The following is a 239,674-nucleotide window of genomic DNA, read 5'->3' on the forward strand; positions in this document are numbered from 1 at the left end:
AAAAGAAAAGGTCAACACGCTATGGACCAGTGACATGAGAAGTCAATGGTCCAGAGAGGTTGTACGATTCTCGGTGCAATGACACGAGGTGTTACTGGACCAAATACAAGGAAAATGACATGAGATGCCACTGTTCAAAGAAACTTGTTCGGCAAGAGAGAGCCGAACAGGAGGAGAGCTCCTTAGAAGGGATATGTCCAAGAAGTTTCCCTAGGATCAGTTACATGTGAAGTAACTGGTCCAGGCCATCTGTTCGGCCATGAGATGGCCGAACAAAGAGAGAAGTCCTATTAGAGGGAACATTCTAGAAGGGTCCAAAATCACTGGTATTCCGTTAAGGGATGAGATCCCAAGAATATAGGATCTAAGAAAGATACCCAACGAGTATGGGATGTTCGGCCTGTTATGGAAAGAGTCCTACAAGGATTAAGGAAATAAACTGATAAGGGAACGAGAATCCAAGAGATCCTAGTTTTCCTATACGAGGTAGGAAACCTAGGGCAATATGGATACTTGGGCAGCAAGCATCCATAAATCTATAAATAAGAGGTAAACCTAGAGGAAAAAGGTACGCAATACATTGCTTTCTGATTGCTTTCCTACTAATAATTAGGGTTTGATTGCTAGTATGAAATACTAACAAAGGCATCGGAGGGCCTTTGCCACGAGAGGCAAAGGTGCACTCACTCCTTGTCTGTTTTGTAGGACAAGGGTTTCATTGACAAATTAGGGTTACGTTCAAGAACCACGTGAAGCCGCTGCATTCCAGTGCTGTTCAGAGCACTACTTGAATTTGTCCACCTACATAGTCTTAAAAATGTTCTAGATAGGATAGAACAGATTGATAGAAACAAACCTGTTACAATTCCTGATCTTCAGGGCAAAATAAATATTTTGAAAACAGAAATAAAACTGTTAAAATCTTTTCAAACCAAGGTCACTCAAGAGCTTTGTGATATTAGCAAAAAATTGAATCCTTTAGATAAATGAGAAAAGAGTCAAACTGATGACTCTACTTATCTTCATAATATTAATAATATGGTTTACCAAAAATGGCATGTTAGGATAAACCTTGTAATACATAAGGAATACACTATTAATAATATTATTGCTCTAGTTGATGGTAGTGCTGACATGAATTGTATCCAAGAGGGTATTGTTCCAACTCAATATTTTGAGAAAACGTCTCAAAGCCTCACTAATGCAAGTGGGTCTAAAATGATTATCAAATATAAACTTAATAATGTTTACATTTGCAATAAAGGCATATGTCTAGAAACATCGTTTCTTTGTATAAGGAATCTCCAACAGGAGTTAATTTTGGGAACTCCTTTCTTGACTATGCTTATGCCAATGCAAACCAGTACTGCTGGTATTACTGCTCACATTGATGAGCATGAAATCTTCTTTGAATTTATTTCCCCTCCTGTTTATAGGGAGATAAATGATATTATGAGGAAAATTTCCAATAAGGATAAACAAATAAATTTTCTTCAAAAAGAAATAAAACTAATGGGGATTGAAGAAACTTTACGAAAACCCGTTTTGAAAGAGAAAATTTCTCAAATAGAAAAAGATTTTCAAAAAGAAATATGTAGTGATATCCTTAATGCTTTTTGGGATAGGAAAAAATACATTGTTTCGCTTCCTTATGAGAAATGTTTTGATGAAAGAAAAATTCCTACTAAAGCCAGACCTTCTCAAATGAAACAAGAATATTTGGTAATGTGCCAAAATGAAATTGCCAATCTTTTGAAAAAACAATTAATCAGAAAGAGCTATTCTCCTTGGAGTTGTACAGCTTTTTTATGTTAATAAAAATGCTGAAAAGGAGAGAGGTGTTCCTAGATTAGTTATCAATTATAAACCCCTCAATGAGGTTCTAATGTGGATAAGATATCCCATTCCCAATAAAAAAGATTTGTTGGATCGATTGAATAAGGCAGCCATCTTTTCTAAATTTGATTTAAAATCTGGATATTGGCAGATTCAAATTAATGAATCTGATCGATATAAAACAGCATTCATAGTCCCATTTGGACATTTCGAATGGAATGTGATGCCATTCGGTCTGAAGAATGCACCATCAGAATTTCAGAATATTATGAATGATATTTTTTATCCCTATGCAAAATTTGCAATTTGTTATATTGATGATGTTTTAATTTTTTCACGAAACATCGACCAACATATTAAACATCTTAGAATTTTTAAGGATGTTATTAAGAAAAATGGTTTGGTGGTTTCCGCACCAAAAATGAAATTATTTCAAACTAATGTCCGATTTTTGGGGCATAATATTTATCAAGGGAAAATTATTCCAATTGATAGAAGCATAGAGTTCGCTTCTAAATTTCCAGATGAAATAAGGGATAAGACTCAATTGCAAAGATTTCTTGGGAGTCTTAATTATATTGGAGATTATTATAAGGAATTAGCCCAGGATTCGGCTCTCTTATATGAAAGACTTAGGAAAAATCCTCTTCCTTGGACAGAGATACATACTAAAGCTGTTCAAAAAATTAAATTGAAAGCTAAGCAACTTTCGTGTCTAGCTATTGCCAATCCAGACTGGAATAAGATAGTTGAAACTGATGCCTCTAATATTGGTTATGGTGGCATCTTAAAACAATATAACCCTAATTCTGGAAAAGAAGAGTTGGTAAGATTTACTTCTGGACTCTTCAAAAATGCTCAAGCCAACTATAGCACTATAAAGAAAGAAATTCTTTCTATTATTAAATGCATAAATAAATTTCAAGATGATTTACTGAATCAACAATTTTTATTAAGGGTTGATTGCAGTGCTGCTAAACAAGTATTAAAGCAGGATATTAAAAACCTTGCTTCAAAGCAAATTTTTGCTAGATGGCAGTCTGAATTATCTGCTTTTGATTTTAATATTGAATATATCAAGGGAGAGACTAATTCTCTACCTGATTTTCTTACCCGTGAATTTTTGCAGGGCTGAATCACCAAAACTTTGTTTTACAAAAAATAATATTTCAGCAATATTTGAAATTACAAAGAGCTGTTTTCAACACTCATGTTGAAATGACAATATTAAAATGGCCTCATAATCGCAGCCATGCAATTCGTTGGATACATGCTCGAGAAGCCTTGCTTCAGCATTATCACCAATATGGAACTGATGATGACGAAGACTGGGAAATAGAGTTACTCCAGTTATCAATACAAAGGCTTCAAATGGAGCTAACAATTTTGTCTACTGCTTAATTTTGCAGATGAATAGACCTCCAGATAGAGGACGAGGTCGTGGCAACAGTGCTCGTGGGCGTGGCAAATCGAGGGTCACGCAAGCCGATGTGGAAGCCTACTTAAAGGCTCACAAACTTCAATATCCATCACTACAGGATGCTGCTTCAGCATCATCATCACTTTCAATGGCGGAGGTGGTACAAACAGAAGAGGTTTTCAAATTGTTGGAAACCAAAGAAATAATATTAATCCTGGAATCACGGGATGAGCAATATTACAATAATCCGTGGGAAATTAAGTCCCTCTATTTGGATACAATGAGTTATCCAGTTCCCAATGGGAAATACAAATATCAATATGAGACAATGCTCTCAGAAACAGGGTCTGTGGAATTTAGCCACACCTATGAAACTAAATTGGATCAAAAAAGTCCAATCAGTTATAGTAAGGCCATAATTAAGATGGTTATTCCAATTGGAAAATGGGAAATTCACCCATTACAAACCAAAACCTTGTCAATAAAAGGTGAAAATGGAATTCCAATACATTTCAATTATTGGGATTACATTGAAGCCTGGACAAAAGCTTTTTACTATCAAAACCAAAAAAGAAAACATTCTTGGTTTTTTAAATTATGTCCCAAATTTATGGGGAAAAATGAGATTCCAAACTGGTTTATCAATTGGTGGTCTAAATTTGGACCAAAAGAAGACTTTTTGCCTCCCGAGGTTCAGAAGGAAATGGAGTTCTTCAACCAGCATCATCCTCAATTAAGGGGTACAAATACATCGGAAGGAAAGTCATTCCTTTTCATTATGATTACTTTTGGCATCCCCTGGATATGGAAGTGGGATATTGAAATTGGAAGAAATAATTCAGGTCTTCCAGTTCTTCATCGAACCTTTCAATACAGATGGTGGAAAGGCATCAATATAGAGAAAACTTTTGAAGAAATAAAATCTGCAACAAATGAATTAAAGCTGCAGATTAAACAAAAGGAAAAATTGTCAATTAAGAATCCGTTTTTGGATATCTCTGCTCAAATCAGGACCAAAAATCCGAATTTAACAGATGATGAAGTTGTTATGAAGACCATGGACTTCATGAAGGAACAATTTCTACAAACTGTCCAAACTACAACAGCAGCTGATGACGAATCCATGACATCAGCAAAGAGCAATGATGATGACAATAATCCTTTTACTTGTCTAGCAGGAGAGTCACAGGATCCATACGAAGATGATGGGACCACACCAGCACCGACTCTGGCTGATTATTGGGACAGTATGACCGAAATAATGGCGGAACAACTGTCTCGTAAAGGAAAAGAAAAGAAGCAATAATGTTGCTTAAAGACAAAATTACTTTCGGTGTAAAGTAATTATCTCACCTAATTTTGGTGAAATAGTAAGACTCAATTATGGAGTCTTTACATCTAGTTGAACGAAAAGCATGTCGATGGGGCCCCCTATGCGTACCCGGTGCATTTCATTTTAATTTGAATGTAATTTTCATTTCATTTGGGCCTCTATAAATAGGTCCTTCTTGTATTTAGAAAATCAGGTTTTGGTTTGCCCTTCTCTCCCTCTAAAAAACCAATCACTCTGATTTTCTCCTCTCCTCTGTTATACATTGGCTCCGGCCTAGTTAATAAACAGGTTAGTTTCTTTTGATCCTTATTAACTTTTTACAGTATATATTTGGTATCAGAGCCAAATAATGACAATGATGATCAAAAGGTGGCTGGCTGGATAACAGTTGGTTTTACTGGTATGATCAAAGGTTGGTGGGATAATGTCTTAACAGCAAACCAACGATCAGAAATTTTAAATGCTGTAAAAATTAAGGAAAATGGTGAACAAGTACAGGATGCAGTTTATACACTTATTCAATCTATAATTCTTCACTTTGTTGGCCACTGGGATAACCAACGCAAAAGAAGTAGAGAATTACTTCAAAACCTAAAATGTCCAACGTTAACTCATTTTCGTTGGTATAAGGATGTGTTCCTTGCAAAGGTAATGCAAAGAACCGATGCTAATAGTGAGCATTGGAAATCCAAGTTTGTTGATGGCTTACCTTATTTCTTTGCAGAGAAAATAAGGAAGAAGATGAGAAATCAAAATAATGGTTTAACCATCAATTATGATAATTATACTTATGGGCATCTTATGGGCAAATAATTGCCATTATTATCCAAGAAGGTTTAACTTTGTGTAATGATATTAAATTACACAACCAACTAAAGAAACAAAACTTGACTGGTAAACAAGAGGTAGGTCAATTTTGTGATCAATTTGGGTATGACATGACTCAATACCCAAAACCGACTAAAAATAAAAAGAAAAGTAGTAATAAAACTACTAAGCAATATTCTAAAAGAAAAATCCATAAGAGTAAGAAGACTTCTGAGCAATCTGGCTCTAAGAAGTCTACATCAGACAATAACACAAAGGGTAGATCCCAAAAGAAGATCACAGCAAAATGTTTTAAATGTGGTAAAATAGGACACTATGCTAACAAGTGCAAAACCAAAAAGAAGCTTAATGAGCTTCAGATTGATGAAGGGTTAAAACAACAACTCTTTAAGTTATTATTAAATTCTAGTGATTTTGAGTCACAGGACGACTCAGAAGATCAGATAAATGAAGTATCTGATCAGGACCAGGGGGAAGACACTTCTTCTACTTCTGAAGAACAGGATTCTAATAATTGAAGATGTAATAGTGTTGAATGTTCAACCTCTGATAATTATTGGAAGCCTATTGTTGAAATGAATGGCCTTAGTATCAATATTCTCACCGATAAGCAACAAGGCATATTGGATATTATTGATCAAATTGATGATCCACAGTTAAATATAAAGATCATTGAGACTTGTATCTCTTCTAATATTGAAGAAGAAAGAGAAACTCTTATGCCCAATAAGACTTATAGTCTTAAAAATGTTCTAGATAGGATAGAACAGATTGATAGAAACAAACCTGTTACAATTCCTGATCTTCAGGGCGAAATAAATATTTTGAAAACAAAAATAAAACTGTTAAAATCTTTTCAAACCAAGGTCACTCAAGAGCTTTGTGATATTAGCCAAAAATTGATTCCTTTAGATAAAGGAGAAAAGAGTCAAACTGATGACTCTACTTATCTTCATAATATTAATAATATGGTTTACCAAAAATGGCATGTTAGGATAAACCTTGTAATACATAAGGAATACACTATTAATAATATTATTGCTCTTGTTGATAGTGGTGCTGACATGAATTGTATCCAAGAGGGTATTGTTCCAACTCAATATTTTGAGAAAACATCTCAAAGCCTCACTAATGCAAGTGGGTCTAAAATGATTATCAAATATAAACTTAATAATGTTTACATTTGCAATAAAGGCATATGTCTGAAAACATCGTTTCTTTGTATAAGGAATCTACAATAGGAGTTAATTTTGGGAACTCCTTTCTTGACTATGCTTATGCCAATGCAGACCAGTACTGCTGGTATTACTGCTCACATTGATGAGCATGAAATCTTCTTTGAATTTGTTTCTCCTCCTGTTTATAAGGAGATAAATGATATTATGAGGAAAATTTCCAATAAGGATAAACAAATAAATTTTCTTCAAAAAGAAATAAAACTAATGGGGATTGAAGAAACTTTACGAAAACCTGTTTTGAAAGAGAAAATTTCTCAAATAGAAAAAGATTTTCAAAAAGAAATATGTAGTGATATCCCTAATGCTTTTTGGGATAGGAAAAAATACATTGTTTCACTTCCTTATGAGAAAGGTTTTGATGAAAGAAAAATTCCTACTAAAGCCAGACCTTCTCAAATGAAACAAGAATATTTGGTAATGTGCCAAAATGAAATTGCCAATCTTTTGAAAAAACAATTAATCAGAAAGAGCTATTCTCCTTGGAGTTGTACAGCTTTTTATGTTAATAAAAATGCTGAAAAGGAGAGAGGTGTTCCTAGATTAGTTATCAATTATAAACCCCTCAATGAGGTTCTAATGTGGATAAGATATCCCATTCCCAATAAAAAAGATTTGTTTGGATCGATTGAATAAGGCAGCCATCTTTTCTAAATTTGATTTAAAATCTGGATATTAGCAGATTCAAATTAATGAATCTGATCGATATAAAACAGCATTCACAGTCCCATTTGGACATTTCAAATGGAATGTGATGCCGTTCGGTCTGAAGAATGCACCATCAGAATTTCAGAATATTATGAATGATATTTTTTATCCCTATGCAGAATTTGCAATTTGTTATATTGATGATGTTTTAATTTTTTCACGAAACATCGACCAACATATTAAACATCTTAGAATTTTTAAAGATGTTATTAAGAAAAATGGTTTGATGGTTTCCGCACCAAAAATGAAATTATTTCAAACTAATGTCTGATTTTTGGGGCATAATATTTATCAAGGGAAAATTATTCCAATTGATAGAAGCATAGAGTTCGCTTCTAAATTTCCGGATGAAATAAGGGATAAGACTCAATTGCAAAGATTTCTTGGGAGTCTTAATTATATTGGAGATTATTATAAGGAATTAGCCCAGGATTCGGCTCCCTTATATGAAAGACTTAGGAAAAATCCTCCTCTTTGAACAGCTTTAGTTGATACCAAATATATACTGTAAAAAGTATTTAAGGATCAAAAGAAACTAACCTGTTTATTAACTAGGCCGGAGCCAATGCAAATATATACTGTAAAAAGTATTTAAAGATCAAAAGAAACTAACCTGTTTATTAACTAGGCCGGAGCCAATGTACAACAGAGGAGAGGAGAAAATCAGAGTGATTGGTTTTTTAGAGGGAGAGAAGGGCAAACCAAAACCTGATTTTCTAAATACAAGAAGGACCTATTTATAGAGGCCCAAATGAAATGAAAATTACATCCAAATTAAAATGAAATGCACCGGGTACGCATAGGGGGCCCCATCGACATGCTTTTCGTTCAACTAGATGTAAAGACTCCATAATTGAGTCTTACTATTTCACCAAAATTAGGTGAGATAATTACTTTACACCGAAAGTAATTTTGTCCTTAAGCAACATTATTGCTTCTTTTCTTTTCCTTTACGAGACAGCTGTTCCGCCATTATTTCGGTCATACTGTCCCAATAATCAACCAGAGTCGGTGCTGGTGTGGTCCCATCATCTTCGTATGGATCCTGTGACTCTCCTGCTAGACAAGTAAAAGGATTATTGTCATCATCATTGCTCTTTGCTGATGTCACGGATTCGTCATCAGCTGCTGTTGTAGTTTGGACAGCTTGTAGAAATTGTTCCTTCATGAAGTCCATGGTCTTCATAACAACTTCATCATCTGTTAAATTCGGATTTTTGGTCCTGATTTGAGCAGAGATATCCAAAAACGGATTCTTAATTGACAATTTTTCCTTTTGTTTAATCTGCAGCTTTAATTCATTTGTTGCAGATTTTATTTCTTCAAAAGTTTTCTCTATATTGATGCCTTTCCACCATCTGTATTGAAAGGTTCGATGAAGAACTGGAAGACCTGAATTATTTCTTCCAATTTCAATATCCCACTTCCATATCCAGGGGATGCCAAAAGTAATCATAGTGAAAAGGAATGACTTTCCTTTCGATGTATTTGTACCCCTTAATTGAGGATGATGCTGGTTGAAGAACTCCATTTCCTTCTGAACCTCGGGAGGCAAAAAGTCTTCTTTTGGTCCAAATTTAGACCACCAATTGATAAACCAGTTTGGAATCTCATTTTTCCCCACAAATTTGGGACATAATTTAAAAAACCAAGAATGTTTTCTTTTTTGGTTTTGATAGTAAAAAGCTTTTGTCCAGGCTTCAATGTAATCCCAATAATTGAAATGTATTGGAATTCCATTTTCACCTTTTATTGACAAGGTTTTGGTTTGTAATGGGTGAATTCCCCATTTTCCAATTGGAATGACCATCTTAATTATGGCCTTACTATAACTGATTGGACTTTTTTGATCCAATTTAGTTTCATAGGTGTGGCTAAATTCCACAGACCCTGTTTCTGAGAGCATTGTCTCATATTGATATCTGTATTTCCCATTGGGAACTGGATAACTCATTGTATCCAAATAGAGGGACTTAATTTCCCACGGATTATTGTAATATTGTTCATCCCGTGATTCCAGGATTAATATTATTTCTTGGGTTTCCAACAATTTGAAAACCTCTTCTATTTGTACCACCTCCGCCATTGAAAGTGATGATGATGCTGAAGCAGCATCCTGTAGTGATGGATATTGAAGTTTGTGAGCCTTTAAGTAGGCTTCCACATCGGCTTGCTTGACCCTCGATTTGCCACGCCCACGAGCACTGTTGCCACGACCTCGTCCTCTATCCGGAGGTCTATTCATCTGCAAAATTAAGCAGTAGACAAAATTGTTAGCTCCATTTGAAGCCTTTGTATTGATAACTGGAGTAACTCTATTTCCCAGTCTTCGTCATCATCAGTTCCATATTGGTGATAATGCTGAAGCAAGGCTTCTCGAGCATGTATCCAACGAATTACATGGCTGCGATTATGAGGCCATTTTAATATTGTCATTTCAACATGAGTGTTGAAAACAGCTCTTTGTAATTTCAAATATTGCTGAAATATTGTTTTTTGTAAAACAAAGTTTTGGTGATTCATCCCTGCAAAAATTCACAGGTAAGAAAATCAGGTAGAGAATTAGTCTCTCCCTTGATATATTCAATATTAAAATCAAAAGCAGATAATTCAGACTGCCATCTAGCAAAAATTTGCTTTGAAGGAAGGTTTTGAATATCCTGCTTTAATACTTGTTTAGCAGCACTGCAATCAACCCTTAATAAAAATTGTTGATTCAGTAAATCATCTTGAATTTATTTATGCATTTAATAATAGAAAGAATTTCTTTCTTTATAGTGCTATAGTTGGCTTGAGCATTTTTGAAGAGTCCAGAAGTAAATCTTACCAACTCTTCTTTTCCAGAATTAGGGTTATATTGTTTTAAGATGCCACCATAACCAATATTAGAGGCATCAGTTTCAACTATCTTATTCCAGTCTGGATTGGCAATAGCTAGACACGAAAGTTGCTTAGCTTTCAATTTAATTTTTTGAACAGCTTTAGTATGTATCTCTGTCCAAGGAGGAGGATTTTTCCTAAGTCTTTCATATAAGGGAGCCGAATCCTGGGCTAATTCCTTATAATAATCTCCAATATAATTAAGACTCCCAAGAAATCTTTGCAATTGAGTCTTATCCCTTATTTCATCCGGAAATTTAGAAGCGAACTCTATGCTTCTATCAATTGGAATAATTTTCCCTTGATAAATATTATGCCCCAAAAATCGGACATTAGTTTGAAATAATTTCATTTTTGGTGCGGAAACCACCAAACCATTTTTCTTAATAACATCTTTAAAAATTCTAAGATGTTTAATATGTTGGTCAATGTTTTGTGAAAAAATTAAAACATCATCAATATAACAAATTGCAAATTTTGCATAGGGATAAAAAATATCATTCATAATATTCTGAAATTCTGATGGTGCGTTCTTCAGACCGAACGGCATCACATTCCATTCGAAATGTCCAAATGGGACTGTGAATGCTGTTTTATATCGATCAGATCCATTAATTTGAATCTGCCAATATCCAGATTTTAAATCAAATTTAGAAAAGATGGCTGCCTTATTCAATCGATCCAACAAATCTTTTTTATTGGGAATGGGATATCTTATCCACATTAGAACCTCGTTGAGGGGTTTATAATTGATAACTAATCGAGAAACACCTCTCTCCTTTTCAGCATTTTTATTAACATAAAAAAGCTGTACAACTCCAAGGAGAATAGCTCTTTCTGATTAATTGTTTTTTCAAAAGATTGGCAATTTCATTTTGGCACATTACCAAATATTCTTGTTTCATTTGAGAAGGTCTGGCTTTAGTAGGAATTTTTCTTTCATCAAAACCTTTCTCATAAGGAAGCGAAACAATGTATTTTTTCCTATCCCAAAAAGCATTAGGGATATCACTACATATTTCTTTTTGAAAATCTTTTTCTATTTGAGAAATTTTCTCTTTCGAAACGGGTTTTCGTAAAGTTTCTTCAATCCCCATTAGTTTTATTTCTTTTTGAAGAAAATTTATTTGTTTATCCTTATTGGAAATTTTCCTCATAATATCATTTATCTCCCTATAAACAGGAGGAGAAACAAATTCAAAAAAGATTTCATGCTCATCAATGTGAGCAGTAATACCAGCAGTACTGGTCTGCATTGGCATAAGCATAGTCAAGAAAGGAGTTCCCAAAATTAACTCCTGTTGGAGATTCCTTATACAAAGAAACGATGTTTCCAGACATATGCCTTTATTGCAAATGTAAACATTATTAAGTTTATATTTGATAATCATTTTAGGTTTTGAAGTAATTCTCTACTTCTTTCGCGTTGGTTATCCCAGTGGCCAACAAAGTGAAGAATTATATATTGAACAAGTGTATAAACTGCATCCTGTACTTGTTCACCATTTTCCTTAATTTTTACAGCATTTAAAATTTCTGATCGTTGGTTTGCTGTTAAGACATTATCCCACCAACCTTTGATCATACCAGTAAAACCAACTGTTATCCAGCCAGCCACCTTTTGATCATCATTGTCATTATTAACACAAATAGTGCTATACATCAACATTTGATGTACAACTGCAAAAATCTAAAACCTTTTCTTGTTATCGTCTTGTTTTCCGAATAAATATGAAATATTTATTTTGCAATAACACAATTTGCACTTTTCTAATAACCTATTCATGTGAATTTACTTTTTCAATTTTAAAATCCCACAACCAATTAGTATATTTTCAATTAAGTTCTATAAATATACTCCATTAGTAAAATTATACACCCCAAAAAATGTTCCTTCCACCAATTAAGATAATCTTAATTATGCTAAAACTATTCAACATATTTAATGGTACATTGATAAATAATGGAAATCTTAAGGTTATGAGCTTTTAAAGCATAAGTGTACCATAGAAAGTACATAGGCAAAATTAAAATTGACACACAAAGAAAGATATGTAAATCTATATTTTCTTGAAACATTGAGTAGCTGTATGAAGTAATTCATCAGAAGCTTAAAGAGGAAAAAAAGTTAAAGTTTTAGTACTATTTTTTGGTTAAGTCCCGCTAAGATTTTTGAGTCTTTTTTTGTTTTGTTTATATTTAATTTTTTTTCGCGTTTGTTAGTTTTATACTTAACTTTTATAGATTATTGATTCATCTTGTCAAAACGAATTGAAAAAGTAAAAAAATATGATTTTTACCAAATATTTTAAAAATATTCAAAATAAAGCCCCAAAAATCCTAAGTGGAATTTAGCCTTCAAGAAAAAATTAAACATAAAATAACTTTAGATGTCCTTAAACTGGGTCACAAGTCTAATCATGTGGAAAATTTCCGTTATCCTTTCTTACAGTTGTTTACCAGAAGGAAGACATAAAATTTTGACCGATTAAAAATAATTGTTACCGGTCATAATTAGTTTTCAAATCAGACCATCCAAAATTATTTTAAATGTGCACGATTTAGTGCCGTAAATCTTTCCCCTAGGACTCTCCGTAAAGGAAATTTTAAAATCCTATGTGAATTCATTCTACTGCTACAACCATTTTGTGAAAAATTCTTGGTTTACACCGGAGACCTAAATTCAGGTTCCAAGTTCTCTTACCCAATACAGGAAAAATTTCAAAATGCCCCCAACCTTTACTTTAAATTTCAATTAGGCTTTCAAATTTTTAAAAAAATCGATTTTACTCCCAACATTATCTTCCATTAATCAAAACGAGCTCTTCCGTCCAAATGCTAACGGATTTCGTTAAAGACTCCGTTAAATAGCATTCCGATCGAATTTCGATGATCTGAGCCGCTCAATGTGTTTAGAAAGTGATTTTAAAAATATGCTCAAGAAATAAGATAAAAAAAGACCGGGAAGGGCTTGATTCGAGCAATTTTTTATTGAACATTTCAATAAAAAACTGTTCGGATGAAGCATTCTTTTTTGCTGATTACATGCGAGTACCCTTAAAATCACGTTCTGAACATATTGAACGGCTCGGATCATTGAAATTCGATTGGGAAAGGGGAGGTGCGGACTGAAGCAAAATCCGGACACCTTAACTTGAACAAAATTCGGATCGGTCCGCACCTCCTCTTTTCATATTGAATTTCAATGATCCGAGCCGTTCAATGCATTTAGAACGTGATTTTAATAATATCCGCGAAAAATCAGCAAAAAAATGATAGGAAAGGGCTTCATCCGAATAATTTTTTTATTGAATTATTCAATAAAAAACTGCTCGGATGAAACCTTTTCCGTTCATTTTTTTTGGCTAATTTCGTATGGGTGTTATTAAAATCACGTTCTGATAACATTGAACAGCTCGGATCATCGAAATTCGATTGGGACGCTATTTAATTGTAAAGACCCGATATTTTAATAAAAAATAATTATTATTATCGAAACAAAAAAATTATTTTTGATCATTAGTTTATTTAATGCGAAAAATTATTAATGTCATCACACCATTTTTATTTCCATAATCGATTGTGCGCGCGCGTATCCGGCAAGTAATTTTCCTTGTGTGTGCATGTGTTGCACGAGATCATTTTTCCAACCCAAACCCTTTTCTTCTCCCTTTTTCCATTTCAAACTTTCGGTTGAAAAAAAAATAGAAGAAAAGAAAAAAAGAAAATTTCCTCATCCTCCTCTAATCAAAATTCGACAACACATAATTGGTTACTCCACTTCTTCAATTCATCTCCAGGTAAACTTCCTTCTTTCTTTCTTTTTTTTTTTTAAAATGTCAATATCATTTCATAAGCCCGAAGGCAAAAATTACATCGCAAAATACAGGAATGCACCAAACTACCTACTCTGGAAATAAAGGACACTCTGCAAAGCAAATCAGCACTAGGTGCCGATATGAGAATCCCGTCCGGAACTAGGCAAAGGAAAATCGAAACGAAATCCCAGTACACACTATTACACAAAGAAAAAACAGATGTAGTACAGAAACAACCAACAGATCACAGGCGAAAAAATCTAATCCGAACATTCGTTGACTGAAAGGAGAAGCACGACAGTTGGAGACCAAAATCTCCTTCACCCCTGACCTGCAGCCGCCTCCACCAGCGCAAGGCCGGCCCATGACAGAAATCAACCAAATAGGCAGCCTTTCGGTTCCATGGACTGCTGTCCTTTTAGAACGCCAGCTGATCAGAGAAACTCCACAACAAGCCCCCGCTGTCACGGTGAGCTCCAACCACGCAACCGAAGCAAACCAAACTAGGTCCAGCCAACTGAGCTAGGTCACGGCGACCGGTAACCGTCAGGAGGACTGTCCGTTGAAACCCATCCACAACCCATACCAGAACAAGAACGAAAAAAAAGAGATTATTTGCCCACCACCACAACCTCATCAGATCTGGGGGAGACCCAAATTGGTACACAACCGGACTGGGAAAACCAGCCGGTAGAGGAGACGAAAATCGTCGAAAAAGAAAACCCTAACTCCAAAACACCTCACTTTATTTAAACCCACCACCGACCACCAGCTACCAAATCTGAGTCTCCATCGCGAAAACCGACCAGAGAAACCCACGGGCCATGGCCGGAGTCCAAGCGCCGAGTTCAACAATGGACGAAACTAAGAACGGAAAGGTGAGAACAGTAGAAAGGATGGGATTATGGGAAAAAAGGGGAGGGAGGACAGGATTAGGGGAAAAAAGGGGAGGAAGGGGGGAGAGGAGGGGGGCGGCAGCCCCTCCCCCAACGGAAAAACCTAAAAGCTGGAAAGATTAGAGAGAAAAGGGAGAGCGGCTCTAGAGAGAGAAAAAACGGGTAAGAGGTAAACTTCCTTCTTATTTCCTTCTTTTTCTTCTTTTGTTCCCAGCCACAACATACACACTCGGCAGAGAGAAAGAGAAAGAGAGAGGCCGGAGCACCCATTGCCGCCACCTCTCGCCATCGCCGTCGAGCTCTCCACCATAACCAGCGAGCACCCCCACCACCGGTTATCACCATGACTGCTGTGGGCATGCGTGCCCTTTTCGGAATTTCCGGATTCCGAGACGCGTGGGGCCCTGGTCGAGAGAGCGCGAGCGGGGAAGTAAGCGCTCGCAAAATACAGAGTCGCCACTCGGGTTTTGAAGGTCCGACACCCAAGGAACCGTATTTCGAGAAGCACTTGCCGCGTTTTTTGATTTAAAAAAGTTTAAGGAACCAGTCCGTCATAACCATATCTGGGTTCGGGAGCCAGGTTACGAGAGGGGAAGGGTTTTATGGCACCCCTCTCGCCCAATCCGGAGATCGGTCTCTACTTAGGCATTTGCGAAAATGTTTGTTTGCGATTCTGTTTTGATTAATCAATTTTTAGCCAATTAGGGCGGGGGACCAGTTAATCGGGGATTAATACTGTAACATGTTTGCAGGATGTGATAAGATATGGCATGGATTAGTGAGATGACAAATAATAAATGGAATGAAGTTCAAAACGTCGATCATACATCAAGGCAGCGCTGTGTATGATTTTGGCACGAACAAACAGCCAGCTTGCATGCGTGAGTTCATCTGCATGCAAGCAAACCGTCGCGCGACACAACCATATACTCACGCGAGTATTGACGCTTCACCAATGGTTTGAATTTCACCCCCTTCTGGGCTCTGGAAGGACCAGTGCTCACCCAGGTGCAAACCAAGCAGTTTATAAGTACTTGAAAGTAAACAATATTACAGCAAACAGATGGAAATATTATGAAAACACGACCCCTAAACAGTGGGGGTGTCTAAACAGAGGCCAAGGCCAAGCTGCTCATGCAAGGGCAGTCCCTGGAAGATAGAGAACCATCGCGCGACAAAGTGATACAGGCGCGCGATTGTTCAGACTGGACTTCCAGGAATTGCTTTGCATACTTAGGGCTCTGAGACATGTTCAGGAGCATCCCAAGAGCATTCCAAACCAAGAGGTGTTATAAACTAAGCTAAACAATGATTTTCAACATGCAAAACAGCAAAGCAGCGAGCTAAAGCTCCGTAAAAGACTTTAAAAAGACTATGAACACAATAATAAACTTAAAGACCAGGGTCCCTTCCCCATGTGGTCCAATCTCACGCAGACAGAAGTGTCGCGCGAGTATATGGGACCATCGCGCGAGGGTGTCCCAGGTAACAGCTCTTGAAACCCTGCTAGCTTTAGGGCCAGAACTGGTATCGATTACCAGCCTTGACCCTGCCAGCCCCCCTCAGGGGTTTGAACAGTGAGCAGAAAGATATTATACCTTTGCTTGAGTGTCTTGGAGATGGCTTGAATGATGAGATGGTGAGATTTGGAGGGTGATTATGTGGGAGTGAGTGGGGTGTGAGATGTTTGTGCTTGAGTTTGCCTTCTTCTTTCTTGGAGAGAAATTGGTAACCCTTTGCAATGAAGCATGGGGGGGTATTATAGAAAAAGGGGTTAGTTGGTGGCTAGCCAAGGCCTTGTAACCAGCCAACAAGGCTGGTTAGAATCACTTGGTGGAGAAGTGGGGTGGCAAAGGTGATGGGAGAATGGGGGGTGAGGTGGTGCAAGGGGAGCCCCCCAGAACGCTGTTCAGCCGACGAAAACGGGGTCACATAGGCCTGTAGCCCCCTGACCACCACGCAATCCGGGTGAAAATGACAGGTGTTGACCATCGCGCGAGATAGTGAGAGCATCGCGCGAGGGTCCAGCCAACCCCGCGAGGGTCAATGGTCAAAGCTTTGACTTTGACCACCACCTGGCAAATGGACCATCGCACGAGGATCCCAGTGCGTTGCGCGACATTCAAACCCAAGGTCCAGGTTCTGATTGAAGGGTTTAAGGGCTAAGAATGGGTTCCTCACATGCCAAACTCAAGCCATTCCAAGTTCTCGAGACTGTTTTCGACCTGATTCATCATCGGGGAATCAAGAAACCGAAGAACGAAGTAAAACGATCGGGAAGTCAGATCGGGGTGTCTACAGTAGTCCCTCTTTGACGGCACACGGAGCACCATTAGCTGGTACGGGTAACGTCAAAGATTTCTAGACACCCATCCAATCCACCCGAAAGCCGATTTAAACGAAAAGTGCAAACAAGTATATACAAATACCGTGCACCAACGGATCGGTGAGCAGATTGATTGCTGATCCAAATTTGGACGGATAGATCGTCGTTGATTGATAATCGGATGGATGGATCGTCGCTGATTCGAATTAGGACGGATGGATCGTCGCTGATTGATAATCGGACGGATGGATCGTCGCTGATTGATAATCGGACGGATGGATCGTCGCTGATTGATAATCGGACGGAAAGATCGTCGCTGATTGAAATTGGACGGATGGATCGTCGCTGATTGATAATCGGACGGATGGATCGTCGCTGATTGAAATTGGACGGATGGATCGTCGCTGATTGAAATTGGACGGATGGATCGTCGTTGATTGATAATCGGACGGATAGATCGTCGCTGATTGATAATCGGACGGATAGATCGTCGCTGATTTGAATCGGACTTTACGCGGGCAAACCACTGCTGGGGATATAAATGCGCCTTGGATTTTAAAAGTCATCAACTCACGATAAACCCCAAAATTGTTGCAGCGCCTAAGTGAGAACCTATGGGCTCTTAAGGGTGGATAAGCATGATTGGGCCTGTCCAGAAGCTGCATTGGGCCTGGAGGCCCAACCAAACCATCGCGCGACATAGTCACTTCGTCGCGTGAGGGTTACCTGTTCAGGCCTGGGTCTGTTAAGAGCCCAGACCCGGCCCGGATCTGTTTTCTCCCATACAATCGACGGGGACCTTCGAAAACCGCTCACAGCAGTTTCGAACTCCCTCTAACACTATTCTCTCTCAAACTCTCCCTCTCCAACCCTTGATTTCGTCCAAAAACCAAGTAAACCCACGTGCGTATCATCATCCATGGCTGATCACGGCGTTACTCGGTGTAGCGGGGAAGTAGTTGATCGTCCAGAGGACGAGGGAAGACCAATGGTGGTCGAAACAGAGGATCGGCCGGCAATGGGGGTTGTTGTAGACACCAGTGCAGAGGTAGCGGGCGGCGGTGATGGCGAACAGGGCCGCATGCTGGAAACTGGTAGCGAAAGCGATCATCGCGCGACGCAGTCAGACCGTCGCGCGACGGAAGAGGTCGGGGCCGTGGGTCTTGTTGTTCAGCCGTTGGATCCGAGCATGGCAGTAGAAGGCTCGGTGGTGATTGGTGGTGGTTTTGGTAGAGATACCGGCGGTAGTGGTGATGGCACCGGGCCAAGTGAGACCCCGCCGAGGGACACAGCGAAGGCCAAAGGCGTGGCGGCCGAGGAGGAGGAGGAGGCCACGGAGGTTCCTGAGGAGGAGGTACTGTTTCGGCCGGGGGCTACGTCATCGGACCACAGGCCGATCACGAGACAGGATCTTGCGGAGTTCCTGAGTGACGAGAGATTAGCCCGGCTTCTGGAAGAGGATCCCATGATTGGGGCTGCCGTGTTAGAGGCTCGAGAGGAGCGAGAGCGGGTGATAGCCGCTTCAGAGGCCACGGCGAGGGCCGAGAGGGCGAGGGCCGCTGAAGAGGAGGTTTTGAGAGATGCGGAGGCCGAGGAGCGGGTTGGAGCGAGGGGGTAGGGACCCAGAGTGACAGCAGTGTCAGAGGCAGAGGGTTTGACTCGTGCTCCATTTTCAGCAGAGGGGTACAGGCCACCAGTTCCACATTTGTTCGTACCATCGGGTCTTGCGGCATACAGGCCACGGCAAGCGGAGTATGACCCCGAGCTTGTTCTACGAGACCCTGATACCCACATTTCGAGCAGCTGGGCTGAGGTAAATTTCTGAAATTCCTCCATTTCCTTTCGTGATTGCAAATTCAATACAATGCATGTGCTTAAGTGTCGAGGAACGTAGTGTAATCCTTTGAAGTAGATCCAAATAGTGACACTATAGTTCACGTTGAATGCCATGCATGAGACATAATAACTTGAACCAACCATCTACTGCCAAGTTGTATTGATTACCTAGAACTTGAGAATGAAAGCCTCACATGCTGATATATCCCCTTGTTGCTTGTTTCCGTGTCTAATGCAGGAGAGAGCGAGACAGAGGGACATCCGGGGTTTCGGGGGTGCCTGTAGCTCTTTGGCGTTGTACCAGGGTTTGCCGGAGAGGGTGAGGCAGTTGGTGGACATGGCAGGCTTTGGGGAGTTCATACAGACCCTGACTCGGGCCAGGAATGACCATGCGGTCTTGGTTGCGCTTGCAGAGAGGTGGAGGGATACCACCAACACCTTCCACCTGCCGCTCGGGGAGATGACAGTGACGCCCATGGACTTTGCAGCGATCACTGGTTTGAGGGTTGGAGGCGACCCCATCCCGTTTGACTCGGGCATTCAGGAGGACGAGGCGGCCCTGGAGTGGTTCTTGGGAGAGGTGCCTAAGGTTGAAGAAGGGATGGCGAGATATGGACAGTTCACCCGATACCTTGCAAAGGAGGTGTCGACCGAGCAGGAGGCGGAGCAGATGGCCCGGGCGTACCTGTTGTACCTTTTTGGTGCCACCCTGTATCCGAACAGGCGCAGCAAGGTCCACCTATCGTACTTGCCTGCACTGAGGGATCTGAGGACGGCCTCACGTTTTGACTGGGGAGGAGCTGCGCTTGGTGCAGCTTATGGTTTCATGGGGGACTCGTCGAGGACTGAGATGAGCACTGCTGGCTACTGGCGGATTTGGGAGGTATGATCATAATAGAGTAAAGTACATTTTCCATTATGTACTTATCTGTTTGAATATATAAACTGCTCAAAAATATTCCTGCATTGTACTAATGATTTGAACTTTGATAACTGTGCAGCTCTGGGCCTATAAAGTTCTGAACATGTGCCGTCCAGTGACAAAGAGCCTGGACTTGGGGATCCTCCCACGTGCTCATATCTGGAGCAAGAAGAATATGGGAGAGAAAAGAGGGCGAGGCAACCTGAACGGCTTCAGGATATACCTAGACGAGCTCCGACCCTCACAAGTATGACACAACTTTATCAAATATAAATATGCGTCCCTTTTATTGCTTTAATGCTGTCGCTGACCGATGTTTGCATTGCTTGCTTGCGCAGGTAGAGTGAGATCCTTGGAAAGTGGCAGAGTCAGAGCCTGAGTACTTGGCCAGGAGCAGGGCCGTGACGGCGAGCAGAGTGCTGCTGGAGTCGGCTTTTGGTTGGCAGTGGTACTTGGGCGACCGAGTGACACGCCAATCACTTGGCCATGCAGGGTTCCAGGTGCCCGGACCGCTTCCACCACGGGCCTCACACACAGGGGAGTACACGTTGGCCGAACTAGAGGTCTTCATGCGGCCTGACACCGACTTGACACGCTATCTGCGTCCCGGCATGGACTATGCAGTCTACCAGAGGGAGCGTTTGGCGGGGCCATTGAGAGTACGAGAGTTCAGGGAGGTCCGGAGTCAGGCCCGCGGAGCTGCTGAGGAGAGGAGAGCCGTCACTGCGAGGCAGAGCAGTGGTGAGAGTCGCGCGAGGCGGGGTCCGAGTGGACCTGTGAGGGGTGGGCCACCAGAGTTGACATGGCATATAGCTGTGGTGGATTCTCAGGGTAATCCGGCCGAGCTACACTTAGTTCCTGCCAGAGTTGAGCCAGCGCCTGTCACCGTGCCGGTAAGACATTGTACCCTTCATTATTGTACTTCCATAAAGTCTTGAAATATTGCTCCATTACTTATGTTCAAGTTATCCTTGCAGGTGCCCAATGAGTGGGCGAACGAAGCCGTTCGGCGTATGCTCGCATTGGAGAATGTGATAAGGCGGGCGACAAGTGGCCTGCCTTTGGACTTGCGCTACCCACCACCGGCAGCTCAGAGATCTCAGGTATATCCTTCAGAGAAACGATACATTCCTGCATTCGGTACTTGATATATGCATGCTTTGCTCGATACATAGTATACTTTAATTGCCGTCAACTTTGAAATTGATTGTACCTGCTTGCAAACATACAATACATAGAACATATACTAAATGTGCAAAATTTTACAATGCAGACTCAGGGACCGGCGGCTCCTAGGAGGAAGAGCGCGAGAGAGCCTCCACAGAAGAAGCTAGCAAGCAGGACTCTTGCTCCTCCACCTACTACTAGACCACAGACGCGGGGCGTACAGCCACCCGTTGCGAGTGAGGAGGCGGCCCGAGAGGCCGTGGCGCGCGCAGAGGAGAGGTATCAATTGAAGATGCGCCAAAGGCCCTCGCAAGACGAGCCGGTCCGTAAGAAGCGGTTGATCCTGCCCGAGGATTCTGAGGAAGAAGAGGAAAAGGAGGGAGAAGAAGAAGAGGAGGACGAAGAGGCGCCTGACAGCAGCGGCTCGGACGACTCAGCCGATGATCCTGGTTTTAGACAGGATCCTAGAGAGAGAGACGACGACGACGACGACGACGGAGATGGTGATTGGTTCGGAGAGGAGTGAGGGCTACTAAGAAGCCTCATTTGTCTTTCCACATCTTTGATTTTTGCTTTTGGGCTTGCGTGCCCGCGTAGATAAGTGGAAGGCCGGAGTGCCTTCGTTGATACATGATACATGTTTTTGGGGCCTGTGTGCCTTTTGGATTTGATGGGCGAGTCCGAGCTGACATGATGACTTCGAGCGGCCGAAGCGCCGCACGCACAGTAGTCTTCCTTACTTTGACATGGATAGATATGGATTAGCTATAAAATTTGCATTTTCAGTTCATTTTACTCTTGCAATGAACTTAGAATAAATAAACGCTTGCCACTAATACCATGCTTGCATTGATAATGTACCGAGACTATTCACAAACGCACACATACGTACAGACAGAACTAACTCAGAGAAAAACGAAAATGTACCCCAGGATACGGTCATGATACGAGGATACGAGGGAATGGAATATTGGACATTTAAAAGCCAAAACCCAGAATATTCTAACTTGGATAAAAATAACACTTTCGTGAGGTCATATATATACAAAATGGCCTACGAAAGCCGACGGATTCGAGAAACACCTCCCGAAACGCAAAATTGCCCAAAAACCTTACGAAGGACACAAAAGGGACACGAGATGGGAAAACATGACTCTATTATGTCTCGGACTCAAACCGACACCTCTGTACAGTCATATTAGGTCATCATGACCTGTACGGCCTGAGAGAAAAGGACACGACCCTCCGGATCGAGTTTCAAACTCCCGAAATGCTCATTTGGCCTTGAAACGGGCCACTGAGGGCTCGAAAACCTCGTTAAACGCAATATCTTGAATCCGATGCTTGGATATGGTTGCATAAGCTCATAGTGACTTGCCGGAACCATAAAAGTTGCAAAAGAACCCTTGGAACAGGAAGCGACCAAAATTGGACAGTAGCTGGTGCAATCTGTCAAAATGCAGGCTGAACCATCGCGCGAGGGAGTGAGTATGTCGCGCGATGGAGTGGATATTTCTCACTCGCGCGATGTAATGAGACCATCGCGCGATGGTTGGGCCGTGCCAGGCCACCTTTATTTGACCATCTCAGATTTTTGGACGTCCAAGCCTCATCATCAACCTTTAACTGCTCAGAGTACTTCAGAGGGGGGGGGGGGGGGGGGCAGTGCAGAGATGCCCTCACTTTGAAGAAGAAAATGCCACATGGCATGGATGTTTGCACTGGAAAGGGACGACACTCTATGCATTCTGCCTATAAAGAGGCCAATATTCTGCAAATGAAAGGCATTTCTCCCACAGTTTGAGAGTCCCATGAGAAGCAGAATGGCAAATAATCTTCCGGCCTTGATTAGCCCATGGCTCACGGCCTTTGTTGCTGGAGATTGGCTGTCATTCCGGTTTCACGGGCTAGCCGCATTCCGTTTCCTTCACAATGTGAGGGTCCGTCCCGAGTTTCTGAGGGCAGCCCTACAATTTTGGGATCCAGAGGTTCACGTGTTCAGGTTTGGGATTAACGAGCTGTGTCCAACCGTGGAGGAATTCCAAGCATACCTCCAAGGAGTTGCCTCGAGCGTGATTGTCGTGCCGCCTTATAGGAAGAGCATGCCAAAGCTCTTACAGTCAAGTCTTGATATTACTAGAGGAGCGGCCGAAAGTTTGTTAACTGGAGGGCAAATCAACATCATGCGCCTAATGGAATGGTATGGGCCAGAAGGGGACGTAGAGAATATAGCCGTGCAGGCTCGACGTCGATTTGCCCTGGCAATCGGCGTGCTGGCTGCTTATTTACTGGTATCTCCAAATGGGCAAGTCAACCCCATGCTGGTGAGCGTCGCCGCTCAAATGGGCGCCCGGAGAAATGTGGTACCACTGGTTCTGGCAGAGACACTCATAGGTTTGGATTTGGTTTCTTCCGGCCAAACAGACGTGTTCGGCGGTAGTCCACTACTACTGCAGGTTAGCTTAGTTCTCACTCAGCTCACCTTTTTTCGGCTTTCACACGTTCTGTTTTTACCTCATCTCTCAGCTAAGGCTATATCGAGGCTCCTTACTTGTCTTTTCTCTCAAGCTTTATGTAACTTCTCACTTGTTTTTTGTCTTTTCTCTCAAGCTTTATGTAACTTCTCACTTGTTTTTCCACTCCTGCAGCTCTGGCTATCCGACAAATTGGGATTGCTCACAGCACCGGAAGCAAATTGGCGTCATCTGCCCGGTCGAATGCATCAGCGGGGTATGATCTATCCAGAAATGACTGTGCATCAATGGTGCGCATTTATGAGAGAAATGCTACCGAACGAGATCACATGGCGGCATGAAGCTTTAAACATTCCAGACATGACTTTGAGTTCTGCAGGTTTCAAGAGAGTAGTGATAGCTGGGCTGACCGCCTTCACGTTCTACATCCCTGGACGTATCCTTCGTCAGCTAGGGATGAGCCAAGGACTCCACCGAGCTGGGATTGAAGATTTCCAAGTCCCTGCTTTCACTGCCCAGAATCTGAGGGGGTATGAGCACGACTGGGGCCTGCGGCAACTCGGAGGAGCTGACCCAGACTTCAGTACGGAACTTACGCATCGATATCAAACATGGCTAAGAAGGGAAATCACAAGCAGACAAAACAACAACTGACTCCTGACGGACCTTGATGATCTAGAATGAACCGTGAGCCTGTTAAGGCCTCGAGCACTTTAATCTGTTTTTATGCTTACTCTTTTTAAGACTGCTCAGCCTGTGTAATAGAAGCTATAATTTGAAGAAAGATGAAAGTTCGAGAATTTTCCCCTTTTGATCCAAGTGTTGAACCGCCGTGTCACCCAAGTATCGAGTCAACTTCTGGTAACGGGAAACCGTGGATCAAGTTGATGGATTGTGACCGAATCTCATAGAGAGATTGCCTACGTATCCCTTTTCAGAGAATCAGGTCAGCACGTAGTTCAGGCTAGGGTTCACTCGAGTATTTTAGCTCTCCTTTTACGTTCTAAATTTTGCCTAGTGCTGCCACTTCGGGTTTTCAGCCTAGCGAGCTTTGATTGATGTCTATTTATTTTTGCTTAAACCGCCTTCTCAGGTTTTCGGTCTAGCAGGCTTGCTCTAATTTTTGCTTGGAACCGTGCACCCTTGTGGTTTTCGGCCCAACAAGCTTCTCTCAGGGATAGTATCGTTTGAGTTGATCCAGGTTAACCAGAGAGCTGAATTCGTTGCCGTCGAGATCAATGAGCTGAGCCGCTCCCCCAGAAAGGATGGTCTTGATGATGTAAGGTCCGGAACGTTTGGGTCGAAATTTGCCGCGGGGGTCAAAAATTGGTGCCCGAATCTCTTTCGTGACCATGTCTCCTTCGACCAAGTCTCTAGACTTCACTTTTTTGTTGAACGCTCGGGCGATTCTCCGCTGATACCCCTGAACATGATACAGGGCCCGAAGCCTCCTTTCATCGAAAAGCATGAGTTCAACAAATCTCCCACTGAGCTATTCAGATTCTGAGATTTTCGATTCCACCATGATCCTCAAAGACGGCACCTCAAACTCTATAGGGAGAACTGCTTCCATCCCGTAGACCAAGGAATAGGGGGTTGCCCCCGTTGACATTCGAATCGACGTTCGATAACCCCAAAGAGCTAAAGGCAGTTGCTCGTGCCAGTCCCTGGCGGACTCCGCAGACTTTTTGATGATTGTCTCGACATTTTTGTTGGTCGCTTCAACCGCACCATTTGTTTGGGGACGATAGACCGTTGAGTGATGGACTTGGATCTTGAATTCTTCGAAGAGCTCCAGGACCCTGCCTTTGAAATAACTCTCATTGTCTGATACGAACGCTTGCGGAACCCCATATCGGTAGATGATGTTTTTCCTGATGAAGTGAGCGACTTGAACCGCCGTTAGGGTTTTATAAGATTCGGCCTCCACCCATTTAGTAAAATAATCTATGGCCACGAGGATGAACCTATGTCCATTTGATGCGGATGGTCTGACCATGCAGATGACATCGATGCCCCATACAGAGAAAGGCCAAGGCGAAGCCATGCCAAATAGGTTAGAGGGCGGAACGTGCATTAGGTTAGCATGAATTTGGCATTTGTGACATCGCCGCACATAATCCACACACTGAGATTCCATAGTAGACCAGAAATAGCCTTGACGCAAGATTTTCCTGGCCAGCATGACGCCGCTCATATGAGGGCCACAGACCCCCTCGTGGATCTCTTCCATGATTCTGACGGCCTTAGTCCCGTTGACACAGAGCTTGCGCATCCCACAATGAGATCTCCTGTATAACTTTCCCCCACAAATGACGTACTGGGCAGCTATTCTCCGCAATGCAGTCTAATCCTTTTTGAAGGCCTCGGCCGGATACGAACCACTCTCGGCGAAGTTCCATATGTCATGGTACCAGGGTAGGCCATCATCAACATCATCGATGGCGTTGACGTATTGATAACCGGGGCGGTCCCGCTGTTCGATTAAGACTGGGCGGAGTTTGACTCCCAAAGGTAATTCGACCATGGAAGCCAAGGTCGCAAGGGCATCAGCAAACCGGTTCTTCAAACGGGTGATGTGGGTGAAAGTCACTTTGTTAAAGCGAGGAATTAGCCCCTCCAAATCCTGATGATAAGGTTTCAACCCCTCTTCACGTACTTTCCAGTCCCCATTGGCCTGAGATACAACAAGATTGGAGTCTTCAATAACTTCGAGCCGCTCAACGCCGAGTGTGAGTGCAGCCTCCATACCCACGATACAAGCCTCATATTCAGCTTGGTTGTTTGTAACGTCGAAGTTGAGTTTGAATGCAAGCGGAATATGAGAACCATCGGGGGCGACTAGCAAAACCCCGATCCCAAATCCTTTCTGATTGGCCGCCCCATCGAAGTAAAGAGTCCAAACGTCTTCGACAACTATTAGCACTTCCTCATCTGGGAACACGAAATCTGCATCTTCCGGTCCATCCACAGGGTGATCAGCCAAAAACTCAGCAATGGCTCGCCCCTTTACCGACTTCCTCGTGACGTATTCGAGATCGAATTCTGCCAGAAGGAGCAACCGGCGTGCTAACTTACCAGTGAGAGCCGGTTTCTCAAACAGATACTTGAGTGGATCCATTCGAGAAATCAATTTCACTGGGTAAGCCAGCATGTAGTGTCTCAACTTCTTAGAGGCCCAAACCAAAGCCTAACACGTTTTTTCCAAGGCGGTGTAACGCTCTTCAGACCCAACCATTTTCTTACTTAAGTAATAAACGGCCTTCTCAACTCCCTGGTCACCCTCTTGAGCTAGCAAGCATCCCATGGATGTAGAACTCACGGATAGGTATAGAATCAAGGGCTTTCCGGGCACTGGTGGCATTAAGACAGGCGGGTTTTGCAGATAGCTCTGAATGGACATAAAGGCCGCCTGACATCTGTCCGACCATACAAACGGGGTGTCCTTCTTGAGTAGACGAAACATCGGCTCGCAAGTTAAGGTTAACTTGGCGATGAATCTGCTGATGAACTGAATTTTCCCTAAAAAGCTTCGCACTCCCTTTTCAGTCTCTGGTGGCTTCATTTCAAGCACCGCTTTGATCTTGGATGGATCGACCTCGATCCCACGCGAAGTGATCATGAAACCGAGCATCTTACCTGCTGTGACCCCAAAGGTGCATTTCTGTGGATTGAGACGCATGCGGAATTTTCGGAGCCTCTCGAAAAACTTCCTCAATACAGGAACATGCCATTCCCGAGTTTTTGACTTAGCAATCATGTCGTCTACGTAGACCTCAGCCTCTTTGTGCATCATGTCGTGCAGAATGGTCGTAGCGGCTCTCTGGTAGGTAGGACCAGCATTTTTCAAACCAAACGGCATGACCAAGTAACAATAAGTCCCCCATTCAGTGATGAAAGTCGTTTTCTCACGGTCTTCTAGCGCCATAAGAATCTGGTTATATCCAGAGAAACCATCCATGAATGAAAGCAGGGCATGGCTCGCCGTATTGTCAACCAGTACATCGATATGTGGCAGGGGAAAATCGTCCTTGGGGCTTGCCTTGTTCAAAACCCTGAAGTCCACACACACTCGAATTTGTCCATTCTTTTTAGGAACTGGAACAATGTTGGCAACCCATGTGGGGTATTGAGAAACCATAAGAAAACCGGCGTCGATCTGCTTAGTGACCTCTTCCTTGATCTTCTGCACCCAATCCGGCCTCATTCGCCTCAGTTTTTGCTTCACGGGTTTGGCATTTGGAAGCAAGGGGATTCGATGCTCCACTATTTCTGGGTCGATACCGGGCATGTCTCGATGGGACCACGCAAAGACGTCACTGATCTCTGAGAGTAGTTCTTTGAAATCGTGATGCTCCTCTGGGGATAAAGTGGAGCCCACTTGAACCATTCGGGGATCATTCTCGTCTTTCAAGTTTATTAAGACTATTTCTTCTTTTAACGGCTGAGCATGCCTTTCGTCTTCCCTTTCGATGAGGGCACGGATTTCCTTGGGAATGTCCCCATCGAAATCTATCCCTTCATCGTCGGGGTCGACACAGTTTATATAAAGATCATTCAAGTAGTCAGAAGAGGATTCCTTCATTTCATAAGACCCTGCAGGGTCGCCAAGTACAAGGGAATCAAACTCAAAGTAAAACCCACGACGTGGAGAGCCAAGAGGCACAAACTCCGACTCAGAGCTAGACTTAGACTCAGACGACTCAACAGACTCAGTGTCAAACTCTGATACATCATCAATGCAAGTAAGGCGTGGTTTGAAAATGCAATTTTTAAGGCTACCCTTTGCTTTTGTGATGAGGGAGAGGGGATCCTTGAGGTCGTCGGAACCGAGCATGAACACCTCGGCCTCTTCAGCTTCCTTGGCCAAACCCACCTGGGAGAACTCATAAAACAGCTGCTCCAAGCTCCCTTGATCAAAAGACACCAGCCAATCAGTCTTTAGCTTGGGCTGACTAAGCTTCCTTTTGAATTCCGCTCTTGCTGGTTCTTCATCACTGGAGGACCAAGTGTCATCAGCGAAAACCTCAAACCCAGGCAGCAACTCCCCAGTGACTGAATCGACAAAAGGCTCGGGTTGCCCGGTGTAGACATCATTCCCCACCTCGCGCACAAAGTAACTGTCGGGCTCACCATAGAGAGATCGAGGTTTTCCCGTGCATTTCCTTCTTTTGGCATCCTTGGTAGAGGAGGTGTACCCCAAACCAAAGCGGCCCTCGCAGGAAGGAAAGGCAGGGAACTCCGGGATCCCTTGTTGGTGAATCCCAAGACTAAGACCAGGTAAATAGGACATCCTCCTCATGATGTCTAAGGCAACAGAGCTTATGATGAAGTCCCCATCCACGTTGATAGCCAAAACTGAACCAGAAGTGTCGAAAGAGAAACCCCCGAGATCAACGTCTTCCTCGCCGTGTGCAATCCCCAAAACGGGTGTGCCATCTTCCTTAAGCGGGCGAATGCCCGAGTCCCCGTAGATAGTCAAAGTACCGATAGGGAGTCCTTACATAACTTTCTGATGAAGAGTAGACGGTACAGCCATGATGTCAGATCTGTGAAGCCACGGCCTTCCCAGCAGAAGATTAAAGGTGGCGGGGATGTCGACCACATGGAACTCAACATCCATCTCAAATCCCTCAGCGTCAAGTTTGAGCACGAGCGTGCCCTCGACCACGCGACGAGTGCTGTCGTATGCCTTAACAGCCAGATTGGAAGGTGCAAAGTCTTTCTTGGCCAGTCCCAAACGGTAAGCCACTCTCAACGGGCAAACATTGATTGCCGATCCGTTGTCGATCAGAACAGTGGGAATCCAGAGTCCTTTACACTTAACAGTAATGTGCAAGGGGCGATTGTGATCAACCCCTTCGATCGGTAGATCCTTGTCGGTGAAGACCACGGTGTGCCTAGAAGTAGGCGGGAGAATTATAGATATCATTGCTTCATGTGTGACATCCGGTTGGATCTCAAGGCGAGAGAGAGTATGGCAAAACTTCTGACGATGTTCGCGGGAGGAACAGATTAGTCCCCAGAGTGATATAGCAGCAGGAATCCGCTCCAGCTGCTTCTGAATCATGTCCTCATTCGAGGAGCTAGAAGGTACCTCAAATAGTGCAGACCTTGAGAATGCAGAAGGTTCGTTCCTTTTGTTAGAAGAGTTGGACAAGCTCCCAGCCTGAAGATTGGAAGGCTGAAAAATTCGTCCACTCCTCGTAACGTTGAGAACGTTCTCTAAAGAGGGTATCGCTTGAAGGTCTTGACGGTTATCCCAAAGATCAGCAGGGACTTCCCCCAATTTGCATTTTCCTTTGTCAGATGGCGGTGGGGCTATAGGTGCTTCCATGCCTAGATCGAGGTCTTCAGCTAAATCGTTCCACAGCAGCGACTCCCAGAAATCTGGATCCTTAACAGCTACAGCCTCCCCAATGGGCTCCGTGTTAGCAATGAATGGGACGTCCCAGAGTCCCCCATCGGCAAGAGAGCGGTTGACAGTCCAAACCTCGGACCCAACTTGGATATTAACCACATCATCAACATCCCAGAGATCTGTTGGCGGAACAAGGTCCGTAACCATAATGCTGTGATCTTCCTCAGTCGGATAAGGTGGTGCGGGGCGCGAGAGTTCCTCGCTAATGATGTAAAATGTAGGATCGTACTCAGTGTTAGTTACAGAGTCAACCAGCCTGTCAAGAGTATAAGGGAGAAAGCATTCCCCCAAGACGCGAGTTTCCTCCTGAACGAGACCCTCTTCTATGAATTGAATCTCATGATTGGGCAGAGCGTATCCTTGAAGAGGATTGAGGTCAAACTCTAATGGAAACTGCCACGCGGGCTCGGGATCCCAATAGTACTCCTCCTCAGGCAGAACGGGTTCAGGCTGTTGAAAAAGCATGTTCAAAGAGAATCCATCCAAAGGGTCAAGCATGTCTGCCTCATAATTAGCCATCCAGGCGTCATACCAAGCATGGTTAAATGGGACATATTCGGGGTTCTGGGGGAAACCGTCTAACTCTAGCTCCGTCCATTCATGGATTATGGGGGCTGCATAATCATCATTATCGGCAATAGCCCATCCCACTGCTTGCATGCCAACCTGCCGTTCCGGTAGAAGAGGGACAGCAGACCTAAAACGGCTTATCAAACTCGGAGAGGAGTTTGGATCTGTCACATCAAAATACGGGTTGTCCAAGGAAGAAGCAGAGCTGAGCTGCACGGAAGGGATGGACTGGTGAAACAGGTCGCTGATGGAAGCGTTGAACACAAACGCTCCATTCTGCAGGCGTGCGAGGGGCACATTAGGATTGGACGACTGTCCTTCTTCAAGATGGATGTAGAAGATCTCGGCTTCGGGTTGAGAAGGCATGGGCACGACCGGCCTGGGTTGGTCTGTTGAGGTTATATGGTCGGTGGGGTTAAATATAGTGGAGCTAGGGTTGATATAAGTGGAGCTGATGGATATTTGGTTGATACGGGGAGCAGGATTATGCTTTGGTAGGGAGTTGGAAAGGATGTTTGGTTTTTGAGTGGGTGGAGGTGGAGCGTGGAGAGTCCCTTCATCTATAAGATCCTGAATCGCATGTCGGAGACGGAAACAGGAGTCCGTAAGATGACCAGCCCCTTGGTGGTAGGCACAATAAAGGTTAGCTTTGAAGTTGGGTGAAGGGTTCTTAGGCAGAGGAGTCGGGTCAAGGGGTTTCAGATGCCCTGACTGGATTAACTTCTCCATAACGGAAGACAATGGAGCTTCAAACGCAGAGAAACTGCGGGGCTGAGTGCGGGGTCGGTTATTTTGAGGGGTTTGTACCTGGTTAATCTCGGCGATGCGATTGGCGGTATTGGAAAAGGAGGCATTAGTGCCGCTGGTTGCTGTGTTGAAAGATCCCCCACTGCCAAACAACGCATTGGTGTTCCCTGAGTAGACGCGAGGCTTTGGTTTCGAAGGGTTAGAGGGCTCCCCTCTCGACAGAATCCCACTTTGCAGCGCATCTTCGATGGCCATACCAGATTCGAAGAAAGTATCAAAGTTCGAGGAGGCTTGGACAAGAACCAAATGCCTAGCATAATCAGGCTGAAGGTTGCGAGAGATGATTCGGAGCTGATCTCTCTCACTCGGGCGATCGGTCATCTGAGCAGCCTTCGTCCTCCATCTTTTGACAAAATCCGCGAAGGATTCTTTAGCTTCCATTTTCGTGGACTCAAGTTCTCGGGTTGTCATCTTGAGCTGGGAGTTGTAACTATACTGCGAAATAAACACAGCACCGATGTCTTCCAATGTCCTTTTTTTAGCGATGTCGAGCGACAAAAACCAGTGAAAAGCGGGTCCCGAGAGAGTTTGAGGGAACAGCTGGGACATGGCCTCGGGTTCAACAGCCAAGAGTTTTATGGCGGCATGATAGCCATAGAGATGAGTCTTCGGGTCGCCACTCCCATCAAACTTGGCGAGATCAGGCATTTTGAACTTGTCGGGGAGCTTAGCATTAGGATACAAGCAGAGGCGATCTAAATCAATTCCCCCGACGCTGATCTTTTCAGACTTGGACACAGATTCCTCCAGCTTGACGATCTTTGCCATGAGAGCAGTCATGTTAGGATCCAGAACGGGTCTTGCCACAGCGAGGTTCAGATTCGCAGCCTCCGGGTGAGCCTCTCTCGGGTTGGGCTAAATTATGATCCACCCTGCATGGTTAGGGTCTTCAACAAAGATTGGTTCCGCATGGTCGTCCTCATCGACCTCGCCTCCCACTTCTGCAGCTGGCGGAAGACGAGTGTTGATAAGGTCATTGAGCCTAGTGAGATTTGCATCAGTCTGAGCACCCCTTTGCTGCATGGTGGCGATGCTGTTCTGGATGTTCATGAGCATGGTTTCGAGACTCAGTGGTTGCGGATGATCTGCCATAATGGAGGTTCCAGATGAACTTGACGAAGACGGGGAGGTTGGCGATGCCGGGGACTCAATTTCCTGGATGACTGACGGTGATCCTGATCGTAAGGCGGCCAAAAGGGAGCACGAAGAGTCTTCCGTTGTGATTGACTGAGCTTGCAACCTGACTAGCCTTTGAACGGAATTCTGATGCAGACGTTCCCAAGTGAGTTTGGCTTTCTGCCTCGATACTTTCCTTGGTGGCGCAATGGTTCAGAATTCTGCTTTGCTTTGCTGTAAGAAAATGTTCAATAAGGGCCCTGCAGCAACCTTACTCTAAACAAAAGACTTTAAAGTGATAATGCAGCCATCGTCGTCAGTGTCGCCCTTAGACTCTAAGACTACAGACGAGTCTGTCTCATGATGTTCGGACGCTGCCAAAATCCTCGGATTTCTTTTCGAGAGTGTATCCTCGTTTGAATCGAATAATACTAAGAGATGTCGAAAATAGTCTAAGCCTTTGACTTTTCCGTTCTTGAAGTTTCAACTTTGAACTTGGAATAACTCGGGGTGGATGACGTGATACCTTAACCGGGGCGGCGTAGGCAACACAGTGCCATAGCCTGAGCGGTGTACATGCTGCGCACGATAACCAGGGTGGTGTGAGCATCACGGCATTCTCTTCGTCATTCCTTGTTTTCTGTTTGAAACTTCAATTGGGATATAGACAAGGACTTAGAAAGTTTTGATTTCCCAAAGTCTCGTTGATCCTAGGACTTTTGAAAATCTAATAACACGCACCGCAAAGATGCATGACTCTTCATCGGACCTAGCAGCGTCCTAATAAACATAAGACAGACTCGAAAGAGAGACAACCTAAAAGCCACCCTAAACATGCCCCTACGCAAAGCGGTATGTATGTACAGTGCATGCGATAGGGAAAGCAGTAACACGTAGACAGTATATGGGGGTTAGATGCAAGTAGATCTTACCCTGCAGGTACCTGTCCTATTTTGGAGAGTTTTAGTGCTTTGTACATGCAAAAGGCTGGTTTTGGCTCGTAACGGATTCCTCGGACTAAAGCCAAGATATACCTCCCGTTGCCCGCGTAATCGGTGAGCAACAGTCGAACGGTAGAATGACCTATCATCGTCGGAGGTTGTTGGTCATTCGGGGTCCCCGGGCTCCGGTAAACCGTGCCGGATTGCCAAAACGATCCAACAAGGCTTATCCCACATCGATGCAATTGAGAATGCTAAAGATTGATTTAATGAAATAGAATCGCAAATTCGCAAATGCCCTTTTTCAAATTCGGCTCACTTTATTTAGTCAATGCTTTAGAAGAAACTACACAAGAGAACAATCGGAAGAGTCCCAGATTGATTTGGCCGGACACGAGGTCCCGTTAAATCACCACTCCAACCTTCGGCAGCGCGAAGCTCACCGTTTTGACAAACTTTTGTGGGACTGTTCTCAAGTGTATTAAAATCTAAGCATAGACCAATATTGGTTCGATCCCCAGCAGAGTCGCCACTGTGGGCATGTGTGCCCTTTTCGGAATTTCCGGATTCCGAGACGCGTGGGGCCCGGGTCGAGGGAGCGCGAGCGGGGAAGCAAGCGCTCGCAAAATACAGAGTCGCCACTCGGGTTTTGAAGGTCCGACACCCAAGGAACCGTATTTCGAGAAGCACTTGCCGCGCTTTTTGATTTAAAAAAGTTTAAGGAACCAGTCCGTCATAACCATATCTGGGTTCGGGAGTCAGGTTACGAGAGGGGAAGGGTTTTATGGCACCCCTCTCGCCCAATCTGGAGATCGGTCTCTACTTAGGCATTTGCGAAAATGTTTGTTTGCGATTCTGTTTTGATTAATCAATTTTTATCCAATTAGGGCGGGGGAACAGTTAATCGGGGATTAATACTGTAACATGTTTGCAGGATGTGATAAGATATGGCATGGATTAGTGAGATGACAAGTAATAAATGGAATGAAGTTCAAAACGTCGATCATACATCAAGGCAGCACTGTGTATGATTTTGGCACGAACAAACAGCCAGCTTGCATGCGTGAGTTCATCTGCATGCAAGCAAACCGTCGCGCGACACAACCATATACTCGCGCGAGTATTGACGCTTCACCAATGGTTTGAATTTCACCCCCTTCTGGGCTCTGGAAGGACCAGTGCTCACCCAGGTGCAAACCAAGCAGTTTATAAGTACTTGAAAGTAAACAATATTACAGCAAACAGATGGAAATATTATGAAAACACGACCCCTAAACAGTGGGGGTGTCTAAACAGAGGCCAAGGCCAAGCTGCTCATGCAAGGGCAGTCCCTGGAAGACAGAGAACCATCGCGCGACAAAGTGATACAGGCGCGCGATTGTTCAGACTGGACTTCCAGGAATTGCTTTGCATACTTAGGGCTCTGAGACATGTTCAGGAGCATCCCAAGAGCATTCCAAACCAAGAGGTGTTATAAACTAAGCTAAACAATGATTTTCAACATGCAAAACAGCAAAGCAGCGAGCTAAAGCTCCTTAAAAGACTTTAAAAAGACTATGAACACAATAATAAACTTAAAGACCAGGATCCCTTCCCCACGTGGTCCAATCTCACGCAGACAGAAGTGTCGCGCGAGTATATGGGACCATCGCGCGAGGGTGTCCCAGGTAACAGCTCTTGAAACCCTGCTAGCTTTAGGGCCAGAACTGGTATCGATTACCAGCCTTGACCCTGCCAGCCCCCCTCAGGGGTTTGAACAGTGAGCAGAAAGATATTATACCTTTGCTTGAGTGTCTTGGAGATGGCTTGAATGATGAGATTGTGAGATTTGGAGGGTGATTATGTGGGAGTGAGTGGGGTGTGAGATGTTTGTGCTTAAGTTTGCCTTCTTCTTTCTTGGAAAGAAATTGGTAACCCTTTGCAATGAAGCATGGGGGGGGGGGGGGTATTTATAGAAAAAGGGGTTAGTTGGTGGCTAGCCAAGGCCTTGTAACCAGCCAACAAGGCTGGTTAGAATCACTTGGTGGAGAAGTGGGGTGGCAAAGGTGATGGGAGAATGGGGGGTGAGGTGGTGCAAGGGGAGCCCCCCAGAACGCTGTTCAGCCGACGAAAACGGGGTCACATAGGCCTGTAGCCCCCTGACCACCACGCAATCCGGGTGAAAATGACAGGTGTTGACCATCGCGCGAGATAGTGAGAGCATCGCGCGAGGGTCCAGCCAACCCCGCGAGGGTCAATGGTCAAAGCTTTGACTTTGACCACCACCTGGCAAATGGACCATCGCGCGAGCATCCCAGTGTGTCGCGCGACATTCAAACCCAAGGTCCAGGTTCTGATTCAAGGGTTTAAGGGCTAAGAATGGGTTCCTCACATGCCAAACTCAAGCCATTCCAAGTTCTCGAGACTGTTTTCGACCTGATTCATCATCGGGGAATCAAGAAACCGAAGAACGAAGTAAAACGATCGGGAAGTCAGATCGGGTTGTCTACAACTGCCGGCCACCGGAGAACCACCTCCTTCCTCCATTACAACCATCATCACCTCCTCCTCCCTTCATCACCAACCGGAGCCACCACCGCCACCACCCGAAGCTCACCTTACCGCCATAGCTCCATTCCCCAAACCTCCTGCATTACTGCCGGACACCATCACCTCCTGCCGTGTTCACCATCACCATCCTATCGAGGACCGCCCGCCGCTCCGACCTGCCACCGAAATCTCTCCGAACCCCGTTCGCCGGACAAGAGGTAGTCCGAACTCACCTCCCTAAATATATATTAGGGAAAAAGACTGAAATAGTCCCTGTAGTTAAGTATTTGTGTCAATTTGGTCCCTGTAGTTGTAATTGGCTCGATTTACACTCTGTACTTTTCATTTTGTTCCAATTTGGTCCAATTACTAACTTCCGTTAGTCTGCCGTTAGTCCTTTAAACAACAAAATCATATGGCCCCCTTTTTTGGGGTTAAAATAGACTCGTTCGGCTAAATAAGCCAACTGGCTTATTTTTTTATCCTTATTCAAATTTTTTTCGTATTTGTTAGTTTTTCGTCAATTTTTTTGGGTTATTGTATCGTTATGACGAGAGGAATCTAAAAAGTAAAAAATTATGATCGAGGTCCAATTTTTTTTGAATAAAGAAGAAAAAATTGGCTTATTGGCTTATTTTTGTCTTTATTCAAAAAAAATTAGGTTTCAATCGTAATTTTTTACCTTTTAGATTCCTCTTATTATGACGATGCAATAATTCCCAAAAAAATGATGAAAAACTAAAAAATACGAAAAAATTTGAGTAAGGACAAAAAATTAAGCCAGTTGACTTATTTAGCTGAATAGGGTTACCCATTCCCCTCTTGCCCTAATATACCTCTGAACCAAAACACAACTCATTCTTCCATTCTCCATTGATAAGGAGGCACTTGAGAAAAATTTTGGTTATAATTTTCTACAAAAAGTTGCCGTCGAATTCAGCATTTTCATGATCAGCTATGAGGCATCATAACTACTGATATTGTCTACATGTTCAACTTGTGGATAAATACTGAGATGCCTTATTTTTCTGCATAGTACTAAAAATGCATAGAGAACCATGTCCAAAAGTCACAACATGATATCGATCCAAAAGTCAACATGATAAATAGTCATGTCCAAAAGTCAGAATATTATATAAACTCAATTCCAAATTTACCATGTCATAATCTAATATATAAACATAACAAACCACTCAACTAGGTTACAATAAACCTAACTTAACAGTCCAAGTGGTTATACAAAAAATAGTGCCCTGCCATTCCATTCATTTTCCTACACTTGGCCCATGCACTGATTCCTGACTAGGAATGTTGAAAAATAAACCTAAGCCAATTTTTTCGTCTTTATTTAAAAAAAATTGAATTTCGATTTAGATTTTTCTCGTCATGACGATGCAATAACCCCCCTCCCCCCCAAAAAAAAAAAAAAAAAAATTTGACGAAAAACTAACAAATACGAAAAAAATAAGGAAGTTAGCTTATTTAGTCTAACGGGTCTGTTTTAACCCCAAAAAACGGGCCATATGATTTTGGTATTTAAAGGACTAACGGCGGACTAACGGAAGTTAGTAATTGAACCGAATTGAAACAAAATAGAAAGTACAGAGTGTAAATCAAGTCAATTAAAACTACAGGGACCAAATTGACACGAACACTTAACTACAAGGACTATTAGAGTTTTTTTCCCTATATATTATGTTCCGTAATGATTGTATCGTGTTTCGGTATGATAAGATTCGAAACCAACGTCGCAGGTCGAAATCCGGGTGGAAACCTCCTGTTTTGGCCGACTATTATGCAGCTACTGTTTTTTTTTTTTTGAATTCTTTTTGGATAAACTACAGTTTAGCCTACAAGTTTGAGTAGCTTGCAAATCCACCCTAAGGTAATAAGAAAATGATAATATAAGTCCCGAGGTTAAATAATTTTAGGTTCGGTCCTAGAATGAAATAAATACGAATTATTCTAAGTCCATCAACACCCAAGGTGATTAAGAGTAAACGTAGATTTTAGTTTTGAAAAGGAAAAGAGAGAATAAAAAAAATTACTTAATTTGTTTTAATCGCATGATTAGTGTTTTTGCACGGTTAAATATTTTTAGCACGTTGGTATGTTTAGTTGGAATATTGAATCGCATGATTAATTTTATCGTATGATAAATTATTTGCGTGTTTAGTTTTATCTAGAAGTGGCAATTCCAACCCATATTTGTTAATCCGTCCAAATCCGCCCACTTTTAACCCAACCCGCCCATATTATATTATGAATTGAGATGGGTTGAACCTATATCAATCCATATTTACATGAATTTAAATGGGTTGAAAATGGGTTCAATATGAACTGGGATTAAAAAAACCCATCTTGCACAAGAGTGAACTACTTTTACCTCCCGCCTCCTGCACACATCCTGTACTAGACAAAACAAAAGCAAACAAAAGCACGGGTTTTTTTGTTAGAAAATGGGTTTAGTGAGATACATTTTCTCTCTCTCTCTCTCTCTCTCTCTCCAAGGACCAAGACCGACCAACCTGGAGCTATAAGATATACTATTATAATTGTGGCTGTTTTTTTTGGCTTAAATAAGTAAATTGGCTTTATTTTTTTTTGTTTTTATTCAATTTTTTTTTTTGCATTTGTTAATTTTTTGTCAATTCTTTTATAAATTATTGTGTCCTCATGACGAGAAGAATCTAAAAAATAAAAAATTACGATCGAAATCCAAACCTTTTTTGAATAAAGAAAAGACAAACATAAGCCAATAAATCAATTTATTTTTTCGATTTCTTGCGTCAAGACGAATCAATAAGAGTAAAAAGTTTGTTGCAAAACAAACTAATGCGAAAAAAATGAATAAGGACAAAATGAAAAAAGCCAGGTAATATATTTCCCATCAGTAAAGAGCTGTCTTTTTTACTTTTTTTTTTAATCTTTTTCAAAAAAAATTATAAGTTTCGATAATTTTTTTTTTTACTTTTTTAGTTTCTCTCGTCTATAAGAATCAATAAGTCACAAAAGTTTGATGCAAAATTAACAAATACGAAAAAATTTAAATGAAGACAAAAAAAAAGTCACTAACTACTTTTTAATCCTCAATCTAGTCTCATTCATGTATTTCACTGAAACTGATAGTAATTCGCTTTGCATGTTGTGGAGGGGCCCAAGGTAATATAATCCGCACATATTTTATAATGGGTTGATATGCGTTGAACCCATATAAACCCACATTTACATGGATTTAAATGGGTTCAATATGAGTTGGAATTAAAAGTCCCACCCCTGCAAAACGTGAACTACTAATCTTTGTTCGATGCTCTGTACGCTGTACCAGATAATGAACTACCCTTTTTTTGCTAGAAAAATGTTCCAGTGATATAAGTACACCAAATTCTCTCTCCCTCTCTCAAAGAATCTCCCCATTCCAGTGAGATAAGTACACCAATTATCTTGAATATTACAAAAAAATATTAGGGTAAAAATAAAAAAAATTACTTTTTCGATTCTCTTGTTGAGACGAACTAATAGTAATAAAAAATTTGTTGCAAAACAAATAAATACAAAAAAAAAATTGAATAGAGACAAAAAAAAAAAAGTCACATGACTTTTTAAGCCCTTTATTGAGACAAATCAGAGGGGGGAGAAGAGAGGGGAAGGAAAAAAAAAAAAACAAACAAACAAACAAAACAAAACAAAAAAAGAAGAGGAAAACGGGTCGGGCGGGGCGGGTTTGGGTTTGGCTTGACCCATATTCGACCCGACCCGTTTCAACTCGTTTACCTTTTGACCTATATTCGACCCGCCCATATTTGACTCATGACCCGTTTCAACCCGCCCAAACCCGCCCAGACCCGCCCGTTTGCCACCTCTAGTTTTATCGCATGATTTATTATGATTGATTGTTATTCGCCCTGTTGCATGAGAACTTAGAACGGACATTAGGTTCACTGGGGATTGGTGTACGTAGATAGAAGATCACATAGACGATTTTTAAGTTAAAGGAAATCGGAAGATAGGAGATGATGTGATTGGCGGTTAGCCAGACGAATGATATTTAAATGGGATTCTTGGAGGTTATGCAATGAATCCGAATCTGTTGGAAGTTATCCACAGAGTCCAGTTTGGGACAAAAGAAATGAAGCCAGGGTATGTCAGTTGATTATCGATTTGAAACCTTAGGATATGGTATTGTGTGATCGCTCTTTTTGAATAGGAGATAAAATGGTGATGTGTATTATAGTACCAGGTTATGGTCTATACACTCCCAAGGTTACGGCTAGTTCCTTATGGGTCCAGTTGTTACAGTTAGTTCCCTGGGGAATTCATCCTTGCGAGGCGGTCGATAACTCCGATTAAGTAAATAACTTAGGCCGTTTCATCAGGGCTCCCGATTAGGGCAAGCAAGGGGGAGTGGTATCACGAATGGCCATAGTCCTAGTGGTTAGCATGGGAGGATGTTTCTCAAGGGTAGAGATTCTAGATTTCACTAAGTTAAAGGCTAGTAATTGAAATTGATCGCTTGCTACTTTAATTGTTCTTACTTTAACTGTATTATACATGCCTTTGTTTGTAAGTTATGGGTTTCGGGTTGGTTTTGGCTATTGAGCGTCATCGCTCACGGTACTATATTGTCCTAGTAACTCGAACGCCAGGTATTCAAGACGGAACGAGAAGTGTCATACGACTCGATCGAGTTCAACCCTATTGAGGAAGTAGTTGATAATCTAGGTTTTCGTGCGCGTACTCGCTCTGACAAATTTAAGTCAACTTTATTTTGAAAGCTTTCAAGTTTATTTGGAAATTGTAATAGTTTTGATTTATTCAAAAACGACTGTAATATAATGACATATGCTTTTGAAATGGTGATGTAGTAAATTTATGAATTTCTTTTGTAAAAATAATCTTTTAAATATTTTATTAATGTCTCTAAATTTTTGGGGCGTTACATTAATGAAATCCATTAATCATTTGAACAGAAAAAGGCGCTTTGATTAATAGAAGATAAAGTTGAGAGTAAAATTGATTTTTTTTGAAAAGTTTGAGAGTTTAATTGAAATTTAAAGTAAAGGTTTGGGGGTATTTTGAATTTTTTCCCCCAATACACCAATATACATCTGAACTGTCTCTCCCTCTCTCTCGCTCGCGTCCATGGCTTCCTCTATCTCACACCCACCACCACTGCTCACATTATCACAGAAATCAACCCATCCGAAGCTCTCACCCAACCCAATCACCAAGGTTTTACACTTCCAGTTAAATTCATTCCAATCCTCTCCCCATCTGGGTCCTCTCCTCACCGCTCAAAAACCCCTTATTCTCTCTCCAACAAGAGTTTCTTCACGCGGGTCTCTCGATTCCACACATGAAATCGAGCCTCTATCCCCCTTTGAGGAAAAACCAGTAAAATTCCTCTTCTGGGTGTTCTTTTGGGCATCTCTATCCCTTGCCTGTTTAGCTGCATCAGGTGATGCCAAAGCTGCTCTTGCTGCCGACTCCATTAGAGCCTCGGGCTTCGGTGTGAAGGTTGCGAACTCGTTGCGGGGCTGGGGTTGGCCCGATGAGGCTGTTGTGTTGGCCCTAGCTACACTTCCGGTAATTGAGCTTCGTGGGGCTATTCCTGTTGGGTACTGGTTGCAACTCAGTCCTTTAATCTTGACGGTCTTGGCTGTTATTGGGTTAGTCTCTTTTTAATCTATTTGAGTTTTTTTTTTTAATAACTTTATTCCGACTTGCTGAAGATTGAATGGGTGATTTTTATCGTCCAAATTTAGATTCAGGAAGTACACTACATTTAAGGTAAGGGTCGTCCAATTTTTTTTTATTGGTTTTCCACGTTTACCCTGTTTGATAAAATATGGGGGGAAAGGCTAGAACACATCACTCCTAAAAAGTGCATAATCAATCTCTAAGTACACCTTCATAATCAATCTTTTACTATGAGTAACATATTCTGATTACAAGCCTTTTCTTTATCTAGCACGTATAAACCTAGAAGAAGGACCGATCGAACGATCAAAATAGGTGTCTTGAAGTAAGTTTATAAGGTCAAAAGATATCAGTCCAATCTAAAAGTGGAAACAATTACGGGCGCAGTCATGAATTTCGTGTAATACAGGCAAATACTCAATTTCATAAGCCACTAAGAGCAAGTCTCTAATTTTTAACAGTGTTTAGATAATTTATGATTTTAGAGGAATCCATTGTGTAATAATACTATACAACACACGGAGGGATCAGTGGTTCAGAGTAGGAGAAAGGAGAACAACTGAACGAAGGGAACAGAGGAGGAGGCTGTCCATTTCCATCTATATGCAAAGTTCCGATGACTATCCCACATACATTGGGAAATCCAATTGTGGAAATTTTGAAGTTGACCAAATTTCTAATTTTGACAAATCTTTGTCCTATTGGATTGGGATGATTTGTGTTTGCTTTTTGTTTGTTGAAAACCTCAACAGTGTCTGTTTTGAATTTCATAGAGAGTCTTTTTTTTTTTTTTTTTTCGATGTGAGGATTATATATTTATATTGATGACGGTGAGATTGCCGATTAATTTTTGAAAAAGTACGACAAAATGCGATAGCAACAGTGATCGTCTGGCTCCACTCATGAAAGGAACTTAATGCTCTAGCAATGAACAACCATGTGATTTCATCACGATTGAATTATGATCTAATGATGTATGACTTAACCACATTTTGAATATTTTACTGTTCAGAATGTTTTCATATCAACATCTTTGGTAATTTCATAGATCCGCAGTATATCCACCTATTTATATTTTAGGCCCACGTTGACCAAAAGTCTCTTTCCAATAATGGCAGAGCAAATTGGTTTTTGCATTTTAGAAATTCACTGGATTGAGGGAGGAATAGATCCATCAGAAAACAGACTATCGCACATTGAGCTTGCATGGCCTGTTCACTTACCTATTCTATTGGATATAGTTTACCTAGGGAGAAGTACCTCACCATAGAAGTGCTCAATAGGGAGCTCAGTCACTCAGGTAAGTTAGTCAAATCTGCAGCTCGAGCGCCATTGCCAAGGAAGGCCTAAAATGAGGGTGCCACTTTTGCATAGTGAGAGAGTTGTTTGCTATCATCTGAGGTCCTCCAGCAAGAGCTCTTTTGTAGTCCTCGCTGTCAATCAACTTGAGGATGAAGTAGTTGTGTTTGGAACCACATCGAAATCGACTGTCATTAGAAAAGCACTACAAATCTCATAACTTATTTTCGCCGGAAAAGTCTGATCCACTAAAATCACAGGGTTTATAACATAACCATTAACCACACACCCTCATAAATAAGAGCTTTTTTGGTGATACAATTTACAATCCTTTGCATCATTCACTACAAAACCTCATAATATTGCTTATTGTAGGTCGGCTTGTATTGTAGATTTATCCAAATAAGTGTGGTTGTAGTGATTTTGAAGAAATGCACTCCTCAATTTGCTGACACGTATAGCTTGATGACTTTGCCTTCTTCAACTTCCGCTTACTTAGATAAGGGAGTGATTGTGTTTAAAAATGCAGTTAAGTGGTCCAAGTTTCTAGTGGACTTTCTTTGATCAATTTTCCTGTTCTATCTTCATGACCTACTAAATAAAAATTTGAGGAACATAGTCACACTTTTTTCCCTTGCTAATTTGCTGTGGTCATCTATCTGATAATTGAGAAGCCATTACTTCAGTTTGGAATGTTGCTGGTTTGGTGAGCTTGAGTGTAACTAATCTTGGGGCCACAATTGTAGGAACATGGTTCCTGTGCCCTTCATTGTACTCTATTTGAAGAAATTTGCAACTTTCCTTTCGAGGAAGAGCCCTTCTGCATCTCGTTTGCTTGAGCTGTTATTTGAGAAGGCCAAGGAAAAGGCTGGCCCCGTGGAAGAGTTTCAATGGCTTGGTTTGATGCTGTTTGTGGCTGTGCCATTCCCTGGAACAGGGGCATGGACTGGAGCTATCATAGCTTCCATTCTCGATATGCCGTTCTGGTGTGCTGTTTCAGCAAACTTCTGTGGTGTGGTGTTCGCCGGGCTTTTGGTGAACTTGCTGGTGAATCTTGGGCTCAAGTATGCCATTGTAACTGGTATTATTTTGTTTGCTGTTTCCACTTTCATGTGGAGAATCCTTAGGAATCTTAAAAGATCTCTCAGCTCATCAAAGTGATATGGTACTCTGGACGACAGGTAACTAATGATTTTTAACATAAAATACCCCAATTCATTGGGACATAAGGCTTACTTAGATTTATTTACAGTACACTGAAACTATATATTGTGGTATTGTGGCTGTCACCTATTATAAAAAAAGAAAAGAAAATGTGTTTTAGATTATATACGACGGTAATGATAAATTTTAGTATTTTAAATATGAACCAATGACATCATCCTTATCTCTCTATCTCACACGTGCGCATCATACATGGATTTTTTGGGGAAGTACTGGAACTGGGCCATTATGTTTTGCACATATGATTGATTAGCAAGACTCCTAAATTTACCTAATCTTGATTGTTAATAGACTCTGGTAAATTTATGCTCATATTCATTTATACCATTATATATATGTATCATCTTAAGCTTGGCAATTTATTCATTTTTGATAAATTCATCACACAAATCAAACGACAAATGTATCATATTAGATTATTTATCTCTCTCTCTCTCTCTCTCTCTCTCTCTCTCTCTCTCTCTCTCTTTTTAAATATAACATCTATTATAAATTATTGGTTTGGTTCCATTGTTGTTTATCTACCCTTGATTCTTGTAAGCTGTACTTGTATGCTGAAATCCTGTACTTTTGACATAGATTGAAGGAGATGTTGAATTCTTGGCCTAGCTGAATGTAAGTAATATATTTATGGTGCCGTTGACGGCTAGTTCAGTACCGGTTGGAGGTAGTTAAACGTATGAAATGAATGTCTGAGTCATTGGGTTTATTTTAGAAACTCTTTTTTTGCTCAGCTGATTTATTTTACTAGAATTGACTAGTAGGAAGTAGGAGGTAGCTTTGGTCTCTGCTTTCACGGAATGATCACGGGGAGTGAAGCGAATTTACGTTAATAGAATGCTGTGTAGTCTGTAGAATAGTGAAAGCAAAATACGGGCAGAAGCAGATACGTTGGTTAAAAATGGGATAGGCAGATTGGCAGCAACCCATAAAATAAGACAATCCCCGTGGTCTTGTTAGAATCTTTTTTTTTTTTTTTTTTTTGGGGTAATTAAACCATTTTAAAAAGCAAACCAACCAAGAACAAAGGAGAATCCCAACATACAACGGGAACCCAGGCAAAACTAACACATTCCTAGCTGCTTAGGAAAACCAGAAACCAAAACCCAACAAAGAAAAGATTTACAGAGAAAAAATGCGGGAACTAAGACTCCAAGACCAAGCTAACAACCTCGGTCTTGTTAGAATCTTGATATGCAAATGCACATTACTTTCTTGCTTCTCACCCGTCATAAATTTACAAGAATCATCCAATTTCGTGTTCCTTCTTACGGTTTGGGGCTTTTGTTCTAAAGGTGAAGAATGTGCCGGGGCTTTTGTTCTGGAGGTGAAGAATGAGGCACGAAGTCGGGCCACAGGAAAGAATTGGATGTGGGTTGACTGGTGGCTGCAAAATACTACTCCACTATACTTGTGTAATGGCTGCAGTTTAAGGTTTTGGGTTCACTAATTATGAGTGTGTTTAGAGGTTTTATTTTGTCAACCTCTAACTTAGAGTTCAAGTTTTAGCTAACTTCAAATCAGATGTATCATAATTTAATTTTCTATGCTAGAATATACTCCATCCCTTTCCATTTGCTTGTCCATTGTTTGATTCCTCGTTCTATTTTAATTGGATAGAAAATTGCTTATATATTTTAATTGGTGTTACTTTTTATATGCAATATGAATCTTGTTTGACATACTGTATTTCAATTAGATCTATTAAAAAAAGTTCTAGAAAGGTAAAGTGACAATTAAGTGAGAGATATAAGCAATTCAAAAGTGACGAATTCTTGGAAAGAACTAACGAATTGGGACACAGAGAGTAATAGTTTTGGAGAAGCAAAAAGGCGTAGTGCTAAGGGAACTTTAGGAGTTATGGGGTTCAACGAATCAACAAACTTAGTTACAATATTTTTTTTATTGGCAAAAGTCATTTTTGGAATAGTAAGATTAGCACATTCGAAAATTACTAGTTTAATTCCTGACCTCTTTACTCTTGACACGTAAGTGCACCGTTGATGTCAATATCATCACACACATACACACGTGTTTACGGTGTTGTGACCTTTTTTCACCACGAGAGGAGAGTTGTACCAAACTGAAATTCATGTTCACAAGTAGGAAAGGGGAAAAAAACAGAGAGAAAGAAACAAAAGCACCATACTTTGAATTCATTTCTTTTGAATATAGATGGATGAAATGGAAGTGATTCTTAGCTGCTGAAACAAGAACTCCTTTTCTTTTTCTAATTTCCTTTTCTGCTTCTTCTTCTTCTTCTTCTTTTTTGTGTGGCAATTTTCTTACATTTTCGCGATGGAATGATTTTTGACCTAATGCATTGCATTGCATTGCATCAAATGATTGATGTGGACCACTCCAAATTTTTCTACATTTTTGGCGAAAGGCCCTTTTAAAAAGAAAAAGCATTTGTTATATAAAAAATTAAAAAAACCCACTTTGGCCATAGCCTCAGTAATAAAAAAATCATCCTCAACACCCTATTCAATAGAATTCTTTAGCAAATGCCGAGCAAAAATAATTCTCTTTATTGGTAGATCAAATCATAAAAGCTAAAAAAAACACTTCCTATCTAAACTCCGATGAAAAAGAATCACCTTATTTTTTACCACAAGAATATTTTTGTATAAGGCACCAAAAATAAAGGCTGTAAACCTTGTCTTTCTATATTAACAAGCGCATCCTATCCGTGCGGCAAGTAGAAAATTATGTTATATTTAATGTAACAATGTTATTTATAGGTACGGTAAAGTCTTGTTATGTTATTAACCCCTCATTATTTATGATTTAACATAAAATGTAAAACTTTTAATGAGAAAATATTTGAGCATGGAAGGAAGTTTGAAAGCTTTTTTTTTTTCTAACTTGTGGTACTTTAAAAAGTGTAGAAAAAAAGAAAAAAAATGAATTTATTAAGAAAATGCCACATAGGAGGGAGAGTTAAGGAGAGAGCTTAATTTTATTTTTGAAAACTACATTTACTTAGTATATAGTATAGATGGATATAGATAGCATAACTTTATGCATTCTTATGTAAATAAGGCAGTATCGGATTTTAGTTTCAGGATGTGCAAGATATATATTTAAATTTTAGACAAAAAAGCAAATGTTGAAAATGAAACGCTTTTTATTTTATTTTAAAGTTTGACTCTTTTCTACACAAAAAAATCCCCATCTGCAATTTCACCTAACGCCCCAAAATATACTATTGGGCTGCCCTTGATGGATCAAAGATGTTTTATCTTCTTTTTTTTTTATTTACTTTCGAACAGCAAAAAATAGTTTATTAATCTGAGGAAAGTACCAAGCGATTAAATTTGGTCTTTGCGAACTAATCTAATTAAACATTTGGCTAGCTAAATGATTAAGGTGCCGTTCCGCTTTCTTTTAAACCTTTTTTTTCAAAAATAAGATAATTTCAAGCTCAAATATAATGAAAATGAAAATGAAAATTTCAATTTTCAATTTTTTTTGCACCATTTAAAAGAACTCAATAAAATCTTTCAAACAAGATTCATATTGGATATTGGTAGAAAATTATTTGCGTAAACACATGATTTTTAAACTTGAAATTACCTTCATTTTCAAAAAGTTCATTTTCTAAGAAACTGAAATGGAGCCTAAAAAGGGTTGCGCTTTAAGAAAACAAAGTACGCATTAGATGCTTTATGCTAACCTCATCAGAAATCTTACTGGTTTAATTTGGTTTACATAGTGAGAATGGTTTTGATGAAATCTGACCAAAAATAGGAGTCAATGCTACTACTAACTTGGTAGAAATAAATGAATTAACAAATGTGACTGATAATCAAGGACTGGTTTAATTGTTGACAAGAATGCCTTTCAATGGTAAAATCCCTAACCTAAAAGTAGGCGCAGATGTCCAACTCTAAGTCACATAATTCACATGCGCGTGCATGAAAGAGAGCGTGCATGATCTTGAAAGTGTCTCAAAAAAACATCTTAAATTACTAAAATTTGCACGAACGGAAATAGAGAGCACTCAAAGCGAGAATTTATAGCGGAATCAGACGGCATTTTCAAGAATTACTTCACTAAAGCCCAACCCCGTATATATTTATATTAGAAAAAATACTAGTATCTCCAATCTCCTGGTCCTAGTATCAAAGACCGGAGTAAATGAGCCATGAATCTCCAAGGGCCGGACTATTTGCAACCACAAATTTTCTAAACATAGCCTATTTTCATATGCAAATGAATTGTGTACCATAGTATAAATAGGCTACGTTCAGGAAATTTGTGGTTGCAAATAGTCCGCCCCATCTCCAATTCATGCCGGCCCCATATTTGTCCAATTTTTCCAATCAAGCACCTGGGTAAGAGAACCTGCAGTGCAATGGTCAGGGGCATTCCCATCTTTTCCCCTGTTTTGTGGTGGGGACAGGATACTGTTTAGCAATTTTCCAAATTACTAATATGGGTTTTCTGACTTTTCAACAATTCCGGTTGTGTGCCCCAAAAAGGTTGCGTTATTTTGTCTTCATGCGCTCGGTATTCCAGGATTTGTTCAGGGCTATTTCCGTCTTTTTATCCCCCTCCTCTGTCAAAGACCGGAGTAAATGAGCCATGAATCTCCAATTCGTGCCGGCCCCATATTTGTCCAATTTTTCCAATCAAGCCCCTGGGTAAGAGAACCTGCACTGCAATGGTCAGGGGCATTCCCGTCTTTTCCCCTGTTTTGTGGTGGGGACAGATAACGCGTGTTCTCTGGAAACCTCCGCTGTGGTTTTTTTCCCTCTCTCTCTTCACAGCGTCTGTCTTTCTCTTCCTCTCGCACTTAGAAGCCGGTGGACCGCCGCGGCGGAGTGGTCTGGTCCTTGTACTTGCGCTTGTTGGTGAGAGAATCCGCACCGTGCTGTACCGCTTCGGCCATGGTAGTAGAGAGAGAGAGAGAGAGGTGAGGGTTGTTAAAACCCTAGATAACAGAAGCTCGAGGATGGGAAGCGACTGTGATGACTTTTAGCGTTTTTTGGGCCGCGATTTAAGGTACGATTTACACCTGATTTTCAATTCTAGGGTTTGTATGATTTGTGCAATTTTCCTAGGGTTTAGGTTTGGGTATTCTGCGAATTTTTGTATGATTTGTGCGATTTGTAGGGCTTATGGACTAGAATAGGCGTACAAAAATTTGTTTTTGTAATGTTACTTCTTCAAGTTTGATGGTTTTAAACGATATCGCATTAAGAAGCCCTGATTGCGACTGGAATCTGTATTTGCCCAACACTTCCTACTTTCTTTCTTTAATTCTTGGTTGCTTCCAGTTGAGCATCATCTGCAACCATTGACTTACCATTCGATAGGAATATTATACTGCTAACGTTTCGTTGCTGATAAGATCTGCAATTGAATATTGCATTTGGCTTATTCCTGAGATAGGATACGGTATTTGATCCAGTCGCTCTAACCTGCGGTCATATCCACTGCTATACGTGTGCTTGCAAGGCTGCATCAGTGACCATTGTGGATGGATAAAAGGCTGCCGATCAATCTGTGCACTAAAATTTTGGGAATTGATTTTTGTGCTCCCTGTTTACCATCTGCATCACTTTTTTTCCCCCTTTCTTTGTTATTAATTGTGTGCATTTAATACACCCCGTTTGATGTGTGAAATTGTGAACTTATAGTCATAGAAGGGTAAATGGTAAATTCAAATGAATAGAAACAAATATGGTTAAGTAATTGCAAATTTGTTGAATGACAGGGTATAGGTGATTCGGTACACTTAAAAGGGCGATGATGAAACAATAACAATGTTAATGAAGATAGTGCCTTGGCGAGGTAACTTTTGTTGCAGCCATGAATACCCTCGTGCTTTTCCTAATACTTTTTTGAGCCCACTTTGTAAACTGTAATTGAAACCTAAAGTGCTTTGGCTATGCATTTTTTGGCAACGATGACAAAATTTTTAAAACAGCAACAAAGGGTGTTGTTGCTCTGCCCAAATTGGATATCCATGGACTGAGAGAAAGATGTGAAAAACTAATTGCCGCACCTGTGCCATGTTGGCTGATTTTTTCAATTGGGCCCTTTGGAATTGGAGCCTTGTGCTTCATGTCGATACTGGTTTGCGTTTAGTATTCTTGTAGGGTATCATCAGCACTCATTTAGTCCACTTCGGCTAACTTAGTGTGTACACTAAACAGTAACTTTTGAATTTGCCCTGTGCCCTGGACTTACTCGAATCACCACTTGAAAATGAATATCATAACAAATGCAGATTTCCGGTTGGAAATTCTCTGCAAGGCAATTCAATTGTGGGCTTTATGGTTGGAAACTTCAAGTAGTTGTTTTTATCTTTTAGGATTGACTTCCTTTCAATGAATTTTCCTTTCCACTTGTCAAAGAGAAGTGACATTCATTTAGGGGAAGGGGTCACTGCAAGCGAAGTCGGTTTAGAAAGAACCTAAAAAAACCTGAAACTAGCTGCCCTTTTGGGCTACCAGATATGATGGGGGGCAAACCAGAGGGAGGGGCTGGGCAGCATTCTTGGTAACAAGGGGAGAGCAAATTAGGATGGTTCCATGGGACCCATTGTCTCAATCACACATAAACATGGCACACTTTCTCAATTGCTTTTCCTTTTTTAGTATCGGGTGTTTGGTCCAACTTATGCGCACATAGACTAATCTTGAAAAACCAATCTCACCGTTCATTATCAAGTGCTCCATTTAAAGTCGGAGAAAAAGCTTTGTATAGATTGATCCAAAAAAAGTTGATAGCACTAAGAGGGTTTCGAAACTGAAAGCTTAGGAATTGATTTGCTTCATAAGTGCCTACAAGCTAGGAATGGGTCAAATTTAGATCACTATCAGTTAAAAAGTTGGGTGGTTATAGTTTTGCAATCTTGGTTCCTTTTTCCTATATCATTTTCCCTAGGGAAAACAAATCATAATACTATATGCCTAGATAGTGGATTATGAGAATATACTCCTATATTAAAGGACACTTGAAGATACAAGTGCTAATCATAATACTAGATGGTGTATACAAGTGCCTGCAAGTGCTATAAAGCATTTCAAACATGTTAGGGAGTTTGTTCTTGTTTACATGCCTAACATGAATTACCGGCCATCTCCATTACACACAGCTAACACACGTCAGATATGCTGACATCCATACTCTTATGCAAGTACAGAGCATCCGACATGAGTATTTGTACATTTAGAAGATTCCATTTCATAAAGACCATACCTACTTCATGCACAGGTGGGAAACTTTTTCCTGTTCTTGGATCTTGTTTTATACACTATGGGATTTTTCGCGAGGTTAAAAAAGAAACAAGTGTGTATTTACTATTTAGAATCTTTGGGCAATCTGACTAAATGAAATACTCTATCCTCTTAAGCGGTGTAACACAAGACACTCAGAAGCGCATGTGTGCAGGTACACACAGAGATGAAATGAATGAACTTACTAAAACAAGCACAGCTTGAGTCCAATGACAGAGAACGCATCCAGCGGCTTAAGTTAAGGTGGGCAGAAACTACTCTGCCTATGAAGTGTCTGTACAAAAGACACACATAGCACTATAGCAGCATATAATTGTGAAGCTAAATCCTTCACTTTCTCTTTGTTCATCCCCTGGTCCATCCACTAAATCTCTATTTTTCTTTTCTTGATCCAAACTTTTCTTGCACTAGAGTAATTTTTTCAGGAAAAAACAACTCCAAGAAAGTAGCTGCTGCACTTGGGGTTAGTTACCGTTTGCCTCTCTCATTCTCATACGCAATTGTGTTCGTACATATATTGGAGGAGAAATATATCAAAAAAGCATACAGTTCTTAACATCACTGGTTAGTAACTTACAATTACGATTCTATAGATGCTTCGATTTGCTTCAATTTGTTTTTTGTTTGGTTAACTTTGTGTTTTGGGTTTTGTTTTGTGCTTTAGAATAAAACCTATGAAAATGCTGAAAGCCTTGTCATCGAAGTAAAGTTTTCATCTATGTAAGGAAATGGAGTAGTTCTTAAAAATTCAGAAACATTTTCCCTTTTCAAGTTGTCTATTTCAGGAAAATCTTCCCATTATGAGTTTTCGAAAGCATTTGTTTAACCTTTTGTGGAGTTTTTCGAAAAGAGAACTGAAAAAAAATGAACTGGTCTCTTGTTTTTTTTCTTTTTCCTTTCATAAGTATGTATATTGTGTATATCAATGGTTTACAAGATCCTTAACAGGGGCCAGCACCTATATACATATACACATAGCATTCTCAGAAGTTAGAGCTTCAAGTTTCTACACACTATTTTAGCTCTAAGAACATACTTGATGCCATGGGTATTGGAAATGTCTACAGGCGAAAGTTGGCGGATGAGACAATAGTGGCCATATAACACTTGAAGGATGTAATAGGAACAGCTGGGGAATCACAATTTTGGACTGAATTGGAGATGATTAGCTTGTTATCCATAGGACTATGTTGCGCTTAATGGGATACTGTATCATCTAGAAAGAAAGGCTTCTGGTGTATCCCTTGATGTGTAAGAGCAGTGTGATCACAAGGCTTAGAGATTAGTACCTCTCTTACTTCCTTAGAAATACTATCACTCTTTGGCTTTTATCGAGTAAACCGAAAAGGTGACGTAAATGATAAGAAGATAGTGAAGTGACAAAATTAATTTTTGATTTCTCTATCATTTTCGTCACCTATGCAAATTCTCATCCAAACATCAAACAATGATCTTTTTTTTTTTCAACAATCACAAATTCAAGGCGTGAGCTGGAGTCCTCTTATATTCTCAATTCAGTACTTGCTGAATTATGAAGTGCGGTACTTTATTAGTTTTTAGCTTGATATAGACCATTATAAGCTACGGCTAGGTTAGAGTTGGGATCATGCTTAACTACTTTAGAAGGCTTTGTGGTTGTGGGTAATCATTTATTTTTATTCCCACCTGAACTTTTCCCAGGATGCCAATTTGGAGTTAAACTTGGAACTAATTCTGAAATTCTGGTACTTCTAATTCATTTCAAATGGAAAATTGAGTATCAGAACCATAAATTGTGGATGACTTTTAACGGATGACAATCATCTTCATCCTCAATTTCTTGGACAACTGTAGTTTTGAAGCTTTGTTCTGTTATCTTTCTAGTCCCATATAATACGTGTAAATGCGACAGTTGTGCCTATTTAAGCTTTTTTGTGCTATATTTTTACTTTGGGTGTTGAAACCTTTTCCTTTGGACTTCATGCACCAATTTGAGCTGAAGTGTATTACAAGTTTCTTAACTTGAAGCTCCCATCTATCGTTGTCTGGTTCAATTTTGCCATATGGGTTGTTAGTATTTGGGGTGCTTCAAACTTGGGATTAATGCTGTGAAAAATAAATTTCTTAATTCTTTCCACTGTGATGTTCATTATAATGTTCTGGCCATCTTAATGTGTTGGCTATCTTAAAACATGTTTGTAACTCAGTACATAAGCATGTGCTTAAATATGGTGCAGCTAAACTTTTAATATGAAACTTTTCAAGAACATATAAATCTTTGTGTTTTGCATTTTGTAAAATATATCTTAGTTCAAATACTGCTAATTGTGAAACCATGGGCATGACCAATCGTGCGTAACATGTAGATCATTCTGGTCATGCTTTGTCGCCACTCAAACTTCTCATAACCATAAATATATATGCATTTCAGCTAACGCATATTTCTTACGATTACAATACCAAAGCACATGATTAGAATATATTACAACGAACAACAATGCCAAACATGAAAGCACCAGGCATGACTTTAGCCGACTACCTAAAGTCAGTATAAAGGTGCGTGGGGAAAAAAACCCCATGTCTTTGCCCTTTCTGGCTTGATTTTTACAATTGTGTGCTTTGCTCCATACTACTGCATTACTCATTCTGTTACTTTTGCAAGCATAACAAAACATAAAAAACACACTTATATAAGACTAATCAGTGCATTTGATGGAGGGAAAAAAGAGCCATCTTGCACCAAACAACAGCACTTAAGCCTGAAACCATAGATAACCAAACTACCCATTACTAAAATACAAAATGATCATATGCCAAACAAACAAATCTCAACAAAGAAAACTTCGTAATTAACCCTTCTTTTACAACAATCTACCAAAAGAAACCCAAAGAATCCAAAATTAAACAATAACGCTAAATAAAATTCATTATTAGACCAGCGAGAATGACCGAGCATTGCTAAAAACCTAGTTTTTATTTTTTTGAAAAAGCTAAAAACCTAGTTTAAAAGAAAAGGGATGGGCCTTTATCACAACCATGGCCGTTGACTATACCGCGTTTGGCATGTTCAATTCTTCAAGTGCGCTGGACAATTAGTTAGTTACTGTTAGTATTTATTTGACCAAACAAACGGTTTCAGCTTTCATAAACATGCAATTGCCTCCCTCCACTAAGTTAATCTTCCTCCAATGGAGAAACACAATTCAGCTGGCTACTCATGTAGTAACACCTTTTAGCTGGCTACTCAATAATCAATTATATTTTTACTCGATCATGATTTTCGATTTTTATTATTATTAAAATTTAACTGGTCCAACCCTATGATCTCTAAGCTTGGTTTTTGGTGATCAACTTAATTCAGCTGGCTAATCATGCATGTAACACTTTTTAGTTCCCTACTGATCAAGATTCAAATTATTCAATTACCTTTCTCAAACATGATTGCCGAATTTTTTTAATAGTATGTTCTACAGGTTCGGCCTTATGATCTCTGAGTTTGATTTATGATTGTCATAATAATAATCTTGTAAAGTGAGAGGTATAAGCAATTCAAAAGTGACATGAATTGTTGGCAAGAACTAACGAATTGGGACAAAGAGGTGTAGTACTAAGGGAACTTTAGGAGCTATGGGGTTCAATGAATCAACAAAACTTAGTTATTTTTTTATTGGCAAAAGAATAGTAAGATTAGCACATTTGAAAATTAATTACTAGTTTAATTTTTGACCTCTTTACTCATGACACATAAGTGCACCCATGATGTCGAGATTGTCACACACATACACACACGTGTTTACGGTGTTGTGACCTTTTTTCACCACGAGAGGAGAGTTGTTCCAAACTGAAATTCATGTTCACAAGTAAGGGGGGGTTGTTTGTGGAAGCAGAGAAAGAAACAAAAAAGCATTGTTTGTGGAAGCAGAGAAAGAAACAAAAAAGCACCATACTTTGAATTCATTTCTTTTGAATATAGATGGATGAAAAGGAAGTGATTCTTAAGAGTATCCACAATGGCATAACCAAAAGTGCTAGGTTTTTAAAGTTAACAATGTTTCTGCAAAATATGGCTCATAATACTATCATCAACCTTGGCAACCTTTTTAGAAATAATCAAATTTTGGATTTTGGATAACCAAAATTAACAACATTTTATCAATAACCAAATTTAATTAACCTCACATTCTCAATCAAATACACATATCATTACAAAAAAAAGAAGAAGAAGTTATATCTCTTCCCTTTTTTTTGATAATCAAAAGGGTGGGAGGGGGCGATCAACGTAGCAACTCTTCTTTGGACGTGACCATAGGGGCTCCCGACCCACCGTGGAATGTCCGGTTCGAACCATAGCTACCGTCTGTCTGGGGGGACGGGCCGTCACCACGGCACCACCTGGTGCACAGCGGCGAGAAATCCCCCTCTTCGGTCCAACTGCGGGTTCGAATCAAAGCCTTTAATGGCACCACCGGGGTACTTGTACAAATGTGCCTCCCGGGGCTCGAACCTACACAGTTGTTAAAGAGAGGTGGTGACTCCCACCAACTGGGCTACCACCTAGGTGGTATCTCTTCCCTTTTCCCCTCTCTCTCTTTTTCTTTTTCAACAATGTTTACAAAAACAAAATACTTAAAATTGAAAAAAAAAACTGGTCCCCCCTCCCGGCCACAAAAAATATTTTTTAACTGTTTTTAAAAATAAAAAAAAATTCTTTTTCGAAAAATTATTTTGTATAAGAAATTTTTTTCTCAAAACCTTTTCTTATAAAAAAATTATTTTTTCAAAAACCATAGTTACACAAAAACTATTTGTATTTTATTTTATTTTTTAATTTCAAAAAAAGTTTAAAAATTATTTTCTATATAAATAGTTTTTATCTCAAAAATATTTTTAGAAAAAACTATTTCTATGTTCACAGTTATTAGTTTTTTTGTAATTTAAAAAGGTGATGCGGCAACTTTTGGTTATTCAATTTTGATTATGCCATTGTAGACATCTACATTGTTAATCTTAGTAATCTCTTAAATGGATAATCAAAAGCTGATGTGGCAACTTTTAATTATCCATTTTTGATTATAGCATTATGAATACCCTTAGCTGCTGAAACAAGAACTCCTTTTCTTTTTCTAATTTCCTTTTCTTCTTCTTCTTCTTTTTTTTTTTAGTGGCAAATGATTTTTGACCTAATGCATTGCTTTGCATCAAATGATTTTTGACCACTCCAAATTTTTCTACATTTTTGGCGATAGGCCCTTTTTGAAAAATAGCATTTGTTTTATAAAGATTAAAAAACCCACTTTGTCCATAGCCTCAGTAAAAAAAAAAAAAAAAAAATCATCCTCAACACCCTATTCAATAGAATTCTTTAGTAAACGCAGAACAAAAATAATTCTCTTTATTGGTAGATCAAATCATAAAAGCTAAATAAAACACTTCCTATCTAAAGTCCGATGAAAAAGAATCACCTTATTTTTTACCAAAATAATTTTTTTGTATAAAGGCACTAAAAATAAAGGCAGTAAACCTTGTCTTTCTATATTAATAGCATAAATTTACGCGTTCTTATGTAAATAAGGCAGTATCGGATTTAGTTTCAGGATATGCAAGATATACACAGTATTTAAATTTTAGACAAAAAAGCGAATGTTGAAAACGAAATGCTTTTTATTTTATTTTAAAGTTCGACTCTTTTCTACTCAAAAAGTCCCCATCTGCAATTTCACCTAACGCCCCAAAATATATTATTGGGCTACCCTTGATGGATCAAAGAAGTTTTTATCTTTTTTTTATTTGCTTTCGAACAGCAAAAAATAGTTTTATTAATCTGAGGAAAGTACTAAGCGATTAAATTTGGTCTTTGCGAACTAATTTAATTAAATATATATTTGGCTAAATGATTAAAAGGGATGCGCTTTAAAAAACAAAGTATTAGATGCTTTATGCTAACCTCATCAGAAATCTTACTGGTTAAATTTGGTTTACATTGTGAGAATGGTTTTGATGAAATCTGACCAAAAATATTAGGAGTCAATGCTACTACTAACTTGGTAGAAAGAAATAAATTAACAAATGTGACTGATGACGACTGGTATACTGTTGACAAAGAATGCCTTTCAATGGTAAAATCCCTAACCTAAAAGGCATGCAAATTTAGACGTAGATGTCCAACTCTAAGTCACATAATTCGCGCGCGCGTGCATGATCTCAAAAGCGTCTTTAGAAAACATATTAAACTGCTAAAATTCGCAAGAACGAAGATGAAGAGCATGCAAAGCGAGAATGAAGATGACATTTTCAAGGATTGTGTGACTGAGGCCCAACCGCGGTATATATTAGACTTATTAGTAGTAGAAAATACTATCTCCTATTTAAAAGAAAAGGGATGGGCCTTTACCACAACCATGGCCGTTGACTATACCGCGTTTGGCATGTTCAATTCTTCAGTGCGCTGGCTGGACAATTAGTTATTTGACCAAACAAACGGTTTGAGCTTTAATAAACACAATTGCCTCCCTCCACTGAGTTGATCTTCCTCCAGTCCAGTGGAGAAACACAATTCAGCTGGCTACTCATGTAGTAACACTTTTTAGTTGGCTACTAAATAATCAATTATTTTTCTCGCTCATGATTGTCGATTTTTATTTTTTATTATTAAAATTTTACAGGTTCAACCCAATGATCTCTAAGCTTGGTTTTTTTTATTATAAAGTTAATTCAGCTGGCTAATCTTGTACTAAACACTTTTTAGTTCCCTACTCAAGATTCAATTATTTTTCTCAAACATGATTGCCGATTTTTTAAATATGTTTACAGGTTCGGCCCTATGATCTCTGACCTTGATTTATGATTGTCAGAATAATAATTTTGTAAATACTCTTGCTTGTGGTTAACATAAAGCTAATATTTGTTTTATTTATGTTAATTAATCTTGTGTGTTTTATAATCCTCTTGATGTTATGACTTAAATAGTGTAATTTTTTTTTAAATTGGTAAGTGAGGTGTCCAGGTTAGCTTAGGCGTATGTTGACTAATCCTAGGGACTAATTGATGCAGCGCAGCCTCATTTTACGAAACTATTTGCAAGAAGAAAACATAAACTAGTATGAACTAGAGGTATTCCCTCTTCGAACACACAATAGTGAGATAAACCTTGTTTTTTCATTGATCAATAACAACTAACCTTGCCCTCAGGCTTATATATCCTTATTTATAATGATAGCATTCTACCCTAACAAACTAAAAAGGAAATAAAATAAGGAAAAGCTAAATCTAAGTCTTGGAGAACAAGAAAATAAAAAAAAAATAGAATCAACATAAATAAGAAATCCTAGTAATATTCTAAGCAATTTATGCTAAAATGCAAAGATTTCTAATTAAATAGTACTAATTTAAAAATTATAAAATAAAATTCATATATTTCTAGAATATTGGCCTGCATTACTAATCCCACCGCCAACTTAAATATTGTTAATTTAATAAAATTTACTACCAATGCCGTGAATTCAAGGGAGTATTAATTTCTTCACGTGTACGTAATTGACTAATTAGTGATGCAACATTTAGGTGACCCACAAACGGAATAGTATTTTTCATCATGAGTTATTAATTTGAAGTTTGACTAATTAATTTTCAGAGTGATTATTACAGTGTGATTTTGAAGGACCACGCGAAAGCCATCCCTCACCTAACTCTAATACTAGGTTGTATTTAATTAATAATTAATTAATTAATTCCTCAGATCTTCCTCGTCCCAATCTACATCATAAATCAATTATAATAGTAACTGTAAATTATTTATGGTCTTCTGGTCTTATCTATCATTAGGTAATCACTGTTGACTGTCGACATAATAACAGTACTGCTATAGGTACATATGCACTGTACATATCATGTACATATGAATTTTGTGGGGTCCATTTGGGGTCCTACAAAAATGATCCGAAAACCGCCTATTATTTTTAAAATATTTTTTTATGGAGCCTCTTAAAAAATCAGCTCAATCCGATATCGGTAAGGATTTTTCCGGAATGCGTAGGGATAAAACTGAGCAGTTAAGTAATTTCGTTCTTACAAATTCAGAAAAAATCCTTACCAATATCGGATTAAGCTGATTTTTACAAGGCTCCTTAAAAAATGTTTTAAAAATAATGGGCGATTTGAATCATTTTTGTGAGACTCGAGGTGGGCTCCACAAAACTCATATGTATATGATATGTACATTCTCATTTGTACTCAAAGCTTTATTGCATAATTACTGATGAGTCGTGGCATTCCTATAAATGTTTTCTACTGTAGTATATACGTATATCACAAGCTTAGAGATCGTCTAGAAGTTCATTATTTTTTTCATATAGATGATGTGTTTTCCTTTTTCTTTTTCTTTTTTGGTAATGCAGAGTGTTCCGGGTCAACTGACGCGCACCTCAGACTAATCCCTAAACTCCCTCCCACAGCCGTTTCGCACGCTTACGTGTGGGGGTGAGGTGGTTCTAAGAGTTGTTGGCAAGGAGAATCGAATCTGAGACTTTAGAATGTTGCAAACACCTGAGTCACAGGCCAAGACCACTTGGCCAACCCGGCCCTTTGGGATTCTTTTTTCCCTTTATTTAATTGGTAATGCGTATAAATTAGATGATCCAAATACTAGGAAATGAGTTTAGGATTCCAGAATTAGTCAATACAACTTGACTCTGACATCCGAAAAAAACCTAGCAAATGACTGAAATTTACAAAATAAAATCAAAATGTTTGTGTGGGTTACCCGTCTTGCAGCAAGACACACGGTTCAACCTCCACTTGAAAGAATTGTGTCTATAAACATGACCAGTGGTTACAAGAAGTTTTTTTTTTTTTTTTAACATATTTTTTTAATAATAAATCTATAAAAAAATATTATAAAGATTTAATGGATCACGGGCGCACCGGCGAACACCACCTGAAAACCAAATCCAAAGGAAAACAAGGAGACAACTAAAACACCACAATAAAAACAAAACCGAAACATCCATTGAAACAACCCAAATAACCTAAATACATTAGTCAAACCATACCCAAAGCTTTTTTGTGCCTTACTTCAGGAAATTAAGTTAGGAAATTAAGTTAGGGGTGATATACGTACATGTATACTAGCACTTTCATGTTTTCTCTTTCTATAAACGCAAATCCAAACATACCTTTTAAGTGAATTGCACTACTATTGATAGTATTTATTCTTTCTATTACTCTTTTTTTTGTTCGTCAAATTTTTTTTATTCATATTTGAAAAGATACAAAGATTAAAAGGACAAAGGCACCCGAAGAAAAAATTACTAACCTAAGGTTACCCGAGACCTAATTATTGACAAGAGACCAACAAAAATGGGCCAAGCCCAAACCCCATGAGTTCTATTACTCTTTATTCATCCCAAGTCCCAACCAAGAAAATATGATTGAATTAGTGGTCCCTATAATTTGAGAAAGACTTCAATTTATCCTTTGTGACCTCAGTTTTCATCAATTTCAACCTATCAGGTTTATTTCTGTTTCAACATGGCCCTTCTGCCCTCTGCCATTTATATGTCAACAATGATAGTAAGACACACAGGAGACTACATTCATGCACAATCGTACTATTTTTCATTCTTGGACGCATAACGTAGACTCAAAAGTTGGTCACACGAATATTCTTGAAATACCAAATTAGGTGTACAAGATTCTTAGAAAGGAGATAGAGAAATATTTTTTCCCAAAGTCACATTTGTTGAATTGTGTCTTCACTGATACAAATTTCTGGCAACGCCATTGATGAGAATAAATTGTGAGAGCCTATGATGAGCACAACACAGTCCCAACTCGATCGGGGACTTTAGAAGGAAGTGCTGTAATATATAAGAGAACCCAAGCAATTACTGTATAACCCAAGGTTAACCTTTTGAGTCAAGTGGTTAGGCTAAGGGTTAAGCAAGTCAGTTGGCACGGGTCGTTACCATGGCCGGCTCTTGGCTAAGGCCCATGAGGCTCAAACTATAAGCCCCCCAACATGTCCAAAAACTACCTCCACTTATTTTTAGTACCCAGTATATAAGGCCTATTTTTTAATCCATGATTATGTTTTACATAAGGCCCAATGACCCAGTAAAAACGGAATGGAGGAAGAAACAAAAAGTGAGAATAATGTTGGATCACAAGATATCGGGATTGCTAATCTTTGGGTAAAATATTCAGTGTGGTGAGTGCATCATTAACATGTATGCATCCTTTTCCCTTAAATGATAATTTCCATTGCAAACAAACCCAACAAACTGACGAAGAATGAATTATACGTTAAGTGATAAGATATTAAGGGCCTCATTTTTAAGAATCGTTTTAGGCCTCCGAAATCTCAGAACCGGCCCTAGTCGTTGCAGGGAGTTAATATTGTTAAGCTAGCTACAAGTACCCATGATGTTAAAATTTATACTCTTTTTCTTTTCAAGAAATGTAAAGTGGGTTAAGCATTGATAGTGGAGTAGCAGTCTCCGATCCACAATGAAGAAAGAAAGTGAGGGGCAACCAAAAGTGTTCCAAATATTCCCTGCCAACTTAACAGTGTTTGCTGCAATTTGGAAGAATAAGAATCTTCTTTTGCGGCGCTAATTGCATACCAAGTAGTACTTATTAGAATCTGGCTTTAGAAGCACTTTTGACCGTTAGCCACATATAATAAAGATTAGATAGATAAATAACACTCTTAATCCGACCACTTTTAATTCAATTAATCACAATTTGATCTTGATAATCTGAATTGTGCTTTTGCTTTTTATTCATAAAAAAAGGATATATACTCCGTCCTGTCAATCTTTTCTGAACACGCGTAAATGGTTGTATTCGTGAAAGTCTTACGGCACAAACATGAAAAAATTCATCCGGGAGCAGAGAGTACGAAACTATGACACATTGGCCACCAAGCGAAAGATAAATAAATTACAATCTAAAGGAAAAAATCTATTATCTAGACACTCTCTTCATATACTGAAAAGAAGTAGCTAGATCGATCGAAACTAGTTCAGTAATAGTGAAGTCAGAGATAAAAGACAAAGCATAGATTCAAGACAAATGCTAAATGTTGCGCAGGGGAACTTGATTTAAGGCATAAGCAGGAGTATGACGTTTCTTATGTGTATTATAAATGGATTGTATATTACAGCGACAATAACTACAACAGATGACCAACACTACCTTTGCTCAAAGTATTTTTTCTCACAACTTTCGGAATTAATTAAAATGGCAAATATGAAATCCAGCATGTTGCTTAACTTCTTGTTTTATATATTGATCATGATAGGGTTTAAGATGGTTCCAATTGAAGCAATTAGATTACACATGTTTGTGGCTTGGGACGCTATGTAGTAGTATGTATATACCAAGATGGGCGCATGTCCTCTTTGTTTTTTGTTTTTTTTTGACTTGGAAAAAGGTGGAGGAGAGGGCGATCGGACATAGCAACCCTCCTCTGGGCGTGATCATAGAGACTCTAGACTGGCGGCTGATCCCTAGAGAGACCAAAGAACCATAGCAACTACTGCCCCATCAAGGAATAGCGGGCTCAAGCCGGGCTGCCCAGAAGGACCAAATTCAAGAGAGAATCGTTGGAATGACTTGAACTTGCGCGAGACCTCCGGCTCACCCAAATCCAATGGGAGTAAGCCTTGACCAACTAGGCTACAACCCCTGGTGGTGCATGTCCTCTTTGTTAGACGTGTTGTTTTTTAAATTGAAGAAATCTATTACTCTTTTGATCAGGGGAGAAAAATAAAAAGGAAATCTATTACTCTTTTAATTCATAGATTAATGCTAGCCATGTTAACATAGTTCTATTGGATGGTGGTTAAGGAATAAATAATATCACGAAAGATAAAACTTCAACGCCAGGGGTACATAGTTTAGAGGTAGCATTACATTGATTTAATTAATATTGATGGTTAAAGGATAAATAACAGAAAAGCCGACCAAAAAAAATAATAAACTCAGGTTTATTGCGAGAGTTGACTTCAGAATCTTCTAAATTAAATTGAACAAGACTGTGCAACTGAACTAGTAGTGGTAAATTTGGACATCTAGTGAAAGGCACAACCGTTTATATATAGCATCTCCTATAGCTATTTTCATATTCTTCAACCCTAGCTTCTGCTTCCACTTGTTCGGATAACTTTTTTTTTTTTTGACTTCCAAGTGAATAGAATCGTACCATGTGTCCGCGTAATTCCGTCAAGTGCGTAGGGTTACGCCATGTTTCACGAACATATAACTATAGTAATACTTAAAATATAACAATAATCCTAATGCTGATGTAATTTGTATCACAACGATCACCTTCTTATTGATATCGGCAAGTGATAATTTTATGGTGTACAAACAATACATCACATCACATCAAAATAAAAATGTGTTTGTATACATAGCATTTCCCTAGAGAAGATTGAGTTGGTTACAATATAATACTCGACATCCCATCATACAGGAATTGATGCGTGACGAGTCTGGTGACTACGAGGAATCAGCTGGTTAAGCTCCTCTCCGTACCCTTATCCTCCATACCCACTAAACTCAACTCTTTTTTACTCAATTCACCACAAGACAATCCTAGTTGTACATCATGTAGCTCTAACCTTCAAGAACATGTGCACAAAAAAATTACGAGCTTGATCCGAAACCACTAGTTATACCAAAAAAATTGCCCGCATTACACTGTGAATATGATTTTAAGCCTTTTAGTCGTTCGATTTCAAACAATTTGGTGATATATCTAATGATGTCGGATCAAGCTGAATGTTCGTACACATAATTTTAGGGCGCATTATGAATCTTCTTTGTTCCCCAGGATCGATGGAGTCGGAAAAATTGAATTTTGTACGATAGGAAAAATAAAGAGTGTTGGGGCGGGGGTGTGGGGGAGCATAACCGAGGGGAATCACATCACATGGGGTGCAAACGATGTCAGCTCTAACAGAAAATTCAATTAAAAGCAGCTCCTTTAGCACAAAAATACGGGGTAGAACTGGGCCCACGTTACTATTGAGTAACGGATTCTCATTGGTTGGGCCGAACAACTTCTGGAGCCATATCATAATTTGATACTCTATCCGTCGGTGTTTTGTTAGTCCACAAATATGCATTTTTTCGTCCCTCAATGTTTATCTGTGTTCGAAAGTTAATGAGCAAATTGTGTTAATTGTACTCTTTTAACCGTGCATCCAGATATTGAATTAATTGATCGAAAGGTAAACTTTGAAAAGACGAGAATTGTACAAAACAATCATGTTGAAGTATTTCTTAAAAAGGTTGGAAACCCTAAAATGGCCTAACAAATACCAACGGCGGAGTAACAAGAAGACAAGGGCAAGTAATGAAAGAATTCATTGAGTATTTTATTTTTTTTTATTTTTTTTACGGAACAATGAACAATACGTGGTGGACTGTCTTTGCCATTTTGTATGCACCATTCAAAGCTCATTTGCGCTCTCTCTCTCTCTCTCTCTCTCTCTCTCTCTCGGTTTGACAGTCAAGTGTTTGGATTAGTACACACACATCTCAACTAATTTTCTCATTGATCCTGTCAAAGGCAGGCGTGAGGTGGCAAAACATCAAAGTTGAGAATAGAAAATTCATAAAAAATTACTTTCTTACATATGGCGTGATGAAGGATTGAACCATAGTCGGGAGGAAAAACTGACTAACCAACCAGACTAACCAAGAGTTCATCTCTCTTTCACGTTGTGTCTTGTTTTCTGGAATCCCTGACCTACCTGCAAACCTCATGTTCAAATGGATGGCTCGATTATCAAAACAATGTGGACCCGGTTTGTAATGTCAAAAATGTTATCGGAGAAAATTACAACTTGTTTCCGATAGTAAATAAGTTATAAATTAGTTTGTGAGAAGAGTTGTTTGCTCCAAACGTCACGTATCATTTCGATGTTTTTGTTTGCGCGTTTTTTTCCCCCCCCCAAAAGGAATACATAGGGTGAGTTCACGCTATATCTTTTTTTGTCGGTATTTTTTGTGTGACTAAATCTCACTTTGCGTATTTTTTTCTATTTAGCTTTTCATCACAATTCTTCGGATTAATTGTTTGTCTCAACGACAGGTATATAAAGTATAAAAATGTGGACTGAAATTAATTAATTTTTATATAAGACGACACTATAGACACAAAATACCAGTTGTTTGATTTTTTTCGTCTTTAGTTAATTTTTTCTCGCTTTTTGTCTTCTTTTTTTTTTTTTTTTTTGCTTTTTAGACTCCTCTTGTCGAGACGATTCAAACAAACAAAATATAAATTTAACACAAATTCAAAAAAGACGAACAAAAATACCCAAACGAAAAATACCACAACTATAGCGTGAACTCACCCTAAAAAATCTTAGTGAATAGAAGTAAAAAATTTCCCCATTCATACATAGCCTCAAAATGATGCATACATACAAAAATAACAACAAAAAATAGCGCTATTTTAGTGCCACAAAATGCACAATTTTCCTTAAATACATCAAACGCTAGTATTTGTTGTAACTTTTAACGTAGAACTAGCAAATTAATTAAGAAGTGTCATTGTTTATTTTTTTTGGTCAGGGCAAGCAACATTATTTATTGATGCTTTGAAAAATATACTAGTATTTGCTATACAAGGGTTGGCTTTCAGGAAATTTGTTTAGTCAAGTTGTTGTAATTCAAATAGGACAGTAGGGTTATGTTTGGGTCTTTTTCTAATTCCCATCATTAATTGTAATTTGTTTGGGGTACTATAAACGTTTTGTTTGGGTACTAAAAACGTTTTTTTTTTTTTTTGTAGAAGTCGAAAAGTCAATAAGCCACGAGAATAACACCTTACAGACATCATCATTCTTTTTGGATAACTAAGCGTCTGGTCGTTTATGCGCACATCAACTGATTTTGGAAAATCAATTCCATCGTCCATAGCGTGGTCTCAATTGAAGTCAGAGCATAATTCCGTATGGTCCGTGTTTATTAATCTGGCCCATGTTTCCCATGCATCAAGTGCCTATTGTTTTTATTAGAAAATGCCAAATAAGAGTTAGTTATTCTATGAAGAGTTTAGTACCCTATTACCTATTCAAACTTGAATTCATCACTCCTTTGGCTGCGTATATATCTTGTGAGGACAATAACAGCTGCTAGAAGAGAGACATCTTAGGATAAGATGTTGGGTAGTCTTTAATTAGGTCTTGTGGGCTATGCTGTTTTTTTAGAGAGAAAAAAGTTTTTCAATTCATTTCTTGCATGCTTTACAACTGAGATCGATCGATACAAAACTTATAGACCTTGCTCAACTAACTAATTGAGCTAGATGCTAGGTGAATAACCACTGCATTTCATTGAATAATTGCTACACTTCACAGCTTACGAACGGAATTATATATTAAAACTAATTACTGACAGCTGTATGTGCACGTTCTTGACAGTTGTGTCAACAGAGCTACGTCACTGCCTTTACAACGGAGTCTTCAAGATTTGAAGTTCATTTGTGCAGATTAAAGTACGAAAATCATTAATTTCTCCAAAAATTACTGCAAATATTTCTTGTACTAGTAGCTTGCTAGGAAGGGTGCATTTAGGTTGAATAAATGCCGAAGTAATGAGATGTGTTTTAGACACTACTGAAGCCATACAAACTACTTCTCTCTCTCTCTCTCTCTCTCTCTCTCTCTCTCTCTCTCTCTCACACACACACACACGCACAAATTATTGTAGCATTATTCAAGGGAAGTTGTAATTAACTGGTATCGATATATGATGATTCAATTTTGCATACTTCTTCGTTAAATCATGCATCTTCGACATAAAATCCTTACTTTGGCCTGTGCAAATAAATCGACCAGAGAAATTGTTTTTAGCTAGAGGATTTTCAACCTAATTTTTTAGTAAAAAAATGTACTAATAATTTTATTTGTTATATATGATCATACCATATATACGATCAACATGACTATTTACACCGATAATCCAGCAAAATGAACTAATCAGGATCCCTTCCTGTAATGACAGCCACACAAGTACTCTCAATTTAGGCCGAGTTTCTCTAAGGGCTTTTTGGGCTTTTCCTTGTTTTATTCTTATTTGAATTTTTTTCACGTTTGTTAGTTTTGCACCTCACTTTTTTGGCGAGATGAATTGGAAAAGTAAAAAATTATGACTTTAACCCAAATATTTTTTGAAATATCCAGGATAAAGTCGACTTTTTGGCTTTACCTTGAATATTTCCAAAAATATTTGGGTAATAATTTTTACTTTTCCGATTCGTCTTTGATGAGATGAATCAGAAAACCAAAAAAATGAGACGCAAAACTAACAAACGCGAATTTTTTTTGTACAAGGACAAAACGCCAGCTTTCTACTAAAGCTAAGTGAAACGGTGTCTTACTAATCCTTGCGAAGGAATCTCCCAATAAATACGTAATAATTATAGAGATAGCAGAGTCACAAATTTCAACCCCTCATATATATGGACCAAACAAAAAGCAATTAAGATTAGGCAAAAGATGATGATATCCTCGCAGAAACAAGAAAAGAACTTTTAAATGTGTGTTTCATGTTCTTCGCCACCCTTGCCAGCCATTCAGCTTTAGCCCGCGGTCTCGCCACTAGCCTGACTCGAGTGGAGGGTAGGTGGGTGGGTATTTCTTCCAGAAGCTTAATTTTGACTCAACCCTCAATAACCATTCCTTTATTAACTATATATATATATATACTACTACCCTCCCCATATGTACTCTGTAGATCGAATAAGCATTTTTTTAGATAACTATACATATCCGAGCTAGCTTATGCGCATTTCGATTAATCATGAAGGACCAATTTCACCGTCCACTGGCTGAAGTCTTAATTAAAGTTTCAACAAAGCTCTGGATGGACTGCCCACAAGAATTGATAACACCTATTGGCTTTCAAACTTGAGATCTTAGAAATGAGGAAAACTCCTAAGTCCCGACTCCCGAGTCTTGACCACTGGGTTAACCCCTTGGGATTCAATGTAAGACAAGAGAATAAAACAGTGATCGAATAAGATTTTTTGTACCTCAGAAAAGAAGAACCTTACTCTTTCGTGCAATTTGGATTCCTAGTTGTGATCTTCCATTTAGGTGCATGATCCTGTGGATTAGGATGAATCTTGAAACAATCCAACGCCTAGAAATGGACTTGACCGATTTGGTTGATTTTCATCGTCAAGTAACCACCCTATGATTTTCCCTATCTGATGTACCCACTCAAAAAAAAAAAAGGAAAAAAATCCCTATGGGATTCCCATGTGATAAGTCAAGCCCAATCTTAATTAAAGCACCATGTTGTAACACGTGTATTTAGTGATTAAAAGAATAGATCCTTTGTTGATTATATTCGTATTTAATCATATATAAAGTACTCTCTCCATCCCTAAATAAGTGTCCGGCGTGCAAATTTAGGCTTTACAAAAAATGCATATTTTTCGTTAAAAAATCTAATTTTTTTTCACAATCTAATAGAACTCATTGATATCTATTCATTTGTGAAAAAAATTTAGTTTTTTTAACGAAACAAATGCATTTTTTTAAAAGCCTAGGTTTGCGCGCCGGATACTAATTTAGGGACGGAGGGAGTATTATTAAGTATGGAAGGGATTGCTCCAGTGGTTCGAGCGAATGCCCAGGTTTTGGGAATACTCCTCATGGTCTGGGGATTCGATTCCCCACCGGATGAGTATCCTAAAGTATAAGTAGGGGCCGTGACTGGTGTGACTGCGCTAGCTCTCCGAAGGTTTGGATTGCACAATTGAGTCCATATAATAACTTGACTGTAGGATTGTTCCTCCGTTAAAAAAAAGAAGGAAAAAGGGTTCTACTTTCAACACTGCCATCTTCTACCTGATGACCAAAATATGGTTAGATGGAATAAGAGCATATAGCCTAGCGGTTCAAAATCGTCATTAAGAAAATAATGTGTTCCTTAAGGCGAGATCCGATAAAATTGGAACGACACAAAGCAGACAACATTGTGTCCATTTTATTTTACAAAGCTCGATCTGCCTCACTTAGTTCGTGATTTCCAAATAAGATTGCGCATCTTCAAATTTATCGTGCCAAGCGAGACTAATATCATGGTTGAGTTATCAAAACATAGAGGTATATTGGGCTCTTCACAATTAATGAATAGGAAGATTGAGCCTTCAGAATTAATTAAAATGTGTTTAAACTAGTACAGACACTTGAATTATTAAAAAAAACATATAGGTATAAAAATAAATGGGGTGGTGGGGCCAAGTCCTGAATATATATTGTGAGCTTAATGGTTCAAACAAGATAGGGGCAATCCTAAAATGATTTTCATCTCTTTTCTTAACAATTTGGTGAAAGGACTTGAATCATTTGATGCTCATAACTCCACCGATCTCTTTCCCTCCCCAGAAAAGTGGATACTAATGAGTGCCTATAAATCCGGTTCTATTACATGTACTCAATACTATGCTAAATTCTGAGTCATTTTCTCAAGGGCCTAGACCATTCTCTCTCTCTCTCTCTCTCTCTCTCTCTATAAATTCCCCACCACTGATCACTCCTGTTTCTGATCGAAGTCTTCCCCAGTTCCAAAGATCCGTCATAACTTGATCAAGTTACAAAAAAAAAAAAATTAGCTGAAAATGGTTGGTTCCTCTTACTCCTTCTTTCTCCTTTTTTGTTAGCACTACAACCTTTACCTTTTATTGGAACCAACAAACGTTTTTGTTCTCTCTCTCTCTCTCTCTCTCTCTCTCTCTCTCTCTCTCTCACACACACACACACACACACACACACTTCTTCTCTCTCTAAATCCCCATGGACTGCAGGAAGTAGAAAACCAGGTGGATACATGGGAAGGCTATGTGGATTGGAGGCACAAACCTGCAGTGAGAGGGCGCCATGGTGGCATGCTTGCCGCCTCTTTCGTTTTGGGTGAGTTCAATTACACCCTCCTCTAGATCATATAGCTTGTTTTCATTCCAGCTTCGGGTTTTATTTTGTGCAAAAAAACCAATTACGAGTGAAATCCTTGTTCCTTTTAAAATCCCTGTTCCTTTTGGTTTTGGTATCTTTTCAAAAATTAATAAAATTTTCTTTGCTTTTAAAATATAAAAAAAACGAGTGAAAGTCAAAATGTTCTTTTCGTAGAGACAATCATGGCGAAATGATTAATTGTTCTACAGTATTTGGAGTCAACTTGATGATGAATTGCATGTTAGAATACTCCTTTCTTCATGACTTCACCATTGATCTCGGGGTTTGGCCCAAATGGTCGCGTAGCGTTCCTTTAAAGCGTGAGGTCTGGCGTTCTTTTACTATCGTTGCGAATTAAGATTATTGTTGATGTAGTTGTGGAAGTATTGGAGAACTTGGCGTTTCTGGCAAATGCGAGCAACTTGGTGCTGTACATGGCGGAGTACATGCACTTCACGCCGTCGAACGCGGCGAATTCAGTCACCAATTTCATGGGGACGGCGTTCCTCCTGGCCCTACTCGGTGGTTTCCTATCGGACGCTTTCTTCATTTCTTATCTTATCTACCTGATAAGCGCAGTGCTTGAGTTGCTGGTAATTCCACAACCTCCCCTTTATAGCCTTATTATATTATTATATATATGTATATGATATGAGATCTCATATGATATTCATATCCGTCCCTTTATCTGTGAAAATTAGTCCGATTGTGGGTGATTAAGTTGTTTGACTCCGTTTGTGTCGACGTAAAATGTTTTTGTACTCATTTTTTACTGTTTGATTGCACAAAACACAATAAAAACATTTTACATATAAAACATTTGACCTTGATCGAAGGACGTGTTGCATGTCGACCCAGCTCTTTCTCCTCCAATTCAATAAACCTCACCATCTCCTCACCTAAATTAAATTTCTAGCCATAAATGTCCCAATTCTCTCTCTCTCTCTCTCTCTCTCTCTCTCTCTCTCTCTCTCATATACAATAGTATTCAATATTACGTATACTCTGTTTTATAGAATTTGAATACAGAAATCTTTCTGTTTGTGCATTATCTTTTTCAATCTCGACTTTTGAACCAAGACTTTGATCGTTTCTATTGTTTTACAGAAGGAAAAGATTACAATACACATCCCTTAAAAGGGTGTACCATATGCACTTATTTTATGATTCATTCATAACATTTTAATGCGTTTCGTAACTTTTGTTTTAAAATTCATAATTCTCTATAATTCATAACATTTTGGAGGTGCATATGATACACACCCAAATAAGAAGTGTGTATTGTAATCTTTCCCTTTACGTAAACATGGGAAAACCACTATCTCCACCAAACACAGGAAAACAAAAACAAGAACTATCTTTTTGGAAAATTTATTCTTCATGAAAAATATTTTCCCTTGAAACAAATGGAGAAGATTAATTTCTTTTGAAAACTAGATACCGAAAGGATTGTGATTTTGACACTCAAAAAATTGAAAGAAGGGTTCCAAAACTGAACTATGTTAATTAATACACAAAACGACTTCGTTTTGAAACCTCTTCATCAATTTTTGAAGTGCTAAAATCAATTTTCATACCGAAATTGAAAGGGACAATGATGTGTAGTCATTTTACCTTCTTTTAAGGCATCCACCTGCATGAATAATAAATGAAAAGGAATCACATGAATTGTGAGCTGGACTTTATGTCTTTGACCCTGGCTATACGTGAACGAACATGCATGCCTACTTATTGCCAAAAAAAAAAAGAAAAAGAGAGAGAGAGAGAGTTAGGTTTTGACTGGAGTTCTTAGGGTCCGTTTCCACTAAAAATTTTGCACTACAATATATTGGCTTTTGTCAAGTTGTTCACGTACTAAACTAATTTTTGTTTTTGGTCGAAAGTTAGTTTATTTTCACTAAACTAAAACATCCAATACATTTTCTTCTACTAACCGAATACATTTTCAACAACTTAACGTTTAGTGAAAACAACTTAACATTTGTAAGTAGTCCATAACTTAATATTTAGTGGAAACGCCCCCTTGGTTTAATTGATATACAATAAGTGGCAATTACAAAAATTAATAGGACTAGGAGAGAACGAAAAGTCCAATCCGAGATCTTTGAAGTTGCTTACAATATTTATTGGCCCTTATCTAGACATGGAGTTAGAATTTGCCCTCGAAAGGTGCCAATTGAAAGAAAAATATTTTGTAAAGCAATATTTAAAAACTAGTTTCAGTTCTTCCATTTTTTTGTAAAATATATCTTACAAATTGAAGAATTAAACCTCAGAGAAATCGTTCGTACCATGTATCAATTACATGTGAACACCATCCGTTTCATATTGAGAGTCACATACTCTTTCTCTTGCCATTTTTTAAATAAAAAATCAACTACTTTCGTGTATAATTTTTCAAATTTTTTCGCACCGTATTAAAGATCTTGATTAGTACTTTAATTTGATGCGAAAAAATTCAAAAAATTATACACAGAAGTAGTTGATTTTTTTTATTTGAAAATGGCATGACTTTTCGTAGTGCACTCTTAATATGGAACGGAGGGAGTATATCACAATACAAGTATATCACAATACATCAGTAAATCAACGCCTTCAAAAAACAAATCTAACAAAATTTTAATTTTTATTGTGAAAAAGATTTTACGTGATTTACATATTATGAAAAATTACAAATAATATTTTGATTTTATGAACATAAAGATTACTCCTATTATTTTTGTCCATAAAGATTATACATGAACACACGGGAAGGGTGAGGGGCTCTTCCGGGTCCCTTGTCATTGAACACATGCAACGTATCTGGCTAAATTACCCTCCAGGGCCCCATTTCTTTTTGTTTTTGTCGCCGGACAGGTACCGCACTCGTGGTATCCCGTCAGCAATCGCAGCCGTCTGGATGTGTTTTAGACGATCCGAATTTTAGAGAGAGAAAAAGAGAAGAGAGAGTGAGAGGGTGAGTGGAGGGAGAGAGAACAAATTTGAGCCGTCCAAAACACGTTTGAACGGCTGGGATCGTTGACGGGTACCACCACATGGTAATTGATAACTTGGTACCCGCTCTGCACCCAAAAATTTCTCATGGCACAGAGAGCCAAACACAATTTCACCATTTCCGTTTGAGAACCTGGACTGGACATATCTCTTTCTTTCTTTCTCGTCCATTAGTAGGACTAGTATTAATGTTTTGTCTTGTAGCAGACCTCAAATGTCAGCCAATGGTGCTTCACGACCACGTAACTCCACAGAGGGCCCTCCCCAACAGGCTCGCCGTCGCACCATGCGGAGCTATCGCCACCTGGATTTAAACACCTTAAGTACTGTACCACCTAACTCACATAATATGACTGAGCGGAAAACCTCCTAAATAACTAAAATTCGTGAGTGAGAGAATTGAGAATGCAAACGCAAAATCAGAAACGAAGATTTGGGAAGGGAGCGAGGCGAATTAAAAAGATTACGCGACTAAGGGCAAGTTTGTAAGACTTGTGGTGGGCCTAACTAGCAGTTGGATTACAAGAAAATCAATTTTCGATCCAATGTTGGTGATATAATTTTAACCACATCATCAAACACATTGAATTTATGTGTAGCCAATTATCGTGTCTTTGATTCGTCTATATATTTTGATATTCTTGGTGCATTGTTTGATTCAGAATGCAAGATAAGAGAGAGAAATATGAAGAGACATAATATCTTCGACCTCGTAGGCGGCCCAATCCCATATGAGGAGTGCATCAATGGACATCTTTAGTATACCTATAGCAATTGAGGGAGTTTAAGAAAAATGAGTGGATGACTGCACTAGTATACCTTTTCCCCATTTTCATCCTCTTCCCTGCCCGGGAAGGTGGATCGATGTTGAAACGGTTTTTCTTTATCTATGGTCAATGAGTTTCGATATTTTGGGTGTATCTGTATTTATCGAAGCTTTCATTTTCATGCTTATCTTAATTGGTTATTTAAAGTAGCTCTTCACCACATTCCATTTGTGGCCCAACAATTCTAGACTTTGACATTTCATGGGCTTGTCCTTATCTGTACATTGCAGTCCAAAGGTTGAGATGGCCAGCCACCTATGGGCATGGGGCCCCTGGTGGGCCTGGATTTTGATTTGTCATAGAGGCCCATTTACCTGATTGGATTATTCTAACCATCTGAGAAGTTGCTTTCTACAAGAAGGATCCAACTTAAGTTGGGCCTGGATTTGGAGCCCATTGGGTCAACAGAGCTGGGCTTTGGATCTCTCCTCACGTTCAGTCTCTGTTATTGACTCCATTCTTTTCTTCAAAGAAATCATGAGAAAACAAAAAAAAAATAAATTTGGGAAGACAAAAGAAAGAGATAAACAAAATAATTTAACAAGATAAAGAATTGAATCTAGTGGTTCAAGCTTTGTCGGTTTCATGACAAAATAGCATCTACTCCAGGAACCGCATATTTTGCGTTGGAATCCACACCAATGTGTGACGGAAAAAGAACCCTGAAGCACTACGTGGCGGTGGTCCAAGAGCACTGAACAATCTGTACTCCATTGCTTATACTTGTGCAGAAAAAGCTGAAAGCAACATTGAGATACTCATGGTTTTTATTTTCGGTACAGGGCTTGGTCATACTCACAGTACAAGCTCAATCCCCCTCCCTAAAGCCGCCTCCATGCAACGCCGAAACCTCCACCACCCCATGCCAGCAAGTCGGCGGCAGCAAAGCTGCGATGCTGTTCATAGGCTTGTACACGGTGGCACTGGGCGTCGGAGGCATAAAAGGATCACTGCCGGTGCATGGAGCAGAGCAGTTCGACGAGAGCACCCCTCAGGGGAGGAAGCAAAGGTCCACTTTCTTCAACTACTTCGTCTTCTGCCTCTCGTGTGGCGGCCTTATCGCCGTGACTTTTGTGGTGTGGATTGAGGACAACAAGGGGTGGCAGTGGGGTTTTGTTCTCTGCACTATTGCTATACTGGTGTCTATTCCTATTTTTCTGGCTGGTTCTTGTTTTTACAGGAACAAGATCCCTTGTGGAAGTCCACTTACAACCATTTGCAAGGTAACAATTTGGGGCTCCTCTTCAACAAAATTTGCATTGGTAGGATCAAGAAGTTCGACACATCCGAGTTTTTTGTTTTCTAATTTCGTCATCTTTTCATGAAATTCAACAGGTTCTTTTAGCAGCTATACTCAACTCTTGCCTAGGCAGAAGTTCCAGCAACGCAATCGCGAGCACAGCCACAAGTCCTCCTCCTCCAACCCGAATCAGCAAGGAAGAAGAAGAATCAGAAGATGAAGAACCAAATACCAAAGCCATTGAACCCGTTGCCTCCCCATCAAAAAGCCTCAAATTCCTCAACAGAGCAGTCGCCAAAAGGCCAGTCCTCAATGCATTACATTGCACGACGCAACAAGTAGAAGATGTCAAAATCGTCATAAAAATCCTCCCGATTTTCGCCTGCACGATCATGCTCAACTGCTGCCTTGCTCAGCTCTCCACATTCTCGGTCCAACAATCTGCCACCATGGACACCAGAGTCGGCTCCCTAACAGTCCCACCGGCGTCCCTTCCCATTTTCCCAATAGTCTTCATCATGATCCTTGCACCGGTCTATGACCATCTCATCATCCCATTCGCGCGTAAAGTAACCAAATCCGAAATGGGTATCTCTCATTTACAAAGAATAGGAGTCGGACTATTCCTATCAATTGTTGCAATGGCAATAGCAGCACTAGTTGAAATAAAGCGCAAGAGGGTGGCTACCGAAAACGGACTCCTTGATTCCCCCAACCCATTACCCATCTCATTCTTCTGGATTGCTTTTCAGTACTTGTTTCTGGGGTCGGCTGATCTTTTCACATTGGCCGGTTTGCTGGAGTTTTTCTTCACGGAGGCGCCCAGTAGGATGAGATCTCTCGCGACTTCTCTCTCCTGGGCGTCTCTGGCCGTGGGGTACTACCTTAGCACGGTGATTGTGTCAATTGTCAACAGTGTGACAGGGCATTCCAAGCACCAGCCGTGGCTTTCCGGTACGAACTTGAATCACTATCACCTAGAACGATTCTACTGGGTGATGTGTGTGCTGAGTGGATTGAACTTCTTGCACTACCTCTTCTGGGCCAACCGGTACAAGTATAGATCGAAAAGGTGAACTCGTAAAACAAGCAGTTGGATGATGGATGATTTCGGTGTCGATAAATATTTGCCAAAAAGAATTGCTGCATCTTTTTTTGTTTTGGTTCATTGCCTCCCAGAATCATATGGCATCTCATAATAGGTGGCTTATACAGATTGAGGACTTTGTTTTGTAATCATCATTTCCATTAGAATTGAACGGGATATCAAATGGTCTATGATCATATAGTATTTACTACGATATCTGTTCTTCGAAATTTTCCATTTTACCTCCAAACTTTTTTTTTTGTTCGTGTGTTTTGTGTTCATATTACCTCCATCCTTGAGGTTGTAGAACTAATGTGTGGATTAGTTAAGTAGCATAGGCTGTAAATTTAGTTCTCTGATACCTTTTTTTCTTTTATCATCGCGAAATGCTTCATTCAAACACGTCCAACGGCACTTAAATTTCATCATAGATCCGAGCCTAACCAAGAAACCTGCACAGAAAAATTTTCAGATACGTAGTTTAATAGTAGTAACTTTTAGAATCCAAATTTACCATGAAACTATCTATATTACACAGCACAATCATTAGGCCCTCTTTGGAATTTTGGGAAGGAAAGAGAATAACAGAGAGAATGTAATAGGTACCTCAAAAAATCACAATCCAAACACCTGAAAGAAATTGATCACCGGCTCAGATCATAATAATATTGCTTGGAGGACTATCCTAAGGAACTCAGGGCGTCTAGGAGAGCTTATGTGCTTCTTGACTAATTCCTCAAAGATAGAAACCTAAGAAATTATTGGGCCATTGGCAATGGAGACGGCAACAATGGTTAATCAGTACGACCATTGGTTTGCAAACGAGGCTCATCATGTCAAAAAGAATAGAGAAGTGAGATTATTGAAGCCCCACTGGGCTCTTTCTCAAGGTTATGAATTATGATTCATATGGAATCCACCTTTTTAAGTGGACCAAGTGTTAGAAACTAAATTTTTATGTTTTTTTTTTTCAATCTTTATTGGGTACTTTCATTGATACGAATACCATACATCGGGAATGGGCAGCCGCCTCAAAGGAGGCCAAAACTCACAAAACAACATTTAGAATCTCACACAAACAAGAATCGTTTCCGACCTCGAAAAGCCATCAAGACGACGTAGAAAATCTTCAACGCCCACAAAAGGTGAGAAAAACATTTCGGAAAAAAAAATCGGAAGGATTAACGATCCGACAAACCTCTACTAAACTTTAGGAAGAAAAAAAAAAGTGCCCTACGTGCCTTGTTGTGATAAGGGGGCAATGGTCATTGTTTGTTTTCAAGTCAATTCATGTATCCCTCTCTCTTTTTAGGTCTTGGTCTTCTTCTTTGTTTCCATTTCTAGCTTTCCCTCCTTTACCTTGTCTTTCCTCCCCCACTTCTTCAAGGATGGTCAATTTCCAATCGAATTAAGAGCAATACATCTCCGTATTGATGTGATTACCTTGCAGTAAGTGGGGAGCCGTGACTGGTGTGGTCGCGCTAGTTTCCTTGGAGGTTTGGGTTGCGCAATCGTGTTCATTTAAAGGATTGGCTGTAAGATGTTCTTTCGTTACCCAAAAAAAAAAAATGAACAAAAGAAAAGAAAAATGAACTTGTCAATTAAGAGTAATGCATCGAATGTCCTGTAATCATTGGCTATTCATGTGAGGTTTATACACTTGATTTTGAGCTCTCCATAAATATGTGGTGATAAAAGGAGTTGAGGCAACACGTGACCAAGCCCCAAGAGCGCCCAATAGTTTTTCAGCGGTGCTACGCTCACCACTATGTTTCACCACTCCACATCTCACTGTCCGTCTTAGCAATCAATGGTCCAGATTTAAAAAAAAACTCTTCTAACTCTTCCCTGAAAGAGTTTTTTTAAAATCCGGACCGCCCAAAACATTTTTAGATAGTGAAATTAAAAGCGGTGGGAGGAAGCAACGAAGGTTGAGCAGCGGGCATGAACTTTTTGATAATTTTTTCACTAAACAAGTTCGGACAAATTATGGCAACTTAGCCCGCAATTAATTGGTCTAAATCAGACTGGGTTCAAAAAGAACAAATTCCTTAATTGACCCGCATTTAGCTCGAGCTTCTCGCTCCACTAATCCCACCAAGGCTGCACATGATTAGTTTTTTGAAGTGGTTGTTCCTAGGAATTCCAATCAACTAGCACCACATGGTTCAAGTTGCTCCCATTAATTCCACAAGTCAATTACAAATTTATGAATGATTGAAAGAAAGGAAGAAAAAAAACCTATGGGTACAGCATTTGGTATACATCGAATGTGTATCGGGTTGTATGGGACACACCTCAGGATCTCATAGAAAGTATCAGAGTTGTTCAATTCTTTTAAATATATTTTTGTAAGAATCCTTGTAAAAAATCGTCTCATTCGGATATCGGCAAATGTTTGATCAATTTTTACAAGTCAATTACTAATTTATGAACAGTATTTGTTATTGCTTTGAATTTGGGATTAAATATTACAGAAGCTGAAGAGTAATATTTGTTGTAAAAGCTGCAAGATAAGCTTTTGGCTATGAATTAGCCTATTTTGTCATTGACCATGGGCTAAATTGTTAAATTAGCAAGGAACATTTTCTAAGAAATCAACCTTTGTTCTTCAAAATAGCGTCAAAAAAGCTGGTGATTTTTAGAAGCTGCTTCTAGAATTTTTACTTTTGCAGCAAACATTTTACTCGGCAGATTTTAATTAGAGGCTAGAATCTCATAATCTGCTCTTAATATTTTTTGCGAATAGACAATTAATAATAAAAGAAACATATCCATTTACGAACCTACCAATTGGGTGGGTTAGTAACCATATATATCTATGGTGAGCGTTGCTGAAAATATCATTCTGCCATAATGGTTGAGCATTTCTTTTTTCTGTCCAAGGACTTTTAGGGTATAAATTAATGGTTTCCATGCAAGTTGGTTGTTTGCAAGGTTCTAATTCAATGTCATGAATGCGTTATAGCTAGGAACACTTCTCTATAAAAAAATTAAAGGCAGAGAACTCTGCACGGTAGCTAGCTAGATGCTAGGCTTGTCTAAGGACTCTTCTTCATTGAAAGCCGAAAGGGGTTACCCACTTGATTGCAGGGCCATGGCTATGATGCTCCCAATTATTTTTAATCGGCCGATCGATGGATTGTATGAGTGGATCTCAACTAATGATTGTCAAAACATCTTAGTTGTAAGTTTAGCCATACAATGCAGTAAGTGTAGCCATAGTAATGGTATGTAAACCCTGTTTTTTTGGCAAGTAGTATTGCGATTTTTTGGCCGAAAACTAGTAGAATCATCTTGTTTTTAGTAAATACACCTGACTTTTTTAGGGTGGTTTTGGTCTAACGGTCATGATTTACATATTTTTCAATCTGACGGTCCATATTCAATGGAAGCATCAGCTCATTCGGATATCGGTATATGGCATACATCACGCAGACATGGGAGGAGCTCAAGATTTCATTTCAGTCGCACAAGTACACGAGCGGCTCTAGAATTTTAGTTTAGCAATAACAAAAATAAAAAAGGAATTTTGGTATACAGGACACTATATAAAACATACAGTACATACTTATTTTGTTTGAAAGATTATCGAGCCTAGTTTATTTTATTTTGTTGAGTTATATTTTCTATTTATGGACATATTAAGTGAATTTTTTGATTTACTTTCGCTACAGATGAATTAATCAGTGCCAACAATTTTAAAGGAAAACAAGTTGAAAAAAAAAAAACAATTTAGTGCATTATTTTGAACTCAAGCGATTCGGTTGAATCCCTCAACTTAAGGCGGGCACAGAGAGAGGGATTGATTTTACCAATATTTTAGAATTAGAGGTTTGTGATTAATCTTTCCAATATTTTAGAATTAATCTGGATGGCCAGAGACTAATCAGTATATTATGCAAGGTGGGCTTAATTAGATGAGGACTCCAGTCTCCCTAACTTAAATATAAGCGTCTCTTCCTAGGTAAACTAATTACACCCTACCTACACAAAACCCACTTATGGAGAAAACCCATTGTCCCCCAACCGCCTCAAGGCCTCAACACCACCACGTATAGCTGCATAAAAGCAGATACGCCTGACATCGCGTTCCAGGATAGACATGGTATTTATTTGCAGATCGGCCACCACCACAGTTTCCAGCTCATTCGAAATAGAAACAGCAGTAATTACTGCTGTCTATAGCTATGGGGTGTCTTCACTTTCGATGTTAGATTCAGTATACATAAACAAGAAGTGAGTCAAGCTCATGCAATCAAGAGGTAGGCCATGTGTTCCATTAAACGTCTAAGTTGACCTCTTTGTCAAACTTTTGCAACTTTTCCTGCCTATTTTGAACTTACATATGACTTCACAAACGAAAACTATGACCAAGAGCATTTGTACTATAAATTCATATCAACATCCCTCAAAATTGGTTGCTCATCACACTACAACTATTATAATTGTAGAATCAATTTGCATTCAAGCATACTACAATAGAAAATCATACCATCATTGTGGTGATCGAGCTGATTTGCTTCAAATACCAAAGAAACAGAACAGTCCAATGTTATGGAGTTTTCTACCCATGTGATTAGAACTTATGCTGAACTTTGCTTACATTGTGTTTTAGATGTTTCCTTGGAAAAATTTGTGCATTGTAAGCCATCATATTCCATTCAACCAATATTGTAGACGAAATTATTTCGCTCGCACAGCACGTGTGTTCTCGGCACTAGTAATATTAATTGGAGAGGTTCATATTTCCATTGGTTGACATGTGTTTTGGCCCCTACAAGCCGCGAAACTTGCTTCCGCAGCTGGCCTAGCTAGAAGAGAGATACATGTTGGAAGAGAATCTTGAGTGAAATTATCATTCCCCTGCAACAGTTAGTCGTTTTCTTCAATGGATAGGATCTTGGACAAGTTAGGATGCCAAATATGTGTCCTCACTACTTCTCTACAAACATAGAAAGCGTGTTTGAGCGTGGGGTTTGCCGAGGAGTTCTCCGATGTTCTATTATGTACTGTATTTCTTAGTTCTGGCTTTTTTAGATGCTTGTTGTTTGTAGTCTAGGAGGGCTACTTGGGTAGCCGGGTGTCGTGTTTGTTGCCGACTTTGCCAGGCTTTGTGAAACCTAAACGTGGTAACTACTGTGATTTATGATATAAACCAAGGTTATAAATACTTGTTATATGCAGCACGGCAGCTGCTTATATAACTTGTACTCCCTCTTAATTCGAAACTTACTGAAAACCGGTGTGAGCCGTGGTTGTACTCAGTTGGGAATCACGAGTTCTTATTTCCTGTTCTTGATTATTCTTCGCATTATTGGTTTGGCCGATTTCTCAACTGACTCGAATGTGTTCTCCTCGTTGGGCTTCCAGGTAATTTCCACATCTTTATGACAAACATGGAACCCAATTTCCACGTACAATGCTGCGCAGAGAGAGAGAGAGAGAGAGAGTACTTGTTTAGAATTGAGGGTGATGCCGAAGGAGGGGTCGAGGGAGGCGGCGTGGGCGGAGTCTTTGGAGCGGAAGGCGATGTGGGCGACGGCGTGGGCGGAGTCTTTGGAGCGGAAGGTGATGTGGGCGACGCCGCCGTGGAGCATGGTGGAGCGGGATATGTCGCCGTAGATCTGGAATCGGGACCTGATGTCTAGCAGGGAGCAGTCGGGAGAGAGGCCGCTCACCACCACGGTGGCGGGGGACTTGGCGGCCTGCAGGTCTTCGGCGGCGTCAGGAGGTAGAGGGAACAATTATTAATTATTAATTATTAATTATTAAAATTAATAATTCAATTTTAAAATCACACAAAAAATTAAGATATTTTCAATTAAGATTCATGTATATAATCCATTAATAAAATTACACACCCTCAAAATATTCCTTTCACCCAATAAGATAATCATAATTATGTTAAAAGTATTCAAAAAAATCTAAAGGAACTAGAGTTGTTAAACGAACCAAACTATTCGAGTCTGAGCACGTGTTCTTACATTAAAAGCTTATCAAAGATTGGTTTGTTACATAATTGTTGGTCCAAATAGCAACCCAAGAGGGGGGGTGAATTGGGTATCTCAAATATAATGCGGAATTTAAAAAACTAATTGATTGATTATTCAAGATATTCTACCACAACTTGTTATTCAATAATATATCAATTTACTCATGCGATATAGATATGCAAAACTGAAAGTAAAGAGAGTAGGGAAGAGAAAATATCGAACGCAAGGATTTATAGTGGTTCGGTCCGCAACTTCACGGCCTAGTCCACTCCCCAAGTGTCCAACTTGGGATTTGCTGCACTATCTTCAATAGTTACAATCCTCTAGCTTCGCGGGTGCTAGACAACCTTTACAACGAGCAATTTATCCCCAATCGCTCCGACTAATTTTGATTCCGGTGCTAGTCACACCTAACCCAACTAGTTTTGATTCCGGTGCTAGTAACACCTAACTACCAAGTGATTTTCTCTCCAAAACCACTCACAAAAAGTAATCACTCACAAGAGTAGAATAAGGGTGTACAATCCCTTTTACAATAAAGATCAAAATAAGAGCTCTCTCACACAAGTGTATGAATATCAAGATATAGAATCGTGTATGAAGAGGTCGATCACTGTATGCCTTAGAGTATTTCGGTGAGGCTCCCTTCTCTGTCTTTTTTGTTCTTCCTCAGTCTTGAATATATGCTTCCACAATTGAACGTTAGATGCATCCCCTGATTTTTGGAAAATTATCCAATACATTATGGCCTTGATTGGATAAATCCTTCATAGCAAAATTCCATTCCTTTTTGTCACTAGCTGTTGGAACCATTTTGGAAGCCGTATTCCATTTGACTTGTTTTCTTCATCAATCAGAAAATCAATCCTCCATATTTTTTTAATGAGCCCATCATTTAACCGTTAGAACCAATTTAGGTAGCCAATCAACTCTTGTAGTTTCCATTTCTTTTCTGCAGTAGCCGTTAGAGAGAATTAAGCTCCCAAGTAATCTTCAATCTTTCTCATTCATTAGCATTTTGCTTTCCTTAAAATCCCTTGCAGCCAATTTAAAAATAGGAGAAGATTTGTCCTTAATCTTCCTCCTTTCAATTTATCTTGACCATTAAAGATAGTGATTTGGTGTAGCAATCTTCCCGTGTGCACTTCAACCAAATCCTACAAAATAAACATTAAGGTATTCCAAATATCACAATATTAATTATATTTCTTTTCAATAAAAATATATTTTGTTATCATCAAAATCAATAAGGTATTCCATAGAAACCTTTGGGCTAACAATCTCCCCCTTTTTGATGATGACAAACCATTAATGATTTTAGTCAAATAAAATTTAGAAACATAATTAGAGCAAAAGAAATAAGATACTCCCCCTCAATTTATGCAATCTTTTGCTTGAGCTTTTTCTCCCCCTTTGTCTTTCACAATATTTCTCCCCCTTTGTCATCAACAAAAAAGCGCGCGGGAAGAATCAATAGGATCATCTTCTTTTGGCTGTCATAACGCATTTCTCCCCCATATGAGTTTGAAACTCCCTTCGAATTTGCATGTACAAAATTGTATTGCAAATTAAAAGAGATAAGGTGCACAAGCCAGTTCCACATCCTTTAAGCCTTCTTTATTGCACTAATACTTCGAACTTCACAAACAATTTATAAGCTGTCTAAAAAAAAACTCGTTAAACGAATCATCACATTGACAATATCCCAATAAACTCAAGGAGGATTAATCATGTGATGCTACTGTAAAGCATTCATCCAACAGCTCGTTTGAGAAGACATTTCGCAAAAGTTTCGAGCATGTTTAAAAACTTTTCAAATGCACAAGAACAAATAATCTGTAGAGAACTCATCAAAATTGATACCTTTTAAATGATTAGAACCTTCGACAACTAAAATTGATAATTTAAAAACATACCCTACAAGTCTGAGTTGATTTCAATCTGTTTGAGCTAACTCCATTGCAAGAACTCACCTTTCTCGCTGTCTAAAAGACCATCTTTAAACATATACCTTTTTTAGCGCACAAAATCTACAAAAAAAAATCATATGTAGTTCTTTGGTACCCACATTTTCTTGGGTCCGGGAGGGTTAGTAACAAGATGCTTAGGAACCCATGTCTTTTTCATTCCAACACAAATATTTTTACGAATAGGTCAAGAATATGATAAATGACCAATCATTTCACAATAGTTGCAAGTAGTGCAAGCATGACTAGAAGAAATTGATTTCACAAACAAAGTTTGATAAAACTTTTGCTTTTTGGTTGGATTAAAACCGATGCCCGCTTTGTCAAAAACACATCTTTGTTTTCCAAGAAGCATATCCAAATTTTCTTTTCCTTGAACAAACTTAGAAAGAGATGTTTTCAAATCCTCAACCTCATTTTTTAAAACATCATTTTCAAGTCTCAAATTATTTTCAAATACCATATCATTTGCAATCTGTTTTGGAGAACAAACTTCTTCAATTTGCCCTTTCAAGACATCTTTCTCATTTTTCAAACATTCATTTTCAGCTAAAATGGAAAAATTAGTCTTTTTGAGAGACTTATATTTTGAATTCAATTTTGTGAACTTCGAATGTAATTCTTCAAAAGCATCTAACAATTCATCATAAGTAAATTGCTCATCAAAATCATCACTAGAGTTTACCTCTTCCTCACCATGTGCCATCAAGCAGAGGTTAGCAACTTCTTGGTCACTATTTTCTTCGGAACTACTCAGATCAATTTCTCTCAATGCTGCAAGCATTGCTCTTCGTTTTTCCTTTTTCATTGACCTCTTGATTTCAGGACATTGTGATTTCAAATGGCCCGGCCTCTTACATTCGTAGCATATGATGTCTCTTTTCTTGCTATTTTCTCCTTTGGAACCATCTTTTTCTAAAATTCTTTTTGCCCTTTGCATTTTTCTTGTCATGGACTTTTTGAACTTTCTTGTGATTACCGCTAGATCTTCATCATTGCTTGATTCGGAGTCATCTTCACTTTCACTTGATGTACTTGAAGTAGAAATTTTAAAAGCAAGGTCCTTTTTCTTACGGCTTCCATTATCCTCCAAGTTCATCGTGATTTCATGAGTCATAAGAGAACCCAAAAGCTCATCCAAACTATAATTTGTGAGGTCTTGTTTGGCCTCAATTATTGCCGTCACTTTTGGCTCCCATTGCTTTGGTAATGACCTAAGAATCTTTCTCACAAGATCAACATTAGAGTAAGACTTTCCAAGAGATTTCAAGCCATTAATAATATCAGTAAAGCGTGTAAACATGTTAGAGATGGATTCATCAGGCATCATTTTAAACAATTCATACTTATGAACAAGCATGTCAATTTTGGATTCTTTAACCTGACTAGTACCCTCATGCGTAACTTCTAGCTTATCCCAGATTTCCTTAGCCGATTCACATGCAGAGACTCTATTAAATTCATTAGGATCTAAAGCACAATATAATAGATTCATAGCTTTAGCATTCAGCTCAATTCCTTTAATATCATTCGCATCCCATTCTTTTTCCTCTTTAGAAACTACTACTCCATTAACAGTTTTGGTAGGACGGTGCGGCCCATCAACAATAACTTTCCACAACTTGTAGTCAGTTTGAATATAAATACGCATTCTAGCCTTCCAATAATTATAGTTAGACCCGCTAAATAAAGGTGGTCTATTGCTCGATTGACCCTCAGGAAGGAAGGTGCCATAAGGGGTTGCCATAGATCTTACCCTAAGACGATTAAGTCAAAAAAAATAACTAGAGCCTCGCTCTGATACCAATTGTTGGTCCAAATAGCAACCCAAGAGGGGGGGTGAATTGGGTATCTCAAATATAATGCGGAATTTAAAAAACTAATTGATTGATTATTCAAGATATTCTACCACAACTTGTTATTCAATAATATATCAATTTACTCATGCGATATAGATATGCAAAACTGAAAGTAAAGAGAGTAGGGAAGAGAAAATATCGAACGCAAGGATTTATAGTGGTTCGGTCCGCAACTTCACGGCCTAGTCCACTCCCCAAGTGTCCAACTTGGGATTTGCTGCACTATCTTCAATAGTTACAATCCTCTAGCTTCGCGGGTGCTAGACAACCTTTACAACGAGCAATTTATCCCCAATCGCTCCGACTAATTTTGACTCCGGTGCTAGTCACACCTAACCCAACTAGTTTTGATTCCGGTGCTAGTAACACCTAACTACCAAGTGATTTTCTCTCCAAAACCACTCACAAAAAGTAATCACTCACAAGAGTAGAATAAGGGTGTACAATCCCTTTTACAATAAAGATCAAAATAAGAGCTCTCTCACACAAGTGTATGAATATCAAGATATAGAATCGTGTATGAAGAGGTCGATCACTGTATGCCTTAGAGTATTTCGGTGAGGCTCCCTTCTCTGTCTTTTTTGTTCTTCCTCAGTCTTGAATATATGCTTCCACAATTGAACGTTAGATGCATCCCCTGATTTTTGGAAAATTATCCAATACATTATGGCCTTGATTGGATAAATCCTTCATAGCAAAATTCCATTCCTTTTTGTCACTAGCTGTTGGAACCATTTTGGAAGCCGTATTCCATTTGACTTGTTTTCTTCATCAATCAGAAAATCAATCCTCCATATTTTTTTAATGAGCCCATCATTTAACCGTTAGAACCAATTTAGGTAGCCAATCAACTCTTGTAGTTTCCATTTCTTTTCTGCAGTAGCCGTTAGAGAGAATTAAGCTCCCAAGTAATCTTCAATCTTTCTCATTCATTAGCATTTTGCTTTCCTTAAAATCCCTTGCAGCCAATTTAAAAATAGGAGAAGATTTGTCCTTAATCTTCCTCCTTTCAATTTATCTTGACCATTAAAGATAGTGATTTGGTGTAGCAATCTTCCCATGTGCACTTCAACCAAATCCTACAAAATAAACATTAAGGTATTCCAAATATCACAATATTAATTATATTTCTTTTCAATAAAAATATATTTTGTTATCATCAAAATCAATAAGGTATTCCATAGAAACCTTTGGGCTAACAATAATTAAACCAAGCTTGAACATTTTTTGAAACTCGTTAAGATTTCAAGCCAAGTTTGAACAAGCTATTACTCGGCTCGTTCGGCTTATTATGTATAAAAAATTCAAGCTATTTGAGATTAACTTGTCTCATAAACAAGTTAAGTTTGAACGAAAGGTAAAATATCCACTTGACCCTTAAACTATTCGATTTTTATTTACTTCCCCCTTTAACTATCAATTGCACATACTTGCCCCTTCAACTATCCAATTGCTACTTACTTAGGACAAATCTAACATTCCATCCAAGATATAGACGGAAACCGTTAGAACAAAGGGCAATAAAGTCATTTCCGTAGCAATGTATATCCCATATCTATATCTAAATCTCTTCTTCCTCAACCCAACACCCATTCTCGAACAGAAATTGTTCTCTCTCTCTCTCGTCTCGTCTCCATATCTGCACAATGACAAAGAGCAACGCCAACTCGAGTCCCTCGAGTAGCAGCTACAATTGGCTGAGCAGATTTAACTATACTATACGTCTAAGATACATATAATTGTCAACTGCATGTGAATTGAAAAACAATAAAAGATACATGAAGTCTGTGATTCATCTTATCATGACTACATGATCGATGGAGTATTTGGTTTTTGCAGATCTTAAGAGTGGAATTTTTTTTCCATATATAGATGCCAAGGTCACAGTCGTACTGCATTAAAAGAACAAGACTGTAGTGGCGGAGGGAGAATAGGACGAGCGGGGGCACGCGCCCCCACTCAATTTTTTTTTTAAATTTAAGATTTTAAAATGTATATTTTGTATTTTTTCTAGTTAATTATATTTCATAATTGTATTTTCTAGTCGAATATCATTTCATTCTCAATTTCTTTTCCACATATTTGAACATTGTTATTATACCGGCGAAATGAGATGTCTAATGTGAAAAATAGCCACCACTTAAATTTTGGAACTCTCTAATGCATAATGTCCAAAATTCAAAAATGCCTAAACCATGGGTTATATGTTTTATACTTTAGCAATTATTAAAAATGGGAGCAATAATGCTAAATATTGTGTAATGAATTGCTCTTAGACTTGATCCGTTGAGACAATTCAAGTAGTTCGATTGTTTTTATATTCTATGTATTTTACTGTATTAAAAAATTATGTTAGGTTTTTCAATTCTTAGCACAAATGTTTTAACATTGCTTAAAACGAAATTTTATGGTTGAAATGTGTTCAAAAATGCCCCGCTTACATAGTTTTCTGGCTACGCCACTGAACAAGAGTCACCGCTTGCATAACATTAAGCATCCAATACAGACTCACAAATCACCATGATCAGTAGAGGAGAGATTGCTACATTTTAACGGATAAGTAGTTGAAAATCAAGGGCTCAAAAAATGCATAAAGAAGGGCCAGCTCTCCAGGAATGTTAAATGACTCTACAAGAAATTTTTCGGTGCCGGGTGGCTATCGCGTGGTGCCCGCTCGGCACATCCGAGCAGTCCGATGCGATTTTGGACGGCTCAGATTTGAAGAGAGAAAAATGAGGGGTGAGGGGAGAGAGAAAATTTCAATATGAGCCACCTAAAAGCGCATCGGACGGCTCGGTAGTGCTGAGTGGGCACCACGTGGGATATACCCGCTCAGTACCGAAAACTTTCTCACGACTCTACACTATCCTGTCTTGGAAATGACCCTCTTTTTGGGCGGCAAAATAATAGGTTAACGATAGGTCATTGTTTCCGTTAAAGAAGAAAACGGTTTCCATCCATGACTTGGATGGAATGTTAGATTTGTCCTCAGCAAGTAGCAATTGGATAGTTGAAAGGGCAAGTGTGTGTAATTAATAGTTGAAAGGGGAATAAACAAAAAAATGAAAAATTTAAGGGGCAAGTACAAATTTTCCCCTTTGAACGGATTTTCAAAGTTTGTTAAATTATCAAATCAAGCTTGATCAACTATATATTTGGCTCATTCATCACCCCGAAACGGAACGTTGAAAAAATCATGGAACACTTAAGTCTATGTATTATTGAACTATTGAGTAGTTGTTTTCTTATGTCATTTTTCATCACGGATTCACGATTGTATTAATTGACCTTATGTAATAATACTTTATCATGGAGTAAGTAAATGTTTTCTATCAAAGTCTTCGAAAACATCCTAGATTCTCGGAATATCCTTTTATATTCCCAGATAATGTTTGCGTATCAAAATCTTTGAAATCTTCATAGATCCTCGGTAATTGATTTTTTCACCCCTACACTTTTAATTGACACATTTTAACCCTCACACTTTTAGTTGAGTGTCAACGTCCCTCTTCCGTTAGACAACCATTGGAACTATATACAAAAAATGGCCAATTTAATGACATGAAAATCCTTTGTATTTAATCCCTCTTTATCCCCCACTTATAAAAAGTAAAACTTTTTCTTGTAATCGTCTTGTTTTTTTGCAATAGCACAATTTGCACTTTTCTAATAACCTATTTATGTGAATTTATTTTTTCAGTTTTAAAATTCCACAACCAATTAGTATATTTTCAATTAAGTTCTATGAATATACTCCATTAATAAAATTATACACCCCAAAAAATGTTCCATCCACCAATTAAGATAATCTTAATTATGTTAAAACTATTCAACATATTTAATGGTACATTGATAAATAATGGAATTCTTCCCAGTTCGTTTTAGGGTTTTAGATTTTAGATTTTAATCATTATCCTATTTCTCTCTAATCATTACTTTTTATTTTTTTCTGTATATCTCTCTAATTATTACCTTTATTTTCAATTATTACTCTATTTCTCTCTACACTCATTACCTATAAAACCAAATCCAAAATCTCAAAACGAAAGGAACATAAAGGTTATGAGCTTTTAAAGCGTAAGTGTACCATAGAAAGTACATAGGCAAAGTTAAAATTGACACACCAAGAAAGATATGTAAATCTATATTTTCTTGAAACATTGACTAGTTGTATGAAGCAATTCATCGTTAACGAGAAGCTTAGAGAGGACAAAAAGTTAAAGTTTTAGTACTATTTTTAGGTTAAGTTCCGCTAAGATTTTTGAATTTTTTTCTTGTTTTTTATTTTAATTTTTTTCGCGTTTGTTAGTTTTGCACCTAATTTTTGTAAATTATTGATTCATCTTGTCAAAACGAATTGAAAAAGTAAAAAAATAGTATAATTTTTACCAAAATATTTTTGAAAATATCTAAAATAAAACCTAAAAAGTCTTAAGCAGAATTTAGCCACCAAGAAAAAATTAAACATAAAATAACTTTAGATGTCCTTAAACTGAGGAGAAACTTTTTGGTATACTCGGTATACCACAAACTTGGTATCCCCTCCTCACAAAAAATGTGACACTTGGCAAGCTGTAATTTACAAGGACTTCAAGTGTAATTATTCCTCTCCAATTCATATTGGCTCTAAAACAATCTCTTTTTCCGGCACAAATGCTAAAAGCTAAAACAACTGTGCTACTTGCACATATGTTTTTGCACATATATTTTTGTGGGGCCCATATTGAGATTTCACAAAATGATCCGAATCGTTCATCTTTTTAAAAATATTTTTCTGGAGGGTTCCTGTAAAAAATCAACTCCAACGGATATTGGTAAAGGCTTTCTTAGAATTCGTAGGGCAAAACAAAATGATATAGTGATTGTAGTTTTTGTTTAATTTTTGGCTATTCTAGTTTTGTTAAATCTTTGTGCTTTCAACGGAAACTTGACTATTGTTAAATTTTACTGCGGACCTTTTATTTTTTGAAATGATCTAAATCCTCATAATTTATACTTTACCTTTAAATTACAATTAAAAAAATAAACCCTTGAAACATGTAGTCACTTATTCATAAAATAATGATCTTTTTTTTATTTGGAGCTGGAAATATAAAAAAATATAAAAATGGATGAGAAGATAGCAAAGAGATTAGCAGGGACAGCAGCACGTTGTTTGGACAAATAAGCCAAGTGGCTTATTTTTTTGTCCTTATTCAAATTTTTTTTCATTTGTTAGTTGTCGTTCATTTTTGGGGGATTGTTGCATCGTCAAATTTTTTTTTGATTTCGATCATAATTTTTTACTTTTAAGATTCCTCTCGTCATGACGATGCAATAATCCCTCAAAAATTAACGACAAACTAAAAAATGTGAAAAAAAATTTGAATAAGGACAAAAAAATAAGCCACTTGGCTTATTTGTTCAAACAACCAATTTTTGGGGTCGGGGGTGTTTAGCTTTTTTGTGCCAAGAGGCGCTTGTGCCAGAAAAAAACCCAATATGAATTGGGGAGGAATAATTACACTTAAAGTTTTTGTAAATTACAGCTTGCCAAGTGTTACATTTTTTGTGAGGAGGGGATACCAAGTTTGTGGTATACCGGGTATACCAAAAAGTTTCTCTAAACTGAGTCACTGGTCTAATCATGTGGAAAATTTATTCGTTCTTACAGTTGTTTACCAGAAGGAAGACATAAAATTTTGATCGGTCAAAAATAATTATAAACTGTCCCAATTAATTTTCAATCTAGATCATTCAAAAGTATTTTAAACGCACGTAATTTAATGTCGTAAATATTCCCCATGGAATTATGGAAAGCTCCATAAAGGAAATTTTAAAATCCTACGTGAATTCATTCTACTGCTACAACCATTTTGTGAAAAATTCTCGGTTCCCACCGGAGACCTCAATTCAGGTTCCCAAATTCTCTCACCCAATACACCAGTATACTCCCTCTCTCTCTCTCGAGCGCGCGCGCGCCATGGCTTCCTCTATCTCACACCCACCACCACTGCTCACATTATCCCGCAAGTCAACCCATCTGAAACTCTCACCCAACCCAATCACCAAGGTTTTACACTTCCAGTCAAACCCATTCCAATCCTCTCCTCATCTGGGTCCTCTCCTCACCGCTCAAAAACCCCTTATTCTCTCTCCCGCAAGAGTTTCTTCACGCGGGTCTCTCGATTCCACACATGAAATCGAGCCTCTGTCCCCCTTTGAGGAAAGACCAGTCAAATTCCTCTTCTGGGTGTTCTTCTGGGCATCTCTATCCCTTGCCTGTTTTGCTGCATCAGGTGATGCCAAAGCTGCTCTTGCTGCCGATTCCATTAGGGCCTCGAGCTTCGGTCTGAAGGTTGCGAACGCGTTGCGGGGCTGGGGTTGGCCCGATGAGGCTGTTGTGTTGGCCCTAGCTACACTTCCGGTAATTGAGCTTCGTGGGGCTATTCCGGTTGGGTACTGGTTGCAACTCAGTCCTTTAATCTTGACGGTCTTGGCTGTTATTGGGTTATTCTCTTTTTTATCTATTGAGTTTTTTTTTAAAAATTTATTTATAACTTTATTCCGATTTGCTGAAGATTGATTGGGTGATTTTTGTTGTCCCAATTTAGATTCAGGAAGTACACTACATTTAAGGCAAGGGTCGTCCAATTTTTTTTATTGGTTTTCCACTTTTACCCTGTTTGATAAAATATGCGGGGAAAGGCTAGAACACATCACTCCTAAAAAGTGCATAATCAATCTCTAAGTACACCTTCATAATCAATCTTTAACTATGAGTAAAATATTCTGATTACAAGTCTTTTCTTTATCTAGCACGTATAAACCTAGAAGAAGGACTGATCGAATGATCAAAATAGGTGTCTTGAAGTAAGTTTATAAGGTCAAAAGACATCAGTCCAATCTAAAAGTGGAAACAATTAGGGGCGCAGTCATGATATTCGTGTAATACAGGCAAATACTCAATTTCATAAGCCACTAGAGCAAGTCTCTAATTTTAACAGTGTTATAGATAATTTATGATTTTAGAGGAATCCAATGCGTAATAATACTATACAACACACGGAGGGATCAGTGGTTCAGAGTAGGAGAAAGGAGAACGACTGAAAGCGGCAAAGGGAACAGAGGAGGAGACTGTCCATTTCCATCTATATGCAAAGTTCTGATGACTATCCCACATACATCGGGAAATCCAATTGTGGAAATTTTGAAATTGACCAAATTTCTAATTTTGACAAATCTTTGTCCTATTGGATTGGGATGATTTGTGTTTGCTTTTTATTTGTTGAAAACCTTAACGGTGTCTGTTTTGAATTTCGTAGAGAGTAATTTTTTTTTTTGGTTTCGATGTGAGGATTATATATTTATATTGATGATTGTGAGATTGCCGATTAATTTTTGAAAAAGTACAACAAAATGCGATAGCAACAGTGATCGTCTGGCTCCACCCATGAAAGGAACTTAATGCTCTAGCAATGAACAACCATGTGATTTCATCATGATTGTATTATGATCTTATGATGTACTACAGACTTAACCACGTTATGAATATTTTACTGTTCAGAATGTTTTCGTATCAACATCTTTGGTAATTTCATATATCCGCAGTATATCCACCTATTTATATTTTAGGCCCAGGTTGACCAAAAGTCTCTTTCCAATAATGGCAGAGCAAATTGTTTTTTGCACTTTAGAAATTCACTGGATTGAGGGCGGAATAGATCCATCTGAAAGCAGACTGTCGCACATTGAGCTTGCATGGCCTGTTCACTTGCCTATTCTAATGGATATAGTTGACCTAGAGAGAAGTACCTCACTATAGAAGTACTCATTAGGGAGCTCAGTCACTCAGGTAAGTGGGCCAAATCTGCAGCTCGAGTGCCATTGCCAAGGAAGGCTTAAAATGAGGGTGCCACTTTCGCATAGTGAGATATTTGTTGCTATCATTCAAGGTCCTCCAGCAAGAGCTCTTTTGTAGTCCTCGCTTTCAATCAACTTGAGGATGAAGTAGTTGTGGTTGAAACCACCTCAAAATCAACTGTCATTAGAAAAGCGCTACAAATCTCATAACTTTTGTTTGCCAGAAAAGTCTGATCCACTAAAATCACAGGGTTTATAACATAACCATTAACCACACACCCTCATAAATAAGAGCTTTTTTGGTGATACAATTTACAATCCTTTGTATCATTCACTACAAAACCTCATAATATTGCTTATTGTAGGTCGGCTCGTATTTATCCAAATAAGTGTGGTTGTAGTGATTTTGAAGAAATGCATTCCTCAATTTGCTGACACGTATAGCTTGATGACTTTGCCGCCTTCAACTTCCGCTTACTTAGATAAGGGACTGATTGTGTTTAAAAATGCAGTTAAGTGGTTCAAGTTTCTAGTGGACTTTCTTTGATCAATTTTCCTGTTCTATCTTCATGACCTACAAAATAAAATTTTGAGGAACATAGTCACACTTTTTTCCCTTGCTAATTTGCTGTGGTCATCCATCTGATAATTGAGAAGCCGTTACTTCAGTTTGGAATGTTGCTGGTTTGGTGAGCTTGAGTGTAACTAATCTTGGGGCCACAATTGTAGGAACATGGTTCCTGTGCCCTTCATTGTACTCTATTTGAAGAAATTTGCAACTTTCCTTTCGAGGAAGAACCCTTCTGCATCTCGTTTGCTTGAGCTGTTATTTGAGAAGACCAAGGAAAAGGCTGGTCCCGTGGAAGAGTTTCAATGGCTTGGTCTGATGCTGTTTGTGGCTGTGCCATTCCCTGGAACAGGGGCATGGACTGGAGCTATCATAGCTTCCATTCTCGATATGCCGTTCTGGTGTGCTGTTTCAGCAAACTTCTGTGGCGTGGTGTTCGCCGGGCTTTTGGTGAACTTGCTGGTGAATCTTGGGCTCAAGTATGCCATTGTAACTGGTATTATTTTGTTTACCGTTTCAACTTTCATGTGGAGAATCCTTAGGAATCTTAAAAGATCTCTCAGCTCATCAAACTGCTATGGTACTCTGGACGACAGGTAACTAATGATTTTTAAGTTCATAAAATACCCCAATTCATTGGGACATAAGGCTTACTTTGCTTTTGTTTGAGGTAATTACATCGGGGTATTGACTTGGAGGATGGACATAGAATAAATCTTAACCATAAAATAAAGTTTCACTTAGATCTTAATTCAGTGTAAGTGGATAAAAAAATTAAAAAAGAGAGGAGACTTTTCCTTTGATGTATTTACAGTAAACTGAAACTATATATTGTGGTATTGTGGCTGTCACCTATTTCAAAAAAAGAAAAGAAAATGTGTTTTAGATTATATATGACGGTAATGATAAATTTTAGTATTTTAAATATGAACCAATGACATCATCCTTAGCTCTCTATCTCACACATGCGCATCATACTTGGATTTTTTGGTGATTACTGGAACTGGGCCATTATGTTTTGCACATATGATTGATTAGCAAGACTTCTAAATTTGCCTAATCTTGATTGTTAATAGACTTCGGTAAATTTATACTCATATTCATTTATACCATCATATGTATCATCTTAAACTTGGCAATTTATTCAATTTTGATAAATTCATCACACAAATCAAACGACAAATGTATCATATTAGATTATTTATATATATATATATTTTGAAATATAACATCTATTATAAATTATTGGTTTGGTTCCATTGTTGTTTATCTACCCTTGATTCTTGTTTTTTTTTTTTGAACAGCAACCCTTGATTCTTGTAAGCTGTACTTATATGCTGAAATCCCGTACTTTTGACATAGATTGAAGGAGATGTTGAATTCTTGGCCTAGCTGAATGTAAGAAATCTATTTATTGTGTTGCTTGGAAGTCACCGTTGAAGGCTAGTTCAGTACCAGTTGGAGGTAGTTAAACGTATGAAATGAATGTATGAGTCATTGGGTTTGTTTTAGAAACTCTCTTTTAGCTCAGCTGTTTTATTTTACTAGAATTGACTAGTAGGAAGTAGGAGGAAGCTTTGGTCTCTGCTTTCACGGAATGTTCGCGGGGAGTGAAGCGAATTTACGTTAATAGAATGCTGTGTAGTCTGTAGAATAGTGAAAGCAAAATACGAGTAGAAGCAAATACATTGGTTAAAAATGGGATAGGCAGACTGGCAGCAACCCAGAAAATATGACAATCCCCATGTCTTGTTAGAATCTTGATATGCAAATGCACATTACTTTCTTGCTTCTCACCCGTCATAAATTTACAAGAATCATCCAATTTCGTGTTCCTTCTTACGGTTTGGGGCTTTTGTTCTGGAGGTGAAAATGAGGCACGAAGTCGGGCCACAGGAAAGAATTGGATGTGGGTTGACTGGTGGCTGCAAAATACTACTATACTTGTGTAATGGCTGCAGTTTAAGGTTTTGGGTTCACTAATTATGAGTGTGTTTAGAGGTTTTATTCTGTCAACCTCTAACTTAGAGTTCAAGTTTTAGAGGTCTTTTGTGTGTGTGTGTGTGTGTGTGTCCATACGGTAGGTGGTGTTCCTTTATCCTAGTACTATTCAAACTCCAGTTTTTCGAGTTTATCTCTGACCCTAATGTGGACCAGCTGTAGTTGAAGCAAAACTTGCTGTTTCAAATGGTCACAGGTCCAGTGTCCTGTTCATTAGTTACCCCTATGATCTCTGAGCTTGGTTTTTGATTGTCAACTTAATTCAGCTGGCTAATCATGTAACACTTTTTAGTTCCCTACTCAAGATTCAATTATTTTTCTCAAACATGATTGCCGATTTTTTTTGGATATGTTTTACAGGTTCGGCCCTAGGATCTCTGAGCTTGATTTACGATTGTCATAATATTAATTTTGTAAATACTCTTGCTTGTGATTAACATAAAGCTAATATTTGTTTTATTTATGTTAATCTTGTGTGTTTTATAATCCTCTTGATGTTATGACTTAAATAGTGTAATTTTTTTTAATTGATAAGTGAGGTGTCCAGGTTAGCTTAGATGTACATTGACTAATTCTGGAGACCTCCTTTTATGAAACTATTTGCAAAAAGAAAATATGAACTAGCATGTACTAGAGGTATTCTCTCTTTGAACACACAATAATGAGATAAACTTTGTTTTTTCATTAATCAATAACAACTAACCTTGCCCTAAGGCATATATATCCTTATTTATAATGATAGCATTCTACCCTAACAAACTAAAAAGGAAATAAAATAATGAAAAGCAAAATCTAAGTCTTAGAGAACAAGAAATTAATAAAAGGAAAATAGAATCAACATAAATAAGAAAACCTAATATTCTAAGCAATTTATGCTAAAACGCAAAGATTTCTAATTAAATTCTAATTTAAATGAAACGAAATTCATATATTTCTAGAATATTTTTCATCAAGAGTTAAATTTGAAGTTTGACTAATTAATTTTCAGAGTGATTATGACAGTGTTATTTTGAAGGACCACGCGAAAGCCATTCCTCACCTAACTCTAATACTACTATATGTTGTATTTAATTAATAATTAATTAATTAATTCCTCAGATCTTCCTCGTCACAATCTACATCATAAATCAATTATAATAATAACTGTAAATTAGTTTATGGTCTTCTGGTCTTATCTATCACTAGGTAATCACTGTTGACTATCGACATACTAGTAATTACGAGTGCTGCTAGCCGCCCGCCCATGTGTTGAGTAGCCGCCCATGAAGGAAAAAATGAGGCTGGCCGGAAACAAGGAAAGCAAAATGACAAAAGTTGGCAGCCGTGCCGGATGTGAAGTCTCCAAAGGCTGCCCATTGGTATTAACGTGTGGGCCGGGGTGGATGGATGCACTTGTTTTTACTTTTTGGGTATAAATATGTATGTGCTAATGTATTGAGGTGTGGGAAATAGAAAGAAGAGAGAGCAGAGGAAGAGAGAGAGAGAAAGTGAGGGAGCCCCTCAAGGGGTTCACCCCCCGCCAGTGAGTTGTGTGTGAGAGCAAGGGATAAGAGAGAGTGTCTCCTCCTCCTCCACCGTATTTGTATCTACCCACAGTGAAATATCTCCTCTTCCGTGGATATGTTCTTTTGGAAACCACGTGTATCTTTGTGCTGTGTGTTTGATGTGTGTAATTGTTACCGCTCGCTTCCGCTACCCAACACATTGTACATACCATGTACATATGAATTTTGTGGGGTTCACTTGGGGTCCTATAAAAATTATCCGAACCGTCCATTATTTTTAAAATACTCCGTATTTTTTTTATGGAGCCTCGAAAAATATCAGTTCAATCCGATATCGGTAAGGATTTTTCCGGAATGCGTAGGGATAAAACTGAGCAGTTAAGTAGTTTCGTCCTTACAAATTCAGAAAAAATATTTACTAATATCGGATTGAGTTGATTTTTTACAGGGCTCCATTAAAAAATATTTTAAAAATAATAGGCGGTTTGAATCATTTTTTTGGGACTCGAGATGAGCTCCACAAAACTCATATGTACATCATATGTACATTCTCATCTGTACTCATAGCGTTATTGCATAAGTATTGATGAGTCGTGGCATTCCTATTAATGTTTTCTACTGTGGTATATACGTATATCACAAGTTTAGAGATCGAACTCTAGAAGTTCATTATTTTTTCCATATAGATGATGTGTTTTCCTTCTTCTTTTTTGGGGTAATGCAGGGTGTTTTAGGCCAGCTTGCGCGCACCTCGAACTATTCCCTAAACCCCCTCTCACAGCCGTTTCATACGCTTACGCGTGGGGGTGAGGTGGCTCTAAGAGTTATTGGCAAGGAAAATCGAATCTGAGACTTTAGAATGTAACAAACACCTGAGTCACAGGCCAAAACTACTTGGCCAACCCGGCCCTTGGGATTCTTTTTTCCCTTTATTTAATTGGTCGTGCGTATAAATTATATGATCCAGATACTAGGAAATGAGTTCAAGATTCTAGAATTAGTCGAAGTATGTACAACCTGACCTTGACATCCGAAAAAAAAACCTAGCAAATGACGAAATTTACAAAATAAAATCAAAATGTTTGTGTGGGTTACCCGTCTTGCAGCAAGACACACGGTTCAACCTCCACTTGAAAGAATTGTGTCTATAAAATGGTTACAAGAAGTTTTTTTTTTTTTTTAACATAATTTTTTTTAATAAATCTATGAAAAATATTACAAAGATTTAACGGATCATGGGCTTATTGATGAACACCACTCGAGAACCAAATCCAAAGAAAAACAATGAGACAACCAAAATACCACAACAAAAACAAAATCAAAACATCCGCCGAAACGACCCAAAGAACCTGAGTAAATTAGTCAAACCAAACCCAAAGCTTTCTTGTGCCTTACCTCAGGAAATTAAGTCAGGGGTGATATACGTACATATATACTAGCACTTTCATGTTTTCTCTTTCTATAAACGCAAATCCAAACATACCTTTTAAGTGAATTGCACTACTATTGATAGTATTTATTCTTTCTATTACTCTTTTTTTTTCTCGGCAAAAGAATTTTATTAATATTTGAAAAGATACAAAGATTAAAAGGACAATAGTCCCTCTATAATCAACCCATTGGATTGACAATAATGTCTATTAGTTTATAATATAAATCCGCATTTTACATTTTTATTCTTTTACCAAACTTTTGTGTTCCCTACATGTCAGATGTACTTTCTATTTTACCTAAATGCCAACTTTGCCCTTAGTTGTTCACCTCTACTTTTTGCTAGGGGTGAGCAAAAAATCCGTCAAACCGCGAATTCAATCCAATCCAAACCGAAAGATTTGGTTTGGTTTTTTAGTGGTATGGTTTGATCATGGTTTAAAAAAATTAGAAACCGCATTATATGGTTTGGTTGGCGGATTCACATTCACGGTTATGATTCCAAACCGATCAGAACCGTATATAATACATACATATACATATATAATTTAATTATGATTCACCAAATAAATATGGGAGCCTTAGTTAACTACTTTCCTAATTTTATTGATCCTATTAAATCCACCGCAATATTTAATTTTTTTCTCTGTTAAGATAATTTAAACTAAACTTCTATATATCATCCACAATCCTAATTTCCTATGAGTATTAATTTATTATACACAAAAAACACATGGGATCACTAGATCAGTCAACTTTCACGATCCAATTCCTAAATTTCTATACATGAAAACCAATTCCAATTCCTATAATTCCTTCACTACTAAGACTAATTATCCTAAATTTCTATACATGCAAACCGTGGTTTAAAACAGAAATTGAACCGTATTTTAATGGTTTGGATTGATTTGGTTCTATGTTTTTTTTGGGTTGGTTTGGTTCTTCAAATTCATAATCCGTAGGTATTAGTTTGGTTCTTGATTTAATATAAAACTGAACCAATCCGGACCATGCTTACCCCTACTTTTTGCTGTTGCAGGTTCACGGCTATTTTTTTTTTAAATATTCACGGCTACTTTTTGCTTATTTTTTATAACTCAGGTGTTCACATTATCTTACGCGCACTTCAACTAATCATGGGGGCCTAATCCCACCGCCCTGTATGGACTAACCACAAAAAAATTAATAGCACTAGTGAGATTTTGAGCCTAATACCTTTGGAAGAAGCAAACCCTAATTCTCAGACTTTAGTCACTAGGCCAACTTTTATCCTTTTTTTTCTTTGTATTTATGGACTCCTTTCTGCCCTTAAGAGTGATTTTTTCAAAACTAATCACAAAATGCATAAAATACACCAAATCTTATACTAAACTATTCACGGAGCTAGATAAGTTGGTACCCAAAAGTGCTTCATCCCATTCAAACCAATGACATGATTATTGGTATGCATATTGTACTTGGCAATCAAGTGAGACCACTGGAACTGTTCAAAGTTTAAACTCTTCAGGCTAGGCGAGTCCAAGTGGTACAGCACACCAATCTTGATATTTGACTTTGAAGAACAGCCGTAAACCAACCACTAAATTTGCTAGTAATATGCCTTCACATTGACAAACAAAATCTGTACTTTGCCAAAAAAAAAAAAATTAATTCCATCCTCAGTCTTTTCTGAACACACGTAAATGGTTGTATTCATGAAAGCTTTATGGCACGAACATTAAAAAATTCATCCGGAGGAGCAAAGACTACGAAATTGTATGACACAAGCGAAAGATAAATAAATTACAATCAAAAGGAAAAAATTTATGTCTATATATTATCCAAACACGAGTCTCAAACTCTCTTCATATACTGCAAAGAAGTAGCTAGATCGATCGGAATGAGTTCGGTAGTAGTGAAGTCTGAGATAAGGACACTCGTTTTTTTAGATTTTGGATTTAGATTTATAGTTAATGAGTGTAGAGAGATAGAGAGAAAAATAAGAGTAATGAGTGGAGAGAGAAATAGGATAATGATTAGAATCCAAAATCCTTAACCGAACAAGGCCTAAGTTCCATAGGGAAAGCATAGATTCAAGACAAATGCTAAATGTTGCCCAGGGGCACTTGATTTAATGAATTAAGCTATTAACGCATATGATCTTTCTTGTGCGTAGTAAATGGATTGTATATCACAACCTACTTACATTTACAGCTATTGTTTTAGATATTCTGATATTCATGCTGGGCTTTCACATGGTTCCAATTGAAGCAATTAGATTATAAAACACATGTGGCTTGGGACGCTATGTACCAAGATGGGTGCATGTCCCCTGTTTTTTGACTTGGAAAAATGGTGGAGGAGGCCGGGGCGATCGGACATAACAATCCTTCCCTAGGCGTGACCATAGGGACCCCAGACCCGTGGCGGATTCCGAGAGAGACCAAAGAGCCATTACAACTATTGCTACCACCAAGGGCTAGCAGGCCAAAGCCGGGCTGCCCAGAAGGACCAAGTTCAAGAGGGAGTCGAACTCGAGACCGAGGCTCACCCTAATCCAATGGGAGCTATTAAGCCTTGACCAACTAGGCTACAACCCCCGGCGGTGCAAATCCTCTTAATTTGTTAGACGTGTTGTTTTCTCTATAAATTGAAGAAATCTATTACTATCAGGGGTGAAAAAGAAAAAAATTTAATAATGCTAGTTATCTACTATATTTTAATTCCTAGAATGCTAGCCATGTTAACATATTTCTTTTGGATGGTGGTTAAGTAGACGTGGCAAATGGACGGGTTTGTGCGGGTTGAAATAGGTCATGGGTTGAATATGGGTTAAATAGTAAACGGGTTGAAACCGGTCGGGTCTAATATGAGTTCAGTCAATTGCAGTTAGTTAGCCCATATGTGGTTGTTAGACGTAGTTAGAAGTTTGTTAGACGTTAACAAGTTGTAGTTAGTAGTTGTTGCTAATTCTGTTTTAGGGATATATAATCTGTTTAGTGAGATTGTAATCTGTAACAAGAAACAAGATCAAGAAATATTATTCAGTTAGTGTTTCTCTCTCTAAAAGTTTTCACACTGATCACTCCGGCCTTCGAGGAAAATGGCGAGGAAAATGGTTGGTTCCTCTTAGAGCATCTCCAGCAGTCACACCAAAACAAAATTTTCGTTTAACTGGCGAGAAAAAGGGGAATTAACCAGACCCAGCAGTCTCTCTTCACATGTCGCTAGTTTAACCCTCGCTCCTGTCCCTCGCTGGCTGTGGCGAGGTTTTGGAGGCTCGCTTGCCTCTCTCTCTCTCTCTCTCCGCTGCAACCTCATCGTTGGAAGACAGATCGGGGTGCTGGGTTGCGGGATTTTCAGTTCTGGGTTTTCCGATCGCCGATGGTGCAGATCAATTGCCGGAGTGGCGGAGTCTAAAGGAATGAAATCTGGAAAAGGGAGAGAAGGGATGTGTGTGTGTGAGAGAGGGAGAGGTTTCAGTGGGTTTGAGTGTGTGTGTGTGGGAGAGAGTAGACAATGGCAGTGGAGGAGAAATTTTTTGCAACGGAGGCTGGGGTGGTGAAGAGAGAGGAAAGTGGTTTTTGTTTGAGGTTAGAGGAGGGACCCACTAAGGTGATTTATTATTTCTTTTTCAAATGGCTAGGCTGTTAAGAAGGCTGCTGGGTAGATCACCAATTTAATGGCTAGCTAACACATTTTTTCTCACCAAAATGGCTAAAAAAATGGTTAGTCTGGTGGAGATGCTCTTACTCCTTTTTTCTCCTTTTTTGTTAGCACTATAACCTTTACCTTTTATTGGAACCAACAAACGTTTTTGCTCTCTCTCTCTCTCTCTCTCTCTCTCTCTCTCTCACACACACACACACACACTTCTTCTCTCTATAAATCCCCATGGATTGCAGGAAGTAGAAAATCCGGTGGCTACAAGGGAAGGCTATGTGGATTTGAGGTACAAACCTGCAGTGAGAGGGCGCCATGGTGGCATGCTTGCCGCCTCTTTCGTTTTGGGTGAGTTCAATTACACCCTCCTCTAGATCATATAACTTGTTTCGGATTTTATTTTGTGCCAAAAAACAAATTACGAGTGAAATCCTTGTTCCTTTTAAAACCCCTATTCCTTTTGGTTTTGGTATCTTTTCAAAGATTAGTAAAATTTTATTGGGTTTTGCTAGAAACTGTCCATTTGGGCATTTCAGGAGCCGTACGATATTGTACTTTCTCTCATTAGTTGAATTAGGAAATGATACACCCACCGATTTTCCCCCACCGCACCGCCCAGCCCACCGCACTCACGCCGGGCCCACTCCGGCCACCGGACGGCCGATCCGAACCGTCCAAAAATTCTAAAAAAAAAAACCGAGTGGGCCTACGCGAGAATCAACGGCATCCGACGTGTGTAGATTCTCGATCCGAACTTCCAAAAATCAGATGATCTAAGACGTTAAAAATGGAAGTTCGGATCGAGCACCTACACATGTCGGATACCGTTGATTCTCACTTAGGCCCACTCGGTTTGTTTTTTTAGAATTTTTGGACGGTTCGGATCAGCCGTCCGGTGGCCGGAGTGGGCCCGGCGTGGGTGCGGTGGGGGAAAATCGGTGGGTGTATCATTTCCCAGTTGAATTCATGTGTCACTGTTTTGCACAGCTTTTTGGTCATTCACGGGCCATTTTGGGTTAAATGACTTATTTATCCCTTACTTTTGTAACACAACTTTTTTGTTTTTTTTTGGGATCGGTTTTTCTACCCATGTTCATGTGACTCATCTCGTCTCCCTCTCTCTCCTCTACAACAATGACGCAGCCAAGTCTTTTTCTGCTGTTTTTACTCGCCGTTTAGAAATTCAGAAATGATAGAGCCACCGTATGTCGTGTGGGGTCTACTCCGGATTCCGTATTGATGATTCGAGTTGTTTAATAATTTTTTTAAAAAAATGGATGGCTCTACGTAAAATCAAACTCAATTTGATATATGTAGGTTTTCGATCTAATCTTTTCATTTTGAAAAATTAGAAAAAATTGGAAAGAATGGATCGAGCATTTACACATATCGGGTTGAACTGATTTTTCACGGGTTCACTCAATTTTGTATTTAAATTATTGAACGGTTCAAATCATCCATGCGGTGGCTCTATCATTTCCGGAAAACTGGAAAACAAAACTCACCGTCTCACTGCAGAAATTCCTCTCCTCTTTATCATCATCTAGGACAAGCCCCCTCTCTTTTCTTTAAAAATGAATGAAGAAGGAGTGGATGAGAATATGAGAGGCAAAGAAAACGTGGTAATTGTAGGAGGAGTACTGGATAAAATTAAATCTACTAACTGGTTTGACTGAAAATTTCGACGGGAGGAAGTCAGAGGAATGAAGATCAAAAGACGGGAGCCAATTTGTTGAGGAAGGGGAAGGGCATCAGATTGCCCTTCAGATAACAGTCTGATTACACTTTGGTACACCTAGTCTAACAAAATTGTGTGAAATACATCTCCGCATCCCACAGAAATAATCCGAACCCTTTAATTTATTTAAAATATTTTTGAATTTAAGTTTTTATAAAAATTAGCTCAATTAAATATCGACAAGAGCTTGATCGATCTATTCAATTTTGATCCCTGTGCAAATTTAGGTACCAAAAAAAACCAAATGAATAAATTAAGCCCTTACCTATACTTTATTAAGTTGATCTTTACAACAATTATCGAAAGTTATTTTAAATAAATAAATTAAGGAAAAATCTAAAATCAGCCCACTGGGCTGACAATAAGAAGTGTGAATGTGTATTAAAAGTGTAAAAAAATATATAGAAATCTGTGTTTTCCTTATTCTCTTGTGTGCTTATTGTCAACCCACTGGGCTGACAATAGAAAGACCGATAAATTAAACAGCTTAGATAATTTGTGTAAGACTTCAAAATGAGTTTCATACATATGGCGTACATTTAATGTGTCCAAAATGGTGTACCATAGTTTCTTTCAGAAAGACACCTCTCATTATTTTATTTTAGGAAATTGATATTTACACTCCATTTTTTATTATTCACATTTCTTTTTTTGTTACAGAAATACAAAAAAAGAATGTGAATAACAAAAAAAAGAAAAGAAGTGTAAATATCAATTCTTTTATTTTATTTTATCAACAATTCTTTGAAGTAAGGCGAGGGGGTCCACTCTTTTTTCCGAACAATAATTCCAAAAGAGCGGAGGGTCCACCCCAGACTAGGGAAAAAGGATAACAGGGTTAATTTTGTAAATCTATCTCAATTCACATCACTGACGACAGAGGACTGTCCGCGTGATAGTCCCTTTTTAGTGTGTGAGAGCCACTCTGAACTGCCCTTTGGGTTATTCTTAGAATTTGCCTTCCTTCAAAGTGTGAGGTCTAGCGTTCCTTTAATATTGTTGCGAATTACGATTATTGTTGATGTAGTTGTGGAAGTATTGGAGAACTTGGTGTTTTTGGCAAATGCAAGCAACTTGGTGCTGTACATGGCGGAGTACATGCACTTTACGCCGTCGAACGCGGCGAATTCGGTCACCAATTTCATGGGGACGGCGTTCCTCCTGGCCCTACTCGGTGGTTTCCTATCGGACGCTTTCTTCATTTCTTATCGTATCTACCTGATAAGCGCGGTGCTTGAGTTGCTGGTAATTCCACAACCTCCCCTTTATAGCCTTATATATATTATATTATTATATATATGTATATGATATGAGATCTCATATGATATTCATATCCGTCCCTTTATCTGTGAAAATTAGTCCGATTGTGGGTGCTTAATTTGTTTGACTCCGTTTGTGTCAACGTAAAATGTTTTCCTATCTTTTTCTAGCTGTTTGATTGTACAAAACATAATAAAAACATGTTCACTAATAGGTGACGAATTTTTTTCTCGCTGTTTTAGTTCTAATCTGTTGCTATATAATTTCGTAGCACTCATATGCTTAAGCTATCATTCCTCCTCCTCTATCCAATTGAGAAATCTATTACTGACAGTATACCTGTATCAATCGAGGGAGTTTAAGAAAATTGAGTAGATTACTCCACTAGTAAAACCTTTTCCCCATTTTCGTTGGATCGATGTTGAAACGGTTTTTCTTTATCTATGGACCATCTCGAAGCTTTCATTTTCATGCTTGTCTTAATTTGTTATTTAAAGTAGCTCTTCACCACATTCCATTTGTAGCCCAACAATTCTAGACTTGACATTTCATGAGCTTGTCCTTATTTGTAGGGAAAATGACGGCCAGAATGTACTTGACATTTCATGGGCTTGTCCTTATCTGTAGGGAAAATGACGGCCAGAATGTATTTTGATAATTAATATTTGTCAAAGAATATGAAGAGAACATGGGATTCTTCCAGACCCGTCTTATATGAGTGGAATATATCCCATTAAATCCTTGTGCACAAATACGCACTAGTATCTTCCCACAAAGTCCCATTTGCACGCGCATTTTCCTCTTTGTCTCTCTCTCCTTCGCTCCGTCGGTCCCACGCGCACCCCACTTCCTCTCTTTATTCCACGTGGCAGAGTAAAAGCAATTAGGCTCCGTTCCGGAAACCTTCTTAAAAATTACTGTAAGTACTTATTTTGGAACTTCTCATTCAAAAATAAGAAAGACCATTCCACAAAACCCAAATAAAAAGTTCTTTTCACATTTTCAAACTCAAAAATAATGTAAATGGAACATTTTCAAACTCAAAAATAATGTAAATGGAAAAAAAAAATTCAAATTTTTTTGCACCGTATTAAAGATCTCAATGAGATTTATCAAACAAGATCCATAGTGATAAGAAAATTATTTACGTAAACACATGATTTTTGAGTTTGAAGTTGCCTTATACAAAAAATAAGACTGTTGCTATGAGAATGGGTGCCGGCGGAAGGAAATCATACCGACGGCCGCGCTGGGCCGTCTCCGGCTACCGGACGACCGATCCGAGCCGTCCAAAAATTCTAAAATAAAAAACCAAGGGGGCTATCGCGAGAATTAACGGCATCCGAGGTGTATAGGGTGCTTGATCCGAGCACCCCTTTTTGTGTATACGAGAGAGGAAGGAGGAAGGAGGAGAGAGAGAGACGAAAAAGGGCAAGAAAGTGACAGTAGAGAGAGATAGTACTACTTATCTTGGCCCGAGAGACAGAGAGTATACTTATCTTGGCTGGGCGTGCATTAAAGTGAGGCAGCCGGGAAGAATGGGTACAGCAGGTGGGTTTTTTCAATGGTGCTAGTATCACATTCATATTCACACCCAAACACACATTCGTTACTCGCATGTGTGGTGGATCACACACACATTATACACTTTAGTATATGTGTGGGATCCACCATTCATATGAATATGAGTATTTATTTGGATGTGAAAATAGGTATGTCACTGGAATTATTGTTCTACAAGAAGGATCCATCTTAACTCCATTGAGCTGGGCCTGGATTTGTAGCACATTGGGTCAACAGAGCTGGGCTTTGGATCTCTCCTCACGTTTTTTTTTTTGGACCGGAAAACCATGACCGAAGGCATCTCTCCTCACGTTCAGTTTCTGTTGTTGACTCCATTCTTTTCTTCGAAGGCATGATAAAACAAAAAAAAATTGAGAAGACACAAAATAACTTACAAGATAAAGAATTGAATCCAGTGGTTCAAGCTTCGTTGGTTTCATGATAAATAGCATCGCAGAAAACTTATCAAGTACTTTACCGCACATTTTGTGTTAGAGTCGACACCAATGTGTGATGGAAAGAACCCTGAAGCACTACGTAGCGGTGGTCCGAGAGCACCGAATAGTCACTCCATTGCTTATACTTGTGCAGAAAAGCTGAAAGCAACATTAGGATCCTCATGTCTTTAAACAATAGCTACTTAAATATCACAGATCTCCATGTCCTTGATTAATTTTTATTTTCGGAACAGGGCTTGGTTATACTCACAGTGCAAGCTCACTCCCCCTCCCTAAAGCCACCTCCATGCAACGCCCAAACCTCCACCACCCCATGCCAGCAAGTCGGTGGCAGCAAAGCCGCGATGCTGTACATAGGCTTGTACACGGTGGCACTGGGCGTCGGAGGCATAAAAGGATCACTGCCAGTGCATGGAGCAGAGCAGTTCGACGAGAGCACCCCTCAGGGGAGGAAGCAGAGGTCAACTTTCTTCAACTACTTCGTATTCTGCCTCTCGTGCGGCGGTCTCATCGCCGTGACTTTTGTGGTGTGGATTGAGGACAACAAGGGGTGGCGGTGGGGTTTTGTTCTCTGCACTATTGCTATGCTGGCGTCTATTCTTATTTTCCTGGCTGGTTCTCGTTTTTATAGGAACAAGATCCCTAGTGGAAGTCCACTTTACAACCATTTCCAAGGTAACAATTTGGGGCTCCTCTTCAACAAAATTTGCATTGCTGGATCAAGAACTTCGACACATCCGAGTTTTTTGTTTTTTAATTTCCTCATCTTTTCATGAAATTCAACAGGTTCTCTTAGCAGCTATACTCAACTCTTGCCTCGGCGGAAGTTCCAGTAACACAATCACGAGCACAGCCACAAGTCCTCCTCCTCCAACCCGAATCAGCAAGGAAGAAGAAGAACCAAATACCAAAGCCATTGAACACATTGCCAACCCATCGGAAAGCCTCAAATTCCTCAATAGAGCAGTCGCCAAAAGACCAGTCCTTAATGCATTACATTGCACAACGCAACAAGTAGAAGATGTCAAAATTGTCATAAAAATCCTCCCTATTTTGGCCTGCACGATCATGCTCAACTGCTGCCTTGCTCAGCTCTCCACATTCTCGGTCCAACAATCCGCCACCATGGACACCAGAGTCGGGTCCCTAACAGTCCCACCGGCGTCCCTTCCCTTTTTCCCCATTGTCTTCATCATGATCCTTGCACCGGTCTAGACCATCTCGTCATCCCATTCGCGCGTAAAATAACCAAATCCGAAATGGGTATCTCTCATTTACAAAGAATAGGAGTCGGACTATTCTTATCAATCATTGCAATGGCAATAGCAGCACTAGTTGAAATAAAGCGCAAGAGGGTGGCTATCGAAAACGGACTCCTCGATTCCCCCAACCCATTACCCATCTCATTCTTCTGGATTGCTTTTCAGTACTTGTTTCTGGGGTCAGCCGATCTTTTCACATTGGCCGGTTTGCTGGAGTTTTTCTTCACAGAGGCGCCCAGTAGGATGAGATCTCTCGCGACTTCTCTCTCCTTGGCGTCTCAAGCCGAGGGGTACTACCTTAGCACAGTGATTGTGTCGATCGTCAACAGTGCGACAGGGCATTCCAACTACCAGCCGTGGCTTTCCGGTACGAACTTGAATCACTATCACCTAGAACGATTCTACTGGCTGATGTGTTTGCTGAGTGGATTGAACTTCTTGCACTACCTCTTCTGGGCTAACCAGTACAAATATAGATCGAAAAGGTGAACTCGCGCGTAAAATAAGCAGTCGGATGATGGATGATTCCGGTGTAGATAAATACTAGTATTTGCCAAAGAGAATTGCTTGTAAAGGCAGGGCATTAGCAGGGTATTCTGGTCTTTTACTTAACGTAGTTAGCTACGCAATTGAGATTAGTTAACGAGGTTAGCAGGTATTGTAATGAAGATTAGCTGAAAGCTAATCTGAATATAAAAAGGGGGTTTTCTCTGATTGTATCGAGCAGGAAAGCAATATCAAAATTGGGAAAATAAAAATCAAAGCTACTTCTCTCTCTTTCTCTCTCTCTCTCTCTCTCTCTCTCTCTCTTCTTGTTATGCGTTTCTGGTCTTGATCAGTAGATAGAATTGAGGAATTCCATATTGCTGCATCTTTTCTTTTCTTTTTTCTATTGGTTCATTGCCTCCCAGAATCATATGGTAGCACATAATAGATGGCTTATACAGATTGAGGGCCTTGTTTTGGAATCATCATTTCTATTGGAATTGAATGGGATATCGAAATTTTTCATTTTACCTCCAAACTTCTTTTTTTTGTGTGTTTTGTGTTAACGATTGGACAAACCTCTACTAGATTTACTAGACTTAATAAAGAAGGAAAAATAATTTGCATTGGAGCACATGCTCAACTGGACTTTAGGAAGGAAAAAAGTGCCCTATGTGCCTTGTTGTGATAAGGGGGCAATGGCCATTGTTTGCTTTCAAGTCAATTCATGTTTCCCTCTCTCTTTTTAGGTCTTGTCTTCTTCTTTGTTTCCATTCCAAGCTTTCCCTCCTTTAGCTTTTGTCTTTCCTCCCCCACTTCTTTAAGGCTGGTCAATTTCTAATCGAATTAAGAGCAATACATCGAATGTCGTACGGGTGTGAGTACCTTGCAGTAAGTGAGGAGTTGTGGTGTGGCCATCCTAGTTTTCCTAGAGGTCCATTTAGTGACTTGGCTGTAAGGTGATTCCTCCGTTACTAAAAAAAGAAAAGAAAAATGAACTTGCCAATTAAGAGTAATACATCGAATGTCCTCTGCTCATTGGCTATCCATGTGAAATTTATACACTTGATTTCGAGCTCCACATAAATATGTGGTGATAAAAGGAGTTGAGACGACACGTGACTAGGCCCCCAAGAGCGCCCAATAGTTTTTCAGCGGTGCTATGCCCAACGCTTTATTTCATCGCTCTATATCTCACCGTTCCTCTTGGCAATCATTGGTCCGGATTTCAAAAAAAACTCTTCTAAATCTTCCTTGGAAGAGTTTTTTAAAATTCAGACCGTCCAAAGACGGTGAGATTGAGAGTGGTGGGGGGAAGTGACGAATGTTGAATGGTGGGCATGGACTTTTTGTTTCTGATAATTTTTTCACCAAACAAGTTTGGACAAGTTATGGCAACTTAGCCCGCAATTAATTGGTCTAATTCAGACTGGGTTCAAAAAGAACAAATTCCTTAATTGACCCGCATTTAGCTCGAGCATCTCCCTCCACTAATCCCACCAAGGCTGCACATGATTACTTTTTTGAAGTTTTTGTTTTCTAGTAATTCCAATCAACAAGCACCACATGGTTCAAGTTGCTCCCGTTAATGCCACAAGTCAATTACTAATTTATGGATGATTGAAAGAAAGGAAGGAAAAAAAACTATGGGTACAACATTTGGTGTACATCGGGTTGTATGGGGCACACCTCAAGATCTCACAGAAAGTATCAGAGTCGTTCAATTCTCTTAAATACTATATTTTTGTAAGAATCCTTGTAAAAAATTGTCTCATTCGGATATCAGTAAATGTTTGATCACTTTGATCAATTTTTCCTTCTCTGAATTCGGCAATCGAATGAAATCGATGAAGTTCTTACTGATCACCGAACGAGTTAACTTTTGCAGGAATCCTTACAATAATGTTCTAAACAAATTATACGGCTCTAAATCCTTGTATACGTATCCGTATTTATTTTGGTTAGCTCATTGAAGAATTGTAAATTAACTGAAGTTGGAAAGCAGTGGGATTTTGCCTAAGAAAAAGATCTTTGGTAGTTGTTGGTTTCCAATAATCAGAGGAATCAATAGGGTGGCCCCGATATTTTTCATTTACATGGAACTGGAATTGTCTGCAAGTTCCAATCATCAACTGCTTCACGTTATTATTTATCAAAAAAAAAAAAAAAAACTGCTTCACGTTACCTTCAGACCTTATTTCTCTTGCTGCAAATATGGGAAATTTTTTGTGAAAGGTTTTTTTTGTGAAAGGTTTTTTTTTTCTTCCTTCCTTCGATTGGAAGGAATTGGGTTTTTTGTTGGAAAAATATCTTTGGGTTTTGGTGGAGCTATCTCATCATTGATTCATTCAATTAATATTGGGCTGGCCATGTGACTGTGACCCCAATAGTTTCCACTTACGGTGGTATTGGCCTCCCCAAATTGGTTGACGTGCGTGCAGGGGCGGACTCACGTTGGGACACATGCTCCCACGCCTTTTGAAAAAATAGTAAAAAAGAAGATGATATGAATACAAAAAAATTTCCTAGGCTAGTACAAACCATTATAGCATGGTGTAGTGGTAATAGTAGATTGTGTAAAGTTTTAGGGGCTTGACTTCAATTCCTAGTATTCTCGATCCTTTTTTTTTTTTTTTTTCCATTATTGATCTACCTACCTCTTTTTTTTTTTTTTTTATTTTTGTTCTACCTCTTTCCTTTATTTCTCCATTTTTGTTCTAGTACATCTTTTTGTTTTCCTCCCAATCCACAATATTACGAAAATTAAATTACTATATCCTTTAGTTTACTTCCCACCGCGACAGTTGAAAGTGTATTTTCAGCCATAAATATTGTGAAAAACCGGTTGCGAAAATGAGTGATCAATATTTAATGGTTGAATAATAATTTAGTGGTATACATGCAGAGAAATATTTTTTAAAATTGCAAATAATAGGTGCCCAAGTATATGAAATTTCTTGATCCGCCATTGCGTGCATGTAAGTTAACCCGACATTTATAAGTTATAAAAATTCCGTTTTCTTTTGTGGTGCATTAGTTTCGTTTTAGTTATAAGTTTTCAGCTGTTTTCGGCGTGATGGGGTGGGTAGGTATAAACTTGCGGTGGTGGTGGTTACTTTGTTTTCAGTAGTTCATCTTTCAATAACCATGGTTACGATGTGATTCTGTTTTTTCTCTATCGATTCTGCGTTGTAGTTGGCTCCTCGATCATCTAATTGTATGAGGTGTTTTCCATGCACGCAGTGCTCTCTATCAGATGGTGTAAAAAAAAAGCTACTACGTTGGCATCGATCGCACTAAGTTGGCATCGGTCGGTTTCTGTGGGAAGTAGCATTGTTTATTGTGGAACTACCGTGACAACTGGGCATCAACAATTAAGTAGCATGCGTGCCTCTGACTCGTGACCGTCTGATCAAATTTATCGCTGGGCTTGAATCCTTCATTTGGTTGGATGTGTTATCTATCTCCATATGTGTAATAGGTCTTTGTAACAGTTGTATTAGTTGAACACGATAGATTGTATTATAATATTCCTCAATGCAATTCTAACATGTTCCTAAAAAAATCCCATTTTTCCCGTGGCAGAAGAAGTATTAACCGCTCAATAATGCCACAGTGAGCACGCGTTTGTTTTCTTTTTTTGGGTCGGAAAGAAATCGGCGTTTAAGATTTTCTTTTACATCAGCTTTTTTGTTTTACCTGGAAAGTTATTAGCAGAGGAAACCGAATCTGGTCTGAGAATGTAAGGCGCGTTCCGCTTTCTTTTTAAATTTTTTTTTTTTAAAAAAAAAAGTTAATTTTAAATTTAAATATAATAAAAATAAAAAATAATTTTTAAATTTTTTTTACACCGTTTAAAAAATTTCAATGAAATTTATCAAATAAAATTTATATTGGTAAAAAAATTATTTATATAAACGCATAATTTTTGAGCTTGAAATTACTTTTTTTTTCTAAAATTTCCTTTTCCAAGAAACCGGAAATTCGCCTGTCACCTTCGTCGAAGAAGGTGCCTGTCCTCTTCCCTCTCCTCCTCCCCTATAAACTTTGGCAACACCCCCTCACCACCCCCCATAAACACAATTCATTCCTCCGCGGCTTCTGTACCATACCTGCATTGTACGGTTTGTGTAATCCTCTCTCTCTCTCTCTCTCTCTCTCTCTCTCTCTCTCTCTCTCTCTCTCTCTCTCAATCTTTGTTTCGAATTTCGCTTGGTAATCGAAGAGGTATACATTTGAATAACATCTTGTGTAAGTCATTCCAAAATTGTATAGGTTAGGCGTCCTGCGTTTTTCGAAATTCTGCTTATTTGAAGAAACTGGTTTTTTTTTTTTTGATCCGATTTGAAGAAACTGGTTAATGTGTGTAACTTACCATCTGTTTGGGTTCTGATGAGACTGCTACTTTTGGGTTCATTTTTACTTTGTTGTTTTTCGACTTTCTGATTCCCCGTTCTGTTTGTTATGCAATGTAATTCTGACATCTTTTTTCTGGGTGAGTTCTTCTGAATTGTCCTCTTCGCATGATTAAGCGTTAATGTTACGGAGTACCAGTATTTATTTACTTTTCGTAATTATTTGTCTAGTTTTATCATAATTTTTTGGGTTACCTTTGGGCTCCGCAAGAGAAATCACAAAAGTATAGAAAAGTTGTAAAAAGTCCAAATAGGATTACAGTTGTTTCAAATAAAAAATCGTCGATATGAACTTTTATTTTATTTTATTCGTAATTTTTAATTTTTTAAACTTCTCAATACTCCGTACTATTTTAGGAAGGCCTGGGCCTTATTGAAAGTCTTTTGTAGTCAACATTCTGCTTGAAAATAATGATAAGTTGCAGGAAATATGACCCCCATCATGTGCCATTTGTTTAAGAGGGCGATTGGAATTCCGTGTTCACCAATTCCGTGTTAACAGTTCTTGTTTCCTTGTGACGTCAAAGGTTTCAATATTAATTGCTTATTATAATCTTATCTTGTATTGATCAAAATCCGTGTTGAAATTTTGGGAAGTGGTTGTTTTATTTAATGTATAAATAATAATAATAGAGGCGGTTCCGGGAACCTTAAAAAAACCTCTAAAAAAACCCTCCAAATCTTAATCTCATAGTTTCCGATCAAATTTTGATGATCCGAGCCGCTCAATGTGTTCAGAACGTGATTTTAAGGGTGCTTGCGAGAAATTGGCAAAAAAAATAACCCGAAAGGGCTTGATTTGAGCAGTTTTTTATTGAACCGTTCAATAAAGTTCAATAAAAAACTATTCGGATGAAGCCTTTTCCGGTCATTTTTTTTGCTGATTTCTCACAATTACCCTTAAAATCACGTTCTAATTACATTGAGCGGCTCAGATCATCAAAATTCGATCGGGAACTTGGGGGGTTTTTTTTAAAGGTTTTTTTAAGAGTCCCCGGAACCGCACCGGTAATATAATATCTTATTATCCTTTGGAGTTATTCTTGAAATCAATGATAATTTGAATGACGTGTTACCCATTTTGTTCAGAGTGTGATTTGAACTCGGCGTTGACCAATTCAACATGAAAAATTACTGTTTCGATGATATATGAAACACAGGTACTGCTATATGGACCTTAATATGTGTATCATGTAAGTGTATCGTATCCACCTCCGATACTTGGTGCACGTATCCAAAAGGATCCACAATGTAAATAATTATTGGTATTTTGGACATGTACTTCGCAAGTATTCCAGGTCACGTATTCCATATTCATTTGTACCCACATCCCATATCTGTATCCATGCTTCATAGGTGATGATATATTAATCTCCTCTTAGGTTCATGACGGCTGACATTGAGGTTTCCATATAACTTTGCTTATGATCATGTAATTTCTAAAGTTCAAAATCAGGGATTGTTGTTCTAGTTCAATAATTTCACTGCCGCAGTTGCATCAGCCTTTTGGTAAATCCCTTCTGATGGTTCTATTTGAAAAGAAGTTCTTTGTGGTCCTTGAGCTGTTCCATTTTTCTTTTTCTTTTTTTCCCATGCTACTAGTGTCGTGTACTTCTTCGTATTCATACTTATATCTATTAGCCATAGCGTGTTTCTACCGTGGATTCAGTGAACGGATTTAAGCCTTCCCTTTGGAATTTTGTTGGAATCTTTTGTATTCATGCTTATTCCTATCGAATCCATGTATTCTATATTTGTTACTCAACCTCAAGTAATTTAGTCCTGAGTATGCTTATTAATCTGATCCTTGAATTTATTGCTCCTCCGCTGTAATATCAGCTATGATGCTCTAATTTTCAGCTTCTAATAGAATAAGTTGAGCATTGTTTGTCGGTCATTTATCAGTTTCTGATTCTTTTATTGATATGCTTTGTTGAATTTGTTACAACTGTTTTGGGAAATGGCAAGACTCCAAACTTCTTGTAGGCTTCATGTGGTCGTTAGAGTTTTACAGTGATGTACATACTACCTCTGGTTTTACAAGTCTCTGTAAAATTGTGACAAAATAACCTTACTTGCAACTTATGTTTTTACTCCTATCTTAATACATGCTAACCTATTCTCAGTCGTCGCTGAGAGTGACATACACTCTGTTGTTTCTGCATCTTCAAGTGGCTTTAGATATCAAGCAATCTTCATGTTGATCGTTAATTTCTTATAATAGGAAAAAAATCGACAATGGGGCAAGTTTTTGGTTGCATTCAAGTGGACCAGTCCACTGTGGCTATCAGAGAAATTTTTGGGAAGTTTGATGCTGTGCTTGACCCTGGTTGTCATCTTATGCCTTGGTGTATCGGGATGCAAACGGCCGGTATCCTTTCACTACGTGTTCAGCAGCTAGACGTTCGTTGTGAAACAAAGACCAAGGTTTGTTGTTTAACAAATTACCGTATGTAGTTGAAATTGTATCTTCTTTTCTTCTTTTGGTTCTCACTCTTGACGCATCCTTTCCTACACTTTGAACTTCGCACGTCTACATTACCCAGATAGTGAGTTTGTTCATGGAATATCATCCAACAATGAATAAATTTGTGTTCAGTTCGCATCTTCTTTACCATTATTATCTTGTATGGACATATAGGGAACAAAACCAAGAATTGATGATTCATTCCCTTATTCCTCTTATCATGTGTGTTTTAGTTATGCCATCTTGCCTCCATCGATCCTGCTCAAGTAAAAAATTGGCCCTTCGTGCATCCGACGAGTGTATTATGGAAATGTTTTATCTGTCATTTCTTATGTTTTAGTTGTCAAGCACGCCAATTAGTTGTAAAGTTTTAAGCTACAGTTCATTATTTCCCATGACGGAAACTAGAAGCAAATAGCATTCAATATTTGCTTGAAGTTAATGTTCTATGGTAACATCAAAGATACAGATTAACAGGGAGCTTTCCAGTCGATGTCATCAAATTTCAGGTCCTTAAAGGGCCATTTTCTTTTTTATTCATGGACAAAGGCTAATTAATGTAGTTGATTTGTACTAGTTGTTTTTTTAGAACTTCTATGAGCAGTAGATTGCTTAGTTTATATCTCTTATATTGTAAAGGAGTCATAACTTTCTTCGAAGTTCTACCTAAGTTTCTGTTTTGGTAGTTCTAATGCAATTTACTGAGTTGAAATCATACAAAATTTCTTCATCCAGCCCTCTCAATATCACTCCAGTGCAAGACATTTGTAGTGACGATCTATGTTTTGTCTTCAGGATAATGTCTTTGTCACTGTGGTCGCTTCCGTTCAATACCGAGCCTTAGCTGAAAAGGCTTCTGATGCATTCTATAAGCTAAGCAACACCAAGGAGCAGATCCAGGCCTATGTCTTTGATGGTAATGTTGGTTTTTCCACATCTTTTTATATTATCATCGAGTGAACATGCTATCAAGTGTTAGTCTGCCTTCGCTTGTTGCAAACTTTGTCGTTTGTCCTATAAATCATAGTTTTTTATTATTGCGGCTAGTAATCCTATTGATTTTATTCTACCAGATAGCTCCTTTTTGTAACAACTTTATGGAAGACTAATTTAAATTTCTTCCGAGTTTGAATCATTGTTGAAGATTGTTGTGTGTTTTTTTTTAGTTCTGTTAATTTCTGTAATACTAAGATTTTGCTTGTATTGTTCCGATAATGAAAAATAATTTTTTTTGCTCATATTGTGAAAGTGGATAAATAAGAGGGTGACTTGTACAAACTTGTTATGAACATGGGAAAAGTTATAGTTCATAGTTCCCAACATCCTTCCCCCAAATAAGAGCTTTGCACTCAATTTTTCATATTGACACAATTACTGGTGTCATACTCATTTCTCTACCAGATGATACCACTTCTATCAGACCATATATGGGTCCTAGTTTCCCTGATGAATAAAAACAAATGTGTAGTTGATGCAAACAAATATAGCCAAGATATGCCGGTAAGTAACACAGCTGAATTAACCCAAAGTACGAAGGTGTTTAACACTAGAAATCAGAACATAAGACGAGAACAGATCAATATATAGCTGTTACAAGCAGATACGAAAGAGCTAGGACCCCGAAACATTGTCTTCCAGCTTTTCAACGATATATTATAAGCTTGATTTGGAGTTACGGATCAAAAGTTATGGCAAACCCTAGCTTGGGCATGTTTTGGAGAAGATGAAGTGCAGTTTCTGCACTCTCTCACTGTCAGCCAGCCGAGAGAGAGTGAGATTCACCCCTCACTGGACCGGCATGTTTGGATAATTTTTTGCATTGTTCAATGTTTAAATTATTCGTTTTGATAGCATGAAAAATACTTTTTAATGCATAAATTGTGTTATGCAATATAATAAATTTGTTTCATGCTTGTGATATGCCATATCTAGTGGGAGGTTGTTCCTAGAGAAAATATTCTTATATTTTTTCCGAAAACTAAAATTTTGCGCATGAATTAAATTAAATTGTAATAATAAAATACTTAGAGGCGCAGGAGATGATTATAAGCTTTGCAATTTTTCGATCTTGCGACATGTATAGTATTATTATTTTCTAATTTAGATTCTTGCTGTAAAATAATTCTGTATTGTGTTATTAATTATCTCATGCGCATTTATTTGATAGAGTTGAAATGGAAGCTAAGAAAGTTGTAGCTGATTTGACCCAGGTTGAGAAATTGAAAAGCGACAATTATAATGTTTGGCGCTATGAGATCCAATTTCTCCTTAATGAGCTAGAGGTCTTGGAGACCTTCGACCATGAGATGGTTGAGCCAAAGCATAGTGACTCACCACAGTATCTTTGTGATCTTGAGGCCTTTGAAAAATGGTACAAGAAAGATCAGTGGGCGCGACTTACTATGGTACGCAGCATGCACAATGATTTGATATGTGAGTTTGAGTACTATGAGACTGCTCATAAGCTGTGGAAAGCTATCAAACAAAAATATGATATCGATTTCTTGACTAAGATGGTCTCAAACTTGAAATGTGATGATGAACATAAATCCGAGATCATGAAGGCTAAGCGCCAAGAGGCTGCTGGGCCACATGGTTCATGCATCATAGTTGAGACTGTCCCTCGTAGGTTTGGGTACCAGCGAAGGAAGGCTAAATCCGCCCTTAAGAAAGGAGCTGCTATAGGCATTAACCCTATTGGCGTTGATTCTTTTAAGCGCAATAGAGGTAAGAAGAAGAGTGGTAACAAAAACAAGGCTAGAAAGGCGTGCTTTTACTGTGACAAGTTGGGACACTTTGCTCGTGAGTGCACTGAGCCTAAGAAGGTACACCATTTTTTTTTTGTTTCTCATGTTGACTGTTTTGGAACATGTCAAGGTTTAGTTGCTTAATCTCCTCATTCGTGGGTTGTAGACTCAAGAGCAACCAACCAGTTAGCGAGGAAACGAGATAGGTTTGTGGAGTATCGCTGAGTTACAGTTGGAGGCCAAAGATTTTTCATGGTAAACAAGTCTAGTGTGTTGGTGCTGGGCATTGGCAAGCTGGACATGCGACATGGGCGCACTTAGTTTTTTTCATGAAGAACTTTATGCTCCAAGAATTTGACGAAACTTGTTATTAGTCACTAGCATGATGGGTCTAAGTTTTTATTTTTGTTTGAGAGTAGCTAAGTGAGGATTGATTTGGGTACAATTTATTATGGTTTTGGATTGTTTGATAATACTAGATGCTATTAATTTTAATTTTAATAATAATGCTAGTGATTCTATTTGCTTTGTTACATCTTCTGTTGATGTTGATTCTGTTAAATGGCATTCGAGATTAGGTCACATTGGGCAAGAGGGGGATTTGTTAGTCAACCTGCCCATTTGTGACCATTGCCTAACAAGAAAAGCAATTAGAAAATCATTCAGAAAACCATAAGGGCATTTGTTTCATTACAGCCTATCCGTTAGACATTTGTGGCTGAAATTGAGTCACGAGATGTGGATTCCTCGTGGAGGTTTTTCCTAGCAGATGAGAGCTTAATAGAGATGTAGAATTCTATGAGATGGAGAATCCAACGAGAGGCTCACCAAATTGTCCAGTTAAGAATGGGGAAGAAATTCTCCTACCTTCTGGGGATAGTGGGAGCGACTTGCTTGATCATGGATCAGATCTAATGGATATGGATTCTCAAGATCCTCTAGGCATAGAAGCAAACATTGAATAATCCCTCGTCGTCTATTGAGATTGAGGAGGAGTTTTTCATGATTGCTCCTGAAGATAAAAGGAGAGCCCAAAACAGTGGGAGAAACTTCTTTATCGCCTGCTAGTAAGGAATGGATAGCTGCAATGTAAGATGAAATGGAGTTTATAAAGATAAACCTTGTCTGGGACTTGGTCGATCTTTTGCTTGGGCACAAGATCATTGGGAACAAATGGGTTCTTAAGATCAAACGCGAAGCAGATGGTCCCATACTGAGCAATAAGACTCGTCTCGTGGCGAAGTTACTCTAGCCTTAGAACTATTTTTAGATGGACGTTAAGGCAATAGGCTAGAAGCGCAGAGTTTGCAAGCTCCAACGGTCTATCTATGGCCTAAAACAATCATTCAGACAATGGTACCTGAGATTTCATCAAGCCATTTGGGTTTACGATGATCAATGAAGGCCATTGCGTTCATATAAGACAGTCCAAAAATAGTTTCTTGATATTGTCATTCTATGATGATGACATTTTAGTTGGTTGGAATGACTAGGAGATGATTGTCGCCACACAGTTGTGGTTATCCTTCACTTATGAGATGAAGGAATGGGCAAAGCAAGCTATGTGCTCAGAGTTGAGATCTTAAGGGATCCTTCTAGGAAGATTCTTTCTTTAAGAATGTTTTTAGAACGATTTCGGAGGCAAAGCTGCAAACTCATAAACATTTTTATTGTTAAAGGCAAGACTTAGAGGCTTAAAGTGGAACCTAAAACTCCTTAAGAATTGGAACTGATGGCCCACGTGCCCTATTCAAATACCATTGGCAGCTTATAAGTAGTTATTGGTCCAATCTTAGTCGTGATCGTTGACAAGCAGTCAAAAGGATATTAACTTATCTCTAAGGGATTGCTGATTATATGCCTTGCTTCCAGAGTGTGAATCTATGCCTAGTCGGGTCAAAGATATTGTTGCGCAAAATGAAGTGATTATAAAACACATAGCTATGAGTCGCATAGTTGTATGCCCTTTGTCTAAGCCCATTGCTAAGGGGGCTTTTGAGACTTATGATAAGGTTTTAGGACTGCGTAGATGATGATAAATGTGTTTTATTTATTAATCACTTCTTTCAGATTTTTGGGATATTTATGCCATTTGTGCACTTAATATTAGCTTATTATTGTTGCAATTTGGACAATTGTTTATTGAACAACACATACAGAATTTAAAGATTGATGTCAACAGGTTAGATTGGCTCACTCACACGAGCAATCGCTTTCGGCGCTTGAGATAGCGAGGGAGATGAGACAGATGGGTAGTAAGATATACAGGTTGGACCTGTGATATAGTCTGATAAGAAGAATCAGATATACCCACCATATGTCGCCTTGGTTGGAACCAAGATAAGGTTTATTAGCAAAAGACCAATTTCGGATAGTTCCCCCTATCTTGAGATTAACCTGTCTTTGTTAGCCAGATGTGAGGACTCATATAGCGCCATAATGGCAAGCTATCTGAGAACTCGGGTTGGGCGCTAGGTAGCGACTAGACTAAGGTCTGTACGGTGTTTGGGAGTATGACATCGCTTTTTGGAAAAGTAACTCCACCGTAGCATGTATTCATACTACATGTGCTTAGCGATCATTTTTTTTTAGAGGTGAGTGAATGGATCCTTGTTTCCTCACTGTGTGAGTCTAAGCAGTCATTTAGATAAGCTGACTGCATATATATTAAATGTGCTCTTTGATTTTTGACTATGTCATGTAGTAAAGGCTTTGTGTTGCTACTCTAGCTTGACTACCTAAGACCACGAAATGTCAGGGTCCCATGGAGCATGTCTAGGAAAGCAGCAAGGTTAAAATGAAGTGACATGAGAGCGAAAAGACGATCATTTAGTAGTACACCATTGCAATATATTCACTGTCGACAACTCAGGTCGCTCTATTGGGATGCAAATCGGGTGTGAATGTAGAGTGCATGATGTTGGGGGGGTTAAGCATGCTTTTTGGAAGGATTAAAGATGCTTGGTCCGGTGTAACTAAATGGATTCAGGGTACATGAGACACTCTTATGGGTTGATGTCTCTATGCTGGCTTTTAAAGAGTTTCTAGTGTAGAGCTCCCACTTGCAGGTGCTCCAGCGATCGCACGGTTCATTAGCGTGTGTGAGTTTGCTTCATAGTTGGGTAGATGGAAGAGAGATTGATACAAGTACTTGACATGCCCATGCATGGACGAGTGGGAGATGCTGGAATTTGGGGCCGGTCCGGGACCAAATCGGGTTGTCCATGTGGGCATGACCCGGTGACCCATATATGAGAGAGTCCTATCTCATCTTGTAGATAAAATAGGAGAAGTTGAAGTAATTCTAAGAACTTTTGAAAAATCATGTTTTTCGAACCCATATCCGGCATACACGAAAATCAATTAATATGTACGCCTAAAACAAGATGTCTATGGCTATTCAAGTACTAAAGAGCACGAAAAAATCCAACTAAGGCTTTGATACCAATGGGAGAAAAATATAACCGTAGTGCGGAAGAGGGTGGTTCGGGTTACCTTACGAACTTTAACCGAACCGGATCTTGGTATGGATGGATTACGAACTCTCGATCACGTACCAAATCAGCAACAAATTCCTGCGATGGAGTGATACTACGAGGATCGACTATCACCCTCTATTCCTCTGTGCAAAAGCTCAGATTGCTCTTTAATGGTAGAGAGAGAACTATCAATAAGAGAAAGAGTTTCCCAGAACTCTATATCTTTTTAGTATACCTCTGGTGTATATCATTGTGTGTATATCTTGTGTATGTTCTTTATGAACATTCTACAGGAAATAAATAGAGAGAGCATCCTAGATGCTTTAGAAGTCTTCTAATCCTAAGAGATTAGAATTACTTCAACTTCTCCTATCTTATCTACAAGATGAGATAGGACTCTCTAATATATGGATCACCAGGTCATGCCCACATGAGCAACCCGATTTGGTCCCGGACCGGCCCCAAATTCCAACAGTTTGAAACAAGTTTAACCTACCAAAGTGTGCTCCTACTCTGTATCCAAGGAAGTACCTGAATCTGAACACTATCTACATATTTACATGGTTTGCATCAGTAGTAGAGAGACAGCAACATCCTAGGTACCAAGTGAAGACATATTTCTAGCCACTTTCGTACTTAGTAGCTCAAATTTCTGGCGAGAAGATTATTGTTGGACTTCTATTCTAATTCCTTCAAATTTTCTCATCTCATATTGAGAGTAGATCTGGTTGACCTGCTTATAGAAATTTTAGCTTGTGGGAGGAAATTAACTTTACACTAAAAGCATTTACTAATTCAGTTATCAGGGCAAGTGTGCCAAAGCTGGAGCTAGATTTGGTCTTTGAGCAGAAGAATGAGATTGCAAAAGCCGTGGAGAATGAACTTGGAAAGGTATCTTCCAGTTTAGAATCTTTAGATAGAGTTTGGACTCTATGGAATAAAAATTGCCATCTAATCTTTTTTCATATTTCTTTGGATCTATAGGCCATGTCTCATTATGGATTTGAAATTGTTCAAACTCTCATTGTGGATATCGAACCAGATGAGCAGGTGAAAAAAGCCATGAACGAGATTAATGCAGGTATTATGTGCTCATTTTCATTCTTTCAGACATAAATTGTGCACTTTGCATCTGCAAAATGAGATTCAAAATTCTTGTCATACTTTGAAAAAGATGACCAATTTTTATTACGTGCCTGGTCGAAATTTTTGAAAAGATGAACCAAGTTTTATTTTGGAAGCCTTGTATCAAACTGCAGAAATATTGGTTTCGCGGGCTCTAATTTGGATTGCGTTGTCCACATATTAACATTCAGTTGTTGACCTATGATCTGTCTTAAATGAAGTCCAGTGCTACCCCTGCAGAAAGATCTTTCCAACTTCCTTGCTATTGGCTGAGTACAAAACCAAAATGCTGACACTGGAAAGGAATTCGACTTATTTTCTTTTGAACTTTTTCACCATATAAATGCATCTGTCATGCATGGGCTACCAGAGGGACTTCAGCTCTACCATTTCAGCATGCAAAGACTTCATTTAAAAAATCAGACTCCAAATTCTCACTTGAACCTTCTGCAGTTCTGCTGTATGTCTATAACAAAGATCTTGCTTTGTCTTGCATTTTCACTCACATTCATTGGCCTTGGGCAGTGATGGGAAATGGGAATTTCCCTAACATACGGAGCTGGGCCATGTTTAGATGGAGCTCTTAACTGATCAAGGAAGGGTTCTTTTGAGTCGCTAAAGATTCATTAGGAAAACATTTCTCGTTTCCCTTTTCAGTACACGAAAGCTTGTGTCCCAGACAATTTAGTTTGGCTACATGAATTTTTTTTTGCAACTTTTCTCTGTTGAGGGCTGTATATTCACTTACCACTTCCGCACACACATTATGCAGTTCATTTGATTCACCTCATTGAAATGAACTGATTATGGTCCCTTTTTTCTTCTCTCTGAGCCAGCTTCGAGAATGAGGGTTGCCGCAAACGAGAAGGCCGAAGCAGAGAAGATATTGCAAATTAAGCGTGCCGAGGGAGAGGCAGAGTCCAAGTACCTATCCGGGCTTGGCATAGCTCGACAGCGCCAGGCCATTACAGACGGGCTGAGGGACAGTGTGCTTGCCTTCTCGACCAACGTCCCAGGGACAACGTCCAAGGACGTCATGGACATGGTTTTGGTCACCCAGTACTTTGACACCATGAAGGAGATTGGTGCCTCCTCTAAGTCTTCCTCTGTCTTCATCCCGCATGGACCAGGGGCGGTGAGAGACATTGCTTCGCAAATCAGAGATGGTCTCCTTCAGGGCCAAACAGTTTGACACTTGAAAGTTGAGGTTGTGATGATCTCTAGAAGGTTGTGCTTGTGTGTATCAAATGGTTGCCATGAGTAGGAGAGTTCGACGTCTGTCTTGTCTCTTCGGTAATATAGGCGCAAGTAAGTAGTAGGTTAGGTTTCGGGGACGTTTCATTCGTATATACGGTCTACTTGCTTTTCATACCGCGATGAGATGTTATCAAGAGATAATGGTAGTAATTCGTATAAGAGTGCTGTTATCTGCTATAGTCTTTTGCAAATATTTTATGTTGTTTCTGGAGTCTTGCATATGCAAATGTAGTCTGCGGAAACTGTATTAAGTGATGTGGTGCGCAGGTAGATAGGTGTTTCAAGTTATGGACAGCCTCGTCCGGACGGTTAATCTGATTCAGTTTACTGCCCCTTTGGCTGCTTAGGAGAGAAAAGAAAAGAAAGGGCTGTGGTTTCATTTACTCATGAGAAAAGAAAAGAAAGGATTAGGATTTCTAATCATTTTATTTGGATCCTTCCTCTTTCTCTCCAAATCTCGCAATTTCGGCGAGAAACAAAAATGCTCATTAGGGGGTTCTAGATTCTCACCATTTCTCACCTCATTGGCCATCCAAACATGTTAGGTGGTTGCTACCAAATGCTCATTTTCTCAGGTTCGAATTCCTTTTTTCTATTGTGTACATGTAATAATCCTACTATAGTCTAATCTTTTTTGAGAATGAAAAAAAGAAGATTAGGCTAGAGTAGGTTTGGGCTGATTTGGATTAAAAAGTCATTTTGACTTATTTTTTTGTTTTTATTCAAAATTTTTTTTTTTTTGCATTTGTTAGTTTTGTATCAAACTTTTGTAACTTTTTGATTCGTCTCGACGAGAGGAATGAAAAAAGTAAAAAATTATGAACGAAACTCATAATTTTTTTCAAAAAGACAAGAATAAGTATTTTTTTTTTGTCTTTTTCACTTATTTTTGTCTTTATTCAAAAAATTATGAGTTTTGATCAAAAAAATTTATTTTCCCGATTCCTCTTGTCGAGACAAATCAATAAGTTACAAAAGTTTGACGCAAAACAAATAAATAAATAAAAAAATCAAATTCAAATAAAGAAAAAAAAAAGTTACATAACTTTTCAATTCAGACCCATCCGAAGTAGGACTGACCCGAAGTATAGCTTGTTTGATAAAAACTGAAAACTGAAACTGAATGCTGAAAAATTAAGTTTTGAAAGCTGAATGCTGAATTTTTTAAGCTGAAAAGCTGTTTGGTAAACATATTATGTATTGAATTAAAATAAATTAATTAATTTTAGTTCCGATTCTCTCTTAATTTACAAATGGTCACAATGTACTTATAATAATGGTGATTGTGGCGGTGGTGGCGGTGTGTTGGTGGTGATGGAGTGGCGGCGGCAGTGGTGGTGGTGGTGTTGGAGTGCTGGCGATAGTGGTGTAATGGTGGTGGTGGAGTGATGGTGATGTAATGGTGGCAGTGAGTGGTGGTGGTGACGGTGGAGTGATGGTGTAATGATGACAGTGAATGGTGTCGGTGGAGTGATAGTTGTGCAATGGTGGCATTGTGATGGTGGCGGCGGCGATAGTGTGGTAGTGGCGGTGATGGAGTGATAAGAGAGTGGTGGTGGTGGGGGTGGAGTGGTGGCGAGAGTGGTGGTGGTGATGGTGGCGAAGTGGTGGTGGTGGTATGGTGATTAAATGCAAGTACACAAGAATTCAGCCAGAATTAAGTAGATCAAAGCTACTTATTTTTTTCCAACTTTTTAGCCTATATTTTGAGTAGCACTTAATTTGTTAAGCAACGTATAAAGTCGTTATCAAACCTACTAAATCACTTATTACTTAATTGATTCAATTTTAAGTGCTAAATTTAGGTTATCAAACAAACCTAAGTCCACAAAAGGGTCAGAGGCTATCTATAGCCCTGAAACCCACAAACCACCCACACCGAGGCTCGAACCCTGATTTCTCATATAAGGGAGAGCCAGGAGTTACCAACTGGGCTACAAACCCATTGGTAATTGTCCCGGTAATGGGAGCACCTTACCTAATTGAGCTATCCTTTGTTCTCCTGTTCGAATTCCGTAGAACATCTATTTTTAAGGGAAAATTACGGCTAAGGATGTGTTTTGATAATTAATACCTGCCAAGGACATTTTCAATTTTAACAAATGTTCTTAGCATGTCTTTGACGGGTATTAATTATCAAAACACTTCATGGACCGTCATTTTCCCCCATTTTTATAACAAAGTTTAAGTTGCCTGTTAGGCGTAGTGGGCTATTGTATTTATGTTGCGCAAATATATGCCGATTCACATCGTTGATCTGTTAATGCGGTGTAGAACTTTTGTACACGCCTGTTCATGCGAATTATATGATTGCGATCTAGACAAATAGATTGATATCGAGTTTCAAAATATTCAAACAATTTCTTCTTTTTTTGAATTGATGACGTGAATGCATTCAGATGATTGATTTTAATGCCCTTGAAGCATGATTTTTTCTTGTCAAAAAAAAAAATGATATTTTTTTTTTTTTTTTGAGGAAAGACAATAACTCATATAATACGTGTTTGGAAGTTAGATGTTTAAAAAAGAAAAAAAGAAAAAAAAGTAAGTTAGTAAACGTTAAGTCTCGAATTCGAGTCTTTAGTGAATTAGGAACGAGCACTCAATCAACCGAATCGGCTTTTTAGTTCCATTAGAAAAAAATGCCACGGACTTTATGGCTTGGAAATGACAAAAGTATATGATTCACGTAAAGATGATCAGTTTCGTCCTTAGCGAAAGTGTATGGAGTAATAAAAAAGCAACGGTGTATAGATTTCCATAAAAAGTGGATAGATTAGTGATGAACAGCATAGATTAGTGAGTGATTTATGGTTCTGCCTCTCGACTTGATTTTTTAATTGGACCCGGGGTGCTGCAGCGCACCCCACGCCAATCCGGTAGAAGATTGTACAATAAAATCAGTGCCCAGAGCAAATAAAATGATGTTTGTTAAATTTAAAGACTAGAAACCTTTTAGGCTCCGTTCCGAAAACGGAAATAAGTACTTATTTTTTAAGAAGGCAATTTCAAACTCAAAAATCATATGTTTACGTAAATAATTTTTCTATCAATATGGATCTTATTTGATAGATCTCATTGAGATCTTTTATACGGTGAAAAAAAAATTGAAAAATAATTTTTTATTTATATTATTTTTGAGTTTGAAAATGTGAAATAAGTACTTATTTTTTAAGAAGGTGTTCTGGAACGGAGCCTTAGAGCTCTTAACTGACTTGGCTCCGTTCCGTTAATTAAAATAAATACTTATTTTCTTGAAATAAATATAATGTATTATGAGATGATGACTTGTCTCGTAAACTACTTAAAAGATAAGAACTTTAGCGAAACGAGACTTTAATCCGCATATGGTACTACTTTTAATCCATTATTTTAACCGTCCTAAGTGCAGTTGTTAAAGTGTTATGTTTCGACAAAAGAGCAGTTGTAATGTATGGTCGTGCAGAAGAAAATGTCGTCCGTCCACGCGGGACTAGATATTTTTCTGTCTGTTCAAGTATCTTTTTACGGTTCTCCAACTCTTTCTGATTTGTTTTTATTTGAAGAAGGTTTTTTTTTTTTTCACTCGATAGATGTCTAATTTATTTGTGAGAGATGAAAAATGGGTATCGCTGAGCAACATACGGGTTGAACAAGGGCCTCAACCAGCACACCAAGCAATCGCGCTTTTAAAATAATCAAACTCTCATTTTCAACGTGGAAGAGGTTAGGAAGTGCTATTTTGCGCTGTAATTCCGTGGGCGATGATGGTTCCCTGGCTTCACCGTTGTCAACATCATACTTTTGGGGATATTCGTAATTTGCAGAAAGCAAGACAAAGTTAAAAAAACAAAGAAAAAAAACTGAATGAATATCCATCACTCACAAAACTCTGTGTGCAAGACTTGAAACAATTCTCTCTCTCTCTCTCTCTCTCTCTCTCTCCAATTTGATCGCAGCCATGTCCGCGGTAGCTATAGAGCCTCTTCGATACCCCTGTCGGAGAGACCACCCCAAATTCACCTCCAGTTCGAAAAAAACTAAGGCATTTTCTACAAATTACGCTCCGCTGCCTCTATCCGTTGGCGCCAGCCACTGCAGATTCAGACCGGCTCGAGCTCTCCCAATCAGAGCGACCTCCGTCGATACGGCAGCTGTGGTGGAGACCTTGCAATCCGACGACGTCTTCTTCAAGGAGACATTTCCGTTAGAACGCATTCAAAAGGTCTATTCTCTCCGTCTCTCTCTCTCTCTCTCTCTCTCTCTCTCCCTTATATCTGCACTTGCAGGCTTGTCTGCGATAGCCGTGGATACAGTTTGGATTATAACCGCAGAATCTGCGGCAAATTGTACATTTTGATAGAAGCAGATGTTAAACACTATAGCTGTGAAATTACGACTGTGCATGCATCAAAAAATGGAGTGCGAAAATCATTTCCCTTTTATTTACCGTAAAAAGTTTTTAAAATACGTAAAAATCTAAAATCTGATCCGAAAAGAACCCAAACTCATTTTTTCTAGAATGAGCCTTTTTCAACTTCGAGGAATCCCTTTTTGTTTTTTCGATCGGCAGCTTCTAGGAATCCCTAGCATGCCTAAATTTGATGATGAGAATTTTTGACACACTTACAACAGCTCTTTAAAAGCTAAAATCTCAAAATCTACTCATAGAAAATTAGATTGATATTCATATTCTTTAGAGGAAGTAGGAAAGAAAATTAGGACTCGAGAGTACAAAACTAAAATGGACTGTTAGTGTGATTTTGTTGGTGTAATTGTGTTGTTTTCCATTTGAATCAACCTACAACTTGACACAAATGGATTTTTCTTTTTCTCTTTTTGCTCTGTTTGTTGGCTACCAAAAGGATTTAAATAAGCATGAGATTTGAATTGCAATTACTCACACTTGAATTAAAATCACTCCCGTGGCAGAAGCAAAATGATAGGAGATGAATATGCATCGGCGATGTATTTCTCACCGTTCAAACTATTTTATTTAAAACTTTTACTCATACTCATGTTAGGAGGAGTGCTAGAATAAACCTGCTTTAAACTGTTCATAAGTTTATTTTGTATGTCTCTTATGAGGAGTGTGAAATAATGAAAATACCAATAACCTTTGCTTACATTATAAAATTATTCACTTTTTCTTGCGGTGTCTAGCTTATTTTTTGAGGATTGGGATTGGGGTTGCTGATAGAGCAAATTAGTACTATTTAGATGTGTACGTATGGTCGATATTAGCAAAGTTGGGGGTGGCCCAGGCCCCCCACCCCCAAAGGTAGCTCCGTCCCTGAGCCCTAATCAACATGTTTTAGGTTCACCCATCCAAATCTCAAGCGTGTTGACAAAGGAAAGTTAATTTGTTGTCAATGTATATGCCACACATGCACAACTATATTACTAAGGAAGAAATAAATTCAAGCATACAGAACTAGGGTAAGACAATTGATTTTAGGAACCAATTTTGCTAGAATTGAGATCAACCGCAATAAGACCCAGCAATGCAAAATAATTCACTATAGTTGGTTGGAAGGGAGCAGGTTTGTTTGGTATACGATATGTTATGCCAACGATTCAACAACTTATTCGGAATACAAGACAGCCAATCAGAAATGTCCGTTTAGAGCTGAAGATAATCAAGCGAACCACAAACAAGTGAAAGGAACCTTGTTAATTGTGCAATCTTCGTCGTCGTTTTTTCCTCGTGACAAATAACTGCTTCATAATGTTTTCTCTCATCCATCCATCAATATCTAGTTACCGGATTCTAGAAAGTAAGAACGATTGATTAATGAAAAGAAGGAAATGAATAAATGTCAATGCTTTCACAATATCAGCTTTCATGGCACGCCAATATTTTGTGTGCTTGTTTCATTCTTTTAATCAATCAAGTGTGCCATGTATTAGTTTCTAGAATTCCTTATGCAGATATTGATGAAGGGACAATAAAACATTATTGAAAGAAAAAGAGGGATTGAGTGGCTAACGGTTTCCTTATTTGTTGTAGTATCTTGGATATTTTTGCCCCTAAACAGAGTTAGTGGTGTGTGTTTTTATTCGTTAACCACTCTCATTGGATGTTTTTGTACTGGGTGTGAATTCTTGCACTCTTGCTTCTGAACATATTTCAGGCCATTTCGCCTGTTATCAATGCTTCAATAGTTGAATGTTTTTGTTTCTTATTATTTCAGTTGTACCTAATTGTTAAAAATACACTGATGACAAATTGCTTGTGTTTTGCCAATAGCGTTGATTCGTTTGTGTAAGTGGATTTAGAAAGTCAGGGCTTAATATTTACCCAGAAAAAGTCAGGGCGTAATTTTTCAAAATGTTACCTTTTCCTTTCAGCAACTAACCATGGGGTTATTCGAAAATATTATGAAATTTATTAGTTGATCAGAATCACAGGTAGAAGGAAAGATATCTGTCAGATTGGATGGAGGGAAAGGTCAAGAAAATTGGCAGCTTACTGTGGGATGCAATATTCCGGGGAAGTGGGTTCTTCATTGGGGAGTAAATTATGTCAAGGACGTTGGCAGGTTTGCCTTTGCTCTTTTTCTGATTGTTCCTTGATCATACTCTTAGTTTGGCATTTGATGTTGAAATGGAATAAACTAGCATAAACCAATACCTGAAGGCATGGGTGCATAGACTCTGAGTTCAAAATTCAAATCTTCATGAGCTTGGGAAAATTGGGTATAAATTGTGATGATTTGTGGTTCACGGCTTCCTTTATTTCACAGGAAATTATATGCGGTGATCTATTTTAGAGCCTGTGACATTTTTCTATCTTTTCTTTCAAAATGTCGCAGTGAATGGGATCAACCTCCAGCTGAGATGAGGCCTGTGGGCTCCATACTCATTAAGGTCCTTACTGATTCCTGATTACTGATTTCCTGATTTCAGTTTGATGCATCTAGTGTTAATAGCTTACTCCCGGCATTTCTGTATATGCGTTTTGGCTATTTTTATGTTGCTCAGGATTATGCAATTGAGACTCCTCTGAAGAAATCGGCCACAGTGGTAGAAGGAAATGTGAATTATGAAGTGAAGATAGATATTTGTACAAACAAAGATGTTGCAGCTATAAATTTTGTTTTGAAGGTTTCTCTTAACTTGCAACCATCTGAAGCTTTTGTTACATATTGTAGACATTTGATCCAATATGTTTCAGTAAAACTCTTTTGAAATATTTGTTTTCCTCCCTCTTGAGGGATTTGGTGTTGCAGGATGTGGAAACTGGAGCTTGGTATCAGCACAGAGGAAGAGACTTCAAGGTGGCTCTTATTGACTACCTTCGTGAAGATGGCAGTATTGTAGGAGCTAAAAAGGGTTTGGGTGTATGGTCAGGTTGTATGACTTATAACCTGTATCTCCATCATTCTGTTTGTGTTAAAGATTGATGGTTTGAGAACCTTTCCACTTATATATAACTTGGTTCGAGTCACATTCTTATTCTTCTTGGTTTGGTGTCCTATAGTGGAAGGACCTTTTATGCTTTGTTTGGATGGGTTTTTGAGAATTTTGAGGTTGGTTTTGGGGGTAATGAGTGGAGAGAGAAATTAGGGTAATGATTGGAGAGAGATAGAGAGAGAAATGAGAATAATGATCGGAGATAGGAGTAATGAGTGGAGAGAGAAATGTGAGTAATGATTGGAAGTAGGGGTAATGAGTGTTTTTGAGTTGAATTTTTTTTTTTCAAGTTCCCATCCAAACAAGGCATTAAGTATTTGAATCTACTTGAACAAATGTGTCATCAATAATGAAGTTTCTTTTCTCTCTTCAATTTTGCCTCTAGTGACAACTTCTTGATGTGGTCAATTACTAGTATGAATAATGGTGAGACACGGCATTTTTTGTATGCCAAGTCAGTGCTAATGTTTTGCTGCTTTTCCCTTAGTCTCAGATTATTTCATTTTCTGGTATTATCTCACGAGGGAAATAATCTTCATGTTTACCTGTAGACAAAGTAAAAATGTGCTGAATCCAGAAAACTGGATGGAAAAAGCCTTGAACTATCATCTTTTGCTACCTTAATTGTTTAAGCAATGTTTATTTTGTTTATGATTGTTATGTTTCTTTGCCTCCTAACATCTGGCAAGGAATTGAGAGACAAGCTTTATTGATTCCTAGGGACGTTTGGACAGCTATCCAGCATCTTCCTCAAATCAGAAGGAGCTCATCCTGAGGTTGAAGAAAGCATTGAATCCGGAGATCCTAATCTAGCTAAGCGCCTAGAGGGTTTCTTTGAGGAGCACTCTATTGTAAAGGAAGTTCATATCAATAACTCAGTGAGCGTTGTTGTACAAAAATGTCCAAAAACATCCAAGAATCTATTGCATATAGAAACTGATCTCACTGGAGACATTGTCATCCACTGGGGTGTTTGCAAGGATGATGATAAGAAATGGGAGATTCCAGCTGAGCCATATCCTGCTGAAACAACAGTATTCAAGAATAAAGCATTGCGGACTGTATTGAAGGTATATGATTTACTAAAACGAGGTTTTTAGTAGAATAAAAAAAACCCATGTGTTTTGGTGTTACCCAGCAAAACTCTTACTGATGGGTTTTTGGTAGCACTATACAATATTTGTAGTACATGCGCACCCTCAAAAGTGATTAACATTTCTAGTCATTTTGTATGCTGGGATGTGCATGTATTTCTATGCTGAGATATTTCTATGGATTGACAAAAGTGCCACGATGGATTCTCATGGAGTGGGCTTATGGAAGGGCATTATGAAGTTTTGGGTGGACTTTTCCAAGGTATTATGGGCTTTATAGTGGGAGGGGGCACTTGGTATTGAGTGAAATTTTGGCTGGACATTTGGTGCAAACCCTGGCCTATGAGTGAAGTCTTCTTGGAACAGTAAACTTTGGTTGGACATTGGGTAACAAAGAAGTATCTAGAGAAGACTCATGACTTTTATCTATTTCAGGCATGGTCCAAATCGAGAATCAAATCTGGAATTTAGTACCTAATTTTGAGAACTGTTAATAGAATTAAATCGAGATTCAACGAACTCCACATGCTGGATGCATGAGACATTCTTTTTTGGAGGCATGACTACATCATCTAATGGGTAGACTTTTTCCTTAATCACATGCTATGACGTATGGATACTCTAAAATCCAGTCATACTCGTGGCGTTCTGGGTACCAGTACTTTGCAGGGTACTTTTGAGTATGTACTGTACACGAAACATGTACTGAAAATTTTGCCGTATCCTAGAAGTACCCCAATATATATCAGGCCGTAACCAACACAACAATGAAGTTAATTTGACAAGACTTCTTTTTTCTATGCTTTGCATGATTGTTGAATACAGATTCTGGTCCATAGGTTCTTTAGTATAATGGTAATAACTCTGTTATGTATCTTAAGTTTGGTGTTAAACTGTTATTCGATGTAGGATTCTTAATGCCCAAGTCTAGTAGCTATTTCCTTTATTAGAAGTTGAATCATTACCTATGATACATTGCTCTATATTGTACAAAATACATTTGTTACAGGATTCTGAATCCCCAAGCCTTTTAGCTATTTCATTCATTTAGGTTTTGCTGTATCAAAGTACCTGTATCGTGCTAGACCCGTACATGTACACATACTTTTTAGACAACAGGATATGGGAGTCCAAGTACCACCGACATGGTTGAAGTCTCTAAACTGTGTAGTCTATATTTGGTTCACATTTAAAAAGGGATCTAGAAACCTCAGAGAGACTAGGATAAGAGGAGAGCTGTCAAGCCCTTTCAGTTTTTGAACCTAAACATAAAAAAGTCTTGTACCATAAACATAAAAAAGTCTTGTACCATATGTCCAAAAAAAGAAACCAGAAACAATGTTGAGGATCCAGCGAGTCCAACAGATCTAACTCATAGCATATTAGAACTTTTTTATTTTAGTAAAATGGTCATGGATAAGTTGTATGACCAGATGCTTGATTTTAACACAAAAAATTGTATGTTCCAAGTTAAGTTTTTGGAACTAAGATCACTAGTGGAGGAATATGATAGCACTCACAAGAAAAATGGAAGCTGAGGACAAAAGAGCTGGAGATGATAAGAAATGAAGGTTTCCAAGTTGTGGCAAAGTATAAGATGCAATGTTCCATGTCGCGCACCAGACATTGTTTTTTAGGCAAATTCATACTTTTTTTCACAGGTATATATGACTTGGATGAATATGTTGTGACAAACTATGACTCTGTCATAGCAGCCAAACAAGCTTAACCTTTCCCTCCATCTTTGTTGGAAAAGATATTTTTTGGTTGCCGATCTGGGAAAAAATCTTCTCTAGTTTAGGTCATTTCTTGCATTAATATGAATTTGAGTTAGTGTTGTAAGCAAACCCGATGCTTTAGAAACGTAATAGATTTCAAAGAAGGATAGCTACAAAGCTCTATGTTTCATGTTAGTGCAAAATTTGCTGCCTTTTGATGTCTTACCAATACGAGAACATTTTGCTTTTCTGTTCTTCTACTTTGTTTTCTCAACTGCCTTGTGAGAATTGAGGAGTGCCTATATCTGTGTGAGTTATTGGACAGCCAAACCTAATTTAAGCTACTCTTTTACTCCCATCTTGCTTTTGTTTTGCTGATTTGACAAGTTTGGATTAGGATATCTCGTTATTAGTAGTACTCTAGTCAAGAGTGTCTATAGTTTTTTTTTTGTCCCTTTTTCTATTCTCATCATGTTATATTTGAATGACCCTTTTGTGTCATGCTTCAGAAAAAAGAGAGTGTGCAGGGTGGTTGGAGTTCATTTACTTTGGACGAAGGATACAAAGGATTTGTTTTTGTGCTCAAGATAAATGAAAACACATGGTTGAATTGTATGGGAAATGATTTTTATGTACCCCTTCCAAATTCAAGTGGCTTGCCTGCACAATCTATTTCTGGTCAAAGACGGGAAGAGACAAATCAAGCAGTTTCTCCTGATGTATATACTGATGGAATCATCAAGGAAATAAGAAATTTGGTGGGTAACATTTCCTCAGAGAAGAGTCGCAAAACAAAAACAAAAGAAGCTCAAGAAAGCATTCTTCAAGAAATCGAAAAGCTAGCTGCGGAAGCCTATAGCATCTTTAGAACTTCTATTCCAACCTTTTCAGAGGAAGCTGTTGTGGAATCCGAGGCATTAAAACCGGCCGCACAAATAAGTTCGGGAACGGGTTCAGGTTTTGAAATTCTGTGCCAAGGATTTAACTGGGAGTCTCAAAAATCCGGAAGATGGTACATGGAGCTCAAAGAAAAAATTGCTGAAATATCTTCTCTTGGTTTCACTGTGGTTTGGTTACCACCACCGACAGACTCTGTGTCACCTGAAGGCTACATGCCAAGGGATTTATACAACTTGAATTCCAGGTACTGCCTCTTGAAATGCATGAAGATTCTACAGATTTTACATGCTTTGTCCCAATTTTGTGTTACTTTACCCCATCTTTGGAAAGAAAACATGTTAAAGAAATGCATTAAGATGTTACTTCTGGATAAATAGCTGCCTTCTTCCTACATTTTTCCATACATCTTTTAGTAATTTCATATTATGTTTCTTTTGAACTATTGCTGTATGTACTGATAAAGAACAGGTAACCCTCTTGCAGTTATTCTTGTTGAGAAATTCTCTCCTATGTGGGTTTTTGCTATTTTTTGTTTGTTTTCTTTTTCGGAGTTTTTTTGGTGCAGATATTGCATTGCCATTTAATGTTTTAACTTCGTCGATTCAAGAATTTGCACTTTTGCTTTATGTTAAATGTTTCTTGACAATTGTTAATAGGAATGAGACCGTGTATTGAGGTGTTTCTTGGTGGTTGTATGTCCTTACACAATTGGCATTTAAATAAATTTGGAATTTCCATGGATTTATGCTTAATGTAGTTATTATGAGCTTCTTTTGTGAGTTTTTTTGGTCGCCTGAAAAATATTTCCTTAGCTTTATTCTCTTCTCGTTCTCTTCTTACTTTGTACTGGAGTTGATTTTCTTGGGCAAATGTATTCCTGACTTCTGCTGTGGGTTATGGATCAGATACGGAAATACTGATGAGCTGAAGCTTCTGGTGAAAAGATTCCATGAAGTTGGTATCAAAGTTCTCGGAGATGTTGTCCTAAATCACCGTTGTGCACAATATAGGAATCAAAATGGTGTATGGAATATTTTCGGTGGTCTTCTAAATTGGGATGATCGTGCAGTTGTTGCAGATGATCCACATTTCCAGGTAAAGTTCCTTTTGATGTGGCACCATGGTTTTTAAAGTTGGATCCTTAAAAGTGAACAGAGTTCAAACATAAATAGAGATACTAATACTCTTGACTTATGTCGGAAATTGTTGTTCGGTTTCTTCTGGCATAACATATGTCAAACACCCTTGGAGGAGATAAAAAGGGGCTTTTGTGTGTGTGGGTGGGGGTGGTAAAATGAAGAAAGATTCTGAACGACTTTACTACATGAATTGTGTGATGCGGTTGATCACAAAACCCGAAAGTATCGAGAATCGCTCCAAAAGAGGAGCAAATAGGTAAAGGAGAATCAGAATTTAGGAAGGAGGGCCAAAACCCTAACACTATCTTCACAGCACTAATCCAGTCTGCAGTAGACACTTGAATATGGCCTATGTGTAAGCAAAACTATTAGATGGATCTATTTGTATCTAGTGTAATTATGTGTCTTATCGTGTAATTAGTTTAAGTATCTAGGACCGTAGTGCAATTATTATATAGCTTGTGTATATATATTTTACGTTGAATGAAATTAACTCTAATGGGTTTTCTCGCTATTACGATTACCCTAAAACTGAACATGGTATCAAAGCGATAGAACCTGGCGACCTACGACGTCCTTCTCGTCGCTGCGTGAACAGTACTTCGATCAGTCGGGGCTTGCCGTCGCCGTCGATCAGATCTGTTCTCGCCGATGAAATCTATTTTTTTCTTCTCTCACGAAGTTTCAACACTGTTTCAGTCAAATCCAAAGGTATTCAGTTGATTTTTTTGAGGTTCTAGGGTTTTTTGGAACCTTTATTTATTGTTTTTGGAGTTCTAAAGTTGTTGGGAACATTGTTTATTGTTTATTTGGCATTATTGTTCTGCTTTCAAGATGTCAGAAGAGAAAAAACAGGCTTCCGCTAGTGGCAAGGATGAGTTGAGTCGTGTAGGGACTCTGGATAACTCTCCATTGGATATTTGTCCCATCAAACTGGATGACACAAATTATTTACTTTGGTCTCGTACTTTTACATTAGCTATTGAAGCTAAAGGGATGTCTGAGTTCATTGAAGGCCCTGTTACTGAGCCTACTACTGATGTTGAACTCAAGACGTTTAAGTCTCGTCGATCTTTAGCCATGACTTGGTTGTTTAATTCTATGAAGGCTGATATTCGTAGTCCTTTCTTGCTTCTTAACACTCCATATCAGATTTGGACTATTGCCAAACAGACTTATTCTCAGCAGGGCAATGATGCTCAGTGTTTTGAGTTGCGAAAGCGATTTCGTACTATGGATCAACATAATCGATCTGTTGCTGTTTACTTTGCTGATCTCAGTGGGGCCTGGCAAGAATTTGATTATTATCAGGGGTTTCAAGCAGTTTGTTCCGTTGATACCAGTGCTTGGTTAAAAAGAATAGAGAAAGAGCGTGTGTATGACTTTCTTGCTGGTCTTGACGTGGAGTATGATCCAATTAGAGTGCAGGTGTTGGGTCGTGTTCCGCTTCCATCTTTGGGAGAGGCCTATGCCATTGTTCAATAGGAGGAGAGCAGAAGGGGTGCTATGTTACAAGCTCCTACTTTTGATCGTTCTGCATTGGTTGCTATTCCGCAGGGACAGTTTGGGTCTGGCAGTGGAAAGTCTCAGGCTGGTACTACCAGTGGGACCATAGACCGTATGTCACTCCAGTGTGATTATTGCCACAACACTGAACATACCAAGGATTTCTGTTGGAAGTTATATGGTCGTCCTTCTTGTGGGCGAGGCAGTGGACGTGGAGGTCGAGGTCGTGGTCCCGGGCGTTCTCAGGCTCAGGCACATGTTTCAGAGTTTGCTATCTTGTTTGATTCTGGGTTTAGCACAGGAGTTCAATCACCTTCTGATTCTGTTGGCAGTTTCTCTCTGGGGGAGATGCAAGCTCTCAGGCGTCTTATGGCTCAGGCTGATTCTTCCTCTACTATAGCTCCTACTTCCACAGCAGCTCCTACTACATCCTATTTTGCTCATTCAGGTATTCCACTAGGTTTCTCTTCTCCTGCAAGTGAAGAAAAGGTGTGTAGATTAAAGAAGGCATTTTATGGGCTGAAGCAGTCACCTAGAGCCTGGTTTGGCAGGTTTTTTAAGGCTATACTGGTTTTTGGTTACAAGCAGAGCCATGCAGATCATACAATGTTTATTCGGCGAGGTAATGGTAAGATTGCTATCCTTATTGTTTATTTTGATGACATAATAATGACAGGCAATGATGTGAGTGAGATTCATAACCTTAAGTCTCGTCTAGCTCAAGAGTTCGAGATTAAGGACTTGGGATCATTGAGATACTTCCTTGGAATGGAAGTAGCGAGGTCTGATAGAGGTATCTTTATTTCCCAACGCAAGTATATACTTGATTTTTTGGAAGAAACAGGTATGTTGGGCTGTAGACCTGCAGATTCTCCAATTGAGGCGAATAATCATCTTAGTGGAGATGTGAGGGAGCATACTGGTAAGGAGAGGTATCAGCGACTTGTGGGTCGACTAATATACTTGGCCCACACTCCACCAGATATTCCTTATGCAGAAGGTGTTGTTAGTCAATTTATGCATGATCCTCGTACTTCACATCTAGATGCAGTTTATCGTATTTTGAGGTATCTAAAATCAGCTCCAGGAAAAGGAATTTTGTTCTATAATCATGGTCATTTGCGATTGGAGGCATTCACTGATGCTGACTGGGCTGGTTCTGTGGATGACAGACGCTCTACTTCTGGTTATTGCACTTTCCTTGGGGGTAATCTGATTACCTGGCGAAGTAAGAAGCAATCGGTAGTCGCCAGGTCTAGCGCAGAAGCTGAATATAGAGCTATGACTAATGGTGTTTGTGAGCTCTTGTGGCTCCAAACTTTGTTACTTGATTTGGGGTTTGCTGATAGTGTTCCGATGAAACTCTACTGCGACAATAAAGCTGCCATTAACATTGCTCATAATCCCGTTCAACATGACAGAACGAAGCACATAGAGATTGATCGACACTTCATCAAGGAAAAGTTGAACGAGGGTTTGATATGTATGCCGTTTGTGAGATCTGGAGATCAGTTAGCTAATATATTCACAAAAGGGCTGGGTAGCAAGAGTTTTCATCCTATTGTGTTCAAGTTGGGCTTGATTGATATCTTCGCACCAACTTGAGGGGGAGTGTTAGATGGATCTATTTGTATCTAGTGTAATTATGTATCTTATCATGTAATTAGTTTAAGTATCTAGGACCGTAGTGCAATTATTATACAACTTGTATATATATATTTTACGTTGAATGAAATTAACTCTAATGGGTTTTCTCCCTATTACGATTACCCTAAAACTGAACAAAAACAAACTACCATAATCTAAATAGATAGATAAGAAACAGAATTCTAGCAAATCTAAACTTCTCTTTCCAGTCCCCATCATTGTGACTATTTTTAAGTCTCTTGAGTTTTGTGTCTCACTAGTTGGAGTCATTCCCTAACTTCTTGAGCAAACTAATTCACGAGAATTGACCTTATATTATGTAATGGCATGCTGCTACATTTGCTTATCCTATAGTTTAGAAAATGCAGTGACATAGTTCTTCGCCAAATCTATAAACTTTTCTACTTAAAGGTCTAGTTTGTCAGTTGAAACTACTATGAAACTAAATGTATATCATTCATATGACTTAAGTTCCTATAGTTTCCCTTGATTCCACATCCATGTTATTTACCCTGTCGTTTGTCTTTTGTGCATGTGCATAAACTGAATGTTATGTGTAATATATTTCAGACTTGGCCAATTAATTTCTCTGTTGTTTTCTGTTGCTTTCGGTAGGAGTGCATGATATATTATCAGCAGAAAGAATGATCGCTTACTTTGTGCTGCAATTATTTTTCACTTTCCACCTGTGTATGCATGATTAGAAAATCGAAGGATGTTTTCTTCGTGTAATAAGTTCGAGGTTGTTTTGTCTCTGTCATTCAGGGAAGAGGCAACAAGAGTAGTGGAGATAATTTCCATGCTGCACCAAATATAGATCATTCGCAGGAATTTGTGAGGAAGGATCTTAAAGAATGGCTACTTTGGCTAAGGTTCATTGTTTTGACCTTATTTCATTACCTGAGTGTTTTCTTTGATAATGGTACTTTTGTTCAACAGTGGAAAGAACTAGTTAACATTGAGGAAAATAACTTCCAGAAACTGAATCTGCTAATTGCAGAATTGCTGAATAGGTTTGCTTATTAGCCTCGTCTATGTCATTGTTTAGCTCTGTTCTATTTCATTGTTCGATCATAGGGATGGCTTACTCTTATATAGAGAGATTTTTGGATAATGCGGACAAAAAGAAGTATTTAGTGTGAGAACCCCGTGTCTCCGCTGATAGGGAGAACTGCCTCGGTGTGTAAATATATAATGAGGTCAAGCTTTGTCTGATTCACCATTTCTTATTCCTGGTTTGGACTAGAGTATTGATATACTTTATGTCGGAAAACAATGAGTACACTTTTTATCCTCTCCACTCACTGGCTGTCAAAATCACATTATTTCAATGTGAATTTGGAAAGGTTGATGTATTCCTGTGATTGGATTTTCACTTTCAAATCTAATCTAGCTGCATGTACACTTTGACTCTGTTTTGTTTGGATTAAAGCATTGGCACAGATTACCTGCACTTGGTTGGTACTTTTGCAGTCATGACTATATCTCCGCAGGGTTATGAAATCCCACAAAACATGGGACGTATAGTAATAATACGTACTTTTACTCTGTATAGTACCGTGGCGGATGTCGTATTAGTAATCCCCTCGCTGTTAATTTGAATGGATTACTTATCCTGTATTATGTATCCCTTCACCATTAGTCCAGTCTGTCCAGTCAAACAAATGGGGTCTGTCCAGTCAAACAAATGGGGTCCTTCAGTTTGTTCTCATTGTGGTATAAGTTTGCATGTTGTTCACTTGCAGGAAAGAAATTGGGTATGATGGGTGGAGGCTTGATTTCGTTCGGGGATTCTGGGGGGGTTATGTCAAGGACTACTTGGATGCAACTGGACCTTACTTTGCTGTAGGCGAGTACTGGGATTCTCTCAGCTACACTTATGGTGAGATGGATCACAATCAAGATGCACATAGGCAGAGAATTATTGACTGGATCAATGCTACCAGTGGAACTGCTGGTGCATTTGACGTCACTACAAAAGGAATTCTTCATGCTGTAAGTGTGGCCTGTCTAACTGGATTTCAAAATAGACATTTTCCTCAGCAATTCTAGCTTCATAGCAAGGATGAGTTTTGACTTTTTCTTTTTTCTTTTGTTTTTGTGACAATGGGAGTGATTTTCTCCATATTGTGAAACTATTTGGAGATGTTCTGCCAAAATCAGTTATTCTCAAAGACAACTAGTAATTTTGATAATAAGTAGTAAATTTTTATTAACTTTTCATTGAAGATCATTTGTCTCGATGAGAAGAATGGAAAAAGTATAAAGATAATGACCGAAGTTGAAAAGGTTCAAAAAAGACAAACAAGAAGACAGTAAAATTGCTTTTTTTTTTTTTAAAAAAAAAAAAACGACTTAAGTGATTTTGTTTTTGCTTTCGGTCATAATTTATACTTTTTCTATTTCCCTCGTTGAGACAAAGGATTGAATCCAAAAAGGTTTATGAAAATCTAAAAAAAAATCAGAAAAGACGACGAAAAATACTATTCGCATAATTTAGGGGTAAACCGACAACACCCCCCCCCCCCCCCCCCCATGTGTTCCTAGTGTGGGTAAAGCAAAATTTATTATTCCGTAATAATTTAAGACTGATTACAAAAAAACAAAATGGGATAAACCCCAGCTACAAAGTAAAGACTGAACTGTCGATGCAAGCACTATCGTGAGTTTGTCATGTAAGAATCTAAAATTCTAAATTGAGTGGTTGTGTCTGAAAAGCGAAGTCCTACATCGGCTGGGTAGTGGGTACCAAAGTAATATGCAAGTATATAAGCGTGAGGGCACCCTCACTTCAAGAGCTAGCTTTTGGGATTGAGTTCTCCCCAAGACCGTGTAACATGGTATTGAGCTAGGTATTAGAGATGGGTAGGGTGCATGTCTCCAGCCCTGCACACAACAGATGCTGCTGATGCTGAGTGCGCGTGAGGGAGGGTGTGAATCGAAGTCTCACATCGTTAGGGTACCAAAGTAATATGAAGTAAATAAGCATGAGGGCACCCTCACTTCAAGAGTTAGCTTTTGGGGTTAAGTTCTACCCAAGAGCGTGTAACAGTGTCTTAGTAAAGAAATTTGCAAGCTGCAAGGATGAGGAGACAAAAGGGAGAGCAATTCTACCAACTGAATGTGCTAACAAACAAAATGACATATACTTGGTACACTCATGAAAAATAGAATTATGTGTAATCTAGATAACCGTCTCATTATCATAATAGAGATGACCGAGTCCTGGGAGACAAAAGAGGAACACCCAAATCAGGAGAAGCCAACGCAACCACACTATCTCAGTAATGAGCTATTGAACAGTACTCAGCCTGAGAAGTAGAGCAAGCAGTAATAGACTGTTCCATTCTCTTCCAAGAAATAAAAGAATCACTGAGAAAAGAAACAAATCCCAGACATGGACTTATGATTGTTGACATCACCAGCACGATCAACATAGGCTCTAAAAGAATCACCGAGAAAAAACACAAATCCCAAACATGGCCTTATGATCATTGACATAACCAGCGGCATAGGCTCTAAGTGTGAAAGAGGTAGTCGGAAAAAGTAATAAGCTATGATCATATGCAATATCTAGATAGAGATAAACCAAACAACCTACCAATTTACGATACAGGGTAGGTATCAGGGGGACACCATCTGAAGTGCATGTAACTCAATAGTGGTGTCAACAACTGTACGTCAATGAGTCTAGCTCGATGAATAATCTCCTTGGCATAATTAGATTATGATAATGGATAACCCTTAGGTGAAGAAGCCACCTCTATCCCAAATAGCACAAGGGACCCACGTCAACTCACGACCGTTCTTGTCTTAACAAATGAAAAAAAAAAGACAAATACAAAGTGACGACAGAGAACAATCCATTAAAAAAAAAGGGTCATGATATCAACACGAAGACGAATCTGAGCTTGAATAGAGAGAGTGTGAGCAGAGGCTTCGAAGGTGTGTGACTGCTTCATAGTTCATGCGGTGTCTACTAACAGTTCCAGTTTCAGTGGAACAGAAGAGAGAAAGTGTGATCGTTTGTTTCGTTTGCAAGGACGGAAGGGGTCCATCCTGTGACGGCAGCTATTTCCAGAAGGGATTTCCTGCTTTCATACCATGAGTAAACCACAAGGAAGATTACTTTATTATATTGAGTACTCTGCGACTGATTATAAAGAAACAAAATAGAGGAAAACCTTGAGTATAAAGTAAAGAATGAATACCCATGGCTAAGAAAATAAGTAACAAAAGAACAGGATTTATAGTTTTCACACCCAGTGCTATACAAGGACAGTGAAATGGTTTAACATCCTGGAACTAGATAGGATTAGGATATGGCTTGGTGAAGCCCCATTTTTCACTTTTCAATATAAAGAAGGTACTTGTGGAAGACTCTAAATTTACCAAACCAAATTGAGCCTTGTGTCCCAATCAATTGGGGTTGGCTACATGAATCTTATTTTCCCATTGAGCTTTGTCGAGGGATACATGTTGACTTGGATTTAGTAAGCCCAACTCCTTTTGTATCACAGCATCCAAAGTCAGTTTATGTCTTCCTTTTCCCCTAGCCCTATCATCCACTATTATTATGTCGCTTTTCTTGACTACTGCGTATGTAGTTCTATGGTAAATTTGTCCAAACCACCTTAATCTACTTTCTCTCAACTTATCCTGTATAGTTCAAATCCTACCATCTCACGAATAGTTTCGTTTCTAAATCCTATCTCTCTTAGTCTTACCACACATCCACCTCAACATCCTTATTTGAGCTGCACTCATCTTACTCACTTGTTGCTTACGCTAAGTTTATGCACTTAAATCTTTGACTTAGTGGAGCCATTAATCCTTGTGTTTGAGGCTACATTATGTGGGTTTCCTCCTATGACCTCGGGCACAATCTGGTTTTTGGCTAAACATTATGAGCCTGCTGGCCCTGCTCAAACAGAAAGACTTTTGGATGTTGGTTCCCTCAAACTGCTTTACTTTTGTGATACGCTCTAGTCATTGCATTGTTCCCTTTGTTCGTTGTTTTCCTTTTTATATTGTCAGTTGATATGCAAAAAGACTTATAGATTAAATCTCCCTTGAAGGCACTTGAAAGATGTGAATATTGGCGATTATCAGATCAGAAGGGAAAACCTCCAGGAGTGGTTGGGTGGTGGCCATCTCGTGCTGTTACATTCATAGAAAATCATGATACAGGTTCTACTCAGGTACACTTACTATAGCGGTAACTCTAAGCAGATAATTGTAGGGACTTGCTATTTTGTTTTTGTTTTTTTTGCCTCTTCTTCCTGCAATCTAACAAAAATTATTCCACCAAATATATAGCTGTTACAAGTTGGGTGAGAATTTGACCAACAGTGAGAGATTAAAGTAATTCTAGTCAAAGTCAATAGCTTTTGTTTGGATACTGCATGATTATGATCTAACTAGTTTACCTTCGAACTATTTTCTCTTCTTTCCTTCTCCATTTCTTCGTTGAAGGGTCATTGGAGATTCCCAGGTGGAAAGGAGATGCAAGGGTATGCTTACATCCTGACTCATCCTGGAACGCCAGCAGTTTTCTATGACCACATTTTCTCCCACTTGCGATCTGAAATTTCGGCACTTATTTCCCTGAGGAACCGGAATAAGATCCACTGTCGGAGTACAGTAAGTCATAATAATCTACTTATTACTACTCCTTCCATCCCATCAAGTTAGTCCTTTATCCCATTTTTGGATGTCCCACAATTCATGTCCCTTTATGGAATTCAATGTCCAAAATTTGATACATTTTCCATTATGCCCTTTTAGCACCCAAACAAAACTCACAACCAAGTAATAAAATTATGTTCAGGGCAATTGTGGAATGAAAATTTGTCCAACGTAATCATTATGTCTCAATAAAAAGTTGGATTCCCGAAAAGGGACCAATTTTTTTGGGACGGAGGAAATTCCATTTATACAAAAGTTAGGACGCTCTATTAGTTTTGGTTATGAGCTTGAGAGATGAAAAAAGGAGAGAACTCATCTCGAGGGCTTTCTTCAGCCAAATGCCAATCAAATGCTTTGAAGTTCTAAAACATCCTAGCTAATTGGATTCATGTTATGGTCATACATACATATGTATATCTTTGTATACTTCTCCTCTCATAAATGCAAAGCCAAAACTTACTTATCATCTCTCTCTCTCTCTCTCTCTCTCTCTCTCTCTCTCTCTCAGGTTCAAATAACCAAGGCAGAAAGGGATGTTTATGCAGCCGTGATAGGCGAGAAAGTGGCAGTGAAGATAGGCCCAGGGTATTATAAACCTCCAAGTGGGCCCCAAAGCTGGTCTTTGGCCGCAGAGGGAAAAGATTACAAGGTCTGGGAAGCCTCATAAAATTTCTCGAACACACGTCGAAGAATGTAAGTTACATTGAAGAACATCTTGGACCCAGAAGAGACAATAAACCCTTAACCTACAAGTGAAACTTCCCCCACCTAGAGTCACTTGAAGGGACCCTTCCTCCTGTAGCTACTTCTAGATGGCTTTTGTTGACATTTCAGACACCTTTGTTTGAGAAATTAGGTGCTGAGATGAGGGTATAAATGGGGCTGGAGAATAAATCGTTTACTCGTTTGTATTTAAAATTACACGGTGTAAACCCATGAAGATAAACATGCTTGAAGGTAACCACAAGTCCTGGGATCAACGATGTAAACTCTACGTAGACAGCTATACACATTGGTTCTTACTTAATAAAGGTGATTTACAACAAAACTCTGTTCGCCTTTGGTGGTAGTTTTTTGTTTATTTTAATTGCATGAGATGATGAGACCAATATTTGCGATTATAGAAAAACAAAGTCTATTGAAGTTCATAATCTAATCGCTTGGTTTGATGATGTACGGTTAAGACAAAATATACCCGAATGTGCATCCAGTCTGTAGCTACCGTGTCAAGGTAGCTCCAAGCCTAGCATGGATCTCAGCAACATATTCACTAGTTCTCTGGTCTGAATTGGTTCCTTGGCTCTATTTTCTGATAATTTCGTTCCGTTGGTTATCTTGTTTCGTGGGTTGTGCCCTTGAACATTTTTGTTGCACATTTTCTTCATTACAATTAATAACTTGTGTTTTACCAAGTTAATGAAAGCATGCATAGAACAGAACATACTTTGGTGGAGATCTTGTTTCCAGGATGTAGTGATAGAGTTATAACAGGTATCCTCCTCAGTTGAGTGTCCAATTCTCTGAAGTCAGCTGTAGATTATGCGTACTGCAAATAGAGAGGGTCCGTTCAAAAAGGGGTTGAGCTCGGAACCGAAAACTGTCATCGGGAAGGACCAGGCGATGGTCTCGGGCTGCCATGTAACTTTCTGCTAAGCATGATGCGTCATTATCTAGTCATTAGACGTTGAATGTAATGAAACTAACAAAATTTTCTGAAATACTCGTTTCAATGTGCTTCATGGTATATACCCATTGTGCAAAATATTTAACCGATAATTCCGTTTTATCCGAGCAGTTGACTAATGTTGCAGCAATACACTGATACAGCAATTTCGTGAACAAAAGTAGCAAAAAGAAGGGGATGCAACAACACATAGAAGTAGAGTAAATCACTAGAAAATTGCTACTACTACAAAGGAGGAGTATTAGGAAAATATTTGTTCAAAAGATCAATCTTATAATTAGATTTGTTTTAGTTACTTCTTTCAAAAACATAAGGATGTAAGTCTTTCATATTGTTGTTGACTTCCTCTTTTAACACTAGAACAGAGAACGCAAATTGCATCGATAATTTTCCAAGTTGTGTTTATTGGATTTATGATTGCTACACTTTCTAATGATATGGTTTTCGATATTGTTGGTAGTGTTTTTTTTTCCCCTTACAGATGGTCAATGCTGTTCGTTTTGTTGTGAGGATCACAGGAAATATTACAGTTACTTTTTTTTTTTTTTGAAAAGCAAACAAAATAAAAAATAAATGCATGATTTTCATAGTTTTGGTGACATATATGGTGTGGTTCTTTTTTCTTTTCTTTTTTTATAATTATGATCACCACATTAATGGTTGATCTAGGATATAAGTAATAACATTCCATTGAATCCGGTATAGTACGTTGGATTAACTTACACGCGTTTCTTTTTGAAGCTGGGATTGTTTCTTTAAGCGAGAAGCTTAATAGGAAAAAGAGTAAAATCATATTAGGTCTTATTACTTATCTAGCGATGTTACATCCTATCAGAGAGTTGCATTTGTTTTCTAAACAAATGCGTTTCCAGGTGCCTACGAACAACTATTACAATGCACAATGCAATCCAACAGCTACCAAGACCCGAACATACAGTAGGATATGGAACGACTGCTTCAGTGGGATCGCTCATCCTCATTTCAGGACACGAATGCCTAGCACAGCCTCACACTAGGATCCTTATTCAGAATTAAATTTCCGATTAAAAAGAAAGAAAAAGAATCCTAAGAAAAGAATTATTATCGGTAAAAGGAAAAGAAAGAATTCAGTAAGTAAGTTTATGTTGGGATTAAACGCGGAAGCACCCAAGCACCAAGATTCAAACACAACCACAATTGCAACTAATGGAAGTTCGATGAAAAATAAAATAGAGAGAGACACGCAAGGTATACGTGGTTCGGCAAAAACTGCCTACTCCATGGAGAGGATCCCGTACTTTTCACTCTGAGAATTTCCGTACAAGTACACTTGAGTATGAAATAACCCACACCCAACCCTTATACACTTACTCATACAAAAACACACTCTCACCAAATACTAGACTTGACCCTTGCACACATAAAACTTGTGGTAGAAAAACCCGTGTCACCAGCAGCTCCCAAAGGAGCTGCCCCCACACACAAACTGTTTTTCTTCCACTCTTACTCTCTATGTGTCTACCGAAAAACTCTCCCTCAATGCCATGATATAGGCTCCAACCCATGCAATCCATACACTTTACATTTACAAAGCATGAAGATGTAAAGCCACGCACTTCAACAAAGAGCAAGGAACCAGGTATCACCAACAAATTTTTCGGGAACCAGAGAGTAATTAAACCTGTGCAAGACTTTGACTTGGGTGGAATTTGAACCAACACCATTGAGAACCCGAACCATCCCAACAGTTTAGACCCAAGTATATAGAGTCTTCAAGTAGACTGGAGAGATTTCGGAAACCCATTGGCTCATTTTCTAACAAAATTACAGTCCTCATATTAAGATTTTCTGTAAATAGGACAACCCAAAAAGTAGTTAAAACGGTTGACAAATATAGAAGTGGTCTTCCATTCTTCCCGGCTCTCCTATTTCTTCAATGCCCCTCGCCAAATGGCTATTTATCTGTCTGGTTTGTTTACGTTTCCTTTTTGTCATGCTCTGGCCTCTGATCCTCCTCCTGTGAACATTGAACCAACTCTCTTTGGGGCCTCACCAGCACGGCAAGCGAATCACTGCCCGGTGGTGATTTGCTTGTTTCAACATCAAGTTAGAAGAACACTAAGGGAATCGATTAGTTAAAGAGCAATGGCAGTAGCTAATCGCACTTCTGTTTTGTTCTTCTTATCCTTGGTAGCCGTGATCCCAGTTTTGCAGGCTAATATAGGTGAATTCGATGCATATTGGCAGCAGAAGGCCAAGGAGGCCGAAAAAACCGCCTTTAAGGCGTATAATTCTCATCCTGAGGTGATCACCGATAGTCTCGCCAAGCAAGTTGATGCGTAAGTTTTAATCGATTCTCACATCTAATGTTTGGTTTCGTTCTTCACAAATGCTATCTATCCAGAAAATTGCTTACAAAGTGAAGTGCATGGTGTAGACTAAAAATTGTTATGATTTGGTTCAAAATGTGAGTTCACATTTTGAACTCACATTTTCTGAGCACTTGTTCAGATACTTTTTTCTTTGTATGAGGTATGGGTGTTCTTTCTGTCTTTCTTCATATGGTTTGTTTCATTTATTTTCTCTAGGACTTTGGTGGGTACAAATGCCACGAGGAGGAACCTTAGAAAGTACAACGGCCCATGCTTGGCCACGAACCCCATAGATCGATGCTGGAGGTGTCGTCCTGACTGGATGAGCGACAGGAAGAGGCTAGCAGACTGTGCCCAGGGTTTCGGCCACAAGGCCATCGGTGGGAAGGAGGGGAAATTCTACGTAGTAACCGATCCCTCAGACAATGACATGGCTAATCCCAAGCCCGGAACCCTTCGCCATGCTGTGATCCAAGAGGAGCCGTTGTGGATCATCTTCGCCAAGTCTATGGTAATTAGGCTCAACCAGGAGCTCATAATGACTAGTAACAAGACCATTGATGCTAGGGGAACACATGTCCTAATTGCCAATGGCGCGGGCATTACTATCCAGTTCATCCAGAATGTCATCATCCACGGCCTCCACATTCACAACATTGTCCCGGGCAGTGGTGGCATGATTAGGGATTCGGTGAATCATATTGGTTTTAGAACAAGGAGCGATGGCGACGGGATTTCCATCTTCAGTGCAGCCAATATTTGGATTGATCATGTTTCCATGTCAAATTGCTCAGATGGTATCATTGATGCTATCATGGGATCAACCGGCATCACCATCTCCAACAGCCATTTCACTAATCATAATGAGGTATATATAGCATGATCAAACATTAGAATCGAACTTGTAGCTGCAGAATGGTAAATTTAGCTAAGGATATTTTCAGTATTAACAAATGTTCTCAGCATGTCCTTGGCGGGTATTAATTATCAAAACACGTTCTGGGCCGTCATTTTCCCAAAAAAGATGAATGTTACAAAACATCCTTCGGGTGTTTCTTGAGAAGTGATTTCTTTTCCCAGTAAAACATAATGATGCAGGATAGAATTTCTTAAAACCAATTGCAAAACGGAATATCGATTAACGATGGATGGATGCAGGTGATGTTGTTTGGAGCAAACGATGCCCACGTTGTAGACAAGATAATGCAGATAACAGTGGCGTTTAACCACTTTGGACAAGGGCTGGAGCAGAGGATGCCAAGGTGCCGATGGGGTTTCATCCACGTTTTGAACAACGACTACACTCACTGGCTCATGTACGCCATCGGCGGTAGCAGCCAACCCACCATCATCAGCCAGGGCAACCGCTTCATCGCCCCTCTCGACCCCTATGCTAAGCAGGTATGCACCTTTTTTAACATTCGCGTCTCCAAATAGACTTCATACCGAAAAATTTGACCGCACAAAACTGTATCATTTGGTATGATAATAGTGTGCAGAGTTTCTTTTTCGAAGCATAGCATATACAGATGCACAAACACAGCTCAAAATGAAACTGATGCACATTTTCTAAGTTGGGTGCAAAATGAAACTTTATTTTCTTATTGGGCTGTCAAAAAGGTCAAAAAAAAAAAGAGGCCGAAACAAAACAACACGTTGTCCGACACACATTCTACATAATTCAATGCACTTTTACATACTTCTACGGACTTTTCACAAATAAAGTTACCTCTATTTTCGTTCTCGAAAAAAAATGGTTAGTTGACTTCTATTTTCCGAACCTTGCTATGTTCAGTATTTTGCTGCTTCCTTAAAGAAGTAATTGTCAATCTCAGGTACATTTTCTTTATTTTTTGGGTACTAGTATTTTTATAGATCAACATTAAAAAAAAGAGAGGATGTTACATTGGCGATTTCAACATTATAAAACACACCAGTAGGCGTTCTGTGCATTGAAATAAAAGAATCACAAACAACCACATCATTCTGTATGAAAATTATGCACAAACATTTTGTTCCGGCTTTAGTTGGGCTCCCAGCAAGTGTGACGGCGGAATTGGACCCTTATTAGGATCAGTCGAAGTGCGCGTAAGGTGGCCCGGACACCTCAGTTACCAAAAAAAACTACGCACAACATTTCAGTTTGCATATATATTCATCTGACAAAACTGTGCCTGTTGGTGAAGGTCACACATAGAGACTATGCTACAGAGGACACATGGAGCAAATGGCAATGGAGATCAGAGGGAGATGTGATGATGAATGGGGCTTTCTTTGTTGAATCAGGGGAACCCAAAATAGAAAAGTACCCATTCTCGAGGCTAGAGATGATCCAAGCAAAGCCGGGGAGCTATGTGACCAGGCTCACCAGATTTGCTGGCGCACTTGACTGCAAACCAAACCAACCCTGTTGATTCGATTGAGTTTTCCTTTGGTTATTTGTGTTTATTTTTTATTTTTGGTTTTTTTTGGGTTCGTGAAACCGAAAATTTCCATCACTGCAGTGGGTGCATCCAACTTTGAGGAAAGAAGTTGGAGAAACAACTTGTAATTTTTGTTGTTTTATTTCTCCAATTTTTTGTCTTTTTCTTTTTCAATTTTGTTGTTCGACTGTACAGTGGATCCGTTTGATTAGAAAAAAATTATGGTTGAAAATAAAGTGAAAAATGAAAGTGTACAGAGTTTATTTTCAGAAAAGTTTTGCTTGAATCTTGGGAGAAAATAGTATTTGTAGTTACTAACTTACTCTTAACATACAACATGAATCATGACGGGAAAAAAAATTATGGGCATTTAGGAAGTGCCATAAGAGATAGCAACTACCACAAGAAAATAAAATTTCCTCGTGTTTTTGGTATGAAATTGAAAGCCGTGTAATCATGCCTAAATAGGTTGCACAAGAAAATTCACTTTTTAACACTTTCTGTTATTTTTCTGCTAATTAAACTCAGCTAAAAATTAAAGAATATTGCTATACAAAGCAAAACTAAAACCAAAAATAAAAACTGACTGTTAAGGCAGGTTTTCAATGCAATTTCTTAACTAGGATAAATTTAGGTTAAAGATGTATCTCATTCTGCTGTTTGATCAATATTTTTATACCTTTTTTCTTCAACCATTTTGGGCATGTTAATTATAAAAACAATCGGAAGCCAAATAAAACAAGCTGTGGAGTGGTACGGAATCGGGATGGCAACAGGTAGGGTATGGATCGGGGGATCCTATTCCATCCCTAATTCCCAATTGCGAGGTCTATCACCATCCCCGCCCCGATCCCCACCGAAGATATTAGATAAAGAATCAAATCCGCCTCTAGTGGGGATCAAAGTCTCCCCAAATATACCCATATACAAACCAAAAAATATAAGAGCTCAGTAATGAAACTGAAGTGCAGGCTCAATTACCAAGATTGTTTTAGATTTCTTTGTAGAAATACAACGTTGTTGATATTCTTAGTCGATTAATAAGTAGTCTATAATGATAGATAGTACGGAGTACTTGATAAGATTGGTTAAACAGGTAGTTATTTACATATGTAACTAATACTCAAGATTCAAATGGCATGTATTCTTGTATAAATACGTATATAATCGATTCGATCCTATCTGGGCGGTTTTTTATTTTATTTTGTCTTACACATGGAGCGGTTTTGATTTTCGAAAAATGATACCCGGTCCATTTGGATTTGGTATTAGCAATTAAGGATCATACCCATTGGATATCGGTTTGGATTTGGGTATAGTTATGTACTTTCGGTTTGGAAATGATAATCGCAAAGCCCGCTGTAGTAAAAACAAGCTGGAGTAGTAAATGTTCCACCCATATGAGCTGATAATGTTCATTTAAGCTAGAAATTCAAACTATAAGCCAACATATATCCAAGGGGCCATCCTAAGAACTGTTATTGATTATGGGGACATTACCAGACAGTGGCATTGACTACAAAATATTCTGGATGCATGGCACCAAGAATTAAAATTCCCACACACAAGGTAAGAACTAACTGAAGAACATGGTAAGTGGAAGCCACATTACAATTTTACCCTATCATACCTAGGTTACTCCTCCAAAACCAAACAGATTGTGCTCTTGTTTTTTTTAATCGAAAAGGCATGAATCCTAACTATATTGCACCAGTGATATAATATCGGACAACAAAGTACATCGGTGTACAATAAAACTCTCAAAATTAAAGAAAGAACAAGACCTCCATGCAATGAGGGAAAGAAAATACTAAGGGTAGACCACAAACCTCCATGCGCGGAGGACTTGTAACCTTCAAGCATGAGGTATTATTGCAACGCAAACGTAAAAGAAAGCTTTCATACACGGGAGAAAAGAAAGCAAATAAAAACAGAGAGGAAAGGACGGATCTCTCCACATCTCAAGCCTTGTGACCTCCACCAATTCGTCTTCATCTTCAGAAAAAGTTATAGCCTCCACCAAAAGTACAGATCGGACTCTACTTGATTGGGGTGGTGGCCCAACATGCGTGCAACATGCACCGTAGCAATGAATGGCGTCAGGCTACAGTCATAGAACAAATCTGAGACCAAATTTGAGAGGGAGGGGGGAATGACGGATCAGGTGGAGAAAGGACGGAGGTGAGGGAAAGAGCAGAAGGATAAGGGGAGGAGATGAGGGATGGATTATGCAAATGTTGATTGCCTTAGGAGTTGACCTAGAGAGAGTCTCTTGGTTCCTCTGGAAATGGTATTTGCTAAGTAACCTGCTGCGATTATCTCTCAAGGCACCGGAGTTTGAAACAAAGAGATCGCGAACTTGCACTTCGCTTCTGTTTTGAAGAGTAATCGATTGCCACTTTCCCATTACCTTGCATCTTCATACAGGTTCTTGTTTTTCCCTTTCCCAAACGACTTTACTTTGTATCCATAATGCTATCAGTGAAGGGAACTTGTGATCGATATGTCAAAGGCAAGTTATTCACACAGTTTATTGTTACAGCAATCCTATCTTCCTGAATATTTCACATAGCCTTTTGACCAATTTAAAATATATATACAAAAAACAACCAAAGAAGACAATTGCAGCAGAAGTGAACCCTCGACCTTGCACAACAGCCACACTAAATCGGGAAAACTATTTTGTTCTCTTGGGACACTGTCACATAGTGCCCCAATTTGGGAAGTATTTATGAATGTTGCGGGGTACATGACGTATGTGTTGCTGTTTTGTAAGATAAAACAACACTCGTCACTCAACAGATGGTGTGGAGCAATAGCTGCAATACCCCAAGTCCAGTATATAAACTCGCAAGTAATATACCCAAACAAATTGCCTTAAAATTTGGTCCTGGAATCTGTCCTAGGATCAAATAACTATATTCTGTCAAATAGAGAGATGCTTAAAATCCACAAATTACCTTGGAAGCAATAATATTGATATGGCTGTTTGGACTTTAGTGGTGCTTCAGAAAGAATATCCAACAAATATACATCTGAAATCAATGTTGCATAACAATTTTACCAGCACAACAACAAACCTGTGGTCCTGTATTACAATTTATTCTGAAATACCATGTCAAAGGAATAAAGAAACATGAGTATACATGTGCTTGCAGAGCATCATGTACAACATACTGGAAAAATATGAGAGAATCACAAAAACATGTACGGATGAACGATGACAAGAAGAATTACAAAAAAGTTACAAGAAAAAACTGTGAAATGTGTACGATCCACGTTTCTTCCTTTCTCCATGGACATGCTGAAAGAGAAACCTACTTGATGTCTTTTCCGGAATAGCTTAATTAATGTTTGGTTGAATCCATCCTCTACATATCATTTCAGGCATCAACACAGATACATCAACTGTCACTACAGATGAAGGAAGATGAATGAGCATTCTTCTTAAATGGGAGCAGCTCTAAGCAATAGATTTGAGGTAAAGGGTGACAGGGATTAGGGCAGCTTTATACCCACAATCATCCATGAACAAAGGTATCGGTTGCATCAACTTAGGCTAAAGCACGCACCAGAATCACAAGCTTTAAGGAAAATGCAATCCCGCGTAATGAATAGAGTTACAATTAATACCTTGTCGGACTAGTGGGCGGGTCATCCAGCTCCTCAGTAGAGTCTTGGCAGGAGCCATCTGTTATCGACCTACTGGCATTTCCCATCTCTAAATAATCTGTTATCTCCTTCAGACCCTGCAGATAAGCAATGAGATCAATTTCAAATGCACTGGTACAGTTATTTATGACTCCATCGTTTGAGGAAAAGAAACATTTACTCAACGTTATAACCACCTGCTACCACAGATATCAGATTCATACAATAAGCATTCAGCAGATGTGGTTCACTTGAAGTTATAGATATCAACATAAATCAGATTCGGAGAATATATTTCACTATCTTCCATATAAGTAAATAAATCCATGTCGTAAAATTTTCAGTACTTTCTACAATTACAATGTTCTGCAAAGAAAACAGCAATCAGGAAGTAAAGGCCTTCACAAGTTTATTCCAAAATCTATCAAAATACTGCTCTGAACCACCTACTGGCACCAGAAAGGGACCAGGATAATCATCATGGAAAGATCGTAGTATAACAGAAAATGGTCATCTGCAGAAGTATGAGCACTCTTAAACTTGTAAGCAAGCAATGTAAAAGCTAATGAAGTATCACGTTTTGCAAAGATACCATAGATTCATAATGAAATATTGCAATAGATATGGTGAACTCTAATTCGCAAATAATTAGCTTCCTCTGACAAAACCACTAACAAACGAAAACACAGAGTAAGAGAGAAACCTTTAGGCTTGAAGTTTCAGAAGCAGTAAGACAACCACGAGACTTCCCAGAAAGCTTAAGTTGTTCCTGCTTAAAAATTTAGAGAACATAAATATCATAAGAGCATCGAATTCAGAAGCTGGATAGAACTAAATGCGGACCATGTAAGTACTGAAGAAACCTACGTCAACCTATTCCACAAAAAGAAACATAACTGGGTCCATGCTACAACATAGTCTTATGGTGCAGTGTAATGAAGTAGAGAATGATATTTGACTGCTATCATTGACACATGCACAGTAACCTTGTCATCGATGAATACAAACAAGTGCAAGTAAGGGAAATGGAAATGGGTCTCAGGAGTCAGGACTGCAAAAAATGACATCTTGTTACATTAAGGCAGCAACTAAGCCCTCTAGTAATCCAAAAGCACCCACAATACAAGCTTGGAAAGCCATATCGTGTGGCTCTTCACATATTATATGTGCAGACATTCAAACAGGGTGTAAATTCAAAGCTTGCATTAGCAATCACAAAAACCTGGAGAACTTCTGACATTTCCACTTCTACTCGATTAACAAAGTTGCACAGGTACAACACTCCCCTATTTGCAAGGTCCTGTGACAACAGCAAGTAAGCATAATCTCACGAATACAAATAAGAGACAAACTAACATTCAATGCAAAGCGAATCATAAAACCAGAGGCCATCAGCACCTTTTGAGACTTAATGTTATTATCAGGTTCTTAAAGATCTAAACCTACTAAATTTCTCCACAAGACAGTTAGCCGAGGGATAAAATAATCTGCCATACACTGGTTGTGTACCATTTACCCTTGAATAGTATTGTAACATTAAAATTGCCAGTTTTAGTTACATGGATTGCACACATCCTGCATATGCAACTTATAGAGATTATCCCACATTGGTTAATTACCAAGTCCAAAAAATTCCTTCCTTACTCTTCAATACCAAGTCGACACAAAGTTAATTGGCTACTAGTTCCTCATGTCTTTACTCCATCTCTGTTCCATTTACCCTTTTCTAATACCATCAATTCAGCTAGAAAGAAAACATATGAATCTACAAAATATTTACACAGCCTAATTTAACAAGTTTGCAGCAACAAACACACCATCAAGTTTGTTTATAAACGGTATCACATTTCAGCAACATTATCTGAAGTGTGTGCAGTGTGTATTGCCAAGCCAAAGTAAATACGGAGTATAAAAATAAAGAAACTAGTCAGTTTGTCTTGTTGTTGTGGAACCAGCCAATCCCAGTGAACCAGTCAATCCAACTTCGAGTCAGAGAGAATACCCAAACAAGCATGACCACAGGCCCACAAGTCAGGGAAACCAGAACACTCTAAATGAAAATCTTAGATGTGAAGTGTGACACTTAAAATTTCCAGACAATTATCCTTCCTTGTAGAATCCAAAAAAACATGGAAGCTACTTTACCTGTCTGTCTGCTAGTGAGCAAATCTTTCCATCCTGCAGACAACAAAATAAATATGCCGAGCAAAAAAAAATACAAATTAAATAACGAAAAAGATAAAAGGCACCAACTTGAAAACACAAAGCTCAAAGAAAATTAAGAGAACTCTTGTTTGTCGTTCACAGAATGTTCTATTAAAGCAACAATGGAATTTCAATGACAAAAGCAAGAGCAATAATGCCGTACAGAATTAGCACTTTACTACTGGAGTGCTGGATGTACTTTTCTCTACTTACAATAGAACAATGTTTGGGGTATTTGGAAAATATGCATAAGTTGAAAACTAACCGTCACTCTAGTAGAGAGGTGGTCCACATCAATAGAGATTTCACTCAACTGAGAGTGCACTACTACCTATGAGGCTTCTTGAAGAAGATTTCACCATTGTTATGGCTTGAGGCTAAGGTACCACGTGTTAGCCTCAACCAGCACAGTTTAGTCATAGAGTTGTCTTGCGAAACTAACACATGGAACCAAGGCCAATAGAGTAGATGGGGTGGAGACGACTTTGCACCAATGCGACTAGCCACGTGGGTCCATTTACCTATAAAAGGTTTCTCTAAAGTCTGAACAAATGTTTTGAGTAGCAGCCCTTTGCACACATAACCAATAAGGGACTTGTAACTGATGAACAGATAACAATTAGATGACATAAATAAGCAACCATAATCCTATTTGTGTACTAAATACTAATAGTTCCTAAACTGTTAAGTTTAGGTTTAACAAATTCCGACGTTCAATACAATGCCAGACCAGGCTTTTTTGCCTTCTTTCCACCTAACCTCTCTGCCAAACTGTTACCTTGTAAGTTGTAACATCTCCATTTGAGCACTTATTTCTAATTTTGTTGTAAACTTTATGAGATGAATCTCACCAAGCCAGAAACCATTCTCTGTAAAGCATCCAAGTCGTAGCCAATTTGAGAAAGATCACCACGAACATCAGTAACCTGTTCCACAAGTATCAAAAACTTTTATGCTTTTACAGATCATATTCAAAATGAAATTGTTGGCCTTGATATAATCTTTTTTTTTTTGAAACAATATAGTTCATGAAAGCTGACCACAGAATTTCTCCCTGAACCACTTAATATGAAAAGATTAAGTTTCAAAAGTATTAAACAATATGACCTACAAATATACCTTCCATATCATTGCAGAAGAACTATAAACTTGTAAAGCTAGCACAAAAGAGAAACCTTTTCATAGCAGTAAAACATTGTAAAAGAGGAAACAAATGGGTGCAACCCGTATGTCTTGACTAAAAAAACACATGTGTCTTGACTTCTGCCTTCATCTTAGATATCTACAATCCGGGTTGCTTACTCTTAACAGTCTAACTTAATGTTACTTTGCAAGCAAGTCCATGTCTAAGAGGGCATCCCTTTTTGGGTTACCTCAGTCTTAATTAACTTCGATATCTCCAGTTGATCATCCAGTTTTCCATCCAAGTTTTCAATTCGCTGTGTCAAGTGCCTCTTTGTTGCCTGGTCAAGAAAATAGATAGAACAACAATCAAAAAGCTGGATACAAACTCCATAGCGTTCTACAAGGTATAAGCATGTTTATTATAGAAGATTAAGATTGCAACTCAGTCTAAGTCACAAGTCATCAATTCCCACAATGTGTTGAGTTGAGAACGCCTGAGAGCACGTATATATATTGTCCACTTCTTATACTAGTTTATAAATTCGTTGTCGAGAACGTATGCCAAGATACATTTAAATAACCGAATCATTTATACCTTGTACATAAATATAATGTATATATCTGTTAAAATGCTTTTTCCGGAGCATCTCTCATATAAATTTATGAAGTAATATATACATACTCCTTTCGTTCCTAATTGTTAGTCCTCTACTGCATTTCGTGATGTTCCATACTTCCATAATGTTAGTCCCTCTTAAAAAGCCAAAAATCTCAAATTGGTTAGCTTCCAAAACTATCCCCATAAATACGTAGTTATACTTTAAATGACTTACAATAAGGGTACTTTAAATGACTTACAATAAGGGGCAATAAAGGAAAATGACACCTTGAGATTTGAGTTAAAGTATAATCATTACATGTCTACTTAAAAAGTTAGAATTCCCAAAACGGTCTAACATCAAGGAACGAGGGGAGTAATAATTAATTGACAGTAAGACAAGTTAACCACTTAGTTATAATCATTACATGTCTACTTAAAATGCTCTTTAAAGGACACCTGCACAATGTTTAGGACGAATGAATATATAATGATTTTCTGGTTTCTCTTGAATTATTGTAAATTCTAATGCCCGTAGGTGTGGTGGACTCCTAAGGGTAAAATTCAGGTTCTACATCAGTGTTGACATCAGAGCAGCCCTTGACTACGGATTCAGTGTTGATATAGTGTTGCTCATTTTTCATCATCTACGGATTCGAGATTTGCTCCGAAATCAATTTGCGGCATCACTTTCCAGTATCTACCCTCATGTACTGCCTAGCTATGTAGAACCGACATGGACACGACACCAACACTCTAACAGGTAAATTTAAAAAAAAAAATGAAGGGCACAACACATTGGGGGACACGTTGAAGATATATTTATTTTGTATAAACATAATTTAAAATATATTACTTAAGCTGTTCAAAACATATCCCCGAATGTGTAGCCTTGTGCAGCCATGGTTTAAGTACATTGTGGGGAATGGACGTGATATCTTCCTGTGGCTTGAAAATTGGCACCCCCTTGGGCCTTTATGCCAGAAGTTTGAAGCTCAACTCCTTAATAATGTTGGCAGGTCTGGTTGTTTTACTTCTGTCTGCTTGGAATGTGTTAGACAAGAAATATACAATCGACTTCAATGGCTAGAGAGAAGAGAACAATGTGAGATTGCAAAATGCTAAGGCAACATCAGCCAAGATGAATATGGTAGTTCAAGAGACTGATCAATATGAATGGCTATAGATTATTGGACATTACTGCACCCAAATCGCTTCACGCCCTCCATATAATTGCGACTCTTTCCCTCTTTTTAAATATATGTACAACATTATCTATTATTCTGTCTTTGATAAATCACATCCATTTTCAATGTGTTTTACATCAAATGATTAGGACTCCTTCCCAACTCAAAATGCCAAGCCATTACGAACTTGTGCATCTCTTCCACCCCGACTGCCCCATCACCCAAACTCTCCTCGCAGGCAAGAGTGCACACGACAAAAGAAATATTCGGACTTCTTTAAGAAGACTTGCAATAGTTTTTCAATTGATGGTCATTCCTGTAACAAGAGGCTATATATCTCCCTATCAATATATAAAAATGAGTCGGAGTCCCAGAGAATAGCCAAATGAGGTGCAGGAGTTATGAAAGAAGTTTTTTTATGGGACCTGGGGAAAATGCGAAGTGTGAAGAGTTAACTTTGACACCAAGCACAAGATTATTCAAAGAGCAATAGCTAGTGGCATGGGCTCCAAAAATTCTCCAGTCTCATTCTTATAGGAAAAATTGTTTTCACCGAGTCAAATTTGATACTGGAAGTTGGGAACAAACAAATCTCCTAACATCTTCTCTTGGAGCGAGCAAACAGGGAAAGAAACATGAGAAAAAACATTTCATCAAGTACTACCATGCACATGCATCTGCAAAATTACAATATGTTACCTCAGGTTACTATGCTAACTTAGCACTAAGCCCAAAAATTTCTACTTCAAAAAATCAGAAGAAATATGTGAAAGTGAAACTTACAGCAAGAGCCTCAGACACATGCTCGAGATGTTTTGTCAAGTTTGAAACGGCATTTGCCATATTACTCTTTGTCACATACATAAGGTCTGAGAATGAAAGCCCCTAAGAAATTAACAATGGAAGAAAAAAAAACGAAAAAGGGAAGAATTAGTCTCTGAAAATTTATCACAGCTATTTAGCAACGATAAGACGAATAAAATATAGGAAATAAAAAAGATTCACGAAACAGAGGATAGTTAAAGTGAAACAGTAGATACAAAAACAATGAAAATGAAAACAAAGGAACATCTCTTGACCAATTACCATACCTTCCACCACATATATACATAACCCAATGCTCCTAAGGCAGCGGCTGGCACTAGAAGAGGTGTTATGCTACCTGGAGAGAGAGAGAGAGAGAGAGAGAGAGAGAGAGAGATGACAATGGAAAGGCCACATGCAGAGGGAAGATTCAAGCAATGAGGGTGAACACAGTGTAGGGAAAAGACAGCCTGAATGTAAGTACTTTAAGCAGTTAATGTACACCGAGGAAATACCATAATTGATGTACGTCGTCGTCGTCGTCTGATCGCAACCATGCACATTGATCGTATGTCTAGCTGAGGCCAGTTGTCGGACTTCCGCTGCTAACCGACGCACCTTCAAGATAATTAAGCAAAACGCCACAACAAGAAAATATATAGCTTAGTGGCAAAAGTGCCAGGCAAGAAAACATTCAAATTCAATGCTAAAACATACCTCATATGCTTAAACATGTTGGAAAAATACAACTTCCACATGCCGTTTTCCTGCTAAACATAAACAGCCTAGTTTCCAATCCCCAAAAGCTAAACAGGATCACTTATTCTAGATGTCATACCAACACTGCATGATCTCGAGGACTCTACCTAGTATGACTAAACCACTTAATCTTCCAACAAAGCAGTGCTGGATTTGCATTCAGATATGAGAAACGTGAACTATAATCATGCCCGAAGAATAATTCAACCCTAATGTTATCAAATTTACATGTGACTTGTACAGGATGGACCTCAATTAATGCGTATGGAACGTAATGCACGATAACCATGGTGTACCAAGCCTTTAAACGAAGGAGAGAAAACACCTTGATATAGAAAATAAATTTTGACACTAATAGGAGGATTTGAAAATAAAATACTGGTTTTAAAATTTTCAGTTGGAACTCTTAGAGTTACTACAAGCTTCATGAGCTCACAGCATGATCTTGGGAAGGATCCAACAGTCTAAGTAAGGAGTGGCGTAGCTAGAATTTGGTATCACTGGGGGCACAATTCAACACATGCAACTTTGTGTTTAAAAAAAAGAAAACTATCTCCTTTCTAAGAATTTGACGATACGCCTAATTTGATTTTCTTTTCAACTATTTCTTCAAGATCTCTGTTAAAAATAATATTCAACTATCACATTATCTTGGAGTAGCAATTAAATTTTTTGTTCTAAACGAATCATCTTTTACATAAAGATCTAGGGATGAGTTGTTGACAGATTTAAGAAGACAAAGAAGGGACAACGTGAAATGGAGCCTTGCTTGACTTCATTTTATGATGAAATAGTAATTATAATTCCGTCAATACATAGTAGTCTGCTGGCTAAAGTTGAGTGAATGGCGGTTTGCTTTGTTACACCCTAGCATTTGTATTTCATTAATTATGTTGGCCATTTATTAATTTGGTGTTATGGTAAGATCCTAATTAGTTATTTTTGTGCACAAATAGGTATTATTGGCACGATTGTAATTTTGGAGGATAGGAATTCATTGTGTTAAATAAATTTTATGTAAGTATTAAGATTACAGTTTGGTGTTATAGTTATCTTAACACATTGCGTGGTTTATACCAAGTAGCCTATTATTAACGACAAGGGAAAACGTGGCCTTAGAGGAGGTTAGTATTAAATTAGACTAGGGTTAATTATTTTGGGAGAGAGAAGGGTTTTGCCTGGTTGGAGATTTGCCTACATAAGTGGTTTGCTCTCTTCATTCTTGTTCTCTTTTCTTTCTTTTTCTTCTTCAAGCAAGTTGAGAAATTAGACAAAGACTCTAATGGCATCTCGGAAATTTCTTTTGTTTGACCTTTGTTGGGGAATCAGAAAAATACTTTTGTGTGCCAGAAAACCGAAACAGAATTAAAAACAAAGGAGCAAACACTTGTCTGCTATGGAAGAACTCTAGAATTATTAATCAGAGCCCAATGTGTGAATAGATGAGATTCGGACAAAAACCGTAAATGGAGGAAAAACAACTCACAAACTGTCAGACTCCCGAAAATAAGAAGTAGATCGAGTTCAGCGATGGATCACTGTGTTTTTAAAGCAGATTTCAGCCTCGCTAAGGTGCTTACGAATTCGGACGTCCGCTTCCCAGGATACAATGATCTTTACGCACACAAACGAAGCACTTCGAATGCATGCCTCACGAACAAAACTATGTAGAACTCTCTTGGACTCTATACGCGGAGTGTATGTGTGCTCTATGGATTTTTGAATGGATGAAATGGCTGGACCCTATCTATTTAAATAGGCATACAAGTGACCGTCCGAACATGTACGAGTTGGTTCATAAAGGATCATGATCCAAAAGGTTGCAGGGGTTCGAAACGAACTGATGCAATGGTCCAAAACTGGCATTGTTTCGGTTGTACCCGAAAAGCCACGCACCGGTTTGGTTGGATAGCGGAAAGTCCAGGGGCACCGCATGAAAATGCGGTGACCTTCCACCGCGCGCCTATTGGGGCCTATTTCGGGCCCTAAAAAATACAGAAAAATATTCATAAATTTTAAATAATATTTTATGGGACCCTGTAAAAAATCAGCTCCAACGGATATCGGTAGGTATATTTTTCAGAAATTATAGGAACGAAACTGTTTAGTTTTGCAGTTTCGTCCCTATAAATTCAAAAAACATATCTACCGATATCCGTTAGAGCTGATTTTTTACAGGGTCTCATGAAATATTATTTTAAAATTTATAAATATTTTTTTGTATTTTTTTGGGACCTTAAATGGACCCCAATAAATGCACGGTGGACGGTCTGTTTGGATAGCCACGCACTGATTCAAATAGTCATGACTCATGCATGCACGGGTTTGTTTCAAACCCAACAGCCACGCACCACTTCAATTTGGGTGCAAAATTGTGGAGATAAAATTCGGCTAAGTTAAAATAAGTTTGGCCCAAAAAAGCATATAATTCTTAGGAAGCAAGCCCAATTTATTTTAATCAAAACCAAGCCCAAGCCCAAGCCTGATCGGTAGGTGCGCGATTCTCCATCTTCATTCCATTACGAATAACCAACTTTGAGACACAATTTTTTTCACATCTAAAAATGGTTTTGTCCAAGCAAATATTCAATCATTATCCCCTAACATCAAGGAATATTTTCCAACTCGGACTTGTCCACAACAAAGTGTGGGACCCATAGATTTTAAGCCCCCAAGGATGCAAAAAACCTTTCTCAGCAACCATTTTTTTACCTAGTTTATTATTTTATTTTATCGCTTCCACATTTGAAATATTTTGTCAAACATTTAAATTCTTTTATTATTGTTGATTCATTGATATTGTTGGGTTCATGGGTTGTTTGTGCCCCATACTTTTGACTAGATCCTTTGGGTTTGAGTTCTTTGTAATAAAAAGATTTTCAGTTACTTATTAATCCATATAGCTTTGGTATTTAATTTAATTTCCTTTTAGGCTGCATGTTTTATGAGTTTGGGTCTCATGGTCACTGCCTTTTTGGGGGTGTGATATACTTGTTAGTAAATTATTCAATGGTTCTAGAACGCACTATCACATGGTGCCCCAACACCCTCTCTATTACATATTTATGAGATTCATACATTAAATTCTTGAGTCTTACATGAATACGTGGCGGAGAAGGGGAACATGAGACGATGTCTTTGAAGCACTCAATAAGTTTTCCTTGTTTTTGAGGTACCACGTTTCTACTGAACTGAGATAGCAACTTGTAATTTTCATTGCGGATCAAAAAATAAAACAAAATTCAATGGGGACCCGTGCCCCAACTGGTCTCAAGCTCGCTCCGCCGCTGAAGTAAGATGCGTTTACTACTTTACTGTAACTAACATGGATCTGGGTTCAGTAGGAGACTGGTAACTTACAATAATTGCATGTCAGATAACCTAGCACAGCTTTGGAACTAAAGTGTGATACGAACGTTAATTAGTGGCATATTGATGATTATGCTTTTTAATATTGGGTTCATTTGAGATGTTTCAGATTTTAGGAAATTATTCTAAAATTCATGCTTTTATGTAAGGGAACTTATTATTTGTTTTTGGGTACTTAAATATTCATCCTTTCTTGTAGGGCGTCGTAAGTATTCATCCTGGTCATTTTGAATGGTTATGTTTTCATCCCTCAATTTAAATATACCCAAAAATGCCCTTGATCGACTAAATTCCCTTTTTTGGGGGTACTATATAAGGCAAAGAATTTTGAAATATAAAAACATGAATTATGATTTAAATTTACCATGAAATCTGTATAACAAATCAAATCCCACTGAATTAGGAAAATAATTCAATCCAATCCCACTACATTAAGAAAACAATCCAATCCAATCCAATTCTACTAAATTAGGAAAATAATAGAAAAATGCCATTGATTGACTAAATTCCCTTTTTTTTGGGTACTATATAAGGCAAGGAATTTTAAAATATAAAAACATGAATTATAATTTAATTTACCATGAAAACTGTATAACAAATCAAATCCCACTGAATTAGGAAAATAATCCAATCCAATCCCACTATATTAGGAAAACAATCCAATCTAATTCCACTAAATTCGGAAAATAATAGAATATGATATATGTATATCATAATGAAAATGGTAACAAAGGTAATCCACACACTAAGAAAATGGAAACATAAGCACGAAAAATGGGTGTGATGAAAACTTACGTGGCATGACTGATGAGAATGATTATTTTAGTTGTTAATAAAAATAATTTATTTCCGTTTTTGTGCGGACTAAGGAGAAACCAAACGGGTAGAGATACATTAACCACTCCCTGAGTTTTTTGTTTAACCCAGATTGCTCCCTCACTTTTAGGAAATAAATAACACAAAGTCACATCACCTGCTAACACGAACGTGGAAATGCAATGTTTTCTTCGTAAGACGAATAAAAAATACTACTTAACTAGTCTCACATCACCTTCTTCACCCTAGCCCGCTTCTAACTACATCCGTCACCCATTATGCAGACGTGATCACAACAAACTAGTACATGGCTCGATTAGTGCGACAGAAATCAAGACCCAAAAAATTAATATTAACGGTTGAAATTACTGTGCGATAAACCTAGTCGTTTAAGATGAGGGATTCTTTCATGGGTTAGAGTTTATGGAGGAAAGCTGATGATAAACTCTAATGGGGGAGCATTGTTTTCATTATATTTTATTTTTTGTAGAAAAACGATAAATGGGGTTTCGTTGGGATTAGTAAGATATATGATTGGTACCTGATGTTATGAAATCAAATAAACATAACTAACGAAAGCGGCAATCTGATATAATACTACGAATCTCAGGGAAGGCATGAAATTTCCAGAATCCCAGGGATACCTATACACAGAGGCGGACACAGGGGAGTGCAAGCGGGGGCTTGGGTCCCCGCAAACCCCCTTATTATCGTAATATTTCTACTACATTTTAGGTTTTGTGTGTAAAAATTATGAAGAAAAATCCCCTCAAAATTGTATAATTGTTATATGAGGATGATATACATGTGTGATTTGATCCCCACATCACGAATTGTGCGTCCGCCACTGCCTATACATCAGCCATAAAACTTCAGGGGAGGTCAAGGTAACTACTCAAAATGAGTCTTTCTTTGTCTAGAGACTCTAAACAGATAAAAAGCACCAACGTTCCAAATACTAGTATCTCCAACAGCTTTACAATAACAAACTCACATACTTGCGTAATTAAGCTGTATCGTAAGACACATAACCTCACCTGGGAAGCAATGGCATCAGAATAGTCTGGGTCACCCTCTGCTATCCCACTTTTCTCTAATCCTTTCACCACAGCCTAGAAAGTGGAAACAAAACAACACCACAATGTGACAGCAATTCAATCCCTTCACCCAATTACAAAATCCAGGAGAATAAACTAGACAATAAATATATTTCATTAATTTAGGTATAAATTTAAAAGAAAAAGGGCCATAAATTAGGGAACGAACAAATGACAATTAATCAGGACATTAAAACAACATCAAACGAGTAGAACTAATGTCAAACTAAAAAATACGTTCAACTTTAACTTACATCGCAGAGACTGTTAGGGCTGCAAATGAACAAATCTCGCTCGGCTCGACTCGGCTTGATTACTGCTCTACTCGGCTTGTTTAGTAATCAAGCCGAGATCAAGTTCGAGTTTAGGATTGTGTAGTAAACGAGTCTATCTCAACATTCTAAAGCCCAGCTCGGCTCGTTTGCAAACGCTCAGCTCGTTTATAGAGGCTCAACTCGTTAATCACTCGGCAATGAGCCAAACTTGATCTCGAGTTTTAAGCTCATTTAGTTAACAAGCCGATCTCAAACACTACAAAAGCTCGGCTCCGATCATTTGCATCCCTGGACGGTCTTTACATCCAAATACATATCGGCAGATTGGCAGTTTTAAAATGGATTAAAATTTGGCGATTCGAGCTGAATTTTAGCTGTAGAACAAAGAACCAGATAAACGGGGACGTAAACAAGCCGATTACCTGAAGCTCACCCAACACATCGGACAATTTCCCGTTCTTGAAAAGAACCGTGCTGGTGTACCCTGTAGGGACAGATTTCAGTCGTGAGCATGATCAAATCGATATCAAAAGCTAAGAAAACAAAATTCGATTAGAAGCTCTGCGTGTGTGTGTGTGGACAGACCTGCTCCGACAAGGATCACGATCTTGGATAGGCCTGCGCCGGTTTGGAGCGCCATCGCTGGGATCACAATTGCTTGCAGAAAACCCTATCTAAGCCCCTCTGGCACTGGCCCTTTCCCTCCCTCCAAACGAAACTGACAAATTTTTCAAAATCCTTGTGGTACTTATACCGTTGTACATTCGTGCTACGACGCCGTATCGCGTGTGGAAATGCTTAAATGCTCTGCTTTCACCCCACGTCATCATCACACGGTATTAAACAGCTTTGCTATAGATACATACATCACGTATATGCAGGTTTTGGATCCGTTTCGGATTCTAAAAAATTGATTGGAGCCGCTCATTTTTGTTCGAAATGATTTGTTTAGGGTATCTATAAACAATCAACTTAATACAATATCGGTAAAGGTATTTACAAAACATCCAAATTTGTTTTATGTTGCATAAATGTCTTTATGTAGCAAAATTAGATATTTCGTAAACGCATATACCAATATTGGATTGACTTGATTTTTATAAGAAATCCTAAATGAATTATTTTAAACGAAATGAACGGCTCGGATCCTTTTTTTGGGACTTGAGATGGGTCCAAAACACATACATACATGATGTATGTACATGGGAGGTATGTACTCATATTTTTTTTGGTATGCCAACAGCTACGAAAAAATATTTACAAGTAAATATTTACCAAAAAAATTTTAAAAAATTAACTTTTTTTACTTAAAAGTGGTTCTTATTCAAAATATTTGGATAATCGAAAAAAAATTTACGTTTCCGATTCGCCTCAACAAGAAGAATTAAAAAGTCAAAAAAATTTGATGCAAAACTAACAAACGAAAAAAAAATTTAAATAAGGACAAAACCGAAAAAGTGAAATAAGTTGTTAGTGGAGTGGGCCTAAAATGGGTTTTTTGCAAACTTCGCTCACACACCATTGGGGTTTTTATTTAATTACAGTTATCCCTTCATGTATAAAAAATAACAATAAACCCCCTATAATTTTAATGTTCATTTTGTCGACCCCCATTCAACGACTATTCAAAATGAGAGCTATATTAGAGCATGTATTGTAGGTAAAAAAAGGTCCGTTGAGCTATTTTATCTATTCAATTCTCAAAATGAGAGCTCCTCCACTTGTTCACATAATCATTCAAAGCATCTCGCGCTTCCGTTCTCAATCTTCGTAGGATTTTTGCACTATTTATTCTCGCTCTCGTAAATTTTAACAGTTTGAGATGTGATTCACATATGCTTTCATAATCGTGTTCCCGCTCACGCACCTGCACTCATATTATGTGACTTCGCGCCGATCTCTTTAGATAGTAGCTATTATAAGGGAGACTTAAAAATTCGTCCTTATTGTCCTCTTCACTTATGATTTCATCATGTCCTTTTCAACAATTTATAATTTCATCATTCTCATACTTTTAATACTGATATTGCCCTTTGAGTGTTGTTAATTGTATATATTTATATATTTTATACCATATATATAGGCTTGATTTTAAAGCATATATGGAATACAAGCTTTTCGATTTCATGGTAAATTATTTGTAACATTTACCATGAACTATGACTGTATGTTCCTATCATTTCATGGTTAATTATTTGGACCATTTACCATGCAACTATGTCATGGTTATTATTTGGACCGTTTACCATGAAACTAGGCCTGCGAAATCTGTTAGGCCGCTGCGCGGACCAATTCATATAAGGATAGTTTGAGATGTATGAATAATTATGTTTACATCTCAAAATTCTTGTCTATATAGGTTGAGAATTTTGGGATGTAAAGAATTTTAGGATGAAATCATAAGTAATTTACATCCCAAAATTCTTGTCATATAGGCCAAGAATTTTAGGATGAAATCATTAGTATTTTAGGATGAAATCATAAGTATTTTAGGATGTAATCACAAGTAATTTACATCCCAAAATTCTTGTTTATATATTGCCAAGAATTTTAGGATGTAATCACAAGTAATTTATATCCCAAAATTCTTGTCTATATAGGCCAAGAATTTTAGGATGTAATCATAAGTAATTTACATCCCAAAATTCTTGTCTATATAGGCCAAGAATGAAATCATAAGTATTTTAGGATTTAATCATAAGTAATTTACATCCCAAAATTCTTATCTATATAGGTCGAGAATTTTAGAATGTAATCATAAGTAATTTACATCCTAAATTTTTTGTCTATATAGGCCAAAAATTTTAGGATGAAATCATAAGTAATTTACATTCCAAAATTCTTTTCTATATAGGCCGAGAATTTTAGGATGTAATCATAAGTAATTTACGTCCCAAAATTCTTGTCTTTATAGGCCGAGAGTTTTAGGATGTAATCATAAGTAATTAACCATGTAATGTCATGGTAATTTAACCATATAACGATTTGAGGATGTCATGTTATATATTTTTTATGGTAATTTAGCCATGTTCCTTTGCCAACTCAAAGAATGAAGAAAAAATGAAAAGATGTGGTCAACTTATCATGTTATATTCTTAAAAATATCAATTCCTCAAATAGATTCCATGATAAAAAAAAAAATCAATCATATTGAAATTTACCAAATCACTTTAAATTAGGAAAATAATCCAATTCAATCCTACTAAATTGGGAAAACAATTCAATCCAATCCCACTAAATTAGGAAAGCAATATAACATAATATATGTATATCATAGAGAAAATTGTAAGAAAGGTAATTCACACACTTAAAAGAATGAAAACATAAATATGAAAAAAGGGCGGGATGAATTCTTACATGGTATGAATAAAGAGGATGGATATTTAAATATTCCCTATTCTAATTCTAGTTCTAGTACCTCCCTAGCTACTTTTGTTTAGTAACTATTTTTTTTAGTTTCGAGATTACATAGTTGAGTAACTATTCTCTCAAAGAGAAATAAATTAGTAGCTCTCCCTCTCTCTCTTGCAGTGAGACTGTCTTCGGCAAGAGGAATGTTTTCCCAAAATATGTTTTCCCAAAGAAGAAGAATCGGAATACCTAGTTTTGCTGAAGCTCTTAATTTAAAACCACTAGCTAAATTAACATTTTGCCTTGCAATTTGACCTAGTTGTTGTACATGCTCTTAAAATTAGTTTGTTTGAGAACATTTAAACCTAAATGCATTTAAGTTATAAGTTGTAACATCCCGTCCCACATTGGAAATCTACATGGATGATCTTTGGCATATAACAAACCTTGTAAGCTACTACTAGTATTTTAGACTTAAGTTTTTGGGTCATGTGGTGTGGCTAGTGACGGAGCCAATGTAGGCCCACTGGGAGACTACATTTTTTTTTTTTACTTGAATCGAATTAGCTATTATTTTTTACATAGTTCAATCAATCAACTCGCCCAAATGCCCAAATACAAACACATAAAGGAGATTTTGTTCAATAACTCAAAAATAGGGTGAACATGATAGCATTATCTATTTTATTTAGAATTCGTTGCATGTACACCAAGGTTAGTTATAATACCTACTTAACTCAGACCTTTATCAATTTTACCTATTCACTTTTTATTTGGGCTTGCACCAACAATCTCTATCATCTTCTCTATCTTATAAAATACTATTAAATTCAATGGGGGAGAGGCATGTAAATCAATGGGGTGAGAGAAGCGAGAGACAACAGTGTACATATACTTAAATTCACTATTGATGAATAAGAGCAACTTTACTAGCATAGGTAAACAAACTATTTATCTATTTTACCTAACCAAAGTGGGAACTTTTTATCTATTTTACCTAACTAAAGTGGGAAATTTTCAACTGCAGCAGCATAGGTAAAGTACGAGGAAAAGTTCCTTTGTGAACAGTTCCTAGCTTCTTTTACCGTGGAACTATTTCATTCAGTTCCAATTGTTTATTCTTTTTTTCTTCTCTCTCTCCAACCAAGAAAGAAATGGTTCTGGAATGAAGAAAGAAATGATATTTTAATAGAGAATAGGAAAAATAGATAATATTGATGTGGTGTTGAAAGAAATGAGTAGGTAAAATGAAAAATCGTACTGTACTGTTCACTAGCATTTTTACATAAAAACTGGTGTGCATGCTCTAATAGCTTGCTTAAAATAACAAGGAAATGTGGCAAAGGTAAAAAAGATTCTCTTGTACCTAATTTGGTGTAGCAAGGTTTTTAGGTTTTTCCTCTTTAAAATAGCTAAAAATTGCATTTAGCTCAACTGGTGTACATGCTCTAATAGCTGGGTAAACAAAACACTGCTCCAAAATTTGAAAACTCTCATTTGTTTCTCATGATGTAACACGCAAGTCACCATCGTATTGCCAAAAAGCATCAAGTCATGGGTCGGTGGGATGTGTGAGATTCAGTGTCACCGGTAGTGCCCCCGCTGATGCATATTTTTTGCTACGCCACTAGATATGGCTTGTGGATCAAAATCAAGGTATTAGGTCAGTGGTCTGCCTGGGGCGTTACATAAGTGGTCTGGGACGTTACATAAGCAATTAAGAAAGTCTAATAACCATATGTCATGTTACTTAAAATGTTGAGTACCTATAAAAAAAATAAGGCTAATTTAACAAAAAAAAAATTACTTAATTCTAACTGAATTTATCAATACTTGTATGCCACCTCTTTCTCTACCTCCATCACCTACCACGCCAGAAACACCACCACCCCACCCTCCCACTCCACCACAGTCACTTTTACCACTATCCATCTACCACTTTTACCACCGTTCCAACGCCATCATCCATCACTTTCAATGCTACAACTATAACTACCTTCCACCATTGCATCGCCTCCGCTACAACCACCACCACCACCTTTCTCTCCATGGCAGCATGCAATATTAATTACCCACCTTTCTACCACCACCATCTCATCTATAAAGCCACAACCTCTCCACCACTAGCCTCTGCCCACAACAACACTACATGCAACCACACATCTCCACCACCACCTCTGTTGCGAACCACCACCACCACCTTTCCACTACCATCCATTATGACCACTCTCCATCACATCCATTTGGCGGAGCAAGAATTTTGGCCCAAGAGGACCTGACCTGGGATGAGTTTTTTCATGCAAAAATGTACTCAATATGTGGTATAGCTTTTGTTGTACAATTAATATATTGTACATGATATTCTTTTATTTTATTGTGGACAATTGTAATGCACATGTGTAATGATCATTTTCATATATGAAAGAAATTTGGAAAAAATTTCTTTTACTTTATTGTCGACAATTGTAATACACATGTGTAATAATTTTTGTCTATGAAAGAAATTGGAAATTTTTTTACATAATAAATGCAAAATAACTTTGATTTTTGACTACATCAAATCAAAACATTTAGATTTTCAGGAATTGCTATTGAAACTATATAAATAAATATCAAATTACATGTCACATTAGTAAAAAAAATTAAATTTTGGGAGAGGCCCGTCCCCCTCGGGCTCTTCTATACCTCCACCAATGACCACACCATTCCCCCACCAAAACATGAACACCATTTCTTTATCACGCCATTACATGCAGTTATACCATCTCTCCACCATCACCACCGATTGCCGTGAATGTACCAATACCACCACAAGCACATGGTGAGCACTGAGCACTAATAAAAGTATAAAAAAAATATATATATATATAATCACACTTTATTAATCGTTGGATCACATTTTTTTTTTAAAATTCTGCTCTAATAATTTTTAGCAAACAACTTTCAACTTAAAAGGTTCAGTGTTCAGGTTTCAGCACTCAATTCTTTCATTTTTTAGCTTTCAATTTTGTCAAACATCAACTCAAAATAAGGAAAGTTAGAGTCATTTGAAAACCTTAGGGGAAGTCTGTAAAATTAACCTAAAAAGATTTGATATTAAAAATAAATGAGAAGAATAATGTTTTACATTCAAGGGTTTATTGTAGCTATTTGTGATATTTTTTAGCAGGAAAAGTATATAAAAAAGCACCAAAACATTTTTCTTTTTGACAAAAGTACTCATAATTGGAAAGACACAAGCGACTTCTTATTATACTGAAAAAAGTTTATTTTAACATAATAACATCGTAGGCAACAATATGCACAATAGATGTGTCTCGAATCTCGATTGTTTATGGTAAAAAATAGCATTTTATTCAATACCCGACGAAACAAAGACACATATAATTATGTTGTGCAAGATGTAACAGTAGCAAGAGACACTCATTCACGGTTCAACCATGAACAAATTCTTTACAACATCAATTAATTGCAACCATCCAAAAGTGTTTTGGCCAGTCCGGATGGTAAAATGAAACTTTATTAGCTTCGTAAACAGTTTAACGACTCCGCAATTAAAAAGATTTTCTCGTAGTAGCAAACCTCATTTATAGTGAAATATGCTTGTAGTAATTAACGGGTGCTTTCGGTAATGAAAATTTTATAAATTTTTATTTGTGATTGAAAAGTTGTTAAGTATTTCAAATAGTGAATAAGTTGTTGATAGATTTATGAGTAGAATTACTGTAACAAAAAAAAAATTAGTTGACAATTTTTTTGTTAGTAAAAAGCGGAAACGATGGTAAAATGCTGAATTTTTTTGTTGATAAAAATGAAATGGTAAAATACGTGTCTAATTTTAGTGGTTTTTTTTTTATAGTGAAAAACGGGCTATGTATCTTTAAAGATGGACTAGGGTTCTATTTTTTTTTTTGAACCGGACTAGGGCTCTATGATTTCTCCTATTTTGCCCCACATCACCACGCTGCCCGCTTCGGAAATCACTATTCGGCCGTTCTGAAAAAAATAATCTTCACGCTTCAGTTCCCCCATGGAGTGAAATCCACAAACCCTGGAAAATCACATACCATGCCGAATCTCGTTCTCTCTTCTCCAGGCCTCACCTTACAAAACCCTAGTCCCTTCTCCGTCATCTACTCTCTCTACTCACCCAAATCCCCGAAACCCCGAACTTCCTCCTTGAAATGCAGCCTCTCCGACAACTACGGCCAGCAACAACAGAGGTTTTCGCCCAACAACAGCTTCCCTTACCCTCCACAATCAGGTCAGCTAACTTCTCTTGGCCTTATGTTTTCTTTCATTTTCCTTTTTTTTTTTTTAATCAGTTTCTTTCATTTTCCTTGTTAATAGAAAGAAGGGTTTGTAACCAACTGGGTTGTACACTAGGAGGTCAAGGGTTCGACTCGTGCTAACGATGTCCTCTCTGGAACTCGGTCCTCCTGCAAAACCCGGATGTGGTCCACTGGCCCTTGTTGGGGTGGTAGTTGTTGTGGCTCTTTGGTCCCTTCCGGGGCCCACTAGGGTCTGGAGCCCCTGTGGTCAGGTCTAGGCGAGGGTTGTCATGCCCGGTCGCCCCCTCCCCCAAACTTAGCAAAAAAAAAAACTTGCTTGTATACTTCCATCGAGAGGTCAGGGGTTATTCTTTACCAAAAGTGAAGATTGATTATTTTTTCATGAATGGGGGTTATTTGTTTCCTTAATGGACTTTCAGTTGGGTTTAGTATGATTTTGGGTTTATGTCTCGTTTGATGTAATTCGGATAATTGTGCTCTACCGCCGCTTGTAATAAAAGAAAAGGGTTTGAGGTAGACGGTTAATTTGTGTTGTAGGTGTGCCGCCTAAGGTTTTTGTGGGTCACTCGATATACAAAGGGAAGGCAGTTCTCAATTTGGAGCCCAGAGGGCCGGAGTTTATTTCTTTAGAGGTATGTCTACGGCGAGGGTTGATTGCCTGCCTTGTACTCCCTTCATCCCCATTTTTTGGAGTCTCTTTTAGCACTTTTTGCTGTCCAAAAAGATTGTTTTGTTTCAAAAGTTATGGGCAAAAGTTGAGGAGTTTACTCTTTTACCCTTATTTTTTTGAAATTAATTACTAGCAACAAGAATAGGTAATGATGATCTTTGTTAAAGACTTGAAGGGTAAAAAGAGGAAATGAAAATATGACAAGTGCAACGATAATGTTTACTTAGTAAGTTGAAATCCCACATGGGACCAACAAATGGGGACGGAGTAGTTTTTAGTGTTTGAATTGTGGTTCTCTGTTCTCTGTTATAGTTTGGATTTGGCTTCTTTTTGTTTGATGGACTGGTCTATTGTGCAGTCTGGTGCGTTTAGGATAGGTAAAGAAGGAAGTGTATTCCTGCAGTTTGCTCCTGCAAGCAGTACTCGTTCGTATGATTGGGACAAGAAGCAGGTAATCTCAACCTCAGTATGTGTTTTGAGTGTGCATGATCATAAGATTATATGTTAAGTGACAATATGTTAGGTGTCACTTGTTTTGCATAGGCCCCAATAATACCATTGTGAATTTGATGTGCAACGGTATCCATTTTTTCCAAGGTTCATCTGATGAGCTAAAATTTATCTGGTTAGATGGCTGAAGTTAAGGTTACTTTCTATGGTTAAATTAAAAGTATTTTGAAAGAGGGGTCAGGATTCTATTCAACAACTGTTACATGGTTTGGACCTAATTTACCTAAAATGGGACCGTTCTGGTATGGGAGAGGGGAAAATGTTCGTGATAGCCACATTTCTTAATTTATGGTACAATAATGGTGGCTTTTGGGCCATTGGACGCACCAAAACAGAAAATTTCAGTTTGAGCATAGAACTGAACTGGGCAGGTTCAGTTGGTTCTGGTTTGGCCCTTTTGGTTTTTCCAATTTGTGTTGCCTTAAGCCAAAACCATGAGAGAAAAAAAACTCGTCACAGAGCTTTACAAGAAAAACAAAGATTCCTAGAACACAAATGAAATGACCCCAACAGTGAATTTTGTAAGCTACAGGGGATGTACCTCAATGTAAGCAGAGTACATTTTGGGGTTATGAAAATATACTAATACTAGGGTTGACTTCGGGTTTTCCAAAATTAGGGGTTTGGTGAATCAGGGTTTGTTGAAGTTTGGGGGATTCCTAAATAAAGGATTTCAAATTAGGGTTTGTTAATTAGGATTTGAAATTAGGAATAGATTTATGCTTAAGGAAATAATGCTAGACAACACCTGGAGTCATGGACAGTGGGGATCTACTTTGATTAACTGTTGTATATATTCGGTTTGGTTTGGTTCTAGTGGTTTTAAAAAAAATCAAAACCAAACGGGATAAATTTCTAATATAACCAAACCAAACCGATGTTTTCTTTCAGTTTTTTGGTTCGTCTTTACCCTATGTTCATTTCACCAAATAATGTGGAAATAGCACAAATGCAACCAAAATTATGAATAACAAAGCAGAATGATTCTAAACCAGGAAAAGGCATTGGTCGCAATCTTCAAGGAAGATCAAATCCCATAGAATTGTGGCAAGCAGATGGTACCTTCGGGTTAGGGTATGAGCCAACCAAGATTCTTTTTCAAATCTGCTTCCATTTCAAGTCAAGAGATAGATAAATAGACACATCCCATTACACTAATGGGGGGCGATTCTAGCCAATCGAAGTAAAAAAGAAAAGAAAAGAAAGAAACAAATTCTGGAACAAAATCATGTATAAGAAGAATTGTTCCAACACATCAACTACGGCATGGAACTCGTGAACTCTCTACCTACTAGCATGTCATAAATTCATTACACTAAGGTCTCCAAAGCTACCAAATACATATCAAGCACAAATTCTTCTACCTACCCCTACTACACGTGGATTCCATGGCACACAAACTTGGTTCCAGTGATTCAAATGCAACTCGCTACTTATAACTACACACACACACACATATGCATGTACACAAATTCACATGACCCACTTAGTTATAGTAAGACGTAATCACATTCTAATATAACTTATAAGATGTAATTAGACACGGGTCGGGTCTCTACATAACTTGCGAACGAAGTTGAAGAGTAGATTTTTGAATTCTTCATCCCAGGTGATATGTTGATTTTTCGGATTGTTTTGTATTTCAGATTTCAAATATTTGTTGAGTTTTGTACTTTTCTAGGTGTTCTCCTTGTCAGTGACGGAAATTGGAACTCTAATTAGCCTTGGGGCGGAGGATGTGTGTGAATTCTTTCATGATCCTTTAATAGGGAAAAGGTATCATCTTTAATTGCATTTAATTGATATAGGGAGCCCTTTTATGTATGCTATTCATGTCTCGAACAGTGGAGAGGAAATGGTTCCATCTTTTCTTGCAATTCAATCATATGGTGAACCCTTTTATGCATTTCAAGTTTTAAGCAATAGAGATCTATGTATGGGACATTTGGAATTTCTACAATTGTTTTAGTAAATTACTATTATGGTTGTTTATCATTCTAACTTCTATATGTTTAATGTCATGGCCTATCATCTACGAAGCCTGGTTAATTATAAAATCATCTAGTTCTCGTTCTGGTAACCTAGCTAGTACCGATGCTTTAAATGGTACTTCTACATGCATATTGGGTACGTGAAACACATACTAAATTTTTTCTATGTATTTTATCCGTACCCCAGAAATACCCTTGCAGTAACCAAGCGTACTCCATCCACTCAATTTTCTACACAGATGATTAACTTGATAAGAGTTTTTCTATGCTCACCATGCTTGTAGAATTAAGGTCTTGATTTGTTAGTTCTTTAATTGGTGTAATGACATTAAACTTTGATTTGTACCTGAAGTTCGGGGATTAATTGTGGTTTGTATTGGATACTTAATCACCTAAGTCATTTAACTATTTTACTCTATCTTTTGTGTGCAACTATTACATGCAAGTATGTAACACATTTGATAAACTATAAATACCTAGTTTGCATACATTCCCAATTGTACTTCTAACTTTCTTAGATTTTTCTGTATGGACGTCCTCATATTGTATGAGTATCCATACTCGTATCCGTACACGTGCTTCGTAGCTTATCATTTAATGGCCTACACTGTTAAACCTTTGATTGTGCCACTATATTGATTAGATGCCGATGTGAATTTATTCCGGTCATGAATCGATTTGACCTACAATCTTTATGTCAAGATAATAAATTTTAGGGAGATTTAGTGATAGGTCCACTATAGACATTTCATAAGCCCACAAGTCCACACAACCTAAATCCTAGGGTACCCTATGAAATTGCCTAAAATTCTAAACCCTATAATAGGAAAGTGCACCCTAAAACCCTATAAAAGTGCCTAAATCCTAGGGTACCCTACGATAAGGTAATCTACCCTACCCTAGGGTACCCTATCCTATAATGAAAAAGTGCACCCTAAAATCTTATGGAAGTGCCTAAACCCTAGGGTACCCTAAAATGGACTTGAGACCTTAAAAAATTAATAGGTGGATTTGTGGGCTTATGAAGTTCACATAATAGACCTAAGACTAATTTTCTATAAATTTTAATCATAAATTGGATTTAAGCTACAATCTCTATGCCAGGATAATTTATTTTCCAAAATATGCAAACCAATTGGGTTCGGATGCATGACTTCGTTGTCTCCATTGAGTTATGATCTGATGACATCTTGTTATGAAATATCTAAGAAACATAGGTCTATTCTGGTCTACTGTGCTACCATCTACCATAACAATATTACTTATCCTAACTACCGCATCGACCAACCGACCTATGATAGACTTGTTTAAACCATCTTAATCGGTTCTCTCTCCTTTTATCTTTTGTCGGTGCTATACCTACCAACCCATGGAGGTTTTCGTTTCAAATTCTCTCTCATACAGTCTTACCCCATAGGGCCACATCTAGCTTCATTTATCTTACTTGGATGATATTTTTTAGTGGCCCAACACTCCGTGCCATGTAACATAGCTGGTCTTATAGAAAAACGGTAGATTTTCCCTTCAACTTTGTAGATATCCCGTAGTTACACGACATTCCTAAAGCACTCCGCCACTTAATCCATCCCATAGGCGTCACATTCTCGGTGATCTCTCCATTATTGTTGACAATTGAGCCAAAATACTTGACGTGCTCGCTTCTTGATAACTCCTGATTTTGGAGGGTCAATAAGTGCTAGTGACAAAGTAGGATATAGGTACTTGAGAAATGTGATTTTTCTTGGGCATTGCAATTAGGCCATTTAGAGGTAAACTTGTCACTTTCATACGCGAAAGGCACCTGTTGGTTTTTTGGTTTTACACTTCAATGAGGTCTTCAGAGTTAGCACATTTCTCCTTTATATTTCTATGATTCTGTCCTTTGGTTAATAGATATTATAGCTTTTTCAAGTCTGTAGCATTTACAAGTTTCAGCTGTTGATTTCTGTTGAATTTGTGTGGAGCTCTCCTTAAAACAGCTTTTGGTGTTTGTGAACAGATATATTAGACTGGGAAGTTGTTTGCCTGGCAACCCAAACGTTGATTTCTTGATTCTTCTGTTAACTCATTGAATAAAGTGCGTTTTTCTTGTGTTGTGTGTGTGTGTGTGTTTTGTAGTGATGAAGGTAAAGTGAGAAAGGTGTTAAAAGTAGAGCCCCTTTCAGATGGCTCGGGTCACCTCTTCTATCTCAGTAAGGCTCTTTTATCTTGAAACCTTGGCTGTAGTTTTGGAAAGAATACCTTCTGATGATCTAGCATTTGTACTGTTTCTGTTGTTCTTTTGTGCTGAAGGTGTTCTAAACAAGCTTATAGACATGGAGGAAAGCATTTTCATCCCGGTTTCCAGAGGGGAGTATGCAGTTCTAGTCTCAGTATTCAATGTAAAGAACTCATTTCCTACCACCTTTCTATTTCAATTTAATCTTGGTGAAATTCCATGGAGACCCCTCCATCTATGCCTGTTTCCCACGGAGACCCCCTAACGTTTAAAACCACCCATATAGATGACGGGGTCTCTGAGGAATTTCAACTTTAATCTACTACTCCCTCCGTCCCACTTTGTTGCCCCTGTTTCCTTTTTGGGACGTCCCAAAAAATTGTTTATACTCACAATCTATAATGTTTTTTATGATTTCGAAAACTTTGTTTAAAAAAATAAATTGAGATCTATCAAACAAGTTCCATATTGAATATATAAAATATTATAGATTGTGAGATATAAATATTTTTTGGGACGTCCCAAAAAGGAAACAGACGAAACAAAGTGGGATGGAGGGAGTACTATTGTTTTGCATCTTCTAACTGCTTTATTTGATGTAAGTTTTTGAATATGGATTAAGAGGCATGAACAAAAGAAGGCAGTCTTATAGAAGAAAATTACCCTGCAAACTTTGCTGCCTCTCATCTTTATTTACAATGATATTAAGGAATCTGTTAATTGGGTTAAATGGAAAGAGAGTGAGAATTTAGCTGCTGGCCTTTTTTCGTACAGTCGTGCCTATTTTTTATAGTGTAATAAGTAGTTGCTTGTTGAAGCTATGGGCCATGGGCATCTTTTTCTTTTTGGTAAGTGGAGATTTTACTAAACCGAAACCAAGAAATACATACATGGAGAGGGCATACCCTCCATTTGCTAGAAAAAAAAATATCAGACTTGGAGCTAGTACAGACGAAAACACAGTTTGCGATACTCCAATCACCAAATACGTCACTGTATAGACTAGAAGCCTAACATTTTTGCATAAAGAAGCCTTAGACCTAACATCCATCATTCAGTACTTGAAGGAAGATGATTAACTGTGTCATTTTTTGTGGCAAAAAATTTCTTTTGTAACCTCGAGCCTTCCTCCAAAGAGGTTGGCAAGGTTTCTAGATGACTATGTAGCACGGATACAGACATGGATACAATGGGTGATACAGACTATGGGACACGACAATTCTTAGAAAATGAGGACACAGACACGAACACAACAATGTTTTTAAAAGAATTTTTTGTTATGCAAACGTCCATTGTAAGAGCATCTCCAACCCTACTCTTTACTTTACCTAGCAAAAAGTACAAAATAAAGTACATCTTTATTTTGCCTATTCACTTTTTCATCTATGTATTCCAACCATATTCTCTATCTTGATTATCTATTCAAACAACCTTAACTAATTTTTAGAATAAAATATTTATTGTAAACATGGTGAGAACTTTGTAATGACGTGACGATGATATGACAAGTAAACCCCCAAATTTTCAGTAAAATTGACTAAATAGAAAAATAAATGATCTAAATGAAGGGCTGAAATCCAAAAAATAAAATCACATGACCCAATTTTCCATTTCATTTTCTAAGCAAAAGACAAATCCTTTTCATAAATAAACAGTCTCAAAAAAATTAAGTGCTTCAATTTTCAATCCGTTTGAACCGATGCAAAAATCTAATAGTTCAAATCATTTTATCGTAAAAGGTCATAATTAATTTTTGTCTTCAAGGCTCTCATAATTAAGTATCTTCTCTTTATTTGGGATCCTATAGAGCAGAAACTTGATTATGGAAACTCTAGAGAAAAAAATTAATTATGACCCTTTAGGATAAAATAATCATAAAAATAAGATCTTCACAACGGTTGAAACGGATTGAAAATTAGAGCATTTAATTTTTTTGAGAATGTTTATATATTAAAACCATATTTTTAATATATAAATAGTCTCAAACCATATTTTTCAATATATAAATAGTCTCAAAACCATATTTGTTCAAACCATATTTTTTAATATATAAATTAAGTGCTCTAATTTCAATCCATTTAAACCGGTACGAAGATCTTATTTTTATGATCATTTTATCTTAAAGGGTCATAATTAATTTGTCTCTAGGGTTCTCATAATCAAGTTTCTGCTCTATAGAGTCCTAAATAAAGAGTAGATACTTAATTATGAGAGCCCTGAAAATAATTTAATTATGATATGATTAGAAAAATTAGATATTCGCATCGGTTCAAACGGATCGAAAATTGGAACACTTAATTTATTGAAGAGAAAACCTGATAATTAATACATCAAATAAATTGAAGAGAAAAAGAAATGGTAAAAAGTCCAGCGGTACCATTTGTTGACTTGTACTTGGCTGGCTACAAGTGCCGTGCGGGATCGGCACGAGGCATTATGCTGCTTGGGTTGCTGTGTGGGTTGGAAACCTCAAATACAAGTGCCGCTTATGGCAACAGGATGCGTTTGTTGAGCCCGTAGGATATGCTTTATTTGCTATATAGGTTAGAACTCCTATCAAATGCATTATCGACCGATATTGTACGCCTATACACATACAAATGTTTAACGTTACTCTTTTTGCGTAACATTTTTGATGTTATTAATGCTTTACCTTGTAAAAACTCAGAAGTAAAAAATAAAAAAATCACCCTGCCGTGTCCCCGCCGTTTTTTACCATAAAAGATACTATAAAAATGCAATGGACACATCACGTGGCATCCCATACATGTCCCAGCGAGTCGAGTCTCCGGAGTGTCCGACACTGATACGGCAGTCTCTAGGAGAGTCTACACTTCATAGCCAAACAAAAAGGAGGAAGGATCCGTTATTCTTATCCATGATATGTTGATAAGCACACGAGTTATATTACTCTTACAGTCTTACTTTTAGTTATTGTTCTCCTAAATCCTTCTTTATCTTATTGTTGTTTGTCCATCCAGAGTACTTTGCCTGCCATATCACTTGTGAATCTAGCAGTTCTTTTTCTTTGCAGTTTATTTGTTTTTAAATTGTCTCTGCAGTTTATTCTGCCATACCTTGTGGGTTGGAACACCTTTGCTGATTCCGTAAGGCCACAAGATACAAGACGTATGAACAATGCTAGTCCAAGATCTGGAGTAGACTATGAATGGAGCAGGTAGAATAGAATAGTCTTCGCTGTAAGGTTCCCTAGAGAATGGTCTTCCCATTTCTTGTCCTCTTGGTTGTGGGTTCCGTGTTTTATTTTCTCAGTCTGGGAAAACCTTCGCATTTTTTGGTTTGGTTAATATGTTAGTCGGTTTTAATGAAAACCCTTTTCAATAGTTGTAGAGGTGAGACTGGATTATCTGTGGACAAATCGATGAACAGATTACTGCATTTACTCTGCGTCTATGTGTTTCACCTCTCATTTTCTTTTGGTTAGACCGATACTATTTGTTTGAGACACTGAAAAACAAGTACTACGGTAATTGATTGGTTTCTGGTAGTTTTGGTCCTACCATGACCCAACTATCGCTCGAGCCTTGCTGTTCTCTATGAGCAGCTAGTGACGGCGAGGCTAGTCTCAATTTGTATGCCATGAATATTGAAATGAATGAAATTGGTGAATTCTGCTAACCCATTTTGGATGGCATGCGTATTGGGAGGAATTTGATTCTTATGTTTGGAACGCACCGCATTAAATTCTTCCAACTTATTGCAAGAATCTGATTCTGGAAGGTAATTTCAGATTTCACACTGAATCAATGGAAAGAGAGATGTTGAACTCCCAAGTTAATTCCTAAACATAAATTTCCAGGTTAAGATCTTGATTAATCGTAACTCTTAAAGGGGCCACCATTCTCTTTCTTTCTTCAATCGTTCTGATCAGAACAAGTGGGGCGATTCATTTTCATCTTATCTACACAATTCTCTGGCTTCGTTCGTGATCAAATTGGGCGACAAGTAGTTGTAGAGGAGCGGCTGATTCTTTAGAAACAGCGGCTGTGAAATATGGTGGTTTCCCCTTTCCATTGAAGTAGGGAGGGCTTCCTTCCTATGATTATGCATTTTATTAGCGAATGATTTGGTTCTTAATAATCTAAATTTTCATTCCCACTCAAAATTACCAAGTATATGGAGAAAATAAGGAGAACAGACAAGCCTCGATAGCCCTTTTTGTTTTGGAACCAGTATAGAAACCAGAAAAGCCTAGCTTCTTATTTAGGTCACTTCAAAACACATTCCTTCACACCTACCCCTCAAACTGATCTCTGAAGCCGAAGAACTCGAGAGGCAAGTTCTCATAATCCTCTGATAAGTGCTACATGTTTCTTTCCTATCAAGTTAAAGAGAACTGGGCTCCCCAAGGGTAGTTTTGTTCACCCTCCACTTAAGAGGGTGAACATTATCTTCCTTCCTATTGGTTGAAATGATATGAGCCTCAGCATAAAGTGATGTCATGCTTACCAAAAAGTGTATTGCATGGTAAGCATGACATTACTTTGTGGTGGAATCCACACTATTTCAACCAATAAGAAAGAGGATAATGTTCACCCTCTTTTAAAGAGAGCGAACAAAATTGCACTCGTGCTCCCCTCCATCTCTATGCGTGGTCTTTAAACTCCAAAAACCTTGACCCACCTAGACCACTACATGTTTCCACCATTTTTTCTGGCGAACCCCATAGTTTCCGGTGAACTTTTAGCATCACCACAAAGTCCAACAACCCTTTCGTCCTCCTTTTTTTATTCAATTTGAGATTGCGTTTGATTTTGGATTGGGATTTTCCAATGGGGTTTGGCACATGGGATGAATTTGTGAGATTGAAGAAAGAAGATGAGGGCCTAAATAGACATTTCGTCGTCTCTGTTAATGGTGTTAGCGCTGAGCCCCTTAACAAACCACAGGACGGTTACGTGTCCAACTTTGAACCATAAGAGGTATATCTGCACATGACCGAAATCACATGAGATCAAAGTGGTACTTTTCCCTAAGAAAATTAATGAGATAGGAAGAGATAGAAATAGATTATTGAAAATCTAATGCGTGTATGGCAAAGTGAGTGAAAAGAATAGAGCTTCATGATGATAACGTTATCCACAGCCATTATCCATCCCAGAACTAGAATCCTGTTTAGAGCATTGTGATTTGTGGGATTGTCAATTTAATGACTGGACAGTACCAGCCTACCAAAAAACATTATGACCATGGCTACATATCAGAAACAATAAAACTATGGGTTAAAAACAAAAAAAAAATACCCAGCAAATCATCATATCAGAAATATAGACCAATCCCAAGCCTAACTTTTCTTACTATTTTAATTAGACCAATTCAAAGATGAAGACGTGTTCCTTCACACCTGTCCCCCAAGCCTCTGACATGTGCATGCAAGAATACACTTGTCACACCACCAACGATGCACGTCACTAAGCAGTATAGTTTTTAAATTTTTAATTCTTATAATTTTTTGGGTTATGGGACAGCATATGAACGACAGAGAACGACAGTAAAACTGATCTCTGAAGCCCCAAGAAGTCCAGAGGCAAGTTCTCTCTCACAGTCATCTGAAGAACTGGTATGTTTCTTTCTTTGCCCATCAAATTAAAAAGCAAGCAAAAATTGGTAAAAAATTATCTTTTCTGTGTAATTACAAAGTTTACAATATACATGCATATATAGATTTAGATCAAATCACCCAAATTAGTTTCGGACTGATCATGTTTTTCAGTCCAAGACTCAAATCAGGGCTGGCTGGCTTTGGGCATATGCCGAGGATGCGACTGCGTCGGGTCCTCTTATTTTTCTAATTTCGAAGTGCACAAATTTATCATACTCATACTGTGCCTGCACACAAATTTTAAGTACGAGAGTTCAACTAATACTGTGAGAATCAGTGATTTTTCTTTTCGAAAATATTTTCTGGGCTCGTTTAAAAAGTTTGCATCGGGACCCGGAAACTCGGAGCCGGCCCTGACTCAAATCAACCACATGAAAACTACTGGAGTAGAATTCTTCAGTTCTCGATTGGCAGGAATTGGTATTCGTTTGGGAATTTTTTTTTGCCTTCGTTGGTTAACTACCTCGGAGAACGAACATACATTAATTTCGATTCGATAGACAAAAGTCCAAGATCCAAACATGGCCTGTTAACAGGCTGATTCCTTGTATAAAAAGTTGGCCCGGTTAAGTGGAATTTCTGGTCACTACAATGAGAGATGAATAAATATACATATACATAAATGTAGGTATATAAATGGCAGCATCGCAACAAACACCAATGGGAAGTTCAAAACTCGCAAGCTATGATGCTTACTTTGAAAGCATTCAGATGAGGAAGAAATTGCCAATTTCGTTGCAAGAGTCTTTGACAGCTGCGTTTGCAAGCGTTCCAGTTTCATCATTCCCACAAGTTCCTGGAGGCCAAGGTGATGACACTAAATTCAATTCCAACACTTTTTTTTTTTCTCCCTTTTCTTTTTCTACTATTAGTTGATACCTATGTTAGACGGACTCTGTTCGTTAGGAGTATTGGGTGTGTGGATATGACTAGTGTGGGTGCATGTTCAAGTGTCAATGTTAGTGGGATGAAGCTAGGGGCAGACTGAGGAGGTGCAAGCGGAGGCCCGGGTACCCGCACACCTCCCAATTATCGCTATATTTCTGCTACATTTTTGGTTTTGTTTATAAAAATTGTGAAGACAGGTCCCCTCAAAATTGTTGTATTTGTTATGTGAGGATGATATTTTGTTGTTAATTTATGAATACATGTAATCGGTCCCACCGCATCAAGAATCCTGTGTCCGCCACTGTCATGAAGCAAAGTATGCATTCCTATGTCCTATCCATGTAAAAAAGCAAGAAACATTTCATTTCTAGCTGATACAAGTTTCTTTTGTTGAAATATCATAAAATAACGAGATCCAACTATCTAAATTCATTACATATGTGTGTCCGATACATCCCACACCGGACTTGCACTGAAGTGTAATCTCTCAACATTTCTGTTACAGTGATTGAAATTCTAGCAGACACATCCATTGCTGATGCAGTCAAGATTCTATCTGAATCCAACATCCTCTCAGCTCCAGTTAGAAACCCTGATGCCGGAAACAGCATGGATTGGAGGGATAAGTACTTAGGAATTGTGATGTGGGTGTTAGAGACTGCAGAAATTTGTGCAGCTGCCTTGACAGCCGGTTCGGCTACTGCTGCTGGAGTGGGTGCAGGTGCTGTTGGTGCACTTGGAGCAGTGGCATTGGGTGCAACCGGGCCACTTGCGGTGGCTGGGCTGACTGCGGCTGCAGTTGGTGCTGCTGTGGCTGGTGGTGTGGCTGCAGATAGAGGAATGGGGAAAGATGCCCCCACTGCTGCTGATAAGTTGGGGGAGGACTTCTACAAAGTCATTCTGCAAGAAGAACCTTTCAAGTCGACCACGGTAAGCTTAACTATGCTCCGTTTGTTGTCTTGGAGCAGAAAAAGTTTGGGGCATTTTCTCATATTTGGTGTGACAGAAAATGAGAAATGAGTTGTTGATTTCAGTGCGAAATATTTTTGGTTTTTTAAAGGGGGAAAATGTTTCTGGTTCAGCATGACCACCACCCCACCATACCACTCAACACAACCACCACCCACGCCCCCACCCATCATCAGTTTCAGGTTTGCAACCGATCACACCATTTTCCATAAAAATTGTTCAAGACAAAAGTGTCTCTTATGTCCCTGCTATAACAAAATGAAACACAATTAGCACAGTGGAAATACAGCAGAAACTAGTAAAAGAAACGTAATGCAAACGATAACTCATCGTTTAAGCTAATTGCTGAACCACAGAACCCTTCGCTACCACTAGCATTCAACCACAATCACCAATTCGCCACCATTAATGCCACCCCCATCCACCTCCATCACCAGACATTGCTGCTATAATGACCCGTGCCAACTGATCTGCTTAATTCTTAGCCTAACCACGTGGCTCAAAAGGTTAACCTCAAGTTAATAGTAGCTCGCCGGCCTTTACTTATATACCACAACAATTTCCCTAAACCCACCGATGCGGGACTAAGAGTTGGGGTCTCACAATCTCCCCCATTTGGGGGCGACGTCCCCGTTGCACCGCATGGTCCATCACTTCCACCTACCTAGCGATGTGTGACAAGTCCCGCTTAAGCACGTCAAGCTCGTCTCATGTGGGACCCGCCCAAGCACGACAAGCACCTCAAGCTCCTTACTTGTTGGGCCTCACCAAAGCATGACAAGCATCTCAAGCACCTCACTTGTGGGACCCACCTCACACTTCCGGTTGGTGTCGGTTCTGATACCACCTGTAACGACCCGCGCCGGTTGACCTGGTTAACTCTTAGCCTAACCATGTGGCTCAAAAGGTTAACCTCAAGTTAATAGTAGCTGGTCAACCTTTACTTATATACCACAACAATTTCCCTTAACCCACCGATGTGGGACTAAGAGTTGGGGTCTCACAGCTGCCACCCATCATCATTACTATACACTAGCACTATTATTTTCAGGCTGGCACTAAATGCAAGATTGTGTGGAAAACATTTTCCACAAAAAGTGCTTTCCTTATCACTTTCCACTGAAATAAGGAGGGCATAAGTAAATGGTTTTGCTTGCCATTTGTTTGAAGAGAAAAATATACTTTTGGTTCAATCTAGTGGTTTCTCCATGCTAATTAGCATTTTAGAAATGCTTAACTCATTGCATGTAATTTTCTCATTTCAGGTGAGGTCAATACTCAAATACTACCGGTGGGCACCTTTCCTACCGGTTGCAACAGATAGTTCAATGTTGAGTGTCTTGTTGCTCCTGTCAAAATATAGGCTGAGGAATGTACCAGTGATAGAACAAGGCCAGCCTTTGGTTAAGAACTTCATCACTCAATCAGCCGTTGTGCGTGGTCTTGAGGGATGCAAAGGAAGGGATTGGTTTGATTGCATTTCAACACATTCTATATCTGATCTGGGGCTTCCTTTCATGTCTACTGATGAGGTGAGGTTACTGTGACTACTTTTGGCTGGTCATTAACTAACCTGTCCTATGCATGGCCAACTAGTGAAAGGGGTGGAACAATGCTACCCAGCCTTCAAATAGAAAGTACTGTATCCAAAAACTATTGTAAGCGACAAAGCAACTTAGTAACCATGATTTATAAAGTGGTAATCAATAATCATACAACTTTAAGGTAGGCTTAGTTAGTGTATCCATTTGTATGACATAAGGTGATTAGTTTAATTAAATACCCTTGAAGCAAGAAACTTGGGAGGATGAAACGTACCCATCAAGGGTGAAGAAAAGAAACCCCCCCCCCCCCCCCCCCCCCCCCCCCCCCCCCACACACACACACACACACACACACACACACACACAAACACACACACACCCATCAAGGGAAAGGAAGAGAGAAGGTGGCTAGGGTTTTTTTATCTAGAGAGACAAGCTCTAGTTTAGAGAGTGAGTTGATTTTGCATCTGTTTAGAAAAGCAAAACTTATGGAAACTTTGTCTGACTGTACCTGAAGTGAGATTTTTCCGACTTCAATTGCCTGTTGTGAATCTGGAGTTACAAAAGCGTTTCCAAATTTGGTCAGGTTATTAGCATACAAGGCAATGAACTGATTCTCGAAGCTTTCAAGAGAATGAAAGATAACCATATCGGAGGCCTTCCAGTTGTCGAAGGTCCAAACAGGAAAATTGCTGGGAGTTTGAGCATCAGAGACATCAGATATTTGCTCCTTCAACCCAAGCTTTTCTCCAATTTCAGGTAAAGTAGAGAAACATTTCTATCTGCAAGTACACCAAGTTGGTAGTCGCCTATTTGGTTTGTGTTTCTTTAACTTCACCTTCATGAATTGTGTAGTGAAGCCCCTCTTGCATCCTTTGAACATTAAGTGTTTATGACCCCTGGTGTAAAGAAAAATAGTCACTTGACATTTAATTGATCTTGGTAATCCAAACTTAGTCTTTGATTGTCATTTATTCAACAAGTGTTTGATGAACTTTTACATATGGAGAAGTTTTTGTAGGTGTCAAATTTAGTGACTCACCTAGAAACATTTCCTCTTCTACTGTTGAAGCAAATATGTGATGGAATTAACCATGTCAACTTGATTCTTCCAGGCAGTTAACTGTGATGGATTTCATGAACTCTATTGCTGCAACAAGCCACAATACTGGAAAGGTTATCACGCCAATAACATGCAAACCTGATTCGTCTCTCGGTACTGTGATCCACACCCTTGCTTCCAACTCAGTTCACAGGATTTACATCGTGGGAGAAGGCGATGAAGTTGTTGGAGTGATTACTCTTCGAGATGTTATTTCTTGCTTCATCTACGAACCCCCTAATCATTTTGATAATTACTTCGGATTTGCTGTGCAAGAAATGTTGAGCCAGTGAAACTTCTGTAGTTGATTTTTGTAATAGCTTCGTGAGATAAAAACATGTAAAAATATCAGGCTAGGGACCTGAGAAATGCAAATGGTTTGTTCAATAAATATGTTCTCCTTTATGCCACTCCTATCAAACTTAAGCCTGGGAATTTCTTTAGTCCTCTGTCATCTATCGTCTTCCTAACCCTTTCAGCATCTTTCCACCTTCCCTGCCCAGCATATATATTTGATAATACCACTATTGGAGCTGGGTTTTCTGGATCTAATTCTGAAAGCATTATAGCCATTTCTTCTCCTAGCTTGAAATCTGAGTGACATATGGAAGCATTGAGTAAGGAGGCAATAACAGAAGCAGAAGGCTCAGGTATTTCGTGTAAAACTTCTCTAGCTTCATCCAGCCATCCAGATCGACCCAGGAGGTCAACAATGCGATTAATGTGATCAGAGGCGGGGATTAAGCCATAATCTCTACTCATCATCCTAAAGACTTCCCATCCTCTCTCAACTTTACCTGTATGACTGCACATAGAGAGAATGCAGTTGAAAGTCACCGAATTTGGTTTTACTTTCTCTTCTACCATCTGATTGAAAATTTCAAAACCAGATTCAAACTGCCCATTCTTTCCATACCCAGAAATCATTGCATTCCAAATTGCGGGATCATTGGTATTTGTATCAAATAGATCAAAAGTTCTCTGTGCCAAAGGACACAGCCCACATTTCATGTACATGTCAATGAGTGCGGTTCCAATGAATTCATCTTTACATATACCAGTTCTAATAGCGTGCCCATGAATCTCTTTTCCACACCTCAGAGCAAAGAGAGCTGAACAAGCCGGTAAAAGACTAGTAATAGACTTCAAACTTGCCCTTACCCCAGCTGATTGCATCTTTCTGAAGAACATAAGAGCTTCAACCTCCTTCCCTAGGCGCGTAAACCCATTAATCATTGAATTCCAAGTCGCTGAATCTGGTTTCAGTCCTTCAGATTCCAACTGCGTGAAAAACTTGATTGCGTACTCGATCTGACCATTCAACATCATCCCGGCAATCAGAGAGTTCCATGTTATTAAGTTTCGATTGCCATTTAGCTCCTGGAATAAATCATAAGCACATTTCCACTGACTACATTTGGAATACATGTCAACAAATGCGGTTCCCACCATTGTATCAAAAGCCATGTCAGCTTTCCTGGCTAGTCCATGAACCTGCCTACCAAATTGAAGATACAGAAGGCTTGAGCATGCAGATACAACAGAAACCAATGTCACTAGGTTTGGTATTTCAGTTGAACATCCCATCATTTCCTTGAAAACATCCAAAACTACACTAAAGACCCCATTTTGCAGCAGCCCAGTAATGTAGGCATTGTAGCTCACTACATTCCGATTGGAAATCACGTTAAACACCTTAGTTGCCGAAACCATCTCCGCCCAATTCGAATATGCGGTTAGAAGCGATGTACCCACATAAACCTCAGTCTCAACACCTAATTTAACCGCCCAGCAATGTACTTGAAGGCCATCTGCTAAACTTCCACACAGAGACAACAAACTCGCCACAGTGACAGAGTTGGGCCTCAACTTTCCCAAACCAACTTGCCCAAATATTTGCAATGCTTCAACGTGATACCTGTTGGGATTTCCAGACTCATTCCTTATTAATACACAAAAGAACAATGTATACTCAATATCAACAAAATCAAGAGAAGACCTAGCGATCTTGATCAGTAAATGACAGACACGGCAAGTTGTTGTACTAGAGCCATATGTGCCACCTTTCGTGTGAGAACTGACAGACAAATACAACTTCAAGATAAAACTCGTAGATCTCACAAAATGGCTTTCATTGCATCCTCAATGGAAGGTGGGATGCCAAGTCATTTTCTTATGCTTCCCATAAATATAAAAACGAGTACTACCTCCGTCCCCCCAAACATTGTCTAGTCAGCAAAACGATAACTTAAAAATAAAGCGCTTTTAACAAAAAAATCGAATTTTTTGCCGCTAGTTGCTAAATATCAGCTCTTTTAATCTATAGAAGAAATTTTCTTGAAACAAATGTAATTTTTTACGTTCTCGTTTTGCCAATCGGACAATCTTCTACGACGGAGTAATATCCAATAGAAAGATACTCAAGAGTCAAGACGACTTCTTTTTTTTTTTAAATGACGGGGTGGTCTTATACTCTCCAAGTGCCATTTGAACAAAAGACATGTCACTACTGAAACAAACTCTGAGTATGAAATTCGATTCTAACAGACATGTCACTTCCATCCATGACTACTCATTTAAGCTATTTCAAAAATTCTGAAAACTTATAAAAAAAACCTTTAAACAGTACCCGTTTTTGGCGAACCCAGAAATTGTCGCATTGAGCAAAGGCAAGCTCGGCTCAGTAATTTCGTCGAACACTTTGAGGGCATCGCGTAGGAGATGGAGCTTCATGTACACGTCCGCCACAGCTGTGGAAGCATACATGTCGACACCGAAACCGGTTTTTATGAGATGGGTGTGGAGCATCTGGGCTAGGTGGGGTGATTGGAGCCTGCCACAGGCTTTGAGGAGATAAGGGAAGGTGAATTTGTTGGGAGCCAGAGAAGCAGAGTGGTGTTTTGTGTACAGCCAGAGGGCTTCCCTGTAGAGTCCATTGGCAACTAGCTTTGGTAATTCGCGATGCATGCGATGGGAGAAGTTGAATGTTGTACACTAGTATATACTATCACATTACCTTCTGTTTTCTAAGGGGAGAAAATGATTCTTGTAGTTGTAGTCGTTGACAATACGGGTGTGAAGTCTGAACTAAGTCATGAGAGTGAGGGTGCGAGAGCGTGAAAACCTCTTGAAAAAAATCTCTCAAAACAATTACCACAATTCGAAAATGCGAGGATTGAAAACACGAGTGCAGAGTGAGAATTGAGAGCACGAACAAAGGTGATTTTGGAAGATTATGTGACTCAAGGGTGTGAAATTGTTACTACTAACTTCGAATTTTGCAGCTAGTTCGTTCAAGCATAAATAGTACTTTGGCAGTCAGACCCCCCGAGTTGAGTTTTGTTCAACCTCCCTTAAAAGAGGATGAACATTATCTTTCTTTTCATACATTAAAATGATGTGGGTTCTATCACAAAATGATGTCATAATTACCAAAAAATGTATTGCATGATAAACATGACATTATTTTATGGTGAGATCTATACCATTTTAACCAATAAAAAAGAATATAATGTTCATTTTCTTTTAGAGTGAACAAAATTGCACTCCTGGACCACCTTGTCTCGGGTTGAAAAGTTGTCCATCTACTTGGTTTTAATTGGGCTCCGCTGGTGGAGCGTGGAATTGAGGTGCGCTTGAGCTGATGCATAAAGTTATCACAGCTAAACTTTTGTGTAATAGGGTTGTGACCACCTTAGATGGGAACCACCACGCATTGCGGGTCCCGTCGTGTATTTTTTTCAGTAATATAAACCGTTCATCTTATAGGGTCCCGCATAATAGTATATTCACTCAAAAATTCATATTCATCGGATATCGATGGATATATTAAAAATTAAATATTAGTTTATAAAATAGACTGATATGGATAGTTTAACTTTAAACTTATCTACTGTCGATTTTTTGAACCAAACTTCAATTTTTTATATATCTATGCATGTCCGACAAAGCTAATTTTTTTGTGAAGATGTACTATTTGCGAGCCCTACAAGATGAATAGTTCAAATTACTATAATATACGCACGGTGGAACCCACAATGGTGGTGGAAAATCCGAATTTTCCACCTAAGATGAATGGAATTTACACTCAATAGGTTAGTCGAAATTGAGTAAATTAGTCCGGACACACGAGGGTATCGAAATCTAAAAATCAAGTAGTACTGCTTTGAGATCATACTCCTATTTGGTAAGCACATGTCCAAGATCAGGATACTTTTTCAGCTTCTTCTTTTCGTTTTTTTTGAGTCACTTTGAAAAATTCCAGCTTTTCTCATTAAATAATTCCTTTCTTACTACATTTTCTTATGTGGTGATCACATTGCATGATTGATTCTTCATGTGACGCTACCCAAAACCAATCACGGTCTCATTTTATGTTTTGAGCTGTTTGTACCTTAATGCATCAATCATCTACTAGAAACACAATGTAATTTGATCATCGCATATCGCAAATACTAGGTAGTGTCAAAATTTGTTCAAAAAATAATGGACGGTGAAATAATTTACGGATTTCTATTGCGTCCTCTTGCACTTAAAAATACAAAACACCATTACTTATTAGTAATTCACTTTTCACTATATGAAAAGTCAATTTTTGTGATTTTACGCGAACAAAGATAAAGAAAAGAAGTGCAAGAAGATATATAATGAGTATGCAAGTATTATTTTTTTAATGGATGGTGAACAATAAAACGGTCCAGAGATCGTGATGTGATACTAGATTGGACCATTCGTTTACTTTCCCGGACAATTTCAGGAATTGAGTTTCATTGTACTGCCCCTCTAGAATATGTAATTTGTTGCAATAAATATTGATGATGTTCAAATAAATGCATGCAGATAAATTTTTACATAAATTTAAGGACTCCTGCAATGAAAGCCAAAAACACTACTAAATGTATCTCAAATTTAAGCTTGTGACTCCAATCCACTTGGCAATGGTTTTCCAAGCTCTTTAACGGTCCTGTGCAGTTGATCTGGCTCCGATCTTCCGATTTTGATCTGGCTTATTAGAATGAAACAAGCTTACCACTTTGGATCTCATGGACTCTCCACCCCTCTCTTGAATACCATCAATCCATCATTGTAATTTTTTTGTTTTTTGTCATATTTTGTTTGTTGTTTTAGGTGTAATTTTTTTTTCGAATTAATATAGCTGAGATGATCTCTTCGCTCAAAAAAAATATATACACGAATCATTTTCGTATTCGTCGCTGTACAAACATACATACAGAACATATACGGCGTAGTACCATCTCACTGGCAACTTGGCAGAAGAAGCCATAGAAGTACTCCATAGAATCAAGAAAGCAAGTGAGCAGCAGCAGTACACACATTTACCCACACGCACACCCTAGTGAGAGAAAGTGCCGGGGACCGCCCGCCTCATCTAGCCATCCTCCTCCCTGCCTCTCTCTTTCTCTCTCTCTCTCTCTCTCTATATGTACATGTATACCTAACCTAAGTATATCAATATCTGTGTAGAAAAGCTGATACTCGCCGCATTTGCTTGAAAGTGGGTTTTTCTGGGGGTTTAATTTTTTTCACAGTTTGTTTTGAATTGGGTATGTTCTGTCTGTTTTTTATTTGATTTGATACATCTGCTTATGTATTTGAAGTAATTGAATTGTGCTTGATGGGAAAAATACCTAATTTAACCTTGAGGTGTTGGTTTGACATCTCTTTTACATTGGAAAATGGAAACTATGGTGGATCTAGGGTTTCCCTGGTGAAGAACTTGAAGATCCGGGGGAAATTTTGCCCGTATCTCTTTGTGCTTTTTATGTCTTTAATTTTTGATAACTAAGGTGTCCGAGCTAGCTTACGCGCATTGCAACTAATCCTGGAGGCCCAATCCCACCACCCACTTGCAGGGAGCCCAATTAGAGCTGGAGAAATTGCTCCTTATGGATTGGCCCCAAAGGAATTGCTCAGTATTGTGTGGCCCCAAAGGAGTTGATAGTACCTGTGAGGTTTCGAACTTGAGACCTCAGGAGGGAGCGAACCCCTAAGTCCTCGGCCTTAACCACTAGGCCAACCCCTTGGGGGTTTTATGTCTTTATACGGGTCGGTTGTATACGCGTATAACACATATATAAAAGTCTGGTGTTCATTATTTGGAAACTCCACCTTGTACAGAACACAATTGAAAGAAAGGAAATTCGCCAATCAGGTGGTTGTAAGTCAAGTACTCTAAACTGTCAACTTGAGCATTCGGTTGAACATGCTTGTGCTGTGTGATGCTTGCAGACAAGGTTTTTCGTGTTGGTTTGACAAAAAACATGTTTTTTTTTTTGGCTTGATTGTGAAAGCTCTTGTATATTGGTGCTTGTAGGCATGGTATCTGTGAGGAAGGAGTGGGTTAGCCGTGAGGCCCGTGATGCTTATTACTTGTCTGTACCAAGATGGCCATTCTACTATGCTTTACGTTCTGATTTTACTTACTTCGGTTACAAGTGATATAAGTACATTTCTGGTTGGGAAACCCTAGTTTCCTTCGGTTTGCTTTCCCCCCCCTAAATAACGAATAGATTATAGTCGATGTAGTTGCAGTGGACGAATTCTCTGTTGGTGCAAGTTTGTGCATGTTTGAGACTGTGATAGGCTTATAGCTAGTAAGACTTGTTTTGGTTGACTTGTAAACACATATGTAGGCGGCGAGGATGTCGACTCCTTCAAGGAAGAGACTGATGAGGGATTTTAAGAGGTTGCAACAGGATCCCCCTGCAGGCATCAGTGGTGCTCCTCATGACAACAATATAATGCTCTGGAATGCTGTTATATTTGGGTTGGTTGCAGAGATTAAATTATGTTTATATTTGTTTGCACGAGCCTTTTGCTTGTAGGATTCATGATATTCATCTTAAGAATATCTTTCTAATAGATTTCATGTTTATATTGCAGTCCTGATGACACACCATGGGATGGAGGTAACATCATTTTTCTTCCAGTTAATGAAAGGATGTATCTATCTGTTTGCGTTTGAATGCACCCATTTATTTAAGTGAAAGAAGGTCTTGCCTGTCAGTACAAACCTGTCATTTCCTGTGCAGTCATATAAGTTTTGGGTGACAGTGGTTGGCAGTATCAGTGTTCATATTTTGGAAGAAAATCAACTGAAGAGTATTCTTAATATTTTCTCATGGTGATGTGCTCCAGTGTCGTACCTTTGTGCATTTTCTTTTGTCATTCTATTCCCTCGTTTAAAAAGATTGGGCTAAAAGGTCCATTCTACTGTCTGTTGCACTTGCATAATATTGTAAGAATGGGTGATTTCCTTTGCTGACTGACTTGGTTGAATATGAATTTGGCCTACTGGGCCATTCATGTGACCTCTGTTCAGCATCGACAAAGCATTCTGTATTGAACGTGTAATTTGACTCCTCACTATCTTTTGGCATTTTTTTTTTTTGCATGAAAGGATACAGTTGGCCTTCAGCTTTTGTAACAGGAATTTGCTTTTTATTCTAGTACGGTGGCACCAATTACATGCTGTAGAGTTAGACGTTATGAAGCATCGACGTGCCTAAGTGGTCGCTGTATCCATGTCGGACAAGTCGGGGACACTGATATGCCGGGAACACACCAGGATACTTGTGGGACATGCCAAGTGGCGTGTCCATCAACCAATCCAAGCCAAACCAAACTGATCCGATTCTTAAGTTTCAGTCAATTGAGGTCGGCTTCGTGGATTTGTTTTCTCCATTAACCTTTGGCGAGAGCATTCTTTTGCCGTCTCTGTGTCCCATTTGTCCATGCTTCTTAGGTTTTAATATTCAATAACCATCTATTAGTCTTTGTGTAGTTTGGTCGTTGAAATATGCTCTCCTTTATAATCTCATCTAGCTTCTTAACCATACCAGTTTTACGTAAATGTAGGACATGGAATTTCAGTTATTTTTGTTTGATGATGCTTCTAGATTATTTTTTGAAGTACTTGCTTCTATTAACAAGCGGGTTGCTTCTATGTTATGCCAGTTACTTTTCTTACTGTCCATATTTGTTTTTCTGTTGGTTCTAAGTTTTTCCTGTTGTAAGTTTCTGTTCTGTAATATTGGCATGTCTGCATTCACCAGGTACGTTTAAATTGACACTTCAATTTTCTGAGGATTATCCAAATAAGCCACCAACAGTGCGCTTTGTCTCTCGAATGTTTCATCCTAATAGTAAGTTTGAAGCATGCTCTTTTTCGTTCTATATCTACATTTTCAGTCCTGAAGTAGTTTTAAAGTTATATTTTCTGCAAATGCACCAAGTGTTGTGAGTGAATTCAGTTGGCTAGCTGTATGTGTAGTGCCTAATCTTATTCTTAGCTCTTTGGCAACTTTGTTGCCCCCAGGGGTGTACAGCAGTGGTGGATGGAATGTGCATTTTCAGAGTCTATGCTGTATGGTTTACGTTACCATGTTTTATTTCCTTTATACATGCTCTTATAGCATGTGGAAACATTTATATGTTTTGAGGTCCTCAAAAATATCTCTTTGCATTTCTATTTCTAGTGAACTAGTCCTTGGCAATGATAATTCGCATTTTAGAATATGATGTGCCTAACAGGAGGTTAGGAGGAGGGCTTTTGGTGTTAAAGAGTTTGCACAAACAGTCAACTCATACTTACCAGTTGACAGAACAAAAAGAACAAATTCACTTTTTATTACTGGAAATGACTTATCACACTACCGCTTCCAGTGTTGTTGTCACTGATATTACCATTTGTTTTTCATCATTGTTTTCGTGGTCTGAAATGGACTGTAAGCATCTATCCGCTGATAGATTCTTTACACTAATTAATTTTGCCTTTTCCTGCTCTAAGTTCCTTCCTTTCCTTCACTTTTGGCAGTCTATGCAGATGGTAGCATTTGTTTGGATATTCTACAGAATCAGTGGAGTCCTATCTATGACGTGGCCGCTATACTTACCTCTATCCAGGTGTGGGATTTTGTGCCACTTAGTCTTTGTATGCGTGAACTTTGGACTGTGACTAGCGTTGTGCAGTAAGAACCCATGGTCATTCTGAGAGTTTTCCCAGTTGTTTTTTCGTTTCCCGTTCAGGCCCCTAGTATGGGCCTTCTTTTTGTTATATCTAAATGCTCAGTGTAAAGGAAAGGAGAAAATATTAGCATTTCCTTAGGTTTTGTATGAGAAAGGATTTTCTCTGGCCTTGTCTAAAGCAAATACAATTGGAAAAGAGGCAATTTTGGTTCTTTGGTTAAATTTTTTTTGGATGCCATTGGTTTGAATGGGGAGACTCCACCTATGTATTGAGATCAACGGTGGTGAAATACTACGAGAATTAAGTCTCTGTTTCATGGGTGCCTTCTTCCTCCTCGTAACCTTTCGTTTTTCCTTCTTTCTTAATTAGAACTGTTTACATAGCATCCTCCGTGACCTTTGCCCTAAGTTGAGCTGTCAACAGAAAACTGAAGATTGCCATCAAAGGAGATCTCCTCCCACACTGCTGGGTAATGCTTTGTTGAACTGCACATTCAGCTCTCTAACATTATGTATTGGGTTAACAGCCTGGTGGGAGTGGAGTACATGGCGTAATTAACAACCATGATAACCGTATGTTAGGGAGCTAAGGGGTAGTATTGACAACCCACTAAAGCCTTCTTCTGCACTCATTGGGTTGGCTGAACTGCATGTCCTTTTTAGTCATTGAGCAGTGTAATACACGCGGATGGTTCTCATTCAAACTGGGGAGTCGGAATTCTTTTTTGTTGTCATTTTTGTGTGAACATACTTTGGGAGCCTTCAGACTCTATTTGTCAAGCTAAATTGTCTAGACTCTATAGCAGTATTATCAAGGGTATTGACATTAGTTTGTAGATATGACGCAGAACATAAACGTTGTCGCTTGCCTATTGATGATATATACATAGTTGCACTAAGGTTTTTTTTTTCTTTTTCCTGTGTGGTATCTCTCTTTTGAATTTTGTATTTTAACCATGGCCTTTCCTATGCAGTCATTGCTGTGTGATCCAAACCCAAACTCTCCTGCCAATTCAGAGGCTGCAAGGATGTTTAGTGAGAACAAGCGCGAGTACAACAGGAGAGTAAGAGAGAGTGTTGAGCAGAGTTGGACAGCTGACTGATACCCCCGGAAGGGTGCTGTCAAACTTCCAAGAAAGTCCCATGGCCTGTTAGAATAACACAGAAACTTAAAGACAATTGTGTTGAAGACTGGTGAAATTTGCATTACAATATATGTTTGCTTATGTTCTACGGATAAAATGTTAGCCCTTGCTGTTTCAGTTCATCAAAACTTCCTATCTTGCCTTTTTCGTTAAGGTAGTGTAAACAAGTTCCTTGTTATATCATCTGCTGCTACCGGTGATCTGTGATGTACTATGAATCGTCGTCTTAGGTGAAGTGAGCTGTTTCTAGGTCCCTTCCGCGATGTAATTTCTTTCTTTTGAGAAGTTCGTGTTATTGACATGGGGAATCTGAATCTTCAACTTCATTTCCATTGTGGTAAACATTGTGTTCAGGCATTTATGGCCATGCTTGAAAAGGTTGACATTGATGAAAATGCAAAGGTCTGGCGTGCATCACACACAGTTTCAATGCTTTCAAATGCAAAATAATTTTGTGTTTGTCCCCTTCTTTATAAAAGCCCTACGTTGGTCATTGCTAGGAGAGCCCTTTTCATCAAGTCCATGGAATCATACCAATAATCACAACAAAATGATATTCAATGTACTTAGACTATGATAGTAGTGTTCAGCATGCAACACATGAGCAATTAAGCACTCCAAAGTGATGAGTACTAATTTATTTGACAACGCTGACTTTCGCTGCTTAAAAAGAGAGTGTTACTAATTTACAAGTGTGCGTATGGCGGGCGCAGATCCGTATTTTGAAGGGGTGGAGTAGATTACTAAAACTTTGTACTTAGGTTGCCACTGGTGGTGCTCCATCCTTGTTGAACTTGCATCGAGTACTGCAAATGCCAAACAACGTCTTCTATGGTTGGTCGCGCACTTGGATCTTCGCAAAGACATTTTGTGCTGATTTCAACTGCAGTTTTCATCGATTCGTAAGCAAAGGTTCCTCGAAGTGAGGGATCTATCAACTCTTGTAGTTTTGACGTTGACTCAGCTAAGGCCTTCTCAAGCTGTATAAATGACAACAAAGTCGAAGCAAGTTCAAAATAAGTTTTACCAGAACTGAAAATGGAAGGTGGCGGACAATAAAAAGAGTGAACCACAATTCATACCTGATATTTCAGATTGTCTGCTTCGCTTTCTGATGTGATTGGTTTGCCGGTAATTACTTCAAGCAGGATAACACCCAGTTGATAGATATCATTCTTTTCTGGATTTTCAGTGCTGCATACATAGAGAGAGTTAAGAGTTTCAGTGAAATGTTAGTTAACGTTACGTAGCAGAGAAAAAACAATGGAGGCAGACGTAGAATACCTGCTGAGGCGGTTTGAAGCATCTTGTCGATTGAGAGGGCTCTCCGAACCTACCTGGTATTTCCAGAATGTAATGGATTTAGCAGAAAATTATCATCTATTAACAAGGTTAATCTTGGAGAATAGCTTCTCTCCGATCAACCCGACATGTAGTTCGACGTTTATGAGAGAGTGGATTTCATGTTGGACCCAAGTACTGTTTGCGCACTTACAGTTACACAGAAAATAAGACTGGACATCCAGTTCATCAGAGAAATCCACCATATAATAGCAATAGAGCAATACTAGGAATACAACTTAAAACACAACGCTAGTCACAAATGCGTCTAGAAGCGTTCAACACAAGGGCCCACATACATGGAACAACTCCGAACATAGTTATGTTCCTAGACTTACACATAGCAATAATATGAAGTATTTTGAATTGACTCGATTTGGACATTCCATTCAACAGTACAGTTTGTCTTCGTAACTCTTTTACGGGACCTAAATTTATGATTCGAACCTTTCAATCTGTTGCAGGGCCCGATGAAGAAATCATTAATTCAACAAATAAGGTGGATTGAAGGACTGTAGCTACATAATTTATCTGATCATATTTGGCTTCAACGAAGTGGACGCCATGTTTGATTTTGAAAACAGGACATTCATGGGGTTGAAGAAAATTGTGATACGTTCACGCGGACATGATTGTCGAGTCAACTTGATTATTAATTTGTTACCTTGGAAGGCAACGATATGTTATAGCTACTAATCTTTGCAGTGAGACTGTCATCCAACAATATGTTTTCAATCTTCAAATCATTCCCAAAAACTCCTGGCGCGATTCCAGTGTGCAGGAACTGAATTCCCCTGGCAATCCCCATGGTAATCCCCATTCTCTGTGGCCATTGCAGATATTCCCTCTTCTTCGAATCTGCCAAATCATACACAAAAATTCCTTAGATTCCTTGTTGAATAAATAAGTTGGTCATTGTTTCAGATTCAATTGAATTCAGAGGCGACTGTATGATCTCAGCTATCCAAAAGTGTTTTCAACGGTTATATTTTGTTGAGAGTTTCTTTTTGAGAAGAATAGTTTCTTTCCAGCAAAAAATTTCTTAGGATCTGGACAATTAATTGCCGAGACAGATGACTCAAATGAAACTGCAGAGGCTTCTCTGCAGTCCAATTGCGGAGAAGCTGGGCCCTTTCCAAAACCAGTTTTTCGAAAAGTGCTATGAAAAGCGGAGTCTGAAATATCAACAGAACAGAGAAATTGCCAGTGTTGATGTATGCTTTAAGTACCTGTCAAGTGATCTCTTAGTGACCCATTCGCAACATTTTCAAGCACAAGAAATAGAGTCATAGCTGTATTGGGATGGTCTTGGTATGTGACAATACAGTGGCCGACAACGCTGACCAAATGGTTGTGCCTAAGCTTCGATATCACTTCCATGTGCTGCTGCAGATTTTGCTGTGAATGCTTCTGTTTGAGCTTCAGGCATTTTACCATGGCCGTTGAGCCGTCTCTAAGGCAACCCTTGTAGAGCTGCAGGAAATCAATGTATCGTTTGTAGTTTGAATAAAATTTATCCTTTGTGAGATTGTAAACAAAGAATTTTCACGTCTTTGGTATTGTTTTCGTATTTTGCTTTTGCTTTACAGAGAAACATAGAAAACTTGTATAGCAAACTGTTTCCATAAACATTTCTTATTTGTACCTGTCCGTGAGATCCTTCCCCTGCCAAATTTGCTGGGTCAAAGTTGTTAGTAGCATCCTCCATGTCCTCCAGTTTGAAAACATGATACGGTGGTAGTCCCAGCGTTGGCGACTTTATACCTCTCGGAACATGCCCTGTTCAAATTCAATCAAACAATCAAAAATCATGGACGATTCAGATTTGTATGTGCTCAGATTCAACCCGAGCCGTCCGTGCTGAAATGAACGGCCGGATCGGTTGCTCTGCAAGGAGCTGCTCGGCAGCATCCCGGGTCCGTGAAACAGAGGTAGAAAACGGCAAGAAGCAAAGGAGAAAGAGGCCTTACTCCCATCAACGACAGGGGATCCGCGAACAGAAGGTGTCTTGTCAACAACAAAGCTGTCACACTTGATGCTACTTCGCCCTTTGTTATTACTCCTTTTGGCTTTGATGATGATTACCAAGATCACCAACCCAACTACACCACCTGCTCCAACAAACCCCACAATAACCCCAAGTATCACCCCGAGTTTACTCTTGGTTTGACCGTTCTGCCTTCCATCCGAAGGCTGAACCGTCAATGCCACTGCTTTGTCACAAAACGACACGTTGTGCTGGTACCTCGATGAAACCCCACCCGATAGACAATTCCAATAACTCAAAACGGTCCGATTACCAGAGCCCGATCCGATGCACGCGGGTAAGTTCCCGGTCAAGTAGTTTTCGGAAATGTCGACGTAGGTGAGATTTCCACTGCAAGTTAAGGTGTTCACGGGGAGGGCCCCGCTGAGCTGGTTATAGCGCAAAACGAGGTACTGGATCGACGGCAGAGAGAAGAGAGCGGGGGGAATGGGTCCCACGAGTTGGTTAAAAGATACATCAAACCGTTGGAGGAGATCGAAACTGGCGATCGTCGAAGGAATTTCCGATATCATCGAGTTGTTTCTCAGTGTGATGTTGACAAGAGCGGGACCCAGCGAGGGGAATGCAGGCCCAAGTTGGTTGACGCCCAAGTCGAGCACCTGAAGCGACTGTAACGGTGCGAGATCCGGAACGCTCCCGTTTAACAAATTGCCAGACAAACAGAGACTAGTGAGATTTTTCATACTCGAAATCGACGCGGGTATTTCCCCGTAAATGAAATTGGAGCTGATGTTCAGCACTTGGAGTGAGTTCAGCTGGTCGATCACCGGAGGGAGGGGACCCCACAAGCCTAATGAAACCAGAGACAATATTTTCAAGCTTGTGAGATTTGTCAGGGTGGCGAAGATCGAAACGATGGAGAAATTACCAGAGAGGGTTTGGTTAGGAAATGGTGGGTTTTTTCGAGAGGTGGGTTTGGTGGCGATTTGGGAAGGGGATGGTTTATTTCCGGTGACGGTTAATTCGGTTACGCGATTGCCTGAGCAGGCAATCACCAGGAATGGAGATGGAGGGAGGTGACAGAAGTCGGTCGAGTTGTTCCAGTCTTGAAATGCTTCTGGGTATTCAAGAAGTTGCTGGATTTCGAAGAGGGTTCCGGTTTCGGAGGGAGAGAGTTGGGCGATTGAAGGAGGAGGAAAGAAGTGGAAAGTGAGAAGAGAAATCAAGAAACAGAGGAAGAATGACCGGGAGCTCTCCATTTTCAGCAGGAAAATGAAGGTGGAGCTTCTTCTGAAGTCCCGGTTATTTTTGCTGGACCGCAAAGAGTTGAACTAGGTCCCGCGGGGCATTTGCTCTTGGCTTTAATCGGGCACCTGCTAGCGGATGGTGGGATTGGTCGCCGGATTAGTTGAAGCGGGCGTTATGAGAATTCGTTTGGTCTGATGTTGTTTGGCACGGTATTTGGATATCTCTTCTGTTACTTCTCCTCTACTATCATGGCCGTCAACGATCCTTGGGTTGCGGATGGATTCTTCGGATTGCTGCCGCGCAACACACAAAGGTTGGTCCTGACACTTAAATTATCACAAGAAAAAAAATTGAACTAGTCTGCATCCAATGCATCTCGTAAACTGTGTAATGCAATTAATTTCAAGCAATGAACTAGCGATATAATCATGAAAAAGAGAGCATGGGCTGAACCTGGATTAATATCTGATAGTAAAATAGAATCCCTGGTCTGATTTTCTACTGTAATTGCTCGGAGTACAACATTCAGAAGAGAGATTTTCCCGGGAAAGGGTGGGAAAATTTTTGAGGAAGAGAAAAAATGACCTGGAAAAATGGAAAGAACACAATTTGGTGAAGAGGGTCAGAGATCTGAAGAGTGAAGAGGCTCATGCAAGATGAAAGCTGTACAGACTACGAGTGTCAGCCTGGACAAAAATTGGAAGAAGCAATTCACAACGTGGGGCTACGAGAAGTGGGGTAGGTTATTAAATCGCCAATGACACCCCCAAGGAGTTGGCCGAGACTTACTGATTTGCTTCTCATTGGGTTTCAGGTTCGAGATCTCTCAGATAGAGGTGATAAACGAGTAAAACGAATCAAGCACTGAACAAGCTTGGTTTGATAATCTAATGAGTATAAAAAATATGTTCAAGTATAGCTTGTTTACGAGATGAGCTGATTTCAAACGAGCTTTGATCAAATCAAACACGAGCCGATCTCAAATAACTTGAATTTTTTATACATAATAAGCCAATCGAACGAGCCAAGTAGTAGCTTGTTCAAGTTGGGCTTGAAATCTTAATGAACTTCAAAAAAATATTCAAGCTTGGTTTGATTATGTAACAAATCAATCTTAAACAAACTTTTAACGACCAAACACTAGTTCAGACTCGAGTAGCTCGGTTCGTTTAGGAGTCATACTCTCAGGTACTATCAACTTGCTTAGGGCTAGTTCATACGGAATATTTGCTCCAGCTTTAAGAGGGCCCGCTAGTGAATGTTGGGTTTATGGTTGTCTATAATTAGTCAAGGTGCGTGTAAGCCGATCCAGAGCAAGATGGATCTAATCACCGTTGATATTTGAGGATAGGGGGCTGAGGTCAAACGTGGCCCTGAATTCAAAACAACGGATATTGCGGGACCATTTGATTATTACGGTGGACACGCGAGCATCCCAACCGGAGGGCACATGGGGGGGTTCGTGAAGCTAGGCTGCCTTTCTTTAAGCTGAAATGGAGTTATCATAGATGGTAGATCTTAACAAACCTAATTATGAATCAGTGATTTTATGAAAATCTAAAGATTCACTCAAATCTAAGTATGGAACAATGGTTATACGAAAATCTAAGTCACCGTCCACATGATTAATGCTGGTTTCCCAGGAATGCAGCATCTCCCCCTGTAGAGCAGTCAGATCAGTGCAAAACAGCCGATCTGACTGCTCATCTTGGCAAATCGACAATTCAGATCTTAACCGTGTAATGGACAGGTTAAATTTGTATGCGATTTGGATGCGCTCAAATTTGATCTAAGCCATTCGTGTCGAGATCGATGAACGGCCGAATCGACAATTCTGCACCCACTTAGCAAGGAGCTGCTCGGAAGCATCCTGGCTAACTAAACGGATGAAATGGACTAACCCATGTTTTCATGAATTTGCTTGCTCTGCCACAGGAGTGGGTTTAGACGTTCAAAAAGATCTATATGAATCATAGATGGATTTTTTTAGTACACTAAAAAACTGTACAAAAGTCCACATAATTCTTTTTACTTCTCTCATCTCACTCATTTTTTTCCCTCCTCCCATTTAAATTTTTCGGTGCTAGATGGGTATATCCCACGTGGTATCCGCTCGGCACATTCGAACCGTCCAATATATTTTTGGATGGTTTGGATTGAAACACACTCTCTTCTCACCCTAACACTTTCTCTTTCCATTTTCTCTCTCCAAATCCGAGCTATTCAAAAACACAATGAACGGCTCGGATGCACCAAGCGGGCACTACGTGGTACTCGCTCGGCACTGAAAATTTTTCCCTCCCAAAGTGAGTTATTTATTGGCCACCACATCTCTCATCTCACTTCCTTTTTCTTCTTCCACCCTCCCAAGTGCAATTTTGTTCACCCTTTTTAAAAGACAATGAACTTTACATTCCTTCTTATTGGTTAAAATGGTGTGGATCCCACCATAAAGTGATGTCATGCTTACCATGCAATACACTCTTTGGTAAGTATGATATTACTTTGTGATGGAATCCACACTATTTCAACCAATAGGAAGAAGGGTAATATTCACCCTCTTAACAAGTGGAGGGTAAACAAAACTCAACTCCCACCCTTCTGCTTCCCTAAGCCACTTATTCATTGGACAATTTTTTTTAAACCCATAATTTTAACTTTTTTTTTATTGGGAACTCCCACAATTACAATAACAATAATAATCTTTTTACATTTGACAAGATAATATTTACATGGAAGCATCGTACCTGTATTATGCAGTATGCACGGAGGCAAGGAAAAAATCCTGTAATGTTTAATGTTATTTATCTTTAATGCTAAAATTCCGGTTATGTTATTTACCCATCATTTGATTTACGATTTAGTATTAAAATGTGGAACTTTTAGTAAGAGAGAATGTCTGAAAGATTTTTCCCTGCCCTTTTATTATATCTAAGTTTTGGTATTTTACAAAGTGCAGGAAAAAAAAAAAAAAAACTTTATTCGGAGAATGCTACATAAGAAAGAGAATTAAGGAGGAGCTTCATTCTATTTTTTTATATATAATAAGGATCCAACTTCTTTGCAGTCAACTGTAGAAAAGTGTGTGCGGTTAAATCTGATTTGTTCATCTTGAGAATCAATAGTTTAGATTTGCTGAAACTTTTACCGTAAGAGTATATTCTTAGCGGTAAGAATATGAAAACAAATCTCGACCATTAAAAATACCATCCGACCGTTGCGATCACCTGGACCGCATATTTGCAGTCCATAACTAGACTGCAGACAAACCAAATTCTTTAATAAATAGTCTGGGTTTGAATAGATAATGAATGATCTATTCTTTTTCCATGTTTATTGGGTTAGGTGCGTCCATCGCAAGGTGCATCCGCAGAGGTAAGACTTGCCAATACCGACTCTAATTTTAAATGACGTGTTAGTTCTACCTAATATTTTCTCTAGCAAGACTACTCCACCACTTAGCGAGACTACCCCTACCGCTCAACATCTAATCGTCTGCCTCGGCCAACAATGGTCTGAATTTTAAAAAAAAAACTCTTTCCTGAAAGAATTTTTAAAAATTCAGATCGGATGGTGAAATTGAGAGCGATGGGGGGTGAATGTTAAGCGGCGGATGTGGACTTTCTGTACTTTCTCTTCCAATAATGTACTTCGTCAAGTAGTGTAATTCTATCCTTTTGGCCACTTCTTCTAAGAAGAAGCTTTTTGTCTGCATGCACAGCTAAAAATGTTCTGAGAACAAGAGAGGCAAAAACAAAAGCCAGCCAACTGTGATGCCAATTCTAATGGACACAAGAAATTATGGGGACTCTTTGCTGAATAACAACACTCCACTCCACCTAGTGCGTGTGGTTTTAGCTGTCCCAATGCACTGTTTTCTGACCTATAGTTAGAACAAGTTGGGCCTAACAAATGGCCCAAAAAACGTAATCAATTGAGCTTGTCGACACACTCATTTGATATTTTTTATCAGGGAAGGATCTTCTCCCGTCCCTAAAAAGGACTAGATGTTAGACACCATTCGACATTTTTTAAAACTGCACAGTATAAATCTGTTGTGTTCATGCAGGAATCATGTTGAATCAATGTTAACGGGCCCACGAAAGCTCAAACTGAACCGGATTGGATGCTTTTGGAAACAGGACAGGACCTTGGTCCCCTTCACAGCCCCTCCTCAATGTCAATGGCGCCTGTCGCCGCTTTCTGAAGTGCTGTCGACCTCCCTGATTGCTTGGATTTCGATTAACGTATATTTCTTTGAGCTCATGTACGCTGAGTAGATGAGATATTGTATCGTGATTCGGCTGGAATTCAAATGTAGCTTCTTCTTCTTTTTTTCCTTACTCCATATCAGTTGGGTATATGAAAATGTGGAACGGACTGTGACAGAGTTTTGCAAGGGAGATGAGCTTTATTTATAGTGGAAAGTGAAACATCTATTTTCCTAACATTGCCCCCAAGGCATATCGAGACTAATAACTTCATAAAACAAACACAGAAGGGAAACAGTGAAGTTCCAGCAGTCCAAGTCGGATGGAACTTTGCTAAACCAATGGAATAGTACCCACTGCCAACATAAACACATCCGTAGCTAACACAGCCGCCCCTCCGTATACCGTAGCACCGGTGTTGTAAGCCCACAGGATTTCCCGGTGCTGGTGTCCATCGCGTAGAAAGGGCCGTTCGACGCCACGGACCCCGCGGAAAGGACACCGTTTGCGATCGTCATGGGGCCTTCGCAAGCGTCGCTGTTGGGGTTGGCTGTGGTCCATAGGATATGTTGAACAGAACCACTGAACCACACACATACGATATACGAATACAAAAACAGTAAAGAAATCAACACAGAATTACGTGGTTCCTCAAAATCGGGTACGTTCATGAGATCGAAAACGGCTGTCGTTTTTCTTATTATCACTACTTATATTCCACTCTATTCTAATCATAATCCGGATACACAATTTTTTTTCCAAAATACCCATACAGTCCATACCGTACCCCCGCACCCCAACCCACGGGCCTTCAGCCAACTTGGCCAAGAAAAGACCCACGGGAAAAAGATTTTAAGAAAATTTCAAAAAAGTTCCTGAACTTTCAGTTGATTTGCAAAAAAAGCACTTGAACTTTAAAAAATGACAAAAGGACACCAGAATTTACTATTCTATTAACAATTAGGCCTCCGCCGTCTAATTCTATCAATTTGTAATGGATGGAGCTAACGGAAGGCATTAACATTCCTTTTTTTTTTTTTTTACTTTTTATTTCTAAAAATTACTTTTAACTCTTTCTTTTTTTAGTAGTAAATAAATATCCAATAAGATTTTTTTTACTATTTATTGAAAATCACTTTAACCCCAATTTTTACTATTTACAAAAATAAATTTAACACCACCAATCAATCCCTTAACCAACCGCCAAAACCTTAACCCAATTTCAAAAATTCAAAATTACTTTTTACTTCCAACTGCCAAAGCCCTAGCATCAATTTCAATAGAGTGAAGGAGGGAGAGAAGGGTATAATTTGAAAGTAAAAATGGGGGTTAAAGTTATTTTTGTAATTGGTAAAGAACGAGGTTAAAGTACTTTTTTAATAAATAGTAAAAAATAACATTACTGTATATTTACTTATTACTAAAAAAATAGTTAAAGGTAATTTTTAGGAGTAAAAAGTAAGAAAAAAAGGAAAGTAAAAAAAAGAAGGTTCCAAATTTCTGAAATTGGGGTTAGGGCATTGGCAGTTGATTAAGGGATTGATTGGTGTTGTGAGGTCAAATTTCTAAAAAAGAAAGAGGGAGAGAGAGAGGGGGGAGGAAAAGGTAAAATTTGAAGAAGAAAAAAGGGGGGACATAAAGTTATTTTTGTAAATAGTAAAAAATTGTATTAAAATAATTTTTGATAAATAATAATAAAAGAAATTTATTTTGCATATTTTTTTACTACCCAAAAAAAAAAGAAAGAGTTGAAAAATTAATTTTTGGAAGTAAAAGGAAAAGAAAAGAAAAGAAAGGTTAAAGCCTTCCGTTAGATCCATCGGTAACAAATTGACGGAATTGGTTGGCGGAGGCCTAATTGGTAACGAAATGATAAGTTCATATGTTTTTTTGTTATTAGTTAAACTTCAGGTGTTTTTTTTTTCCGAATCGGCTGAAAGTTCAGAAACTTTTTTTAAATTTTTTTCAAAATCTTTTTCCCTTGGGTCTTTTCTTGGTCAAGTTGGCTATCGCGCTCTCTCTCTCTCTCTCTCATCAATCATCATCAATTTCGAGATGGGGGGGGGGGGGGGGTGGGTGGTGTGGGAAAGGTAGTAAATTACTGTCGAATCTGTAATCTGCAATTTGGTAATTTCCAAAGCTTTGCGATTCACGTACGTGATCTGAGGCATAAAGAGTTTGTTTTAATACTGGGGGTGCTAAAGAGGTAGCCCTCTTCAATTCAAAGACAATAAAAGAGGGTTTCTTGGATATTATGCAAAGTGTTTCTCCACCCAAACTGTGTCACCGCACTCGGTCTATAAGAGTACTTGACGAGAGCGGAGCAACCCAAATGGGTTGCTTACCGAGTGAGGGGTTGGCCGTTCTAGTGAGGGCGGTGGTATAAATCGCCAATGGCTGAAGGATTTCGTGCAGAGCCTTGTCGAAGATGGGCTACTTGAGACTGTTAATAGGAATATGATTCGCTCGCCTAGGTTGCCCTGTAGTCTGTCCAAACACGTAACTACTGACGAGGAGAGGTTTGATCGTAATGTCAAGAAGATCAGGAGGAAGTTTAAGGTAAATTTTTTAGAGTAATGATTGAAAGTACTGTCTTTAGGAAAACGATATAGTCGTGACTCGAAACGTTTTTCAGCATTTGTGGAGGTTTCATCAACAGTCTAGAATATGCAGCAACGTTTTTCGAACATACAAGTCTCCAGATCTTTTATTGTTCCAAACTTACCGTCGGATATGATTTATACGTAACAATTTCGTAATCTTAGCCAAGGGAGATCAGATTTATTTATGATGGAATGTGAACATCTAGCACAACAACCCCCCAAGGCATATTGAGACTAACTTCATAAAACACAGAAGGCATACAGTGAAGTTCCAGCAGTCCAAGTTGGTTTGAACTTTGCTAAACCAATGGAATACCCACTGCCAACATAAACACATCCGTAGCTAACAGCCGCCCCTCCATATATGGTAGCACCGGTGTTGTACACCCACAGAATTTCACCAGTACTGGCATCCATCGCGTAGAAAGGGCCGTTTGAAGCTACCGACCCTGCAAAAAGGACACCGTTTGCTATGGTTACAGGGCCTTGGCAATCGTCATTGCTGGGGTTGGCTGTGGTCCATAGGATATCCCCTTTGTTCACATCTAATGCTACCCATGCACCGAATGTTGTTTTCAGGGTAGATGGGGCAAGGGTGAAGCTGATTCTGTCACTGTTGGCTATGTTTGTGTACACCCTTATCCCTTCTGTGGCTGAACCCCATATCCCACCTCCATCCTTACTTCCTGGTCCTGCCATCTGCAAAGTAGTAGTGTGATATGGTGATTAATTGATATTGCATACAAAGATATCCTTATTTGGTGATGTTGTACAAATCATTTTTTTTTTTTGGGGGGGTACAAAATCTCGACATAATTTCAAAGAATCATGTGGCTCTTTAAAGTGCATTATGATAGAGGTGAGCTCCCCAGATACTCACATTGAACCAAATTATATCCCCATTATCCCGGTCTAAAACCCAAGCAAACCCGCTCTTCTGCACAGCAACAACTACATCCACTATCCTCCCCTTCACAAACGCCGTAACCAACAGTGGAGCCTCCCCAAAATCTGCGTCCAAGTTAGGCCCCGATGGACAATCAGGATTACCGGGAACTAAACACGCGAAGTAGAAAACATCATACCCCCCTAGTTGCCTGGCCCACACTATCTTCCCGGAATCCAAATCAAAAGCCATAATAGAATCAAAGTTGACATCCGGCCCAATGCACTGATCGGGTTGGCTCGGTTTTGTGGTCTGGTTATTCTGTTTTGCTTGACACGCAAGAACCTCAGGTGGGGCATTGTAGAGGTTCCCAGTGCCGACGTAGATGAGGTTTCGGGCTGTGTCAATGGAAGGGCTGCTTCCCCATACGGCTGCTCCCGAGTAGCCGTTCAGTTTCCCGCCGTTGTCCGGGAGAGTGTAGGTTTGCCACAGAATTGAGCCAGTTTGGACGGATAGCTTTGCTAGGCTGCCTCTGAATGTGCAGCATTGGGTACTTGGTAGGATTTCTTCTAGTGAAGAGACTCCAATGAAAACCGCCCTGTAAAGATAAAACCCGGTTATGAAAAAACCAATGTTGCGGTATTTAAAATATGGTCAACATAGTATTGGTGTTATAAATTAGGATATTTGTCCGAACGGGTACTAAATACTACTTACCCATTGTAAAAGGTTCCGGATTGAGTAATCAATGCCAGAGGACGGGGGTCTAGCCGAGTAGACCAAATAAGATTTCCAGCCAAACGAGTGACCGCAATAACAAACGCAGGCCCATAGATTCCGATAATCAAACGGTCACCGGCGACAGTTGGTGTGGATCTCGATACACACACATCCACGATGGTTCCTGTTCCGTTCAGTCCAGTTAGCTCACCGAGGTTCTGCTTCCATATTAGGTCCCCGTTTAAGGCATTCACTGCGTACAAGTATCCGTTCCATGAAGGGAAGTAGACAACTCCATTTGCCACAGCTGGAGTGGCTGAAATGTCTTTTCCAGCAAAGAACTTCCATTTCAGTTGAAGGTTCCGAACGGTCTTTGGGTTTATCAGGATTTCTCCTTTGGCGTTCCTCCTGTTGTCGATATCGGCTCCATGATTAAGCCACTGAAATCACGTAACCAAATGTCATAGTCATGACAGCAGAACTGGAAAAATAGAATAGAAAACACAAGTAATTACACAAGTACAAACAAAGGGGAAGTCATGTGCATGGTTGACAAAAGAGGAGAATATAACTAGCTGTCACTAGGAAAAAGAATAATATATACTACATGTCTACATGAAAACCAAACGTAATGAATCGAGTCAGGAAAAAGAATAATAGACATATAACTAGCAAAAAATCAAACAATATTCATGCTAAAAGGATAAATGGGAGATTGGGAAGAACAAGTATTTCTCACCTCTGCAACTGTATTGTTGACAACTATAAATAGGCACAATGCCAAGAGCAGGATTCCAACAAGACCATGACTGTTCTGCTTCTGTTTGAAAGCCATTGGACAAAGAAGCACTTACTCAAGTGGCGAGAAAGAAGACGACTACTTATAATCATTCAAGAAAGTATGATAGATTGGTAAGCTTGTTTCATCAACTTGCAAGTATGGGCTACACGTAACGCTAACAAAACGTGGGATGTGACGTTTGTGAGTCAACTGCATTGCTGCTCCACCCAAAAAGTTTCGAGTATTAAAGCTGCAAAAGGCCTTCGCTTTGTCCCGTAGAAACGGTTTCAAAGTGAAGTGTTTAGCTAAGGAGAAAGTAGGTTAACACCAATACGTACCACGATTTGTATAACATGTCAATGTGGCACTCCATATTTTACGTTGCACAATTTGTGTAACATGTGGTGTCACATTGCATGATTGATGTGCCGATGATGTACTCATGGTCATTCCTTACAGCATGCATTGTTATCTTAGTAGGCTTACTCTCTCGGTTAAAAATTTGGAACGCTCCGTTACATGAGGATGTCATTGTATTCCTAGTCTGATTCAAGTAGATACGTTATGTATCCATCTGAGTCTAGCGAAATTAACCGGTGGCCAATTTAACTCCTAGTTATAGAATTCAAGAAAAATATATGAATCAGTATTCACTCAAGAGGATCAAAAACTTATCACCCAAATAAGTGATACTTCAAGAACAGGTTTCCGAATTGTAGTGTCTTCGAAAGGAATGGGATCGACACAAATTGAGGAAGTTTTTTTGGCTGCTTGTTGAAGCTGTTGCAGTAGCTTGCAAATGGGTGAGGAATATAGGTGAAAAGAGGGTCCCTCAGAAAGCTTGATTTCTGGGTATCAAGTTAGGGAGCAGTGCAGATTTTTCTGTTGTGATAATCATTCAGTGGATTGATAGGTATGGTCAGACCTTTCCTTTTCTGTTGCATTGAAGTCAACCCATAGTTGTCTCAATCTTGGCAGATGATTTATTACCACTCCTCAATATACTGTTATCCCTTCGATCTAAGGATTGACAAAGAAGCACAGAAAAATTTACCACATTGACCTAGGTAGTATGGCTTGGGGATTACCCGAGTTGGGTGCAACGGAGTGCCACTGCTTATGTTCCTCCTATGAGTTAATCAATAAAGTCTACCAATTGGGAAAAAAAAAAAAAAAAAAGACCTGAGTAGTATGGGTACGAAAACAGCATGTGGACATCACACTTTTCAAAAAACTTAGACACTCCAGGCTGAGGACATGTTAAAGGTATATATTACCTATTTACCCAAAAAAAAGAAGAAGGTATATATTACCTGTATTTTCGAATCTGTTAGGTCAGTGTCAAATGAAAGAGATCTTATGACATGAGAACCACTTTCAGTGACGTTGGCAACTCATCTCCCAAGGGGCAGGGCTTTGGGAGCCATGACTATGGATAGCCTCTGGACTCCCTGTGCTAACACTAACACCCTACTAACCTCCACTGATGTATATCGCTTGACAAACAAAAAAAAGATCTTATGACGTGAATACTCAAAGTTTCAACTAATGAACCTGGATGGAATTGTGTATCAAATGAATGGTGGGAGAAATAACACTGGGGTGAATGGTCATATATATGGTTCTACATTCTCCACGATTTCAGTGTAATGGCTATCCTTTTCAAATTTTCCGTGGATTCAAATGCAACCGACGAGAAAGGAAGCATGAGTTTATGCACCATTGAATTGGCTTCTGGAATTCGAGCTAGCTAGCTGAAACTTGTCGCAATTGGATGTTAAAGAACCAATTCACGGTCGTTCCATATATAGTCCCCTTAATATCTGGCTTAACTCAGTCTTGAATGTGGTCCTGCTATATTGCCATTTCTAGGACAATTGGGTGCAAAAGTTGTCACCATCTTTTGGATTTTCCAGAAAGATTCTCTGTTGAACCTTGTTGTTGCTAGCTTTCACAAATACACAGAAAGAAAGATAAGGTTGGGGGATGGCCTCGCTCTCAACTTGATAATATTCTCTATTCATCATCCACCCCGTTTTCGCGACCAGGTTCAGAAGCCTGCAGCCATATCTCCTAAAGTATTGCTCCTCCACAAGGCTGCTGCATAGTGCTAATGTCAAGAGCTAAGTGCAAATGGAGCAACACCTATAAATAGTATGGTCACACCGATTTGCATTATCAAGCACCCGGGAAAAGAAGGATTGAGTACTGAACTTCAGGTGCGCCCTAGAGTTCCCTTGACCACTTCACTGGGGATTCCTACAATGGAGTAATCCCACTGAAGTGTTTGGGGGAACTCCCGTGCTCACTTGATATAGTACAAGGATTGCCCGACAAAGTTGGTGGTACTTAATCTTCTCAATCACTCTCCGGTAGAGGCAGTAGATCACATTTTCCTGTCATCGATTCGACAATGCATGCAGGTATTAGTGGTCAAAGCATATTTAGCGATCGTTTAACAATACTCTTAGTCTCAAGAAATGCATTAAGATACACCCGTTTTTCTCTGTTCTGGGATGCCATAGTAGTAATACTTACATGATACAAAACCAGTTCTTGTTGAAGGAGAATCATGAGCTGCATTTTAAATTCTTATCGCACAAACCTCTTCTCTGTAGTTATGCTGCTGCTGCTGATAGGGGTGTGCAAAAAACCCGCAACCCGACCCGAAGGGTCTCGGGCGGAGTCGAACATGTGGTTCGGACGGGTGCTGGTTTACTTTCTATTAAAAATCAGACTTTAGTTCGGGGTTCGGGTTGGTGCATTCCTTACCCGTAGGGTCGGACCCGACCGAACCAAAGGGTAAACCCCACCAACCCGACCTGAAGTAAAGAATCAGGCTCATGAACGGTTCTTACACCAGTGTAGTTCAGTTTGCGGGTTCTCGGGTTTCAGGTCAAAACCGACCCGCCCGACCCCTGCACACCCCTAGTTATGCATATGCGTCCCTGCAACTGCTTAGGGAAACATTGATCTCCTTCCCACAAAAAAAATTCATGTGTGCACGTGGTGCCCCAGGCTCCTTTTCCACCAGACATTGTAGTGGGACACACGATGAAGTGTTTGAAACCCACCACAATGTGTTTGTGTTGTGAAAAAAGGGCTAGGGGCACTGAATAATCTCTCCTGATCACTCATTCCCATGTTTAGGAGACCATCATTAAAAAAAAAAATTGCAAAAAACAGACGGGATTTTTAATGGCAGTAGATGTGACAGTTATCGACCAATACGAATTGGATATCAATTTTGAAATCATCGCCAGCGATAATAGAGCTTTAGAGAAGCCCTGGCAACTATATCAGCTACGAACCAGGACCGAAAAATATCATAAATTTGATGGTTACACAAGCAATTCTCCTTGTCCCCGGAATACTAAAGCTGTACCCCTATAGGATGGCCAAAGAAACCAATACATTTGGTCGACAGCTACATATTGACCGCGGTATTAAAAAAAAAAAATGGCAAATAACGAACGAATTGAAAGCAAGGATTTACCCTGAAAATATGAGCTTCATCAACATGCTCTCAAATATAGGGAATTCAACGCAGCAGATTTGTAGATGTTGAAGACTGTGTGAGAGAGAGGAGAGGGCATGTCCATATCTCATTATTTGACCACTTCAACACCATAACGATATAAATCCAGTATTTCACAAACACTTGATCACCCAGTTATCCTGCCTTTCAGGAATTACTCTCACTGGTCTTCATGTCAAAAGAAAAACAAACATACAAACCATGCAACAAACACCTCAATTTAAAACTTGCAGGTACATTATTCTAGTTGGAAAACCTTTCCCTGTCATGAGGAGCAGAAAAATCGATGTCAGGACCAAGAGGAATGATCCCAAAGGGATTAATGGATGGATGGCTGCCATAATAATGCCGCTTGATGTGTTCCATGTTGACCGAACTACTCATGCCAGGAATTTGGAATATGTCTTTGGTGTAATTGAACAGGTTAGGGAACTCACGGAGCAGTTTCTTGTTGCACTTGAAGTGAACAGCATAAACCTGCAAAAAACATTCGATTTCCTTGACGAGTTAATGATATTAAAAATGTCCAGAAACTGAACAAAGGATAGTATGTGATACTTTGCTATCAACACAAAGATTGACTCTCTACCGCCCTTCATCTAAGGCCATACATGAACAGTAATGATACGTAAAATGGTCACACCTGCGTTGAAATTAACACTTGAACCCTGAACCCGCTCCATTATATCGCTCTCAAGCTACAGTGGTTACTTACCACCTTTCAATTTAGCTAAGTTCATTAATAAAGGAAAATTGGAGTATCGCTAAAGGTGCATTGTTTCTTGCTCTGACTGTCAAAAAGAGAAATGACAACAATATCCTTGTTATTTGGACCTTCCTTTTATGCTTCTTTATAGTTTCAAAACCCACAAGCGACACAATCGTTAAAAGCCATTTTGAAGGAAACCTGAAATTTTGATCCATGTCAAGACAACTAAAGAATGAAAGGATATCAAGTTCAATGTTGCTTTTGATATGTAAAACATATTCTTCAAACTAAACTCCATGAAATGTACAAAAGGATGAAAAAACAGAAGGTAAGAAACAGCCACAAGTATTTCTTTTCAAGACAAGTATTCATACCTCGTCAAATCTAATAAGGGTAACAAACAATCGGATATCTGCTTCAGAAACTGTGTTTCCGCATAAGTACCGCTGCTTGCCTAGTATTTCCTCACATTTTTCCAAAGCCTCATACAACTTCTTCGCAGCCTACAAATACGTAATGAAAACATTCTTCAAATACAGGGTCCAAGAAAGCATCTCAGAAGTATTCCGGTTTTGTAACCCTTCCAAACCAGAAAAGAGGGCAAAAAGCACAATAAACTAGTACCTCTTCATAAGGCCCTTGCTTTTTAGCAAACCCACATTTGTAAACACCATTATTTATTCCCTCATATATCCACTCATTAACTTCATTGATCTGGGCTTGCAAGTGAGGAGGATAAAGGTCCAAAGCCGCATTCTCCGCTATCTCATTGAATTCAGTATTGAACATGCGGATAATCTCTCCACTCTCGTTACTCACAATTGTTTTTAACTTCTTATCCCAAAGGACCTATCAACAAATATAGATTTATCAGATTCAAGCACAAAATATATCTTATATCAAGAGAAAAGATAAATTACAAATGCGGATGAGTGATTACACACAGGAACTGTATATTTTCCGGAGTAGTTTGTACTTGCAATTTCATATAGTTCTCTTATAGTTTTTGCTCCATTCAAAGGGTCAGGTTCAGCTCCTGGTTCTTCTGTTTCTGATGCAGGAAAGACCCATCCCATGTGCTCATCGGTGTCTTTTGTTCTCTCCCATATGGGTTTGACCGACTGAGATATCAAAAAACACAAGAATTTTAGGTAAAAATAAAGTTTGATAACTGCATGAAGTAATAGTCTTGGTCAACTCTTCGGTCATTTTTCTTTTGCCATTGGTTCATAAGAAAACTGTACGCGAACATAACAAAAATAGTTTGCACATTGTTTTTAATTTTGGGAAAACATGGATTTCTCGAATTCAAAAGCATCTTCTTGACTATCATAAAAGTGGTTGTCTTCCTGAAAAAGTATTCTTTAAGAACAAGTTCTGAAAATGAAGAAGTTACCTTAAAAATTCTCTGGAAAACATAGTCCTGAATGGCAACCAAAAAAAGATTAACTTACTGCAAAACTGATGGCTTTGTCGAGACCTTTGATTTTCAAGTATGCAAGACATCTTGATGCCCAGGGACAAGCATATGATATATACAGGTGATATCTTCCAGTTTCTGGTGGAAAAGGAGAATTTGGGTCTCGGGAAATAAAATTACGGAATGTTGAAGGAGTTCTTAAAAAGGCACCAGTGTCCGACATCTCGTCGAGTGCAGAACGAGCCATTTGAGTTGTATGCTTGAGAACCTAAAACCAGAGAACTTAGTAGATTTATGTTCAGTTTTAGGGTAATCGTAATAGGGAGAAAACCCATTAGGGTTAATTTCATTCAACGTAAAATATATATATACAAGCTGTATAATAATTGCACTACGGTCCTAGATACTTAAACTAATTACATGATAAGACACATAATTACACTAGATACAAATAGATCCATCATCTAACAATTTAAGATATGGATCAAAACATCATCACGTAAGTGAATTCCATCACAGAGGCTGAATGCAAGGTAATTACAGAATATGAAGCATCTCCCTACTTAAAATAACTGAAGCCCAAGAGGTAGCCCGGCAGTGGGAAGCCCCTGCCCAAAACTCTATCCTCATTCTCCTTCCCCAGTGATGTTACTAGCTGTCCCATACTACGAAGATGAAAAAGACTAACTAGCCACAGAGAAGTCAAGAATTCCAAGGCAACAGAAGGAATTCTGAGTACAAAGCTTATACCTCTAATACTATATCTAATGGCCCAGATTCAAGGCTGAGTGATGCGGGCGACACCCTGAATGAACTTACCATTAATCCAACTTCTTTCCAGTTAAAAAGTTCAGGTATGCAGTATCGCTGTTCTGATTCTCAAATACATCTGTAACAAGCTTTCATTTGGGCAAGTATTCCTATGCAACCAGCTCAATGATATGGAATCCATTTCTTGCCGATCATTTGTGGCAACCCAGGACCTAACTTACAATAAGAATCTACTGAGTCAAGCTGTTGCATTTGCTATCCGAAATTTGACTTTTGGGAATTTTAATGCTAGTGTTGGGGAAATCCTTCACTCCAGGATTATCAGTCGCTCCATCAAACTAGATCATAACTCGTCAAACAACAGTTTGCACGAGCTACAGCCAACAGGCCCAACACAGTTTTTTTTTTCTTGAAATTAACGATCAACACAGTTTAGTTTATTGACAGTTGACATTCACATCAAATGTAAAACTTGGGTCAAACATGAACAACCTATCTGTATATTGTGAAAGTATGCAAAAATATCGTGCTGCCTAAGCTTAGCTCCGATAAGATTGGTTGCCAGAAACCTAAGAAACAAGTTAGGCACACTGCTTACACCTAAATTCAGTAAATTGAGAAAACTGATCCCCACTAATCACCCAACTCATACACAAGCCTTTTTAGCTCACGAACAATGAGTTCAAGTTTACGGATCAGAATATAAAATTTTATATTATTGTCCAATTGATATTGACTCGACAACAAAAACCATTCTTTACGCATGGAAAGGGGGAAAAACTCCAGTTGAGCCACATAAGCAATACCCAAAGTGGTCAAAAGCAATGAAAGCAAGAGATACCTAGTAATTCAGTATACAAAGTTCTCTGGGTAGAGACCAAATAATCCAGATTGAGAAGTAAATTCATCAAACCCAGGAATCAAAGATTAGACGATGATGAACCAATTAAAAACAGGAAATGAACAAAAAAACAGTTCATAATCCACTTATGAAGGAAAATACACCTAATTTTTCACTAACCCATAAAGCAAGAAAGAAGATGATGATTAATTTACCCAAAAAAAATTAATGTACCCAAAAAAGAAAGAAGATGACTGCAACATCAGAAGAGGTTAGGAGGAAACATAAGTTGAGAGCATAAAACCTTGAACGAAAGTTGGAAGAGATCAGAAGAGCGTCTCTGCTTTAGTCCAAATGCAGTGCTTTGAAACTGGGTTTTGAAAATGGAATATGTCATCAGCAGCTTGTCCCTTATCCTTATGCAGTCCTAAATTGCTCCAACAACTTGTATCTGTATGTATACGGAGTATATTATTTTCCAAAAAAATAACACGGCCTAATTTTTTTAGTCTCTGCTTGTATCTTGACCGGATAAAAATTTAGTTATATTTTTTTCAAAAAATACTTTAAATGTGCATTGTGAAAGTTGTTTAATAAGTCTAAATTAATTTTTTTAAATAGTAATATTTTTAAAATCACCTAAAATATTATAGATTACAAAAAATAATCAATTGAAAAGTAGCACGAATTCTCAAAAGATACACTAACACCCCTTTGGATGGAGGGGTGAAAAAAGAAACGAAAGGGGTGTGTTCTCCCTTATTAGTGAGAAAAAAGAAGAAGAAATAAGTGTAATTTCTCACCCTCCCATCCAAATAACAGTGAGAAATCAAATTCTCACAGACAACTGGTAGAGTTCCGGCGACTCTCCAACGAGCTGAAATTCTCTTTCTCTCATCTCTGGCAAACCTGATACTCTCTCTCTCTCTCTCTCTCTCTCTCTCTCTCTCTCTCTCTCTCTCTCTCCTTCCTCCGGTGACGCACAACCAATCGCCCGACGACAATCCGACGAGGGGGTGGACCACACGCTCCCCTTTCTCACGAAATCTCGCCATTTTTGGCGAGAAACGGAACTGGGCTTGGGAGAGGTTCTGCTCTCCCTCTGTCTCTCACCCTCTCTCGCCTTCTTCCCCTTCCAAACGAGGGAGAGATTGAGCTCTCTCCCCGTTTCTTTTCTTCTCTCGCGAACTCTCGCGTACCAAACGAGCTGTAATTTTCCCCAGCTCGAGGATTTGTTTCTAAGTTTCAGTTTTTCCAAGAAATGTTACTTTGCACCAAAGTACATGTCTACATGTATCTAAACATGTTAGAACCATTTGATTTTCTTTCTCACATTCGGTATTAACTTTTTCTAACGGCAGCCCTTTAGGCTTGACCTTTAGATTCCGTTCCGGAACAAAAAATAAGTCTTTATTTTTTAATAAGACAATTTTAAGCTAAAAATTTATGAGTTTATTGAAATCTAAAAATATGCAATATGGATCTTGTTTGGAAGATCTCGATGAGATCTTTTATACGATACAAAAAAAATTGAAACATTATTTTTCATTTACTTTATTTTTTAGTTTGAAAATGTGAAATAAGCTCTTTATTTTTTAAGAAGATTTCTGGAACGGGACCTTAATAGCTGAATAGTGGTAGGTGTTTAACCACTGGACTAACGTTCCATCAAAAACCCATGCCTTGCTGATAGAACCCCTTCTGCTACTAAACAGGCTTTGTGGCGCTCAATAGACCCCTTTGCACTCTGTTTGATTTTGAAAATCCATTTACAACCAACCGTCTGTTGCTCTGATACCATATAAAATACATATTCATCTCTCAAGGACGATTGAGTTATATAGGTACGGTCAACCAATAAGGAATAGAAAATCATATCACTGATTGTATGCCCAATATCAAGCCTAAGTATCTGCTATTACATCAAGGAATATTACATGTGATAAGTCAAGCCTAAAGATCTGCCGTTAGAGAAAGTTATAACAAGCCCGTCAGCCTCGTAAAATTGAGATTATTTCGTTTCCTTCCTTATCAAAGAGGGGTCCCTTAGGCAGCGAGGCTTATTTATTAAAAAAAGGGGAAAGATATCAAAAGACGGTTTTTTGGCAACTTTTTAATAAAATCAAGGCATATATATACACGCTGAGTAGCTGAGAAACTGAAAACAAGCAAACAATTTCAGACAGAGATGAAATTGACCAAAACAATTTGCACCACCCCATATACAACGATACATTTGGATTGTTCAGGCACTGCATGTCTAGCACAAGGCAAAACTCTGTCACAGTCCATTCCACATTTCATATGCACAACTGGTATGGAATAAGAAAAAAAGCAACATTGGAATTCCTGCCGAATCAAAATACAATATCTCATCTACTCAACGTACATGAGCTGTCTGCCGGTGGGCTGGCAACGGGGATGCAGAAGGTGTCAAATTCTTGGGTGACCGGTGGTGTCTCATGGGTGACTTTTTAACACGGTCGGAAACGATCTTCTTCTCTGACACCAAGGGTTTGCCTACATTTTGGGGAGCCTGGAGTTCTTCTAGGGCTCCTAAAACCTCTTTCATTCGTGGCCGCAGTCTAGGCTCAGCGCATAAACACTGTAAAGCAAGGGTAGCAGCTGCATAAGCTCCTTTCTGGGGGTACTGACCCTCCAACTTGGTGTCCATTATCCTGAATAATCTCCGTTTATCCCCCAAATACGGCTTTGCCCAGTCCACCAGGTTCAGTTCCACACCACTCTTTGATCTATCAACAGCACGACGCCCTGACAAAAGCTCCAACAGAACAACCCCATAGCTGTATACATCACTCTTAGATGTTAACCGACCTGGTAATGAGCACGAGCGTTAGTACGAATTTATTGCTACTTTTACCAAATCTCTAAAAATTACAGCTAATAGCAACGTGAGCAAAAATCTATACTACCTCCATCCCATATTGCTTTTAATCGGACCAATAAATAATGTACTTCTGCGAGTAGTTTTACAAAACTTATTCCACCGATAAGTGATATCTTTTGATCGGTGGGAAAAATTCGCAAATTGTTCATCAAAATATATTGATTTGTTGATTAGATTAACGGCACAAGTACCAAAAATGAACAAGATGGGGCGAAGAGGTACTATGCAAGTGCAATGGAGATACCTGTAGCAACATATTCAGGTGCTGCATAACCATGAGTACCCATCACTTGAGTCGAAACATGTGTCCTATCACCTGTGGGTCCCGCCTTAGCCAAGCCAAAATCAGACAGTTTTGCATTGAAATCCTGCATTCCAAAACCATGACCAATACACAACTGATTAATATTAAACTTTCCCTATTATGCAAGCAATATCTGCAATTGTCATTCAAGTGGATGCCAAAAGCAATTCAAACATAAACTTCCTTGTTTTTGGCCTACCGCGTCTAATAAGATATTGGAAGCCTTGAAATCACGATAAATGACTTCAGCATCATGCAGAAAACAGAGGCCTTTACCCGCACCTATTGCCACTTTGACCCTTGTTGCCCAGGGAAGTGGCTGGGGCCCTCCTGCAAAACAGTAGATAGTACGAGGTCACTAAGAGATTCCAAAAGTCATAAAAATGCCACGAAAACGATCATACGTAAAAGTAACGCTGAAATTAGCATCGAATGGCTACAAAGATCCACAACAATTACGGACATGTAGACAATCACAGTGGTGGTCATCACCAAAGAAGAAGATCTAAAATCAAACAAAAAGTAATAATTCGTTCAAACAGCAAATGGGGATTAAAACAAAATAACTTCATGAAACGTAACTGCAAATCAGAGTGGATGTGTTTGTAATCACTCGGACAGACTGGACGCACCGTGATACATTCATCATAGCCTTCTTCTACGTTAAGGTTATCTAAAAGGTTAGTGCTCAACAACATCCAAAAAGGTGCTGAGATTATGGATCAATCCAAAGCTACTTTAAGATCTAAACTATTGACTCAAGTATCTTCCACAGAAGCCCGTCGGGATCTAATAAAAAGTTGGACAATAACCATTTTGAAGACATCAAATGCATGCGATGTTTCTCAAATTCATAGGTAGAGGGATATGATTTTAGGACATGCTAAACAGAGCCTCCGTTGATCGGTTTGCCCTATTCAGGCTACAATTGGGTGAGAAGGGCACTATCCTTCGTTTCTTTTGTTTTTTTTTTTTTTGCGAGTTTTCAAGACTATTAACTTCAAATAGCATTGAATTACATATAGAAACAAGAACCATGCAATTCAAATTCACGAGAGAAGATATTGGCCTCCATTGACCTGTTTGCCTTATTCAGGCTACGATTGGGTGACAATGGCTAGCACAAACTAACAAAATCCTAAGTTGTGCTCCTTTTCTTTTTTCTTCCCCTATTCCAAAATTAAAAGCGTTAGCTTGCCTAAAAGACAAAAACAAAAAAACTTTGCCTTGTAATTCTATTTCACACTGTTTTTGCTTTTCTTCTGTTTTTTTTACACACTTCAGAACAAAAGACATAAAGGCACATAGAATACTAATGCAATCTAACCAAGTATAAGCTTAAACAAGATGATTTATACTACCCAAAATATCCAAAAAAAAATGAGCAACTCACTTCGGAAAAGATGATTCTCCAAGCTCCCTCTGGGCATAAACTCATAAACCAAGAGCCGGCTATCACCCTCCGAGCAGTATCCAATAAGTTTAACCAGATTAGGATGATGGAGTTGGCCAAGATAATTAACTTCTGTCTGCAAATGTGGTTGCAAAACAAATAAGCACAATAAAAAGTTGCAAATATGTTTAGCTCTACGGACTACGATACCTAGAAGGTGAACAGAACATGGCATGCCACATCCCCTAGATTGTGTTGCGATAGGGGTATGCTTCTATAAATAAAACTTACTTGTTTCAAGTGATAAACATCCCAGAAAAACAAAATATTATATTCCAAAAGAATTAAACCAAAACGCATTTCTTGGAGCAAATATCCTATTTGTTGACAGTTTCTCTTGCCAAAAACAACACTCGCTCTAAATTTTTAGTTTATTGCATTTGATTCTTTTAAAGAACATTTTAAACCACTTTGAATTGCTAATTCAGCGCTCTAGAATGAAGGTTTACCGTGTTTCCAAATGTTCATAAGAAGTGTATTTCGCTGGGGTATTATCCTTCCCTGTAACATAGCTAATAATGAAGACGAAGACGAAGAACGTACCAACCACTCCTTGTGGCCTTGGAAACCTTCAGGTTTAAGCTTCTTGACAGCAACAACCATACCAGATCCAGGCTTGGCAGCAGTAAGTGTGGTTTCATCAATCCATCCTTTGTAAACATAACCAAAGCCTCCTTCACCAAGAAGACTATCAGGACGGAAGTTCCTGGTGACATTCTTTAACTCACTCAAAGTGAAGGCTTTCACATGAGGTGATGACAATATTTCATGTTCAGATCGCGGTGTAGAAAGAGATTCAATGCTACTCTCCCTGCAATATGGTAATGGGCTTGAACGAGCTGAAGAAGTGCTGGTTTTGCTGGTAAATTTTGGGGTCCCTGAAGTAGGCCAGGAGAGAAAATTCAATTTCATAGTAACTAGAAAATGTGTGCATATTGCAAGCACAACATGATCAAGGATTTTTGTTCACATAACGGAACTGTAACTTATTTGTTCAAATAAATACCCTATCTGTGGCCTTTTCAGACAAACTTGCAATAGTTCAGAAAGTTATGTCCAAGTTCAATTTGCAAAAATATAGATCCCTCTCCTAAGCTTAAGATTTGGCTAATCGGCGCATAAAAGGCTGCAGGGTTCAAATTACGCGCCTTATTCAAATTCCATGCCACCTGATTATGTTCGCGTTATTTTTTCTAAATCAAGCAACATATTAGAAATGTTGTCCTGCTATTTGTGTTGAGCATAGCATCTGCAATTAAGTCAATGCATGCTAATTTGAACATCTCTTTTGTTTGCATGCGGATCTACATGAGATCTGCCAAAGTATAACATGAAATCTCTGTTTAGTTACTGCGTCGTTACATGTTCCGCTTTATCTCGAACACCATAAGAGGTATAAACCAGATTAACAACATTAAACACTCGGCTTTACCTCTTTTCAGCCTTTTATTAGGAAGGAATGCCTTCCTTGTTTTTGTATTGTTTTCTCTTCAATGGAACTCTCAGTTACCCAAAAAAAAAAAAACCAATTCAATCCCATAACTTCGAAAACAAAGTATCACAGAACTAGAATGTAAAATCACCAATAAATGAAGCCTTACAAATGATGGGAGACACAAAATAACTAATAAATAAGGACGAAACGAAGACATTCAGACTTAAAATCTAAAGCAAGCGCGAAATTAACCTATGCCAATCAGAGTTAGAACTTAAAATCTAATCAGATCTTCAGAACTAAAGTAATTATGCAAAATAAGCCACCATAAATCAACACAAACAAGAACACACCCAGGACTAATCAAGTTCTGGCAGTAAAGAATAGCCCCAGAACAACCATAAATCAAGACCTTTTAGAAATAAAAACACTGAAAGGGATGCAGAGAGACAATTGCAGAATCAAGTTACTTTTTTATTTTTTTTCTCCCACCTGATAACAGCCCCTATGGAATGATGTTTTGGCAAGAATTGGAAAGAAAGGCTTAGGGTTTCACCAAACCACTCTTTTAGATTGAGTAATATGGAAAGAAATGATCAGAAATCATTAAATGCATTTTTGAGGAAAAAAAATTCGAACTTTTTCCGCTAGTCACCAAATATCAATGATTTCTTTGAACTTAACTACGAAAGTTTGAATTTTTCTTAGACAAAGATACACTCTTTTTAAGTTCCTATTTTGCAGACCGGACAATCTTTTGGAACAGAGCCTGTAGTTTCCTTTATTGGTTCTTCCACTCTCTCACCAAATCTCACCATTTCTTACCACCCAAGAGAGAGAGAGAGAGAGTATTACCAGAATTGGTATGGGGGCTCTGAGCTGAATCAACTCTAGCCGAAGAACCGAAGCAGAGGACGTTCCCCATCTTCCAACCTCCAAAGATGAGAGACAAAGTTTTCTTCTTGACCAAACAACAACAAAAACTCTAGTACTACTTATTAACAAGAACCCATCAATTTCCACAAGCAAAAGCTCATTCAGATGAAGACTATGAAATGGGTGGCTACTCCTCTTAGCTATCTTTTTCTTGAGGTGGCTTTGGAGTGACGCTGACGATAGTACTTCTCGATAAGAGGGAGAGAAAAAGTACTGCCAGTAAAAAGGAAAGAGAATGATGGCTTTTCACATCTGAACAAAATTGAGGAAGGGGAGAAGAAAACGCAGAGAAGAAGCTGTCTACCTTCGTCTTCCTTAGTCACGCACAAGAAGACGAATTTTTCTTGATTTTGTTAAATGACAGTCATGTGGGGCCTTGCTTTCGTGCACGTGACGTGACCACCCAAAATGTAAGTTTGACAGAAATGCCCCCTGCACCAAGTCAAAATGCAATTTCTCAAAACCATGTCAAGCCATAGAACCAAGATTTTACTTCAATTTGAGTCCGTGTTCGTTGGTTGAAATCTCGTTTTGAATCGGTTTGTTACATAATTGAATAAGTCTTCAACATTTTTTTAAAGCTTGTTAAAGGTTTAAATAAAGCCCGAACAAGTTACTATCCGGTTCATTTAATTGATGATGTATAAAACAATTCAAGCTACTCGAGACGGGTTGTGTTTGGCTTAAATAAAGCTTGTTTTAAGAACAAATTGTCTCAACGTAAGATAAGTTTAAACATATTTTTGAAAACTTGTCAAGTTTTCAAATCAGGTTTGATCAATTACCTGCTCGACTCATTTGACTCGTTTATCACCCATAGTCAAAACACCATGGGCACACCGAGCAACCATTTTGCAGCCACACCCCCTTTACACACCGAGCAATCATTCTACCAAACACTTGTGTGAGTACTGTGTGTAATTGGCCAATGGGCTCTAGCCCGGGTCCTCCCTATGTGGGACACCAGGGTTCAAGCCCCATAATGGGTGTTTTGGATTCAAGGCTGTCGATAGCCTCTGAAACTCACTGTAAACTTTACTAACTCTCTGTTAACCCCCGCTGAAATATACAATATTAGAAGGAAAAAAAGAGAAAGGAATGTGTGTAATTGGTTTAATGTGTAAAGGGGGTGACTCAACTACATAGTATGATAGGCGACGGAGGGGGGAGGGGGGCATTCTCTATTAATGTTTCATCCACCTCCCCTTTTATATCTCCTTCGACCTCATTCATCGTCCTCTTTTCACCGCCCCCTCTTCATCTCGCCTCCCTCTGGCCACCTCCATCGCTGCCATCGAACAGATCCTCATGCGCTACTTCTTCCTCAACATTCCGAAGCTCCGAGATCGCCTAGACTGGCTCAAAGCCGTCCGCAGCTGGGACCCCGTCCAAATCCAGCTACGACGCTGCGCTATAAATGTTTCGAATGACTAGGGGGTCGAGTTGTAGAGTCCAGAGATTGGAGAACAAGGTCCGATCTGGAGTTGATTTAATTTTGAGAAGGAAAGGTTGGGTTGTCTGATCTGGCACTGCCGGTGGTTTTCTTTTTTCTTTCTAGTTTTCTGTTGTGATGTCTCGTTTGCGGGTGTTTCTCTCCTTCAGAGGTCTTCCTAACCCTTTTGGGTGTAGTGTGTTTTTCTTTCTTTGATGGTTGTGGTGTGAGTTTTGTGTGAGGTATTGTACGTCAGTGGCTTTCGTAAGGAGTTTGGGATGTAGGTCTTTTCTCGTCGAAGTCTATCTGCCTGGTTGGCATGCTCTTTTAACGTACTTTCTTGGTTATCAATGAAATTTCTTAACTTAGTGGAAAAAAACTACATATACATGCCTTTCATTGACTCCGTCTTCCACCCCTAATTTACGGCTCTCTTCAATTTCATGGGAATTTCTTTTGTTAGGGCGTTAACGACTTTCATCCTTAGAGTGTACTAATTTATAGTAAGTGTAGTCTCGCGCTTTATCTGCACTAATTAATAATCGGATCTACTTAATTAATGGTAGTCAAGAAAGGACTGTGGAATGAGACATTAATTATTAATTAATTATTGATATTCTAACTTATGCTCTTTCAATTCTTGCATTTAAGTTATAGTTTCTGGCTAAAGCCACCGTTCTGCTAAAGTTTTTTTTATTTTTTTAAGTATTTATTTTTCGTTTTACGAGACAGAGCATTCTATCGCAATACATCACATTTAATTCAAAAAATAAGTAATTGTTTAAATGTTCGATTTGTTGTAAATAAAAGTTGGATTTTCATGCACAATAAAACAAAGCTAAGAGAAACATCATTTGATATGGTATCCTTTGTTTGAAAAGAAATTACTTAAAAGTCCCAGAACCATATAATTAATATTGTTTTTAATTCATTATGAAAATCCCATCCCTTGAGCAAAATACCCCCCAAAACCTCTTTTTGGAACATGTTAACATAGAGATTATTATTATTTATTTAGACTTGATCCTATTAAGTATTCACTACCGGCACAACTCGGCTAGCTTTTTATTATAAGTCAAGTTTTTACGAATTCAAACATAATTTTCCGTTTATTTTAAGTTCTTTGTACTTATATTTAAATTAGTAAAGATAACATCGCACCCTATGCTAGTGCAAGTTAAAATAGCGAGGTTTCATTGATGGATTGACTACTCAACCAAAGAACTTTAAGAGGGAAAAAAACGCGGAAAAAAAGAAAAGAAAAGAAAAAGAAAGGGTTGACTTATTTTTCAATTGGGAATGAAGTTCTGACTTTGAGGATATGCGACATGTAACCACAAGTTATTAGTGTTTTATTATTATTATTATTATTTTGCAACTGCCAGTCATTGATCGATGTCACAAAAATCTAAGCTTACGCAATATCTCAATTTTACAATTGGAGATAGGTCACTGCCATGCTATTGATCGAAGGATGATATATTTAACTAGAATTGGAATAGTAGAAAATAAGATGCATGAATTGTAGACGAAGCGCGCCCACACACACACACACATATATATATATATGCAATGGATTAATACAGGAGGAATTTTTACGTAATTTCTAAAATAATATTCTCCTTGTTTGTGTCGATATATGTCTAAGCATGTTCTTGCTTCCTACAAATCATGGTGCTATAAGCAAAACAGAGAGAAATTGGAGGTTATGACGTACTCTTTGTAAGGCAAAGAAAATGAAATGTAGTATTCGAATATGACAATCGAGTTCATGACAGAAATCCGACTATATATTTAGTTACAAAACTGTTAGATATTTTGGCACTTTCCGGGGTTGTCCAAAACCTCCATTAGTGTCTTTTGTTATATTGACTCCACTTGATTGTAATGGGTAGGATAATTAGGGGTAGTGTTTCGCTCGATGCTCCTCCCATTATCTGCGCCAAGTTGACCGCTATGAAATCGAGCCAATTGCGTGAAAGGTAAAAGCTTTACACAGCACATCATGCATATCATTTTCAAGATTAGAAATTTTATTTCTACATATTTGTCTTTCCTATAAATCTCTCCAAATACTCGTTTCCATATATATGTCATTTACTCTTCGGAAAATATGTTATCAAAAGGAAAGATTGTCTACGTTTTAGGTAAACCAAGGATTTTATTTGTGCACATATATATATATATATATATATATATATATATATATATATATCTATCTACCTAATAAAACACAAGGGTGTGGGCCTCCACACAAACACAAATTGATCCAATGGTTGAGATTCATTTAATCTAATGGTGGAGAGGCATTCTTCTCATTTAATTAAAGTACCCACATTAATTTATTACAATACTGCCATGAGAGAAAATGAAATTCCCCCACAATCCATCTTACTTACACATACATACAATGCGTTCTTTTGTTTTTTTTTTTTTAAATTACCGTGCGTTAAAAAATTAAAACTATTTTAAGCAGATTCTGCTAAGGAATTTCTAGACTTTTGGATTTTTGTTTTTTTTTTTGAATTATTAATTTGTCTCGACGAGAGGAATTAAAAAAATATTATAAGATAAAGCCCCAAGTCGACTTTAACTTGGATATTTAAAAAAAAAATTGAGTACAAGTCATAATTTTATACTTTTTTGATTCCACAAAAATTAGGCTCAAAAATACTTTTTTTGGTATTTTGGAAATCTTTTTGAAAGAGTTTTTGATGCAGCAATGATTTTCACACAAATATTTTTGCACATATATTTTTGTGGGGCCCATATCGGGGTTCCAAAAAATGATCCGAACTGCTCATCTTTTTGAAAATATTTTTTAGAAGGTTTCTATAAAAAATAAGTTCTAACTGATATCAGTAAGAGCTTTCTCAAAAATCATAGGGCAAAAACGCCTCTCTCTCTCTCTCTCTCTCTCTCTCTCTCTCTCTCTCTCTCTCTCTCTCTCTCTCTCTCTCTCTCTCTCTCTCTCTCTCTCTCATGTGTGTTTGTGTGTGATGCCATTTCTTCTATTTGATTTATGTGTATTTTTTTTGGGTATTTCAGAAATCTTTTTGAAAGAGTTTTTGATACAACAATGATTCTCACACTGATATTTTTGCACAAATCTTGCAATACATTTTTTTTGAGTCCATATCAAGGTCCCACAAAATGATTTGAATTGCTCATCTTTTTGAAAAATATTTTTTAGAGGGTTCCTGTAAAAAATCAGCTCCAATAGATATTGGTAAGAGCTTTTTCAGAAATTGTCGGGCAAAACAGAATGATTCACCCTACGATTTCTGAGAAATCCCCTACCGATATCCGTTGGAGCTGATTTTTTACAGGAACCCTCCAAAAAATATTTTAAAAAAGATGAGCGGTTCGGATCATTTTGTGGGACCCTGATATGGACCTTACAAAAATGTATGTGCATGATATGTGCAAAAACATCTGTGCAAGTAGCACGGTTGTTTTTTGATGCACATGCAAGGGGGGTCTATGAATTAGTGGAGAAGTTGGCTTAGTTATAGCTATGATTGATCAAATTATCTCTCTCAAGTAATTTCTTTCGTGAATCGATTTAGTGTTTGAGCTACTATGAAGATTCAAAAGGTAATTCCAATCGAATGGGTAGTGCCGTAGGCACGGGCAATTCGCTAGTGTGTATATATATATGTATGTATGTATTGACCCATTGGGTTAATAGGGGAAGAGTGCACAAAAGATAAAATTGACCGAGAGGCGTGAGAGATTTTTCTGATACGTGAAAGAAAGAAAGGAGGGCGCTACTGTTTTTGTTTCTTCGGTGTGGGCGAGAGTTGTTTTTTTTGGTTGCGCTGACTTCTTTCTCTGGAAACGGAGATTAATTGGTTGCAGCCCACGTTCCGTCTCTTTGCTCTAGCTCGACTGTTTTGTTTTCGGCAGAGGCAAAAGTTTTGTTTTAAAAAGAAAGAAAGGGGTGCACGGTCTTGAGGGATTTTTGGTGTGGCAGTGCCGCATTCCGATTTTTGTTTGTTCTTGTTTCTTGCATCTTCGAACGCGGTTTGAGTTGTTTAGATCACGCTTTGCATCATATCATTCATTCATTCACTGTTCGTGATTTTTGGTGCCGTTTGCTGCTGTGGCCGAATTTTTTGAAGATTGATTCGGAGCCGGTTGAATCCAGAGATCGGGCGTGAAGTCCGTGGTGCATCTATTAGATCTTGAAGAAGCTCGGGAAGCATCGGAGATTGGCGAGAATAGGTAAAGACTTGGGTAAGGATTTACTATTTCGCAATTTGTACTTCTTTTTGATTAATAGAATAAATCAGTAGTGTTAGGCCGTGGTTTTGGCTTAGGGTTATTTAGGACCCTAAGTTTTTCTACGTAAATCGTGCGTCTCTTGTTACAATTTTTATTCTACTGCAGTACTTTATTTTTTTATTTTGATTAATCAAGATAATCAACCCGTTTATCTTTATTAATTTTTTTAAAAAATAAAGTACTGCTCGATCGCAAGGAAATTATATTTAACAGCTCGGTTCATTTGCCTCTCTGGTGTGTGAATAACCAATGCTTATACTTATATATCGCTGAAGATTCACAGCCCCTTGGGGTATTTCGGACATTTTCTAGGCAGCAAACCGTCAATGTGTGAATGGAAGTATAGGACATCCTATCCTTCTTGTCCACTACTTCGTAAAGTGGAAGGGCCACTAACCTAATAAGCTTTTCAAAAATAAAATAAGTAAAATTGCCAAAAAAAGTTTGACAAAAAATTTCTCCACGTGCACAAACCCCATTCACACTAGCCTGGCTAGCAAGGGGGAATCGATTTCCCAATATGTATATCAATGAGCTCAATTGCTTGGCTAGCTAGGCTTTACTATTCTATATTCAGGTTAATGTTACGAAATTACGGTTACCGCGTCAATAATTTATCCTGATAGAGGATCCGTTTATTTGATCGGATATGAGAGTGTCGGACAGGTGAAATGCTTGTTTTAGGCTCCATGATTTTCTATGGGTACAATAAGTAGGATGCATGCATGCACTCAAATTCGATGAATACCTATAATTTTCTAAAATTATAAAATCTACCATGTGTGTGTGTATATATTTATATTCTTATCTTAGAGGCTCGCATGTTTAAATGTTTTGCTTTAGGTCTCCAAGGGCTCGTTTGAACCGTGATAGATTTGGCGGGATTCGGGATAACGTTTGATTGAGAATGAGATTCATGGTACCGAAAGATTAATAGCGAGGTTGCTAGTCAATTCTCCACGTTTGTTTCTCTCTCAATTAAATCTTGGAGATCAATCCCACCATCCTCTAGCGGCAGCGGTGGAAATTGTTAATACCCTGTTAAGAGCTCTCACGTTTAATGTTTGCATCTTTAATTTCTGTTTCTTGAAGAGAGAGCTGGAATTATTAATGTGTTATTGTGCATTTTTATTCTACATATCGACAATTACTTTTTACCTTTGCGTATGCCATTACGTAATACTCCATCTAAAATAGTATTGTGATAGGCTAGTAAAAAGTAATAATTTGACATAGGAAAAGTACCAGGTCGCATTGCAAGAGATTACGTACGTTACTGCAATTCATACATTTTCGCATTCTTCGAATTGTCAACCACACGACCAACTGTGGTTAGCTCAGTTGGTCAGGACTTTTGCATTTCACTAGAATGTCAGAAGTTCGAGTCTTCCCGTCTACATGTGGGTGTTCTTTTCTTGGAGGGCTTTTTATTTTTTTTCTATGTTTCTACCCTATAACAGACATATTTCTTGTAATATTGGTCGGATTGTTAGGCTTGGTTGTCTCGTAGACACTCACAATTGATGCAGTATATCAGGTTTGTACTTTGTACTTCATATCTATTGTAAAAATGATCTCTTCTATCAATTGACAAAAAAAAAAAAAAAATTGCCAATCGCACTTCCAAAAGGAGTGTGGAAATCAACTCTAGCTCTACTTGATTTTCTCATTTCCCAAAGTTAAAAATTTGGGGAGGGCGAAAATCGACTCTATATTGATTTTCGTACTTTCCCAGAGAGTATGGTTAACAATTTGAATAGTGCAAAAATCAGCGGAAATTCTTTTACTGTTTACTTGGAATAAAAGTGGAGATGGAATCAATCAATTCGTTACCAACTGCTACACTTTCACTTTGCTAAAAATGATGATCGAAAGTGATGGTTACACCTCGCCATTAATACTTGGTGTGACGTTCAAAGGGGGACCAAAAAAATGTATGGTAGTAATATATATGTGAATAATTTGAGAGATATGAGGTTACGAGTAGGTCTCGTTTTAGAAATCTTCTTAAAAAATAAATAATTTATTTTATATTTTTAAATTTAAAAATAATATAAATGAAAAATAATTTTTTGATTTTTTTTATACTGATTAGAAGATTTCAATGAGATCTATCAAATAAGATTCATATTGATAGAAAAATTATTTACGTAAACACATAATTTTTGAGCTTGAAATTACCTTCTTAAAAAACAAGTACTTAATGACCCGAATGTATTAGAAATATTGAGAGAAAACCACCAAAAAAGACTCGGTTAAGAAGACCAAAAAAATTTAGGCCGGAGGGGCAATAGCACAACCTACCCAGTTACCCTCATCAATGAATAGTACTGACTTCCCGTTCTGCTAAGGTTCATACGAAATATGTCATTCTCTCACAATACATTAATTTTAATGCAAAAAATAAGTTCATGTTTGTTTGAAAACATAACTATTCATTTGTATCAGTGGAACACACTCTCTCGAAAAGGGTGCAAGACTTTTTATTCAATAGGTTTTATGTTCAAAATAGCAAAATTAAAATTACTCAAAAGTATCAGAAAAAATAAAAAAGGAGGTGTCAGTGGATACAAACATAAAAAAGCATTCCAAAGCACTTGGAGGCTGTAGGCCTTTTTTTTTTTTTTTGGGAACTGCGGAGGCTGTTATTGGCTGTAGCCTGTAGCCTTGTGCAAAGGCTTTTGGTTTTGGTTGCTAATCCGCAAGTGGCAAAGCTATATATAAACTCATTATTGTGAGTTCGAAATTTAGCAACTTCTTGGGGTGAAGACGCAACTCTGAATTTTGTAATTTTGGTATGGATGGTTTATGGTTTGTCTTTAACCGGACTGGAGAGAGAAATAATTCAAATGTGCTTAAGTTGATTCGAACGCCTGACAAAAAAAAAAGGGCTTTTGGGTACTATAGCGTCACATGTTCCAAACCAATACTCATGTCGGTCAATGGTAACCAGGGAGAATGCTGGTAGTGTTACTCAAAAGTATCATGTGCTGTTACTCAAAAGAATTTTTCAGTGCCGGGTGGGTACCACGTGGTACCCGCTCGGCACATCCGAGCCGTCCATTGCGGTTTTGGACGGCTCGGATTTAGAGAGAGTGATGGGATGAGAGGAGAGAGAGAGTTTCAATCTGGACCATCCAAAAATGCATCGAATGGCTCGAATGTGCGGAGCGGGCACCACGTGAAATATACCCACCCAGCACCGAAAAATTTCTTGTAGTTTGGAGTGAGAGAAATAGTGGTGGCGGGGGCGTATATATAACGAAATTAAGTTTAGGATTTATTTGCCAAATGGTTGTGGAGATATATTGGGACAAGAGAGAATTTTTTTTTTAAGTTAATATGAAATCGCTATTGTGCCAAGTAAAAATGGTCATTATGAAAAAAAAAATTAATGCAACATTGCAAGAACTTTATTAAAGTACTC

The 239,674-nt window shown here is 38.5% G+C and overlaps 18 protein-coding genes and 1 pseudogene across 36 annotated transcripts; 13 read left to right on the plus strand and 6 right to left on the minus strand.

Annotated features, from left to right (window-relative positions):
• Positions 1–41,148: 41,148 nt before the first annotated feature.
• On the plus strand, positions 41,149–58,439 carry LOC131311761 (uncharacterized). Of its 4 annotated transcripts, none has more exons than XM_058339331.1 (3): positions 41,149–41,732; positions 43,809–44,243; positions 58,329–58,439. In XM_058339331.1, the coding sequence occupies exons 1-2, from the start codon at positions 41,206–41,208 to the stop codon at positions 44,221–44,223; spliced, it is 942 nt and encodes a 313-aa protein (XP_058195314.1). In that variant the 5' UTR covers positions 41,149–41,205; the 3' UTR covers positions 44,224–44,243; positions 58,329–58,439. The 4 variants fall into 4 exon arrangements, with proteins under 4 accessions (XP_058195314.1, XP_058195313.1, XP_058195315.1 ...); XM_058339330.1 differs by lacking the exon at positions 58,329–58,439 and adding an exon at positions 45,582–45,860; XM_058339332.1 differs by lacking the exon at positions 58,329–58,439 and adding an exon at positions 41,829–41,853 and having other exon boundaries at positions 43,809–43,946.
• An 11,388-nt stretch (positions 58,440–69,827) lies between these two features.
• On the plus strand, positions 69,828–76,857 carry LOC131311759 (protein NRT1/ PTR FAMILY 4.6-like). Its single transcript, XM_058339325.1, has 5 exons — positions 69,828–70,167; positions 70,351–70,456; positions 70,874–71,091; positions 75,102–75,542; positions 75,655–76,857. Exons 1-5 carry the CDS (start codon positions 70,165–70,167, stop codon positions 76,633–76,635), a joined length of 1,749 nt encoding a protein of 582 aa, XP_058195308.1. The 5' UTR covers positions 69,828–70,164; the 3' UTR covers positions 76,636–76,857.
• Positions 76,858–92,308: 15,451 nt separating this feature from the next.
• LOC131311760 (uncharacterized) lies at positions 92,309–99,443 on the plus strand. 4 transcript variants are annotated; one of them, XR_009195564.1, is made up of 4 exons: positions 92,309–92,957; positions 95,040–95,474; positions 96,183–96,276; positions 98,065–99,443. XR_009195564.1 is itself a non-coding variant. In XM_058339327.1 (3 exons), exons 1-3 carry the CDS (start codon positions 92,431–92,433, stop codon positions 96,190–96,192), a joined length of 972 nt encoding a protein of 323 aa, XP_058195310.1. In that variant the 5' UTR covers positions 92,309–92,430; the 3' UTR covers positions 96,193–96,663. The 4 variants fall into 4 exon arrangements, 2 of the variants coding, with proteins under 2 accessions (XP_058195310.1, XP_058195309.1); XR_009195565.1 differs by having other exon boundaries at positions 99,109–99,443; XM_058339327.1 differs by lacking the exon at positions 98,065–99,443 and having other exon boundaries at positions 96,183–96,663.
• A 4,199-nt stretch (positions 99,444–103,642) lies between these two features.
• On the plus strand, positions 103,643–110,232 carry LOC131311762 (protein NRT1/ PTR FAMILY 4.6-like; annotated as a pseudogene).
• A 3,679-nt stretch (positions 110,233–113,911) lies between these two features.
• On the plus strand, positions 113,912–125,891 carry LOC131310835 (hypersensitive-induced response protein 1-like). Of its 5 annotated transcripts, none has more exons than XM_058338062.1 (6): positions 113,912–114,354; positions 116,864–117,066; positions 117,902–118,022; positions 124,132–124,223; positions 124,317–124,413; positions 125,294–125,891. In XM_058338062.1, exons 2-6 carry the CDS (start codon positions 116,878–116,880, stop codon positions 125,647–125,649), a joined length of 855 nt encoding a protein of 284 aa, XP_058194045.1. In that variant the 5' UTR covers positions 113,912–114,354; positions 116,864–116,877; the 3' UTR covers positions 125,650–125,891. The 5 variants fall into 5 exon arrangements, with proteins under 5 accessions (XP_058194045.1, XP_058194043.1, XP_058194044.1 ...); XM_058338060.1 differs by having other exon boundaries at positions 114,174–114,343; XM_058338061.1 differs by having other exon boundaries at positions 114,176–114,348.
• LOC131310837 (uncharacterized) lies at positions 119,136–120,386 on the plus strand. Its single transcript, XM_058338065.1, has 2 exons — positions 119,136–119,931; positions 120,020–120,386. Exons 1-2 carry the CDS (start codon positions 119,281–119,283, stop codon positions 120,041–120,043), a joined length of 675 nt encoding a protein of 224 aa, XP_058194048.1. The 5' UTR covers positions 119,136–119,280; the 3' UTR covers positions 120,044–120,386.
• A 3,660-nt stretch (positions 125,892–129,551) lies between the features above and the next one.
• Positions 129,552–147,849, plus strand: LOC131311386 (alpha-amylase 3, chloroplastic). 3 transcript variants are annotated; one of them, XM_058338825.1, is made up of 13 exons: positions 129,552–129,918; positions 132,105–132,235; positions 132,440–132,563; positions 132,678–132,800; positions 132,926–133,046; positions 133,830–134,179; positions 136,431–137,065; positions 137,727–137,916; positions 141,879–141,985; positions 142,859–143,108; positions 146,192–146,314; positions 146,589–146,756; positions 147,310–147,849. In XM_058338825.1, exons 1-13 carry the CDS (start codon positions 129,655–129,657, stop codon positions 147,466–147,468), a joined length of 2,745 nt encoding a protein of 914 aa, XP_058194808.1. In that variant the 5' UTR covers positions 129,552–129,654; the 3' UTR covers positions 147,469–147,849. The 3 variants fall into 3 exon arrangements, with proteins under 3 accessions (XP_058194808.1, XP_058194809.1, XP_058194810.1); XM_058338826.1 differs by having other exon boundaries at positions 129,564–129,918; positions 132,509–132,563; XM_058338827.1 differs by lacking the exon at positions 146,589–146,756 and having other exon boundaries at positions 129,564–129,918.
• Positions 138,242–141,802, plus strand: LOC131311392 (uncharacterized mitochondrial protein AtMg00810-like). Its single transcript, XM_058338835.1, has 2 exons — positions 138,242–139,914; positions 140,018–141,802. Exon 2 carries the CDS (start codon positions 140,073–140,075, stop codon positions 141,069–141,071), a length of 999 nt encoding a protein of 332 aa, XP_058194818.1. The 5' UTR covers positions 138,242–139,914; positions 140,018–140,072; the 3' UTR covers positions 141,072–141,802.
• Positions 138,546–139,445, plus strand: LOC131311397 (uncharacterized). The gene is made up of 2 exons (XM_058338843.1): positions 138,546–138,671; positions 139,149–139,445. The coding sequence occupies exons 1-2, from the start codon at positions 138,612–138,614 to the stop codon at positions 139,443–139,445; spliced, it is 357 nt and encodes a 118-aa protein (XP_058194826.1). The 5' UTR covers positions 138,546–138,611.
• An 831-nt stretch (positions 147,850–148,680) lies between the features above and the next one.
• LOC131311395 (ubiquitin-conjugating enzyme E2 2-like) lies at positions 148,681–202,778 on the plus strand. 3 transcript variants are annotated; one of them, XM_058338842.1, is made up of 7 exons: positions 148,681–148,685; positions 197,599–197,616; positions 198,957–199,090; positions 199,207–199,232; positions 200,379–200,468; positions 201,140–201,228; positions 202,266–202,778. In XM_058338842.1, exons 3-7 carry the CDS (start codon positions 198,966–198,968, stop codon positions 202,392–202,394), a joined length of 459 nt encoding a protein of 152 aa, XP_058194825.1. In that variant the 5' UTR covers positions 148,681–148,685; positions 197,599–197,616; positions 198,957–198,965; the 3' UTR covers positions 202,395–202,778. The 3 variants fall into 3 exon arrangements, with proteins under 3 accessions (XP_058194825.1, XP_058194823.1, XP_058194824.1); XM_058338840.1 differs by lacking the exon at positions 148,681–148,685 and having other exon boundaries at positions 197,559–197,867; XM_058338841.1 differs by lacking the exon at positions 148,681–148,685 and having other exon boundaries at positions 197,607–197,818.
• On the plus strand, positions 150,434–153,433 carry LOC131311391 (probable pectate lyase P59). The gene is made up of 4 exons (XM_058338834.1): positions 150,434–150,803; positions 151,053–151,704; positions 151,995–152,237; positions 153,023–153,433. The coding sequence occupies exons 1-4, from the start codon at positions 150,610–150,612 to the stop codon at positions 153,248–153,250; spliced, it is 1,317 nt and encodes a 438-aa protein (XP_058194817.1). The 5' UTR covers positions 150,434–150,609; the 3' UTR covers positions 153,251–153,433.
• On the minus strand, positions 156,266–169,859 carry LOC131311393 (uncharacterized). 3 transcript variants are annotated; one of them, XM_058338837.1, is made up of 13 exons: positions 169,731–169,859; positions 169,568–169,629; positions 168,811–168,885; positions 163,345–163,447; positions 163,117–163,187; positions 162,809–162,910; positions 160,489–160,578; positions 159,967–160,041; positions 159,056–159,088; positions 158,133–158,210; positions 157,614–157,679; positions 156,893–157,008; positions 156,266–156,673 (listed from the first exon to the last, which is right to left on the minus strand). In XM_058338837.1, the coding sequence occupies exons 1-13, from the start codon at positions 169,783–169,785 to the stop codon at positions 156,664–156,666; spliced, it is 936 nt and encodes a 311-aa protein (XP_058194820.1). In that variant the 5' UTR covers positions 169,786–169,859; the 3' UTR covers positions 156,266–156,663. The 3 variants fall into 3 exon arrangements, with proteins under 3 accessions (XP_058194820.1, XP_058194821.1, XP_058194819.1); XM_058338838.1 differs by having other exon boundaries at positions 156,266–156,667; positions 157,614–157,682; XM_058338836.1 differs by having other exon boundaries at positions 157,614–157,682.
• LOC131311394 (single-stranded DNA-binding protein WHY1, chloroplastic) lies at positions 176,403–185,576 on the plus strand. The gene is made up of 7 exons (XM_058338839.1): positions 176,403–176,760; positions 177,326–177,420; positions 177,817–177,909; positions 179,650–179,744; positions 182,078–182,151; positions 182,252–182,340; positions 185,240–185,576. The coding sequence occupies exons 1-7, from the start codon at positions 176,565–176,567 to the stop codon at positions 185,357–185,359; spliced, it is 762 nt and encodes a 253-aa protein (XP_058194822.1). The 5' UTR covers positions 176,403–176,564; the 3' UTR covers positions 185,360–185,576.
• LOC131311390 (SNF1-related protein kinase regulatory subunit gamma-1-like) lies at positions 187,604–192,713 on the plus strand. Of its 2 annotated transcripts, none has more exons than XM_058338831.1 (6): positions 187,604–187,758; positions 188,429–188,608; positions 189,194–189,618; positions 190,923–191,189; positions 191,788–191,960; positions 192,317–192,713. In XM_058338831.1, the coding sequence occupies exons 2-6, from the start codon at positions 188,437–188,439 to the stop codon at positions 192,594–192,596; spliced, it is 1,317 nt and encodes a 438-aa protein (XP_058194814.1). In that variant the 5' UTR covers positions 187,604–187,758; positions 188,429–188,436; the 3' UTR covers positions 192,597–192,713. The 2 variants fall into 2 exon arrangements, with proteins under 2 accessions (XP_058194814.1, XP_058194815.1); XM_058338832.1 differs by having other exon boundaries at positions 187,665–187,761; positions 188,430–188,608.
• Positions 192,490–195,418, minus strand: LOC131311389 (pentatricopeptide repeat-containing protein At2g02750). Its single transcript, XM_058338830.1, has 2 exons — positions 194,933–195,418; positions 192,490–194,221 (listed from the first exon to the last, which is right to left on the minus strand). Exons 1-2 carry the CDS (start codon positions 195,268–195,270, stop codon positions 192,706–192,708), a joined length of 1,854 nt encoding a protein of 617 aa, XP_058194813.1. The 5' UTR covers positions 195,271–195,418; the 3' UTR covers positions 192,490–192,705.
• Positions 202,779–202,967: 189 nt separating the features above from the next.
• LOC131311387 (probable LRR receptor-like serine/threonine-protein kinase At1g14390) lies at positions 202,968–207,718 on the minus strand. 2 transcript variants are annotated; one of them, XM_058338829.1, is made up of 8 exons: positions 207,466–207,718; positions 205,748–207,305; positions 205,423–205,556; positions 205,007–205,250; positions 204,442–204,635; positions 203,721–203,773; positions 203,519–203,630; positions 202,968–203,416 (listed from the first exon to the last, which is right to left on the minus strand). In XM_058338829.1, exons 2-8 carry the CDS (start codon positions 207,021–207,023, stop codon positions 203,180–203,182), a joined length of 2,250 nt encoding a protein of 749 aa, XP_058194812.1. In that variant the 5' UTR covers positions 207,024–207,305; positions 207,466–207,718; the 3' UTR covers positions 202,968–203,179. The 2 variants fall into 2 exon arrangements, with proteins under 2 accessions (XP_058194812.1, XP_058194811.1); XM_058338828.1 differs by having other exon boundaries at positions 205,748–207,332.
• A 6,213-nt stretch (positions 207,719–213,931) lies between these two features.
• LOC131310990 (uncharacterized) lies at positions 213,932–216,500 on the minus strand. The gene is made up of 4 exons (XM_058338291.1): positions 216,172–216,500; positions 215,430–215,872; positions 214,707–215,310; positions 213,932–214,525 (listed from the first exon to the last, which is right to left on the minus strand). Exons 1-4 carry the CDS (start codon positions 216,265–216,267, stop codon positions 214,067–214,069), a joined length of 1,602 nt encoding a protein of 533 aa, XP_058194274.1. The 5' UTR covers positions 216,268–216,500; the 3' UTR covers positions 213,932–214,066.
• Positions 216,501–219,792: 3,292 nt separating this feature from the next.
• Positions 219,793–223,945, minus strand: LOC131311359 (uncharacterized). Its single transcript, XM_058338778.1, has 6 exons — positions 223,797–223,945; positions 221,915–222,148; positions 221,405–221,581; positions 221,085–221,309; positions 220,835–220,963; positions 219,793–220,228 (listed from the first exon to the last, which is right to left on the minus strand). Exons 1-6 carry the CDS (start codon positions 223,887–223,889, stop codon positions 219,995–219,997), a joined length of 1,092 nt encoding a protein of 363 aa, XP_058194761.1. The 5' UTR covers positions 223,890–223,945; the 3' UTR covers positions 219,793–219,994.
• A 1,741-nt stretch (positions 223,946–225,686) lies between these two features.
• On the minus strand, positions 225,687–230,855 carry LOC131311036 (probable serine/threonine-protein kinase PBL3). Its single transcript, XM_058338350.1, has 6 exons — positions 230,448–230,855; positions 228,701–229,035; positions 228,098–228,233; positions 226,904–227,034; positions 226,645–226,768; positions 225,687–226,327 (listed from the first exon to the last, which is right to left on the minus strand). The coding sequence occupies exons 1-6, from the start codon at positions 230,515–230,517 to the stop codon at positions 225,873–225,875; spliced, it is 1,251 nt and encodes a 416-aa protein (XP_058194333.1). The 5' UTR covers positions 230,518–230,855; the 3' UTR covers positions 225,687–225,872.
• Between the last annotated feature and the right edge of the window lie 8,819 nt (positions 230,856–239,674).

The sequence above is a fragment of the Rhododendron vialii genome, chromosome 12a (genome assembly GCF_030253575.1).
Source record: "Rhododendron vialii isolate Sample 1 chromosome 12a, ASM3025357v1".
Taxonomy (NCBI): Eukaryota; Viridiplantae; Streptophyta; class Magnoliopsida; order Ericales; family Ericaceae; genus Rhododendron; species Rhododendron vialii.

What these genes read in the sequence shown, in the direction of transcription:
- LOC131311761 (XM_058339331.1), top strand. Translation starts at nt 41,206, where the DNA reads ATGGCTTCCTCTATCTCACACCCACCACCACTGCTCACATTATCACAG. An exon ending in ACGGTCTTGGCTGTTATTGG is followed by an intron (nt 41,733 to 43,808) that starts GTTAGTCTCTTT and finishes CCACAATTGTAG; the next exon opens with GAACATGGTTCCTGTGCCCT.
- LOC131311759 (XM_058339325.1), top strand. An exon ending in TGCCGCCTCTTTCGTTTTGG is followed by an intron (nt 70,457 to 70,873) that starts GTGAGTTCAATT and finishes TTGTTGATGTAG; the next exon opens with TTGTGGAAGTATTGGAGAAC. An exon ending in GCGCAGTGCTTGAGTTGCTG is followed by an intron (nt 71,092 to 75,101) that starts GTAATTCCACAA and finishes TTTTCGGTACAG; the next exon opens with GGCTTGGTCATACTCACAGT.
- LOC131311760 (XM_058339326.1), top strand. Translation starts at nt 92,431, where the DNA reads ATGGCTTCCTCTATCTCACACCCACCACCACTGCTCACATTATCCCGC. An exon ending in ACGGTCTTGGCTGTTATTGG is followed by an intron (nt 92,958 to 95,039) that starts GTTATTCTCTTT and finishes CCACAATTGTAG; the next exon opens with GAACATGGTTCCTGTGCCCT. An exon ending in TATGGTACTCTGGACGACAG is followed by an intron (nt 95,475 to 96,240) that starts GTAACTAATGAT and finishes CTTTTGACATAG; the next exon opens with ATTGAAGGAGATGTTGAATT.
- LOC131310835 (XM_058338062.1), top strand. Translation starts at nt 116,878, where the DNA reads ATGGGGCAAGTTTTTGGTTGCATTCAAGTGGACCAGTCCACTGTGGCT. An exon ending in GTTGTGAAACAAAGACCAAG is followed by an intron (nt 117,067 to 117,901) that starts GTTTGTTGTTTA and finishes TTTTGTCTTCAG; the next exon opens with GATAATGTCTTTGTCACTGT. An exon ending in CATGAACGAGATTAATGCAG is followed by an intron (nt 124,414 to 125,293) that starts GTATTATGTGCT and finishes TCTCTGAGCCAG; the next exon opens with CTTCGAGAATGAGGGTTGCC.
- LOC131310837 (XM_058338065.1), top strand. Translation starts at nt 119,281, where the DNA reads ATGGAAGCTAAGAAAGTTGTAGCTGATTTGACCCAGGTTGAGAAATTG. An exon ending in AGTGCACTGAGCCTAAGAAG is followed by an intron (nt 119,932 to 120,019) that starts GTACACCATTTT and finishes CGTGGGTTGTAG; the next exon opens with ACTCAAGAGCAACCAACCAG.
- LOC131311386 (XM_058338825.1), top strand. Translation starts at nt 129,655, where the DNA reads ATGTCCGCGGTAGCTATAGAGCCTCTTCGATACCCCTGTCGGAGAGAC. An exon ending in CGTTAGAACGCATTCAAAAG is followed by an intron (nt 129,919 to 132,104) that starts GTCTATTCTCTC and finishes TCAGAATCACAG; the next exon opens with GTAGAAGGAAAGATATCTGT. An exon ending in TTATACAACTTGAATTCCAG is followed by an intron (nt 137,066 to 137,726) that starts GTACTGCCTCTT and finishes GTTATGGATCAG; the next exon opens with ATACGGAAATACTGATGAGC.
- LOC131311397 (XM_058338843.1), top strand. Translation starts at nt 138,612, where the DNA reads ATGAAATCTATTTTTTTCTTCTCTCACGAAGTTTCAACACTGTTTCAG. An exon ending in TGTTTCAGTCAAATCCAAAG is followed by an intron (nt 138,672 to 139,148) that starts GTATTCAGTTGA and finishes TATTCTCAGCAG; the next exon opens with GGCAATGATGCTCAGTGTTT.
- LOC131311392 (XM_058338835.1), top strand. Translation starts at nt 140,073, where the DNA reads ATGTTTATTCGGCGAGGTAATGGTAAGATTGCTATCCTTATTGTTTAT.
- LOC131311391 (XM_058338834.1), top strand. Translation starts at nt 150,610, where the DNA reads ATGGCAGTAGCTAATCGCACTTCTGTTTTGTTCTTCTTATCCTTGGTA. An exon ending in ATTTCACTAATCATAATGAG is followed by an intron (nt 151,705 to 151,994) that starts GTATATATAGCA and finishes GGATGGATGCAG; the next exon opens with GTGATGTTGTTTGGAGCAAA. An exon ending in TCGACCCCTATGCTAAGCAG is followed by an intron (nt 152,238 to 153,022) that starts GTATGCACCTTT and finishes CTGTTGGTGAAG; the next exon opens with GTCACACATAGAGACTATGC.
- LOC131311393 (XM_058338836.1), bottom strand. Translation starts at nt 169,785, where the DNA reads ATGGCGCTCCAAACCGGCGCAGGCCTATCCAAGATCGTGATCCTTGTC. An exon ending in ATGTGTCTGAGGCTCTTGCT is followed by an intron (nt 160,579 to 162,808) that starts GTAAGTTTCACT and finishes TTTCTTGACCAG; the next exon opens with GCAACAAAGAGGCACTTGAC. An exon ending in AAATGTCAGAAGTTCTCCAG is followed by an intron (nt 157,683 to 158,132) that starts GTTTTTGTGATT and finishes TAAATTTTTAAG; the next exon opens with CAGGAACAACTTAAGCTTTC.
- LOC131311394 (XM_058338839.1), top strand. Translation starts at nt 176,565, where the DNA reads ATGCCGAATCTCGTTCTCTCTTCTCCAGGCCTCACCTTACAAAACCCT. An exon ending in CCCTTACCCTCCACAATCAG is followed by an intron (nt 176,761 to 177,325) that starts GTCAGCTAACTT and finishes TTTGTGTTGTAG; the next exon opens with GTGTGCCGCCTAAGGTTTTT. An exon ending in GGGTCACCTCTTCTATCTCA is followed by an intron (nt 182,152 to 182,251) that starts GTAAGGCTCTTT and finishes TTTGTGCTGAAG; the next exon opens with GTGTTCTAAACAAGCTTATA.
- LOC131311390 (XM_058338831.1), top strand. Translation starts at nt 188,437, where the DNA reads ATGGCAGCATCGCAACAAACACCAATGGGAAGTTCAAAACTCGCAAGC. An exon ending in CTTTCATGTCTACTGATGAG is followed by an intron (nt 191,190 to 191,787) that starts GTGAGGTTACTG and finishes AAATTTGGTCAG; the next exon opens with GTTATTAGCATACAAGGCAA. An exon ending in AAGCTTTTCTCCAATTTCAG is followed by an intron (nt 191,961 to 192,316) that starts GTAAAGTAGAGA and finishes TGATTCTTCCAG; the next exon opens with GCAGTTAACTGTGATGGATT.
- LOC131311389 (XM_058338830.1), bottom strand. Translation starts at nt 195,270, where the DNA reads ATGCATCGCGAATTACCAAAGCTAGTTGCCAATGGACTCTACAGGGAA. An exon ending in TCTGGGTTCGCCAAAAACGG is followed by an intron (nt 194,222 to 194,932) that starts GTACTGTTTAAA and finishes AAATCCCAACAG; the next exon opens with GTATCACGTTGAAGCATTGC.
- LOC131311395 (XM_058338842.1), top strand. Translation starts at nt 198,966, where the DNA reads ATGTCGACTCCTTCAAGGAAGAGACTGATGAGGGATTTTAAGAGGTTG. An exon ending in TGGAATGCTGTTATATTTGG is followed by an intron (nt 199,091 to 199,206) that starts GTTGGTTGCAGA and finishes TTTATATTGCAG; the next exon opens with TCCTGATGACACACCATGGG. An exon ending in TCGAATGTTTCATCCTAATA is followed by an intron (nt 200,469 to 201,139) that starts GTAAGTTTGAAG and finishes CACTTTTGGCAG; the next exon opens with TCTATGCAGATGGTAGCATT.
- LOC131311387 (XM_058338829.1), bottom strand. Translation starts at nt 207,023, where the DNA reads ATGGAGAGCTCCCGGTCATTCTTCCTCTGTTTCTTGATTTCTCTTCTC. An exon ending in GGGAAGGATCTCACGGACAG is followed by an intron (nt 205,251 to 205,422) that starts GTACAAATAAGA and finishes GATTTCCTGCAG; the next exon opens with CTCTACAAGGGTTGCCTTAG. An exon ending in ACATATCGTTGCCTTCCAAG is followed by an intron (nt 203,774 to 204,441) that starts GTAACAAATTAA and finishes TGGAAATACCAG; the next exon opens with GTAGGTTCGGAGAGCCCTCT.
- LOC131310990 (XM_058338291.1), bottom strand. Translation starts at nt 216,267, where the DNA reads ATGGCTTTCAAACAGAAGCAGAACAGTCATGGTCTTGTTGGAATCCTG. An exon ending in TCCGGAACCTTTTACAATGG is followed by an intron (nt 215,311 to 215,429) that starts GTAAGTAGTATT and finishes TTATCTTTACAG; the next exon opens with GGCGGTTTTCATTGGAGTCT. An exon ending in GGGATATAATTTGGTTCAAT is followed by an intron (nt 214,526 to 214,706) that starts GTGAGTATCTGG and finishes ACTACTTTGCAG; the next exon opens with ATGGCAGGACCAGGAAGTAA.
- LOC131311359 (XM_058338778.1), bottom strand. Translation starts at nt 223,889, where the DNA reads ATGACATATTCCATTTTCAAAACCCAGTTTCAAAGCACTGCATTTGGA. An exon ending in TCTTCCAACTTTCGTTCAAG is followed by an intron (nt 222,149 to 223,796) that starts GTTTTATGCTCT and finishes CTCTGGTTTTAG; the next exon opens with GTTCTCAAGCATACAACTCA. An exon ending in CCCTTATTAGATTTGACGAG is followed by an intron (nt 220,229 to 220,834) that starts GTATGAATACTT and finishes TGTTTTTTGCAG; the next exon opens with GTTTATGCTGTTCACTTCAA.
- LOC131311036 (XM_058338350.1), bottom strand. Translation starts at nt 230,517, where the DNA reads ATGGGGAACGTCCTCTGCTTCGGTTCTTCGGCTAGAGTTGATTCAGCT. An exon ending in CCAATATCTTATTAGACGCG is followed by an intron (nt 226,769 to 226,903) that starts GTAGGCCAAAAA and finishes TTTGGAATGCAG; the next exon opens with GATTTCAATGCAAAACTGTC. An exon ending in ACCTGAATATGTTGCTACAG is followed by an intron (nt 226,328 to 226,644) that starts GTATCTCCATTG and finishes GCTCATTACCAG; the next exon opens with GTCGGTTAACATCTAAGAGT.